At 44.2% G+C, this 288,358-nt stretch overlaps 5 protein-coding genes across 11 annotated transcripts; 2 read left to right on the forward strand and 3 right to left on the reverse strand.

Moving 5' to 3' along the window:
- Positions 1–416: 416 nt before the first annotated feature.
- On the reverse strand, positions 417–27,813 carry NR1D2 (nuclear receptor subfamily 1 group D member 2). Its single transcript, XM_036850298.1, has 8 exons — positions 27,424–27,813; positions 20,875–21,141; positions 19,876–19,964; positions 17,839–17,983; positions 15,015–15,637; positions 12,691–12,876; positions 10,084–10,294; positions 417–3,812 (listed from the first exon to the last, which is right to left on the reverse strand). The coding sequence occupies exons 1-8, from the start codon at positions 27,437–27,439 to the stop codon at positions 3,616–3,618; spliced, it is 1,734 nt and encodes a 577-aa protein (XP_036706193.1). The 5' UTR covers positions 27,440–27,813; the 3' UTR covers positions 417–3,615.
- A 447-nt stretch (positions 27,814–28,260) lies between these two features.
- Positions 28,261–93,826, forward strand: NKIRAS1 (NFKB inhibitor interacting Ras like 1). Of its 6 annotated transcripts, XM_036850303.1 has the most exons (5): positions 28,261–28,468; positions 43,827–43,924; positions 78,304–78,414; positions 86,461–86,702; positions 93,307–93,826. In XM_036850303.1, the coding sequence occupies exons 3-5, from the start codon at positions 78,321–78,323 to the stop codon at positions 93,547–93,549; spliced, it is 579 nt and encodes a 192-aa protein (XP_036706198.1). In that variant the 5' UTR covers positions 28,261–28,468; positions 43,827–43,924; positions 78,304–78,320; the 3' UTR covers positions 93,550–93,826. The 6 variants fall into 6 exon arrangements, with proteins under 6 accessions (XP_036706198.1, XP_036706196.1, XP_036706199.1 ...); XM_036850304.1 differs by lacking the exons at positions 28,261–28,468; positions 43,827–43,924 and adding an exon at positions 70,574–70,707 and having other exon boundaries at positions 78,269–78,414; XM_036850302.1 differs by lacking the exons at positions 28,261–28,468; positions 43,827–43,924 and adding an exon at positions 70,576–70,706 and having other exon boundaries at positions 78,303–78,414.
- LOC118894262 (ubiquitin thioesterase otulin-like) lies at positions 47,492–49,333 on the forward strand. Its single transcript, XM_036850300.1, has one exon. The coding sequence runs from the start codon at positions 47,608–47,610 to the stop codon at positions 48,664–48,666; it is 1,059 nt and encodes a 352-aa protein (XP_036706195.1). The 5' UTR covers positions 47,492–47,607; the 3' UTR covers positions 48,667–49,333.
- RPL15 (ribosomal protein L15) lies at positions 66,964–70,516 on the reverse strand. Of its 2 annotated transcripts, none has more exons than XM_036850307.1 (4): positions 70,405–70,516; positions 69,594–69,775; positions 69,269–69,405; positions 66,964–68,407 (listed from the first exon to the last, which is right to left on the reverse strand). In XM_036850307.1, the coding sequence occupies exons 2-4, from the start codon at positions 69,763–69,765 to the stop codon at positions 68,102–68,104; spliced, it is 615 nt and encodes a 204-aa protein (XP_036706202.1). In that variant the 5' UTR covers positions 69,766–69,775; positions 70,405–70,516; the 3' UTR covers positions 66,964–68,101. The 2 variants fall into 2 exon arrangements, with proteins under 2 accessions (XP_036706202.1, XP_036706204.1); XM_036850309.1 differs by having other exon boundaries at positions 70,300–70,413.
- Positions 93,827–95,602: 1,776 nt separating the features above from the next.
- UBE2E1 (ubiquitin conjugating enzyme E2 E1) lies at positions 95,603–171,979 on the reverse strand. The gene is made up of 6 exons (XM_036850932.1): positions 171,809–171,979; positions 170,609–170,793; positions 166,479–166,529; positions 99,110–99,242; positions 97,434–97,581; positions 95,603–96,398 (listed from the first exon to the last, which is right to left on the reverse strand). The coding sequence occupies exons 2-6, from the start codon at positions 170,758–170,760 to the stop codon at positions 96,301–96,303; spliced, it is 582 nt and encodes a 193-aa protein (XP_036706827.1). The 5' UTR covers positions 170,761–170,793; positions 171,809–171,979; the 3' UTR covers positions 95,603–96,300.
- Positions 171,980–288,358: the final 116,379 nt, after the last annotated feature.

Raw genomic sequence — 288,358 nt, forward strand, 5'->3', positions numbered from 1 at the left:
TGCTGATTTCAGTAACTACCTTAACTCTGCCCGCCTGGCTGCAACCACTGGGAAAGGGAAAAGGAGGTCGTGGTCCTGCTCAGGCTCCTTACCCCATCCACGGCCAAGGCTGAGTCTCAGCTACACCAGGTACCCTACCCCTTCCTCTCTCACCATCTCCTTCCCAGAAGACCACCTTACCAAATACGGCAAACCACTATTCAGCTGGCATTACAGAAAACAGTAATGATCCTTGCTGGAATCTCTAAACAAACTCTACAACAGTCCCTGCATACAGACATGCCCCCTCCCCACACTGAATCAGAGATCTGTTCAATGCATAGGAGACCCTGCTCTGCTCCAGGGAAAAGTAGTCAGTTAAATTATAGATGGTCTTACCAAAAAGTCAGGAGAGAAAGATACCAAAAACCACAGCTGGTTAGAAATAATATTTATTATTCCCTCCCCCCATGTACAGATTACTTTTCAGAAACAGGAAGATATTATCCATGTCTTCATCAATAACAGTTTGTAGAAAATAAACGTAATTCCTATCTTGTCAACAATATAGTTCTATCATTTTTTTTTAAAACAATAGCCATTTTATTTTTCCATGTTAGTTCAAGAATAGCTTCAAGTTTTATGTTTCAGATCAAATCAAGACAATCTTTGTTTCTAGGTAATTTCCTGACAGAGCCCCTCCCCCCAGCCCCTAAAAAATTCTATATCCTAAGTGATAAACTCCTCTTGTACATTCAGCAAACTTTATATTGGAAAAGAATAACTGAGATAGGTACTTACTCTCGTGCACAGTAATAAATCTAGCTGAGCTTCTACACCTTGCTTTGCAATGATGTTTACATAAAATAAATCATATCTTATCAAGTTACAATGGTAATTTCTTGAAATGTAGTTACGAAAGCTATACACTTAATCCACTGAAATTTCCTTCTAATTTCTGAATCTGTAATTAAACCATCGCCATAAGGAAAAGCTTCATCCCAAGAAGATGTTCCCCCTTTTCCTCAGCTATTTCTCTCTAAAGGCTTGAACCCTCTCTCAGATCATGTAAAGAGATACATTAGAAGCACAGGAAAAAAATGTTTTAGCTCGCTGACATAATGCCCTTAAGTTTGCTGACATAATGCCCATATTTTAACTTTAAAATGTAAAATCAGAGTTAAAGCATCACTTAATTCGTACAGTACATTGTTCATTAATCAACAGTGTCCCACCAACTCAGAAGTTCCCTAAACTGGTTGTCTTCTCCGCGTTTAGTAGGTTTAGGACCAACGACTCACATCAAAGAATGTGCTTGTAATAGGCTGCTGGTTTAATTCTAGAATTAGAAGTTTCAATCTTGGGCTGTTTTCAAGTACAGAAATGCTATGAGTGGCATATGAACTATTAATTTTGTTTCCCATTACCTACAGGAAGAATTTGTTCAAATAAAATTTTACAAGACACAATGCAAATCTCTATACCTATATATAGATGTATACATGTATATATTGAACCTAACTAAAGTTTTATAAGCAATACTAACATAGTTCTGGTTACACATTCCTAAAGACTTAGTAACTGTTTTAAAGATATATGTTATAAAGAGGCTTATGCAAAAGGCAAAAATTAAGAAACAACATGATCTTTGAGGTTTTCAGTATTACTTCAAAAAAGCTGTTTCTATTCCCCATAGAAGAAAACTGTGCATTTATCTTAGAAAAAAAAATTATAAAAAGATAATGCTATCATGTAAAGAGTTCACAAAAACTATACTGTATATCCCATAAAAGTCATACCTATTTAAGGTAAATCACGATTATGGTTTATATTGTATTACAGACATCACCATCACCTTTCCTCTTTAATAATGAGAGGGTTTAACTCTGTTTTAACTTAACTAGTGCCACAGAAATTCAAGTCCCAGTAGCAACAAGTTAAACAAGGTTACAAAATAAGGCATTCTGCTCACATGTCATTAAAGTAACAGGCTGAGGATAGTAAAATGGGATCTTTTCATTTTTGTAATTTTATACAATCCAAAAATTATATAGAAGGCAACTTTACCCAAAAATCCAATTAATTGCTGCTATCTTCCAGGGCAACAGAAAAACATACATAAAATCCTCAACTTTTTGGCAATTTTCTCCAACTGCCATAAAGAGGCTGATCTTATCTATTTAATAAAGCCCAGTATCAGAAATATGGATGAAACGTCTCTGACTATGCCATTTCTAAGCCTGTAGGTCACACACTAAATGATTTTTCAAATCACAGATTAAATCTAATTTGACAAAATCCCTGTAGTGTTATTTAGGGGGAAAAAAACAAGTGGATTCAGAACACACTTGCACACCCACACTCACACACACAGGCACACATCAACATATTGAACAGTTTTCTTAAACATTGGTTGGTTCTCCAGAAAGACTCCAAATATTTATCATCAAGCTACAGCATGTGCGTAAGGGGCAGCAATGCAACTTTCTTAGCACAAAGTAAGAATCTGAATGAACTTTTAAACAACTAGTACCTGAACCAAAGATTTTGCCAAAGATGAACTCTGAAATACATGTTTTTTGAAATCTGGACTCAACTGCCTGTTGCACTTGTACATTAAGTGTTGCTTAGATAAACAAAAATGGAGCATAAATTCATTACTATCTAAAGATTTAAAGCAATGGTTATGTCATCAACAGGTAAAATGCACCTAATTTGGGTCTTTTGACACCTCTTGTTTTAAGTTTATTGTATGATAAAGTTCTTCACAGTTTAAAATATTGTGAAGAAATATATTTATATATAACTATATTCACATAGATAATATGTACACATACTATGTGTTTAATGTACCCATAAACTTTGAATATGTGTGTGCCAGAAGGATAACCCACACATACGCAGGAACCCTGAATAATAGATTGGTGTGGACTGTGAAATGATTTCTCAGAAATGCATAGAAATAAAAAGAGTATTATTGTGAATAATTATAATAACAAAACTTTTACCGTATTTACATAGTGCCTATCTCCCAGGAGGTAAATATGCTTTCTAGACATTCGTCAGCATCTCTGTGAGGTGGGGCATTGGGAACACGATCAAGTCTCATCTTCCACAACCAGCGAGCCTGTCCAGGACCACGCACTTTCACGGTGGCAGAGTGGAGCACAGACAAGGAGGTTTCCTAACTTGCAAAGGCTCCAATCACCAGATCAAACAGTCTTGGAGTGAAATCAAGTTTCCATCTTACAAGAGAACTTCCACCACAAAGGATTAATTTGTAAGTCCTCATATACTTGTGATTGTGCATTATATTTGTACCACAGGGAGATCAAAATGGTTTTTGGTTTTGGCAGATGAAAAAGTCTAACATTCAGTGTGACTATAATTCAGTGTAACTTCTCCAGTTTAAGTGCAACACCGCTGACTGGTCTACCGGGGGATTGCGGTCAATGTCTAAGCATGGCTGAAGAAATCTCAAACAAACAGCTGCTGCCTGGTCACAGAGGCGGCCTGCAGTCTCATGTTGTCTTAGAGGTCTCTCCTACCTCCACGTACGGTACACACGTAAATAAGCATTTCAGCACAAAATATACAGTCAGCATGAATCAGTCCATGTTTAAATAAACAAAGCCCTTAGGGGTGAACTTTAAAGGCCAAGAGCTCCTCGGAGTGCATGTTGTTTAAAGATCGAAGATCTGGCAACTTTAGAAGAAGTTTTGTAAAAATAGAGGCCTCGTTTGGATGGTTTTTCATTATTAAGGTCCTTAGGGCGCGGATGAGCGTTTCCTGCAAAGCCTCCACAGAGTTGACGTTTTCTATCCCGGATCGATCTGAGGGAGAGTGAGGAAGAGGGCGAGATGGAGGAGAGGACGTGTTATTAACATTAAATACAAATATAATCCGTGCTCGTCGGTCTCATTAATGAATTCAAAACAAGGTTTTACACATTGCAACAGAGGCAAAAGATAACTGACAGAATTTTTTAAATCCCAATGGCAAATTTTTATAGCTATTTATTATAAAAATATATATCACATAGTTCATTTGATAAATCAAAATTCTTTATAGTGATTAGGTATCTGCTCACAAAAATCTAGAGGTTCTGATTTTTAAAATTAGATGCTATCTAATTTCAACTGCTTCTGATTGGCGAAACGAAATGAGTCATGTGGTTTAGCAGTGTATTTTCCTCTCATGTGGAACATACCACACCTGCACGTCACCATAGGTGGCAGGCACCTGAGACCCACGAGTGGATCCCTCTTCCCTTGGGTGGGCCAGACTCACTCACTACTAATGAATAAAACATTGTAGAAAAAGAGGTGGCTTCCACCTTAGGCAAGCTCTCACTCGCTTGCCCTGAGGAAAGCCGGATGCCATGTGAGATGCCCTGTGAAGTGGCCTGAGTGCGAGGGAATTGAGGGTGGTCCCCAGCCGCCAGCCAGCCAGGAACTGAGGTGCTCAGTCCAACGACTGCAGGGAATGACTCCTGCCAACCACCACGTGAATAAGCCTGGAAGCGGATCCTGCCCTCGTGGAGCCTTCACGTGAGACCACAGCCTGCCCACAGCTCGACTGCAACCTCCTAAGAAACCCTGAGCCAGAGGCACCCATATCCTAACCCTCAGAGATAACAAATGTGTGCATTTTTAAGCCACTGAGTTTTCGGGTAATTTGTTATGCAGTAGTAGATAACTAACATAGTATGCAACTTTATTACCTAGTTACATTAACTTGCATTCACTTTCACTTAGCAAACTGTGTTTATTAAATTCATCATACAAAAATGTTAATAAATTAGTGATTCAGCATAAACCAGCAATAAAGGAAAGTATCCTTAAATGAGCCAAACTTATGTTGTTTGCCATGGACTTTTTTCATCAGCATGGGCTATTTCTTCCCTTTACAATAGGAGACCGTAGTGCACAAGAAATATTCAATGGCTCCAAGTATAGGGGGTTGTAATTAACAAGAAAAGGACTTCTCTAAGGAAGCAAAATTCTCTGGCCATTTACACCCTTTTTTCATTTTTTTTTACAAGGAAATCAAGGAGGTCTTACATTATAACTGATAGCTGAAAAACGTTACTTGCAATGCAAACATTCAGAACAAGGACTAAAATTTAATAGTAAAGGGGGGGAAAGTTTCACTAACTTAAATGCAAGAAAAAATGATGAAAATAGTTTTATATTACATTTAATAAAATTTGGATTATGACTACAACTGTGTGCTAATTCTTATAGGAAAAGAAACAAACTGAATGTTGACTACTGGCTGGGGGGCGGAGGGAGTCATGATTTATCACACAAAATTGTGAGATGGACAAAAGATCTCTTTTGACACTTGACTCTGGCCATACAATCATAAGGGTCATCTCTGCAAAACTACTTAAAGCTTTCAATCATGCTTCCAAGACTCTCCTTGCCTTTAATGTTCAAGTAATTGTTTTCTTTAACAGCCTTGCATTTACTAATTCATTCACCAAACACTTATTCTGTGATGGGTGCTAGGGAATTAGCAGTGAACATAACAAACAAACCTCTCCTTCCTTTAGAGAGCTCATATTTGGACAGAAGAAAGTAATAGGTTTACATTGTATCATCAGTAATTTACAGTAACAACTGGGAAAGAATGACGGTGACCCCCACAAACAAAATAATCTAGATGGCAAAGAAAGAAACAGACAGGAAGTGGGAAAGGACACTTGAGTTGGTGTTACACGTGGTTGGTCCTCCAGCAAGTATCTTGTGTTTCGGTGACCTATGCTTATGCAGTCAACCCCCCTCGGGGAAACAGATGCCTATACTGTACCTAAAAGTGTTAATCATATTAAATTTTTCTAAAACCATGCTTTCATGATTTGAAGGCCAGAGGACCTAACTACAAATCTAGCTGGATCACAGAACAACGATCCTCTAGAAACTGCAACACTAGAATGCACAGACTGAAATGGAAATTCACCTTCCAAATGATGCCCTAAGTGCTATACTACTACCTGTGTAAGTTAACTCATGATACGGCTTTCTACTTCCTTAATTATCTCCCAGGCTTGTCCTCCTCACCAACTGTGCTCCTGATGCATATTCACTTCCTACGCGATGGAAGTTAGATTCCTTCAACGAAGTCTCCATGAGGACAGCTGAAACCCACATCCAGGTGAGCCCTGGTCTCACACCCACAGGCCAGTCTCTAATCTTCAACTGGAAGTGACTGCGGCCATTACACACAACCTGAAAAAGAATTTACCTTCCAGGTATAATTCCTCTTCTCTCCACGGTATCAAGAGTCTTCCAATCTCACAGGCAAATAAATACCATGTTTGAGACTCCCTTAGCAGCTAGAGCTATTCTGTTAACAAACGGTAGAGTGGGAAGGCTTCTGAAGCTAGACTAACAGGAGTTCAAATGCCTGATCAGCCCATTATGAAAAATGTGACCCTGGGCAAATTATCCAAGCCCCCTGTTCCTCAAATTCCTTGCCTGTCGTAACTGAGGATAACATGTCCTAGCTCACATCCAAGGTCTGTTGTGAAGACGAAATTATATAATGAGATCATTAACTAGCATTTCTTCGGACAACCACCACCAGAACAGAACAAGAACCAGAAGGCAAGTGTAGATTCCAAGAAAAACAAAAGCTATTTTGAATATAAAGCAAACTATAATGTTGCTTAATTCTAAACAGTTAACAGAGAATATAAATAAATAACCCATTCGTTATCTGACCCTGGAACACGCCCTTCAGGAAGGGCAGGTTTAGGGGAGAGTCTCTGTTGCCTTGTTACCCTTTCAGCCCCACCGTGTGAACGCTATGAGCACTATTCACGTGATCATGCTACGACAAATGCTGACGTTTTACTGTTCAACTTTTAACATCAACTGATAAATAAAGCGTGGAAAATAGTCACATTATAGAACAGAACGTAAATATTTTCATTCTTGACAATGTAGAAGAAATGTTAGCGCAGAAGAAGCCGGGATGTGGAGAAAGGAGGGCCCTGTGTCCCTGGATGGTGAGAATATTCTATCTAAACTATCTGAGAGGTTATGAAAGAGTGAGTGAGCAAAGACTGTGAGCATGTTAAATTTATAAATAAAACCAATAAAGTAGCAGAAAAAATAAAACATAAAAATTGAGGGGGAAAAGTGAGAGGGGCCTTGTTTTTTTTTTTTTAATTTATTTTTGGCTGCATTGGGTCTTTGTTGCTGCACGCGGGCTTTCTCTAGTTGCGGCGAGCGGGGGCTACTCTGCGTTGTGGTGCATGGGCTTCCCATTGAGGTGGCTTCTCTTGTTGTGGAGCACAGGCTCTAGGCGCACAGGCTTCAATAGTTGCGGCACAGGGGCTCTAGAGCGCAGGCTCAGTAGCTGTGGCACGTGGGCTGAGTAGTTGTGGCTCGCGGGCTCTAGAGCACAGGCTCCGTAGTTGTGGCGCACGGGCTTAGCTGCTCTGCGGCATGTGAGATCTTCCCGGCCCAGGGCTCGAACCCGTGTCCCCTGCATTGGCAGGCGGATTCTTAACCACTGCGCCACCAGGGAAGCCCCGAGAAGGAACTTTTATTTATCAGTTACATCTACTAAATAAAAAGAGGTACAAGCATAGTATTTAGAGTTGGGTCAGCAACCATCAGAACAATTAAAAAGAAAGATGGTTAGAAATCTAGTTCTCTGAAGAACAGGCTAGGAATAGAAGAAGGAAGGCTTTCCATTTTATACTCTTCTATAGTTATGGAATTTTATTTTCCTGCTTTAAAAACAACAATAGTTCTTTTTAAGTGACAAAGCTTTAAATTCGACATGAACACTATCATATATTTAAGTGAAACAACAAATTTTAAAATGCATGCATGCTGTGTTACCTGTGTATCTTCATATATAAACACAACACAAACAAGAATGCCTTACCATCTTTTACAGTCAGTCTCTCCCCTTTGGTACCATCTATCAATAAGCAGGCAAATGGACAAACAGATGGACGGGTGAATGGAGAGAGGCAGACCCCCTAATGCTAACAGTGGTCTTTCTTGGCAGTGATATTATCATCTTTATTTTCATTTTAATGTTTTCTAATTTCTCAAAGAACCCATATTATTCTTATGATAACAAAAGAAGGCTTTTTCAAAATTAAAATTTGAAACATAAAAATCATGTTCCTGGTGGAAAACACAACTGAAGTAGCACGATTCTGGCAGAGAGCTCCCCTTTACCCCTTGGCCTTCTTTTCTTCCCCTGAACTACCTCGGGGACATAGTCCCTCCATCCCCCCTCCTCTGCCACAACCTATTTCAGGAGAGTTCACTCCACTGCCTCATACCTGGAGTCATTTCAACAGCCTCTCAACCTGACTCTCCAGCTCTGATGACTCACCTGTCTAATCCACCCAGGACAAAAATGCAGAACTAAGGTTAAAGCACCGCTTTGTTCATGCCAGATCATTCCCCTACTTACGACGTTACACTGACTTATTTCAGTTACAGCTCTTCTGTTTAGCTCGCACAGCTGTCACTCTGTAACCCCCTGCTCCCCTCACCCCAAGCCTTCTGTGCACCCCAGGCTTTGGCCCCGCCCCGTGCCCTCCCTCACCTCTGGCTGGGAAAAACTAATACCCCATCCTCCCCACAAAGCCTTCTCAGATGACTTCATCTTCCTTCCTAAACTCCTACCTACCTCAGTCAGAACCAAGCAGTTTAGTAACACAAAGCTTTCTGTGTTGGTTCTGTCTCTCCAAATGGAACACAAAGCTTGTGTCTTAATGCTTGTTCTGTCTCCCCCGAGCACCTAGCACTTAAGGCATATTCATCAGATAAAGAAGTTAACAAGTATGGATTACCTTTATTTCACAATTACAGATTTAGTAATCGGATGACAACTCAAACCATTACTAATTCCTCATGAAGAGACTGCAAAATGGTAGGTAAGTGCAAGAGGCATTACAAGGTTACTGAGAAAACAGGCATCCCTCACTGACACAGTCCATCCAAACTATTCCCATAAGTGTGCATTTTTAGCTACCCAGGTAGAGCTGATCAGAAAAGGTAGCCAAATAATGCTTGCAAATGGCGTAAGTTTTTTATACCACTGCCGTGCAACAGGCCCTTTAAGATAATACAAAGAGCTTCCTCTCCTTAAGGATCGCTGATGTAAGAGTTACTGACTTACAGTCCAGCCACATAACCAGGGGCCACAACTTATACTTTACAACCCTCACAGTGCTCAGCACAATGTCTTTTACGCAGTAGGAGGCAAATGGGAAACTTAAAGTAAGTCATATCAAAATACTGTCTAATGCTCAACAAATGGTTTAAAATAAAGTTAGCGATACCTAAAAATGGCTGGCACTTTCTTACATGTCCCCAAGAAAGTCACTGTCTCAATTTCCAATTTGCTATTGGGAATAATCTCTGCCTTACTAACTACTGTCTGAGTTGAAATACTTTGGTCAGAAATAACTGCAATATAATGCAAGGTGGCAGGGAAGTTGGGAAACACCATCAATGACTCATATAAATAAACATTAAATGATAGGACTCAACAATCTTGGAGGCTCCCATGGTACAATCCCTTCCTTTCACAGGATAAGGAAACCGAGACCCAAAGAGAGAAAATTACTTACCAAGTCACACAGAAAATTCAGTAGCAAAGCTGGTGAAAGCCTACAACTCATAATTCTCTGATTTGTGTTAACAAAACACAGTAATACATCTTGATACGTGTAACATTTTCAAGTAACCCACATAATATTTTAACTAAAACTTAGATTCATATTATAACCACCTACCTAGAAATACACAATGTTCCAAAAAATAAATGCATGAAATAATGCTTTAGACTCGTAAAAAATCACGAACACAAGCTAAAGACTAAGAGTGGTATATATGAGGCCCAGATCTAAACATCCTTTTATCCCTATACAGCACTTTTGACTTCTACTGTCATGATAAAAAAAAAAAAATTAATTATGCAAAAATACCAGATTCCTAGTTTAGCATCTTTCCGGAGGCCGTCTCCCCTCTACACAGCTTGCCAGAAGCTGGCCGCCTGCCACCCTCTCCCCACTGGGCCACCGCACTCCAGGTGCCGCACGGTGGCCAGCAGCTCCCTTACCTGCAGAGACCAGGACAACTGCTGTGAACAGGCTCATCTCTTCACCACTAAGTCGGAGGGCATTCAGCTTCTCACTAAATTCAAACATAGAGTTTAGCAGATCCCCTGCTCCCATTGAGTGTAAGTCATCCACACTATACTTCTTTCCACTTAAAAAGGTGACAGTACGTTCCTTTGCGTCAAATAATGATGCAAACCGTACCATTAAAACCTGGAAAAAGAAAAAGACTTCAATGTATCTGGGGAAGTTCAATAGTAATACTAAAAAATAACTCAGTATTCAAGTCAGTTAAGAGACATCCTACACATAAAAAAAGAGTTGTAGAAGAAAAACTGAGTTTATTTTTACCCAGAACCATTTGCTTAAGACAAAATCTCCACCAAAGCGATAAATACTCTAGGAAGAGCATTAAAAAAATTCCAGCCACCGGTGGCAAAATACTCAAGTCCTGTGATCCTCTGAAACTATTAATAAAGATTCTGAAATGTAAATTCAAAATTAAAGCAGGCAAAAAAAAAAAAAGCCCAAAAACCGAAATTAAAGCAGGCAATAATGCCAAGAAATTTGAAACTGGGCCTTGGCCAAAGGCATTTAACAGACTCTTTAAGCTACCAAGTGTATCATATGGTCTCTAAGCCCTAAGTAAAAAGAGCAGTATTTCAATGCAACAACACTTGGAATCACCCAAACACCAAATGCAACCAAGGCAAATGCAGCAGACGAACTCTGATTAGTCTATTTTAAGAAAGCATAACCCAAAGAGACAATACACAAAGAAAACTATGATAGTAGGTGCTCCAGACATCAAGTTATAATGGAAATCCAGACCAAACCAGTCAACAACTGCTAACCTGCAGCACTCCCTCCACTATAGTAAACGGTAGCATCTAGGTCACATAGCTCTCTCATAACCAGAGGAACACTGCACAAACGCCTGCCCTTTGCAATGCTCCCAAGCAAAGACTTGTTTTACCCAAGACAACCCGAAGGAGAGTGAGCATTCTAAGGAGACGGTGCTAGCTCTGCAACACAGCGATCTTCAGACAAATCACACGGTGAAAAGAACACAAGTCCTGGAGCATGAGGTTCGTGTTCTGGCCCTGACTGTGTTATGAATTTACTGGTAACCCAGGAAAGAAAAGTCTCTTCACCTCTCTGGGCTGTAGTTATCTAACCTCAAAACTGGGTGAATTGAACTCAATCTCTGACATCCCTTCTGACTTTAAACCTTAAGTCTAATGTTTTCCTTTGAACTGAAAACCCTAACCTACAGGTGTTTCTTTGGAATTCTATCACAGCTATTTTATTTACAAAAACATCTTCTCTGTTCTAGCTCAGGTGCCCCAGAGAACAGAACCGAAGGCAAGGGTTTATGTGGGATGTGCACTGGCACATGTGAAAACAACAGGAGTTAAGAAAAAGGAAATGAGATGGAAAGGAAAGAGAGTCAGTATCAGAGGACATACTGCTAAGCTGGACACCACCTGACATCAAGAACAACTGAGAGCCGGATCCTGTGGGAACATCCGAGGAAGTGAAGATCTTCCCCCAGCTCCCTTCCCCTGCTGATCAAAGACTGGGCCCACCCGGCATCAACGTCCCACCCACCCCCTGCATTTCAGGATAATGCCTACGTGAGTGCTGAGCAAGTGCTGAGACTTCTCCCACCTCAGCAGCAGCAGGGAAGCCCCGGGGCAGACAGGGGAGAGGTACCTAAGCAAGCACAGCAAGAGCCTCTGTCTGCATCCTACTCAAATTGGCAACAGGGGCTGCCCCAGGCCCAGGCAGAAGGCACCACAGCAAGAGAAGGTGGAGTAGCACAAGTAGCCAAGGATCCTGGAGTGAGGCGAGGCCATGAGGATCCACAGTGGTACATAAGAGATGTCTGAAACACCTCCCAAATATCCTACCATCTCCTAGGAGACAAAAACCACGATCTATTTACCCTTCGTGTCCAGTACTGAACACAGTAAACGCTGGGTTAGGCTTTCAGGAGGTGTCTAACTCGGGGAACCCACCAAGTCCACACCTGAAAGCGATTCTAGAACTCGGAGTTCATGTGCTGCAAACACAGTCCGTTTGTATCTCAAGTCCTAAGTAACTCAGCGTTTACCTTGTCTTTTCCCAAGATCCTGAGATGGTCATTCTTTTGTTGAAATTTTCAGCCTCTGGACTATAAATACTTGTTGAGAAAAGAATCAAAGTGAAATACTACCTTCGACTTCCCTGGTGGCGCAGTGGTTAAGAACCCACCTGCCAATGCAGGGGACACAGGTTCGATCCCTGGTCCGGGAAGACCCCACATGCTGCGGGGCAACTAAGTCCGTGCGCCACAACTACTTAGCCTGCGCTCTAGAGCCCGCAAGCCACAACTACTGAGCCCGTGTGCCACAACTACTGAAGCCCATGCACCTAGAGCCTGTGCTCCACAAGAGAAGCCACTGCAATGAGAAGCCTGCGCGCCGCAACTAGAGAAAGCCCGCGTGCAGCAACGAAGACCCAATGCAGCCAAAATAAATAAATAAATTTATTTTAAAATAATAATAATAAAATAAAATAAAATACTACCTTGCCCTGTATCAATATTCAGGATAAATAAAACCTACCTCGAAAGTCCCAGCCTTTAAAAGGTTGACCTGGTCATGTTGAGAGAGATCTCTGAACCCGGGAATACGCTTTGCAAACTCCACCACTTCCTTCACTGCTGGGGTGAAGCTCATCGAAAATTCTTCCCAGATTTCATGCCCCGATTTATGAGGATCCACATACGGAGACTTATTCATTGGACAAACCTAATACACACAAAACAGAAGAACTACTGAATTGTGAGAGGTGGTAAAGAAATTTCAAAGGTAGCATATCAATCAATGGAAACCCCATGAATATACCCTCCAACACGAGTAAAATCTACTAATATTAGCACTTTCTCCATTTGCTACTTGCCTTGTGACAGAGAGCCTCAGAGCAGCCTAACTTAAACAGCAGTTAACTTATCATAAAAAGAGGTAGCCTAAGAAAAAGTCCATCTATCACAAGCTAGTTCAAAAACCTGTTGCAGGGCTTCCCTGGTGGCGCAGTGGTTGAGAATCCGCCTGCCAAGGCAGGGGACACGGGTTCGATCCCTGGTCCAGGAAGATCCCACATGCCGTGGAGCGGCTAAGCCCGTGCGCCACAACTACTGAGCCTGTGCTCTCTAGAGCCCATGAGCCACAACTACTGAGCCCACGTGCTGCAACTACTGAAGCCTGCATGCCCAGAGCCCATGCTCCACAACGAGAGAAGCCACCGCAATGAGAAGCCCGCACACTGCAATGAAGAATAGCCCCCGCTCACCGCAACTAGAGAAAGCCCGTGCCCAGCAACAAAGACCCAACACAGCCAAAAATAAATAAACAAAATAAATAAATTAAAAAAAAAAAAAACTCTCTTTAAAAAAAAAAAAAAAAAAACCTGTTGCACAGGTTTGAGAGTTTATTTTGTAATATTGCTGCCATCTTGCACTGGGTTTTATGGTTTTCAAACAAATTCATACATATTCATTCACTTGATTCTCAACCTTACTACTTAGTCATGGCAGACATTATAATTACCATTTCTTAGATAAGGAAATGGGACTTTAAGAGGTTTAGTGATTTATCCAAATACACCTAGAAGTCACAGGCCTAGAGTCCAACCCCGCACTTAGTATTTCAAAACTCACTTTTTTCTAAATAGGCACAATTACACTGTTGTAATTTCAAACAGGAAAAGACAGTGAGATGCCTCACTTTTTTAAAAGAGGTCACTGACCACTTATTTCATATACAATGGTGTGACCACTGGCCTCCACTTGTTCAATTAGGACACAATGACTGGACATACAAGATGGACCTTCTAAACGAGGATTGGGGAGGAAAAAAATAGGAAGCCAAAGAAAGTATTAGGACACTACAAAGATTATGAAACATACACTGTATACTCTATTGGTAAAATTGGCCTTTAAATTTTCATTAAATCCATAGGAGATCAAGGAATGGGATGATTCTATAGCCATGGAGAATATCACAGAGCAGAACCTAAATGCTTACACGTTTTTTCCCTCCCTAACAGAGCCACTAAGCCTAAAAAAATATGAGGCCACCTTCCAGATCCATGGAATCAAATACTTGTAAGTGACCCCAAAAAATCTAACATTAGGATTGGGGTAGAGTCAACTATCTTGAAAATGAAAAAAGAAGATTTTAATTACCTGGCTATAGAAAATACCAAGCACTATCAAAGGATCTCATTGTGTAAACTGGAAGTGCCGTGGTACTGCTGTTTTGGATGAAATTTGGGCTGAATATAAACAATGTACTTTCATGTAGACTATTGTATTTGATGAAAACACTTAAATGATATGAGTAACATTAACTCATTCCATAGGATGAAGTCTGAGAAAATCCTTAGAAACCAGTGAATTATATTAAACTATGCCTAAATTTTCAAACAACAAAACATCCATGTTCTATATCCAAAGACCTTTTTGCATTATAATGGTTAAAGAAAACACTTTCCTTCTAAATCAAGGAATTACTGACCATGGCAAGCTAAAAGATCAGCCCTCTGAGAAAATCCCAAAGCTAGTGAGGCAATGATTAACCTGAACGCTTCAAGTTTGAAAAGGATTTCTAAGAATTAAAGGACCAATTCTTCATGATCCATATTTTACATAAAATCCTAATCCCAATCATAGTACCAATCAAACAGCATGCCTGTACCTAGCTCTGTATGAAATCAGCTCATTCAGCAAATGACGTTTATTAAAAATATTTGACCTAAAGTACTGCGCAAAATTGATTCTGTAAATCTCTTAGGTTTTCTGACACCCCCGCCCCTGTCCTCTGAATAGAAGAAAGCCTTCAAAGCTTTCCTTGATACAAAGTGAGCAAAAAAAGTGATTTCACTATACCAGATGCATTCTCCCTCCAGCGTTGCACAGGTAACTATTCTTGTTCTCATTCCGAGAACATCCATCTACGGACACTCTATCACATACTCTCTGAGCGTAAGCATTGGAGAAGTTCACACCATGTCCGTTTGTAACACAAATGGCACGCCCGTTGGCGTAAGGCATCACGCTCCTCCCTCTGTACTGTCCACCGAGACGCTGCTGGCTCTCACTACAAGGAAAGTGGCTGCTAAGCCCACCGCCACAACGGTCATCATTCAAGTTATACTGCTCCACGTTCTTAGGAATCCGTTCTCTCGGCGGCTGCGCGGTCTCTGCCGAGTTTTCTCGCTGCTCCTGATTATACATAAAGGTATCCTTGTGCGCCCTGGTTACCATGCCAATCACTTCTTCCTTGGCAAAATCCGAAGAGGGAGCAGAGCTTTTGATGTTCTCTTGCTCCAGCTGGGGCCTGGGTCGCAGCTGTTCCTGGGCTGGTAAAGCTGTCTGCTCCTGATGCTCTACTGATGGGTCATTCTGCAGATGACCACTGAACTGGCTGTTCATCATGGTCTTCATCGCACTCTGCATCTCAATTAGCATCCTCTGTTTCTCACGCTTAGGAATACGACCAAACCGAACAGCTATTGAAGAAAAAGATATTTAACATCTGCATTCTAAACAAGACCCGTTTATACAAAATCACACAAAACTGGCTCTGGTAGCTATGGCTTCTAGTCATATGAGTAAAGAACATCCATTTGTGTCTGGCCCAAATTATCCTTAACTTGCTGGTTATGTTTTTCTGGTACCACAGGAAGTGGGAGCAGGAAGAGAATGTTTCGTTTTTCTCTCAAAATAAAGCTAAGAAGATCTCTAGGGTATTTTATAAGCAAAGCCTAAGAAAGAAATTTGGAATTAACTAATGAAAATCAGTTTGCAGCAGACCAGCATTACTGTACAGCACCTTACTAAGAAAGCTGAAGGCTCTGCTCTCAAGAAGGCACATGTGATTCAGCTACCCACATCCACCAATGCTGATGGAACCCGTAGGTACAATCACTCCCCAAATGACCTCTGTCCATTCATTTTTTTTTTTTTTTTTTTTTTTTTTATAAATTTATTGGTTTTATTTTTGTCTGTGTTGGATCTTCGTTGCTGCGCGCGGGCCCTCTCTAATTGTGTCGAGCGGGGGCTACTCTTCATTGTGGTGCGCAGGCTTCTCATTGCAGTGGTTTCTCCCGTTGCGGAGCATGGGCTCTAGGCACACGGGCTTCAGTAGTTGTGGCACATGGGCTCAGTAGTTGTGGCTCGTGGGCTCTAGAGCACAGGCTCAGTAGTTGTGGCGCACGGGCCTAGTTGCTCCACAGCATGTGGGATCCTCCAGGACCAGGGCTCGAACCCGTGTCCCCTGCATTGGCAGGCGGATTCTTAACCACTGCGCCACCAGGGAAGCCCTGTCCATTCATTTTTGTAACCTTATTCTCAAGACCCAACTATGAAGGGATCTCCTTTTCCAACTTCTTAAAAATCTTTAAAAAAAAAAAAAAAAAAAAGAAAAATCACAGTCAATAGAAATGTAGTTATTGGAAGATAAACTTGCTGGATTTTAATTAAAATCAATGAAACAAAAATAAAATCATTCATCCTGCACTACCTTAGAGACTAGTCTTAGAATGAGTCCTGTTTCCAACGTTCATATCCCTAGGGGGGAAAAGCTTCTTTCCACCTAACATGTATACAGAGATAATAAAAATTCAATATCCACCCAGCAAGAAAGCCTCACTAATCTAACTACAGCCTCTGGCGTTGTCACGACCACAGACAGACAACGTTATCATGGTGCACACTCTACCTCTGCTTCCTCCTGTACAACTGATGGCCATTTTTACTCTTTTTGGGGAAATCACAATATCCATCAACTTTGGATTAGTATTTCTAGTGCTATAGAAAAATTTTTCAAGCAACTGGAAATACAAAACATCAATTGCTGAAACCTGTCATTCAAGAACCTCATTACAACACTATATTTCTGCGTCGGTACAATACTAGAGTAATCTAAAGGACTGCTTAAATGACCCTTCCCTAGATAAATACAAGGTTCATTCTTAGCAATTCTTAATTAACTCTACGAAGCCAATCCCTCTGAAAACCTCATACTCCTCTATTATGTTACTTAGAACACAATGAGGCTATCCAAAAATGATTTCCCAAGAACAACGGACAGAAGAGTCACATCTTCCAGGGACGTCATCCATAAATAATACTAAAGGTCCTGCAAATCCCCACAACCTTTATTTTCCACGGGAGTGGGTCATGCGAGAAATAAGCAACCACTTCCACTCCAGACCCTGATGTCTCTTTCAATTTTGCATCTCCTTTCAAAGTATTCAGAAACAGTGCCCTAAAAGCACTGTGTCGTATCAGGACTGAGAAGTGATAGAGCTGATTCACGAAGGGAGGAATGGGTTCCTCAGGACTGCTAAGAGATCACGGAAAAAAGCCAAGGACTCCTATATCAAGAAAAAGTAAATCTTTTTTTTTTTTTTTTTTTTTTAGGAAAAAGAAAAAGTATTCAAATTGCGTAGGGAAAAAATGGGTCTTTTCACAGGCAAGCAACAAAAAAAGAAGAGAGCCAAAAGCTGTTTCTGGGGTGATGATGCTAAAATTTTGACTTGAATGAATTTGGCATCCTACAAGGCATCAAAATGTGTTTTCTAAAATCTGTTTCACCCTGAGCACAAGGGGGCCATTGGTAATCGGCTTATAGCTCCGGTTTATGCTGAGAAATAAGGGCCAAGCTCCACGCGCTTTAAGGAGAGCACTCTTTAAACTGGGGACGTACCATCTCTCGACATTCCAACAGACAGACACTTTTTGAAACGACACTGCTGACATCTGTTCCTATTCATTCTCATTATAGAGCAGTTTTCATTCTTCAGGCACTTCTTGTACTGAATGTTTTGCTGAATGCTTCTCCGGAAAAAGCCCTAAGAACAAAGGAAGACATAGCCATCCATTTAAAAACACCCAGATGAACCCCTTGTAAGCGTCCTCCCACACCTCACCAGCCAGGACACTGGTAGCCACCAGGAAGTAACTCTGGCTTAGAGCTGAGGGAAGCAGAACACTGACACACACAGTTTAACTGGGTTCTTACCGACATCAGCAAGCACCTGTGCCTACCAGCCAAGCAAAGCCCTTCTTCCATGCTTCCCGCTGGAGAATCTCAGTACCGCCGAAGACCCCTGCCCACCCAACCCCCGTCCTACACTCTACCCTGTTACCAGCCCTGCCTGCCGCCACGCTCTCTGGCTCACGCTTTAATCACATACAAATTCCAAAACCCTTGAAACATGAATGACATTTTCAACAAGTTGACAAAGAAATGTGTTCCATACCATAACTTCCTCACTAGAACTAAGCATTACGTTGGTAGAACTCGGTCTTTCCTGGATTATTACCTGCTGACACCAGCAAGGCCTACTTATATGTGCCAGATGTTCCTGGCTACTTGTCCGCAACAGGTTAAGTGTCACACCACACGCTACAGACCAACTAAGGATCCAGGAAAGACAGTTCCCAGCTAGACGGCTACACAGAACTGCCTTCACTACACAATTTAAGTTGATGCTCTGTGAGTGGTCTTCAAAGATCTCCAGCTTAATGGTTCCCTTGACTTTTTCAGGAAAATCAAAATTACCAAAATTATTTTAAACTGTACTTTCCTTGACTATCATAACTAACCACGTTTTTGATGAATCTATATTAGTAATTATGGGATACAACATTTTTATACTTTGTTATTGCAGTAGTATACTTGGACACTATAATATATGAGCTAGACACATCTTTAAGAGCAATTATGTGTGGTATTTATCAGGAATACACAACTAGGCTCAGGTGCTTGTGGCTTTTGTTTCCCTAGCTATAGTGAGACCAATGCCTGTCTCACATTATTTCATATTTTTGTAAAAAAAAAAAAAAAAACTATTAATAGAATTTTAAAGCAGTGGAGAAGTGCTACATCTGTACAAAATACTGAGTAGCCCTGTGAAGTGATCGAGCCATTAAGAGCTACAAAATTCACAATTCATTCACAGCCACCCTAGAAAATATTTTCTCTTTCATCATGTACATTCACTGTTTTGCTCACCCAACACATCCTGCCAAACTGGATTCCTGCTTCAGTCAGAGAAAAGCAAGAGCACGTGTCTTGGCCATGTTAATTTTAGATATTCAGGAGAAAGGATTTTGCCAGATTAGAAAAGAGAGAGATTCCCTAGATATAAGTAGGAGGTGCAGACTTCTCACTTGGAATTATCTGACTCAGGAATATTCAACTAAACTTATAAATGAGCTTTCCCAAGGGCTCAACTTATACTCAAGATTCTTTTACTTACTTGGCATCACTTCTGAAGAGAGCACATTTTTACAAACATCTAGGAATTATTCCCAACTCCTAGCACCTGACACTGTCAGAATGTCAAAGTATCTGATGAGACCCACTGGACGTCTGGTTTAAACTAAGCCCCAGAAAGGCAGTAGCGCCGCGCCTGCTCTGCTCCCTGCTGTCCGCCACCACCTAGAACAGTGCCTGACACACTAATGAATAGACACTTCACACCATGCTTAAGTTTGAGTGAGATAGCAAATTTACTTTGATCAAAATTTTAAAGAAAAAAGAAACACTTTCACTGAATTTAAAATATATTTTTCAAAACAAGTTATGTTTATACACTACATAAAATGCTTAAAACTTTAAGAGGAACAGCTGACTTCTCTCCTCCTCCCGGATTATCAATTGTGTAAATTGGCAATCCTAACTGCAATTTCTTTAATCCCAGAATCGGTAGCTTAAAGAAACAAAAGCATGCTTTACCTTACAGCCTTCACAAGCATGAACTCCATAGTGGAATCCTGACGCCACATCCCCACAGACTTTACACAGTAGAACCATGCCACTAAACTCTAAGGCACAAACAGACACAAAAGTGAAATGCTGGAAGAAAAACTAAAATTGTTTGTTTTCTTTCTATCTGAATATTTTATTTTGTTCAGCCTGTAAGTACTTTAAAAATATACAAATCTACTTTTATAACGTAAAAGAAAAATCTTTACACCAAATTGACAAATCAAAAGAAATCATGAATTTCTTTTAAACAGTTTATGGCACTGCCAAAAATATCTCAGAGAGCTGGTTTTTCCATTCCCGATGATTTTAAACATACACTGAAATTTTATAAATCTAGAGTTACTTTACATCAGACATGCAACCAGAGCTAAGAAAACAACCCTGCTGGATAAGAATTAAGAAGTTAGCCAGAGGTGTCAATCAACAAAAGGTGCAAAGGGGTGTCTCCACAGGCTGCTGTACAAATACTCAGTTCAACTCACCTGCAGGGACCAGTCAGGTCCCATCTCTTCCTGATCCTGCCCTGTACCAGCCCATCACCTCCACACTCACTCAGGGATCCAGATTTCCACGACTCATTTGGATATCCCAATCCTCTAAATGTTCCTAGCTCCAACTTCATGAAAGCAAACCCCTTTCCACGAGTAAGTACTCCGTTCTAGAAACCAGATTCAGCACTAGGAGTGCAGAAGAGAGATAACTGTGAAATGGGGTAAGAGGCTACCCTCGAAGGAAACGTGGTCAGACAGAGTACATAACCACAGATCTTGCTCTGCAGCAAGAACCAATTATGACAGCCCCTAGGCTGCAACTTTTCAGATCATCACTGATTTCTTACCTAACTACTGAACCAGTAGGGAGTGAAAATTATACCCCAAAATAAAATGGTCCCCCAAATGAACAGCTGAAAAAACAAGCCCCACTTGCAATTGGTGGCACCAACCTTTAGAAAACTAAATAACTCACTTGTCACTGCACTGTGACTCTTCGTCATCCCAGGTGCACTCGATTTGCTTGTTTTCATAGAACAATCTATCCGATCATTCTTCAGGATGCCTTCAATATTGGAGAGATCGCCATTTTTGGGATTCCCGTTGTTATCAGAATTAGTGCTAGTTGGAGAAGACGGGACGGAGGAGGAGGAGGACTGGAAACTGTTCTCGGAGCCTTCACTGTGACAAGAGGCAGGGCTAGAGGCTGAGCTGGAAGAACTGATGTAGGCAATCACACCTCCTAGAAAAGATGGGGGAAATCAGATAATTAGATACACAATAATACATATTTTCTACTTTTGCAAATCTGAACAGTAAAGTCACTAACTTTAGAAACAGGTTAATGATTAAAATTACCGCACAAGGAAAAAGTTAACTTATTTTCTTCCTTATTTCCTACTGTTCTTCTTGCTTCCACAAGGTTCAAAGCCAAACAATTCCCACTGATTTAAAAAGTAAGCAGGTTCTCATTGGCTTTGTTATTCTGAGCACATGCAGATCCAAACCTAAAGCTTTTCATCTTCCAATGTATTCCTAAAAGGAATGAAAAACCTTCCTGAGCTACAACATAGAGTAATCAAGTTGTTTTGGCCGTGAAGAAATCTGGTTCTGGTCTTGTCTGTGCGTCCTTCATTATACCTTTACATGGAACAATCCCAGAACAATGGGTTCATCATTTAACTCCCCCAGCACTTGGCTAAAACACAGGTCAATCAGGAACAGACGTAACACTTGGAACTCTGGATAAAGTAGTTTATCTGGAAATGAAAAACCTTTCATAGCTGTTGCCCCCAGAATCTTTCTGTCGTGATGTTCCCCAAAGACTCTATGACTATCCACTAAACCCCAGTTCCACATACTGCCTTCTCCACCTACTTCTGCCGTTGGACTTGCAGACACCCTTATCACTAAGCCCAGACTAGAGAAGGCACCCTCAGGAATGAGCATTTTGAACAAGTTCTCCAGGTGATTCTTTGCATATTGAAGTTTAAGAATAGCTACAACTAGTGAACTCAAGCACAAACTGGCCCCCAGTTTTCAAGGTTGATTTTTTCACCGACTTACCTGCCTGAATATCTCTAATACACTGTGAATCCAGAGAAAAACTATTTTAACCTGGAAGTCTATCAAATGTCGTGTTACTGGGTAAAACCACTGTGCCCTCTGTTTTCATAAAACTTCAGAGATCTAAAGGTCATATTAGAAATTCCAGGTGGTAGCAAACTGCTACTTTTTTCTCACTTACCTCCACTGGGAACAGGATACGAAGAAAAATATTATCCTTAGTCCTCAATAAATTCCCAAAGGAAGGTCTCACAGCTCTTTATCTTTTCTAAAGGACGCTTCAGGTGGTAAACTCACTAACGCCTCAAGAGGATAAAAGGTGAGGAAGTTAGACCTTCCCAGGGCCAGCATTTGAGTCAGCCATTTACACCCACGAGGTCTTCTAACCACCTCAGCTTAGAAATAAACTTCTAGATATCCGAGCTATCCTGATGGCTTAAGAACTGGATTAAAGCACTGACTAGGCAATAGACGGTATTAACTACCCAGAACACACCTTCCTTTGCAAAAGCTCCAAAATCAAATCTAAGAAAAATTACTGGGCTGTTATCAATCCAGTTAAGATCCAACTCCTGTCTTTAGGGAATCAACAGTCATTTACAGGAAGCATTTGTGCCAAGAACCATGGAACCAAAGATGACCCAGCTACATTCTCTTAGCAAGACCTTCAACACTGATTTAGTTGTGTTAGCATCTACCAGACACCAATCTACCCACCTGACGGTTAGCAACCCAAAAACATTAAAATTTAATTTCCTAGAAGGCAAGGGGTACATCTAGCAGTTCCTCAACCCAAAGAAGAAGGGGAAGTGAAAAATACAAGACACCAACAACGCCGAGAATAAAATGACAAAATTTCACACCACATTTCATCCTCACAAGAACCCTATAAAATTAACTTCCATTTTTCCATTCTACAGAAGAGGAACTCAGAGAGGTTAATACAGTTACTAAGTGGCAGGGCCAGGGTTGAAAGTCAAGGCTGTCTAATTCCAGAGTACAGAGTATTATTTCTTACTGAGAAGACCTGGGCAAGCAGGTCACTTTCAATCTCTCTAAACCTGAGTCATCTTCTATAAAATGGCAATATCTGCCAGAGTTATGATAAGATTGAAATGAAATGGTGTTCATAAAAGGGGATTATTAAAATAAGCGATTTTTACAGAGACAGTTTTTAATGGTAACACAAGAAAGGTAAAATCCCTGAACCAGCAAGTCCCAACAGCTCCAGAAACAGGCAGAACCTCAAGCTAAAATTAGCTGAGGCAGAGTCTTCTCTATTTTTAGTTGAAAAGGACCCTGGAGCTGGGCCAGGTTCCCAGGCTAGGGCTTACCCAGTGGTCAATGTCAGCCAGTATCAAACTCTGTACTGCTGGGAAGCACTCACTGTCCCGGCATATACTGGGGTATTCTTACCCTAATTCTAGGCTCGCCCGTCATCACCCACCCCCACTGCCCATCATCCTGGAAAATATGCTTGAGTTCAACTCATGAGTGTACTTTTCTGCCTAGTGACTTAGAACCAAACATTTTTACCTTTAAGAAGTTTTAGTTTTCTCATTTTAAAAGTAGGTTTTTAATCATTTCTACTCACAAGATGATAGAGTGGACCTAATGAAGCACTAAACTTCCAATTGTGTCCCAGTGTCAGGGCTCCAGAGATCAAGATGGTCCCTTCCCTAAAAGGCTTTAAAGGCCAGCTGGGGAGACAGCCTTGTTAACCAGTCATTCCAATGCAACGTGAGCAATGTTTCATACAAACTACTGTGAACTGCTGACAGCACAAGAGCACTATAGAGGGCAGAGATCATGAGCCAAGGTGACAATAAGTGGGGTCTTAAAGAATATGTTAAGTTATTAAATGATGTACTACAGAAGAGATTATTTAAGAAAACAAAAACCATGGTGACAAAAAACAAATAGGTCTTATTTTGTAAAACAGTGTTCTTGTCTCCATGTAAATTGCTGGGAAGGGGTAGGGGGGCAAGTGTAATCTAGTGTCTGGGGAAAAAAAAACCCTACTGACTAGCAACAAGATTAAAAAAGAGGAATGATGAAATGGGGAAGCTCTACTGACCCCTGCCTTTTCCACCAGCTATGACCCTGTACCACGGCAAACAACATGGACCCCCGAGGAGACAGGACCACCAAGCTTTGCATATGCCTTCAAATGTTACGTGGGCTTCAACCTAGCACAGCTTGTGCTCCCCAAGTGAATTACGTGCATCTGGCTCTCCCACTTGCCTGGGTAAGTTACTCACTTCAGTTTACTTTGACCCTCATCTTCAAATGGTGACAACAGCACCTTCCTTCATAGAGTTAATGTGAGGCACCAAAGTAGCAACACATGTAAAGGGCCTGGCACATAAATGCTCAACAGATACTGGTGATTATTATTTTATCGTCATTATACTGGAAGAGTTGGACCAGGATAGTTCAAACAAAACTAACCCTCTCTATCCACGCTTCTTTCCTTCAATTCTGAACATGTCACGTGGACCCAGTGGTTTCCCTGCAGGTTCTTATTTCCAGGCCACCTTCTGACTCCCTGAACTCCAATGACTAGTCAGGCAACTTCCTTCTTCACTTCTGATTCTTCCCATTATCTTACTGTTTCTCTCTCCCAGTGAGAAATAAGAGTAGACTACAGATTTGTAAAGATAACGATGGCCTATGTGGGAATGTTTTAATAATTTTTAAAATGTGCATCACAGCCACAGTTATGAAGTGTGTACAATATGTTATTTACTTTAAAGAACTTGGTATACTCAATCAAAATCTGTGACAAGAATGTATAGAGTCAATTTCTACAGCGTCACTGTTTCCCCTCTGTATTAATCATGAAAAGGGCAGAGACACAGTGAGTCATGATTTACAGCACAGTTACATGAAATGGTCACTGGGTGAATAGATATTGACTAATAAAATGTTATCGACCCAAAGGAAGGGGTCAGAGGCTGCCACACAGCACTGAATTTGGCCCCACCCCAGCCAACATTTACAACAACGTGAAGGAAGTTCAAGGGAATGCTTATCAACGCTCCTTCAGACAGAGGGATGGCAGAAAGAGTATCCTGGATTACAGCTTGTGACAGCTTGAACTTGGAGCCAAATGGAAAAAGAGAAAATTTAAGAATGATAATGGCAAGTCCCTACAGTTCAGCTCAAACAATTATCTGCACAATGGATGAAACCTAGCTTCAAATCAGTTCACATGAAAAGGATCTAGCTGACCGCAAGGCTACTGTGAGTCAGCAAAGCAATATGCTACAAAAGCCAAGCCTGCCAGAGAACTCATTTACAAGCAGCATCCCCAGCGTGGAACCTGGTAACTGACCAACAACTTCCACTTCTGGATGCCACATCCCAAAGGGCAACAAGGATGATGATGAGGAAAAAAACAGCACTGACCAAGGACCAAGAGATGTGAACCGGTGATGGAGGGGGGGGCGGGTCAGCAATCATCCCAAGGAAATTTTATAATTTGTAGCCACACTTTAAAATCAAAATTAAGGGGCTTCCTTGGTGGCACAGTGGTTAAGAATCCTCCTGCCAATGCAGGGGACACGGGTTCGAGCCCTGGTCCGGGAAGATCCCACATGCCGCGGAGCAACTAGGCCTGTGAGCCACAACTACTGAGCCTGCAACCTACAGCCCACGCTCTGCAACAAGAGAAGCCACTGCAGTGAGAAGCCCGCGCACCGCAGCGAAGAGTAGCCCCCCCGTCACCGCAACTAGAGAAAGCCCGCGCACAGCAACAAAGACCCAGTGCAGACAAAAATAAATTAATTAAATAAATTAATTAAAATCAAAATTAAGTTCACTGATAATGTTCCAGGAAGGCTCAAATCAGACAAAAACTTTCTAATCACTTGAGCCGGCCCACCTTATCCGACCACGAAGCTGGAAGAATTCATTCACGCTGGGTTAGACGAGGTTGAACTGTATAATCTCTAAATCCTTACCAAGTAAAAGTTTAATTCCATAATAGAGTTACTTAAATTTTTAAACTATCCTCAAAGCTTAAGTAGGCCCACAGGTAATTAAAACACAGGAAAATGGCGCTTTTTTTTTTAATGTTTGTGGAACGTTCACAATTTGTTATCAAGGCATGGTTTAGAACATATAATAACTTAAAAAATAATCACTGGCTGTTTCTGCAACCTCACTGGCTTTAGGTAAAAGGCCATCCTTCGCTGGGGGAAGCGGGGGCAGCTAAAAGGGCAGAAGCGAGCCTGGTATTGATCTGTGGCGTTGCAACAGGAACTGTAGCAAGAAAGGGATTGACAGAGTCAAATTCTGTTATCCTGAGACTTCCCTGGCGGTCCAGTGGTTAGGACTGGGGCTTCCACTGCTGGGGGCCCCAGTTCAATCCCTGGTCCCGGAACTAAGATCCCACAGACAATTAAAAAAAAAAAAAAATCTGTTACCAGATTCAGGAAAGACCAGTGACCCATGGGTTTAAAGCAATTAAGCGAATTGACAAGGACCAGCTGTACAGGAGGCCCAGGAGTCACCCGGGGTCACCGCCCACATGAGCCGAGGGCTTCGCTAAGGGTGGAATCCCTCACGGTCCCGACTAGCGCCTCGGGCGTATTCATCACGGAAGGTGTGCAAGGTCGGTCGCGTCCCCGAGCAGATCGTTAAAACTGACTTTCTTTCTTTCTTTCTTTCTTTTTTGGTAAACACGAGGCAGCGCCACAACCGGGACCTTCCTCCGCCCGTCCGCCGGGCGACCCCGGAGGGTCTCGTGTCGGGGAAGCCCCACGCCGGCCCCGCGGGCCCTCCTCCGGCCCGAGCGCGTCCACGCCCCGCGCTTCGCCCGCCCGCCAGGCCCCGGCTCCGCACGCCGGCGGAGGACACTGAGGCCTCCGCGCCCGCGCGGGGCCGCCGGGCCGCGGGTTCCCGGGGCGCGCACGCGCGGCCCCCTCCGCGGCAAACAACCCCGCGGGGGAGGAGGGGGATCGCGGCCACGTCACAGCCCGGAGGGCTCCGGGGGCGGGGCCTCCGCGGGCTGCGGCGCTCCCGGCCGGCGCGCGCCCCCGCCCCCACGTGTCCCTGCGGCCCGGGGAATGTGGGTCACGGAGCCGCGCGGCCTCACGTGTCCCCGCCCGCCGCCGCCGCCCCAGCGCCCATTATGTAATGCCGCGTCACGCGCCCGCCCAGCCAACCGGCGCCCGCGCGCCGCCGAACGTAAACACAGCGCGCACGTGGCTCGCGCGGCCGGGCCATGTGAGGGGGGGCCGGGCCGGCGCCGTCAGGCCGCGCTGCGGCGTTGCGGTCGGCCAGCAGGGCGGTCTCGGGCCGGGCCGGCGGGCGACGAGCACCGAGCCCGACGCGGGTCCGCGGCGCGCGGCGGCCCTCCCGCCGGCCCCGGGCCCCCGCCGCCGCCCTCGCAGTGCCCGCCGGGCTCCGAGCGCCCCTCGGCCGCGCCCCACCCGCCGCAGTCGGCTCTTACCCGCATTCACCTCCATGGTGCCCTCGGGGAGGGGGCCGGGGCCGCCCGATCCCGCAGAGCGGGCAGCGCCGCCGCCGCCTCAGCGCCGCGCCGCCCCGGGCCGGAGGCAGCGGTGGTCGCGGGGCCCCCTCATGGGCAGGACGGGCGGGGCGCCCGGACCCGGGCCCCGCGGCCGGAGAGCGGGCTGCGGGGAGAGAGGGCGGCGGCGGCGAGCGGCGCTCCTCGCGGGGCCCTGACAACAAAGCGGCGGCGCGGCGGCTTCCTGCAGCCAGCGCACCGCGGCGGCGAGGGCGGCTGACGGGGAGGGCAGCCGCGACCATGTGACCCGCGCACACACCCCCTCCCTCCGCCCGCCCCGCGGCCGGCCGCTGCGGCGACTCCGCCCCTCCCGCGCCGGTGCCCCTCCCCCTCCTCCCCCTCCTTCCCGCCGCCGTCGCCCGCTCGCGCTCACCCCGGTTCCCCTCCTCCTCCCGATTTCCCGCCTCGGGCTGGGAGTCCCTCACCACGCTCCCCTCCCCAACCCTGCTCCCCTCCCCAACCCTGCAATCCCCCCCCCATCTAGTGACACCTCGGGGCCCCTCCGATGGTTGCCTAGGACCGCCGGGTGGCGCCGAGTAGACCCGCTTTTCAGGCCCCGGGCTGGGCCAGCCCCAGACCGCCCCGCAGGTCCGCTCTCCCCGCCACAGACCTCAGAACGCCGGGCTCCTTGCGGACACTGCCCACATCTCCTCCTTCTACACCTCCTCGGTGACTTCATCCAGTCCAAGAGCTCAGACACACCTGTGTGCTGAATCTGAGCTCCACGCTCCGACATCCAGCAGCCCGTTTGATTATGCCACCTTGACGTCCTTTAGGCAGCTCAAATTTAAGATGCAGACAGGCGTATGCATGTGTCAGAACTCGGCGAGTGCACGCTGAAGATTTGCGCATTTTGCCTTGTATGCAAATTTTACATCAAAAGGAAAAAGCTGGAAACAAATGACATGTGTGCTGAGGAATGAAGAGGGAAGTGCGTTGATGTCTGCAATTCAGATGCATTACAAAAGTAAGATGGGCTGAGGGATGGATGGATAGAAGTACAGTAAGATGGTAGTTGAGATGTTGTCTGTGGGTATTCACTGTAAATTAAAAGTCTTTCCCAGTTGCTTTTTGAAAATTTGCGGTGTAAAACGTTGAGGGACATGTAATGTGTGAGACTCTTTTACGTATGTACTATCTCTTCTCCCCCTGCCACCCCTCCCCCCATCACACACGTACACACACTGCCCCAACTCAATCTTTACTTTTTGGTAAATCTGCCAGTTCCTGAAGCCAACAAGTCAGGTTTCTCTACTCTCCTGTCTCTCCCCCTCTGTCTGTCTGTCTGTCTGTCTCTCTCTCTCTCTCTCTGCCTTTTATACCCCAGTTCAATCCGTGAACAGATATGAGCTATTCTCCCTTCAGTCTTTGTGCTTCTCACCATCAGCATTGCTATTACTCTAGATCAAACCATCGTCATCTCTTGCCTGGGCTACTGTAATAGTTCCCTAACAGGGGAATTACTCCTGTATCCACCTATAGGCACTTCTCCCCAGTTAGAGTGTTGTTTTTTACATGTAAATGAGGTCTAATTCCTCTGCTCAAAACCCTCCAATAGCTTCCTATTGCTTTTTTTGAAAAAGCCAGTGCCTTAAGCTGCTCTGCAAAGGCCTGCACAAACTCTGGGCCCTGCTTCTCTCCAGGCTCTCCAGCACCCTCTACACAGCTCTCTGCACAATGTGGTCCTCTTTCCTTCCCTACCTCAGGGCTTTATCACCCTCTGTGATGCTGGAGCAAGGCTTCCCCGGGCTACACTTTGTAGCTTGCTTTTTTATTTTATGTGCCAACCACCATCTGCTTCCGCACGGGTAAAATGAGGCAAATGTGAACAGTGTAGAAGGCAGAAGTCATAAAGAGGACACCATTCTAAAAAGGCCATGCCAGATGGTTCCCTCAGTGTCCTCGGGGCGTGGGTTCCAGGACGTCTGTGGATACCAAAATCCACGGATGCTCAAGCCCCTCATATAAAATGGTGTAGTATTTGCATATAACCTATGGACATCCTCCCGTATACTTTAAGTCATCTCTAGATTACTTATAATACCTAATACAATGTAAATGCTACGGAAGTAGTTTCCAGCACTCTGGTGGAAACTTTACGGAATTTTCTTTCCGAATACTTTCGCTCTGAGGTTGGTTGAATCCGTGGTTGTGGAACCTGCGGATCCAGAGGGCCAACCGTATAGCCTTGTGACTTGCTTCCTACAACCTTCTGAGCAAAAGCTCTAACAGCATGCTGTACCGTGCTCTCTTCGCCCTTTGCCATGGGCACCTGGCAGTGTTGCAGGTAGTGGCTATTCCAATAGCCTGGTTTCTGGAGTGAGGACCGTGACCAACCCTCAATGAACATGTAGTACAGAATTTCGATCCGTAGCTGGTTGAATCCACAGATGTGGAACCCGTATATACAGAGGGCCAACTATGTATGATATTCTGGAAAAGGCTAAACTATGGCGACAGTAAAGATATCATTGGTTTCCAGAGGTTGGGGTGGAGGGAGGGATGAAAAGGCAGAGCACAGAAGATTTTTAGGGCGGGGAAACTGTTCTGTATGATACTACAATGGGGATACATGTCAAAGATACAATACCCAGAGCGAACCCTAAGATAAGCTATGGACCTTGGGTGATGACGATGTGTCAGTGTAGGTTTGCCAGTGGCAACAAATGTACCACTGTGGTGAGGGATGTTGATAGTGGGGGGAGGCTCTGTGTGTCTTGGGGGACAGAATGTATATGGGAGCTCTGTACTTGCCATTCAGGTTTGCTGTGAACCTAAAACTGCTCTAAAAAGTAAAGTCTATCTTAGAGAGAGAGAGAGAAGATACTGCCATTTAAATTTGAAAAAGGAGAAGAGTGGAAGTAAACATAAGCCATGGCACAGGAAGTAAGCCCCTCTCTTCCACGATAATGCGTGTGAAAGAAAATTCGTGTCTATGGGCCTCACGCCTCTTAAAGGCCTCCTCCATCCTGTGAGGCTTTGTGGGTAACTATCAGAGACTCCAAAGCTACAGCCCAGGTCAGTCACCAGCCACACCACTGGCCACTGGAAACGCGTGGGTCTCCTCCGTGCCAGAGGAGGACGCTGAGCGGCATCCGGGTTGGACGGTCCCCAGAGTGCCCCCAGCTGCAGTGGAAATTGCCTTTTGCTGCTGTCATTCTAAGGAGCCTCCACTGTTACCCCTATGGAACCTATGGCTCAGTCCATAGGAAGTCTCAGGCCATCGACAGCCGGTCTCTACCTACTCCTTCCTCTTTCCTCTGACCAAAATAATAACTCTGTTGAATGAAGTGACCGTGTCCTCAAAAGTCATCTGCTAGAAAATGCAAGTTTCCTGGGAAAGCTACTGACACCAGGGCCCTGGGATACTGAGCACGGGACAGCTCAATCTGGATGCGGATAAAGGAGGGGAGAGCTTCAACATTAGAGTCCTCTAATCCCAAACTCGAGTACAGCAGGCCAAGTGGGGCCCTTCCGTATGAGGACCTGGATGAAGGAGGGACATGGGGAGAAAGAGAAAGGAAAAAAGATGGAGTTTCCTTAAAGTTAAGGCCAATTAAAAATGTCTAAGGTTATTCCCCATTCTAAACTGTTCTAACGGACCCTGCTAGTTCCCGGTACCACGTAACCTTCCACTTCAACTTTGCCTTCTCTGTGCCCTAGACCAGCAGTTCTCAAACATTTCCAGCTCAGAATCACTTTACACTCTTAACATTATTGAAGACCACAGAGTGCTTTTTTCATGGACTATATTTATCCATATCCACCTATTAGAAATGAAAATAGAGAAATGTTTAAAGCACAAGCACAAGGAATTCCCTAGCGGCCCAGTGGTTAAGACTCTGCACTTTCACTGCCGAGGACCCGGGTTCAATCCCTGGTTGGGGAACTAAGATCCCACAAGCGAAGACGTGCAGCGCGGCCAAATAAATAAATAAATGAAATGAAATGAAAAAAAAAAAACACACAAGCACACACATCATATATGTCACAGAGCAGCAACATTATCACATGTCAACAGACAGCTTTGGCGGTTTCCTCTGCCCACAGCAAATAGCAATTGCTGTTCAACCTCATGCTATTTGCGATGGACCGTCTTCCAGGCTCTTTTTTTTTTCTTTACTGCTCTGGTCATAGTACTAGCTTCTGTATCATCGCCCAATCATGCCTTTATTGTAAGCAAAAATTTTTCTATACTTATTTTTTTAACTAGAAAAGTAATTTAATTATATCATACATAAAAAACATTTCAACTTTATCACCAATGATGACTTACGTAGGTATCACTGTGTCAATCACGTCTTCTCATTTAATATCTTCATAAAATATTCAGTTAAACACAGTGAAATATTATATCCGTGCATAGAAAAAAAAAGTCATTCAAACTGAATTAATCCATTGACACCATCAAGATGAGTGATCTGTTTACATGTAATACTAGAAACGAGGCACACATCTTTTTTTTTTTTTTTTTTTTGGCTGCTTTGGGTCTTCGTTGCTGTGCGCGGGCTTTCTCTAGTTGCGGTGAGCGGGAGCTACTCTTCATTGCAGTGTGCGGGCTTCTCACTGCGGTGGCTTCTCTTATTGCGGAGCACAGGCTCTAGGCCTGCGGGCTTCAGTAGTTGTGGCACGTGGGCTCAGTAGTTGTGGCTCGCGGGCTCTAGAGCGCATGCTCAGTAGTTGTGGCACACAGGCTTAGTTGCTCCGCGGCATGTGGGATCTTCCCGGACCAGGGCTCGAACCCGTGTTCCCTGCATTGGCAGGTGGATTCTTAACCACTGCACCACCAGGGAAGCCCACAAGGCACACATCTTAACACACTCCAAGGCAGTGATAATATCTTATGAGATGCAATAAAGCGAAATATAGTCTACCAAAACAAATTGTGTTGAACAGAAAAATACTTTATACTGTTCCCGTTCTTAAATTTAAATTAGTTAAAATTAACTGAAATGTAAAATTTAGTCCCTCAGTGACACTCACTATGTTTCAGGGGTCAGAGTCACATGTAACTAATGGTAACCGTATTCATCATTACAGATTTAGAGACTTTTGTACTCTTCCTGAGTCACTGTGATAAATTATTATTCTAGGAATTTCTCCCTGATGTTTAAGTTTTCAAATTTATTGGAATAAAGTTGTTTAATTCTCTTATCATCTCTTTAATCTCTATCAATTCTGTAGTTTCTCATTCTTAATTCTGTTTATTTGTGCTTTTTTACCCCTTAATTAGTCCTACTAGAGGTGTATCTACTTTAGGAGCTGTTTCAAAGGCTCGATTTTTGGCTTTATTCATTCACTGTACAGTATTTGTCTTCAGTTCTAGTGATTTCTGCTCTTTGCCTCGATTGCCCTCCTTCTGTTCTCTTTTAATCTGATTTTTCTAACTTCTTAACTTGGACCTGTATCTCATTAAGTTTGCTTCGGCTGGCCAGAGCCCATTTTTCCCGTTAGTGACTAAGGACCCCTCACTGATGCTGCTTTAACATCCTCTCCTCTTATAGGGAGTATTCCAGTTACTACTGCAGTGTAACAAAACCCCTGGGAACTCAGTGGCTTTGAATGGAGCAATCATTTTATTACCTCTGATGGTTTCTGTGGGTCAGGAGTTGCTCCTGTCTGGGCATTTCTAGCTCAGAGTCTCTCATTAATGGCAATCAGACAGTAGGCAGAGCCCAAATAGCAGGAGCTGGAGCTCTGAGGGTCAACCCGGCCTTTCTCTCTCTTCAGGTAGTTACAGGGCTTCGGCACACGGTCTGCAGGGCAGCACAGGGCTCCAGTGCAAGTGTTCCAGGAAACAAGGCAGAAGCTGCATCACCTTTTCTGACCGAGCCTCAGAAGTCACACTATGACAGCAATTTTGCTGTATTCTTGGTTACAAAGGAAGTCAGATGTGAGGGGAGGGTCCACAGACCCCCTGTCTTCCTAAGAGGAGCATCAAGGTCCTATTGTGAATAGCATGTGAGAGGGAAAATATTGTGCAGCTACTGTTGTTGAAACAGGGAACAATTTTAAAGGACACACCTTGACTTGAGGACCACATTACAGTGTCCGTTTTAAGATGTTGTATTTCTCGAAGTGAACATTTTTACCCCCTCGACCCGGCGGCACTTCCTAAGGCTTAGTATAAGGAGAAAGAATGCTCCAGAGAAAGGAATGAATCAGACAAAAAGAGGGCACAGATAGGCTCCCACTCCACATGATGGTTCAGTTTTTGAGGTTCAGCTCTGTGGTGCTGAAGGTCAGTGGGAGGACCTCTCAAATACAGAGCCAGTCTCTTGCCTCTTCTGAGTCCTTTATTGTCCACCATCAATAATATCTGACGGCACTGGAATGGGACAGCTCCCTCGGAGAAGAATCTAGTAGGGAAAGGGTTATGTCTACATGTAATGAGTGCAATCTATACAACATTACAGAAAAATCCAAGACCATTCACAACAGAAACCATCTGGCCAAGATGCCTCATTGAATAGAGTGGAAAAATATCTAATGTCGTCTGGACACCCTAGTTGAATTTTGTTAAGTGCTCCATTGATTTAATAACATACTAAGCAAATTTGAAAAGAAAATAAGAATGGAAAGAAGAAAAAGTTGCATGGCAGTTTAATAAATAAAAAGGCTATAAGAAATGCCTGATCATCTTCAAGACTCTGTATCATAGTTTGAAAAGAAAAAAGCCTACAATAGGGGGGTGGGGGAGGGATGGATTGGGAGTTTGGGATCAGCAGATGCAAACTACTACATATAGAATGGATAAACAACAAGGTCCTACTGTATAGCACAGGGAACTATATTCAATGTCCTGGGATAAAGCATAATGGAAAAGCATGTAAAAAAGAATGTGTCTATGTTTAAAACTGAGTCACTTTGCTGTACAGCAGAAATTAACACAGCATTGTAAGTCAACTATACTTCACTGAAAAATAAATTAAAAAATAAAATAACAGAAAAAAAACCCTACGGTAATTTTTCCTGGGTTTGGGGTGAAGAAAACAAAAACATCAAGTACAAAACCTAGCTCTAACAACAGGGCATGTTATCTCACAAGAGGAACAATACATATTGCTGACCCTCTCACTGATTTTCCCATCTAATCTTCCTATTTATTCTTTTGAAAACTTCTCTAGCTGAGCATCCCTCCCAGCAGTGGCATCTGCCCTGGTGTGACTCCATTAACTAACCATTCTCCTAAGTTCTCCAACCCAAATTCTCACCAACACTCAGAGGGCCCTTAGAGGCTGAGGTGTCTCCTTTTCCAGCAATCAACTTCTCTCCCCTCAACCTCAGATTATCAGCAGTTCTTCTCAGCTGGTGGATTCTTCAGGGCTTCCCTCCCTCCCGAGGAAGTTAATCTGGACCAGTGGTTATCGCAGTGTGGTCCCTGAATCAGTAGCATCAGCATCAATGTTAGATGCTGTTAGAAATGCAACCTCTTGAGTACCACCTCAGACATAGAGAATCAGACACTCTGCAGGTGTTGCCAGCAATCTGTAGTTTAAGAAACCCTCCAGGTGATTCTGGTGCATTCGAGTTTGAGAACACTGGCTTGGAAACCGGTAGCATCTACCACCAGAGAATTGATCAGCCCATGTTGATTATAACCCATGTTATAAGTGTATAGGGCTAGAGGCTGTCTCCTCCCAGGTTATCTGCACCACGCCTCCAGTGAGCAGGATCTCTGCCCCGTAATACGTGTGTGTAATATGACAGTATAAAATTCTAAATGCAAAGAACTCTTCGTATTAATTCATGCAAGAATTCTTTGCATTAATGCAAAGCCCGCAATGACTGGCCTTCTGATTTCAGTTCCTCCTTCAGAGCTGGATGCATTTCTGCCCACAGACTATAGGAGAAACCTGCTATTCTCATTAATTGGTTATGCTTATCACCAATGAGCCTTTACCAATTATTTATAAATTTATCTACATTCTAAGAAAATTAATTTATCTCTAAGGTTTAGATCCTTCTCCTTTCTGACTGTGTAGGAAAAACAGAATGTTTTAATAGTGGTAAGAATAGTATGATCATTTAAATCTCAGTCAATATCCAGGGCCATCTCTTTGCTTCTAAATTCATGTAAAAACTCACTCTTCCTTCTCATGAAACAGTTCTATATTGGAAAGAAAGAAAATTGGAGACGAAATTCCTCACCTCTTAACTCACCGACTGCATACCGGTTCGTTTTGTGTCTGGATTCCATTTTTTTCTATTCTAAATTTTTATTATTTTTTAATTGAAGTACAGTTGATCCAATTCCATTGTTTTAAGGCAATGCAGATAAGTACTGGGAGGTCCAAAGACTTTATAATCTGTGACTAACATATTGGGCTTTTGGACTAGCATTGGTCTTTTATGTATGGGAAGAGAGTCTTAGGAGAGAATTTTAGAAAAGAGGACAAATGTAATTTCTTCAGATCGAGCCAGGAGGCACGTTGCTCTTCTGCTACCTCACTATTCGAAGTGTGGGCCTGGATTAGCAGCCCTGGTAACACCTGGGATCCAGTAATAAGTGTAGCATCTCAATCTCCACGGCAGAGTTATTGAATCAGGACCTGCATGCGAACAAGGGCTCCAGGTGACTTGTACGCACAGTGAAGTTTGAGAAGCCCCGCTCTACTCTGCTGGAAGACAGAGGCTTTGCAGCAGGAGTGCTCTCTGGAGGGACGTGGTAAGCAGCCTTCTGAATGGTCCCCAGCGATCCCCACCTCCTGGTATTTACCCCCTGTGTAATCCCCTCCCCTTGAGTGTGAACTGGATGTAGTAACTTGCTTCTAAAAATAGCATATGGGGGAGGGACAGATTGGGAATTTGGGATTAACATACACACACTACTGTATATAAAATAGATAACCAACAAGGGCCTACTGTATAGCACAGGGAACTCTACTCAATATCTTGTAATAACATATAATGGAAAAGAATGTAAAAAAAGAATATATATACTTATATATATATATATATGTATAGCTGAATCACTTTGCTGTACACCTGAAACTAATACAACGTTGTAAATCAGCTATAGTCCAATATAAAATAAAAATTAAAAAAATAAAAATAGAATATGGCACAGTGATGGACGCCACTTCTGACTCCCTCTTTCCAGCTCTTCTTACCTGCTCACCCTGATAAAGCAAACAGCAGTGTTAGGAGCTGCCCTGTGGAGAGACTCATGTGGTAACTTGTTGGCCGAAGAACAACAGGCAACAAGGAACTGCATCCTGCCAACAAGCAGTGCGTGAGGTCAGAGGGGATCTTTTCCCGGAGTTGAGCCCTGAGCTAACTTCAGCCACACCCAGCACCTTGATTGCAGCCCGTGGAGATCCCGAAGCAGAGAACCCAGCTAAGCTGTGTGCTGACCCGAGGAAATGCGAGATAATAAAAGTTGATGTCTTAAGCCAGTACGTTTTAGGGTAATTAGTTACTCAGCAGTTGATGACTATGACTAATAAAAGGGGCGATCAGCAGATCAAGGACACTGAAAATTCAAACATGTCCAGATTCCCCTGAAGTCACAGGGACCTAACAGACCGGTAGATAAATAAGCACCGCCTACTAGAGCCAACACCTGGGAAGAAGGAGATTTTCTTTGAGTGAGTAGTGAAACTGAAAACAGTGGGATTGGTTGAAAGTCTACATAAGTGAAGCAGTAGCTCCCGCCTAGGTCCCACCCAACAGTGAAGCTTTATACTATACTCAGTGCAGCTCCCTAGAGCTGCCCAACACACACACACACACATACACACACACACACACACACACACACACAGTGTCCAGTCAGCTTTCTAATGCGTCACTCAAATATAAACAGATAGCAGTGGATCACTAGACTTTTGAGGGAAGATTCTACCATATGGAAAGAAAATAGGAACTAAGAAACAATACAAGGAGCAAGAAAGGTACTCTTTATTTTTGGAGAAGTGAGAGAAGATAGAGCATCCATGAAACCAGGATGTTACAAAAAAGGAACACAAAACAAGTAAGAATTCTTGGACAGTAAAGACAATATACAAAATAAAAATGTATTGGAAAAATTAGAAGGCAAAGAAACCATTAAGCAGAACAGAAAGACAAAAGATGGACATTACAAGCATTTTTTTTTTTTTTTTGGCTCTGCCGCATGGCATGCAGGATCTTAGTTCCCTGACCAGGGATCGAACCCGTGCCCCTGCAGTGGAAGCGTGGAATGTAACCACTGGACCACCAGGGAATTCCCACAGCAATTTTAAAAAAAACTTAAAGATTAATCCAAGAGATGTAGTAGGAGTTCTGGAAAGAAATAATTCAAGAGAATTTTTCCTGAAAGGGTTTCCAGATTAGAATATTCACAGATTATCTGGCACAAGTAATGAAAAAAAAAAATTATCTTCAAGGCATGTCATGGTGAAATTTTGAAACATCAGGGACCAAGAAAGGATCATAAAAACATCCAGAAAGAAAGATCAGATCACATGCAGTACATAGAAATCAGACTATCATCAGACACCTGATGAATGAATGCCTTCAAATTTTTGAAATAAAAATAATTTACCCTAAATTTCAAAACTCAGCTGAACCATCAGTCAAGTGCAAGGGTAGGATAAAGATATTTTAAGACAGGAAAATTTTCCAAAAATTCCCCTTCTATACACCTTCTCTTAGAAGGTTACTTAGGTGATGTAACGTAGATTAGGAGGATGGAGGGAGGAGAAGTGTACGTGTTGGGGGGCGGGCAGGAGAGGGCAGCAATAGAGCCACACATGTCAAGGTACGGGAGGGAGGGATGCTTTTGATAGAGAAATGTTGTTTATTTAAATTCTCATCTTCCATAATAGAAAGTCGATAGATAATACCTAAAACTTATGAGTAAAAGAAATAGCGTTTTAAGGACACCACTTAGAAATACCAAGGAGATACTGAAAGAGTTAAAGCTGGGGACTGAAGGATGGGGAAGGGTAGGTAGGGCAGGGTACCCCTGTTATTCGTCATAAGCCTTGTAGTACCATTTGATTTTTTTTTAAATCAGTCATCAGTTTTATCCATTTGATTTCTTAAAATATGTGAATTCATTGGTTTGACGAAAATAAAAATTGCTTTAAAAACAAAAACTGTCCGTTAGCAGATGTAAGCTATTATATATGGAATGGATAAACAACAAGGTCCTACTGTATATCACAGAGAACTATATTCAGTATCCTGTGATAAACCATAATGGAAAAGGATATAAGAAAAGAATATATACATATATACGTATAATTGAATCACTTCGCTGTACAGCAGAAATTAACACAACATTGTAAACCATCTATACTTAAACAAAAAACTGTCCAATTCCCCTTAAACACCACAATCTTCCAAGATAATAAGTAAAGAATATAGACAGCTGAATTACAGAAGAGCTGTTATTAGGCGTTTGAGTTGCTTTCTCACTGTCCCCATTTCTGGTCAGGGTATCACCGGTGAAAATCAGTGATTAAAAAATTCTTCGAAATTAAAAGAATAAAGAATACTTTGAAACTATAATTCCATTTCTGGCACTCAATCCAAGCAAAATAATCCTAATAATAGAAAAATCTTTATGTGAAATGATATATAGCACTGTTTATATATTACTATAAAATTGGCAAATCCTTAACTGCCCAAACATAAGAAAGCGTGAGTAAATTCTCCTCAGCCTTTAAAAAGAAAGTTTATGAAGATGAGGTAGTAACATGAAAATGTCGATAATCTACTGTTAAGTGACAAAGTCAGTGTGAAAAATTGCATATAAAGTAGGATTACAACTATTTTAAAAATATCTGTGCATAAAGAAAGGTTGGGAGAATATATCAAAAGGTTTACAATGGTTTTGTTTCAACGGTGATTTTATGAATAATTTTTTTTCTTTATACTTTGTACATTTTCAAAAACATTTCAAAATTTTTATGTTAGTATTATAACAAAAAATACTTGAAAATATGAATTAAAATTAATTTTTATATTTTAGAAACTTTGGAGCTTACCATTTTGATTTTGTCAACTTAGCCTTAAAAAAACACATGGGATTTTTTTTAAAAATTTTTTATTGGAGTATAGTTGATTAACAATGTTGTGTTAGTTTCAGGTGTACAACAAAGTGAATCAGTTATACATATACATCTATCCACTCTTTTTTAGATTCTTTTCCCATATAGGTCATTACAGAGTATTAAGTAGAGTTTCACTGTGCTATACAGTAGGTCCTTATTAGTTATCTATTTTGTATATAGTAATAAAACCCATGGGATTTAAAAAATTTTTTTACTGGAGTATAGTTGATTCACAATGCTGTGTTAGTTTCAGGTGTACAGCAAGGTGAATCAGTTATATATGTACATATATAAATATATACATTCTTTTTTTTTTTTCAGATTCTTTTCCCATATAGGCCATAATAGAGTATTGAGTAGAGTTCCCTGTGCTACACAGCAGGTTCCTATTAGTTATCTATTTTATATATAGTAGTGTGTATATGTCAGTCCCAAACTCCCATTTCATCCCTCCCTCCCCACCCCTTCTCCTTTGGTAACCGTAAGTTTGTCTTTCACGTCTGTGAGTCTATCTCTGTTCTGTAAATAAGTTCATCCGTATCATTTAGTTTAGATTCCACATATGAGTGACATCACATGATATTCATCTTTCTCTGTCTGACTCATTTCATCCAACACGATCCCATGGGATTTTTTAATGGCAGTCATTTCAAACCCATAAATAGTTGATTCTTTGACAAGCTTATGAATACATTTTAGTCAAAATCATCCCAACATTGATAAATTTTCAGCAAGAAACTATTAACTAGAGAAATCCATTAGGCCAACTTGACTTGAAAAATTTATTGCTGAACTAATCAGTAATTGATCAATTTTGTGTATGGCAAAGTTAAGCTGTTTCAAATAGCTCCCATTTTCACTTTGGTTTGCTGGAACTATTTTCATAAAAATCAGATTTCTCCCTCAAAATCTTATACAAAAGAGTTGATTCATTGATCATTTTTTTTTTTGGACAACCAGAGCTTCAACTATTAAGATTTCTGTCAATGACTTATTTTGTCCAAGTCCTTCTGCCTTATCGAATTTTGCAGATTTTCATTTTGCCAAGATTTATTTTTATTTATTTATTTATGGCTGTGTTGGGTCTCCGTTTTTCTGTGTGAGGGCTTTCTCTAGCTGTGGCAAGCGGGGGCCACTCTTCATCGCAGTGCGCGGGCCTCTCACTATCACGGCCTCTCTTGTTGCGGAGCACAGGCTCCAGACACGCAGGCTCAGTAATTGTGGCTCACGGGCCCAGCTGCTCCGCGGCATGTGGGATCTTCCCAGACCAGGGCTCGAACCCGTGTCCCCTGCACTGGCAGGCAGATTCTCAACCACTGCGCCACCAGGGAAGCCCTTGCCAAGATTTAATTCTATTAGTTTTGAGTCAACCACAGATCTTACCATATTTAGTTTTAGCCATTGTCAGTTTTATTTTTACCATAATAGTCATCATGAATTTTATTTTTTATGCCTGTTGTTTTCTATTTTTAAAAACTCTAGGGAATTCCTTGGCAGTCCAGTGGTCAGGACTCTGAGCTTCCGCTGCAGGGAGCACAGGTTCAATCCCTGGCCAGGGAACTAAGATCCCACATGCCACGCAGCATGGCCAAAATATTAATAACAGAAACAAAAACAGGTACTTCCCTGGTGGCGCAGTGGATAAGACTCCGTGCTCCCAAAGCAGGGGGCCTGGGTTCAATCCCTGGTCAGGGAACTAGATCCCACGGGCCTGCGAGCCGCAACTAAGGAGCCTACCTGCTGCAAGTAAGACCCAGTGCAACCAAATAAATAAATAAATATTAAAAAAACAAAAAACTGTCCTTCCGATCTCCCTGACTTCCTGCTTTACTGGCCTCCTTTCTTACCTCCAACCTCCCAAGCTCATTCCCAACTCAGGGCCTTTACATTTGCTGTTCCTTCTGCCTGGAATACTTTTCCCTGAGATCATCACATGGAGACTCCTTCTATCCTCCACATCTTATCTATGTCCTCTCCTCCTGGGGACCTCCCCAATTCCTATTTAATTCCACCCTTGCTCCACAATTCTTGTCACTATCTGAAATTATTTCATTTATTTACTTGTTTATTGTCTTCACTACTAAAATATGGGATACATGGGAGCAGGAACCTTATCCATCTTGTTCACTGCTGTATTTCATTCTCCTGACACATGGTTATTCCTCAATAAATATTTGTGGAAGGGACAAACAAATGAACGATGTGTAGAAAGAGCTGTTATGGAAGAATGAAACAAATGATGTCATGGAAGAGTCAGAAATGCCATCGCTAAACAGGCGTCTTGTGATTGAAGGATGAGTAGGAATTCAGATGGTGGGGGACAGGCAGTTGAGAAGGGGGCCAGGCGGAAGAACGGAGATGAAAGAAAGGTACAAGACAATAAAGTCTGCACAGAGGTGTCTAAACGAGAAAGAAGGAAGAGCTTTACTGAGCATCGAGAGAGCAATGTGTTTGATACTTAAATGGTTTCATTACTGCCTGACAGTCAAAGGCACTGTGACAAGCTGAACAACACCTCCAAAGATGTGCACATTCTGTGACATGATTCCCAGCACCTGAGAGCATCTTACGGTACATGACAGGGGGATTAAGTTTGCAGATGGCATTCAGGTTGTTAATCAGCTGACCTTAAAACAAAGAGATCAGCCTGGATTATCCAGGTGGGCCCAGTGTAATCACAAGGGTTTTTGTTTGTTTGTTTGTTTTTATTCTTTTTCAAATTCTTTTTCCATTTAGGTTATTACAGAATGTTGAGCAGAGTCCCCTGTGTGATACAGTAGGTCCTTGCTGGTTACCTATTTTAAATATAGCAGTGTGTACATGTCAATCCCAAGCTGCCAGTCTATCCCTCCCTCCCCAACCCTTCCCCCCTGGTAACCACAAGTTCATTCTCTAAGTCTGTGAGTCTGTTTCTGTTTTGTAGATAAGTTCATTTGTATTTCTTTTTAGATTCCACATGTAAGCGATATCACATGATATTTGTCTTTCTCTGGCTTACTTAGTATATAATATCCAGGTCCATCCATGTTGTTGCAAATGGCATTATTTCATTCTTTTTAATGGCTGAGTAATATTCCAATGCACATATGTACCCCATCTTCTTTATCCATTCATCTGTTGATGGACATTTAGGTTGCTTCCATGTCTTGGCTATTGTAAATAGTGCTGCAATGAACACTGGGGTGCATGGATGCTTTCGAACCAAATTTTTCTCCGGATATATGCCCAGTAGTGGGATTGCTGGGTCATATGGTAGTTCTACTTTTAGTTTTTTAAGGAACCTCCATACTGTTCTCCATAGTGACTGTATCAATTTACATTCCCACCAACAGTGCAAGAGGGTTCCCTTTTCTCCACACCCTCTCCAGCATTTATTGTTTGTAGATTTTTTGATGATGGCTGTTCTGACTGGTGTGAGATGATATCTCATTGTGGTTTTGATTTGCATTTCTCTTATAATTAACGATGTTGAGCATCTTTTCATGTGCCTCTTGGCCACCTGTATGTCTTCTTTGGAGATATGTCTATTTAGGTCTTCTGCACAAGGGTCCTTTAAATGAGGAATTGGGGGGCAGAAAGTCAGTGTCATCATGGGGCAGGCTGAGAAAGACCAGACTGGCCACTGCTGGCTTTACAGATGGAAGGAAGCCACAAACGAGGAATGGGGGCAGCCTCTGGAAGTGGAAAAAGACAAAAAAACAGATCTTCCCCTAGAGCCTCCAGAAAGAAATGCAGCCCTGCCAATACCTGGATTTTGGCCTCGCAAGACCCACTTTGGACTTCTGACCTCCAGAACTGCAAGATCATAAATTTGTGTTGTGTTATGACACTAAATGTGTGGTACCTTGTTACAGAAGCAATAGAGAACAAATACAGACACCAAAAAGTCACTGCAGTCAGATGAGGAAAAGGAAAGCAATGTTCACAGCTCGTTTGAGTTTATGTTCTGGTGAATGGAGATGCTTTGGTGGGCATCAGAGGGGCTGAATTCCACTCTCAGACGCTGACTTTACCCAGTTCATCTTTGCTTGCATAACCTGCAAGAACAACCTGAAGGACAAGAAATCTTTAAAATCACCTTCAAGGTACCAAAGAAAAATTGAGCAGATTAGATTGGAGTGGGTCCTTCTGGGCAATCAGCACTGTTTTACCTTAATGTTCTCCCAGGATTTAGAAATCATTTATTACTAAATGCATCCCTTAAGCAATCTTTTATCAATTTTTAGAAAGCCTATTAGATAATAAGTCTTCTGATATTCTGAATTTTTTTTTTTTTACAAGAGAGCAAGAATGGATGCTTTCACTGAAAGAAGAGGAATAAAATCTCTGAAGAATGTCCTCTCAGGAAGATGGGCAAGCTGTGAATAATCACCATTTTGGTAAGCACTAATTCTTGCAGAGTTGGCCCTTATAGGTCAACTAGATCCCTTTCTTTTGCTTTGTAAGTTGAGCTGAAATCGCTCCTGCTGACCTGAGACTGCTGGCTGCCTGCCCAGAAGTGCCACCCCTGCAGGCGCTGTATAATGAGGCAATCCACAGGGCTGATCTCAGCATAAATAAAAATTCAAGCTGAGACTTAAATTTTTAGCAGTATGAAAGCAAAATAGCCAGAGGAATTGCAACAGAATGACATCATTCTAATAACTGAGTAATCATTTAATCACTCTAAGAACCGATATCGCAAGTGTCATTATGACAGCATGGGCCATAGCTGCCTAAGACACAGGCTTCCTTCTCACTTTATACCCGTGACAAAACATAAGGATACAATTACATTTGGTATTTGGTTTTGGTTTGTTGCAGTGGTTTGTTTGGAGGTGAGGAAAGGTAAGAAGATGTTTCCTCTTTCTTTGTGAAAAATTTTCTGCACATAAATGATGGAAGGAAGGAAAGAACAAAGGATACACATGTTATTGAGTCCAAGCTCATACTGCCCGCTGCAAAACAGGCCAATAAATTGAGGATGAGTTGTTGGGGGCAAGGAATAGTGACTTTATTTGGAAAGCCAGCAGACCGAGAGGATGGTGGACTAGTGTCCCAAAGAACCACCTTGCCCGAGTTAGAATTCAGGCTTCTTTTATACTAAAAAAGGAGGGAGTAAAGTCAAACATTTCCTGGTTCCAGTCAGCTTCCAGAGGGGGTGTGTTAATTTCTCCCTTCCTGCCGTCATTCACAGGTGGGCCTGGTCAGGATATTTCCTGTGAGCTAAACAGAGGTATTTTAGCTTAACGCTTATTATCTGGGGAGCAGGGTTCCCAGAGATGGGCCATTATGTAGAATTTAAGCTTAAAGGCAACATCCCTTTAGTGATTAACTTGTAGCAAAAGCAATAGAATAGGAAGGTTAATGTAAAAGAAATGGATCCAATATGGAGTCAGATTTGTTCTCCCCTACTACACACACACAAATACAAACCCTTTGCTGCTTCTTTTGGGCTAATATAAAGTCCAGGTCATTACTTTGCCTTTTTTTTTTTTTTTTTTTTTGGCCGTGCTGTGCGACATGCAGGATCATAGTTCCCCAACCAGGTATTAAGCCTGTGCCTTGTGCACTGGAAGTGCTGAGTCTTAGCCACTGGACCACCAGGGAAGTCCATATTTTGCCATTTCTTGAGCTAACTTTAGAAACCTCTCTTAACCCCCATCCATTAAACTATTGATGTCGCTGAAAGAAAAAAGAAAAAGAAATCTCTCTTAAGCATTGTTAACATTTATTATAGGTAAATTTTGGAGTATTGCTTAACAGAAAACAAAAGCATTATGTGGTGTGAAACTGAAAATATTCTATTTTAGAATTTCTAGTATTTGTGGTTCTATATTCATTACTGTGGCATTCTACTAGATTTTCCTTCTTCAAATTAATGACTTGTCCTAGAAGGAGAGGTAAAAAACAGGATAAAACATCTTCAATGAGATGTTAACAGTTGGAACAGTAAGTTTGTACAGCTTTATGTACATTTTAAAAAATTCATAAGCATGCACATTTAAAAAAATTTACTAGCTTGCAAAAACGTTTATTTGTGAACGTTCTCTGCTACACAACTACTCTGATAGCTTATGGGTAAGTTTCCTGTAAACCTAACCAAAACAGATCAGAAAAAAGACCATCACTGGAAAGGATTGATGACACACTTTAGTGTAAGACAGTATTTCTCAATGTTTTTTTTCATTATCACTCACCTAAGGGGAAAAAATTAAACATCATTTAAATTCTACGTAAAGGGAGAAATAAGTAGCAAAGAATAAGATTTTGTCAGTTGGGGTTGAGTTTCAGAGGGCCACAAACTATCGTAATGTCTGTTTTTCCTTTTTTTGCCCTTCAAGAACCAATTTTCACTCCCTTGGGGGCAATACTACCTTAGCCCTTTGAGAATGCATGGGATAAATAAAGCAAGGCAAAAAAAAAAAAAAAGGCAAGGGGAGGGGAGGAGGAGTGGGGGTTGGATGTAGGCCCTTACCCCCCAGCCCCATATATTCTACGTATAAGCTGATGTATGTGATGAGCGGGGTTTTCGCGGAGTGGTGCTATTGACATTTGGGGCTGGATAATTCTTTGTCGCGGGCAGTGCAGGGTGGGGGGGGAGTTGTGCTGTGCATTATAGGATGTTTAGCAGCATCCCTGGCTTCTACCCTCTTGAGATGCCAGTAGCCAACCCCCAACTCCCAGGTGTGACAAAAATATCTGTAGTCATTGCCAAATGTCCCCTGGGGGGACAAAATTACCCCCATTGAGAACCACTAGCATAGAGTGATTCACAAAGTGGCCACAGTGAGGAGAAGCGTGTGGAGGTGTGGGGTGGGAGACAGAATAGTGACACACACAGACAGCAGCACAATACTGTGTGAGCATCCTACCGCTACTGTAACCAGTGACCACAAACTTGGCGCTTAACAAAAGACACACTGACTGTCTTACAGTTCTGTAGGTCCGAAGTCTAACAGGCTCTCCATGAATTAAAAGCAAGGTGTCAATCCATATATACACTACTGATACTATGTATAAAATAGATAACTAATGAGAACCTACTGTATAGCACAGGGAGCTCTACTCAGTGCAACGTGGTGACCTACGTGGGAAGGAAATCTAAAAGAGAGGGGATGTATGTATATGTATAGCTGATTCATTTTGTTGTACAGTAGAAACTAACACAACATTGTGAAGCAACTGTACTCCAATAAAAAATTTAAAAATAAAATAAAATCAAGGTGTCAGCAGGGCTGCATTCCTTTCCGGGGCCTCTGGGGGAATCTGTTTTCTGGCCTCTCCCAGCTTCTAGAGGCTGCCCACAGTCCTTGGCGTGTGCTCCCCATCCATCTTCAGAGCCAACAATGTCAGGCCAAGTCCTTCTCACCTTGCCATCTCTCTGACACTCATGCTCGTCCGCCTCCCTCTTGTATTGAAAGGACCCTTGTGATCACACTGGGCCCACCCAGGTAATCTCCCCATCACAAGGGCAGCTGATGAGCAACATTATTCCATCTGCAACCTTAATCCCCCTTTGCTTTGTAACTTAACATACTCACAGGGTATTGGGGCGGGACATTTTTGGGAGGGGGCATGATTCTGCCCACCACAAATAAGTGTGGAATGATCCTATGAACAGTGATGTTACTGACTCCCAAAGTAGAAGAAACACCCCTTTATGGAGGAAGGAGTAAAAGTGAAACACACGCTAGTTCCTGCTCTTCCCAATGAGAGGCCCCTGTAATCCTCTCTGCCCCTTTCTTTATAAAACAACAGAAGTTAGTTTTCAGCGGGCGATAATAGGTAGTTCTCATGTGGATTGTTTCATTAAGGTTGTACACTTCAGCTCATGAAATCTCAGGTTAAGACAGGGACCTCCAGACAGAGGAGTGGATAAAGAAGATGTGGTATATATATATACAATGGACTATTACTCAGCCATAAAACAGAACAAAATAATGCTATTGCCTGTGCGCCGTCGGTAGCCGGCAGGCAGCAGCGCTGCAGTGGCGGCCACTGCCGGGTGCCCCGACGGGAGGGGCTCCGGATCGCTGGGAGGCGGCCGAACCCCTGCGGCCCCGCCGCCGGCGGAGGCCCCATGAGTCGGGGGACGATGCTTCAGCCCGGAGCGTGGCCGGGGGAGAGCTGTGCCGAGAAGCCGGCGCGGGAGGCGGGGGCCGCGGCGCTGGAGGGCGAGAAAGCTGTGGCCGGGGGGCAGCCGCGAGCCGCGGTGCGGTGCCCGGCCGAGCACGAGGAGGACATGTATCGTGCGGCGGATGAAATAGAAAAGGAGAAAGAATTACTTATACATGAAAGAGGGTCATCAGAACCCAGATTAAGTGTAGCTCCTGAAATGGATATCATGGACTATTGCAAAAAAGAATGGAGGGGAAATACGCAAAAAGCAACATGTATGAAAAAGGGCTACGAGGAGGTGTCTCAGAAATTCACCTCCATCAGGCGAGTCCGTGGAGATAATTACTGCGCGCTGAGGGCCACGCTCTTCCAGGCCATGAGCCAGCCAGCCGCGCTGCCCTCCTGGCTGCAGGACCCGGAGCTCACGCTGTTACCAGAAAAACTCATAAGCAAATACAGCTGGATCAAGCAGTGGAAGCTTGGACTGAAGTTTGAGGGGAAGAGCGAGGCCCTGGTTGATAAAATTAAGGAGTCCCTCACTTTACTGAGGAAGAAGTGGACAGGCTTGGCTGAACTGAGAACTGCTGAAGCGAGGCAGATAGCTTGTGATGAACTGTTCACGAATGAAGAAGAGGAGTACAGCCTCTACGAAGCTGTAAAATTTCTAATGCTAAACAGAGCCATCGAACTATATGATGATAAAGAGAAGGGAAAGGAAGTACCATTTTTCTCTGTGCTTCTGTTTGCTCGGGATACGTCAAATGACCCCGGACAGCTGCTGAGGAACCATCTCAACCAGGTGGGACACACCGGTGGCCTTGAACAGGTTGAGATGTTCCTTCTCGCCTACGCCGTGCGCCACGCCATTCAGGTGTACCGGCTCTCCAAGTACAGCACCGAAGAGTTCGTCACCGTCTATCCCACCGACCCCCCCGGGGACTGGCCGGTGGTGACCCTGATCGCCGAGGATGATCGGCACTACAACATCCCCGTCAGAGTGTGCGAGGAGACGAGTCTGTGAGACACGCTCGGGCGGCCCGGCGACTCGGCCAAGGTGCACCGGCGGCTCCTCGGCTCGGGCCTCGGGCCCGCAGGCCCCTTGGGGTGAGCTCTGAGCACTCTTGGGCCCTGTGAGCCAAGCTGGGCTGGAATGCTCTGAAGACTAGCTTTTGATAATCAGAATTAATCAAGTTTTTTCCCTCACCTATGATGCAATATGTTTCACTGGGGGCCTTCAGAGCACACCTGTTGACAGGTGCAAACTGCATCTCCATAAAACAAACACATTTGTATCAGCGGAGACTTACTCTGGAGAGGAAAATACGCTCAGAGCTCTCTCTAGTCGTAAACTGGCTTTCCGTTGTTTTTGAAGATGGTAATTTTTTTGTTTTGGTGGTAACGGGTCTCTGCAGTGCCCTTCCTGTGCACCTATGCAGTCTGCTTACATGGTAGGGTTCTGGGACAAAGCCTGCCAGTGGCCCAGCTGTAACATCCTCTGATAGTCTCATCGAGCAGTGGTTTGGATTTACACGTTAATTAAAGCTCTTCTAAGCAGATTGTCTAATGGAAGGTTAGGAACTGGGTCCCCAGTAGTGAGTTATTTAAAGGCTGGAGAAGGAGCTGCAGGGAGAGGCAGTGGCAGCAGGACGTCCTGGCTCTGAAGAACGTGACAGGCGCCTGCGGTTGGGAACACACCGGGTCTGGTGCTTGGTGCAGGCGTTGGGTGGTTGGCGGGCGAGCGTGGCTTGTCGCTCTCTAGGATCGGGGCTGTTCCTTAGTCTCCACTTCCATGGATTCACCATTTTATAGTCAGAACAAGGCTTAGATCCACCTGCTTTTTTAGAGGAGACCAAGGCCAAATTACTATTTTTTGGAGAATGCTTCCATTGCCAAATCCGTGTGGCTCCTCTGTTGGATGAATAACAGCAAAGCGTCTCAGGCTTTTCATGGGTAAGTTTAAAGAGAGCACGTGCTTAAAACTGACTGCAAAAGCATGGCCGAGCTGCATCTGCCCTTGATTTGGCTATGCCTGGGGTAGGCAGTGTTCTGGCCACGAGTGATTGCATGTCACAGGCTAGGGTGGTGCCTGGGGGCTGGACAGGGCAGCCCAGCTGAGTGTGGTCTGCATTAGGGCCCGAATCATCCACGTGGGGTGTGTACTGTGGCCACGGCGCAAGGGATGGGACGTGTCACTCTTTAAGACTGTGTCAGTGGCATCTGAATTGGCTCAGTATTTGTGGATGTGGTGTTACCCTGAAGCACTGAGCTTTATTTTATAGTAAGTAAGATCTTTATTTGGTCCAATTTAAGCTTATAGTTTATAAGCTATCTAATCTTTGGTTTTTTTTTTTCCTCAGAGGGGCAAACCTTTTGTGATAGTGTTAGTTTTGCTTTCACTTAAAAATTAAAATTCTTGGTTGAGAAAACTCAGAGGACCCATAAAACTATGCAGACTGTTACATTAATATTGGTATTTTTCCCATTACCTCATCAATAATATTCATCACGTTTTGGTAGCTACTTATTCATTGGAGTGTTTGAATTAAATTCTGCTCTAAATGTGTGTGAATGTGTTGGAGAGGCTTTGTTTTTCACTGTGAAATGCAATGGTGCCTCAAACAAGGAGGTACCTAGAAGCCAAATGAAAGTAAAAATGATGAAAAAAAAAAAAAAATAATGCTATTGGCAGCAACATGGATGGACCTAGAGATTATCATACTAATAAGCCAGAAAGAGAAAGACAAATACCTAGGGCTTCTCTGGTGGCACAGTGGTTAAGAATCCACCTGCCAATGCAGCAGACAGGGGTTCGATCCCTGACCTGGGAAGATCCCACGTGCTGTGGAGCAACTAAGCCCGTGTGCCACAACTACTGAGCCCACGTGCCACAGCTACTGAAGCCCGTGCACCTAGAGCCTGTGCTCTGCAACAAGAGAAGCCACCACAATGAGAAGCCTACTCACCACAATGAAGAGCAGCCCCCACTCGCCGCAACTAGAGAAAGCCAGTGTGCAGCAACGAAGACCCAACACAGCCAATAAATAAATAAATAAATTTATATATAAAAAAGAGACAAATACCATATGATATCACTTATATGCAGAATCTAAAAAAAATGATACAAATGAACTTATTTACAAAACAGAAATAGAGTCACAGATGTAGAAAACAAACCTATGGTTACCAAAGGGGAAAGGAGGGGAGGGATAAATTGGGAGATTGGGATTGACACATACACACTCCTATATATAAAATAGATAACTAATAAGGACCTACTGTACAGCACAGGGAACTCTACCCAATACTCTATAATGACATGTATGGGAAAAGAATCCAAAAAAAAGTGGATACATGTATATGTATAACTGAGTCAAGAGGGAAGACAGCAGAAGTAAGAAGAACTACAATTCTGTGGCCTGTGGAAAGAAAATCACATTCACAGAAAAATAGACAAAATGAAAAGGCAGAGAACTTTGCACCAGATGAAGGAACAAGATAAAACCCCAGAAAAACAATTAAATGAAGTGGCGATAGGCAACCTTCCAGAAAAAGAATTCAGAATAATGATGGTGAAGATGATCCTGGACCTTGGAAAAAGAATGGAAGCAAAGATCGAGAAGATGCGAGAAATGTTTAACGAAAACCTAGAAGAATTAAAGAACAAACACCTAGAAGAATTAAAGAACAAACAAACAGAGATGAACAGTACAATAACTGAAATGAAAAATACACTAGAAGGAATCAATAGTAGAATAACTGAGGCAGAAGAACGGATAAGTGACCTGGAAGACAGAATGGTGGAATTCACTGCCGCACAACAGAATAAAGAAAAAAGAATGAAAAGAAATGAAGACAGTGTAAGGGACCCCTGGGACAACATTAAATGCAACAACATTCGTATTATAGGGGTCCCAGAAGGAGACGAGAGAGAGAAAGGACCTGAGAAAATATTTGAAGAGATTATAGTTGAAAACTTCCCTAACATGGGAAAGGAAATAGCCACCCAAGTCCAGGAAGCGCAGAGAGTCCCATACAGGATAAACCCAAGGAGAAACACGCTGAGACACATAGTAATCAAATTGGCAAAAATTAAAGACAAAGAAAAATTATTGAAAGCAGCAAGGGAAAAATGACAAATAACATACAAGGAAACTCCCATAAGGTTAACAGCTGATTTCTCAGCAGAAACTCTACAAGCCAGAAGGGAGTGGCACAATATATTTAAAGAGATGAAAGGAAAGAACCTACAACCAAGATTACTCTACCTGGTAAGGATCTCACTCAGATTCGACAAGGAAATCAAAAGCTTCAAAGACAAGCAAAAGCTAAGAGAACTCAGCACCACCAAACCAGCTCTACAACAAATGGTAAAGGAACTTCTCTAAGTGGGAAACACAAGAGAAGAAAAGGACCTACAAAAACAAACCCATAACAGTTAAGAAAATGGTAATAGGAACATACATATCGATAATTACCTTAAACATGAATGGATTAAATGCTCTAACCAAAAGACACAGGCTCACTGAATGGATACAAAAACAAGACCCATTTATATGATGTCTACAAGAGACCCACTTCAGACCTAAGGACACATACAGACTGAAAGTGAGGGGATGGAAAAAGATATTCCATGCAAATGGAAATCAAAAGAAAGCTGGAGTAGCAATACTCACATCAGATAAAATAGACTTTAAAATAAAGAATGTTACAAGAGACAAGGAAAGACACTACATAATGATCAAGGGATCAAACCAAGAAGAAGATATAACAATTATAAATATATATGCACCCAACATAGGAGCACCTCAGTATATCAGGAAACTGCTAACAGCTATAAAAGAGGAAATCAACAGTAACACAATAATAGTGGGCGACGTTAACACCTCACTTACACCAATGGACAGATCATCCAGACAGAAAATTAATAAGGAAACACAAGCTTTAAATAACACAGTAGACCAGGTAGATTTAATTGATATTTATAGGACATTCCATCCAAAAACAGCAGATTACACTTTCTTCTCAAGTGCACACGGAACATTCTCCAGGATAGATCACATCTTGGGTCACAAATCAAGCCTTGGTAAATTTAAGAAAATTGAAATCATATCAAGCATCTTTTCCGACCACAACGCTATGAGATTAGATATCAATTACAGGGGGGACAAAACGTCAAAAACACAAACACATGGAGGCTAAACAATACGTTATTAACCAAGAGATCACTGAAGAAATCAAAGAGGAAATGAAAAAATACCTAGAGACAAATTACAATGAAAACACAACCATCCAAAACCTATGGGATGCAGCAAAAGCAGTTCTAAGAGGGAAGTTTATAGCAATACAAGCCTACCTTAAGAAACAAGAAAAATCTCAAATAAACAATCTAAACTTACACCTAAAGGAACTAGAGAAAAAAGAACAAACAAAACCCAAAGTTAGTAGAAGGAAAGAAATCATAAAGACCAAAGCAGAAATAAATGAAATAGAAACAAAGAAAACAATAGCAAAGATCAATAAAACTAAAAGCTGGTTCTTTGAGAAATAAACAAAATTGATAAACCTTTAGCCAGGCTCATCAAGAAAAAGAGGGAGAGGACTCAAATCAATAAAATTAGAAATGAAAAAGGAGAAGTTACAATGGACACTGTAGAAATACAAAGCATCCTAAGAGACTACTACAAGCAACTCTATGCCAATAACATGGACAACCTGGAAGAAATGGACAAATTCGTAGAAAGGCATAACCTTCCAAGACTGAACCAGGAAGAAATGGAAAATATGAACAGACCAATCACAAGAAATGAAATTGAAACTGTGATTAAAAATCTTCCAACAAACAAAAGTCCAGGACCAGATGGCTTCACAGATGAATTCTATCAAACATTTAGAGAAGAGCTAACACCCATCCTCCTCAAACTCTTCCAAAAAATTGCAGAGGGAGGAACACTCCCAAACTCATTCTATGAGGCCACCATCACCCTGATACCAAAAGCAGACAAAGATACTACAAAAAAAGAAAATTACAGACCAATATCACTGATGAATATAGATGCAAATATCCTCAACAAAATACTAGCAAACAGAATCCAACAACACATTAAAAGGATCATACACCGTGATCAAGTGGGATTTATCCCAGGGATGCAAGGATTCTTCAATATATGCAAATCAATCAATGTGATACACCATATTAACAAATTTAAGAATAAAAACCATATGCTCATCTCAACAGATGCAGAAAAAACTTTTGACAAAATTCAACACCCGTTTATGATAAAAACTCTCCTGAAAGTGGGCATAGAGGGAACCTACCTCAACATAATAAAGGCCATATACGATAAACCCACAGCAAACATCATTCTCAATGGTGAAAAACTGAAAGCATTTCCTCTAAGATCAGGAACAAGACAAGAATGTCCACTCTCATCACTATAATTCAACATAGTTTTGGAAGTCCTAGCCATGGCAATCAGAGAAGAAAAAAAATAAAAGAATACAAACTGGAAAAGAAGAAGTAAAACTGTCAGTGTTTGCAGATTGCATGATACTATGCATAGAGAATCCTAAAGATGCCACCAGAAAACTACTAGAGGTAATCAATGAATTTGGTAAAGTTGCAGGATACAAAATTAATGCACAGAAATCTATTGCACTCCTATACACTAAAAACAAAAGATCAGAAAGAGAAGTTAAGGAAACAATCCCATTCACCATTGCAACAAAAAGAATAAAATACCTAGAAATAAACCTACCTAAGGAGGCAAAAGACCTGTACTCAGAAAACTATAAGACACTGATGAAAGAAATCAAAGATGACACAAACAGATGGAGAGATATACCATGTTCTTGGATTGGAAAAATCAATATTGTGAAAATGACTGTACTACCCAAAGCCATCTACAGATTCAATGCAATCCCTATCAAATTACCAGTGGCATTTTTTACAGAACTAGAACAAAAAAAATCTTAAAATTTGTATGGAGACACAAAAGTCCCTGAATAGCCAAAGCAATCTTGAGAAAGAAAAACGGAGCTGGAGGAATCAGACTCCCTGACTTCTGACTATACTACAAAGCTACAGTCATCAAGACAATATGGTACCAGCACAAAAACAGAACTATAGATCAATGGAACAGGATAGAAAACCCAGAGATAAACCCAGGCACCTGTGGTCAACTAATCTATGACAAAGGAGGCAAGAATATACAATGGAGAAAAGACAGCCTCTTCAATAAGTGGTGCTGGGAAAACTGGACAGCTAGATGTAAAAGAATGAAATTAGAACACTCCCTAACACCACACACAAAAATAAACTCAAAATGGATTAGAGACCTAAATGCAAGACTGGATACTATAAAACTCTTAGAGGAAAACATAGGAAGAACACTCTTTCACATAAATCACAGCAAGATCTTTTTTGATGCACCTCCTAGAGTAATGGAAATAAAAACAAAAATAAATAAATGGGACCTAATGAAACGTAAAAGCTTTTGCAAAGCAAAGGAAACTACAAACAAGACAAAAAGACAACCCTCAGAATGGGAGAAAATATTTGCAAATAAGTCAACAGACAAAGGATTAATCTCCAAAATATATAAACAGCTCATGCAGCTCAATATGAAAAAACAAACAACTCAATCAGAAAATGGGCAGAAGACCTAAATAGACACTTCTCCAAAGAAGAAATACAGATGGCCAAGAGGCACATGAAAAGTTGCTCCACATCACTAATTATTAGAGAAATGCAAATCAAAACTACAATGGGGTATCACCTCACATCAGTCAGAATGGCCATCATCAAAAAGGCTACAAAGAATAAATGCTGGAGAGGGTGTGGAGAAAAGGGAACCCTCTTGCACTGTTGGTGGGAATGTAAATTGATACAGCCACTATGGAGAACAATATGGAGGTTCCTTAAAAAACGAAATATAGAATTACCATATGATACAGCAATCCCACTACTGGGCATATACCCTAAGAAAACCATAATTCAAAAAGACACATGCACCCCAATGTTCATTGCAGCACTATTTACAATAGCCAGGACATGGAAGCAACGTAAATGCCCATAGACAGATGAATGGATAAAGAAGATATGGTACATATCTACAATGGAATATTACTCAGCCGTAAAAAGGAACGAAATTGGGTCATTTGTAGAGACGTGGATGGATCTAGAGACTGTCATACAGAGTGAAGTAAGTCAGCAAGAGAAAGACAAATATCGTATATTAACGCATATATGTGGAACCTAGAAAAATGGTACAGATGAATCGGTTTGCAGTGCAGAAATATAGAACAGATGTAGAGAACAAACATATGGACACCAAGGGGGGAAAGTGGCAGGGGGAGATGGTGGTGCGATGAATTGGGAGATTGGGATTGATATGTATACACTAATACTATAAAATAGATAACTAATAAGAACCTGCTGTATATAAAATAAATAAAATTCAAAAAAAAAAACAAGCAAGCAATAACTGAGTCACTGATGTACACCTGAAACTAAGACAACATTGTAAAAAACTGTACTCCAAAAAAAAAAAAAAAAAAGACCGGGACCTCCTCCAGGTATCATTTATCTATAGTATAGTATGGAAATGGCTGGAATTTCATTCTTTGATTTCTTTATTTATTGAATACCCTTTTTTGAGCCCAATTTGATAGGCATTCTCACAATAGCTATTATTGGAAGGCTGCCTGCTGTGACTAACTCAAAACATCCCTCAGAAACTCTGCCAGACCTATAATCACTTCTGACACTTCCATTTAGTTGTGAGGTTTGGGGTCCATAAACACCTCACATTACAAAGAGAATTGAGGGCTCTAAGCCAAGCTGATTTCTAACCATCTGTAGTCAAAACTGGCTTTGGGGTGATATAACTTACAGAGGTTCTTACCTATCTCTCCCCTCAAAATTAACTTCTCCATTCACAAAAACTTCAAAAACCAGTGGCAGGCCCCGCTGACTAATAATAAACATCACAGTGTCATGCGAAGACTAGAAAGAAAACACCCTGTCTCTGCGCATTTCCCAGTAGGAGGAAAAATGAGACAGTCTTTGGGGCCAGGAACGAATAGCCACTGTGTTACTTTTTTCTTTTTTTTAATTAAATTAAATTAAAGTTTTTAATTTAAGTATAGTTGATTTAAAATGTTGTGTTAGTTTCAGGCGTACAGCAAAGTGATTCAGTTATACATATACGTATATCAACTTTTTAGATTCTTTTCCCATATACGCTGTTACAGAGTATTGAGTTCCCTGTGCTATACAGTAGGTTCTTATTAGTTATCTATTTTATATATAGTAGTGTGTATATGTTAATCCCAATCTCCCAGTTTATCCCTCCCCCCTTTCCCCCCTGGTAAACATAAGTTTGTTTTCTACATCTGTGACTCTGTTTCTGTTTTGTAGATAAGTTGAAAAATCTGTTTTATTATATGAGCCTAGAACTTAACTTCATTCCATATATAAACACAAACTGCTTTTTGCACAGTTTGAATATATACTGTGTTTTCTAGGAATGTAACTACCTTGTGAAGGAAGGGAAGCTTGCTGTTGGTTTTGTTTAGAACTTTACCAAGAGTTTTTAAACCATTCAGAAATCAGATCATGGAAGGCAACACTGTTTATGGTATTTGAGAGGCTGATAGAATAAACACGTGCATCAGGTTGTATTCACAGGAATTCTGCATAAAGGTATAAACACCTTCTTACTAGTTTGTAATACTTTCTGATCCAGTTGTATGCAGAAATTTACATATCACAATACATATTGTTTTATTATAGATTACTTTTACTTTTCCTTCATATTACAGTTTGGGCATTATGTTGATTTTTCTGAAATTATATTTGTAGATTAGCTGTGATATATAAATTTCATATCATGGTAGTCAAGGGGGCATTATAAATTCCTATTATAAAAAAGAGGGTGTTGGGTCCTTTTGACACAAAAACAGGGTTGAAAACGGCTAGTGTAGGAGTCTTGTAGTCCTTTTGTTTTCTAAAATTTTTTTTTTGTTTCTTATTTTTTACTCTGAGACTTAAAGTCACTGGAGAGTTTTGAGCAAAAGAGTGCCTGATGTGGTTAGTTTCAGAAACGTCACTCCTGCTGCTCTGTGGAGAACAGATGCGGGGAAGCACCAACCCTAGTTTAGAGGGTTTATCAGCACCCTCCTCCTGTACTGCTTGGAACTGGATGCCTTCATCTTTGTCCTCGTAGCCCAGCGAGAATGTCGGAGTGTCACTAAGCCGCTCTGCCTCTCAGCTACCCCTTCCAGAAGCAGCTCTGAATGCTACCCACTCTCTGGATTCCCTGTGTTGTCCTGGATCTGAGTTCTGTGATTCTCCATTGCTTGTTAGCTCATATATATACATATATATAAAGCTTGTACATATATGTGTATATATATATTTATTTTATGTACTTATATTTACTTTACATACTTATGTGTGTATGGAGAGAAAAAGAGAGAGAGAGAGAATGTTATATATATGTAAAATGTATTCTACCTTTCTAGTTGTCCTTGGAGAGAGAGTTGTCCAGATTACCTGTTCCACCAATTATTCATTCCACCATTATAAAAGGTGGAAATTCTATAATTTTTTTTAATTAAAAAAAGAGAAACTGGAAGAAAAACCAAAATAACATGTCTCTCTCCGAACAGTGGAATTCAGGTAATTTTACATTTTCTGTATTTTTCAAGTTTTCTGTAATTAAGAAAAAAATTCTTGCTTGTTAGCATTATGTTTAAGAAGTCTGAGAGTCCCACATATTGTAAGCATATTTAAAAATAGAAGGCTTCCCTGGTGGCAAAGTGGTTAAGAATCCGCCTGCCAATGCAGGGGACACGGGTTTGAGCCCTGGTCCAGGAAGATCCCACATGCCGCGGAGCAACTAAGCCCGAGCACCACAACTACCGAGCCTGTGCTCTAGAGCCCGTGACCCACAACTACTGAGCCCACGTGCCACAACTACTGAAGCCCACGCGCCTAGAGCCCATGCTCCGCAACAAGAGAAGTCACCGCAATGGGAAGCCTGTGAACCACAACGAAGAGTAGCCCCCACTCGCCCCAACTAGAGAAAGCCCGCATGCAGCAACGAAGACACAACGCAGCCAAAAATTAAAAAAGCAATTTAAAAAGTAAAGTTGATACTATAAAAAATTTTTTTAAAAAGTGATTTAGGATAAGCTTGTTAGGAATGTTCTCATTCATTTTAAGATATGTGAGAGCTTTGTGAATATCCTTGGCCTGGAAATTACAATATTTAGTTGACTATTAGAAAATCATTGTATGGATAACAACAAGGTCCTACTGTATAGCACAGGGAACTATATTCAATATCCTGTAATAAACCATAATGGAAAAAGAATATGAAAAAGAATATATATGTATATGTATAACTGAATCACTTTGCTGTGCACCTGAAACTAACACAACGTTGTAAATCAACTATACTTCAATTAAAAAAATAATAAATAAATAGAAATCATTGTCAGTAGGAAAGACTACATGTAATTAAATAATTATTCCTCCACTAGAGGTACCAATGTATTTTGAAACACCACACTGCAACATTTACCTGAAACTGGTTACATTTTAAGAACCGTTCCCAAACATCCAAGGCTAGTTAATTCATGCAAAACTGTTCGCTGATTTTATTATACTTGAAACGTTGGCCAAAGAAATCGTTGATAATGACAGTGGTCTCGTGAAAAAACAAACAAAAAAAACCAGCTAGAGACAGGATAATGAAATCTCTGTGCTTTTGTGAGACAGACGTTGTGGGTACTCAGACCCTGCTGGATCCTGTTACTGCTTCTAGCTGCGCTTCTCAGCTTCTGGGCGCCTGTGACTCTCACAGGAGGCCGCCCTAGAGCTACAGGGCCCACTTTGCCTACTGGTTTACTCTCCCCCCTGGGCAGCCCCAGCCCATGGCCAGTGCAGGAAAAGTGTGAAAGCCCAGCGTCCTTGCCACGAGCTGAGACAAAACTCCGAGGCAGAACTTCCACTCCAGTGTTCCTGGTGGGATCAGGCAGAAACCACCCCCTTTAAGACTGAAATCACCCTGGGACTTGGCTTCTCTTTCCCTGTCGACTTCCCCTGAGAGCACTTCTGTGATAAACCCCTGGCACAGGAATCCCTGATTTGGAATCCGTTTCTATCTCAAATTTCAACTTCTTTAGGGAAAAATATTAGTATAAAAATTTTTTTCTGATCCTGTCAAGGATGCAGCAGGATTTATTTTTATCTACAAGTCAGTTATGACATACATTGGAGTTAAAGACACTTTACATATTTAGCAACTTAATGTTAGTTCACTGAGGAACTATGAGGGACTGCAGGGTTTGTGAGAACTAACAGTATTCAGGTAAGTACATTTTATATCCGTGATATATAAACTGACAATCTAGATCTATGGTCTGCAGAAAAAGGGCTATTCCTGGAAGATCAAATTATCGATTAAGTGGTGGCTTGGAGAAATGCAGGATTCTGAAGGTCATTGGCTCCGAAGAGGAATTTCACTCAAGCCGTCATGACCGAATAGACCCCTTTGTTCCTCTACAGAAGTATTTATGTCTACAAAGTCTGATCTAGACATCCAGGCTCTTGGGGTACTCCTTCTCCCCAGGTGGAACTGGAAAAATACTGACAAACCCTGGGTGTACTGTTTGACCTACTTTACAGATGACAGAATTTACACTTAAAGGCTTGAAGCCACTTCCCCGAGACAGTTTGTTCAGGAGATGGGAGTGCAGGGGTCTGAACTCAAGCAACCTCTCTCCAGCACCCTCGCCCTTAACTGCTGCCCCAAATGCACAGCATTGTCTCTTGTGTTTATTGTGAGAGGGACAGGCCCAAGACAGACTAAGGAGCTTGCCTAAGGCATCAGAGTGGGTCCCCAAAAGTATTCCTTATCTTGTAAAACTAGACTCTCTGGTCGGCTGCCTGCCTAGTTCTTTCCTTCCTGTTACCCTCTAGATTCAATAAAATACCCTTTAAATAATTTCTCCTGGTCCCAGCCACACTGCAGAGTATTAAGGGGAGGTCATGGTGGTGACCACTAAGAGCCCTAGAAAGTCAAAGGAGTCTTGACTAATCCAGGTACCCAACCCCACTTAAAGCCTGTTCCAAATCTACCAGACCTTGAGATGAATGTCTATTTTATTCAAGAAGGCAGTGGCTTTTCTGACACCTGGTGACATTCATGAAGAGTCACGCGACGAGGAGCACCATTGTGAAACAGTGAGAATGCTGTTGGTCAAAGCATTTTCAGAACGTCAGACGTGTTTTACAAATCACATAAAAATAATCCATGATACTGTGGCATAATTAGACATATTAATTTCTACTGTTACATTGTTCCATCAGGAAAGCTTTTCAGTTGGCAGCTAACAGCTTTCGTGGTGGTTTCTATCTTTGGGGTTGGCCCCTCTTGGTCTTGTCCTCAGCTTTGTTCTTGATCTGACTCTGGGGGCCTCCAGTTCTCCACTGACCGACTGTAAGAAGAGAGAAGAAAAAGAACAGAATGGGGCATAGAGGGGCAAAATCTATGAGCAGTCATTATACCAAGAATGAACAAATTAGAGAACTACTAAATTGGGAGGAGGGGCTGAGCATTTAAACATTTTTCATTCTAATCACATTACACTAGATGTGTTGACAGCAATGGATTCTAACAGGTCCTCCCCACAGAATCCAACTGGGAGCCAGTGGGCTGAATTCTTTAATGTGGATGATCATTTTTTGAATTTTCCTTTCTGATAAGTGAAATTTCCTCGCTTAGTTAATAATCGACCTCTGGAACCTAAATAGTATGTTCATGGTCTCATAGAAAGAAGTTTAGTGATTAGATGACTGATAATTACATTACCCATCAATTACTGTTTCCAAATCAACTAGGACTGCCAGATAATGAACCTCTCTCTAAATGACAATGAGAATTGCAAATAAATGAGTTCAGATGTTCATAGCATACCAATTAAATTAAATGATTAATCAGTTTCAGAGGGATGGTGAGTTGCCCTTTACCAGGATTTGAGAGGGAGCTGTGAGGTGTGTTTTCTGACTGCTTCATTAAATTTGAGTGCTTTGATGATGAGTTTTAAAGGTACAGGCTAACTATACTACCTTTTCAGCAGATTTTTTTTTTTTTAAGGAAATTGATCAGTGTTTCCTACTAACAGGCTGTATTTTAAGTTTATTTTTCCTATATCAAAATGGTTGAGGGCTTCCCTAGTGGCGCAGTGGTTGAGAATCTGCCTGCCAATGCAGGGGACACGGGTTCGAGCCCTGGTCTGGGAAGATCCCACATGCCGCAGAGCAGCTAGGCCCGTGAGCCACAATTACTGAGCCTGCGCATCTGGAGCCTGTGCTCCGCAACAAGAGAGGCCGCGACAGTGAGAGGCCCGCGCACCGTGATGAAGAGTGGCCCCCACTTGCCACAACTAGAGACAGCCCTAGCACAGAAACGAAGACCCAACACAGCTATAAATTAATTAATTAATTAATTAATTAATTAATTTTAAAAAATGGTTGAAAACTATATGTATAGGGACTTCCCTGGTGGTGCAGTGGCTAAGAATCCACCTGCCAATGCAGGGGACATGGGTTCAAGCCCTGGTCCGTGAAGATCCCACATGCCTCAGAGCAGCTAAGCCTGTGCACCACAACTACTGAGCCTGTGCTCTAGAGCCCGCGAGCCACAACTACTGACCCCACACGCCACAACTGCTGAAGCCCGTGTGCCTAGAGCCCATGCTCCGCAACAAGAGAAGCCACCGCAATGAGAAGCCCGCGCACCGCAATGAAGAGTAGCCCCCGCTCGCCGCAACTAGAGAAAGCCCGCGCGCAGCAACGGAGACCCAACGCAGCCAAAAATAAATAAATAAATTTATTTATTTAAAAAAACTATATGTATAATGGTGATATGCACTGCAGCATGAATAACAAGAGCTAAAATCTACGAACGCTCTAAATGTCCAGCCAACACTCCCAAGGCTGAACTGGAGGCTGGTGGTGGGCTATGGGGAAAGGGTTCCCGGGTAAAAACTTCCACTGCTGGTGAGTCTCTGTGGGATCATCAAGATGTAGCTGGAGGTTGCATGTCACCTCACTCCTGGTGTCAGGCAGCTTGATGCTTCCAGGACAAAAACAAAGAATTGTTTTTTCTCCCAATGATGCGTATTTATAAAACTTGAGTATTCGGCAGTGGAAGCCAGTGGGAAACTAGGTCTTTTTGGACCAAAACCTTTATTGTTAGAAAAGGTGTTGTAGCGGTTCTTTCTTTTTTTATAGTTAGTACTGTTGGGCTACAACTCTTGTTAAAAACTTCTAAAAACCCAATACCAACTGGACAAAGGAAGTGGTCATTACACCCTTTAAAAATCTGTAGCAACAAATACTATTCTGATATGAAATCTAAACCTCAAATACATTGTGTGTGGGAAAACCAGACTTCAGATGCCTCATCTTTATCTACTGAGAAATACCACAAAAAAGGAGAAAAGAATGTCAAGGGTTTACAGTAGCACTGTATAATAGAACTTGCTGTGATCACCAAAATGTTTTCTGTGCTGTCCAATATGGTAGTCAAAGCGGCCACTGAGCACTTGAAATGTGGCTATTGTGACCGAAGAACTGACTTCTAAATTATATTTAATTTAGATCTAAATTTAGTCACAGGTGATTAATGGCTACCGTATGGGATAGTGCAATTCTAATGTATTTCTCAGTAAATATGTCTGTGGTTTATAGGAAAGAAGCTGTCACATAACAAAGTGGCAGGTAAATTGGTTGCAGAGTTGTGTGCAGATAATCATATTTTGCCAAATGAATCAACTGAACCAGAGGGCTGTCTGTAGAGAATTTAAAAACAACAAAAGCTGATTAAAAGTCTGTTTTTATTATCATCATATGCTGACAGTTCTAAGCAATATCAGTGATAAAGTACCCCTCTCTGCCAGTGTGGAATGTAGTGGTTCCTGCTCCCCTCTTGGTATACAAACTGTTCTCCACAACACCTCAAGTGTGTACAAGGACAAAAGGAAATCAAATGGATTAGCCATTGGGCTGTTCACAAATATTTGGTTCTCCCTCTTACTGGTGAGATTTCACTTCCCCACACTTTGAACTCAGGTGTAGCCTTGGGACTTGTTTTCAGACAACTTTCTGAGAAAAAGCTCTAAAAGCCAGGGCATGCTGTATGGGCACCTGGCAATGTTCCAGGTAGTGGCTATTCCAGTAGCCTTGTTTCTGGAATGAGGACCATGACCAACCATCAGTGAGCACGTAGTTTGTTCAAGAAATAAACCTTTTTCATTTTAAGCCACCGAGATTTGGGGGTTGTTTGTTACTGTAGCCTAATCTAGTCTACCTGACTGATGCAGTATACCTACTAATTTCCCTTAGGAATTTCAGAATTTAGAGATGGAATGAGAGCTTAGCATTGAAAGGATAAAATGAAGAGTTGAACTTCCAAGAACTTATTCTACATAAAGTCACCTTTAAGAAGCTTAAGAGCAGAGAAATGATGAAGCATAGCAGCAATAAGGTAGCAGCCACCCTCCAATTCATTTCATATGGCGTGGTACTTAAAGGGGTATGGAGTTTTTGTTTTTATGGTTTGTCTTACTTTATTTTTTTATCATTATTTTTAAAATTTATTTTTATTTATTTTTTGGCTGCATTGGGTCTTCGTTGTGGTGCGCGGGCTTCTCATTGCAGTGGCTTCTCGTTGCAGAGCATGAGCTCTAGGCACGTGGGCTTCAGTAGTTGTGGCGCACGGGCTCAGTAGTTGTGGCCTGTGGGCTCTAGAGCGCAGGCTCAGTAGTCGTGGCGCACGAGCTTAGTTGCTCTGCGGCATGTGGGATCTTCCTGGACCAGGGCTTGAACCCGTGTCCCCTGCATTGGCAGGCAGATTCTTAACCACTCGCTACCAGGGAAGCCCAGGTGTATGGATTTTGATAGAAAAAAGGACAAAGGATTACAATGTAAGGTCACCATAAGGCAAACGTAAGACTCTTAAATATAAAAAGCATGCTCAACTTACTGAATTAGTTAGGGTCAAACTAGGCCATGCTACCAGAAGAACAAATGCACCTAACTCAGTAGCTTAACAGAGTTTTCTCACTGGTGCAGGCTGATAGGGGTTGAGCAGCTTTTTCTTCCATCTTATAGCTACGAATCATTGACCTCCATTGGCATACCAACTCTTGATTGCCTTGAAGGAGGTAATATATCACTTCTGCTCCCATTCTGTTAGCAAGAACGTCATTAAGACCCCTACCTAAACGTACAAGGCACCTGGTAAACATAGTTCAGCTGTACACCTGGGGGGGAGGGGAGGAAGATACGGGGTGTGTGTGTGTGTGTGGCTTTGCCTCTGCCACACTCAGAAGTGCAAAAATAAAACTAGACAACAATACTATTCTATCAGGCTGCAGAGCAGAATCTGTCAATACACAACAATTTTTAACTCTGCCATTCTACTTCTAGGAATTTATCCTACAGATGAACTAAGATATATGTAAAAAACTTTTTGTAAAAGCAAGAGATTGGAAAAAATCTTAAATAATCATCAGCAGGGTCCACATTAAACAACTTATGGTACATCCATATGATGGAATACCATGCAGTCATAAAAAAGAATGAGGAAGCTCTTCATGAACTGAGATAGAATAAGCTCTGAGATACATAACCACATGAAAAAAATCAATGTGTATAATATCCTACCATTTGGGTAAAAACGAAAAAAATACATATGTATTACGTTTGTACATTTATGAAAGTGTCTCCTGATGATCAGGAAAAACCAAACTGATCCCATTGCTTGCCTCCAGAAGGGGAACTGGGGGGATGGTGGTGAGCAGGGAGACTTCTATTGTAGTCCCTATTTTATCTTCTGGATTTTTAGCCATGCCAATGTATTACCGAATCAAAATTTTATTTATTTAAAAAATATATTTATTTGGCTGCACTGGGTCTTAGTTGCGGCATGCGTGTGGGATCTAGTTCCCTGACCAGGGATCAAACCCGGGCCCCCTGCATTAGGAGCATGGAGTCTTAACCACCGGACCAGCAGGGAAGCCCCACCAAATTTTAAAATGTTTATATGGAGGATGTGAATTCAGGCTGCCACTGTGACCTTGAGCAAATTGCTTCATCTTTATGTCTGTTAATCGACAAAAGGGGGGTTAGAATCAGTGCCTCCATCTTGTGGGGTTGTAAGAAACCAATTGCTCGACTTCTGAAGAAAATTCTAATAGAATCAATTACGGTATGTTTGAACCACCTGCTTGCTGATCTAGAAATATTGAAAAGGTACAGCTTGTGAGGCAGTCAGGGAAAGCCTGGTGAGTTTTCCCACGATAAAGGCATTACAGAGTGCTTGGTGTGTCTGAGAAACTGCAAGGAGGGTGGATGAGATGGAACGAGGACAGCACTAGGTACATGAGATCTCAGGGTGGGAGTGGGAAGACCATGAAGAAGCTATTTGCGGCTTTAGTTTCCTGTGATCCCCCAGCTGCTGTGTAGACTACCTGTAGGGCAGCAAGCCCTTCTGGGAGATACGCAACGCTGACCTTCAGCCTGAATCCTCCCTCCCCTCCCCAAGTCGGCATCCTGAATAGCTGGGAAATTAAATGAGTCTTTCTAATTCATGCAAGGACCAAAGAACCCAGAGAAAAACTCAAGACTAAGTACTAAACATTTTATTTTCCCTGAAATTCTTGACTGTTTCTGCCATCATGTTTTGTACCTTTTTGCAGGGTATTCGGTTTGCTTTAAAGCAATTAGTATTAGATCACAAAAGATAACAGAAGGTCCATTTGTTTTAGTTTAATTAAGACGTTTATTCTATCATTATATATAGTTGAACCACCTCTACACACAAAGTAATATGGTTTAAGATTTTTTGAGTGGGAAGGAATTTGGGTCTCAAAAAGGTTTTGCGAGCCTGCAACATGTTTTCTGGAAATCATTTAAGTGGGCCTTTTAAAAGACCCTTGAAGAAAATACGAGGAAAATTGGTTTGCAAGAAAACCAGCAATTAGATTTCAAAATTAAACTACCTATTAAGATAGCAAACCAAGAACTGGAAAGAACTGGGGCAACTCCTCTTCCATATTTCGTATGCACTCAACTCCACCCTGGGAAACAGAAGCTTAGTCTAGGGGAAGTCATGATGCAAGCAGAATGTGGTGGTACGCCCGACCACAACCGGTGGGTGGCCTGGCACGTCTGTGGAATGGTGAGGCTCTTGGGGGTAGTTTGAGCAGGGATGAGAAAAATAACTGTAGACCACACATAAAATCAGAAACCAATTGAACTTGTATTGACACCAACTACACGACTCTTCTTAGTAGCCTTATGGGAATGGATAAAGTGGCTTGACCCAAGATAACACTGATTAGACTTAGCAATGTAACTTTTAAATAAAACCAACCCTATTTTCCCCAAGGTGGCTTAGATTTCATAATGGGTCACAAACTAACACTACAAATAAAACGTTTAAAATTTTGATCCAAGCCCCTTCTATCCTCCCACACTTGAAAGGGACCTGATGAACACCAATTTCCCAATCCTAGCATCACTAGCTTACAAACCTTAGGGTTAAAAACTCCCTCCTCATTTACCCAATGTTCAATTTCCATCAGTTTCAATATACACTAGTGTAATACCATGACTATTTTGCATGAAGTTAAGTATTCTACAGATCAGAGTCACGGGATTGAACCAGGAGCTCCCACCTTTTATGTGAACTTCAGTGGTACCATCGAGGCCAAGGCAATTTAATTTAGGTTAACCAGGATTTGTTTCAATTTTTAAGAGAAACATCTTGCAACAGGTTTATTCAGTTCTCTTAAAAAATGGTGGCATTCCTTTACTTTCTGCCGTTTGGCAGCAGCAGTTACATACATGGAATAGCAAATTAAGTCTAAAAACGTGGGCCCTAGTCAACTTTATTTTTCGGCATTATGATCATGATGAAGGATCACGACACCCTTCACATTTCCAAGGAAAACTCAATTTAAAGTTTGTCCTTGCCAAACTCCATAAAACAGCCACTCTAGAGTAAACCAGCAGAGCATTGCATCACCCCAATAAAGCTGTAGGTTTCATCACATGCACCAACAAATCTACATGGCTAGTTTCTGCGCTCCTCTTTTACAGAATTTTACACCTATTGTTACCAAACAGCATTTTAAACACGGACATATCAACTGCCTAATAAAGCAAAAACAAAGGCATTTCCCTTATTAGAAACAAGATACACCATCACTTAAAATCTTCAAACATTATTGCACTTTAACTTTCAGAATTTGACAATGCATTCAATGAAGCAATCTGCAGACAACTAGTTTTAACAGACAGATTAAAAAACACTTTTAAGCAGACGTGGATGTCCTAAACTGTTTATTAGGTAAGAATTTTACAAACATTACTTATATTAGCGGTAGCGGTGGAGCTGGAGAGTATTGCGCCTTCTCCAGGCTGCGCGGCGAGAACCACCGATCGTGTGGTGGAACTTGTGGCCCTTGCCGAGGCCGCGGCTCTTTCTGCCCGCAGACGTCAGCCCCCGCATCTCCCTGTGCTTGTGGACTGGTTTGGTGATCCACTGGGTGTCAGGGTTTCTTCTGATAGCTTTATGGAAGGGATCGATGAGGATAACCTCAAAAAACTTGTACGTAGAATCTTCACCCACCCAGTAAGAATTCAGGACCCTCAGGGCCCCACAGTGGCGTCCCGCTCGCTCCTAGAACAGGAAACAAAGGCCCAAGGTCAGCCTCCCACACATCCTAGGAGCCAATCAGGCGGCAAGAATTCCCCCCAGAGGCAGGGACCATTATGATAAGATAGACGTACGTAGTACGTAACAGACATAAACATCCTTAGATTGATTTGCTCCCCAGAGGCTGAGCCCCTAAGTACGATAAGGTAGACTTACTATAAAACAAAGGACTCAGACATGCTTAGATCTGAAACCGTTCTCTCTTATTGCCTCCTTGCCAAGTAAAACATGAATGCTAGTATCTGGCTAACCAAATCTAGTACTCTGGAACCATGCATTTTTCTAGCACAATCGAAGGGTTATTAGCAAAGTTCTACAGAGAACTGTGAAGGCCACGAGTCTCTTTCGAATGGTCTTCTTTGCCTTTTCTTTGAAACACAAAACCTTTTTAGTTCGTGGAGGGCAACAGGCCCTCGTTTGCCAACCTCTACAACAGAGCACAGCGTAACTGACTTAGCCGAGAAAGACAGCTTCCTACCGAGCACAGGAAATCAGTGGTACGAACAAACACAGCTTCCCTAACACCGGGGAGACGTGCTCTTCAAGACCACGTTTACTGCCCTTTAAAAGCGTAGGTTCCACGGACGCACGCTGATCATAAAGCACTTTCCTCTACGTGAGCAAAGACAGGTTCCCAACAAAAACTGACAAAGTCCGATAGCAACTCCTCGCTGGGATGAGTAAAAAACAACATCACCCAACCCCATTTTCAGCGCCACAGGGCTCACCTGGGTACAAAGGAACCACGAGGAAAGGTGCCCAAACCCTCGTCCTCCTCCTCCTCCGGGAGGCGGCCAACGCAAGCGCTACTCGAAACCCACTTACCTCGGCCACAGACTGCAGGCTCCGGGCAAACTTGAGCTGGTTCACGCCATGGTGGACGGGCTTGCCGTAGGTGGCGCCCTTCGGGACCGGGCGTTTGCGGCCCCCGCGGCGCACGCGGACCCGGTATATCACGTAACCTATTCAGAGAGAAGGGCGCGATGGACTCAGTGCCTTGTCTCTAAGGCGCCGACACCGCCTGTTATCTCAGGCCAGCGGCCGGTTTCTGCCGAGGCCCCGGGCGAGCGGGACGGCTCCCCGAGAGCGCTTCCCGGCTCTTCCCGGGGGGGCAGCATCTCCTCCCGGCCTCCGCGCGGGGCCCGCTCACCTTGCTTGGCCTTGTAGCCCAGCCTGCGCGCCTTGTCGGGCCGGGTGGGGCGCGGGGCCCGGTGCAGCGCCGAGAGCTGGCGGTACTGCCAGCAGCGCACCCTGAGCAGAAAGCGCATCACGTCCGACTGCTTCTTCCTCCACAGCTCCTGGATGTACTTGTAAGCGCCCATCTCGGCTCACCTTTGACGCAAGCCAGGCATTAGAAACACATCATCCCTTTCACGTGTAACGACAAGCCCCCGTCCGCCCGCCCGAGTCGACACCGACCACAAGGAAAGCCCTGATGATCAAGAAACGGCTCTGCACGAACGCGGGGCGCAGCCGGCCCAGCCCGGCGCCGCGCACGCTGCTGCCGGACGAAGGAACCGAGCTGGCCCTGGGCGCCCGGGGGCGGGGGACCGAGGCGGGCGGCGCCCCAGGCCCGGCCTGCAGAGGCCTTGCCGGGACCCCCAAGGGGAAGGTGCCGCCGCCACCGCCAAGCGGTACTCCTCGAAGAAAAGCTCTCCCTCCTCCCAGCCCCCCGGCCTCGCTTCCGGACGCCCCAGGCCCGGCCGCCCGTCCCTCAGCCCCCACGCCTCCCTCTCCTCCACGCTCTGGCCCCAGCTCGGATTCGCGCCGCCATCACAGCATTCCCCCCAGCCCGCTCCGGGGGCCGCCTCTCCACGCCCGCGCTGCCCCGCACCCCGACCGAACCCGCGCCGCACAGGAGACAGGAGGAGCTCCGAGGTCGCAGGGTCCCCGAGCCTGGATGGCGGAGATGAAAAGAGATCCGCGGCGGATAGAATAGCCAATATCCCACCACAGCCTACCTGATGGCTGCCGCCAAACGGAAAGGAAGGACCCTTTCTCCCACAATCCCTTTGGCGCTCCTCCCCCGCCTCTGCGAGCCTAGTTCCGGTGGAAAGCGGCGGCCGCGCAGAGCCTCATGGGACATGTAGTTCCGGCAGAGAGCCCGCTGGGCGGAGTTCGGCCGGGATTGGGCGTAACCTCCCCCCGGGTCCCGTCCCCCGCTCCCCGGGATTCGAGCCTGAGAGGCAGAGGCGAGCCGGCGGCGACCGTCAGCGGCAAGGCCTGGGCTAGAGAGCGTCCAGACATCCCGCCGCCTCCAGGAGGCAAGTTGGGGGCGGGGCTCCCGGGGCCGCAGCCCGCGCGCCGCTCTCCTCTGGGCCTGCGAGGCGTGCGGGTCTGTCGGGGGCATCCGGCGGGTCCGCTTTGCGCTGCTGGCGCCTCACCTGGGGTGGGGGTGGGGGGCCGCTGCGGGCTCCCCGCTTTCCCCGGACGCGCGCAGAAACTGGGGGCCCCGGCGGCGCTGCCCCAGCCGGCAGGTGGGGCGCTCGAGGTGCGGGGGCTTGGCGGTGGGAGCCGCGTCTGTCCCCCCCGGAGCAATTGGGGCTGCAGGCCCCGCTCCGAGGAATTTCGCACCAAAAGGATTGGGGGGGGAGGGGAGGGGGGTGCAGGCAGGTCCTCGCCTTCCCAGGTCCGTGCCTTTCCTGCGTGCAGATCTGGTCCCAGATTTGCTACGTCAGAACCACGATCTTTCTAGAAAGGCGAAATATTTATATGCCAAAATCTGGTCGTCAGGTGCGAGTGTTTTGGGGAAAAAAGCCGAGAAAATGCAGGCGTTTTGTGTTGCGTTCTTTATTGACAGTTTATTTACTAGCTTTTTTGCATCTCCAGAATATTTTCATTTTAGGTAAATCATGTGGTTTAATTCTCTTACAAATTCTAAGTTTAAATGTGACGAAGGTTTAAGAGACTCTTATCTTCTAAATTAGTGGGTTTGGTTATTTTTTTTTACCCCATTTCCTAATAGCCTTCTTTTTTTTTTTTTTTTAATTGCAGCTTTACCGTTGTAAAAGCCCTCACAGGTGCATTGATTCATTCAACAGATATTTCTGAAGGGCCTCATATGTGCCCAGCTGCTGGGATGGTAGCAGTGGTCGTCGCAGCAATTCTAGCTTGTTGGAAAAAGGACAATAAACATAAAATGTATATTATGCTCTGTGATAAGTGTTAAGGACAAACATTAAGGGGAAGGGACGGGTAGGGCGTGTTGGGTCAGGGGTGGAAATTTTGGATGGAATATTCAGGTAAGTGTTGAGAAGTGGCGTTTGAGAAAAGACCTTGGAGGTGTGGGGACTGATTTCAGTCGGAGAGAAGAGCGCCAGGGCTGGAGCGTTGCCTGCGTTAATACAGGACCAGCAAGGAGGCATAGGGGAAACTGGCCCGTGACATCAAAGAGACGAACGTTCTCATGGACCTTGGGTTTTCACACTTTCTGAGACTGGAAACCATGGCACGATATTGAGCCGAAGCGTGACTTCATGTGACCTACATTTTAAAAGGATCACTTGGGGACTTCCCTGGTGGTCCAGTGGTTAGGACTCAGCGCTTTCTCTGCCTTGGCCTGGGTTCGATCCCTGGTCGGGGAACTAAGATCCCGCAAGCCTGCACAGCGTGGCCAAAGGAAAAAAAAAAAAAAAAAGGATTGTTTGAGGCTAAAAGGAAGAAGGGAAAAAGTTTGGACGGTTAGGAGGTTGCATTCATTTTCCTGTTGCTGTTATAACAAATTACAGCAAATTTACTGGCTTAAAAGAGTACAAAGGGACTTCCCTGGCGGTCCAGTGGTTAGGACTCTGCACCTCAAATGCAGGGGGCACGGGTTCGATCTCTGGTTGGGGAACTAGGATCCCACATGCCACGTGGCACGGCCAAAAAATTAAACAATAAAAAAAGAGTACACGTTTATCGTCTTATAGGTCTGTAGGTCAGAAATCTCTCTAGGCTAACATCGAGTTGTCAGTCGAGCTGTGTTCCTTTTCGGGGTGCTAGGGGAGACTCCATTTCCTTGACTTTTCCAGCTTCTGGAAGCCACCTGCATCCCTTGGTTCCTGGCCTCTTCATCTTCAAAGCCAGCATTATAGCATCTTCAAATCTCTCTCTCTCTCACTTCTGCCACTCTTGTCTCCACCTTATAAAGACACTTGTGATTACATTGAGTCCACTCAGATAATCCAGGATAATCTCCCCATCTCAAGGTTCTTCATATAGTCACAACCACAAAGTCTTTTTTTACCATGTAAAGTAGAATACTCATGGATTTGGGGGGTTATGATGTGGACATCTTTGAGAGATCAGATGAGAGACTATAGTGCCTTGGACTACTTCATTAGTGATGGAGGTGCTAAGTGGTCCAGCCTTGGATGTGTTTGAAAGGTGGAGGGTTTATTGATGGATCAGATGTGGGTTGTGAGGAAAATTAGTCAAGAACGATTGACTACAAAGGTGGAGTAATCATTTGGAAAGAAGATTCTGGCAATGTGATTAATCACTGCTATTTCTTAATTAGGTTTTGCAGTTTTGTTTGTTGATTTGCAGTTTGCAGTTTCTCAATTAGCAATTTTGCAAGATTTGGATTGGTATTTTCAATTGATTTTGAGATTCCTGAGGGCAGGGATCATTTCTGATTTTGCCTCCTAGTTTGTCCCTAATGCCTGGCATTAGGATAATCCCTCAGTAAATATTTAGTGAATGAGTGAAAGAATGGTTACTGGAATCTGTTTATTGTATTTCATTATGTGCAGTATTGTTTGCAAAACTCTTTTAATATGTGTTTATGTGTTATGTATGTAAAGTGTATTCATCTATGGCTAAGTGAAAGTATTGCAATCCATGATGTTTACATAAACAAATACACAGTGTAGAGGTTTTCTTCCTGTGATGCTTGCATAATAAGATCTATAACATCTCTTTATGAGGTTAACAGTGTTTTGGTGATAATATTTTTCAGTTTGCATTAAAAAATTGTGTTTTACTTTAAAACTAGAATGATTTCCTTAGAAGAACAGAAGGAAGAACAGAAGTATTGACAATTCTCGGTAGCTCTTTCTGATGGCTTTTCAAAGAGGATACTGACCAAGCTCAGTGTTTTCAGCAGAATGGATCAGATCATATTTTTATTCTTTAGCCACATTATTGATTAGCCTGGAAAGCAAAGCAATATGTATTTAAGACTGCATTGGATTTTGCCTGTTAAGCACATACTCTTAGTCATTTACATCAGAATGTCAGGGATTAATAGGTCACAGATTGAATTGTATTGTCCCTCAGTTTCTTAGGGTAGGGACTATACAGGTAGCTGTAGCTACCGCTTTTTTGTATTAACCTCGTGTTGATGCAGTTTCCGGGTAAGTAGTTTCCGCTCTCATAGTGTTACAGTATTAGAAGTGACCTTAAAGGTCATCCATCTACTCTGGGGCCTTTCAAACTCTCAAAACCTGGGTTTAATAAGAGGCGTGGCCACCCCCAGGATCTATTCATGTGATTCCCTGCCCTTTCAGGGTGCCGCAGATGACCTCCCTTTATATTTGGAAGGGAATGGTGCCTATTTATTGTGTTTGGGAATTATGAAATATTATAATGCTTATAGAACTAAACTTTTAGTAGGTTTTATTTGTACCTGTTGAATATATATGTGTGAGAACAACTTCCTTATATGTAATGTGAGTCCCTGCCATCATGATCATATATAGAAAATAAAATGTTTTGTATGTGTATTTAATGTTCTTCATTCAAAATATGACATTAGATATTAATTTTTTACAGAACACATACTTTTAAAATAATTTTATGGAGGTATAGTTGATGTACAGTATTACATGAGTTTCATGTGTACAACTTAGTGATTCACAGTTTTAAATTATATTCCATTTATAGTTATTATAAAATATTGGCTATGTTCCCTGTGCTGTACAATGTAGCCTTGTAGCTTATTTATTTTATACACAGTAGTTTATACCTCAAGAATTCTTTTATTTTTTTTTTAAAGATTTTTTGATGTGGACCATTTTTAAAGTCTTTATTGAATTTGTTACAATATTGCTTCTGTTTTTATGTTTTGGTGCTTTGGCTGAGAGGCATGTGGGATCTTAGCTCCCTGACCAGGGATTGAACCCTCATCCCCTGCATTAGAAGGTGAAGTCTTAACCACTGGACTTCCAGGGAAGTCCCAAGAATTCATATTTTTTAACGGTAAAGCAGGTCACTAATCTTCAGTTTTTACTCTAGTTGTGGCAAGCGGGAGCTACTCTTCATTGCAGTGCGTGGGCTTCTCATTACCATGGCTTCTCGTTGTGGAGCACGGGCTCTAGGCGCACAGGCTTCAGTAGTTGTGATGCGTGGGCTTAGTAGCTGTGGTGCACGGGCTTAGTTGCCCTGCGTCACGTGGGATCTTCCCGGACCAGGGCTCGAACCTGTGTCCCCTGCATTGGCAGGCGGATTCTTAACCACTGCACCACCAGGGAAGTCCTAATCTTCAGGTTTAGGTAGTATTATTGTTTCCCACTTGAAGACAACTAGGAAGCTAGAATGTTTCAGGTGTGCTTTGATTAATCACACTTACCCTCTCATCTTTGTTTTCTTTTTGATGGTATAAAACATTTACCATGATCTGTTTTATTTCTTTCCTTCTCTCACCATCCTAAAAACCCTTAAAATCCTTACCTAGTGTTTGAGTTACCTCTTTTCAGTTGCTTTTACTGTTTTCCCTTGAAGTCTTCTCTGAAATACTGAAACAAATGCCTCAATTTATCTTGTACGCACACAAATACAAAATAGTGCATATTTTTAACAAACTTTACCTGCTGATCCTAATATTATTTCAGAGGAAGGGAAATAACAATAGAAAAATCAGAATTTAGATTCCAACGGCAACCTTTCCTGACAACAGAATTGTTGCGCGTGCCACCATCACTTTCTTATCCTCTTCTCATGTAGTTAGGTGGCAACTTCCTTTAAATTTTAACTCTTATTAAAAGCCCTTTGGGCCTTTCTCACCTTCTGAGATGACCCACATCCTGTCTGTGGAGCATGTTTCTCTCTAAATAAATCCACTTCGGGACTTCCCTGGTGGCGCAGTGGTTAAGAATCCACCTGCCTGTGCAGGGGACATGGGTTCGATCTCTGGTCCAGGAAGATCCCACATGCGGTGGAGCAACTAAGCCTGTGCGCCACAACTACTGAGCTTGAGCTCTAGAGCCCGCGAGCCACAACTACTGAAGACCGCATGCCTAGAGCCTGTGCTCCACAAGAAGAGAAGCCACAGCAATGAGAAGCCCACGCACCACAGTGAAGAGCAGCCCCCGCTGGCCTCGACTAGAGAAAGCCCGTGCGCAGCAATGAAGACCCAACACAGCCAAAAAAAAAAAAAATTTTTCACGTCAGGAGATAAGTGTCGTGGCTGATCTGGGTCATAAGAAATTATGGACTTTGACAACTAAACTACGACAAAGGAGGCAAGGATATACAATGGAGAAGAGACAGCCTCTTCAATAAGTGGTGCTGGGAAAACTGGACAGCTACATGTAAAAGAATGAAATTAGAACACTCCCTAACACCATACACAAAAATAAACTCAAAATGGATTAAAGACCTAAAGGTAAGATCAAAAACCATAAAACTCCCTGAAGAAGACAGGCAGAACACTCTTTGACATAAATCTTAGAAATACTTTTTTGAATCTGTTTCCTAAGGGCAAAGGAAACAAAAGCAAAAATAAACAAATGGCACCTAATTAAACTTAAAAGGTTTTGCACAGCAAAGAAAACCGTCAACAAAATGAAGACAACCTACTGAATGGGAGAAAATATTTGCACATGATATGACTGCTAAGGGCTTAATATCCAAAATACAACTCATACAATTCAATATAAAAAAGACCCCAATTTAAAAATGGGTGGCAGACCTAAATAGACACTTTTCCAAAGAAGACACACTGATGGCCAACAGGCACGTGAAAAGATGCTCAACGTCGTTCATCATCAGAGAAATGCAAATCAAAACCACAGTGAGATATCACCTCACACCTGTTAGAATGGCTATCATCCGAAAGTCTACGAATAACAAACGTAGGCAAGGATGTGGAGGAAAATGGACCCTCTTGCACTGTTGGTGGGAATGTAAACTGGTGCAGCCACTGTGGAAAACAGTATGGAGGTTCCTCAAAAACCTAAACATAGAGCTACCATATGATGCAGCATTTCCACTCCTGGGTGTATATCCAAAGAAAACAAACATACAAATTTGAAAAGATACTACATCCCAATGTTTGTTGCAGCACTATTTACAGCAGCCAAGATATGGAAGCAACCTAAGTGTCCATCAACAGAGGAATGGATAAAGAAGATATCAATATATACAATGGAATACTACTCAGCCATAAAAAGGAATGAAATTTTGCTATTTGCAACAACGTGGACGGACCTGGAGGGTATTATGCTTATTGAAATAGAGAAAAGACAAGTATTGTATGTTATCATTTATATGTGGAATTAAAAAAAATACAACAAACTAGTGGATATAACAAAAAAGAAACAGACTCAGAGATACAGAGACCAAATTAGTGGTTACCAGTGGGGGGAGAGAAGGGGGAGGGGCAAGATAGGGGTAGGGGATTATACTCCTATGTATAAAATAAATAAGCTACAAGGATATATTGTACAGCACAGAGAAGATAGCCAATATTTTATAATAACTATACATGGAGTATATAATCTATAAAATTTTTGACTCACTCTTTGTTGTACACCTGAAACTAACATAACACTGGAAATCCGCTATACCTCAATAAAAAAAAAATTTACAGACTTTGGGAAAACAGAGTAGAGAAGACTTACAGGAAGTTCATTTGTTAATGTTTTAGGTGTTGGTTAAAAAAAAAAATAGTGATGTGTGAGACACACGTGCGCACACACATACAGAAAGATGCCCACCGTCCCTTTTATTTGAATGCTCATTTGGACTTTCTTGTTGTTGTTTTCTGACTTGAAGGCGTCGTGGCATGCTTTTTCGTCAGCGCTATTGCATGTTCCACACTTCTAGGTAAGAGAACTGGAGGAAAGGAGGCAAAAGACAATGTGGAACTTTAACTTCTCTTCCCAAGTTTTTCTGTTGTATTTAATGAGCCCCCTTTCCCTTTGTGTCTTGTCTGCTGGTACCTTGCCTTCTGGAAAATAAAAACTTTGAGGAAAATTCAAGAAAGTGTTACCCAGTCTCGCTCTTCCATGCATATGTGAGGAAGCGAGGAGAAATGAGTTTTCCTTTCTTTCAGTTTAAAGTGCATGAAGAACTGTGACGCAAAAAGAAGCACGACTAAGACAGCCCCAAATCCAGTTTCTCACTCTCCTGAGAAAAGACTGACGTTCGCATTGATGGTGTTAATACTTCTTTAAAAAATGATGTCTACTCTCTGTCCAAATTTTTATCTTCATGCCTCCTTAAATTTTTACTTAAATGCTTATTTTTCCAGGTAAACATTGATGAGCTGGCAGTTCAAGGATTGCTTCATCTAGGATTCGGTTCGGTTTCCTATAGACTTAATTAGTATTGGAATAGTCTTTGTATAAGATGTGTTTATGCTGTTTGAAAACAAACATATATCTATACATGTATTCTTATGTTTCTCTAGGTCACCTCTGCAGAGATATATAGGAAACTAGTAACATTGATTAAGGGAGGACGGGAACCAGGAATGGGGTTTGGAAGGATGTACCGTATTCTACATTTCTTTTTATACTTGCAGTTTCCCCCTGTGTATGTATTACTAATTAAATTTAAACACAGAAAGAAAGAAAAAGGAAAGGTTGATCTTTTTTCTTTTTTCTTTTTTTTAAACAGTACACAGTTTTAAAGATCTTCTCTTTTCTTCACGGTGATATCCTAAGAGAAGATGGGAAAGGGCTGTAAGGTTGTGGTTTGCGGCTTGTTATCTGTGGGGAAAACGGCAATTTTGGAGCAGCTCCTTTATGGGAATCATACTATTGGTAAGATTATTTTTCCCTAGTTTCCCTGCAGGTTCTGGGAACTGGTCAGGGTCTTTTGTTGGTCGTGCTAACTTAAAGATGGGCAGTGGTGCACAAAAGTGAGGTGTCATCTAGAGGGACCGAAAGGGTCATAGAAATCGACAGAGATGAGGGGGGGAAAGTAGGGACAAGGGAAAAACATCTTTATGTTGTTGAAATTCCAGAGTGCTTGCACTTACTCTGTTAGAACAAGAGTTATAACAGGTAAGAAAAATGTTGTCTCTATGTGGTTTCCAGTGTGTTTACATGATGAAGAGTGCTTGGAATCACAGACTCACTGACTTCAGAATACGTTGAATGATCTCTCATTCTCATTTCAAGCATGACTTTCCAGTACTGCTGTATAGGTTTTAAGAATGGAAGAGACAGTTGTTTGCTGCAGTATGACCTAATTTTGTGAATCGGATCATCTCATTCATTTATTCATTCATTGAGTTAAATAATTGTTCAGTACTTGCTCTTTGGTACAGGCTGTGATGAGGCCTGTGGGGATTTAGAGGTGAAGAAGCATCTCTGGCTTTAAGGAGGTCACAGTTCGGTAAGGAAGGACAGACATAACACGTTAGAATCAAACAAGGCTTATCTTAGGGAGATACGTAGAATCCCAGATCTTTGAAGTATTTATCGCTGGCAAGTGGCTTCAAGCACATTTCTGTCTTACTTTTATTAACCATTTTGATGAACTCTGATTCTCTTCCACCTTCCCAGAATAATATTTAACAACTTCGGTTAAATGCATATTTGGGGGGCTTCCCTGGTGGCGCAGTGGTTGAGAACCTGCCTGCCAATGCAGGGAACACGGGTTCGAGCCCTGGTCTGGGAGGATCCCACATGCCGCGGAGCAACTAGGCCCGTGAGCCACAATTACTGAGCCTGCGCGTCTAGAGAGGCCGCGATAATGAGAGGCCCCGCGCACCGCGATGAAGAGTGGCCCCCACTTGCCACAACTAGAGAAAGCCCTCGCACAGAAACGAAGACCCAACACAGCCATAAATAAATAAAATAGTGTTTAAATAAATAAAAATAAAAATAAAAAGCCAGCTTGTATATCACCTGCTCTTTAAAAAAAAAAAAAAATCCATATTTGGTTTTTATTAATAACGATGCCTGTGCCAGAAGGTCTGTAAACCTATCACAGTGCTGCACTATTGGTTCTGAATTTTTCACCTTCAGATTCTAATTTTTGCCAGTGAAAAAGTAAATTATGCCCAAAGAGGGAAAAAAAGAATCCCTTTCCCCTCTTAAAACCCCAACAGATTTTGTTTCTGTAGGCTATGTCTTATGATATTTTTATTGTATTAGAGATTAAACCTGAGGAAATTAAAAAAAAAACTTATCACGTAAAATAATAACAATAAACTTATTGTATGCTAAGGTAACACATTTTAATGAAAAATAGTTATATTTTCAAAAAAATCTAGTGAGAACGTGTTGATTTACGTTTTTGAAAATCGAATGTGCAGCCTGATAGAAGGCAGCTGGATTATCATATCTGCTTGCCTTTGCATTCAGTCTGTTGTTATATGTTTTTTAAGTTGAAATATGTGAGGAAAAGGTGGCCTCACACAAATATGTGGTTGAAAAAGGTAGGACTATTTTAGTAGCTTTGCGGATGATGGTGGACTTCCTTCTTTGGTATTTCACTAAAACTCAGTCGGTGACGGTTACTTAAAGGTTATTGCAGTGTGGAGTCTGAAGCCACATCAGCGAACTTCTCCTGTTCTATTACATTAAAACCTCATTGATTTATCTTGCACTTCAAATGGGTTTTTTACCCATGCATGGTTTCTTAACATTTATGAATTGGTCATTTGGAAAATACTGGCTAACTGAGGTAAGCAGATCTTCCAGATACCATTTATTAATATCATCAACAGTCTCATCGGTATCGGGAAGCTATCAAGTTTCTGCTGATGGATACAATTCTCATTTTTGCTTGAAAGCTCAAATCTTATCATTAACAACAGATACTATCAGTTATTTTCCTTGAAATGATAGGCTCTCGTTATTCATCTTTGAGAAAATGTCTGTCAAATACCCTGAATAACCATGGTTTTTTTCTGTTATTCCTTCTTTAAAAAAAAAAAAAAAAAAGAAGTGGGACTTCCCTGGTGGTGCAGTGGTTAAGAATCCTCATGCCAGTACAGGGGACACGGGTTCAATCCCTGGTCCTGGAGGATCCCACATGCCGCGGAGCAACTAAGCCCGTGCGCCACAACTACTGAGCCTGCGCTCTAGAGCCTGCGAGCCACAACTACTGAGCCCATGCGCTGCAACTACTGAAGCCCACGCCTAGAGCCCGTGCTCCGCAACAAGAGAAGCCACTGCAATGAGAAGCCCGCACACCGCAACTAGAGAAAGCCTGTGTGCAGCAGGGAAGACCCAACACAGCCAAAAAAAAAAAGTAGCTATTTCAACTTGAAACTCAAATGCAAGAGCTTTTCCTCCAGACAGTAACCATTATTCATTAAGCAGAAATACTTCATGTATACTTCTCATTAATCACATAGAATATTTTTTTTAATATGACAGCTTTTTTTTTTTAATTTTATTTATTTATTTATTTATTTATTTATTTTTGGGTATGTTGGGTCTTCATTTCTGTGCGAGGGCTTTCTCTAGTTGCAGCGAGCAGGGGCCACTCTTCATCACGGTGCGCAGGCCTCTCACTGTTGCGGCCTCTCTTGTTGCGGAGCACAGGCTCCAGACACGCAGGCTCAGTAGTTGTGGCTCACGGGCCCAGTGGCTCCGCGGCACATGGGACCCTCCCAGACCAGGGCTCGAACGCATGTCCCCTGCATTGGCAGGCAGACTCTCAACCACTGTGCCACCAGGGAAGCCCCACATAGAATATTAAAAAGATGTAAAGATACATACTCAAAGATTAGGATTTAATAAATTTGGTAATTTTTCCTGCTTCATCAAGGACATTCTTAAGTGAAACTGGCTTTTTCTTTTGAAACTGCAAGTATGAGGTGTTGAGGAATTCAACCTCTAATACAGTTGGTGCCACTGCCTTGATTTGTACTAAGGCATCAGCAGTTTTTTTTTTAGAGAATTTTTTTTCAGTTAATTAATTTTATTTTTGGCTGCGTTGGGTCTTCGTTGTTTCATGCGGGCTTTCTCTAGTTGCGGCGAGCAGGGGCTACTCTTCTTTGCACAGGCTTCTCATTGCGGTGGCTTCTCTTGTTGTGGAGCACGGGCTTCAGTTGTGGCATGTGGGCTCAGTAGTTGTGGCATGTGAGCTCTAGAGTGCAGGCTAAGTAGTTGTGGCGCACGGGCTTAGTCGCTCCGTGGCATGTGGGATCTTCCCGGACGAGGGCTCGAACCCGTGTCCCCTGCATTGGCAGGCGGATTCTTAACCACTGTGCCACCAGGGAAGTCCTGGCACCAGCAGTTTTACCCATCATTACTTTTATATCATCAGTGCAAATGTCAACACAGTGAAAAAGACGAATGTCTTATATTATTATGAAAATAGTTTTGCCCATGTGGGTTCCCTGAAAGGGGACCTCAAGGGATCTCTGTAGACCACACTTTGACAACTGCTGGCACATGTAAATATTCTCAGCTGAGCAGTATTATGTACTATGATTGTTTCTTTTCTTTCTTTTTCTTCTTATGGAGGCTAATATTTGCTCTATCACTTCTTTAGTTTTGTTTATACCTTTTGCTAATTCTTCCACATGTCCAGATGGTTCTCAGTTCTCCATTAGGTCAATCATATCAGATAATCCACCCTGCCCTTTTTTTTTTGAGATATTTTTCCAGCAGCTAGCATTCTCTTATCTGGGCGTATTGTACAGCTGTCACCATAGAACTTCCCTTTACTTTTTCTTTCTTCCTGGGTTTGATTTCCTGTTTTCTAGATCTCCCGTCACCTTCTGTTTACGCCCTTCTTTTGGTGGAGCGCATCTTGCAGTACTTTTTTGGGGGTTGAAAAGGTTGCACAGTGGGATGAGGCATCGGGTGATGACAGCCCTCAGAATGCCCTCTATGCCTGGTGCACAGTAGTAATCCTGGGGCTTCTGAATAAAGGTATTTACTGTTGTCCCTATGATTCCCTTTACTCTCGTGTGAGGTTTTGTTTTCCGAATCTGGTGTCTTCCTCTTTCTATGATTACGTGCTAATTTTGATGGCGGGCCTCCCTCAAAGATTTTCCTGAGAAAATGTGCACGATACATATTCTGAGGCTTCACATGTTTGAAAATGTCTTTACTTTCATTCACAATTGAGTTATAATTTTGATGGGTATAGAATTCTAGATGGAGAATAATTTCCTTCCAAATGTTGAAAGCATTGGTCCATTATCATCTTTTCTCCTTCTTTTATTATAAAATGCATCATACATATAGAAAAGTGCATAAAACACGTATGTGGTTTAATGAATAATTATAAAACCTTTGCATAACCTCCACACAGGTCAAAAGGTAGAAGACTGCAGGTACTCTCGTCAGCTCCCCGTGTTCCTCTCTTCAATCAAAACTCAGCCCTGCCCTTGACTTTTGGTTAATCCCTTCTTTTCTTTATCATTTTGCCACCTATGTGTGTATCACTGGATGACATAGTTTATTTTTGCCTCTTACTGACTTGATATCAGTGGAATCATACCATATAAATTTTTCAGTGTTTGTTTTTTTTCACTCAGCATTATATTTGTAAGACTCATCCATATTGTTTTAAGTAGGTGTGGTGTAATTTTCATGATAGGTATATTGTCTCAATATACCTCCATTTATTTACCTCTTGTATCTTTATTTTTTTGCCCGCCCCATGTGGCATGCGGCATGTGGGATCTTGGTTCCCTGACCAGGGATCAAACCTGTGTCACCTGCATTGGGAGCGTGGCATCTAATCCACTGGACCGCCATGGAAGTCCCTATTTACCTCTTGTATCTTGGTGAACATTTGGGTTGTTTCCAGTCTGGGGCTATTAGAAATAGTGCTGCTGTGAACAGTCTTATGCACGTATCCCAGCTATGATTTGGACAAGGTCTGGGGGATATACCTAGGAATGAAATCGCAGGCTCATAGACCATGTGTATCTTCAGTTCACCAGATTCTAATACCTTCTTCCAGTGCTTCTGAGAAGCCAGAAGCCATCGTGATTCTTGATGCTTCGGATGTGGACGCTTTTGTAGGCTCTCTCCCCAGTGCCCTGAAATTCGCAGTGGTGTATCATAGGATCAGTCTGTGTTCATCCACGGTGCTGGGCACCTGGTGGGCCCTTTCAATATGGAAATGTGTGTTCTTCAGCTCTGAATTATTTCTGTGTTCTCTGTTCTCTCTTTCTGGAACTCCCTTTCAATATGGAAATGCGTGTTCTTCAGCTCTGAATTATTTCTCTTCTGTGTTCTCTGTTCTCTCTTTCGGGAACTCCCTTTCAATATGGAAATGTGTGTTCTTCAGCTCTGAATTATTTCTCTTCTGTGTTCTCTGTTCTCTCTTTCGGGAACTCCCTTTCAATATGGAAATGTGTGTTCTTCAGCTCTGAATTATTTCTCTTCTGTGTTCTCTGTTCTCTCTTTCGGGAACTCCCTTTCAATATGGAAATGTGTGTTCTTCAGCTCTGAATTATTTCTCTTCTGTGTTCTCTGTTCTCTCTTTCGGGAACTCCCTTTCAATATGGAAATGCGTGTTCTTCAGCTCTGAATTATTTGTCTTCTGTGTTCTCTGTTCTCTCTTTCTGGAACTCCCTTTCAATATGGAAATGTATGTTCTTCAGCTCTGAATTATTTCTCTTCTGTGTTCTCTGCTCTCTCTTTCTGGAACTCTTTTTGGATGCTGGATCTTCTGGACTCGTCCTCTGATTTTTAAAATTTCTCTTCCGTTTGAAATTTCTCAGCATTTTGTTCCACTCTATGGGACTTTTCCTCATCTTTATTTTTCAGCCCTTCTCTTGAGTTTTCATTTCTTAGTATCCTGTTATTTCATGGATACACTATCTTATCTCTTTGAGTATAATATTTGGTAGTTTTTTTGTCTGTTTTCTTTTCTTTGCACAGTCTTTTTCTTTTCAGGTGCTCTTTCCTGATTTTTGGTTTCTTTCTCAGGTGTCTGGTAATCCTTGGTTGTCTGCTTGTAATTAAGAACGGAGAACTGAAAAGCTAATTTAAAGCTCTAAGCATGTGGATAGGGTTCATGACTTCGCTTCATTATAAGGTGACCTGGGTGGGGCATTTGTTGGTTAACCTCAGAGGTTAGCATGTTTAGGATTTCTCCTTTTTCACTGGCCAGATTCCCCAGATTCCCCCGCCTAGAGGATGAAGAGTTGGCCACCAAAGTTTTGGGAGCGGAGGGAGCATGTCACTGAGTTGCCCCTTGTTTTCACTGTGGAACTCATACCCTCTGTCCCACATCTCAGCAGCCTCTGTTTTACCCTTTCTAGAAGTGCAGGCTTAGTCTCCCTCTGGGACAGAGGTGGCGTGGAGTGGCAGAGGAGATGCAGAGTCGTAACGTCACTTGATGTATAGGGTGACAAAATCTCAAAAGGTCTAAGCTTAATGGGAGGAGGAAGGGAACCAGACTGGCTTTTGGTGGACAGAACATCCACCATGACAAAAGTCTTGGTAGTTTTTGCTTTTAAATTTTTTGTAATCGAAGCCCAATAAGTTTATGTCTTCATAGACTGCCTCTTGCACTAGTCATTAACATTCAAAGTGTTCATCTTCTCACCTTAATCCCCTCTTCCACAAATGGTTGTTGCATACTTGCTGTGTACACAGAAGGGTTGTTTCTCTTGAGGAAGTTCTAGGTGAGTTGAAGAGACAAAACCTACACAAATGGAGGAAAGTAAAATGGATTTTACAAGGCTCATCATTCAGGCGAGCAGGGGAATGAAATTGGGGCACCCGTTATGAGCTCGCGCATTCATTCATTCATTCAGACGTCTACTAAGGACTTTGTACGTATGTAAGTCAATTCATTAGTCCTCAGAGCTCCAAAGAGAGATTCGCCACAGTCCTGGCTCTCGAGGAGTTTACACTGCAGCTCTGGAGGGGACAGATACGAAAAGAGTTTAGGGTGAAGTGGTATTACCTGTACAAGGCACAGTAAGAGCAGGATGGGGGGAAGTGGATAATCCGAAGAAAATCTACAGAGCTGACATTTCAGCAGAGCCTGGAAAGGGTGAGGTGTTGACCAGTGTCTCCTGAGCTGTTGCAGTCGTTCAGGTGGAGGGAGCAAGCCGGGGGCAGTGGAAGCAGGTGGTGGATCGAGCAGATGTGTCAGGTGTAGAGTGGCTGCTTTAGGGCCCCATTCACCCATACTTTCCTTGTTCAAAGAGAACGCTGAAGACTGACCAGGTGGATGGTGATCACGGGACAAAAGCAAGGAGGAGGGACAGCTGGGGGCAGGAAAGATAACAAGTCTTGTTCGTTTGAAGGACTTGGAGGACATTCACACAAAAGTGCACAGTAGGTACTTGGGAATTAAGGTCTGGTTCCTAGACCCAGACTGGACATGTACATCTCTGAGTCCTTGAAACAGACCCTGGAAACAGTGGAAATTGTACAGAGAAAAATCAAACTTACCCAGGTCCTGTCCTTTGCGCTGATGAAAAAGAAAATGGGGCCACTTAGTTGTTGAAGCTACTTTAAAAATCAGCCCTTCATTCTCCAATTGAGATAGTAAGTTCTTTAACTCTTGTAAGTTACTTCTGAAAAATAAGTAATAGTAAATCTCACTGCCAAATTTTTATTTCTTTTATGTCTATGTGGAAGAAGTAATCTTAAAAAGCACTTTGTTCATTTACTGTAACAATTACCTTTCATTTTAAAGAAGCTAGTAAATGGAAATATGATTCTTATGTGTAATAAATAAGGAACCTAGAAAGCTAACTTCTAAAGGACAAGAAAATACTCAACAATTGGTATTGAGTTATCCAAAAGGAGTAAAAGCTTTTTTTTAAATTGAGGCATAACTGACATAACATTGTATTAGTTACAGGTGAATAACATAATAATTCGATATTTATATATGTAAAAGTAATTCCTTTTTAACCCCAGGAATGGAGGACTGTGAAACAATGGAAGATGTGTATATGGCTGCAGTGGAAACAGATCGGGGAGTCAAGGAACAGTTACATCTTTACGACACCAGAGGCCTACAGGAAGGCGTGGAGCTGCCAAAGCATTATTTTTCATTTGCTGATGGCTTTGTTCTTGTGTACAGTGTGAATAACCTTGAGTCCTTTCAAAGAGTGGAGCTTCTGAAGAAAGAAATTGATAAGTTCAAAGACAAAAAAGAGGTAAGTGGGTATGTTAAAAAATGCCAGCTATGAATTATAACACTGTTGAAATTGTAGCATGGGCTTTTGGGCAATTAAAATATTTTAAAAGCATTAAATTGTATTCACAGTATCTGTAATCTTCATGATTTTTTCCCTAGCCCAGGAAATACAGGACTGAGTTCAACCAGGACCAGCATTTGACTTTCTGCCTTTGCTTGTTCCCATGTGCAACTTGAATTTTAATGACTCCATACTGCAAATACTACATAGTTCATTTCATGTTATTTGGGATCACTGTTTCCTAGGGCTTTTTATTGTCTTCTTGGAGAAATAGGATTGTCCTTAGCCTTAAAAAAAAAAAAAAAAAAAAAAGGAAAGAAATGGAAAAAACTAATAAATAATTAGTGGCTTTTATCCACTTACCCTTTGAAAATAAGATTCTTACTATGGTCTGTAAAGTTTTAGATGATCTGGCCCATGTCTGTCCTTTCGCCTTTAGCATTCTGTTCCTCTGTCACTGTACTCCAGGGGTCAGCTTTCTGCTTTTCCAGCATGATAATTTTGTTCCCCTGTGAAGTCCTTCTCAGTTGCTCGTTCCCCTGCCTGGAACTCTCTCATCGCAGGTCTTTCTCTGGGTCTTGGCATGGCTGACTCCTCAGGGTTTAGGGAACCATGTCATGAACCCGTTAACAGCACCGGCTACATGTTCTTAACCTAATTTTTATGTATTTTTGATGTCATACTTTTAATTTTGAGGTAATTGTAGATTCACATGCAATTTTAAGCAATAATAGAGATCCCTAACGCAGTTTCCCCCAATGCTAATAACACTGTGCAAAACTGTAGTAAAATAACACAACCGAGGTGCTGACGTTTATACAGTGAGGGGACCTTTCCAGCACTGCAGGGACCCCTCATGGGACCTTTCGTGGCCACACATGGCATTCCCCTCCCATCCCCTCTCCCTCCGTAACCGTTATCTGTTCTCCATCTCTGTAACCTTGTCATTTCAAGAGTGTTAACGTAAGTGGAATTGCAGTTTGTAACCGTTTGGTATCGGCCTTTTTCACTCAGCATAATTCTCTGCTGAGTCATCCAGGTGACTGCGTGCGTGAGTCGTTCATTCCTTTCTCTTGCTGGGTGGTTTTCCATGGTGTGTATGTACCAGGGTTTATTTAACCACTCACCTGTTCAAGGACCTCTGGGTTTGTTGATATTTTAATTATTTTTATTATTTTGAATACTAACTTACTTTGTGAATAGATAACAACATTCACAAGGTTCAGTCTTCAAAAGATATAAAAAGGTAAGTAATGAAGGCTCCTCTCCACCTGTTTCCCATCTTTCCCCCCGAGACAGATAAGTGCTGTTATTATTTTGGGGAGTATCCCCCAGATTTCCCTCCCTGCCCCCCTAAAGTTAAAAGTATAGTTCGGTGAACACTCATATACTTGATACTTGAATCTTGGCTCTGCTTCTCAACTTTTCTGCCTTAGTTTCCTTATCTATAGAATAAGGATAATAATAGTACCTTTCTCATATGGTGATTATGGGGATTTAAGAAGCACATTCATTCAGCAAATGCTTATTTTTAAATTTTTTTATTGAAGTATAGTTGATTTACCATGTTGTGTTAATTACTGCCGTACAGAAAAGTGATTCAGTTATACATGCATATATATTCTTTTTTAAATTCTTTTCCATTTTGGTTTATCATAGGATATTGAATATAGTTCCCTGTGCTATACAGTAGGACCTTGTTGTTTATCCATCCTGTATATAATAGTTTGCATCTGCTAATCCCAACATCCCACTCCTTCCCTCCCCCACCCCCCCTCCCCCTTGGCAACCACCAGTCTGTTCTCTATGCGAGTCTGTTTCTGTTTCGTAGATAAGTTCATTTGTGTCATATTTTAGATTCCACATATAAGTGATATGATGTTTGTCTTGCTCTGTCTGACCTACTTCACTTAGTATGATAATCTCTAGTTGCATGCATGTTGCTGCAAGTGGCATTATTTTGTTTCTTTTTATGGCTGAGTAATATTCCATTGTGTATATGTACCATGTCTTCTTTATCCGTTCATCTGTTGATGGGCATTTAGGTCGTTTCCAGGTCTTGGCTACTGTGAATAGTGCTGCAGTGAACATTGGGGTGCATGTATTTTTTCGAAATAGAGTTTTCTCTGGATATATACCCAGGAGTGGGATTGCAGGATCATACTGTAGTTCTATGTTTAGTTTTTTAAGGAACCTCCATACTGTTCTCCACAGTGGCTGCATCAATTTACATTCCCACCAACAGTGTAGGAGGGTTCCCTGTTCTCCAGCATTTATTGTGTGTAGTAGACTTTTTGATGATGGCCACTCTGACCGGTGTGAGGTGCTGCCTCATTGTAGTTTGATAGCAGGTGCTTACTGGGCTGTGTGCCTGGCACTGTTGTAGGTGAGGTGGAGGGAATACAGTAGACAATAGAACAGAGTCCCTGTTGCCTTAAAGCTTCTGTCTGGGGGGCGGGGGAGAGAGGGACAGCGAACAAATACGTATTGTGAGGAGCGATGCAGTGTAGGAAGACAAGTCAAGCGGAGTGGGGAGCGAGGGCACTGCTTTCTGTAGGTGGTGTGGGAAGGCCTGGTGAGGTGACTTCCAGCAGAGATTTGAAGGGTGTGAGGGAAGGGCGCAAGCCGATGTCTAGAGGAGGGGCTGCAGGTGGAGGCCCCAGCTGAGCAGGGGCCGGGGCGGGAGCGTGTCGTGCTAGGGAGCAGCTCTGAGGCCAGAGCGGGCGGGGTGGGGGGGAAGGTAGAGCTGAGGGCGACTCGGGCTGGGAGGCAAAGGGATGGCAGGGTCTAGCTTGGGTGGCACTTACAGAGCTGAGGGCGACTCGGGATGGGAGGCAAAGGGATGGCAGGGTCTAGCTTGGGTGGCACTTACTTGTTTTCATGTCTGTTTTAAAAAATTGAAAGGGTAATGGTTGCACGTGGTTCAAAAATAAAAATGATGTATAGAGAGGACGCTAGTGAACTTGTTCCCACCCCTGGGTTCAACCGTCTATTTCCTGTACCTCAAGCATGCTGTTTTAATGTTTCACCCCTTTCCTAGTCTGGGGGCGTCCTTCCAGAGTTTCTCTGTGTAAATACAAGCAAATAGAAATGTACATAATTTTTTTCTTATTTTTTTCTCTGTCGTACCAAAGGTAGCATATTGTTGTACACCTTGTATTTTTCATGTAATATATCCTGGAGTCCTTTCCATAGCAGGACTCAGATTCCTTTTTTTTTAAACTGATGCATAGTATTCATTGTGTGGCGGTAGATGTACCATACTTATTTAACCAGTCTCAGATTGATGGACACTTAGGTTCTCTCTGGCCATTTGCTATCATGAACTATGCTACAGTGAATAATCTTAGACATTTATTATCTTGTACATTTTAACATAGAGTTGTAAGATCAACCAGCAGAAGTTAGGTTCTTGAGTTAAAGGTAAATATGGTGACAAGTTAGTCCATAGGAATGGTATGAAAATGCCTGTTTCTTCAGTCTTGACAGCAATGTGTGGTTAAAGCTTTGGATTTTGTGACTCTTCTGGGTGAAATGGTATTTTCGTAGTTTCATTTGTCCTTAATGTGAACGAAGTTGAACCTCTTTTGACTTATTTTTATTATTATTATTTTTTTAATATTTATCTGGTTGCACCAAGTCTTAGTTGCTGCAGGCGGGCTTCTTAGTTGCGGCATGCATGTGGGATCTAGTTCCCGGACCAGGGATTGAACCTGGGCCCCCTGCATTGGGAGCGCGGAGTCTTACCCACTGGACCACCAGGGAAATCCCTTCTTTTTTTTTTTTTTTTAAAAAAAACATCTTTATTGGAGTGTAATTGCTTTACAGTGGTGTTAGTTTCTGCTTTATAACAAAGTGAATCAGCTATACGTATACATATATCCCCATATCTCCTCCCTCTTGCATCTCCCTCCCTCCCACCCTCCCCATCCCACCCCTCTAGGTGGTCACAAAGCACTGAGCTGATCTCCCTGTGCTATGCGGCTGCTTCCCACTAGCTATCTATTTGACATTTGGTAGTGTGTATATGTCCATACCACTCTCTCAGGAAGTCCCGTCTTTTGACTTGTTTTAAAATGGTCACTCTGGGACTTCCCTGGTGGTCCAGTGGTTAAGACTCCACACTTCCACTGTAGGGGGCGTATGTTTGATCCTTGGTTGGGGAACTAAGATCCCGCATGCTGTGTGGCCAAAAAAAAAAAAAAAAAAAAAAAATCACTCTGTGTTGACTTTCACCTTGAGGGACAAGGTGAGAAGCAGAGTTTAGTTCACATGCTCTCGCTCTAGAGCACTTTGACATTCACCGGCTGGAGAAGTGAGAAGGCAGCAAAGGAGTGTACAAAGTGGCCTTTGAAGTACGAGGAACAGCACCAAGAGATAAGGGTGTCCCAGAAGGCAAGTAAAGTCGGCACTTTAAAAAGTAGGAAGTGACCAAGCTATGTCAGATACTAAAGGCAGATCAAAAAAGCCGAGAAGTGGCCAGCTTTAGTAACTTGGGAGATCTCAGCAACGACAGTTTTGGTGAAACGGTGAGACAAAGTCTGATGGACTGGATGTGAGAGAGTTGAGCACAGCAAACGTAGCTCTTTGAAAGAGTTTTGAGTCAAAGGGTAAATATATTGTCCCCTACAAGGGGAACAGAGAGGAGCTGGAGAAGGATGTGTAAGAAGGTTTTGTTTTTCAGATGAGAGAGATGGTTGTTGGTGTGCAGTGGGGTGACTCAGCGGAGAGACGCAGGTGAGGGGACCGCCGATGGAGTGACGTCCTTGTCCAGGTGGAGGAGGGTGGGGACATGGGCTTAGAGGACGGTGGGGCTGTTAGACGTGGTGGTGGAAGCACCTGACAGTTCCCTTCTAGTTGCTCCCGTCTTCTTGCCGACGTAGTGTGGACATCAGCTGAGGGTGGGACGGGGAAGGCAGAGGGAACGGTGGAGGTTGGAGGAGGGGGACCAAGGTAGGAGATGCCGTCCGTACAGGGGAAGTGGCGGGAACGTGATGTATCTGCTGGAGGACAGCACCGCGCTGGAGGTCAGTGGTTACGAACTGGGACCGGCCAGCGGGGTTGTGTTTCTCTCCGGCCACGTTCGGTAAATGGTGTCGGCAAAAGGTACAGTTAAGAGTTCAACTTAACCGAGGTGGCGGCGGGGGGCCTACGGCGTGATGACGATGGCGAGGGAGCGGACGAGAAGCTCAGCTGGGGGAGCGCCGAGGGCAGCAGCGGGGCTGAAGGACTGAGACAGAGGCGGCAGCGCCGGGGCTCGTGGGGGCTCGTGGCTGCCTGCGGTGCTGTCGGGTTGCTGCAGAGGGGCGCTGGGATGAACCAGGAAGGCGGCGGTCGGAGCGGGATTCCCGCGCTTGAGGTCAGAGAGGGGAGCGGTTATCCGGTTCGTGGGAGCGAGTGGCTGCGGTCAGGAGGACAGTTAGGATCTCTGAGGTCAAGGAGCTGAGGGATGAGGTTGCCGGGAGGGTCACCCCCGGGGCTGGTGAAGCCACCACCAGCGTGACGGGAGTAGCGCGTGCGGCGACCAGGGCCAGCGCCGGGGTGAGCAGCGACAGCCGGGGCGGGGGGCGGGGGGCCGGGGCGCAGGCAGAGGCAGCAGCCCCCGGCCTGAGGGTTTTTAGGGAGGTGGCCCCGAGCCTAGGACACCTCACCCGCTGTGCCCTGCGGGCGGCCGGGTGAGGGCGGGCAGCCAGGCCGGCAGGGGAAGGGGACCTTCACCGCGGAGGCGGGCTGGTGAGGAGCGACGGGAGGGCTGGCTCCTGCTGAGACGCAGGAGAGCCCCGGCCTGCGGACACATCGGAGCGCGCGTCTCCAAGGCGGGAGCGCGGCCGTGGCGCGGAGGCCGCCCTCGGAGCTGCTCCTCCCCGGAGCCCTCCAGCTCCCCGGCCTCCTGCTTCAGGTGCCTTTACAGGCCCTCTCTCAGCATCTGGAGGTCACGACTCGTCTCCCCTCCCGCGGACCGTGACTGCCCTTCTGGTCGCCTGAAACAGTGCCTGGGGGTAGCGAGCACTCCACTTGGAGAGAAGGACCGATGGCCTTGCGTTTAGGGTAAAACGTTCCTGTTGGGTGGTACGTTCAACACGTATTTAGTGCTTGTGTCAGGCACTTTGCTATGATTAGCAGTAACGTGAACAGAACAATTCCCGTTCTCGAGGAACTCAGGCCCCAGGGCTGCAGACCTCTCACGGCTCCAGAAGTTCCCTGGTTGTATCTTCAAGTACGTATCGCAGGTTTCCCAGACAGCAGGTAGAGCTAAACTGAAATGCAGACACACTTCAGTCACCCCGTTATCTGTGCCCTCGATAGTGATTTCCCCAGTCTGTCTTCCAGCCGTACCGGAGTGGAGTAACTTCAGGTGTTTCGTAGTCAGCAGCCTGTAGAGCATCTGCGCTTTTAAGGAGAGACACTGAGCGAGGAGGGGTGAGGTAATGCCCTTTACCCTTCAGCTCACGCCTGAGGGTCAGCTTGGACGAAGCACTTTGTTAAATGGGACAGTTTGATTCCTCCATTTGGCCTAGGAACTGATGCTGGCAAAGTGTGATCTTTTATCCGTTTCTTTCAGGTGGCCATTGTCGTGTTAGGAAACAAAACTGACCTTTCTGAGCAGAGACAAGTGGACGCCGAAGTGGCACAGCGGTGGGCCAGGAGCGAGAAGGTGCATCTGTGGGAGGTGACGGTCACAGACCGCAAGACCCTGATCGAGCCCTTCACCCTGCTAGCCCGCAAACTCTCCCAGCCCCAGAGCAAAGCGAGCTTCCCTCTGCCTGGGAGGAGAAGCAAAGGCAACTCCAGCTCTGAGAACTAAACCCTAGGGTGCACAACTGTCCCTTGAACGGTGACCGCCTCGAGGTGTCTGTGAACTCATGTAAAACAGGCCATTTCTGTCTACCTTTGGTCCTTAGGAAGCCCCTAGGGAAGTAATTTAATGCACTTTCAGTTATAATTCAGTTACTGCTGCCTGACATGAATATATTTGCATTCGCCTTGTTTCAGACTTGTCCCTAAAATTAGCACCTTTGTTATCTATATTATGTTGCATTTGTCAAAAAAATAAAATAAAATTTGGGTGGTATGCACATGTACCTGTGAGTAGCTCCCCTCACCTTTAACCCGTTTCAGAAGCTGTCATTCTGTGTAACTTTATGCAAACTTATTTGCTCAAACGTTAACTTTGTTTTTGCAAAGTTCACTCATCTAATGTCTAGGATTACGAAATGACGTTTTTTGTGTGTCCAAATTGGATCACAAACAGTAAACAATTCGGGTACTAAGTTAAGCTAAATTTTATCTGGTAGAGATCCTGCTAAACCTATGATTTAGCTTTGTTCAAATTACGTTGAGCATGAATTGAGTAGGTGGTGTAAATATGTTCCAGCTGGTTCTTCCTTCCGTAGGAAACTGCTGAACACTTAAGGACAGTGACGCTTCCGTTTCCCACAAGGCATACCGTACCTTCTGGAGTAGTCTTCAAGTTAGTTAGGTATCTGAGTCTGTGCTATGGTTCTCTGACGATTTTGGCACGATCTGAGTAACACAGCTGACGGTATTGAGCAAGCTGACAATACTGTAACTAACTGTAAAGTCGGGAGCAAGCTACTTCGTGGTTTTGACCGGGAAAACAGTGAACTATTAGTTTTCAATATAAAGTATGAGACAAGCTGTCCAGCAAAGAAATGTTTGTTAAAAGGTCTAGTAAATAGTAGTATCTTGAATACTTTTAAGGCGCGGTTCAGTGAATTCAAACTCACTTGGTGGGACTTCCCTGGTGGTTCAGAATCCGCCTGCCAATGCAGGGGACACGGGTTCGAGCCCTGGTCTGGGAAGATCCCACATGCCGCGGAGCAACTAAGCCCGTGCGCCACAGCTACTGAGCCTGCGCTCTAGAGCCCATGGGCCACAACTACTGAGCCCGTGAGCCACAACTACTGAAGCCCGTGTGCCTAGAGCCCGTGCTCCGCAACGAGAAGCCACTGCAATGAGAAGCCCACGCACCGCAACGGAGAGTAGCCCCCGCTCGGCACAGCTAGAGAAAGCCCGCGCGCAGCAACAAAGACCCAGTGCGGCCCCCCCCCAACAAAAAAACAATGTAAACTCAATTGGCTCAGTTCAGTGAGTGCAAGCCAAGAACTACTGTATATAAAGATAGAAAACTTACTTATATGGTGGCCGCACTAGCCGATTTAGAATTATTTAAAATTTCTCATCATGTTTTTTTGGGTAAAACAATTGTCACTCAGATATGGTCAGGTCATTTCCTGCCTTCTCTCCTGGTGTTGAGCTTCTAGCTTTTTTTGTTTGTTTGTTTTTTCTACATAGATGGATAAATACTTCTACAGTTATTTTGAAATAATATGATAGACCCCGCAGTTTGCTCGTCTGCTGCATGCGGCTTAGATCCGTTAGTACACACAGTGACCGTGTTCTTTTTAAGTGCGTCATGAGCGTGCACGTACCTCCGCCCTGGGCCCTGGACGAGCTTCTCTGGAGCAGGTGTGTGCGCCTAGGTCCTGCCGGACTCCCTCCACTGTGGCGGGGGTGTTTCCCCACGAGAGCCCACTTCTCACGCACGCACTTACCACCACAGCGCCTCCAAGTTGGAAGATGCTTTGACGAAGATACAGCAGAACTCTGCCTTTGGAAGATCATGAGTTAGATTACCTAACCTTCTCTAAGGCACCTATCCTGCGAGGCTGTTGGATAGATCCAGAGTAACGTACCAATCCTCACACACGTGCTGGGTAGACAACACCAGCGCGTTCAGTCTGCATTACCTCTAGGCTCTTTGAGTAGCAAAGATCTATCAAGAAGAAAGAAACTACAAAAAAGGCAAAAGGAAGTAAATGAATACAGCAGCGTTAGGTGGTGGTTTTAATATTGTTTATTAGCACAGTAACAAATGCAGACTTAGGTAGTCCACAACATAGAACCAATCCACTGAGCAACTCCTATTCCACACCTTACAGTTAACAGCTTAAGGTATTTTACTACAGGTTTTCACAAGTCCTGATTCAAACCTCTATCTTTTCACAATAAAGTAGACTGGCATATAAAATAAAATACATAACTACTCATATTTCCTATATGGTGTCTTACAGCCATGTGTCCATTTTATATGTATGAGATGACAGTCTCTAAAAGCTGTTAAATATCACTGTTCCCCTCCAAGAAGGGGAAACAAATTCCAATTTTTTAAAACAAAAAACTGTGTAGTCTTGGAAGGACTTTACATAAATGGCCATGTGTGTAACCTGTACAAATTCAGCTGTTTCAGATTTACAGACTACAAGCAACTGAACCCAAACGTCTATTCTTCTCTGTACTGCATTTCAGCTCATACTGCAGAGCTAATGACAGTTTTAAAAGTTGCTATTACCAATTCTGTCTACTGTAGCAAGATACCTTAAGTTACAACAAAATCTTAGGAAATAAGACTGAATAATATCTGTTATAGAAATACCCTACTCTTCACCAACGCCCACCCTCCCCCACCCCTTCAAAATCATAAGCAGCTCTCTCTGTGACAGACAAAGAATGTAGAGAATTGTGACAACCCAATTTATGTAGCGTATCTCTTGGTCCACTGTCTGGCCATTCTGTCATGTTCTGCTCTGTTGGTCATATACTGAGTGGCAATACTTCCCACCAAGGGGTCGGCTGGAAGAAAAGAATGTACGTTACTTCGAAGAAGGGAAAAGAACATTTTTAAGTTTCAGCAGATAAGCTAGTGACAGCTTGCGAGGAAATGGACAGAGTGGCTGTGATCAAACCACTCCACCATTTGGGATACTTTTCCTCCCGGACTTTTTTAAAAACAGCATGGATGCAAGGGGGTCCTGATCCAGATAGAACGGTCCCGCCCCGCCTCCTTAGTTCATTCCATCTCTCCCCCAACAGCCACCCCCCACCGGAAGGGTCTTGCTCCTGCGTGTCAGGGTACGAAACGCGCGAGGCCCTGGACTGCCGTGAACACCCAGCTGTGTTCACAGGACCTTCTGCTCGATGGGCACCAGCTGTGACACTGAGCGCTGTGAAGTCCTCAGGGCTACAAGCAAGCGAACGCTATTTACCTCTCTACACTGTTGACCCGCAAGACCCGAAGTTGCCAGGTCAAAACCTGTACTTCCGATTAAGTACAGTGTTTCTCTGAAACCTAAATAAAATCTTTAGTAATTAAATTTCGATTTCTTTTTCTAGAAAAAAATTTTAGTAAGAGGAAATTAAGGAAGGCCCAGGTGAAACCACAGTCTGGTAATCACTAAGTGTACAGCAGGGAAACAACGCCACGTCAGTAAGCAGTTGGGGGCAGGTGCTGAGCAGACCCGCAGGCAGAGGGCGGGTGACTCAACATTCACAAGTGTGCGTGCCGTTTCTGTATGGGAAACACGCAAAAGGGGAAAGAAAATAAAGGGGAGAGAAGGAAGATGTAAAAACCTAAGGCAATCTTTTGTAAGTCTTCAGTTTATAACACCTTGTTGCTAGAACACGTCAAGTAATGGTGAAGTCGCTGCATTTTTCACCCAGTAGACTGAACTCTTGATTAGAACTTTTCTTTGAAAAGCAATGAGTTTCTGTCCCTTGAAAGCCCGTACAAAAATAAAATCTGAACTTTAGAAAATCTTAGTTTAAGTGGAAAATAACCATTTTCTAGGTGAGGAGGAATAAAACAAGGTAAAGAATTATTAACCTTACCAGGATTACAGTCTGTAAGAAGTGAGCAGATAGAAAGAAGGACTTTAGAAATGGTTAGTGCTGGACTCCAGTTATCTTTCAATATGTCCAAGCAAATAACTCCTTGACTGTTAATATTACAGTGATAGATTCTTGTCCGAAATGTAACCTAAAAAACAAGACAGTGTTAAACGAAATCTGAACAGCAAACAATGAAACTTTTTACTAAATTGCCTTTTCAATAAAATGGTCCTAATTAAAACTTTTAAAGAAACAGACATTTGGTTTTCTTAAAAAGTGAACTGTTTTTAAAACAGTTTTACTAAGGCTGATAAGAGATAGGGTAAGAGACTATTTCACGAAATTGAGATTAGAAAGTGCTCACTGATACAATCTCAGGGATTTTCAATTTCATTGAAAAAGTAATATGCATCAACAAAAAGCAAGGTAACCTCAATATTTTTTTTTAAAATTGAAGTATAGTTGATTTACAATGTTGTGCTAATCTCTGCACAGCAAAGTGACTCAGTTATACATATATACGTTCTTTTTTTAATAGTCTTTTCCATTATGGTTTATCCCAAGAGATCGGATATAGTTCCCTGTATCGTTCTTGAATTCATCTTTAGCAGTTTTAATGTATTAAGTATTTTCCAAACGTTTCCAAGTTTGAACAGCTAGTTGTTTGCTGACCTCTTGTGTTAGCTGGTAGTACTACATGACCTCAGAGCAAGCTTTAGAATCTCATTCAAACACCACAGTGGGTACATAAAGACAAAGTGCTTAGCAAACAATGATCACACACCTAGAAGGCTGAAAAATATATTTGAAGATGAGGTTTGTTTCTGCTTTTTCTGACCTTTATATCAGATCTTGCAGATAGTCGTGCCTACCTAAATCACAGAATTCACTTTAAACAGAATCTCCACAGGTGAGGAGCCAGAAGTGGGTAAGGACCACAGCAGCAGACGAGTCAACATCAGCCCCACGAACCTGGGTTATTTTGTCTGGTCTCCTACTTTTTATTTGTGAAATACACTGAATCACTCCAAAGTGAAAAAACCCTACAACTTTACCACTTTTTTTTTTTTTAAAGTGACAGACTTGCGGTCACCTCTTGGGCTGCAGTTGTACCTTTTTCCCTAGCAGTCCACCCCATCCCCAAGAAGAGGTTTTCCTTCCGACTGGGCGAATGAGAATCACAGCCGAGTGTTACAGGAGACGGTGACTGAGCAACCCCTGCCCATCCTGGACGAGAAAGCCCAAGCTTGGGGTCAGGATCTGAACAAGACCAAAAGGTGACAAGGAGCGGAATTCCAAGGCTTGGTTTGGTAGGAGATTCTCTAATTGTTTTAGTGCGTGGATATTCTGACACCATTTTTATCTGTTCAGAAACTTTTTCTGTTGAGTGGGAAATAGGGGATTATTTATAGGCTGCTGACGATGTTCCTATAAATATTAGCAGGATTTTAGGCCCCATCAAAACAAAGCACTTACTCTTACTCTTAGAAATGGTCTTTGCCAAAAGAGGCAAAGTCAACCCAAAGAAGTGTTTTGTGTATGTTCAAGTGTACTTAGAGATTTGTCAAGATATAAGAGAAATCTATTTTTTGCGATTAAAAACTCAATTTTAAAAGCCTGAATAATCTTCCACGGGAGTATGTAAACTTTAGCATAAATCAGGGGGACTTTCTTACCTTCGGAGGCTTGAAGGGATATTCCGGTGTGAAAGTGATGTCAAGGAAGAATACGCCACCCTCATACACGGACCCTGGAGGCCCCAGGATGGTTGATCGCCATTCATAGATGTTGTCGCCTTTGGGGCCAGCACTGTGAAATAATACACCAGACGGTGAGTAGAAGGCGGGGCGTCCCCATTTTTACAGTGTGTCCCCACGAGGGGGAAAGGTCGCCTCTCCTTCCTTTTTGTTTAGTGTGTGGATTCTCTCCACAAAACGCAGGTATCTTGCAGACAGGCCTCTGATGCAGGCCTCCAACAAGCCTTAGGTCAAGTATACGGTAAAAAAAGGACGCTGAAACCAGTCTACGCCCGCTTAGCTGTGAAGAAGCAAGACACCCCTCACTTCTCAAACCCTCTCCTTGACACATCATAAGAAAATGTAAACGATACTTTACAAAAAGAGAAACACCTCTCAGCACACCAGAGTTCATTAAATTAGTGACAAAGTTTTGCTCACGGCTACATCATCTTCGAGGACCATCTTAAGCACCAAAGCTTCATTTCTGACCCTGTGACTGGGGCTCTCCCTCCTTGTTCTTGTTTCTCCATAATCTTACCCTGAAAGGAGTCCAACGGATTGCAGTTCTCTTTACAGCAGAAACCATGCTGGGTGGGGGAGGCGGAGGAGGACGAAGTACACGGTTACCAGTCATTCAGTTTTCACTGCTGCACCCATCAGATTCCGCAATCAGGTCCTCTCTGTACACGTTAAGCCACCCGCACCTGTGAGGTTGGCGCTCCTCACGCGGAGTGACCCCGTAGCGCCCTGCTCCGCGGCGCTGTGTCGGCTCACAGCGTGCTCTGTACTCGAGCACATGAACAAACAAAAACACAAGCAAGACCTCCCAGGGCTAGCTAACACATCTGCCCACAAAAGTAAGCTTAAGGCTCCGCTACCGAGAGAGCAGACCGCAAGTCTGGGCGACGGTCTCGGTGCCGATGCAGATAGACCTGCCCGCAGCGCAGGGTAACGGGTAACGGGTAAGGGGTAACGGGTAAGGGTAACGGGTAAGGGGTAACGGGTAAGGGTAACGGGTAACGGCGCGGACGGCTCCGCTGACACGGCTTCACTTGAGACGCTCAAGCCTAACTATCAACAGCCGCTTCGAGGACAGCAGTGTGTGTTGGCCGAACCACAAAAGGTCTTCGCTTGGAGAGGCTTGTAGATCCCAGTGGATACACAGAATAACTTCTACAGAGCAGGCAAAGCTCTTTTCAACAAACGTATGGTGTGAACTGGATTCACTCCCCCCCGACACTCACGGGCGGCCCACGCCCGACGCAGATGCTAAATGCCAAGGTTCCCTAACGCACAAGACAAGAACTGCTTGTCTTCAACATGCCTGCTGCTAACTGGTTAGAGGTGGGGTTCAAGTCCTTCTAAGAGGAAGACGAGATGAAGAGGAAGGGAGAGGAAAAAAAAAAAAGGAAAAGAGAAAACCTACCTGTGGCCCTATACTTTCCCCAAACCCACCAGAGATTTTTCTCTTTGGAGTGAGACAAACGACAGACAACAACACAGGTTAGGGGCATGAGCTTGTAAAAGAGAACCAGAAGGAAACAAGCTGGGGGGAAACACGGTCTGGCAGAAAAGGAGGGAGAAGACGCGGACAAAGGATAGGGGCCAATGGGGAGGGTGAGGGCCCAAAATGGTCAAGAGGTAGAAAGCGTTCAGACGCTCACGGAGCACTTACTGGCTGTGTGACTCAGCTTAGAGCACCCACCTCACGGCAATGTTCTGAGAACTAAAATACTGATAATACGGGGCGGGGGGGTGGGGAGGGCATGACTATCTCTGCAGAGCGACAGGCCCACGGTCATCTCCCGTTAAATGGCAGCTGTCACCTCCGTTTCCAATTATCTGATTATCCCCACTGGCTCAAATACTGTGGTCCCTGAGTATCTCCTTGTGATGGGTATTCCCAACAACTATTAAAAACCTGTTTTACGCTGGACAGATATGAGAAGAGAGCTCGTTTAATTAACCCTGTCTCTACTATTAAGTCACACGTATATGCAGACACCAATCTTCGAGTTCAAAAAAAAAAAAAAAAAGGACGACTTCCGATTCTGCATGGCATCTGACCACAGTTCTCACAAGGTGCGAGGTAGGGGGCACTCTTAACCCGCCCTCTCCCTCTAAAAACATGCAGTAACCCCTCCAAGTGAAAGGATACAACTCTGGTTGATGCTGCTTCACAGCCTGAGATTAGAACTGGTCCTTGGGCATCTGAAGGTTGCCGACCTGCTTATATGTTTGCATCCAGCATACGTACTTGAACAGAAAGTGTACAAACCATGGCTGATGCAGCTATGAAACCTGATTACCAGACTGGAGTTAACTGACAAGTGGACTAAGCACACGAAGATGACACTGACACAGAGGCTGCGGATAAAAAGACAAACTATTCTCTCTTATCCAACTGGCTAAGAACTCACGGTATCTAAGACTTAAAGGCAAGAGGCTATCGTGTACTGTAAACCCCTCTTCCTACAGATGAGGCGCCAAGGCCAAGGGCAGAAGCTGGGCCACCCAAACACCAGCACATCGTCAGCCACACCGTTTTCCTCAGTCAGCCTGGTGATGCTGAGACCCAGAAAAAAACAACAGTAAAGTCAGTCCAACCCCGGCGGGGACATGTTCGCATAGGCCCAGTTCTGCTGGCCCCTTAGCACAGAAAATAGATAAAAGAAGAACAAAGGTCTAACAACATGCCACTACAAGCAGATTTTATGACTGTACAGAAACTTCATCATCAAAATAATCTATGGAACTTTAAAAATTACAGATTCCTGACCCTTCAGCCCAGGCCTCCTGAGCTTAGACCTGAGAATCTACATATTTAAAAAGCTCCTCTGGGGACCTTTGAGCAGGTGGTCTGCATTTGGGACCCCCTTGTACAGGTTACTGGGAGTAGGACAACCAGTTTAGAATGCAAGCTTTAACATTTCATGCTTGTCACCTGTGATACAGCTAGAAATCCAAATCAAGATCGATACTTGTTTGTAATCAGCTTTCAGTTCGGGTGTGAACCTTTCTGAAAGTTCAGAAAAAAGTATGGAGAAAGAGAGTTCAAGAATCAAGTACACAACATAAGCTTCAAAAAAGTGGAGAATGAAGGTGGGTTACAGTAAGAAAAATAATGAGTGAAATAATATCAAATGTAGTTGAAATGCTAAAGGTTTGGAAAAGACTCAACAGCACAGATCCCTAACCTGTGGGTCCTCAACCAGGAGGAGGCTTGGGAGTTACTGTGAGGGGTCTGAGAACCCACTGGAAAGACCAAGCAACGCTGCCTGAATAAAAACTTCAGCTATTCATTCTAAGGCTGTTATTGGATGAATTCACGTAGCTTTTTGTCTTATGCATTTTCTTAATCACAGAATAAAACAAAAATTATGATACGGGGCCTGAAAAACTTTTGCTTTTTTTTCTTCCTTCCAATTCTCACTGGAAAAGTTAGGCTCGACTTGTCCAGAAGGTGGGTAGACAGACCCATGGCAAGGGGTGGGGGGCATGGGACGGGGTGAGGGCAGAAGTCTCCAGCTCTCAGAAGGCCACTGTCAAGGAGAATCTACGTGAGGCTGTTCGGGGGAAGTGTGTCCAAGCACCCCACCCCTTTCCCCATAAAGTGACCGACTGGACTCCCTCAGGTCAGCATACGCCTCCACCTGCCTTCCGTCCCCCTCCCTGTAACACAAAATACTTCTGGTTTCACAATAAGAAACGTAACTCCAATTTTAAATACCGGTTGAAGTATTCTCATCAGTCTAAGTGATTAGAAGGGATGGAAACTTCTGAATTGGGAGATGGGGGGACTGAATTTAAGGCATTAAGGAAAGATGGGAACAACAACAAAAAATACACATCCCTGTCTGGAGACAGTGAAACCCAACTGTGATTACAATCTCTGCAGGCAGCTGAGACTGAGAAGGGAAAACGAGCCCATGCCTTCGCCTTCCAGATTCTGTTAAACAGGGACGTAACGTTTATCTGCAACACAAACACTCTTCAAAAGAATTCCCTGGTGGTCCAGTGGTTAGGACCCCCCCCCCCCCCCCGCTTTCACTGCCGAGGGTCGGGGTTCAATCCCTGGTCGTGAAACGGCCAAGAAAAAAAAAAAGTGTAACACACAGAACTCTTATACAAGGCAAAAAGAAATAACTGTGCCCTTAATTCTGTTTTTTCCCTTCTGGTCAAAATAAATACAGCCGCAGTAAACATTTTAAGAAAAATGACAGTAACTTCTACTTTTGACACAGTATTTTCTTATTTCTGTAGTGGTTTCTGACGCCCTACGGACCCACCAACAGTGGGAGCGGGGGTCGTATGAAGCCCGCCGGCTGGCAGGCACTCACCGTGCTCCAGGCCTCTCGCCTCCCAGGGCCTCCCCGCATGAGCGCTGGGAAGGGCCGCTACACGCTGCAGCTCTCCTGTCTCCCACATACTCTCTGGGGAGCTACACAAAGCACAGAGCTGCCGACGGGTGTAACTAACGCTTAGCACATATGGTCCTAAATAGAATCTGAACAGTATAAAAAGTAATTAATACAAGTCATTTAAGGTATCATCCAAAGAAAATTAATAAAACCAACTCTTAAAAACTCTCATTAGAGCAGTCTAACTACTGGAATCTAACGTGCCCTCTGGACTGACTTCTCCAAGAAAACCGCATAAGCCAACGTTTAAAAGCTTCATTTTGTTTTGTCCTAAAATCATGCTTTTCTCGGTCCTCCCCCATTCCCATCCTCAATATTAGTTTATTAAAAGACTTTCCTTCCATGTCAACAGTTAGAAACCAAAGTTACACTTCAGTTATCAAAAGGTATCACCGATTTCTTATAAAGAATATCCTGAAAGCAAGGCAAAAATTATAATCGATTTTAAAAAATGGTATTTCTACCTGATCAATTTTTAAATTGTTATTGGGAGCGATGACCCTTGCTTACAAACATAGAAAACCCTAACTAACTCAGATGTTCTTTTAGGCATAATCCTGAAAGACGACTCAGTTATCTAGTCTCACACCCCAGAAAAAAGTGAGGGATGAGAGGTCAGGAGACAGAAAGATAAGAAACGGGCCGCAGGCGAGCGTCTGGACGGCAGCAGCAGGCGAACCCCGAGGAAGGGGAGAGGCTCAGAATCAGCTGGTTAGCAGCTCGGTTCTTCCCACCTAAAAGTCCCAAGTAATCCCTGCTATTATCCCGCAGTACAATGAGCGACGTTTCGTAAGAATAAAGAACTGGCGCTTGGAGTAAACGATCGTCCCCAGGAAACGGGATGCGGCAGAGGCTGCGGACTGGCTTGTCCATGCGTCTTTCCTCCTCTTCTTTGTAGGAGCGACGTGATAAGGCAAAACTAGTCGCTTACGTAAAGTGCATCACTCACGTCACAAAATCCCCCACATGCCCCCATTTCGGCAGCAGCCTTAGAGCAGTGGTTCTCCATTGGGGGTGAGGCTGCCTCCGGGGCAGGTCTGGATGTCACGACTAGGACGGGGCGCGGGGGGCGCTACTGGCGCCTTGTGGGTAGCCGCTAGATGCCGCTCAACATCCTACGATGCCCCGGAGAGCCCCCGCAATACAGGATTCTCTTGGCCAAAACGTCAACAGCGCCAAGGCTGAGAATGCTGCCTCAGGGAAGACGTGCCCTCAATCAGACAGGAGAGAAGAGCTCCAGCGTGAATCCCTGCTGTCAGAGTCCGGTGCCCACCCTCTGGTCTCTGTCCCACCGCTCAGCGCCTGGCACAGAAAAACATTCAACATACACGGCTGTCATCACTGTGAGTTAGATTTGCGGGACTTCCCTGGTGGTTAGGATTCGGCGCTTTCACTGCCGTGGCCCGGGTTCCATCCCTGGTCGGGGGAACTGAGATCCCGAAAGGCAAAGGCAGGCGCTGCTCGGCCAAAACCAAACCAAACCAAACCAAAAAAAATTAGATTTGCACGTGTTCTAGTGTTCTACAGACCCTTGCTACTCAAAATGTGGTCCCTGAACAAAGCAACACCAGCATCCCCTGGGTGTTTGTTAGAAATGCAGACTCTCAGACTCCGCCCCAGACCTAAGGCATCAGAATTTGCATTTTAACAAAGTCTCCAGATGCTGCCTAAGCGCATTAAAGCTTGAGAAGCCAGCTATGGAGAAACTAAGTGGCAATGAATACCAACTCTACTTTACAATCTTCTAGACTTAGGTGACCATTTATTTGTATTATCTAGCTCTCTCCTTCTCTGTAATTCTCTGTAGTAAGAAACAAGTATTAACCCTGGTGATGCCTTGCTCTGTTAAGACTGTAAAATCAATACCATACACAGAACTTAGAAAATGCTTATAGGAAGAGATCCACAATCAAATCTACGCTCCCTACAACAAAGCACACTACTCAAAATCCATTCTTAATTTACTCTCCTTTTCCTAAGAAATTCAAGAAGAATATGGTAAAATAGCACGAATCTATTTTGTCAGTTTACCAAAGGGAATCCTCATCTCCCACAACTACCTCCCAACAGACAGACGCTGTAGGGAATGAAAGCCGCCTTCTCCGTGAGGTCTGCTTAACACGCCCAGAGGAGTTTTATAAACACAAAACCAAAGCTGTGTTGTCCTGGGCATCCCCTCGTAAAACAGTAACCGCGTAACCTAGAAGTGAGTGGCAGAAGGAACGTGAAAGATCAGCAAATCTCGCTAGTGACCAGCCGGCTGGTGACGCGGCCTGGTCAGGGCTATGAAACGCTGGGCCGCTGCTGGGGCGCTGCTGGGGCGCTGCCCTGGGCGTCCTTCCTGGCAGCCCTGCGAGGCCTCCTCACACAAGTACGAGGCAGGGCCGCTTCGCACACACCGTTCTGGCTACTGACCCTCATAAAGAACTTTCAGGCCAAGGGCCAACCAACCTCAAGCACTCCGCAGAAAAGCTGGTGCCCACGTAAGAACTCGCATCAGTGGTATCCTGCGTGTCTAGGCAGTTACTCCGGAACAGAGTGGGTCCAAATAGGGGGTACATTTTCCTACATATGGGAGGGAAACGAACTCGAACTCAGGATCGAGAACAACACGACCCATGTCCACCAGGAAGCCTTCCCACAAAGCCCCCCAAAGTCGTGTTCTCAGAAGAGAACAGATTTGTCTGTGGATTATTTACACAGACTGCTACAGCTGTGTGGGTGCACAATCTCTCTTACATCAGATGGTCAGTCTCTAGAAAGTAGTAATTTCCCACACATACTACAGGTTTGTAGGCCTGATAGTGATTAACAGTGTTTAATTAGCTGGTCAAAATATGCACCACTGTTTAGGATTATATGACAACGTTTCCAAATTAGGTGAAATAACAAAACACCACGAAAGCTCAATCCTGCCCAGCTAGCCATTCAATTATAGTTTTATGTTACACAACTGCTTTAGAAAAAAGCAAGAAGTCCTTCTGGAAATTCACATTCCAATACTGAAAAAAAAATCAGATGCACATAAAGACACAATTTTTAAAAGAAAGCTAGTTAAAACTAGTTTCAAGATAATTTGAAAGAGACTCCCTTAGGGATAGTGAAAGAATTGCAGACCTAAAAAACCATGGCCCTCAGGGGTTCCTTACTGCCAACGAGGGACGCCTGAGTAATGAGAGTTTTTAGTTAACTGAGCCAAGAATCGTGCTTTAACTTCTGAACTATTGGGTATAGAGTGCGGGGTAGGTAGCGAGCAAGTGAAATGACAAACTAGTGCAAACCAAGTCAAGGGACTAAAACATCAGACTGGGGAGGGGGGGGAGAACGACACGTAGGAAAGATTGCAGAGAATTAAAAGATCAGCACGCCCCGTGTCTCCAAAGCCATGTTCCTATACAATGTTAAACAGGCAGCTATTCAGGATTAAGGTGGATCGGCCAATAGCTCTTTTCTGCAGGAGCTACACAAGCCTGACTTAGAACCATTCTAATTTGTTTTTTTCCCCAGAGAAGTAAGAAAAATGGTCAGAGCAGGTCAAGTTCTAAGGCTGTTACTCCTGTATTGCCACTGGAAGAAGCCTGAGAGTCCCGTGGTTGAGTCCTGAGTTTTCAGGTGCAGTGCTGACATCAGCATATATTGATGTAAAACTGCGAAGTGAGTACCGCTGACCCTTGAACAACACGAGCTTTAACTGTGAGGGTCCACTTAATGTGTGTATTTTTTTCAGTCAATATATTAAAAAAATCTGGGGGGATTTGCGACAATTTGAAAAAACTCGCAGCCGAACTGCACAGCCTAGAAATATCGAAAAAATTAAGGAAAAATTAGGTATGTCACGAAGGCATAAAATAAATGTAGATACACATACAACATACAAAATATGTGTTGATCGATGTTGATGTTACTGGTAAGGCTTCCGGTCACCAGCAGGCTATTAGTAGTTGAGTTTCGGGGGGAGTCAAACGTTATACTCGGGCCCCCCAACCACTGCGTTGTTCAGGGGGCAACTGTAAACAGAAATCGGTTATTAGCCTGGCTCTTACAGTCATCAGTCCACAGGGTCTACTAAGCACAATCAGCTCACCTGCGGGGGTGGCAACTGTATTGTGGGTAAATGAGAGGCAGCTGGGGAAAGAGCGCTTCTCGTTTAGACTTTTGGGGGGATAGGCACACTTGTTAACACCTGTACCCTCCACACTTCAGTGCCGACCCTCAAAAGCAATAGTGCCACAAGGCAAAGCTATCTAAAGGACACCAAAATGCTCAACAGAGAACTTACCAGGTCCTACTCGAGTCCAAGAAAAGATCCTAGAACACATCAAGGTCTCCCATCCACTCACACTCACCTTCTGTGCAGGCTGCACTCTGCGGTGCTGGCCACCCCCGACTGCAGGTGGGCGAGCAGGGGACGGCCGCGCAGTGGGAAACGTGGGCAGTGACGTAAGTGCACGTGCTCACGAGAGGGGCTCACCATCCACCAGAGACACACTTGCCTGAATATCCTGCTGCAGGGGACTTTTTGGGTCGCTTATTACGTGGTGTGAATTCTATAATTATTTTATTGTCTGATGAAGCTTTCATTTAATAATAACTTTAAATTTTTACTGTCCTTTAAAGTGTTCCACTTCGGACGTTACGTGGCTAATCAACGTATGAGGGGGTCTCAGACCACACTCCTGCACTGGCCATCAGTCTGGGGCAGCCTCCCCCGCGGTCTCCTACTTCCAGCAATCCTGCCGCTGGGTCTTCACCCTCAACCTGCACCCTCTTTCCGGGACTTTGAGTAAAACACCCCAAGCAGGTGCTCCCCATCCTAGGTCCAGCCCCTGCCTCTTCCCTCAGCACGGAACCCAGGTGGGTTTGGAGGATAAAAACGCCTTCAGCTCAAGCTGGCGTTGACATCATCAGGCAAAAGACCAGATCGGCAGTTTCCCCGAGACCCCTTCAACAGGCCCACAGGGCACGACTACTTTCCTAATTCTAACACATGATTGGCCTTTTCTTCCTCTCCATCTCTCCCATTTGCACCGTGAAGTTTTCCTGAGACTACACGAGGGGTGATATGGGGACAGTCTGAATGCAGAAGCAGATAGAGTAATCCAGCTGTTTTCTCAAGTCAGACATTAAAGCAATTTGCAAATATGTAAAACAGTGTCACTCTTCTAGGTTTTTTTAGATTTGGAAAATAGAGTTACATGTGAACCTGGTCTTTTATGATTTTTAAATGAACTATTAATATTTTTAATGTTTCAGCTATAATTTTGAATGCAGTAAAAATCCATAATTATTAACCACATAAACAAGAGCTTTGTTGTTGTTCGTAATAATTTTTAAGAATGTAATGGGGTCCTGAAACTTTTTAAAAAGTTTGAGAACTGCTGGGTAGATTATTTTAAGATAACATTAGCACAATTGGCTAACCACTAAAATAAGTGTTTGACTCTTACTCCCATCAGATATTTAAAAAACAAAACAACACAAAACAGAAAACACCCTAAGAGCTTTAAACAGGAACTAGAAAGCAACGTGAGTGAGGCGTCTGCTATGTGGGGCTGGGGACCTCTCAACCTGACGCCCCGCACAGAGGCCGCCAGCGTCTCACGCACGGCCTCCTGCCTCGCCGTTCCGGCTCCGGTCCACTCGCAGCTGCCCGTCTGCGTCTCGGTGCCTAAAAGCTGCTCGGTCGGGGCCAGCAGGCAGGAAGTGCAGCTAAGTAACAACCTGTGGCGCTTGTACAACACAATCCACCCATCCTCTGACACACACTGCTCCCGGCGGCGGAGTCCAATTCCCCTCCCTCTGAATAGGGCCGGTCAGAGTGACAGCGAAGGGGCACAGCGAGACTCCCCAAGCTGGGTCCTTTCTTTTGGTGGTGAGACCCCCCCCTCTGTTGCAGCTGTCTGGCACTCTCTCTGTGCACCTAGGAAACCCTAAACTAGCGGGCACCTGAACACTGGGGCCGCTGTGGACAAACCGCAGCAAGCACGGGAGGCCTGGGAAGGCTCGGTGTCCCAGCCCTCAGGCCCCGACGGCCGTCAGGAAGCCTGCAGATGTCTCCGAGGTTACGACACATGCTGGTAGCTGTTTCACAGGGTTTAGTTTGCGATGTTCTCATCAGGCAGGAATAAACTACTGAACACTTCTCAAGAGCAGCCTCCGCCATTGGCTGAGTGCTGGCCGGGACAGTTCTCCAGGGTCCCCTTCGGCACCTCGCACGGTGGGAGCTGGCTAAGGAGGCGTCCGTCCTTCACGGGCGGTCTTTCCTTCCGTCCCACTCCCCACCTCTACCTTTGCTCCTTACACTACAAAAACTGCTCGTGTTCGAATTCTCATCTCAAGAGTCTCCTTCTGCGGGAACCAAGGCTGAGACACCAATGAAGTTACACACACACAGGGAAAGATGAACATATGTGACTACACAAAAACCGAAGACCCTTAAGAGAAAGATGTCATCAACAGTTTATCAAAGACTGGGGGTAGATATCTGCAGTACGTGATCGAGGGTTAATATCCTGACTTTGGAAAAACGCTGAACATACTAACAGCAATGGATGAAAGTACACAGGCATTTCTCAAAAGAAACCCATATGGCCAATAAACAAATTGTCAATCTTGCTTAGACTCAAAGAAATGCAAATTAAACATGAGACACATTTTACCTATAAGGACTGGCAAAAATTTAAAACACTGAAAATCTTCTGTGTTAATTGTATGAGGAAACAGGCGCTCTCTTCCATTGTTTGTGGGACAGTAAATTAGTAGTTCTTTTAGACTGTGATCAGGTATAAGGTATTCAAATATAAATCCAGTATACCCTTTGACACAGAGATTCTGCTTCTCAGAACTTAACCTAAGGAAATAACTGGACATGTGCACGTGGTTATAGTATTTGGGTATTTATAAGAACCTTATGTATGATAAAAAAAAAATTTGGAACGAGCTGAATTATCACTAGGAGATAGGTTAAATAAATCGTGGTACAAGCATATAATGGCACACTCTACAGCTCTTAAATGAGATGAAGTATGCATCCTGAACGGGGTTTAAAGAAATCCATAATGTACATAACTGAAAAAGCAGGTTCCATAACAGTATGTAAAGCAATCTCATTTTTATAAGACATACCATACAACCAAACTGTTAATAGTGATTACACCTGCAGGATGAGAGACAGGGGATTTATTTTCTCCTTTAGACAGATCTAAATTACTGGGATTTTTAAAAATGATCATCTTTAACCTTCATGATTACAGTGTATTACCGTTCTACAAAGGGTAGAAGAAATGGAATCTAACCCACCTAGTACAGGGAAAGTAGCAGAGAAGGCAAGTAACTGTGGTCGCCCTGGGGTAAACAGGGTTTCCGAGGAGAACGCGAGCCCTTTAAGGGTTTAGGGGATGGGGGTCCTCCGTCTGGGCTACTGAGGCCCAGTGTTCAAAGCCTGTGGTTTAGAACAGAGTCGGGGCGAGGAGGCTTCAGACAAGTTCACTCCCGCTCTTCAGAGCCCAAGGACATTTTTCACAGGGACCCACTGACTTCCTGCACCTTTGGGTGAAGATGTAAAATAGTCCTTCACAGGAAATGCCTGTGAGCGCTCCTGCCTCCAACTTATAACCCTACGATAAAGGCTTCCCTGACCTTTAACCTGGAAACCGATGGGCACCGTCAGCCTGCCCTCTTCCCTCCTCTCTTCAACTCAGGGGCTCTTTCCTAACCTCTCCTCTGCGCCCTGCTCCTAAACCAGGAGCCGAGAGACTCCTGTTCAGGGAGAGATGACAAACCCTCCAACAGCGTAAACCAAAGAAGCTCACATACACACCAACAGCAGGAAGCAAATACTTTTCAAATCAAGGCAGGGGGATCTGACAGACCACTCGGCATACACATTACCACACACCAACTGTTAGCTAAGATGATCTGTTCAATTTACCTAAATATCTATCTAAGTACTCAGTTTATCTAAAGAGTCAAAACATGAAAGACTCTGACGTGGGTGGATTTAACTGTATGCAAAGTACTCCTCAATAAAGTAGACAGAAATGTATCCAAGTATAATAAACAAAATAATGTTTGAATTCAATTCTCCAGAATTTATTAGGTACCAGTTTGTTCTAACCTAATATATGCACATTTAAAATTCCATTCCAAGAACCAACATAAATCAAAAGCAGAAAAATACCCAGCATTTGCAGAGAAACATATCATTTCCACAATTCTTTCATAAACATTGACTTTTTCGATCTTTACCCAAACCTTCTGTATCAGGAGAGGTAGCATTATCCCCATTTTAAAGATGGGGAAACAGATTCAGGAGGTTAAGTGACGTGCCTGCACAAAGCCCTAAAGCTAGAAAGTCACAGTTCTGGCCAATGCAATCCAGGCTTTCCGACACTGATATTCTTTCCACTACACCCATGGAGCTTCTGATAAAATTATCTGTCTTCAGACTCACCACCAATTTCATTTAATCACATTTACTAGTCTGCCTCTCCTACCTTATTATTTCATTTCTCTTTCGCATTTGGATGGAGGCTGGAATTAAACAGGAACAAGAAAATCCTGTGATCTGCTAAGAGGTGTTATTAAAATTTCTTAAAGCAAAAATTGATTCCCTTTATTTGTAGAAATGAATTAACTGAAAATACATACACACCACACAGTACCTACTTAGTGTGGAGAGAGGGGATTCTGCTGATGATGTGACAACTCCAAAAATGATGAGAATCCCCCACTTAACGAAAACCAAAGATGGTTTTGGGAAACAAGCATCAGTTCAATTGAATAACAGTCCAAATGTTATGCTCCTAAATTGCAAAGAGAAAAAAGAAAGAAACGCAATTCTTCAGGCGAAGACAAAAGCTAAAAAGCAGGTATAGAACGTGACACCTACTTCCGCAGCTGAGAAGTTCGTTTGGTCCCAGACACGGCGCCGGAGCTCCGATCCGCTCCACTCCAGCTCACACGGCACCAGGAGGGCCGGCCATCACCGAACTCACTTGCACCGAGAGGCAGGTCAACCCCTGCCTGAGGATACAGTACCACCCCCGCTCAGTGCTCTGTGAAGCCGGGGCCTCTGCAGCCTCTTTGTTCCCTCCCTCTCCACTGCAGCTCAGAACCACCAGGAAATCACAGGGTCAGGATGTGAGCACAGCTAGGTACTGCATTTGGAGAGCCACTGCTTCTTGCTCGGCCCCAGCTGGCCAGGACAGAAGGGGAAGAAGGCTGTTTATATTTGCAAAGGCTGAGAGGCTGAATGAGAGAGGCTATGCCCTGTATCTCAAAAATACAAGGCTGGACTTGGAGGGGAGGGTCTGGTTTCTTTCTCGCTGCGGAATGTCGTAGCCAAATCTGTGTCCTGCTAGCTACACACACCTGCTGGTTGAGCAGTAGAGAAAAAGCTTTCATCGAGTCAGGTACTGCAGCAGCTGCTAGAGACGCGCAGGTGTAGCGTCCACGTGACATTTCACGGCTGCCCAAGTCTCACACATCCAGTACTGGGACTGGTAAGCAAATGCACAGGACTTGCCCCAGGGGCCACTGGCCAGCACCGCTCTGGTCCGTGCATTAACACGTGCAGTGCACGTATACGCTACCTCATGTTAGTACCAGCCGCCTCCTAAAATGATGCTGATCATTTGATACCAAAGGGCATTCTCCCCAAACAGAAAAGGGTCCTAACAAAAATGTCAGCTAGTGATTTCCAATTTTATACGAGATATACTCTCAGAGAACTAACTGCTGAAGGATATGCCTATCTATTCAGGATAAGTTTTACAGAAAAAACCAGAAGGCAAAAAAGTTCTGATTAAGAGAAGAGGCGGCAACTGCTCCAAGCCCAAGGTGAGGAGTTTCACTCAGGGGCACATAGTGCGGCTAAGAGCCCACATACATGACTGGAAAATAAGATTAAAGAATAGACGAAGTGGGAAATTTTTAATTTCTCATTTTTCCCTTCTTTTATGGAAAAAAAAAAAAAAAAACCAACCCAAACCTAATTTAAGTGCCGGACCAGAGGAGGGAAAAGGCTGTCTCAGAACGCGTGAATCAAGATGGCAGACTGAACACATGTACCAACGTTTATTCCTTCTTCAAGCACCACCCACAGAACCGTAAAGGGATTTTCTAAAGAGGCAAAAACCTACAAAGATGGGGCCAAGAGAAGCCTGGAAGCAAGAAGGCAAATAAATAGACAAGTGGTCAAGGATTTGGCGTCCAAGACTGAATCCTACAGCGGCTGTCGGGAGGCGAAGATCAAGCCCAATGACCCGCGTGGAGTCCCCGGAAGACGAGGCGCCGTGGCGCCTGTGCACGTGCAGGGCGGGGCAGGGACAGGCTGTACAGTGAGGACGGGTGAAAGTGCACACAAGCAGCAGCCGCGTCCCAAGACCGGCTGTGAGGCCGCTCCCGAGCCGGGCAGCACCGTCCCCCCCCGCAGAGTAAGGCCACGCTGACGGGCACCGCCGCCCGGGCCAGCCCGTGTCTCCAGCCCGCTCCCCTGAGACTGAGGCTCCCCCGCTGGCCTGGAAGGAGCGGCGGCTTTGGTGCCACGGCGGCAGGAGCTGACCTCTCTCCCGGCCACGTGAGCCGCAAGAGGATCCTGGGGGTCCCTCGACCGCAGCCTCCAGAGACCCTGAACCCAGGACCCAGGAGCGTGGCGCCCCGACTCCACACCCACACTCACCGCAGGACTGAATGTGTGCGCTGTTCTGAGCTGCTCAAGCCGCAGTCATTGCTACACAGAGACAGAAAGCCCGCCGGACTGAAGTTTACTTTCTGGAGAGGCTAAAACCGAGGGTCTCTGAAGCAGGGGACCTACCCTGGCCGAGGGCAGTGGTAGATGCTGAGCTGAAGGGAGCTTCCGCACCCGCCGCGGGCCAGACAGCGAGACCCCAGGCCTCCTCCCGGGCGCCAGGGCAGCAGGGACGGCCGGGGGAGGACCTCGGACGGTGACAGAACCGAGGGGCGCGGCTCCTCTCACACGGCAAACAAAGATCAAGACAGACTGCAAGATGGCCGGTCAGAGACAACAGAAATGACAGAAGAAATTTCAAAATAAACTTATCGCTCATATCCAGAGAGACAGAAGATACTGCATCAATGAAAGAAGAACATGGCTAAAATGAAACAACGTTCGGAAAAGACAAAGGGGTGGGATTAATGGGTGAGGTGGTCAAACAGCACAAACTTCCAATAACAGAATAAGTAAGTCACGGGGATGTCACATACAGCACGGGGACCACAGTCAACGATACTGTACGTTCGAGAGCTGCTAAGAGAGTAGATCCTAAAAGTTCTCATCACAAGAAAAAGAGCTGTCACTGTGTGTGGTGATGGACGTTAACTGAACTCTTTGTAGCAAACATTATGCAATATACACATATATCACATCATCATGCTGTACACCTGAAACTAACACAATGTTTTATGTCAATTATAACTCAATAAAATGGGGGGGGGGGGAAGAAAAGGAGCTTTTGGAAATTAAAAATAAGCAAACAAAAAATTTCAAACCTGTAATGAAGGATAAAGTTGAAATCTTCCAAGAAAAAAGACAGGTAAAAATTAGGAGAGAAAACATATAAAAATTAAAGGATCATAAGAGGGTCCAAGACTTGAATAGATTTAACAGTGATCCAAAAGGAGTAAACAGAGAAGACGGTGAAAGGTAATTTCAGAAAACTTCCCAGGACGTAAGTTTTCAGATTGCAAGGGCACAGTACACTGGGGGAAAACAGACACATGGAGTACTCAGCGAGGAAAAAAGATAACGTACAATGAATCAATCCGCTTGACTTCGGATTTCAACAGCAACACTGCGAGCGAGTGAAGAAGAGAAAGGAAACAAGATTCAATGGAGAGCGGAGAGAAGAGAGAATCCCCCAAAAGACCATGTGAAGAGCCCGGCACGACAGCTGTGCGTAGACTTAGTGTCGTCTGTCTAGACTGGAGCAGGTCAGGAGGCTCCAGGAGAGACTTCTTCCAAAATTACGAAATTCATAAACTACCCAATGCATCTGCCTGTCTTTTCAGGAGATGTAGAAGATCATGAAAGCATGTGAAGTGCTAAGTATGGAAAGCTCTGGGGTGGAGAGGGGAAGAGAAGACGAGAGAGAGAAAAACTAACTCCAGAGGAGGGAAAAGGTCATGCAGGGGAAAAAAGTAATCGCAGTTTGCTACCATGGTCCACAGTACCACGTACAGCTGTGAAGAATGTTCACGCAATATTACACAGGGATATAACAACAGAGTATATCAAAACATAAACAAAGGATATAAACAAAAAGAGTATGGGGGGTAGCTGGGGAGGAAATAACTAAATCTTCACCATTCATTGTTGTGAATCAAGAGTTACTGCCAAAAATTGAAACAGTGAGTCAATTTGGACATACTACCTAAAAATGGGGAAGTAAACAGCAAAATAACCAGCTCAAAGAGGTGCAAGTAGTTGCCTCTGGAAAGCTAAACATGGGGAAAGCTGCTGGGAACAGTCGTTCCTTTGAAACACACCTTAAAGAAATAGTAAACTATGTTGTTAAACAACCAAGAAAAGATGGAAAGGAAAACCAAAAACTTTAAAACCATGTGACACAGCTCCTTTTTACCAATTCAAGGCCCTCCAAGTACAACAGTGTGTGTGTGAGCTATTTTGCCAAAGGATCATCCACTTAACTACGAGAAATTAAGCATTAAAATACTGGCTTAACATCATGGATTCACTACATACAGTTTAATGCACCCTGTACCACATATAGTAAAACGCAAACTAAAATGATAACAAACATATAAAACAGGAACAGAGATGGTACAGAAGTGCCTTCTGGGGAGACCTGGGAAGGTTCCACAGTGTAGTGGTATCTAAGTTATGCTTAGAGAGCCCAATAGGCTTTTTTCCCAGGGGAGGGGTGACCGAAATGGAGAACTTTTGGTACAGACCTGTGTGATGTGCGTCTCCTGCAGGAATGCAGTTGAAAATGGAGCTGGAGAGACTAAATGAGAAGAACCAATCACAGAGGACCTTAAATACCTACCAAGCAATTTAGATTTTAGTAGCTTTGCATTGCCTACAGGAGTGTAGTGAAAAAAGTCACTGTTTTAAGAAGTAGAAAACCCCGAACACTGAAAACATCAACCTATGCAGAAATCGGAAGCTACACATTCAACCTTCAATGAACAAAGCAGAGTGCCTAATTACGAGGCTATGGGAACCTAAGAACCTGGATTAGAGCAGTGACAGTGAGAACAGAATTGTCTCTGGGGAAATCAGAAGTACTTCACGGTAACAATCCTGAAGGGTTATTAATAAAGCACAGATCCTCTGATCAACGCGCACACACACACAAATACAGAATCCAAACTGTCTCCCTGGCCTGCCCAGCTTCTCTCTCCGCAGCACTGTTGACTACAACCCCCCAGCACCTTTCCCAGCACTCCCATGTAGTTAGTTAGTTAACTAACTACATGGGAGTGCTGGTAGTTAGGTAGTAGCTACCACTTGGCTAAGTCATTATTTTATTTGCTAAAAAACAAAATGTTGAGTTTATGTATATAACTTTATACGTTTAATACCTTAACATTGCAGAAAACTACACTCCCTGATTTTAGCTCAGAAAAATATCATTAGCTATATGCTTGTTTGATTTGTTTGCAACAGTTAAAAAATATAGTGAACATGCTATTTTGGGCACTGTCTATGTTTAGTTCAAGTTAAAAAATATCATGTTTAGCATTCCTTTAAAAACACTATTTAAATGCGTTTGTGGTTTTATTTAAAGGGGTTTATGCCTTACAAGCAAATAAAGCAGATACTGGAAGGAAACACATTTAAGCAAAATGAATACTTTTAATCAGTTTATCTGACAGCTCGATAGGGCTGTGCTTCGATTAAGAACCAGGGCTCACAGGTTTAAAGACTCACCAACAGGCACGGTCCACACGGCATAAGCATGAGATAAAAGAACACCAGCCTCAACTCGGGACGCTTAGCCTGCTTTGTCACAGGGCGCTGAGGGGACGGTGCACCCGCACAGGCACGGCTGCACAGACGAAACAAGACCAGGGCCGTCGGCTGGTCACCGGCCCTGGGCGCGGTCCCGACCCCACGGAAACCCGACCTGGGGGCGGGACGTGCGCGCGCTCAGGCAGGGTGACGGCACCCGGGAGCCGCGGGGACAGCTGCCGGAGCCACCCTCCTCTTCAGGAGCCCCGGCACGTGTGCCCTGAGCACACGGATGTGACACAGAGGACGTGCTCGGGGGAGAGGAAGCGGAGGAAGAGTCCAGCGGCTCTGGCAGTCAGCGCTGCCGGGCGTGGGGCGTGGGGCGGTGAGGGCAGAACGTAAACAATCCCGGCGCGTCTTACGTGCAGCCAGTTTAAACACCTGTTTAGACACGAAGAGTCGTTGAATATCACGCGGGATACTCATTCTTACAAGAGTCACGAGAGTGCGAGAGCTGGCGCCTACTCCCGTGGAAGTGGCAGCTAAGAGGGGGCCGACGGCAGCGATGAGGGCCAGGTGAGCCGTCAGAGGAGTCGGGCGAAAGCGAAGCGCGCCCCCCACACAGTTCACGCGGCGACCTCCCTCCCCCTCCCCGCGCACGCACGCCAGGCTCGCGACCTGGAGAGGGGACAGAGGGGACAAGTCCTGAGAACAAGTTTCCCAAAATGAGCAGCCTCCCTGATACAGGCCAGCGCTCCTTACACGCAAGTCCCAGACAAAGTCTTCACCAAACGGTAACGAATAAAGGGAAAGGGATAACGTATCGCGCTTGTCATAAACTTCACTTTATTCGCTAGAAGGGCTGTCCTTCGTCTGATGCCGAGCTCTTCCTCTTCTGAGGTTTCGTGTCCAACGTCCTTGCAAGGCGAGCTGAAATCCACAGCCCTGCACCAACCCTCCGCGTGCTGAAGCTCCGAGGTCACTACTGCGGTGACAGCTCCCGCGGCAGTCTCCGCCGAGGCCAGGCCCGGCCCCAGGCCCGCGGCTCCACCGGCCAGCGCCTCTCGCTCGAGACCCCGGCAAGGCCCGTCTCCCCGCACGGTCACTGGCACCTCCACCACCCGGACCCGGTCCTCAAAGGGACCCACCCCAGAAGCAGGTGCCAGGTGCACGAGGCGCTTCCAGACCACCAGCGGCTGACAGGGAAGCAGAGCCTCTGTGGCCAGACGCCGTCCTCGACAGTCAGAGCGACTCGGTCTTGGCTGGCGCACATCCCCAGTCTGACGGCAACCGAGAGGTACAGGTTTGCGGAAAGACATCCTACAGGGCTGAACGTGTTCCTCATCAGGACTTCTCACTTATCTTGGCGTCTCCTGCTCCCTCAGACTTCAGTTCTTCTACGTGAAAACTTCTTCTCTTTTTCTGGCCGCGCCCCACGGCTTGTGGGATTTTAGTTCCCCGACCAGGGATTGAACCCAGGCCCTGGGCAGTGACAGCGCGGAGCTCTAACCACTGGACCGCCGGGGAAGTCCTCGAACATGAGAATTTCTATCTTCACTCCTCTTCCTTCTTTTCCCCTTTCATTTCAGAGTATGTGCTTCTTTCAAAGACAAATGTGTGGTCTATCAAATTTCTCCTTCATACTATATCAATGAATCTAACACTTGGTTACAAAAAGTTCAAACCTTCCAATGCAAAAAGAAAAACACAGGGTCTAGAGCGGCTTTAATGGGCATCAACGGAAGGAGAAAGGGAGAAGGCGAGTCAGAACCTGATACAAATCTAGTGAGAAATCTTAGCGTGCTGTCTCATTAGCAAGTTCGTGGGCCTTGGTAACACACTAGAAATACCTACTACAAAGCAAAGATGTTCAAAACTGTACTCCAAATGGAGAGAAGGCTTTAATGTTTTAAATGCTTCACTTCCCTGAATCTGTTTTAAGAAAGGGTCACGCTGCTTTCAAAAAGCTTGAAAAATACACTTACTAGCATGATATAATTAAACACACAGGAAACGTGAAAATCAGAACCGTGTGCAAATCCCAGTTGGAGCCTCATCTGGAGAGTGTGTGGCTCATGGGAGCGTGCACACCACGGCACTGCTGGACCCTGAGAAGTAAAGGGAGGACTACATAAAGGGGCTCTGAGCCCGAAAGCACTCTTAAACCCACACAATTATTTTAAAAACAGTAAGTGATAAAACTTCCATAGAAACAGGGGCTGCTTACTTGAGTATCAGTAACAGCTGTCACAAAAATCTAAAGCTACATTTGGCTTTCCAATAATCAAGTTAATCTTCTCACCTCAAATGTCAAAATTACAGTAAAATTCCACATAATTAATGAAGTCAGTATACTGAAATCAAATAATACTATCACATGGATTATTAAGATATGTACTAATTCAATAAAATTTTAAATAAAAAACCCAAACTAGTAAGAACGTGGAAGTGATTGCTATAGAAGGTTGCATAGTCACACCCCTTAGTTGCCCAAATACGGGAAAAGCGATGTTTTAGAGATCTACCTTTCTAAGCCCTAAGACTGCTTTAAGCATGCTTTGATTTCACCACCACACAGTGAACTCTCTATTCTTGCATTAGCTACATATCCCAAAATAACTGCTCTGTGATTCTGTAAGTTGAAAAATAGTCCTCATTTTAATTTCAAGCTATAGTCTCACAAAATAATTACTCTAAAGTAATAAAAATTACACTCAAGAATCCTAACCTGTTCAGGGAACAATCTGCCTTCATAAATGTCAAGCCTCTATTATGCATCCAGTTCTCCCATAAAATACCATCAAGAAGTTGGTCAAATGAATAATTAATCCATGTATTCATTAAAAGCAGACACTTAAAGATGTACTTCTCAGTTAATTCTCATTTAACCTTAGGACTTAAATTCAGTCTTGTGCAAAAGCAGTTATCACGATCCTGGGTATTTAACAGGCTCTCCTAGCTTCTGTAAAAACCACCAGGAGCTGCCTCGGCCCACAGCACACACACAGAAGTTACTGTTCCTCTACCATCTCTCTATCAATAAAATGGATCCTAACTTACTTGAAATCCCTACACATCAGACATCTGAGAAGATTTAATATCTTATCTGTCAGGACTTTTTCAGTTACAAGCGCAGATACCTGACTTAAATGAGCCTGAGCCTAAAGAAGAATTTGTTGGCCCACATAAGTGAAAAGGCCAAGGGAAGGTCAGGTAAGGGCAGACCCACGTGGACAAACAGGGTCATTAGGAGCATCTCACCGTGACTTTGGGTGACTTCCTTTTGAGACAGGCTCTTCACACATGATGCCTTGGAAAAGACAGATAACAGAAGCTTAAGACTCACATCCAACTGACAGCTACCTCAGGAAAAGGGACGACCTTTGAAAACAGCCCTCCCCAATACTTCTGCCACAGCTCCAACAAGTTCAGACTGGGTCAAACACCCCACTCTGAGGCCATCGCTGCAGCTCTGGAGGGCTGGGCTTGGGTCACGCACCAACCACTACTAGAGGAAGGGGAGACTCTTGACGGAACAGAAAAGATTATTATAAAGTGAGAGGTGCTGGTACCCCAAGGGGATGTTAGGTGTACAAATGACATATGGCCATCAGAGATGGTCATGGATAGTATTCCTCAACGAACACCACCAGGGTTTTTTGAGGAGCACCGGCAGACTATCAAATGCAAAAATTATATAAAGCAGGCCTACAGGTTTACATGTAGTTAGCTGTTCACACCAATTTACTCATTACTAAAAAACAAGTAATCAGCGACGGGTACTTCCCTTCCCCTGCCAACTCTCCTTTATGCATTTTATCTTAAAGACTGATTTATGAACAGAAATGAATAGACTGAAATTTAAGAGTTAAAACTACAAAACTTCTAGAGGAAAGCATATGAGAAATCTTTATAATCCTGGAGTAAGTAAAGAATTCCTAGGATACAAAAAACATGAGCCGCATAAGAAAAAACTAACTAGACTTCATCAAAATTTAAAAATTTGGCTCTTAAAAAGACACTATTCACTTATACGTGGAGAACTATAAAACACTCATAAAGGAAACTGAAGATGATTCAAAGAAATGGAAAGATACCCCATGCTCCTGGATTGGAAGAATTAATATAGTTAAAATGGCCAGATTTAATGTGATCCCTATCAAATTACCCATGACACTTTTCACAGAACTAGAACAAATAATCCTAAAATTTATATGTAACCATGAAAGACCCCAAATTACCAAAGCAGCCCTGAGGAAGAAGAACAAAGCTGGAGGCATAACCCTCCCAGACAATACTACAAAGCTACAGTAATCAAAACAGCATGGTATTAGCACAAAAACAGACATATGGATCAATGGAACAGAACAGAGAGCCCCAAAATAAACCCACACACCTATGGTCAATTAATCTTTAACAAAGGAGGCACAAATATACAACAGAGAAAAAGTCTCTTCAATAAGTGGTGCTCGGAAAAATGGACAGCTACATGTAAAAGAATGAAATCAGAACATTATCTAACACTATATACAAAAATAAACTCAAAATGGACTAAAAATCTAAATGTAAGACCGGATACTATGAAACTCCTAGAGGAAAACATAGGCAGAACATTATGCAATATTTTTTTGGATCCATCTCCTAGAATAATGGAAATAAAAACAAAAACAAACAAATGGGACCTAGTTAAACTTAAAAGCTTTTGCACAGCAAAGAAAACCATAAACAAAATGAAAAGGCAACCTAGGGAATAAAAGAAAACATTTGCAAATGATGCAACCGCCAAGGGGTTAATTTCTAAAATATACAAACAGCTCATACAGTTCAATATCAAAAAATCAAACAACCCAATCAAAAAATGGGCAAAAGACCTAAATCGACATTTCTCCAAAGACATGCAAGTGGCCAAAAAGCACATGGGAAGATGCTCAACATCATTAGCTATTAGAAAAATGCAGATCAATAATCTGTAGAATGACTGAATCACTACGCTGTACACCTCAAATTAATATAATATTGTAAATCAGCTATACTTCAATAAAAAAACTCAAATCAAGGGCACACTGAATGTATACCACTTCACACCCAGTAGGTTGGCTATAATGAAACACAGATAACAAGTATTGGCTAGATGAGAATGTAAAATAGTGCAGCCACTTTGGAAAATAGTTTTGCAATTCCTCAAAATGTTAAGCAGAGTTACCATTTGACCCACCAACTCCACTCCTAGATATATACCCAAGAGAAATCAAGCATGAACACACAAAAACTTGTACATGAATGTTCATAGCAACGTTATTCATAATAACCACGGGCAGAAATAACCTAAACATCCATCAAATGATGAATGGATAAAATGTGGTATAACCTTACAGGGGGAATATTATTCACCCATAAAAAGGAATAAAGAACTGGTACCTGCTAAAAACATGGATGAACTTTGACAGCCTTGTGCTAAGGGAAGGACCAGTCACAAACGACCACACAGCACTGACGGCACCCCACTGCTCACCAGCACCTCCCACTCTGGCTCCAGTTAGGGCTTTCTTGCTAATGCTGATCTCTCTTCCCTCCTTATGTGTCCTCCCGCTTTGGCCTTCTGTGTGAATCCTCCCCCCCTCTCACTACATTCCTCTAAACATTTTCCCTGACTACTCTCTGACTTCTCCCATGTCTGATCTGCCAGGCCAGTGTCTGATTATATCACGTAATTTGGGCATTTAACTAGTAGTCTTATTGTTTTTCCTCAAGTTGCACTGTGATTATCTTCCTCCCAGCTCCCTAAGGATAAGGACATACTTGGGCAAAGGGACATGATGGGACCTAACATTCATTAAATACCTGCTTAATATTTAATATTAAAGGGGGCGGAGTCAAGATGGCGGACTAGGAGGATGCAGGATTCGTGTCTCTGCACAACTAGGGCACCTACCAGTCAGCGGTGGGGGACCGTGGACACGTAAGGGGACGGGAGGAACCCCCAGCGACGGGGTAGGACATGGGGCGTGGGGGCAGTGAACGGGGAGGAGGAGTGGAGGTGGGATGGAACCAGTGTCCCTGAGGGGAGGCTGGGGGAGGGGAAAGGATCCCACGCCCAGAGGGGGAAGCGGGGGACCGCCGGGGGGACAGAGGATCAAAAGGGAGCGTGGCCAGATTTCCCCTGCCCACTTGGGCCCCAGGGAACCTGCTGAGATCCCGGGCCTGATTCTCTGCCCACCCAGGCCCCCTCCAGCTGCGCAGGTCCTGAGGGAGTGGGAGGGAGGGAAGGGGGAGCAAAAGTAAAGGCCGGACCTATGGGACCAGCACCCCTGGGGGGCGGCTGGAGGAAGGGAAGACTTCCTACACTCAGCAGGACCGACCCATGGTTAGGGGTCCAGCGGCAACGGGAGAGACCCTCGGGAGAGCGGAGGAAGGGGGGGGGGGTGGCCAGCGCTTTCCCTGCCCATCTGGGCACCAGGGAGCATGTGAGGCTCCCAGGCCTAATCCTCTGCCCTTGGAGCCTCCCTCCTGCAGCGCAGAGCCCAAGCCCAGCCCCTACACCCCCACCCAGGGCCCCACCTCTGCACTCGGAGACCCGCTCCCTCCAATTGTGCTGGGCCTAAGCCCACACACACACCCTCACCCAGGCCTTACCTCCAAAGTCCGGAACTCCACACTCAGGACCCCTCTGGACACGCTGCCTCTGCCCTGCCTCGCAGGTCCTAAGCCTAGGCCCCGCCCCAGGCTTGAACATCGCCCCGCCTAGGCCCTGCCCCACCCTAAACCCCACGTCTGCCTAAGTTCCACCCCCTGCCTAAGCTCCGCCCCCCAAAGCCAAGGCCTTTTCTGGCCTTTTTTTCTTTTTCCTTATTTTCTTTTCCTCTTCTAGGTTGTGGTTGTTTTACCTTGTTGATTCATTTGTATTTTTATTTTTTCTAATAAACCTTTTATTTTTCTAATTTTATTCTGTACACTTTGTTATTGTTCTGCTCCTTTTGCCTTGTTCCCTTTTTTTTTTCCCTTTCTTTTTTCTGTTGTGGTTTTGTTTTACCTTGTTGGAGATGTTTCAATTATATTTTTATTTTTCCTAATACATTTTTTACCTTTCTAATTTTATTTTATTTTTTATTCTTTGTTACTATACTGCTCCTTTTTTTCGTTTTCTTTTGTCACGTCATGCGGCTTGTGGGATCTTGGTTCCCAGGCCAGGGGTCAGGTCTGAGCTCCAGTGGTGGGAGCGCTGAGTCCAAACAGCTGGATTGAGAACCTCAGACCCCAGGGAATATTTATCGGAGTGAGGCCTACCGGAGGTCCTCATCTCAGCACCAAGACCCGGCTCCTACCCAACTGCCTGCCAACTCCAGTGCGGGACGTCTCAGGCCAAACAACCAGTAAGACAAGAATACAGCCCCATCCATCAAAAAAAAACAAAACAACATGAAACAACAAAAAAAGGTTACAGACGAAGGAGCAAGGTAAAAATCTACAAGACCAAATAAATGAAGACGAAATCGGCAACCTACCTGAAAAAGAATTCAGAGTAATGATAGTAAAGATGATCCAAAATCTCGGAAACAGAATGAAGAAAATATGAGAAAAGCTTAACAAGAACCTAGAACTAAAGAGCAAACAAACAATGATGAACAACACAATAAATGAAATTAAAAATTCTCTAGAAGGAATCAACAGCAGAATAACTGAGGCAGAAGAACAAATAAGTGACCTGGAAGATAAAATGATGGAAATAACTGCAGCAGAGAATAAAGAAAAAAGAATGAAAGGAATTCAAGACAATCTCAGAGACCTCTGGGACAACATTAAACACACCAACATTTGAATTATAGGGGTCCCAGAAGAAGAAGAGAAAGAGAAATGGTCTGAGTAAATATCTGAAAAGATTATAGTTGAAAACTTCCCTAACATGGGAAAGGAAGTAGTCAATCAAGTCCAGGAAACACAGAGAGTCCCATACAGGATAAACCCTAGGAGAAATACATCAAGACACCTATTAATCAAACTAACAAAAATTAAACTCAAAAAAAAAATAATAAAAGCAGCAAAGGAAAAGCAAAAATAACATACAAGGGAATCCCCATAAGGTTATCAGCTGACTTCTCAGCAGAAACTCTACAGGACAAAAGGGAGTGGCAGGATATATTCAAAGTGGTGAAAGGGAAAAGCCTACAACCAAGATTACTCTACCCAGCAAGGATCTCATTCAGATTCGAGGAAGAAATCAAAAGCTTTACAGACAAGCAAATCTACAAGAATTCAGCACCACCAAACCAGCTTTACAACAAACGTTAAAGGAACTTCTCTAAGCAGGAAACACAAGAGAAGAAAAAGACCCACAGGGCTTCCCTGGTGGCGCAGTGGTTAAGAATCCACCTGCCAATGCGGGGGACATGGGTTCAAGCCCTCGTCCGGGAAGATCCGACATGCCACAGAGCAACTAAGCCCGTGTGCCACAACTACTAAGCCTGTGCTCTAGAGCCCGCAAGCCACAACTACTGAGCCCACGTGCCACAACTACTGAAGTCCACGCGCCTAGAGCCCGTGCTACGCAACAAGAGAAGCCACCGCGATGAGAAGCCCCTGCTTGTCGCAACTAGAGAAAGTCCATGAGCAGCAAAGAAGACCCAACGCAGCCATAAATAAATAAATTATATAAAAAAAAGAAGAAAACCCACAAAAACAAACCCAAATCAATTAAGCAAACGGTAAAAGGAGGTAATAGGAATATACATAGCGATAATCACCTTGAATGTAAATGGATTAAATGCTCCAACCAAAAGACACAGACTGGCTGAATGGATACAAAAACAAGACCCTTATACATGCTGTCTGCAAGAAACCCACTTCAGACCTAGGGACACACACAGACTGAAAGTGAGAGAATGGAAAAAGATATTCCATGCAAATGGAAATCACAAAGCTGGAGTAGCAATACTCGTATCAGATAAAATAGACTTTAAAATAAAGACTGTTACAAGAGATAAGAAAGCACGCTACATAATGATCAAGGGAGCAACCCAAGAAGAAAACATAACAATTATAAACATTTATGCACCCAACATAGGAGCACCTCAATATATAAGGCAAATGCTAATAGCCATAAACGGGGAAATGGACAGTAACACAATAATAGTGGGGGACTTTAACACCCCATTTACACCAATAGGTCACCCAGACAAAAAATAAATAAGGAAACACAAGCTTTAAATGACACAATAAACCAGGTAGACTTAATTAATATTTTTAGGACATTCCACCCAAAAGCAAAAGAATACACTGTCTTCTCAAGTGCATACGGAACACTCTCCAGGATAGTTCACATCTTGGGTCACAAATCAAGCCTTGGAAAATTTAAGAAAACTGAAATCGTATCAAGCATCTTTTCTGACCACAACACTATGAGATCAGAAATCAATTACAGGAAGAAAACTGTAAAAAACACAAACACATTGAGGCTAAACAGTGCACTACTAAATAACCAAGAGATCACTGAAGAAATCAAAGAAGAAATTTAAAAAGTACCTAGAAACAAAAAAGACAATGAAAAACACAATGATCCAAAACCTATGGGACGCAGCAAAAGCAGTTATAAGAAGGAAGTTTATAGCAATTCAAGCTCACCTCAAGAAACAAGAAAAATCTCAAATAAACAATCTAACCTTACACCTAAAGGAACTAGAGAAAGAAGAACAAACAAAACCCAAAGTCAGTAGAAGCAAAGAAATCATAAAGGTCAGAGCAGAAATAAATGAGATAGAAACAAAGAAAACAATAGCAAAGATCAATAAAACTAAAAGCTGGGCCTTTGAGAAGATAAACAAAATTGATAAACCTTTAGCCAGACTCATCAAGAAAAAGAGGGAGAGGACTCAAATCAATAAAATTAGAAACGAAAAAGAAGTTACAACGAACACTGCAGAAATACAAAGCATCATAAGAGACTACTATAAGCAACTCTATGCCAATAAAATGGACAACCTGGAAGAAATGAACAGGTTCTTAGAAAGGTATAACCTTCCAAGACTGATCCAGGAAGAAACAGAAAATATGAACAGACCAATCACAAGAAATGAAATTGAAACTGTGATTAAAAATCTTCCAACAAAGGAAAGTGCAGGACCAGATGGCTTCACAGGTGAATTCTATCAAACATTTAGAGAAGAGCTAACACCCATCCTTCTCAAACTCTTCCAAAGAATTGCAGAGGAAGGAACACTCTCAACATTCTACAAGGCCACCATCACCCTGATAATAAAACCAGACAAAGATAGTACAAAAAAAGAAAACTACCAACCAATATCACTGATGAATATAGATGCAAAACTCCTCAACAAAATACTAGCAAACAGAATCCAACAACACATTAAAAGGATCATGTACCATGATCCAGTGGGATTTATCCCAGGGATGCAAGGATTCTTCAATATACACAAATCAATCAATGTGATACACCATATTAACAAAATGAAGAATAAAAACCATATGATCATCTCAACAGATGCAGAAAAAGCTTTTGACAAAATTCAACACCCATTTGTGATAAAAACTCTCCAGAAAGTGGGCACAGAGGGAACCTACCTCAACATAATAAAGGCCATACACGACAAACCCACACAGAAAACAATGGTGAAAAACTGAAAGCATTTCCTCTAAGGTCAGGAACAAGACAAGAATGTTCACTCTCGCCACTCTTATTCAACATAGTTTTGGAAGTCCTAGCCACAGCAATCAGAGAAGAGAAAGAAATAAAAGGAATACAAATTGGAAAAGAAGTAAAACTGTTACTGTTTGCAGATGACACGATACTATACGTAGAAAATCCTAAAGATGCCACCAGAAAACTACTACAGCTAATCAATGAATTTGGTAAAGCTGTAGGATACAAAATTAATGCACAGAAATCTCTTGCATTCCTATACACTAACAACAAAAGATCAGAAAGAGAAATTAAGGAAACAATCCCATTTACCATCACAACAAAAAGAATAAAGTACCTAGGAATAAACCTACCTAAGGAGGCAAAAGACCTGTACTCAGAAAACTGTAAGATACTGATGAAAGAAATCAAAGATGACACAAACAGATGGAGAGATATACCATGTTCTTGGATTGGAAGAATCAACAGTGTGAAAATGACTATACTACCCAAAGCAATCTACAGGTTTAATGCAATCCCTATCAAATTACCAGTGGCATTTTGACAGAATTAGAACAAAAAATTATACAATTTGTATAGAAACACAAAAGACCTCGAATAGCCAAAGCAACCTTGAGAAAGAAAAACGGAGCTGGAGGAATGAGGCTCCCTGACTTCTGACAATACTACAAAAGCTACAGTAATCAAGACAGTATGGTACTGGCACAAAAACAGAAATATAGATCAATGGTACAGGACAGAAAGCCCAGAGATAAACCCACGCACCTATGGTCAACTAATCTATGACAAACAAGGCAAGAACATACAATGGAGACAAGACAGCCTCTTCAATAAATGGTGCTGGGAAAACTGCACACCTACATGTAAAAGAATGAAATTAGAACATTCCCTAATACCATAGAGAAAAATAAACTCAAAATGGATTAAAGACCTAAATGTAAGACCACACACTATAGAACTATTAGAGGATAACCTAGGAAAAACACTCTTTGACATAAATCACAGCAAGATCTTTTATGACCCATCACCCAGATTAACGAAAATAAAGACAAAAATAAGCAAATGGAACCTAATTAAACTTAAAGGCTTTTACACAGCAGAGGAAACCATAAACAAGACGAAAAGACAACCCACATAATGGGAGAAAACATCTGCAAATGAAGCACAGACAAAGGATTAATCTCCAAAATATACAAACAACTCATGCAGCTCAAAATCAAAAAAACAAACACAATCAAAAAATGGGCGGAAGACCTAAACAGACATTTCAGCAAAGAAGAAATATAGATGGCTACGAGGCACATGAAAAGATGCTCAACAGCACTAATTATTAGAGAAATGCAAATCAAAACTACAATGAGGTATCACCTCACACCAGTCAGAATGGCCATCATCAAAAAATCTACAAACAACAAATGCTGGAGAGGGTGCAGAGAAAAGGGAACCCTCTTGCACTGTTGGTGGGAATGTAAATTGATACAGCCACTGTGGAGAACAGTATGGAGGTTCCTCAAAAAACTAAAAATAGAATTACCATATGACCCAGCAATCCCACTACTGGGCATATACCCTGAGAAAACCATAATTCAAAAAGACACATGCACCACAATGTTCATTGCAGCACTATTTACAATAGCCAGGTCATGGAAGCAACCTAAATGCCCATCGACAGATGAATGGATAAAGATGATGTGGCACATATATATACAATGGAATATTACTCAGCCATAAAAAGAAACGAAGTTGTTGGGGCTTCCCTGGTGGTGCAGTGGTTGGGGGTCTGCCTGCCAATGCAGGGGACACGGGTTCGAGCCCTGGTCTGGGAAGATCCCACATGCTGCGGAGCGACTGCGCCTGTGAGCCACAATTACTGAGCCTGCGCGTCTGGAGCCTGTGCTCCGCAACAGGAGAGGCCGCGATGGTGAGAGGCCCGCGCACCGCGATGAAGAGTGGTCCCCACTTGCCGCGGCTAGAGAAAGCCCTCGCACAGAAACGAAGACCCAACACAGCCAAAAATAAATAAATAAAATAAATAAATAAATGAATCACAAGAAAAAAAATTAAAAAAAAAAAAAAGAAACGAAGTTGAGTTATTTGTAGTGAGGTGGATGGACCTAGAGTCTGTCATACAGAGTGAAGTAAGTCAGAAAGAGAAAAACAAATATCGTATATTAACGCATATATGTGAAATCTAGAAAAATGGTACAGATGAACCTACTTGCAGGGCAGGAATAGAAAAGCAGATGTAGAGAATACAGGTGTGGACACAGTGGGGTAAGGGGAGGGTGGGATGAATTGGGAGATTAGGTTTGACATAAATACACTACCACGTGTAAAATAGATAGCTCGTGGGAACCTGCTGTGTAGCACAGGGAGCTCAGCTCGGTGCTCTGTGACGACCTGGAGGGGTGGGATGGGGGGGAGGGGGGTCCAAGAGGGAGGGGACGTGTGAACGCGTGTGGCTGATGCACTTCACTGTGTGGCAGAAACCAACACAGCATCGTAAAGCAATTATACTCCAAAAAAAAAAAAAAAAACCTGCTTAGTTAAATACTTAATATATAATGCTTCCCCCTCAGAGGTCCTGGAAGTTCTTGTTATAATGAAATAAGACACTTCCCCCAACAATATAGGCAGTAACAATTATATCAGGTAACATACAGCACCAGTTTTCAAACTTCAGTTGCCTACGGACCACTCTGGAGCAGGGCTGACAAACTATGACACGCACACGGGGCAAATCGGGCCTACTGCCTGTTTCTGTTCCATCTGCAAGCTAAGAATGGAGAATTTTACAATTTTTAAATAATTGAAAAAAAATTTTAAACAACATTTTGTGACACTAATATTTTATCAGTGTCTATAAATAAATTTTTATTGGAACACCACCATGCTCTTTCCTTTATGTATTATTTTCTATGGCTGCTTTTATACTACGGTTAGAGTTGAATAGTTTTAATAGAGACCACACGGCCTGCAAAGCCTAAAATATTTACCATTTGGGCCTTTACTTTGCAAGTTTGCCGTCTCTTGCTCTAGAGGCTTTCAGGGAAAGGCAGATCCTCTCCACTCCACTTACTGAAACAACAGGGGAGGGAGAGATGGAGAAAAGAGGCCTTTTCATCTTAAACAGCCACCGCGGGTAATTCTGTTGTAGACCTTGTATAATTCAGAAAACACTGCTCTGCACTATTCCTCTACAGATGCCCAGGAGAAGGGGGACGTGTCACGTGGAGACTGCTAATTTCATAGCTGAGCAAGACGGGAGAACTTAGTGCAGAGGCTTCCTGCCCTTTGCCAACAGTACATACACGCACAGCCAACCTGGTCCCCTCCCCGAAAGAACATGCCATGCACACTGCCAGGCACTTACAGAGTCTGAGGGAGAGAGAAGTCTCTCTTTAAAATTAAAACGTCTTAAAAGCAGGACGTTTTAATTTCACGTGATAAATTAATTTCATTCCACCTTTAGGTCTGTGCTTAAAAGGTCCTTCCTAGCCCATGGGTCACGTTTTCTTCTTTAACTTTATAGTTTACATCTCCAAGGTAGGCCTTTAATCCATCTTGCTCTCTCCCCATATATGGTATTAGGTAGGAATCCAGTTTTATTTGCCTCCATAGGGTGAGTTAGTTTCCCCTGCACCATCTATTAAGCAATCCATCCTTTCCCCCACTGGTTTTCCAGTGTCACTGTAATCACATATGAAAATCCTGTATGTACATGTATCTATCTCTAAGCACTCTAAACCCACCACAGTGCTCTACCTAACCACAAGGCCAGGGCAGTAAAACAGTGTAGTATTGGGGCACGTCTTCACGTCTGGTAAAGCAACAATTCCTGCCCTCCACCCAACTGCTTCTTTTTTTTTTCTAAGACTGACCTAGTAGTCTGGATATGTTCTCCATATATAAGTTTAGAGTAAGTTTATAGAGTTGCCTCAAAAAAAAAGAAAAAAAATTCCAACTGGAATTTAAATTGGGATTGAATTAAATTTATAAGGGGGAGAATTAACAGTGGTCAGAGAGAAGATATTTACAAAATGTGGAACAAAGGTTTAATATCTGAGGCATCAGACGGCACTTCAATAGAAAAGTGGACAAATGGTGATCAGGCAATATACAGACTAGGATACATAGGAATGTGACAAGTATAGGACAAGAGGCTAACAAGTGGCATAATCCAAGAAATACATATCAAACTACAAGATACCACCTTATACCTGCAGACTGGCAAAAATTAGAAACTCAGAGCCCTCCAAGGAGGTACGGGGCTACGAGAACTGCCGCGCCCTGCTACTGCTGGGCATGGAGATGGGGACAGCCATCCTGCAGAGCTACCCGGCACAACTTAAATTAAATTTAAGCCAACCCTACGATCCCCTGCATCCTGGCTGAACTCTTACGGAGGCCCATGAAAGGATGCATACTGAACGCTTGCTGTGGCCCTGCCGGTGGGGACGGAGCTGCCCAGGCAAGCAGGGCTTGTGGGGACAGAATGGATACACCCTACGGAGTGCCACGCAGCAGACCAAAGCAATGACTCAGACCTGTGCACAGCAACAGCGAGAGAGCCTACAGCATTGTGCTTAGGAAAGAAAATGACATCGTCATTTACGTAAGTTAAAAACACAAACTCACTGAATACACTGGCAAGAGCACTTACCCATGATATATTGTAACACATCAGAATGGGTGCTCTGGGGGTTAACACGGGTGGAAAATGAGGATAAAATGGAATAAAACAAGCAAGAAGGGACGAGGAGAAAAAGGAACCTAGCTTATAGGAACCCTTGACTCTGGGGTGGGAGAGCGCCAACACCCACCACGCTAGCTACTGTAGCCTGCACCCTGCAGACACCACCCAACCACAGCACCGCAGGCACACACCACAGCTCTACCGCTGGGTATTTTTACATACTCCAGTTGCACGTCTAACAGACCTTTATTAAAGGAGCCCTAAGCGTAAGAAATTATAAATGGTAAAAAGAAATATCAAAAAGACATCTTGAACTGGTACTGGTATAACCAGAATGCAGGATAAAGACGGCAATATCTGTTAACTTGGGTAAACAATATGATACCGGTTAAGAGATAAAGGAACAACAGAATGGTATTTGGGTGAAAGAAGAATTAGGTAATTTTAGACATGTTTTGCTTTTAAGTTCCAATGTTTGCTTGAAAGCACCGACTCCAGAGGACGGTCAAGGATGGCTGGACATGCATTTGAGAGTCATCTGGATTGCCCGTTGTTCTACCTGCCACAGAATTATTAAAGATGACAGCGGTGTGGAAGACGTACAGGCTGCTAATGATACGGATGCTCGCGGAGGCGTGGAAAGGTGCTGGTTTCAAACAAAACAAACCACTAGGAGGCAGAGCGGGAAATGACTGTGGAACGTGAGAGTGGAGAAGGCAGGGAGTAAATTATTGCAGCTCTCATTTACTCAAAGTTGACCATGTGTAATAAAGACTAAGTACATAACTCCGTGTTCACATGCCATTATATTCTACTTTAACAGCAGTAGGCGCCAAAGATTTAAGACAGATTTCTGCAAGCAAAGAACTGAGAAAATCCAGAGTGTTATTATGTGAATGGTGCCCCAGAGCTGTGCGATGCAGTGGCCCTGACTCACGCTTACAGCAAATACTGTGCGCAGTTCAGAATGTCAATCAATATTTAACACCTACTATGTGCTAGACAATATGTTCGGAATTGCACAGCCTGTGGTTAACAAGACTGGCATGAACCTCACAATTACACAGACTAAGTCAAGGTGTTATGGACACCCCTCGGCCCCTCTATCCACCCCCAACGAAACCTACTCTGGGGAGACAGAAAGTCAATTGTAATCTTAGAAATCTGAAGGAAGCTGTCCTCAAACTGCGCTCTTGCCAGAAAAACAGCTTTATACCATACTTTATATTGCTATAATACATACTTTTAAATATATATTTACATATAACATATAGTATATATACTATGCTGTATTACAGTAATTAGTATTGTATACAGTAGTGTATAGTATTGTATTTATATATTTACACATATTTATATATAGAATATATACTATGTTATAATAGTACATGGTATACTTTATGGTAGTTTTACCATAACTATAGTATGATAAGGTTCTTTACTTAAGTAAAATAAGCCACTGCTTTCCTCAGAGGTCATAAATCAAGTAAAGAAAAATAAAGCTTTTGAGCAGCTATTCCAGGAAAGTCTAAGCTGTAAGCATCTATTCCATTTAGTCCTCTACAATAGGAATCTTCCTTTCCTCAAAAAGTATAAAATCTTATGACTTTAAGAATCAAATTTTAATAATCTAAAAATAAACTTGTGTGACATCATGCCATAAAAATTGCTATTCACCCCAAACCAAAAAAATCCCCAATGAGCTACGAAATAGTTCAAATCTACCTTCTTACCTGATCCCAACATAAAGCCTATTAAATCTGAGATTTACCACCCATTACAGTCAAACTAAAAGTTATATAACCATATTTACTTTTATCTGGTTACAATAAATGTTTTAGGGTAAATTAACTGTCTGGTCCAGTGTAACAGTTGCTAGAATAATCACAGTACTAAACCGTGTGCCTCAAGTCTTCTTTGCCCCCCGACAGCAGTTCCCCCCAGAAGGCCCTCAGCCCTCTCCCACCGGAACCTCAAACCACCACCACCACCCAAACACACTTCCACAAAACAAGAAGATCTAGGACAACGATATAAAACTGGGGCTCTAAGCTGCATGTGGCTCTTTCACTCACCAACCGACAGGATTTCAAATGTGTCAGAACAGTACAGTACAACACTGTGCTCAAAGTAGTAGTCGTGTGGGCCTTTTGGCTAATGGTGACTACAAACGTAGCTCCAGAATCCCACAGCTGAATGGCACTGGTTTAGAAAAGGCAGTTTTTAAAAACGAAAGAAGTGCAAGAGATGAATATATGGCATTTACGTTTTCTCCCTATCAGATTCAGAATATTTCAGCTGCAAATCCAACAGAAATTTGTGGAAAACAGAAGTGTAATCTGTAACAATGTAGCCATTTAAGTCCTATTATAATCAACACATAATATTTTTCTGATGTGGCCTGACCTATCATCATGTTAGAATTAGTATGTACTCAAAGCACACTTAACCCTAACTCAATAAGAGTAGAGGAATAAAAAATAAACCAACAGTCTAAAACAACTAAAAACTCTAATTGCAAAGTGCAGTTGATATGGCTAGAAACAGTACCAGTCTCCAAATGTCAAGACAAATTTTAAATAAAATCTCTTATTCATTTATAGCAAATAAAATTTGAAACACAAGCCATTTAAGATGAACTTAATTTCCACCCCCCCAATCATTATGACAAGAATCCAGTAACTTTATATCTTTCCAACCTTCAAACAGTTTACCCACATTTCTAAAAGTATTACTATAATAAATGTATAAAAACTGGAATAACATAAATGTACTGCTTTCTAATGACTAACTTTTATTTACAAAAAAATGTCCTGGCCTTTTTAAGTCACTTCAGCTTCTGGCCAAGATGGATAACAGGAACCAAATTTACCCTACCACTTTAAACAACTCAGAAAAAAAAAAAAGAACAGAATACATGAAACAACAGTTTCTAAACACTGGACGTCAGGCATCTCAGGGCAGTTGATTCCTGAGAAAGACACACACACACATACACACACACACACACACACACGGAGGGCTACAGTTGTCCCTGTGATACAGAGACAGAACCCAGGTGGCCAGAGCACACAACTGCTGGAAAAGAAGAGGTGCCTGGGAAGAGAGCTCCAGAGGTCCAACTGAGTACTTACCGGCACACGCAATTGCAGGGAAAGAACACCCACAAGGGAAAGAGGGGACAGCCCCAGGGCTCCCCCAGGGTTAAGAGTCTGTGTTCCCACTTGCTAGAGAAGACAGGGCACTGGGTAAAATACTCAGAATGGTATTGCCTCAGCAAAGGGGAAAAAAGTAAGCTTCACAGCTGTTCTGATCACTCTAAACAAAACTTAAAAGCAAGTCTCAAAAGGATCAGACTAATTCCAAGTAACTTAACTTAGCATCTCAACCATGAAGCTCAAGAATATATTATTTAAGAACACAAAAATACCCAGCACCCAAAAAGGTAAAATTCACAACGTCTGGCATTCAATAAAAAATTACCAGATATGGAAAAGTTTGAAAATGCAAGGAGAAAAACTAATCAACAGAAACAAACCCAGAAATGACACACATAATAAAATTAATTGACAAAGACAATAAATGTTGTTATGACTATTCTCTAAGTTCTAAATGACTGACAAATACCTGCGTGTTAGGTAATATATAATTATAAATTATACTATTATTATAAATATATATATTATAAATATATAATTATAATTTAGAAAATTATAAAAAGACCTAAGTCAAACTTCTAGATATAAAAATACAGTATCTGAGACGAAAAATACACTGGGTGGGATTAACAGCATGTTAAACACTGCAAAAGAAAATATGAATACACTTGAAAACACAGCAATAGAAATTATTCAAAATGAAACAGACAAAAATAAAAAAATAAAAGACTTTGAAGAGAGCATCAGTGAGCTACAGAACAACTTCAAATAGCCTAATATACAAAGGAGAAAAGGGCAGAAAAAATATTTGAAGAAAATTGACAGCCAAAAAAATTTCCAAATCTGATGAAAACTATGAACACATAGATCCAAAAAGCTCAACAACCCATAAGCACAAGAAACATGAAGACAACTACACAAGGCAGATCATAATTAAACTGCATAAAACCAGTAATAAAGAGTAAATCCTAAAAGCAGTCACAGGGAAAAAAGACAATACATGGGGGGGGGAAAAAAGACAATACATGGAAGAACAAAGATAAGTCTTTCCTATAAGACTTCTCGTAGGAAACAATGCAAGCCAGAAGACAGACGAGCAAGATCCTTAATACGTGAAGAAAAAAACTGTTACCACAGAATTCTATACTCAGCAAAAATGTTTCAAAAACAAAGGCAAAATAAAGATTTTTTTTTCCAGATATTCAAAAACTGAAAGAATTCATCACCAGCAAACCTGATTGTAAGAAATGTTAAAAGGCAATCTCTCAGGGCTTCCCTGGTGGCGCAGTGGTTGAGAATCTGCCTGCCAATGCAGGGGACACGGGTTCGAGCCCTGGTCTGGGAAGATCCCACATGCCACAGAGCAACTGGGCCCGTGAGCCACAATTACTGAGCCTGCGCGTCTGGAGCCTGTGCTCCACAACAAGAGAGGCCGCGACAGTGAGAGGCCCGCGCAACGCGATGAAGAGTGGTCCCCGCTTGCCACAACTAGAGAAAGCCCTCGCACAGAAACGAAAACCCAACACAGCAATCAATCAATCAATCAATAAAATAAATAAATAAATAAGAACGTGAATTTCTTAAAAAAAAAAAAAAAGGCAATCTCTCAGGTGGAAGGAAATGATAATAGGTGTGTATCTGGAATTACACAAGGGAATAAAGAACACCAGAAATAGTAACATATTTGGAAAATATAAATTTTTATTTCTTAAATTGCTTTAAAAGATAATTAAGTATTTAAAGCAAAAATAGTAACAAAGTATTATGGGGTTTATAACCTGTAGAAATAAAATTTATGATACCAATAGCACATCTGCTAGGAGGAATAAATGTTGAAGGATCCTGTACTGTAAGGAAGGGGCATAACATCACTTGAAGGCACACTGTAGTATGCTAAAGACATATTTTATAAACTCTAAAGCAACCACTAAAAAAAAAAAAAACAAAGAGTTACAGCCAGTAACCCAACAAAGCATATGTGATCATTAAAAGATAAACTCAACCCAAAAGAAGGCATGAAAAAAAGAAACAGGGAATAAAGAACAGATGGGATAAATTGAAAACCAATAGTAAGACAGTAGATTTCAACCCAATCACATCAACAGTAACATTAAGTGTAAATGGTCTGAACATTCCTATTTAAATACAAAGAGTGTCAAATTGGAAAAGAAGTCCCAACTACGTGTTGCTTAAAAGAAATATTTAAATATTAAAAACTCATGTACCAGCTATCACTTATTAGACACGTACTAATCAATATGAAAAACTTCTCCTGCAGGGACTTAAAAGTATCAACGTGTAGTATAAAGCAACACAGATTAATGGGCAGGTGGAAAGAAAGGGAAATTTATAAGAGAATGATAAAGATTTATAATATTCAATTCTCCATATTACCAGAGTCTGTCTTCTACTGAAAGTACATACTACTACATACTATCTAATCCTCTTTATGTCAAAAGTTCCTGCCCCCACCCCCAAAAAAGAAAGCTATTTTAAACCATTCTCACTCAAATCAGATGTAGGCTACTACTATTAAAAAACAAAACAAAAGCCAAAACCAAAACCAACCAACCAAATACTATGTCCAACGCTTTAGAAAATCCAACAAGACACGATTTTTAACACACTAGAAATCCTCTGAATTTCAAGTTGGGATAAACCAACGGCTAAAAATAAAATACATGGCAAGTTGGACTTGGGTGAAGCAGGCAATATTCCCCAAATATAGTCCCTCCTCTCTTCAGAAGAAAGCAAATGTATCACTAAACACTTCACAGTTAACACACTACTATCTTTTTGTGACACCAGTATCCTGGCTGCTTAGACTCTTGAGAGCTTTTCTAGCGTCAGTAGTTAAGTCTGGAACACACTCCGGCTCAGCCCCTACATCTACACAGAGCACTTGGCTAGACTCCCTGTTTTTAAATCCTGGCTCCCAAAATTGCTAGCTGTGTGATCACGGGCAAGTTACCTAACTTTATGCTTCAACCTCCTCTTCTGTAAAACGGAGGACAACCGAAGAGTGTTAACTTTTTAAAGAGAATGCTTTTATTAGTTACCTATTTAAGGACCTGCTGTAGACCACAGGGAACTCTACTCAATACTCTGTAATGACCTATATGGGAATAGAATCCAAAGAAGAGTGGACAGATGTATATGTACAACTGATTCACTTTGCTGTACACCTGAAACTAATACAACATTATAAATCAACTATACTCCAACAAAAATTAAAAAAAAATAGATAATAGCTATTGCGTACTGAGTGCTCACCATAGGCACAGCACTGTTCCAAGTGTTTTGCCTACAATATGTTTTTTTTTTTAATTTATTTTTGGCTGTGTTGGGTCTTTGCTTCCGCGTGAGGGCTTTCTCTAGTTTTGGCAAGCGGGGGCCACTCTTCATCGCGGTGCGCGGGCCTCTCACTATCGCGGCCTCTCTTGTTGCGGAGCACAGGCTCCAGACCCGCAGGCTCGGTAGCTGTGGCTCACGGGCCCAGTTGCTCCGCGGCATGTGGGATCCTCCCAGACCAGGGCTCGAACCCGTGTCCCCTGCATTGGCAGGCAGATTCTCAACCACTGCGCCACCAGGGAAGTCCTCACAATATGTATTTAAATACTAAAGACCTACAAGGTATTGGGTTGGCCAAAAAGTGCCTTCAGTTTTTAAGGAAAAAATAAAAGACACGTTTTTCATTTTCACCAAGAACTTTATTGAACAACGTACTCACCCTTTTGTTCCACTACCTTCTGCCATTTTTCAGGCAACTTCATAATTCCATCTTCCCAAAACTTTTTATCTTTTTGAGCAAAGAACTGTTCCAGGTGCCTTTTACAGTCTTCCAGGGAATTGAAATTTTTTCCATTAAGAGAATTTTCTAAAGACTGAAATAAAGGGAAATCCGAAGGTGCCATGTCTGGTGAATACGGCCGATGAATCAGAACCTCCCAGCCAAGCTGTAACGGTTTTTGCCTGGTCATCAAAGAAACATGCGGCCTTGTGTTATCCTGATGAAAGATGATGTGTTTTCTGTTGACTAATTCTGGATGCTTTTCGTTGAGTGCTGCTTTCAATTGGTCTAACTGGGAGCAGTACTTGTTGGAATTAATCGTTTGGTTTTCTGCAAGGAGTTCATAACAGAGGACTCCCTTCCAATCCCACCACATATACAACATCACCTTCTCTGGATGAAGACCGGCTTTTGCTGTGGTTGGTGGTGGTTCATTTCACCTGCCCCACAATCTCTTCTGTTCCACAGTACTGTACAGTATCCATTTATCATCGCCCATCACAACTTGCTTTAAAAACAGAACGTTTTCATTACGTTTAAGTAGAGAATCGCAAGCAGAAATACAGTCAAGAAAGTTTTTTTCCCTTAACTTATGTGGAACCCAAACATCAAAGCGATTTAACATAACCAAGCTGGTGCAAATGATTTTCAATGCTTGATTTGGATATTTTGAGTATGTCGGCTATCTCCTGCGTGGTATAATGTTGATTGTTCTCAATTAATGTCTCGATTTGATCGCTAGGAACTTCAACTGGTCTACCTGACCATGGAGCATCGTCCAGAGAGAAATCTCCAGCACAAAACTTCGCAAACCACTTTTGACACGTTTGATCAGTCACAGCACCTTCTCAATATACTGCACGAATCTTTTTTTGTGTTTCAGTTGCGTTTTTACCTTTCTTGAAATAATAAAGCATAATATGCCGAAAATGTTGCTTTCTTCCATCTTCTATATAAAAATGGCTACACAAAAATTCACCAATTGTGGTAAGTCTTTTTTTAAATGCACGCTGATATGACAGCTGTCACGTGCAATCTAACAAACTTGTTTCGAATAAAGTTAAAGACAACTAAGTGCTACTAGAGCCATCTTACGGAAAAAACCGAACAAACCTTTTGGCGAACCCAGTAATAAGCATTTTTATCTCCAATTTACAGATAAGGAAACTGAGGTGCAGAGATTTATGTTTCTTCCAAATTTACATATCTATTAAGGGGGGAGCTACGATTTTAACTCAGTCTAATTTCAGAACCTGTCATCTTAATCCTTATGCTAAACGAGTAACTCCTTTATAAACTTTTTTTCAAAGCTGCCTGTCTTTCACTCTAGACTGTGAACTATTTAACGACAAGAGCTCCATCTCCTTCATTCTGAGTAATCCCAGCAGCCAGCACAAAAAGAGTATAAAGCAGGTCCACGGAAGGTGCTGGATGAACTCCGGGTGCGCGGGGTCCTGCTTCACACATCGCTTACTTGTGCTCGGGCAGGAATCAGAAGGCTGGTGTTCTCTCCCAACCACACCAGTCCTCAGCTCTGCTACTACAGGAAAGTCTCATCACCTCCCTAGACCTGAGTGTTCCCATCTGTAAAATGAAGAACTGGACTAGATCTAAGTTCCCTTTCAGCTCTAAAATTTCCAAGAAAAGCCAATATCGCTCTTCGGAAAAAAGAACAAAAGAGTTGCCTCTGACCAGGAGAATAGAAGCACCTTGTAGTTTTCAGAGCAACATTTAGAGCCCTTTTATTTCTTGTTTAAAATCCCTTGCTCCCCCAGAATAAGAGCTCCTACTGGGCCTGGGCCTGGCCTGCCTTGTTTACATGTGCTCCCCCAACAATGTACCTGACTTGTGGAAGATATCTGATGTTTAATGAGTGAATGCACTACAGGTGAAAACTTGTGAACAATAAGTGAAATGAGAAAATATTTTTATGTAGCACTCCAAATCAGCTGTTTCCTAAATCCTATGAATGGATGGCTAATTTTATTAGCTGGATGTTCATTTTAGATATATCTATTTACTTTAGTTACAAAAACTGTGCTTTAAAGACTCATTCACAGGACTTTAAAATGCTTTAGTTCTTGCTGTTTCAATATTTTTCACCTACATCTAAGCAACTTTTGTTCCAGAAGGCCCATGGAGCATAAAAAGTCATCGTAACATCAACAGAAAACACCCAAAACTTTTTTCTGAAATACATATACCTTGTCTATGCTACAACTAGATCATAAAAGCAGCAGCTGAAAAGTCATCAGACACAGCTCAAAACTCAGAGGAACACATACCGAACCCCGCCCCCCGCCCGCCAACCTTTTTCCTAATGCCTTCAAGTATAAAGCTATTACAATGTTGAAATAAACCATTTACTTTGAGGTTTATTTCTGTAGATTATGCATAGAACCACACACTGAAATTTAACGCAGTCTCAATTAAACAGGGTTCTTGAAACAATTATTTATGAATTGATAAAGCTATACATCTTTACACCCTGAGGTTTTCCTTCTAAAAGCCTGAAAAATGAAATAAGTTTCTAAGACTGAATGACTATCTTTTTACTGTGTTTTAATAACTTATGATTACATTATAAAAACAGAAATTAGGACCAGAAGTATACTATATGCAAAATACCTACTATATGCCTTCTTACCCCTGGCTTGTGCATTTTGTCTTAATGCAGACGTCCGAGCCCCCGGAGACGGATGATGCTTCACTGGGGTGGGCTCTGGCCTCTGAATATTTTTTAAAATGTTACATGTAACTGAGAGAGCAACGAAGTTGAGAACCACTGCACTAAACTACAACACTTAATGCTAGATTGCTTTAAGCAATTACTTCGAGCAAGTAATTAACTCAGTGTCTTTTTCTAAATCTAAGTATTATCAAATGGAGTAGTGACTCCTCACACTGATTTGTATGCATTCCAGGGAATACCACAAGTCTTAAAACAAAATTCAGTACAAATTTCATTTTAAAAAGAAATTCCTTAACTTAAAAGAAGGGAAAGGGAATACCCAGTAAAACTGAGTTTCTGAAACATGTCCTCCTCATCCATGACAAAGTCAGAAAAGCAGTAGGTTCGAGCCCTGGCCTGTCTTTCTGCTTACATATTAGGTAAAGACACAGTGACTCACAACTGAAAAGCTGTGAGCACTGCATGCCGTCAGCACCCAGAGTGTCCTACTTGAAGAACTGTCCCCGAAGTGCACTCTCCCATCATAAAAACAGTTTAAGTTAAAACATGTAAAACATAAAAGTGTAAGAAAGGGCTTCCCTGGTGGCGCAGTGGTTGAGAATCTGCCTGCCAATGCAGGGGACACGGGTTCGAGCCCTGGTCTGGGAAAATCCCACATGCCGCGGAGCAACTGGGCCCGTGAGCCACAATTACTGAGCCTGCGCGTCTGGAGCCTGTGCTCCACAACAAGGGAGGCCGCGACAGTGAGAGGCCCGCGCACGGCGATGAAGAGTGGCCCCCGCTCGCCACAACTAGAGAAAGCCTTCGCACAGAAACGAAGACCCAACACAGCCATAAATAAATAAATAAATAAATAAATAAATTTAAAAAAAAAAAAAGTGTAAGAAAAAAAAATTTATCCAATTCCTCATCTCAAAGGGAACAGAAGACTAGAGGAAGGGACGTCAGCAGTGACCTCAGAAGAGCTGCGGGGTGGAGACCTGCTCCAGGTTCCTGAAGGGGAGAGGAAGGACCTTAAGTGCGAAAGTAAAACAACTTGACGTGTTTTAGAAAAACCACCCTAAATGGAGACAAAGATTTGCCCTCTGAAGGAGAATTTGAGAGGGGTTATTATCTCCAATTTATGGATGAGGAAATAAAGTTGTGAGGGGTTAAGTGATCTGCCCCAGGTTACACTGCGACCAAGAAGCAGAGTTAAGACTTGAATGAACATTTTGTGAGACTCAAAACCAAGCTCTTATTACAGCAAAGGTAACTGCACGGCTATGCAACAGTGAAGCAGTGTGGGCCTTGCCCAAAGATCTTTCAAAAAATGTCCGCACACGGACCGAGAGTTAAGCTGTTTAAGTCATAAATATCAAAAGTTGACATTTTCCGATATAAAACTCCTGGTATCTTGAGTCAGCCTCTTTCTTCACAGTTATGCCTGTAATTTTCTTTACATCGGCAACAAAATTTGCTGTGAACTGCAGAAGCTCACCCTGCCTCCAGTTCTGCTAACGCTGCCACTGCTTTCCAGCATCCTTTTCCACCCCATGACCTGTAATACTTTAACAACTGCTCCAGGACGGCTTTCAGACCACACGGCACGCGGCTTTCTAAATCACTACCAATAATCTCAAAATGGGGAAAACAAATGATTGTCGAAAAGAATAAACCATCATTAAATTAATTTACGTATTACATGTAAATTAATTAACTAATGTAGCTGCTTCCAAAGGTGTCTAGGAATCAAATCCTCCTTTGCTGGGATAGTCTATTGCATTCTTACTTTTTAGTATCTGACTATCAAATGGTTCATTTTCAAGGGAGGCACACCCACTACTCTTTTTTTAGGTTAGAAACCGGCAGCACAAAACTTCTATTTAAGAAATACAAAATGAAAAACAAGTATCTCCACTGTATACTAAGGCAGTGCTGAGAGGTGAACATGCGGAGACTGAGCTTTTGAAGCAGAGGAAGAGGAAAGAAACGGGAGCTGTGGTGCTATGAAGTAAAAGACACCTTAACACTTCACAGCCGGGAAAAACAGCCCCTTCTCCCTTGCTGAAAGTCTTCCAACAGACTACCTGCATCTCTGCCACGCCGCGGGCAACCATCAGAAAGCCGAATGCTGTCTTTAGAAGTGTTCCTTTTTCAGGACAACCATTCACTTCTTCCTTCCTTCATTCAGTAAACACTTGGGCAGCTACCATTTCCCCAGCGCTCTGCGGCTAGGGGCCTGGCACCGAGCGTTCAGTACTGAGGAACCTCAACGGCCAGTTATGAAGAGCCAAGGGAACAGGTTTCTTCCATTTTGTTAAATTAACCATCAACACTGGTGTCATCTGGACCCGTTACCAAACTAGCTGGTTGGTCCAGAAGTCAATCAAAGTGCAGTAACCGACCCCTCACCCAGAAGTTTCAGAATTGGCCAAAAAAAAAAAAAAGTCAGCTCCTCTCTGAGTGCCTGTGGTCCTGTTCCTCCAGGCAGGTGAGAAAGAACAAGGCGCATGTGCAGAGAGCAGCAGAGACGAGAAGCCGAAAGAATCCCTGCTTCTGCTGTCTGTTCCCCAGAACAGCTCAAGGCCTTGAGCTATCAGACTGATAAAGTCACACACTTGCATGTCCTTATAATAATCTCCTCTTTTTATTTAAACCAGTTGAAACTGGACTTTGCTACCTGCAACATAAAGAGTCTTAACCAATAACAAAAGTGGTATCAGACAGGACTCCCTGACCCCCCCGCAAAGTGGAGGGGCTGAGAACACGGGCCCTGAGCCAGACGGCCTGGGCGCCTCTCCTGGCCCCTCCACGCACTAGCTACACAGAGCCCGGGCCTTGACTTCAACATCTGTACAATGGGCCTAACAGTACCCACCAACAGGAATGGTTTAAATTTTAAATGAGTTTCTACACTCAAAGCAAACAAAGCTTGCCCCATAGTAACTGCCTGACAGGAGTTACCGCTTTTGTTGTTCCATTAGCACAACTCCACGGAGGAGCTAATGCTCCAACTGAGACCCCTCACCTGGCTCCACACGTTCCCTACAGCATGGGGGAGGGCGGGGGCGGGGATGACAGGGCCACCCTCACGCAGGGGCTGGGGCAGGTTCCGCGACTGCCGAGTGGGGAAGAGCAGTACAGGAGGAAGAAAAGCAGTACTGGGTGACCCACAGCCCCAGGCACCACCCAGCCAGAACCCCCCACGGCCCTGCCTTCTGTTCCGCTCATCTTCTAAACCTAAAGGCTTCTGCATGCTTTCAGATTCAGCAGATGATTTCTGCTTGCCAAAAAAATCACCCCGACTGGTATAAACGTTACAATTCTTCATTATTTGTGATTTTTATTTTTGCATGTAATGGGGATTGGGCAATTAGGCTACCGACATCTGTGAAACTTAAATCTGTTTATAATAGGTAACAACTGAGACACTAAACCCATCCGTGGTCCTGCCAAGGGGATATTAGAAGACTCGATGTAAAGAGTTTGGAATAAATTTGAACACCATCCCGAAGGGCTCACTAACTAGGACTAAGCATGGCCCAAGCGCAGCCCAGAGATCAAGCACCTGCCTTTAAGAAATAGAGGGTTCTAATATATAAACAGCCAATGCGGTTCGATATTGAAAAAAACCTCATTAAAAAACGGGCAGAAGACCTGAACAGATATCTTTCCAAAGACATACTGATGGCCAACAGGTACATGAAAAGATGCTCAACATCACTAATCATCAGAGAAATGCAAATCAAAACCACAATGAGGTATCACCTCACACCTGTCAGAACGGCCATCACCAGAAAGTCTACAAATAACAAATGCTGGAGAGGGTGTGGAGAAAAGGGAACCCTCCTACACTGTTGGTGGGAATGTAAATGGGTGCAGCCACTATGGAGAACAGTACGGAGGTTTCTTAAAAAACTAAAAATGGAACTACCATGTGATCCAGCATTTCTACTCCTGGGTATTCATCCAAAGAAAACAAAAACACCAATTCAAAAATATACATGCACCCCAGTGTTCACTGCAGCAGTATTTACAATAGCCAAGATATGAAAGCAACCGAAGTGTCCATCAACAGATGAATAAATAAAGAAGATATGGTATATATATATATATATATATATATATATATACACACATGGAATATGACTCAGCCATAAAAAAGAATGAAATTCTGCCATTTGCAACAACGTGGATGGACCAGAGGGTATTACACTAAGTGAAGTAAGTCAGACAGGGAATGACAAATATTCTACATTACCACTTACATGTAGAATCTAAAAAATACAACAAACGAATTAACAAAACAGGAACAGATTCGCAGACACAGAGAACAAACTAGTGGTTACCAGAGGGGAGGGGGAATGGGGGAGAGCAAGTTAGGGTGTGGGATTAAGAGATACAAACTACTATGTATAAAACAGGTAAGCAACAGGATATACTGAACAGCACAGGGAATATAGCATTATTTTGTAATAACTTTAAATGAAATATAACTTATAAAAATGTTGAATTATGTTGTATACCTGAAACTAATACAATATCGTGAATCAACTATACTTCAATTTTTAAGAAAAGAAAGAAATCGAGGGTTCCACCTTGTGCACTGCTGGTGGGAATGAAAACAGTTGGTGAGGATGGTGGTTCCTCCAAAAACTAAAAATAGAACTATCATATGATCTGGGAATTCCACTTCTGGGTATTATCCAAAGAAAATGAAAACACCAATTTGAAAAGGTATCTACACCTCCACATCCACTGCAGCATTATTCACAACAGCCAAGATACAGAGACAACCCAAGTGCCCACTGACAGATGAATGAATAAAGATGTGGGGGTGTGTGTGTACACACACACACACACACAGTGGAATATTACTCTGCCATAAAAAAGAATGAAACCTTCCATTTGCAATAATGTGAATGGACCCTGAGGGCAGTATGCTGAGTGAAATAAGTCAGACAGAGAAAGACAAATACCATATGATCTCTCATATATGTGGAATCAAAACCCCCAAAACCAAGCTCATAGCTGCAAAGAACAGATCGTGATTGGGGGATAGGGGGAGATGGGTGAAGCAATACACAGCATGGTGACTACAGTTAACACTACTGCATACTGAAAGTTGCTAATAGAGTATATCTCAAAAGTTCTCATTACAAGAAAAAAATTCCGTTAACTATGTACGGTGACAAATGTTAACTGGACTTATTGTGGTGATCATTTCAAAACATATACAAATATCCAATCATCACGCTGTATGGCCTGAAGCTAATATAACGTTTTGGTTTTTTTTATTTTTTGGCCGTGTGGCATGCAGGATCTTAGTTCCCCGACCAGGGATCGAACCTGTGCCCCCTGCATTGGGAGCTTGCAGTCTTAACCACTGGACCACCAGGGAAGTCCCATGAAGCTAATATAATGTTGTATGTCAATTATACCTCAGAAAGACATACGGGAGGGGGAGGAGAGAGAGAAAGAAAGAAAGGAAGGAAGGAGGGAGGGGGGGGAGAGAGGAAGAAAGGCAAAGGGGAAAAAACAAAGGGTTCTGAAGGGCCAGGAAGTAGTTTAAAAAAAAAAAAAAATCATACATACATGATTTTTTCCAAAGATATTTTCTTGGCAAAAATGTTTTTTAAATTATTCTAGAGCCAAAATGCCAGGTGTGGGGCCATCGAGGTAGTAAAAAGGAGAGGGGACACGGGAAGCGTGTAGCACGTCCACAGTCTTACAGCGCTGGGGCTTCTCTAGAAATTCTGAAATAATGGCAGACTCTGGGGCTCCTCTTCCCAGGAACCCAGGTCCAGCAGAGCCAATCAATCCACGGTTTCTCCTTTGCTTTTTTCTGCTTCTCTTTCAGATGTATCTTATTTGTACAAAATAGCAAATGTGGGGATGTAAATGTAGCCTGTGGGGAAAAAACAAGCGAGACCCCATTTCTGACCTCGAGAGAAACAGGTCACCTCTCTTTAGACCCCTTTCCCTTCTCGGTTCAGAGCCTCCCCAGGACCACCTTTCCCTTCGACTCCCTCAGTCTGTAAACCCTCCAGTTCACACCACCTTCGCCTGGTTCACCCCGAGAAGAGAAGGGGGAGGGGCTGCCTCAGGCCACCGCCCTCCCTCTCCAAGGCCCCTCAGGACCGCTGCAGGGCTTCTACCTCCCAGCCCCCCCAGCAAACTGCTCTTCTCTCTTCTCTCTTCCCCTCCGCGCAGCACTGAAAGCAAGGCCGTTATAGGCGGGCGAGTCCTTCTCCCGCAGGTGTGCTGGGATAGGGGCTCAACTGGGAATCATTGCGATCACCGTACAGAAGGTTTAGATGAAAGGGAACTATGGTTAAAAAAAATCAAACAGTTGTATCTTAGGTCACTAATGAACCTTAATATACAGTGTCTTGTTCACTACCTGTTCAACGTCGTGTTATGTTGAGAGCATCTATCGGCACACAATCTAATTCAGTGCTATACACACAGAGAGAGACACATAAATAAATGCTCAGCTTATCATTTTAGTCAAATAAAACTTTTCAAATCTTTTTTTCTGAGGGTGGCCATTACTCTAATATGTTATTGCAAAAGTAACTTTACATCTCTATCTGTAATGCAGCAACTTCAATGCCTTTACCAGCAGGTGCTTCACCTAACACTGGTAAATATCCAAAGCATGATCCCATCTTCTCATTTTGATCTAAATTTTAAATCACTAGGTATAGTGCATATTTTCTTAAAAATTACACCTATATTTAAAATCTTAAGGACAAACATTACATTTACACAAAGTAGCAGAAATAGCTTTGTTTTGTTTCTACCAATGAAAGATTAAAACTGACTGTGGTTTCATCACTTCCACTTGACTATAATTTCTTAGTGACTAATGTTAACATCTAAAGAAACATTTATACAACTACTGCTAATCAAATAATTTGTTTCAGTAATCAGTCAAACTTTTTAGGCATCTCCTGGTGTTAGGCTCAAGAAATAAAACAGTCGCATTTTAAAGAAAACACAAATGATGGTAACTGAGGGTGATAAATGCTGTAAAGAGGTCATAAGTATAAAGTGCCATGGGGGACAGATGAGAGAGCTGTGTGGGGTGAAGCCGCTTCGTCTGTGCTTTGAAAAATAGTAAGGATAGAAATTGGGAGAGAGAACGCTCCAGGGAGTAGGTTGAATATAGTTAAGTTACGGGCGGCGGCGGAGGGGGTGGGGGGGGGGGTGGTGAGGGTGGAGAAATAACAAGATGAAGATCAAGAGGACTGGAGTCGGGCTGTGAAGGATTTCTACATCACATGAAGAATCGGGGTACTTAATTCTAGGGGCAGTTGGAGTCCTTCGATTTTTAAAAGAGGAATGCCATGATGATGAAACCTACATTGGAGAACATACAGAGGGGTAAATGGCCAGCCTGATGAAACAATGTCAGTGGCTTAGCTGTGAAATAAGCTGTGTTTTAATCTAAGCACAGTTCTGCGGAGTAAAAGCTGAACAGGCGATATCATGACGTAAGGTTCAATTCAGGGCTACTGTAAGTAAGTAGGTAGGTAAGTCTAAACAGTTGTCCAGAATATCATACATCAGGCTTCCCACTATTCCTTCATTATTTTGCATAAAGTGAATACCCAGAATATTGGACACATTCATATCATCTTACAGTATAATTACCAAAATTCGTTTCAAAGTCAAACATAAATTACTTAAGTTTTTGTGTATTTTGATTTTTTCGTATTATTGGTTTAGTTTCCTTTTGAGAGAATACCCATGTTATATCTGCCCTGAAACTCTGTCCCCTTAAGAATTTTGAATGACATGTATAAATTTTGAATGATACGTGTAATTTTTTTCTATAATGGTAAATAAGTGAAACAAAAATTTCCTAGAGGCCTCTTTCTTAGCTGTTTCTTATTAGCTCAGTTGAAAAAAATCATGAGAACTACTCCTTCAGTAAGAAAACGTACCCTTCCGTAAGAACTGATGTAACTTCTTATCAGTGCAACTCCAAAGCTCATTTATTAGGATACGCTGGAATTACATTTCATTTTACAGGTCATTTCCATAGCATAAAAAACAAATCAAAACAAGAGTTTTAGGAACTGAAGTTTCAAATACACACCTAAGAATGATTATATCAGTAATCTGTTTATTAGCCTTATTATACCACCTGTGTTTGGCCTACAGGTCCCCTTTTAGTCCAAATATTTCAGCTATCATCACTAAAAAGTATGGCAAAACTATTACTCCACAAAAGGATCTACCAAATCAAGGAAACTGGAAAGCATGCTACGAGGTCTTATCACACAGATGTGGAGCTTCATGCTGCAGAGATCAATCTTTTAAGTATCACAGGTAACCAAGCGGGGACTGGGGCTCGAGATCCAGCAAGCTGCCCCCCAACCACCGAGGGTCCCGCACTGCTTCCCCGAGCTAAGCTGCCCCCCAACCACCGAGGGTCCCGCACTGCTTCCCCGAGCTAAGCTGCCCCCCAACCACCGAGGGTCCCGCACTGCTTCCCCGAGCTAAGCTGCCCCCCAACCACCGAGGGTCCCGCACTGCTTCCCCGAGCTAAGCTGCCCCCCAACCACCGAGGGTCCCGCGCTGCTTCCCCGAGCTCTCATTTGCTGTTCCTGTCCTGCAGAGGTAGAAGCCAAAATCCTGATGGCTTCCGCACCAGCAGACCCAGGCCATCTGCACTTCAGCTGGAAGCCAGGCAAGCAGGCGACAGAGACAACTAAGGAGTTGTTTTTGTCGGCGACGGAGGCATTACAAAGCATCGACGCTTTCACCCGACCAATATGTCAGGACAAGCAAGCTGAGCACAATTATACTTCCCCTCACAGGTTCAGACACAAATTGCGGTAGCATGTCTTTAATTTTTATAAAATTTCTAGATATAATAGAGATAAGACATCTAGATGTAATAGGGATGATAGATCTATTACACCCAGATGAAACAGAACTGCTATATAAAGAAACGTCAGTGAATCTGTTCATAAGGCCAGAAAACCCCAAACAAACAGAAAAAACAAAAACCAAGGATATTTACAAAGAGTATCTCCGTAAGCTCTCTTTTTATGAGTTGGAAATTTTGTCTGAGTACAGGCCAAGCACTGTGGTAGATCACTCCTCTACTTAAAACTCTCAGTGGCCTTCTACCGAAATCAATAAGATGGGACCCCTGCCTACCTCATCTCCTACTACTCTTTTTTTTTTTTTAATTTTTATTTATTTATTTATTTATTTTTATGGCTGTGTTGGGTCTTCGTTTCTGTGCGAGGGCTTTCTCCAGTTGTGGCAAGTGGGGGCCACTCTTCATCGCGGTGCGCGGGCCTCTCACTATCGTGGCCTCTCCCGTTGCGGAGCACAGGCTCCAGATGTGCAGGCTCAGTAGCTGTGGCTCACGGGCCCAGCCGCTCTGCGGCATGTGGGATCTTCCCAGAGCAGGGCTCGAACCCGTGTCCCCTGCACTAGCAGGCAGATTCTCAACCACTGTGCCACCAGGGAAGCCCCTCTCCTACTACTCTTCACCTTCACTCATAATGTCCAGTCTTCTACTTGTCTTCGGGCCTAAAAATGCCATTCTCATGGCTGGGTCCTTGTCATCACTCAGGGCCATCTCCCCCCAGTGGCATCACCAAGGCTCCCACCTGCCCTGTCACTCACTATGCCATTACTCTGTTTTAATTTCTTAGTATTGTTACCTGAAATCCCTTTTTTGTACATTTTTCCTTCGCGTTCCTTTGACATATAATCGGCATACAGCGCTGTTTAAGTTTAAGGTGTACAGCATAATGATCTGACTTACACACATCATGAGACTTACACACATCATAAAATCACTACCACACAAGCTGAGTGAGCACCTACCATCTCATACAGACATAAAATTAAGGAAACAGAAAAAAGTTTCTTTCTTGTGATGAGAACAGTTTTGTACACTTTGAAAACTGTCCCTCCCTCCATATGAATGTAAGTAACCTCCACGAGAGCTTTTGCACTGCTCTATCTTGGGTACCTGGCACGACAGGAAATGCCCAATAAATGTGAGGACGAGCGACTGAACATGGTGAGGAGCGGCTGATTACGGCTGTGTCTTAAGTCAGAGGGCCACACAATGGAACACGCCAGGGCAGTCACAGACCAAGGTACTGGCGGTGTTGTCCACGATCTGCATTGCTCAGCCTGGGTCACACACAGGGAGACAGGCAGGCGGCGAACACAGGTGGGGCAGGCAGGAGACGGCTCGCCCACCCCAGCTGAGTCACTGATAACCAAGCCAGGCCTCATACACTTGCAAAACTAGTAATAAGACTGAACTGGAGCAAACAAAGATCTGTTATTACTACAGACAATTCTCATGATGCAAATCATGTGCTTTCAGTATGTTACTTTATTTTAAAAACTCATTCAAGGCACATAATTACTAATCTACTGGGCCTGCTAAATACCTGTTGGGGAAATGAATCACACTTTCAAAGTTTAGGCCAATAGCAATTCACATATATAGTCTGGATACACACAATCGTATCTCTTCCTCAAAAAGTCAAGTGTCGCAAACTCTCTGTTTCCTGGCTCGAGTGAGTTCTGCTCAGAATAAACCGAGAACACTTCGCCCAACTGGCTAACTGTTCTGTTCTGAAGGGACAGGGAGAGCAGGCAGCACAGCGGGGCACGAGGAGCCAGAGACGCCAGAGCGAACCGACAAAGACTGCACCCAGCAAGGAGACGGCAAATTAAGCCTGCAGTGATGTCATTAGCATCGGAGATTTGACTTAGCCCTTTCAACGAGACAGCATTTCTTCTCCTGCACTTCCAGGTCAAATGACAAGGAGTAAATGTTACCATCAGCAAACCTCACACTTCTCTAGGGGCTTGTCGGATCTCAGAGAAGCTTCAGAACTGGAGGGCCTTACTACCGGGCTGGGAAGTTTAATGAACCTTTGGAAAGCAATGAGAGTTGGACTGTTAACAAACCTCTAACTGTAGAAAGGTTTCAAGAACGGCCCTGGAAAAAGAAACAGACAAACACAGCACCAGTCATCTGTGGATGAAAATTCCCTCATCTCATAGCAAACAGGACACAGAAACAGAGAGAGGGGGCACCCAATCCTCCACGCTACAAAATTTCCATCATAACAATTAATTTGGGCTCCAAGACCTTAACAGCTTTTTAGGTTTTTTTTTGATAGTCATGTGTTTTAAACTTGCAGGTACTACAGTACAGAATTTCCTCCCAATATATCTAAATGCAAATAGTTACAGTAAAATACAGTAGAAGAAATCCTTACATCTACACAGAATCCAGCAGCATGGCCAGACAGAATGAAAGCCAATTTCAAATTCTGGTTCTAACAAGAATTGCGTCCTTAACATGTGGTTTATTTTAGGACTGGTCCATATCACTTGGCAATGTCTACTATGTAATAAATACATTTTTGGATGTGGAAACATCTCAGTATTCTGAGCTACAAAGAAGCAGCACTTTCTGGGGGGGCTGCCAATGTGAAGAATAAAGCTATGCATTGAGGACTTTCCTAAAGTTATTCAGAAAAAGGACCAAGGCCAAAGCAGTATCATATACTATTAAGTAACAGAAGGCATTGCTATCTTTACTCCCAGTCTCTGCTCACACATTACTATAAATGCTTAACATACATTTACTGAACTATTTACTTAGGTTAGAGGAAAGTTATCTTTCATGTTTATATAAAAAATCCTCCTGGGTGCTTGTTATAAAACAAATGTTTTCTTTCAGAGTCTTTGATGTACACCAATTCAACGATCTCCTTTTCTTTAGGATAAATGTGTTCTAGCAAAGTCTGCTAAGAGATAAAATTTTACAAAGCCAATCCCAATAAATTTCCTTAAAAAACTGAGATGTATTCCCATAAAGGAGGAAGGGTTATGAGTGGCGGTAGGAGAAATTTAAGTTACTTGGGGAGCAAAGCGCCGTGTAGCCAAACCCTTGCAGCTCCACAAGGTACCATTTGCTTTTCTCTGGCAGTACCTAATGCTTTTGTGATTCCAACGAATACTCTGAACTAGGAGAATGTCTCCCAATCCTGAAAATTTCTAAATTCTACGGTCAACACTCCCAGACCTCTGCTCTCACTTCTCCAGACAGCCTGAGTCACCCACTCACCCAAATGACACCATTTACTGGCCGCCCGCATCTCACCAGGTGGACCCAGCAACAGGACTCAAGTCTGAAGCGTCACGTCATACAAATAAAAACGGATTTCTCTGCGTCGTCAATTCTAACTCATAAATTTGTCAAAGTTATTTGAATAGGAGAGATCATGAATAATTTCTCCTCCAAACACTTATTTGCTATAAGGGCATACTAGAAAATAACCTCTAATTGTCTTAAGATGTGAAAGGTATCATTCATAACCCAAAGGACCCACCTTTGAACACAGCTAATGCCAATGAAGTGTAACGTATTTGTGACGCTAAAATGTAGCGCTCCGACTGACAACTTCTGTGATGTGACTAAAAAGACAGCAAGCAGGTCACTCAGGGTGCTTGTGCAGTGCCTCCCCCAACCTCACCCCCAAACCTGAACGGGAATCTGGCGTCGGGATTGTTCTACACAGCTGCTATTTAAACACACTGCTCTGAGGGGAAGAACTAAGATAAACATTTGCACTGTGGGACACTCTCTCATATGAAACTATTAACCACATTCGGCAATAACTCTAAGTGTCTTGACGTCCCCTGGCTGACTGTGTGTGATTTACAATTACGTGCCTTGAGAACCAATCTCTGAAAAGAGGATATCAATTATCAAGTTACACAGGACCGAGAGTGCATGGGATAATCAGAAACAAATTAATAAAACGTGACGGGTAGATGACTGGAAAGATGATACTTACATGATGCTTTAAGAGTTCCAGGTACAGTCAATGTACCTGGAATTCTCCTATTTTGGTTAATGCACCAAAACATTAACATAACAGTCAATCTGAAAAGGATGAAAAAATACTATGATGAATAACTTATGCTGTGTTATAAGTAAACACGTAGGGCTTCCCTGGTGGCGCAGTGGTTAAGAATCCACGTGCCAATGCAGGGAACACAAGTTCGAGCCCTGGCCCGGGAAGATCCCACATGCCGCAGAGCAACTAAGCCCGTGCGCCACAACTACTGAGCCTGCGCTCCAGAGCCCGTGAGCCACAACTGCTGAGCCCGTGTGCCACAACTACTGAAGCCCATGTGCCTAGAGCCCTGCTCCACAGCAAGACAAGCCACCGGAATGAGAAGCCCACGCACCACAAGGAAGAGTAGCCCCCACTCGCCGCAGCTAGAGAAAGCCCACACACAGCAACAGAGACCCAATGCAGCCAAAAATAAATACATAAATAATTAATTTTTTTAAAAAGTAAACACGTATACCCACTCATTCTAGTGCATTCACAAGTGTGAAGAGCACAAAATATTGATGCAAATCAAAGCATGTAAAAAAGCTTAAGGATGGCAGCAGCAATTTACTGATTTCCCAATTTATCCATTGCCTAGTATTTTCAAATTAGGTCCAGCAAAAGGGATTCATCAAGATATAATATATGAATCCTGCACTATTTACACATGGTATCCATACCACAATGTTAGCCGTAAAGATCACAAAGGCCTTGAATCCAGTAAAGCAGAACTTCTTCTGGTGAAGGGAGAGAAAAGGAACCCCCCTCCAATCCTTTGAGAATTCACTGAAAATGACAGACCCCCGCCTCCAAGAGAAATAATATACACAATGTCAAAAAATTCTACACCAGTGTAAAAATCTGGTAATACTGACTCACTTCCCTGATAAACACAATGAAATCTTCTAGTTGGGAACAGTAACACAAACATCTTTTCCTTCTCAAAAATCAGCCCCTCTGTTGGATCTGTCTTGTGAAGGTCACCACCCAATGTGAAGTCATAAAATCCAATGGGTACTTGCCGGTCTTCATGTTCTTCCACCTCAAGCAGGATTCCTTCAGAGTTGATCATCACTCTACCTCAAAACCCTTCCCACTCGCTGCTTTCTGGCCCCATGTTCTCTTGATTTTCCTCCTTTCTCAGCCTCCTTTGCTGGCTTCTCCTTCAGATTCTACAACCTCGAACTAAAGATGTCCAAGTCTTTATCCTGAGCTCTCTTCTCACTACACCTTTCCTCTCCAGGTGAGCTAGAGGTGTTCCCCAAACATTCAAGAGCCTCTACATACTGACGTCCCCCAAGCGTATACCTATCTCAAGTTTTAATGTGTCTTGAGTTCACGATATTCCTCTCAACTCCAATTACTTACAGCTAACGTCTACCTGACAACTTCATCTGGATGTGTCACTGGCATCTATCTCAAACCTAACACATCCAAGAAAACCTCATTTTCCTTTCCTGCTTCATCCCAACACACACACACACACACACACACACACGCACACGCTTTATTCCAGTAAAACATCACCATCATCTATCTAGTTTCTAAAACCACAGGAACCTGGAGCCGTTCTCAGTCCTCTCTCACCTGCCAAGTGCAACCCATCAACAGGTCCAGGGGTTCTAAGCCCACCTCCACTGCCACTACCCTAGTCCCAACTACCATCACCAGCTGCCTGGAATAAAGCCACACCTTCCTTTCCTTTCTGGTCACCTTTTCTCCAACTCGTGCCTTCCTCCCAGCCATTTTCCACATAGCAAGGAGGGTGGGGAAAGACTTTTAAAATCGTTACTGAAATAACGTCACTTCCTTGCTTCCACACCTTGAATGGCTTCCCACTGTTCTTAGAATGAAATGGTTTACAAGATCCCGCATCATGCGATTCCCGCAGCCCACAGCCTGTGTGTGCGCTTCCCTCTGGGATGTTCTTCCCAAGGATGTGTTCTGATTTTCACAAGGATATCTCCTTTCCTCTCATCTTTCAGGTCTTTGCCTAAGTGTCTTTCTAAGCCTTCTCTAAGTCACCCCCTCCGCAATTTTTCTCTACCACCGCACTGTTAATTTCTCTCCTACCAGCCAATACAACCTGTGCTTACTAATCCTCTAACTCGGTTAATGTCTGTACTGCCTACTAAAACTCAAGCCGCACAAGCCAGAGGCCAGGTCTGTGTAGTGACCCGCAGACCCTAGCGCACAGAAGACACACCTTGGAGACACTGCAGGTTCAGACCCAGACCACCGCCATAAAGCAAATATCGCAACCCAACGAGTCACACACACTGTCTGGCTTCCCAGAGCACATATAAGTTACGTTTACACTAACACTGCAGTCTACGTGTGTAACAGCATCATGTCTAGAAAAGCCACGTACACACCCTAAACGATACTTTATTGCTAAAAAGTGCTAATCATCACTTGACAACGCGGGGTTGTCACAATCTTCAATCTGTAAAAGCCGTGGTATCCGTGGAGCGCAATAAAACGAGGTCTGCCTGCATTTGAGAAATGGATCCGATCTCACTCACTCACACTGCTGTCACTCTTCCACAGCACCGCTTCCTGATTCTAATTCTGACTCCTTGAGCCGTACCCTCTCTAAAACTTTTCTTTAAGTCATTCCAAGCTGCTCCGTCAATTGCTATTTGAAAATGTGCTTCAATGTCTTTTTCTATAGAACTTATTTTGGGTCCATCCCACATCAATTTTCCATCTATCAAATTAAATTGATACAAACACCCAATTTCCTGGTCTTACACATAACGGTCATCATTTCAACGGTGGTCGACCCTACTGGGACCTCTCACTGACTATTACTATTTAAAATTTAGTACTGACACAGGTCACGATAGACAATCAGAGGTGACACCTGCAACAAATGCAATGCTGACGCTACGTAAGAGCTGGATAACACAGTCTCTTTATCCTGGCCTGGTCATGTTCCCGTTCACTTTGTCATGTTCAGGATCTTCAGAAAGCAGACAGAGGTCAGTTTCTGACTACTTCGTTAATTCAAGTGTTAGGGAACAGTGCTGCTTCAAGTAGCAAAACCCGGTGATCGCTTCCAGTTATGTCTGGCATAGGAAAACTGTTGGCTTTGTAGGACTTGCCTGACTGAGTGAGACATCACTCTGGCCTTCCACAAGTCTGTCATCTACGTAGTGTGGCGTGGCCTCCACAAGCAATTCACTGTCACTCGCATATATGTTTCAAGAAAGGAGCCGTTAGCACACAGCAGTTCCTGGATTACACTTCTCCAGCAAGGAGCTCTGATGAGTTCCTTAGCCTTCAGAGTAGGAAGTTTCCCAGAGGATTAGAAGCATATTCTGACACCAGTTACCAGGCCCTTTGTTTCACGTTAGAGCATGACTGCGTAAGAGAGGCTGGATAAGAATGGGCCCATTATGAAGCCCTGTCTCACTCCGCTGATGATGGGGAATGTGTCAGATGTCTCAGGCGGTGCCGGCATCTCCGACATAACCCCCTCTGGAGCAGCTCTGGGATGTGGGGAACGTCTCCGGGAAGCCCAATTTACTTAGCACCCCTAAACCCATGCTCATTTGTGGGCAAACAATAATCCTAAAAAGTCAAAACATGCGAATCACAGGTACTGGCATTTTCTGTATACATCTTCCCAATCTAGCCCACAGCACCATCTTTTGTATCACGCTGCAGTCCAGAGCTCCTCTGTGATTCCGGGAAGGTGAAAATTGCCAAAAGCGCTTGGGTGCCAACTTGGAAAGTCTGCCGGCGACGACAGCAGTAAAACGCAACAGCAATTTCCCCAGCTCTTGCCATTATTTTCTGAAGAGGGTAATGAGGACGTTCCATTAAATCATCAGACCCAGATTAGGTTTTTGTGTTTGTATTTTAATTTAACAAATATGTATCGTTGTTTATCCACTCTCTCGGACAATGTCGGGACGCAAAGACATAACCCCTGCTCTCAAGGAACTTCAAGTCTCCCGGGAAAGAACAAACCAGAGAACACTGGGGACAGATGTTGCTTTTCAAGTAGCTGGAGTGTTAGTCAAGGACCACAAAGGCTTCCAGTCCTCTAGAAACTGTCCCTCCATCATCAAGTTCAGGCCACCAGCCTTCCAAAATACCCGCTCTCCACTTACAGCCTCAATTCTATATTCTATCACCTTCTCTACAATCGTGTTCAAAAAACACTGCATCTCCCCCTCTCGCCTTTTCACTTTTTTCCTCTCAGTCCACAAAGCATAACTTTAACCGTGACCTCCCCTAGGGCTCGCAGCTCTCCTCCTACTTCGCGCCGTTTTTCTCCAGGTCCTCCTCTCTGCTTTCCCATCCCTCGTCTGTGGCATCCTTCAGAGCACAAGTCTCAATTCTCCTCTCCCCTGGGCGACAGGGTGTACTTTATCACCCACTTTCAAATCTAATGTAGACGCTCAAGGCCGGTTCCAGCCTCAGCCCCCAGCCAGCCCACCTCAGACTCAACGCGTGGAAACCTAAACACACGAGCGTCACGATGCCTGCACCTCGCTTTCAAATGGTTCCGCGAAAATAAATACATGGAGATGGGATCGAGGCAAAGCAAACAAGGCGAAACGTTTGCAGCTGATGTGTCAGGGTGACGGCTGCTGTTCCCTGCAGTATTCTTTCAACTCTTCTGTGGTTTGGAATTGTTCAAATTTAAAAAGTTAGGGGAAAAAAACAGGTAGGATCAGAATCAAAGACAGAAATCACGGTTCGTGCCTTTTAGGGAGTTTATTTAATTTGTCTAGCTTAAAAGTAGGCTAGGTAGATCTGCGAGTTCAATGACGGATTCATAATAAGCTCAAACGTATAATCGAAACGCAAATATTTACCGAGGGCCTACCGAGGGGCAGCAACATGCTGAGCGTTGTACGTCGTCAACAAAGCACATCACTACACCTCGTCTACGTCTGCTAATGGCACCACCATCTTCCCCGACACCCAAAGGCCCCGACTCCTTTCAAGTCCTCCACATGTAAATCTAACCCTACTGCTGTCCACCTCTCTGCCCTCTCCACTCTGCTGGCCACCAGCTGTCCCCAGCCCCGGCCCACCTGGCCTCCCACCTGGACACTGCAGCAGGAGCTCCACGCAGCCCTTGCTCTGTCTCTGTCCAGATGCTCAGCTCTAACTGGATTACACTTCCAGCTCAAAAGGGTGTCGGCTGTTCTCCAGTATCAGTAAAACACATTCAAGGCCCCCCGGTGACACTGAGGACGCACGTTTTATCCGTTGGTTCCCCCGCTCTTTCCCGTCCTTGGCCGCAGGTTGATTCCCTGCCGCCCAGCAGCACCCTCGTGCCTTTCCTCTGCGACGCCTTTGCTTGCGCTGGTCTCCCCCCACAGGCGTCCCTCACTCTTCCCACCCACTTCTCGTCTCCTCCCCTGCTCCAGACACACCCCCCGCACCCGGGTCAGAGTAATACGTCACTCCTCTGAACCTTTAAAATATGTTATATGCATTTACTAATACTTTCCAAGTAACTTTCGCGTTTCCAAGTACGATCCAAAATCTGTACGGGTATTTCTCACCATGCTTACTAGACAATGAACTCCTTGCAGGCAGTGACTTTTCACACGTGACAGGCACTCATGGTCTGTGACAGGAACCTAACGTTAGTATCCTGTACACGAATCCCAGAAAACTGAAGTGTTGCCTCCTAAACTGTAAGCAATTTTCCCTCAAAATACCGATAACATTTTAACAGCAGTATAGTCTTATTTACTTTTTTTACTTTTTTGGAGTGGTAAAATATATCATATAAAATTTGCCATTTTTAACCATTTGAAAGTGTAAAATTCAGTGCCATTAATTACACTGACAACGTTGTGCAACGATCACCACTATCTGTTTGCAAAATTTTCATCACCCCAAACAGAAACTCTGTCCCCATTAAGAAACAACTACCCATTCTCCCCTCCCCGCCCCCCGCCTCTGGAAACCTCTCATCTTTCTGTCACTATGAATTTGCCTATTCTAGGTATTTCATGTAAGTGGAGTCATACAATATTTGTCCTTTTGTCTAACTTATTTTCCCCAGTGTAGTATTTTCAAGTTCATTCATGGTATAGCATGTATCAGAACGTCATTCTACGGGACTTCCCCTGGTGGTCCCGTGGTTAAGACTCCGTGCTTCCGCTGCAGGGGGTGTGGGTCCAATCCCTGGTCAGGGAACCAAGATCCTGCCTGCCATGCTGCGCGGCCAAAAAAAAAAAAAAAAAAAAAATCATTCTTTTTAATGGCTGAATAATGTTGCATCGTGTGTATAGACCACATTTGGTTTATCCACTCATCTGTCGACGGACACTTGGTTGACTTGGTTGTTTCCACTTTTGGGCTACTGTGAGCAGCTAGGAACACTGACTCGATGTTTGCCTGAGTCCCTGTTTTCAATCCTTTTGGGACTACACCTAGGAGTAGGATGCTGGGTCATACAGTAATTTTTTTTTTTGGCCGCGCCTCTCGGCATGCGGGACCTTAGCTCCCCGACCAGGGGTGGAACCCAGTCCCCTGCGCTGGAAGCGCGGAGTCCGAACCGCTGGACCACCAAGGAAGTCCCCCTACGGTAATTCTTTTCCACTTCATGAGAAGCAGCAGCAGTACAGTTTTACAATCCACACACGTGGTCATTAGGTAAAGCACAACCACCACAAGAGTTCCTAGTCATCTAAGAAACAATTCACTTTTAGGCAGATTTCCTTCCTTCCTACCCACTCGGGCCCCAGGTGATGATCTAATTTCAGGAACCTGACCCTGGTTTGGGTGCCACTTTGATTTGTTGACACTCCAGTCTCCCAGTTCTCACTGTTTTTCCACACTACCTTTTGCACACAAAGGGAAGCACACTGTAGTAGTAACTCTCCAAATGAAAATTATGATGATACTAAACATCATTCAGATGTTGGAAGTCACACTGATATCCTTAAGGCATTAGCAGATAAATGAAAGATACATAAAAGGAAGGATATTTTTCAGCAGGTAAGACGATACAGGGTTTTGTACAGGATGACTTCTGTTGAACCCACTTCTTAAACCCAAACAAGCATACAAAACATGCTAAACTTGGACGAGATGTATAAGCCTTTACTGTTGTGAGAAAAGGATCATCTCTTTTCACTCCAAGGTTAGCAGCCTGGGATTTCTAAACTGACATCTCATGATTATTACCACCAATGCCAGGAGGTTTTATAAAACCACAAAATACGACAATGTTAATTCACACAAACGATCTGTGCTAACTTGGAGCATCTCTGTGCAAGGGGCAGGATCAGAAGAGGTCATGAGGGGGATCCTTCCACTTTTTACTCCACAACTTCTGCATTTCAGCTTTTCAAAAACACACATTCTTATACCATAATTGTGTAATGACCTAAAATTGTATTTAAAATACAAGCAATAAAAGGCAATGTTAGGAAAAAAGATGAGCTATTAAAAGGAGCTAAATGGGCAGTTCCAACAATGTCACCATCTAACACAATCAGAAAACTCTAATCTCATTTGAACTTTACAATGCTATGAGGTAGGCCAGCCAGGGATTCAGCCCTTTTAGTAAATGAGGAGAAGAAGGTTGAGAAAAAGCTTCTTAGACAACTGCTTGACATTTTTTTTTAATGCTCTTCATGTGAGCCTTCCTTTACATCATCTTCAAAAATGGGCGATTTAGCTGTAAAACTTTAAAACCAACTATATCTGATTACATTCTAGTTCTCCCCCCCAAAATAAAAAGCATTGACTTAGTTAGGTTTATATATTTAGGAAACAGAAAAATAATGGCCAAAATGTAATCAAGTCATATAAAAGGAAATCTTACTTTTATTATTCTCCACCATGCTTGAAGTGTTTAATGACTTCTCGAAGACACTTTGTCCTAAATAGAACCCCCTCCCAATCTTAATTTTTAGGTTTCGAGGCACTAAGTGAGCATTTACTCATAATTCCAATATATCTATTAAGTGAAATCTGAAGTTTAAAGGACTTGGGCAAAACGTGTCATTTATTATGTGCAGACATACTGCCTACAGACATTTATGGCTACAGGTTAGTTACATAGCTATAACTAGTCAATTAAGCAAGCTTGAGCCCCAGGCTATAAATAATAGCTACAAAACTGACTGTAGTGGCCCAGAGTTCACCAGCTATCTAAAAGGCATAATTTTACAATCCAATGCTGTAGGAAATCATTACAGTAATTAAGACAGCATTTTTTCCTAAATGATTAAGAGCCAAAATGCAGGGAAAAAAGCCTAACAACCAAAAGCATGGCACATGAGTTGAGAGACTATTACATCTGTACATATAAATATAACCAAACAGTCCAGAGATACCAAGGAATGTGACTTAAATGGCAATACACAGCAACTTTTAAAATTCACTTAAAATACTTCTGACCTCGTCATTGAATATGTTCTACATTTTGTTCTAAAAAAATCTACTCGACATAATATAAAACACTGAGGATTTAACTTGATGTGCTCATACGTTATAACTTTTTTAGAAATTGCATTTCACACAAGTTTTGAAGTTCAGTAACTTCGAATTCAAATATTTTTGCCAAGTGCTAAAATTACTGAACACGTCCAGTACACCTTCAGGAGAAGGCACTCTCCCATTGATTTGCAACAATCAATGGTTTATTGAGAGGTTCCTATGTGTCCACTGCTGTTATTTTAATAAAGTAATGTGTTTAAATTTAAAACCACACACTGAATACTGACTGAAGAAAGGCGGTTCTACAAAAGCTTAGTGTATAAAACACATTAATTGAAAGCTAATTATTTAACTCATTCAAAATATAATTTACAACTGGTGAAGTTACAACTTCATAAGAACCAAGCTTTCATGTGGAATAACATTAAGTATAAAAAAAATGCATACATTCAATAGATCACTTAATTCACACATTTTAATTGGAAGCTAACTTCAGAAAGTATCCGCAAATTATCCATTTCCATCTGAAACAATGTACATTAAAACAGTAAATAATTCCATCCTATAAGGTACCAACACAAAACATAAAACCAAACTCATCCAAGTTAGCTGAATATCAGGGTTACTGCATAACATTCTGTCAGTAACACTAGTAAGCCAACCAAAAGTAGAAATTGCAGTTCATATTACTTAAGCAGCCCTACTGAAGAATGTCTTCAGAAAATAAAGCAGTTTTTACTTTTAAAGGTCTACATAACAGACGCAAAATTTCTCTCGCAAAATAAAAATGCCTGGTGTTCTCTCTGAAATCAGAGATATTTTTTCAAAATGTTTTAAGTATGTCGAAGTTTGTCTGTCCCCGCCACCCAATATCCATCCAGTTCGGTGCTTCGCCTGACCCACAGGTGATGTTCAGAGGTTTCACCTTGAAGGGGTAATTAGGAGGGTTTTCCAAGGATAAGAAGTTCTACATGTTCAGCAGCACAAATCTCTCACATGTGAACTCAGCTAAAATGGTATGAAATAAAAGTGTATTTATCCGATTTTTTTAAAAGTGATTAATTCCATGAAAACCTTCAAATTGTTTACAATTTTAAATTTCATTGCACTTACGAGAAAGCCATTTATGCCTTGATACGTGTTACAAGTTTTGAAACCATGCTTTAAAAACTTGATAACTTGACCAGCTAAAGCTGTCTGAACTCACAAGAGACACATGGAAGAGACGTCATACCAGACAGGGGCAATAAGTACACAGCGCAGATCTACCACGGGGAAAGCCCATGGATTCAACACAACCAACCAAGGGAAGCGCCAGGCCTCTATCGGAACAACGATGCCACTAAAATGAAAAACGAAACCATCCCAGCCCTAAGCCTGACCCATTTCTCCACTGTTCAGGACAACAGTCTGAAAAGATTCTTAACAGCCATGAGAGAAATCCTCCAGAACGATTAACTGGTTACAAACTATAGTTTAAGAGCATTTCAAACTCAAAATGACTTACTTTCCTTACAAAACAGGGACAAAATTTTACTAAAGAACATCCCACACCTGACCAACATGAAGAACGTGTTACCACAATGGCAGTTATTAAAGCTTCCATTTACTCTATTAACCATAGTTTAGAAAGTACAGTGTTCATAAGCAAAATATTTCATTTCGCTTTTCAATATTGCTGACTATTTCCACAGGCTCCCTTTAAATGCCGTGTAAAGCCACTGAATATTTTCTTGTGGGTAACAAATTCTTCCTCTACCTCTACAAGTTTAGGACGCTTCTGAAATCTCACATCCCACTCCAATAACAATCCTGAGAACTGAGAATTAGATTAACTGTTATACTTAATTTTTAAACTATGGGAGTAATAGAATGGAACAATTAATCTCTCTCAAATGGCTCTGTTGTGATATAAGTCCCTCCTCACTTCACTGTTGATTTAGTAAAATCATCCAGTCTTCCACCTTGACTGAACAGTAACCAAATGGCTATTTTAAATAAAATCAAGTCATCACCAAATCCTTCAAAAGCTGGTATCAAATTGTTTTGAAACTGAAACACACATTATGTATACAGTCTGAGTAAAGCAATTTTGAGGAAAAATATCCCCATGGAAGAGTTTAAATCTATACAATAATTTAAAGCAAAACCTTTTTATCAAAGCCACAAATTATGCCCTGAATAGGTCTGCCCAAAGTCCAACAAAATTTATAGAAGTTTGAGGATCCAGTGCTTGATTTAACTCTATGCTCTACCAGCTTAGTAGAGAGCATGAATAACAGACTAAGACAGCAAAGCAATTTTCTAAACTAAAATGTACCTAAGCATCTAAAAGGTTTTACATCATCCTTAATGACCTATCAAAGATCCCTGACCAGGCGATCATACATCTTTGAATTCACTTTACACATACGTACAAGGGTCCACTCCAAATAAATCCACCACCTCTCTTCGACGTGAGACTACATGGTCAGACGCTCATCAAAACGTTATACTCAGGTTATTCAATTTCAGCTGTTAACTTGATGTCAGCACCCAAACAAGCATTAACCCACGAACAGAAGCAAAAGTTTACAATGACAAGAAGAAAAAACCTAAAAGTTTAAACAGAAAAAAAGAAAAAAAATGTAAAGGGAGCTCACCTGCAGTTGGGTGGAGGGTCTAAAGTGATGTCCGCCAGCTCCTTCTGAATCCTGGAGACAGGAAGCGAGGGGGGGAGAGAGAATCAGGAGTGGGCGGCCGCCCCGCAGGGCAGACAAACCCCCCCGCCACGCGCCGCGGCCCGAGCTGCCGGGGAGCACGACCTGCACCCCGCGAGTAAAGAACCGGCCCCACCCGGGCGGGAGCCCCGGCCTCCGTCCCCTCCACCGCCCTGGGTTCGAATCCTGCCTCACGCACTACGGCAGGGCTATTTCTCACCAATTTCCACTTAGGAAATCGTTTTGAAGCTCCTCACTCGCACCTGGTTTCCGGAATTGTATCACAATATGTTTGGCGGGGGAGGGGGGGGAGCACCCAGCACCTCGGGTTCCCTCCCCCCACAGAGCGACACCCCCACCCGGGCCGCCGGGCACCTCGGGTGCTCCCAGCCCGCAGACCGCCCCGTCCAGGCCGTCCGGCACCTCGGGTGCTCCCCCCCACACGCAGAGCGCTCCCCCCACGCCGTCCGGCACCTCGGGTGCTCCCCCCTCCCCCCAGAGCGCCCCCCCAAGGCCGCCGGTCACCTCGGGTGCTCCCCCTCCCCCCAGAGCGTCCCCGCACCTCGGGTTCCCTCCCCCCACAGAGCGCCACCCCCAGGCCGCCCGCGTCCCCGGGGACGAAGCCAACATGGCCGCTCCCGGCGAGGCCCCGCGGGCGCTGGCTGACCAGCCGCCGCCGTCGGGCTGGGGGTGGCGCGGGCCGCACGGCGGACCCCGGTGGGCAGCCCCGCCCCCGCCGGCGGCCCCGCCCCCCTGCCCGAGCGCTCGCCGGCCGCGGACGAAGCCTCGGGCCAGGCTGGGGATCCCACAGCTCGCCCGCCGCCTCCCGCCGGGACACCCCGGCCCGCGGCCCGCACAGGTGCACCGGCCGCCCGCACCGCCCGCCCTCTCGGCTCACCTGCCCGGCCCTGCTCTAGCCCGGACACCCTCTCACTTCTCTTGGGCCTGCACCCCACACCGGCTCAGAACCCGGGACCCCCACCCAGTTTCCCATCTCCGCAGCGGCCTGCGACTCCACAAAGAGCCCATCCCCCACCCCTAGGCCGACGCCACCCGGCAGTTCACACCGAGCCATGGCCTTTGTCTTCAGCTTACCTAGGCGCTTCGAGCATCAATTCCTACGACAAAGTTTGAGGCCTTTAAGCCTTCTCCACCTTCTAAACGGAGCCTTCTATTTTTATAACCTTTCCTGCTCCTATCATATAAAGCCCTAAAGGGCTACGTTACAACTTAAAAATCTCACTGAGGCAGCACAGTAGTAAAAAACTAACACACACACACACACATACATACATACATACATACATACATACATACAACCGCAATGGATGCTTTTCTCTTCCCAGAGGTTTTCTGAAGGTAGAAAGACAGACTGGCTAGGTGCAATGGGGAATACAGGTTTTAGAAGACACTGTTCTGTCCATTTACAAGTAAAGAGAAATTTACTTCTGATTAGGGCGCTGATTAGGGAAGTTCTTTCAACTTTCCTATTGAAGGATATTTCCTGTCCCCTACGAGTTCTGGTGAACTTTACAAAGGGCTTTGCTCACTATCTCTGATACCTACTTAGCTGTGCCCTGCTCAATTCTATTGCTATCAATTATCAGTTCAGTTCGGAGACCTTGGCATCCCCGCTGTTTGACTCATTATTGCGTGTCAGACTAAAAGTTTGGAACCCTGGCTTCCTGATTCTTCACCTGCATCTACTAGAATGACTGTATATGTTAAGACCTATGTACACGGGCCAAAATAACCTCCCCCTGAGCACAACTTTTATAAAAACACACACTGACTTCACTTCTCCTTGTCAACAACCTCTCCTATAAAATATTCACTGAAAAGGTAGCTGCTTCTTTAATACCTAAAAAGTATAATGCCAGACAGCTTTGTCCACTTCATCTCTACAACCAACACCCGCACCATTTCTAGAGTACTGGTAAAAGATTCGTAAGAGTAACCCACACATATGCTCCAGAGTCATTCTTGTCCAGACCACCCTTGGTGGGGGCTTTTCCCTTACGCGTGGACTCAAAACCAACATGCCGTTTCCAACATGCAGTTAAGTAACCTTCCGTCTGCCAATTCAGGTTTCTCTTTCATTCTATCTCCTGGTGTACGTGCCTTTTCCAATTCTATGGGCAACACCTACCTTCCAAATCAACCCATTTCCCAGAGCAGCATCTGCAGGGTCCCACTACCATCACTTTTCCCCTTATTCTTTCCTGGATACACTGTCCCTCTCCACTTTTTTACCTTTACCATTAACCATAGCCCTGCTCTGCACTAACAGCCACTCTCTCAGCAAGATTCCCACGGAGCTAAAGCTGATGTTAACTTTATAGATAAAACTACCGTGGGTAGCTTCCCACCTTTCATTTGTTTTACACCCACCATCTCTTTCTCAAGCATTTCCAAATGAGTTTTTAACCTCCTTAGCGTGTATGGACGAATTGTGTCTAATGAAAAAAATCCCCTCTGTAATTTGCTGACACAAAGCAGGCTATTTTATATTTGATGCCTGTGCCTTTATCCCCAAATATATTCATGTACACCAGGGATATGCAGCAAAATATGAAAATACTAATGACCTAAAGCACATATTCTACCTTTATTTTAGGTCAGGCCAAAAGCTGCCCCAGCTTGGACGAGGGAGCCCAGAAGCTGGGGCGAGGCGGTGGCGGGGCGGGGGGGGGGGGGTGACTAAGGAAAGCCCCATCCAAAGTGGGCAGGGTAGAAGCCAAAATTCTGGGGGAACACCAGCACAGGGTTAATCAAGGAGAGCCAGTCAGGACTCCTGGGAAGCTGAGACGCAATCAAACTAACCCTCTGAAAATGAGAACAATCTTGCCAAGACATCTTGCCACTTAACTCTACACCTCTACGCTGTTTACAATAAGCTGAAGTCATTCCTTCTTCCTCCTATGGTCAGGTCACCAAAGCACTTTACCAACTTTCCAAATTTCAAGTCAGGGAGAATGACAGGACAAACTTTCAAACTCTGAGAGTTTTGGCTCACTACTCAGTGGAAAGATCTAAAGCCTCATGTTCCATTTTATTTTACATTCTTTAAGACAGATATCTCTCTCTAACCTACCATTTGGATTCCTTACTATCTTTCTGGTTTGCCACTTTAAAGTTTAATGACTGTACACCTGACAGCAGAAGAACTTATGAAAAGGTATGAGAGTTCCCAGGAATCTGCTAGAGATTACTTTAAGGGTCATGGGATCAGAGGATACTGCTATTGAAAAAAAATGAAGGTAAAAAGTAGCTTCTTCCAGAGACGTAAGAGGAAGAGAAGAAAGATAAAGAGCCTCTGCTTGAATTCATCTTGAAAACAAAAACCAAAAAACAACTGTACAGCCAAAGAGAAGAGAAAATAGCACGAAAAAAATCTGAGTTCCCCTGAAATTTGGTAAACTGAAGTTCTGAAAGAGAACAACGAAGAATCCCCAAAATAGCCTAAATAACCATTGTACATCATTTATTGATTCATCCACTTGCCTCAACTCTCTAAATCAGAAACATCTCTTTAAATTCCATCCAAAAACATCTATCTCCACCTATTACATGTTTCACTCTGCTAATGTGAGTTATTCCTTATGCAATTTGTGATGAAAGCTCTATTCAAAACAGATCATATGTGCAACAGGTGAGAAGGAAGTAAGACGGTAACAGAATTCGCTGTGATAGAGGTGTCCAGGCAGGTATTAGTAATTAAGTGGGATGCCAGCCTCGGGGAGGGTCACAGATTAGTGATTATAATAGGACAAATCATCTGAAATCAGATTTGGGGGTCACTAATAATACTAACAAGGATTCTTACAAACTGCAGCAAGATATGGGAAAGGCAAGCCACAACAGCTGCATGTGGACCATGATTAAAAGAGAAAACAGAAGAAGCAACAGAGAAAAACCATTAGGGCTTCCAAGGCCCTCTTTTTCCTTTTTAAAAACACATAACCCGTGGGGAGCGTTTAAGCTACCCTCCTTGGAGGCAGACCAAATGCAGCAAGAGGCAGTCCGTTCGGGAAATAGGAAGCCTGCTGGGGTTGGGGGGTGGGGTACGGTACCTCTTGGCGCTGGTGGAGAGGAGTTTGGAGTTTTTGCTCATGCTGACTTTACTCTCCTTCTTCTTGGGGGTGTTTGTTTCTTTCTCGGTTTGCTGGTTGGAGGACGAAGATGAGGAGGAGCTGGTGCTGGCCCTCGAATCGTCATCCGACATAGCGAACCCCCCACCCCACCCCGAAAACAGCCCCTGCAGGGGGAGGGAAACAAAACAGAAAAACACAAACCATGCAGCCAGTGTACAGAAGGAACTCGGGCGCTGTCAGGAGGGCTTTGGCCCGGGGTGCACCCGGCCGCCCACCACCCTCCACTCGCTTTCCAAAGTCTTCAGGCCCTTCACGGCTTTTGCGAATCGGACGCTGCCTGTTTATCTCTGGCCCCAAGTGGGGGACGCGGTGGGAAAACGGTCGGGGGCGCACCGAGCAGCCCCTCCCTCGCCCCCCGGGGCTCCCCTCGGGGCAGGGAGGGGAGCAGCCGGCCGGGCGGGGGCGCGGGGCGCCCGGCCGGAGCGGGCAGGGAAGGTCCCGGCGGCTGGCCGGCCGGCCTCGGGCTGTTTTTTCGGCGGCTTTCCGGGGGTCGCGGGGGACCGGGGGGCCGGGAGCGGAGTTTGGCGAGGTCGGGAAGAGAGGAGGGCGGAGAGGAAGCCGAAAGGGGGGGGGGGACGGAGACGGGGAGCGGGTGCCTGGGTGGGGGAAGGGAGAGGCCAGCGGGGGGGCCGAGGCGGCGAGGCCCGAGGCCCCCGCCGCGCCCCGACGCCCCTCCGCCGTCCGGCTCGGGGCTGCGCGGCCGGGGCGGGGGTCCCGAGCACACGCCCGATGGGCACCCCCGGTGGGGGGGGGCGGGGGGACTCGGCCTCCTCGGCGGAGGAATAACAATGAGCCCGTCCGCCCCGAAGGGGTTAATCCCCGCGGGCCCCCGCCCCGGGGGAAAACGGGGCTCCCCCGCCTCCCCTCCCCCGCTCCCGGCCCCCTCGGCGGCCAGCGGGGGGGCTCCCGGGGCCGCGCTGACAGTTCGAGCCTCGGCGCCCCCCCGCCCCCGACGCGGGCTGCCCCCGCACCCCACGCGGCCCGGGGGTCCCTGCCCATCCCCCGCGGGCGGGCCCGGCCCCTCTCCGGCCCCCCGGCCCCGTGCCCGGCGGCGAGGGGTGTCCCCGAGGCCCGGCGGCGCGGCCGGGGGGCGGCGGGCGGCGGGGGGGATCCCCGTACCTCTCTTTGTGTCTGGCTGCTCCGTGCCGCCGCGGCGGCTGCTGCTGCGGCTGCGGCTGGGCCTGGCCACTCGTGTCTCTCTCTCGCTGGGAGAGAAGCGGAAGTGCAGCAACAGCAACTATTAAACAGGCAATGGCTTCCCCCAGCCACACACGCTCGCACTCCTCCTCCTCCTCCTCCTCCTCCCGCCCCTCCCCCACCGGCCCGGTCCCACCCACCCGCGCTCCCCGCCCCCTGGACACCTCCGGGGGGTCGCGAGCCGCGCTCGGGGGGCCCCGGGGCAGCCCGGCGCCGTCACCACCCGGGACGCCGAGCCAGGGGGCGAGGGCTGTGAATTTCCTCTCAAGTGGTCTGGGGACCCCCGGCTCCTGGGCTGGAGCGGGGAAGCCGTTCCGAGACGGGGGGGGGGGGGGGGGGGGGGGGGGGGGGGGGGGCGCCGGGAACTGTATGGAATAGGGCAATCACGAGAGGCAGTTCTTCCCAAAAGGGCTTCTGGAAGGGGCGGGGATGGCAAATTGGTTTAAAAAAAAAAAAGGTAATCTGGTGGCCAGGACTTTGGACTAGAGAATGCCCGGGAACTCCTAAAAAAGTGATCAGCTTGAGGGGGCAATTAGAAATCCTGCAACAGGGTTTCCTGTGGGCTGAGCCTGGCTTTTCCCTTTGGCGATCTACCTTCCAGGAGCAGAGGTCGGTTTAGGCACGCCTGTGAGAGAATCCCAAGACAGGAGTTTTCTGCTCAGGCACGTGCAATTTTACGATTGTGGATTCTTCCAGTCACTTTTTATAGAAAGAGGTGGTGTTTTATAAAAGGGATACAAAGGATTTCGTGACAGGTAAAACCAACCGACGTGTGACAGCCACACAAATGCGAGAAATCAATGGGAATAAACCCTATACTACTGAAGGAGACTGGATTTAGAGTTTTTGGTGTCGGAAATTGGATTAAAGTTTGGGGGCCTGCTGTACCTTCTGCAGCGGCGATATAAATGCTATTCAAATAATCATAATATTTCTATAATAGTCCTTCTAATTCTTCTGAATTGTTCCTTATTTAGTATTTTTACGAAGATTGATTTTTTTAAGATGAAGCCATCAAATTACAGTTTAGTTTCTCACTTATCGGTCGTTTCAGTTGAAGGAAATTGAAGAGATAGGTGCGGTGTCACACATACTAGGTCTGGTGCTTTCAGCAACTGTCCAGTCAGATTTCCATGGGCCGCTCTAAATTGTCTCATTCAGATTGCCATCCTTTTCCATGGCAACAGTGTGGCTTCAGTGACCACAGGACAACACAAGCTATAAAGCCCGTGGCATATCCACTAAGCAGGAAAATGAGCATTCTTACTACCACCCACCTCAACCCCTTCTAGTCCTCAACAGGAAACTCCAACTTTATTAGGACTCAAAGTAATTGTGCAGACTTCTTGCTCAATCCTTACCAGGAAAGCTGTATCTACCAAGAACTGTCGTAGAATCAAGGGGTCCAAAAGCTGAGAAAAACCCGTGTAGGTCATCGTTTCAGCCTCCTACCTTGGAGCAGTCCCTCGGTCACTCGAATGCCTAGAAATTTTGAAAAGATCCCAGGCATGTGTTTGGTTTCAGGAGTCTTGGTAGAGGATATAAAAATAATAACATTCTCTGCTGTATGTTATTTGAAAACAACGCCCCCAAATCTCCTTAAAACCAGGTTGTATACTTTTTGTACTTCTGATGAAAAAAAACATATAAATTCGAGAGCAAACAATGAGCAAACATGAAACAAACTCAGTTGGGATGAAAAAAATAATCTGAAGACAGTTACTAAAATTGAGACTTCCTCTTACGAAAATTTTGGGTTCCTGATACTTTAAAATACATGTCCACACTGTGAGTACAACCAGTAAAAATTCATATATGTATCAAGACGAGAGCTGGCAGAGAATACAGGAGAAGAAGAGGTTTGATTTGCTGATGTGGCGGGGGGGACGGTGGGTGAATTTTTTCTTTAATTTTGGTTGGCATAAATCATATATTTGGATACTAACTATAATAATATTTTTTAAAAAAACTGAACGTAGTATTTTGTGTTGCATTGTTGATGCTTGGATGAGACTGGTCCCTGGGGAAATAAAATATGTAATGGAAGGGCCCCTCCTCTATAGGGAAGCGCTTTCCCAAGCTAGTCTGGAGGGACACTAGCTCTCTTTTGTGTACTAGGCTTTCTTATCTCTAACCCTGGTTAGTGCTTTATGGTTCGGGAATGACCTGCTGAGGGGGAATGACAACCTCAAAATGTTTAGAAAAGAATCCGCTGCTCTCGAAAGACTATTCTTTATATTCAGATTATTTTACATATACAGTTGTCTCCATCATAAAAAAAATAATAATTCATTTGTAATCTTCTAACTCTACTTATTAGCTGCAAGGCCTAAGGAGATAAATTGATCTCTCTAAGCCTCCCTTTCCTCAGCTATGAAGGGCAATACCTGCGCTGTACTCACTGGTCGGTTGTAAGAAGGATCAAATGTGTATCTATAGTAAAAGTGGTTTATTAACTTTTACTCAGAGTATTAATAATCCCACCCTTATTTTACTTCTCAGGAATTTTGTTAGGACACGGGGTCTTTATGACTTAGAATTGATGACAATATAGGAAACCTTCTAAGAGAAAGATCGGGTCGAGGAATCACAGGATTTTATTTCCAGGAAGGGGCCTAAGATAGCTTTGAGTTCAAACTCCTCATGTTGCAGATGAAGAAATTAAGGCAAAGGAAGCCACCGTGTCTTGTCCAAGGTCAAGCAGTAAGTCAGTGGCGGAATTGTGACTGTGGCCCATGATGATTTTGCCAGTCCTGGCAGTGTTGGGGGGTGGGGGGTGGTGGTGGAAAGAGTCTCAATTACACTGAAGAACAATATATTAAATATAAAAGAGTCCTGATAATATTTTAAAGAACATATTAACAATCAAGACAGGTGGGAAAGTGGAAAAAAATGGAAGCGAGTGATGAGAATCACTGAATTTATAACATTGACTTGAATCAATTAATGACCCCTATTGAAGTTCCCTACTCCCCATTCTGAGAATAATCCTTATTATTTCTTTATTTCATATTGACGGGTATATTTTAAGTAGGTAATATATTCTCATGCTACATTATCCTAAAGAAACCAAAGGGTATACCACGACAATATCCCTCAGCCCCTGCCCCCAACGCTGGGGAAGTCAAGTGCGGGCTAATGTGCCCATATACAGTGGCTGCTTTGATAGGAAGGCTCAATCTACATTTAAAAGACGCATTCAGCCACAGAGGCCATGTGGTGCAACACTGTGACGTCCCTGGGCTTTGAAAAAGTGGGCTCCAGTTTTTATTAATGCCTATTCCTGATTCTCAGAATGATCCAATCCTCTTCTTCAAGCCATCTTTAGAGTATCAAGTACGTTTAAGTAGAAGCCCTTGAAGATCAAGGTATTGACTGATCCCTAGGAGGTGAAATGACACGGTTGATTCAAAAGAAAGAGACCCCGTCTAACTTCCGAGCACACCTATTTCTGGCTTGTTGCTTACACGGAACTTCAAATATTTCATAAAGGTGACCGTTCTCTTTGACCAGTTTCACATCCAAAGAATCGCCAAGCAAATTTGTTAATAATATATTAACATTTGTTAATATACATATATATATTTTTAAGTTACCCTATGGCTAGATAGAAAGGATTTCCTTTTTTTTTTTTTTTGTCAAAAGAAAGAAACTTATGTTTGGCATGTAAAAAGAATTTCTATAAAGCTTTTCTGAAAAGGTGGATTCACTGTGGATTTCAGTCCACTTGTTTTATTTTATGATGCTCCTTTGCTGAAAAAAGCCATTCCTTATACAGAAGGATAAGGAAGGTTTGCAAAGAAGGGTCAATTCATGAAGCCTAATGAGATCTGGGGCTTTTATCTTCAATTCGGGTCGTTTTTCCACAGGCCTTTTTATCAAAAAACACTGATCCCTTTGAAGGACCCTAAGCATCGTGCGACTGTATTGGTCCTGAACGTTACTATCACAGGAAGCTAGGACAGAGCTAAATTATTTTTTCTACCACATGGAGGCATTGAACAGCCATGTGATTTTCAAAATTTACCAAGACTTGATAAGAGTCTAAAGCTTTCTTGAGCAAGGGCAAAAATGTTGGTTTGATGTCGACAAATGGCTATTGCTTAGTATGAAAGCATTCTTCTCCGTTTATAATTTAGCATCTCCTCTGAGGGGCCTATTCTCTGAACACACTAGCCTTCAACCTCCTATACGTTTTTGATAACGTAAGGACAGACTGTATTCGAACATACTGGATTGCAGCTTGAGCTGTTTGGTTCATTAATCTCTGAAACCTTTTCTTGAACTGAACACTATTTCAGTTTCCTGAAATTTGGAGGAATAAAATAGTATGGAAAGTTACTTTTATTTCACGCTCTTAGTTATCAATTGTGAAACTTTTTTAAAAAAAGATCAACTTCCCCACAGTTCCATGGTGTGGCAAATCTAGAATCAAGGATCCAGTTTTGAATCCAAAAGTTACCTCAATAATTGCAAGGCCCAGAAGCAACTGGCAGCAAAGATACCCATCTTGACTTGCTAAGCCTGCTTGATGCATTCTGTCTTTACAGCAGACAGTACTCATGTCTCAGCCCCAAATCAACTAATCAACAAATATGTATTAACGGCCCTGTGTATGCTAAGCACAGTGCCGGTGTGTGGCAGACGTAAAGTCTATGGGGTATGCTCTGGCCTCCAGCAAAGGCCAGGGAAGAAGGGATTATACCTGAACCTAGAATAAGTAGGATTTGAAAAGATGGAGAGGCATCACCAGGGACTGAAATGACATTTAAAAAGATATGGAAAACATCAGGCAGATTCAAAACATTTTATTTTTAAAATGTAAATATATACAAATGATCAAATACAAAATATTTTATTATTGGAAATTAAAAGAAAGAAACTGGCCTTTATTCTTCAAAAGTGTTGCTGGCATGAAAGACAAACACAAATTGAGGTTCCAGATGAAAGGAGACTAAAGAAACATGAGAACTAAATGTAATATATGATCCTGGAACAGATCCTGTACTGGATGGAAAATGGAAAAGACAATTATAAAGGACATAATTGGGTCCACTGAAAAAATTGGAGTATGGAAGTTAGATTTGATAAAGGTATTGTATCAATGTGAAATTTCCTGAGGTTGACAACTATACTGAGGATATTCTTGTTTTTAGGAGATACACAGTGAAACATCAAGGGGTAAAGAGGCAGGATGTCTGAAAACTATTGTAATAGCTCAGAAAAATAGATGACAATATGTGTGTTAAAAAGAGAGAAAGAGAGAGAGAGAGGAAGAAAACAAATGTGCCAAAATGTTACAAATCGGTCAATCTGGGTAAAGGATATGTGGAAGAATGTTCTCTGTATCAATTATTCTTGTGACTTTCCTGTAAATTTGGAGGGAAAAACTGTGGTTACCTCAGAGGGATGAAATGGGGGGAAATGGAGGTGAGACTGCCACCTCATTACATATCCCTGTACTGTTTCACTTTTTAACAGAAGTGTGCCTTCTTTTAGTACGTTTTAAAAATCGAATCCCTAGGGACTTCCCTGGCGGTCCAGTGGTTAAGACTTCACCTTCCAATGCAGGGGGTGCAGGTTCGATCCCTGATCAGGGAGTTGAGATCCCACATGCCTGGAGGCCAAAAAACTGAAACATAAAACAGAAGCAGTATTGTAACAAATTCAATAAAGACTTTAAAAATGGTCCACATCAAAAAAAAAAAAATCTAAAACATAAATCTTTAAAGAAGAAAAATATATGGAAGCAGAAAAACTCAGGAAGTGATTGGGGAGGCCATGAGTAGGCGAATTTGTTTGAAGGACTTAGAAAAGTGAGCGGTGGCTGGAAGGGTGAAACATACGTCACCTCGAATTTGCAGAGGGCTCCACGGTGAGCTGAGAAGCCTGGATTTCATTACAGGATAAAAGTACAAGAGAAAGACATTAGAGGTATTTTAGCCTAAGGGCTTCTTTTAAGAAGATTAGTTCGATAGAAAAGCCAGGAAGGAGAGGAAGAAGTCAGGAAACCAGGAAGAAGCCCTTGGAGGAGTCTGGCCTCAGGGAAGCAGCTCCTAATTCCTAATTCTCTGTGCTCATTAATTCACTGTTTAATGCTGAAGCTCTGGGAATTTAAATCCCGTGATAGCCGAGAACATGTCTGCTTAGAACTATTCTAGAACAGTGCCCGGCACTTAGTAGGCATGCAATACGCAACCAAAGAAGGCAGGACATGAACACCGTCCTTGGCTTTAATAGTGTTGTTCTATCCTATCCCACCTTCTCCAATGTTCCATCATTCACAGGTGTGTGATTACACCATCAAGCCCTCGATAAGGGACGTGCGGGGGTCTGTGTTGCTAATCCCGGGGAAGCACGAGTGGCCCCAAGATGAGGCCTGAAGCGACTCCTAGCCCCCCGGCATGGAAAGGAATCCCAGCCTTGCCATCAGGGTTATACAGAACGCCAAACTGGAAGAGCTCTGGAGAGCATTGCCCAGTGTGCCCTGTTGTATTAACAGGGGAGGAAGCGGAGGTCCAGAAATGCTAGGTGAGTTTTCTAAGGTCAGGCAACTAGTTAGCAGCAGAACTAAGACCTCTCCCTTGGAGGAATGCAAGTGGACTCTGGGATCTTGTGGAAGCCACACCTCCACACCTCAAACATGGGGCGCCCGTGGGGACCCCAGCAAGCAGAGGTAAACTCCAAGGAGGCGAGCGCACTCTTATTCCGTCCACCCGGCACTGCTCTCCGTGGACCTGGTCTGCATCAGCGTCTGCCACGTCCCCTCAGCTGTGGACATCAGGCCGGGCACAGAATCACTAATCCAGCACATGTGTGCGGGCACAAACACACACACACACACACACACACACACCCCTTGCTTCCTGAATTACACTCACTGAACTGAAGGCCATCCTTAACCTTGCGGTGAAGTGGGGACAGACATTTGCCCCACATGACTGTGAGGCTGGAAGCAAAGATTCCTACATGCCCTTCCTCATCCCTGACTTTAAGAAGTCTCTTTACCAACAGACTGGTGGTTGTCAAGGGGGAGGGCATTGGGAGAGGGATGGAGTGGGCGGTTGGTATTAGCAGACGTAAGCTCGTGTATATATAGGATGGATAAACAACAAGGTCCTACTGTACAGCACGGGGAACCATAGTCAATATCCTCTGATAAACCATAATGGAAAAGAATGCATGTCTATGAATAACTGAGTCACTTTGCTGTACAGCAGAGATGAACACAGTGCTGTAACTCAGCTACGCCCAGTTTCCCCCTGCCTCACCCTTCCCCACTCCACCACCTCAGGGAGGAGCGCAGGGCAGGGCAGCTAGGGAAGGAGCAGACCTCTTTCCAGATCCACACTCCCTCTGACTAGCAGTGAACTCTGGAAAGTTCTCCAACCTGCTGAACAAACTGGGATAATAAAACCCATTTCATAAGGTTTTTTTTTTTTCATTTTTTAAATTGAAGTATATTTGATTTACAGTGTTGTGTTAATTTCTGCTGTACAGCAAAGTGACTCAGTTATACACATATATACATTCTCTTTTTTCATATTCTTTTCCATTATGGTTTATCATAGGCTATTGAATATAGTTCTCTGTGCTATACAGTAGGACCTTGTTGTTTATCCACATAAGATTTTTCGGGGGACTTCCCTGACGGTCCAGTGGTTAAGACTCTGCCCTTCCAATGCAGGGGGCACGGGTTAGATCCCCGGCTGGGGAACTAAGATCCCACATGCCGCTTGGCGTGGCCAAAAGAAAAAAAAAAATTTTTTTTTTCCAGAAGGTTAAATGAGAAATGTCTGTAAACTGCTTAGTCCAGGGCCTGGCATGGCCTAAGCTATCATCGGTTGAATCTAACACATTGTCCTGGTCTAATTAGTATTTTTCAGGACTTAATCCAGCGAGCTCAGACTTTCTTTGGCTGTTCCAGAGTTAATAAATTGGAAGTACACGCAGCCAACCTGTATACTATTTTGTGCTGTTCACTGTCGCTTGGGAAATTGCAAGGGGGGGACCCTCTGCCCTATTCCAGCTCCAGCCTGAGGCCACGCCCTGGGAGCTGAGTGGCCACCTGCTGATTGGTGGTCACGGTGGCATGAGCCTCTGAAAGCCTGAACAAACAGGTAAGTCAGAAAACATCTGGGTTTGACCAGAAATGTTCCTCTTTCCATGAGTGAGTCAGAATGGCCCAAGTACGTGATGCTCCCGCTTAAATTGTTTGGAGACCTGTCAGGTGAAGGATCATTCCAGAGGATTTGTGTCTACTACACGGAATTCATTCTCTTTCTCTTTAGATGGCAGGTTAGTCCGGCCTCTTCAAAGCGTTAAATCAAGAGTCCTGAAAGGAAACCGATGGTGTGCAAGCTGGGATTTTCAAAGAAGTTTAAAACGCAAGGAACTTCTCTAGGAAGTTTGTCAATCACAGTATGGACAAGTATGGAAAATGTTGGTGAAAATGTTTAGGTTCCTTACGTGCTTCTTCTCTCCTGTAAGAGTCACACACTGGATTCCCAGAAGCAATAACACCATCATAATCAGCATTTTTGGTTTGAAAAGGTCATTTTCTTGCAACATCTATGAGCTATTCAGGTTCTGTCCAGTCTAGGAGAGAGATTTAGAACTGGGTAATTGGGGTAATATTTGTCCTCTTCTTAGAGTTCTAAATTTTTACTATATTCAGGGGTTGAAAGCCATACCTTTCCTTTGAAAACAGATTTTTTTCATGTAATTACATAAAGTAGAGATTTATATTCAGAAACCCTCCAACAGTGGAAAAGCTAGTTACTCACAACTCTGGGTCACTCCTTGGCACTGCTGTGTCCTTGAGTGATAGAGGCGGGAAAATTAGAAGGATCCTTTCTAAGACTGAGATTTATGCTCCGATAATTAGAGTTTATTTAGTTCCAGTTTTGTCTTCGCTTAAAATAAATCCTTGGGATGGTGGGTTGGTCTAAGAGGTATATATCTAAGATGTTATCTTTGGAAACTGCTAGAGGATGAAATGAAAACTTGTGATTTTCCCTGAACTTGGCTTGAGAGTAAAATCAAGATTTTATGCACTTGGAGGTGAATACATTTACTTTGCTCAAACTTTCTCACTTGTAAATGAGTGGCTTAGAGCAGAGCCCAGAATCGGGAGTTCAAATTCTATAGATTTTTCTTAGTTCTGCCCCCACTTATGGATCCATCTTTACCAAAATCATCAACCACCCTCTTAATTAAAAAAAAAAAAAAGAAAATTGCTTGGTGCTCCAATAGGTTTACATAAAACACACATATTATTATTGATACCATCCCACTGTTTATTTATGGCACATCTAAATACTACACAGACAGTTTAGGTTTGGCCCTTTATAGGAATGGCTAGAGAGGCTTTCCTTAGGAGTATAGGGTGTTTTAGTTTCGTTTTGTTTTTTAAATGGGACTTTTGTGTCCTTGCCTTATGAAATATACATGATGTGTAAGATGTGGCAGGCAGAGCTGTCCTGTGTGTCACCGTCACTGCGTGGACATTTGGACGTGTGCTGTGCTAGGCCATCTCTGCGACAACTTTAACACACAGCTGCTGCTTTCTTTTTTTTTTTTTTTTTTTTTTTTTTTTTTTTAAATTTTATTTATTTATTTTTGGCTGTGTTGGGTCTTCGTTTCTGTGTGAGGGCTTTCTCTAGTTGCGGCGAGCGGGGGCCACTCTTCATCGCCGTGCACTGGCCTCTCACTGTCGTGGCCTCTCCCGTTGCGGAGTACAGGCTCAGTAGGTGTGGCTCACGGGCCCAGTTGCTCCGCGGCATGTGGGATCTTCCCAGTCCAGGGCTCGAACCCGTGTCCCCTGCATTGGCAGGCAGACTCTCAACCACTGCGCCACCAGGGAAGCCCGCTGCTTTCTAAAAAGGTCCATTTTTGTCTATTTCGTTTGTTTCCTTTTTATTATGAATATTTCAAACATTCATAAAAGTAGAAAGAATAGTACAAGTATCCCCATATACTCACCTCACTACCTACATTCAAGAATTGATCATATTTTTCATATTTGTTTTTTGTTTGTTTGGCTGTGCTGCACGGCTTGTGGGATCTTAGTTCCCCGGCCAGGGATTGAACCCGGGCTCTTGGCAGGGAAAGAGTGGAGTCCTAACCACTGGACCTCCAGAGAATTCCCCTGTGATGTATTTTTATTTGCTAAAACATTTTAAAGTAAACTGATATCAGGACAATTTACCCCTAAATTCTTCAACCTGCTTCTTCAAAAGATAACCACATAACCATTATCACACCTGACAAAACTAGCAATAATTCTGTAGTATTGTCTAAATGTTCTGTACACAAGCAAGTCTCTGATTTCCCTTTAGGTTCGAATCAGAATCCTATTCAACACCATGCACGTTGGCTTTGTTTTGTCTCTTTTAACCCAGAACCATCCCCAGCTGTTCCACCTCTCCTGCCTTTCTTTAATTGCAGCATTGGCTTGTTGAAAAGACACAACCAATCTGTATTGCAGAATGTTCCCACGTCCTGGATTTGCTTGTTTTTTCTTGTGGTACCGTTTACGCGACCCCTTGATCCCTTCTGTATCCTGTAAATTTGAGGTTTCATAGAAAGGTGTGATTCATTCCAGTTAAACATTTGGGGCAAGACATTCCACTCGTAGTTGACCCTGTATACTTCCTGTTGCATCACATCAAGAGGCAATGACTTCTCCCTTACAAGGCATCTCTTGAGCAGCAGAAACATGTACCATTTCTCATGTGTCTTTTTTTTTTAATAAATCTATTTTATTTTTGGCTGCATTGGGTCTTTGTCGCTGTGCGTGGGCTTTTCTCTAGTTGCGGCGAGCAGGGGCTACTCTTCGTTGCGGTGCGCGGGCTTCTCATTGCGGTGGCTTCTCTTATTGCGGAGCACGGGCTCTAGGCGCATGGGCTTCAGTAGTTGTGGCTCGCGGGCTCTAGAAGTGCAGGCTCAGTAGCTGTGGCGCACGGGCTTAGTTGCTCTGCGGCATGTGGGATCTTCCCGGACCAGGGTTCGAACCCGTGTCCCCCGCACTGGCAGGCGGATCCTTAACCACTGCGCCACCAGGGAAGTCCTCTCATGTGTCTTAAAAAATACCACTGGACCTGAATTCAGAACCTGTGAAGGTCATTTCGCCTCTCTGAGCTTCAATTTTCTTGCTAGAGACAAAACCCATACAGTCGGTAGGAATTGGTTCCAGGATCCCCATAGATACCAAAATCAAGGATGCTCAAGTCCCTTATATAAAATGGTGTAGTATATGCATACAACCTCCTCATCCTCCCGTATACTTGAAATCATCTCTAGGTTACTTATAATACCTAATGCCATGTAAATACTATGGAAATAGTTGTAAATGCATTGTAAATGCTATGTAGATAATTGCCAGGATGCGGCAAATTCAAGTTTTGCTTTTGAGAATTTTCTGGAATTTTTTCCCCCAAGTATTTCTGTTCTGCGATTGGTTGGATCCCTGGATTCGAAACCTGGGAGGTACTATTCCTGTCATCTCCGTTGTACAGGTGAGAAACTGAGGCACAACAAGTTGAAGCAATTTGGCTGAGGTCAAAGAGCTGGTGAGAAGAGGAGGTGAGATGTAAACTCAACCAGCCTGACTGCGGAGCCCACGTGGGAAGTCACGTAAGTGCCATATAAAAGCGAAGTAGTGACACAGTAATACCAGGTGTTGCATTAGCGAATGGAGAGGATGTTCTTCTGTTTTCTTTCAGACTCTCACTGATGTTATCCTATTACTTGAGTAGCCACAACATGAACAGGTATTTACAGAGGAAGACATACAGCATGGATATAAAATAACAATCAGAATCATTTATTACTTACCTGCCCTCGTGGTTCTGACAACAGAATAAGAGGAATCACATCAACAATAATAAAAACTTTGCCTAGAGGAAAAGACATATTAAGTGATGCCATAAACAGGTACTCTGTATTTTCTTTTTCATGGCTCCACTCCTTTTGTCCTGTTTCATTTGACATATGGCTCACTTCATAAAAATGTTTAAATATTGATTTCCAAATGGCTTCACTTGGTCCTAAAACAATATTAACAGACCCTGTGGTTTCTGGAAGGATCTGTTCTGCTGTTTCTGTAAAAGATGTTTTGGGGGTTTTTTTTCCCAGGATTTTTGAATCAAGAGAATTAGTTGGTCAATCATACCCAAACATGATGACCACGTGATTTCTTTTTTAAAGGCTGTGCTTAAGGCAATCTAAAAAGGCATGGCCATCAGTGGGTCCTCTGGGTTAAACCTCTCAGATGACCATCTGTCCTCTCCAAGGGGTGAAATCATACTTGGCAAATGGCATCTAAGCCCTCAGAACCCTCAGCCAGAGCCATCACATTTTATGTCCACACACAGTAAAGATAGCTGTGAAAACTGTGTGCATTCTTCAAAAGATTTTTGCCACTGAAGTCACTAGGAGGTTTTTTCCCCCAGCCTTTTCATTCTACTTCAACTATCAGAATTACAATATGTTTAATTTGGTAACTGTAATAATCCCAATCCTGGAAATATTTACAATAACATATAAAAGCCAATAAGATCTTTGAAATAGATTTAAAATATATATACATCAACCTAATATGGGAGAGAGACACCAAGATCACAGCGAAGATCTCAGCAAACTGTGGTAAGGTAACTGTATCACGAAGTTGAAAAAATATCATTTATCATGCCCGGATGGTTATAAAAAGAAACACGTTTTCTTGAAAATTTCACATAGCCTATTTCCACTCTAAAGCTACTAAAAATGATCTTTTGGGGGGTTGTACAGTGTTATTAATACCAGCTGGGATGTATTGATTGCTTACTATGTCCTAAGCACTTTATCTACATTATTTCACTTAGCCTTTACAACAGCCCTTTAAGGCAGCTGCATTTATTACCCCCAGTTTACAGATGAGACCACTGAGGCTCAGGGAGATGAAGTAACTCAAACAGAGTCACCCAGCTATTGGGAGGCAGAGCCAGAATTCAAACTCAGGGCTGACTCCAGGGCCCAACTTCCCCGGCCGCCCGTGGGTGAGAATAGTGACTACCACTTCCATCAACCGAATTTTAACCCCTAAGAACCTGCTAAGTCCTAATGCAGCAGAGTGCCTTGTGCTGAACCTAGAACAACTCCACGCAAGGAACTGAGTTGCAAAACGGAGCTTCTAGAAGCTGGACTTAGATTCACATTTCCTGTGAAGAGGATTCTCAGCACTGTCGAGGGCCCCCCTGCGCCCCGCCCTCCGGAGCCCCTGTGGGCATTCTCCCTGAGGAGTCAGCACTACCCGAGTGTCCGCAGCCGCTGGGCACCCCTCCCTTTTCCTCTCCCTCCCTCCAAGCTCTGGCAGGCAGTGTGTCTTCCTTTCCCATCCTCTCGCGTTTCACCCAGCAGCCAATCAATAACTACTTGTTCAATGAATAAACGAATGAATGAGTGAGTGAATGGACAAACAACTATCAAACCAGTCACAAATGGAAAAGTACACAGAGGTCCATAAATAGTAAGCTGTTGGCCTAAAACCGCCTCAGCCTGGCCAGAGTATAAATTTCACCAAACTTCATATGAAATTGGGGAATGTTTATTTTTTTTCTGTATTAGATATCATATGATTTATTCACATTTCATTCTTGGAGGCCTCAATATTATTCCACACTTTACTTTCTGTGTGATTGGGTCCAGACACATCTCATCCTTGTTTTCTGTTATAAGACGATGGTATTAAGGTATCCCTCCCTCCCGCAAACACCCCCCCCCCAAAAAAAAACCAACCTACATTATAACGTTAAAAATATCTGGAATTGGGAATTCCCTGGAGGCCCAGTGGTTGGGACTCGCCACTTTCACTGCCAAGGGCCCTGGTTTGATCCCTGGTCGGGGAACTAAGCTCCCGCAAGCCAAGCGGCCAAAAAAAAAAAAAAAAAAATCTGGAATCATAAATACCAAAATAATGACAGCTATTGCCTTTGACTAACAATGATTTATTTACTTTTTATCTGTCTCCGACATTTCCATAATAATATAAAAAAAGCAAATAAACCATTTATGATAGAAAAAAAAGTTATCCTTCCCAGGTTGTCCTAAGCATCAAATAAGGTCACGTGGGGCAGTGCTCTGATGCTGTCTTCATCTTGCATTTACCGGCCCCCTGCTCCTTGTAGCCTTTGTGCTTCTAGTGGGGGCACCTATCTGCAAGAAGGGAGGTGCCGGGGAGAGAATTCAGGGCTTCCTGATGCCACTTACTGGAACAAAACTAATGCTAGCCAGAGAAGGGCTTCTGTGCATGGACCTGAGGAGCAAGGAAGGCCAGTTCACACCTGGAGGGAACCCAGAAAACGGCCCCTGGAAGCCCCAGAAACCTTAGGAGTCCCCTTGCTCTTCCTGGTCTCCAACTCAGCCGTCACTACCGTGGTTGTCTAGACGGATGGCCAACAACCTGATTGTGTAATCAAGCCATGCAATCACCCTGGAGACAGCAATCGCTAAGAGAAATGCTGGGCCTGAGCACAGCACCTGCCCAGGTGAGTGGTCCAGGAACCAAGAGAGGCAGCGCCCCACCTTCCCCTCCCCATCCATCCTTATAGGGCAAAACGGGGGGAAACAAAACTCAGGTGACTTGTCCTCGGCCCATCCTAACTTGTTTCCCTCCTTGCTGGGATTTACCTGAGCACGCGTGACCATTAGCCTTTGCTCAGGAGGCCCCGTTGTGCCGATAGGCAGACCTTAGAGAAAGGACAGCACGGTGAGCCGGGGAGCTTGTGAATAAACCATGCTTCTCCCTTGGGTCTTCTGTAACCCTCTTCTGTCCCCCGCTGTGCTCCCTGTCACCACGCCCTGCTTCCATCTGTGTGAGAGGAAACCCCTTGACGCATCGGTGAAACCAACAAACCAACAAACCACAATACTGTCTTCTTTTCTTCCTCCAAGGTTCTTGGCACTCATTTTTAAAACTGGAATTTTCACAGCAAATGATTTTGGTGGGTTCAGGAACATACATTTTAATTCTCAGCCCCGAAGCAAACATTTCAACCAAAGATCCCTTACCTTTTTTAAAAAGTGCAAAGTAAGTTTCTCCAGCAAAGAAAGACCTAGTATTTTCCCAGGCCTTCTTGCAAACAGAGGCCCCCTTAGACAATATTTACATCTACATGTGGGTGAGTTGAGACTGTGCTTGGGGCACTTGGAATAAGAGAGGCATTGATAGATTCCAGTAAGGCTGGCGGGTATTGAGGAGTGAGTATGGCGTAACCCGGGGACCATGCACTGTGAGAAATGCCCTGCGGATATCATCTTCCTGTTTTATCTTCATAACCACCCCACGAGGTAGAAATGAATCTTCCTGATCTACAGATGAGGAAACCGAGACCCAGAGAGGCAAGGGATCTAGACTGAGTCTCCCACTAATCAGTCTTAGAGCCGGGATCCTAACACAGGCCTCTGACCCCAGGCCCTGCTTCTCCTGTGGGGTCCTGGACCTGCAGCGTTTGCAATCTGCATTTTCACACACCCTCTCCCCCCAGGGCGATCTGCCTCCACCTTCCCCTGCTGCCCTGGGTCCACGGTCTTATTCTGACCCTCACGGACCCTGCTTTTTACCTTTCGGAGTCTCCGTTGCTCATCTCTACAATGAAGATGGTCACAAGACTGGAGAATTCAGTGGCGCTTAGCAGCCGCTTTCTAAAGGTCTCTGTGGAGCTTTTTTGAAGTTTCTGTAAACGGCACTACGTAAATGGCATCAATAATTAAAACCTGACTTTCAAGAAGTTACTTTGGAATGATAATAGAAGTAATACACACTCAGTATAGGAGATTTGGAAAATAAAGATAAGATACAGAAAACATAAAATTCTCCCATAAATCCACTATCCTGAGATAACTGTGGAAACATTTAGTTGCATTTTTTCCCCCAGTATTTTCTCTCTGTATATGGGTTTGTGATTAAATATATTATTTCTACAAATAGGGATCATTCTGTATGTATACATTTGCACCCCAAATTTTTTTCTCTTTGCATTGAAAAAATTATTTAAGCTTGTGAATACACAAGCTGCCTTCCAGAGCTCAGACTCTGAGTCAGAAAGTTCTTTCCATCTAGTTATTTTTGTTTTTTGCTTCTTTTTTTTGTAAATTTTATTGAAGTATAGTTGATTTACAATGTTGTGTTAATTTCTTCTGTATAACAAAGTGACTCAGTTATACATATATATATTCTTTTTCATATTCTTTTCCATTATAGTTTGCCGCAGGATATTGAATATAGTTCCCTGTGCTATATAGTAGGACCTTGTTGTTTATCCATTCTGTATACAATAGTTTACATCTGCTAATCCCAAACTCCCACTCCAGCCCTCCCCTACCTCCCCCCAACCCTCAACCACGAGTCTGTTCTCTATGTCTGTGAGTCTGTTTGTTTCCTAGATATGTTGATTTGTATCGTATTTTAGATTCCACATATAAGTGATATCATATGATATTTGTCTTTCTCTTTCTGACTTACTTCACTTAGTATGATAATCTCTAGGTCCATCCATGTTGCTGCAAATGGCATCATTTCATTCTTTTTTATGGCTGAGTAATATTCCACTGTATATAGGTACCACATCTTTATCCATTCCTCTGTCGATGGACATTCAGGTTGCTTCCATGTCTTGGCTACTGTGACTAGTGCTGCTGTGAACATTGGGGTGCCTGTATCTCTTCAAATTAGAGTTTTGTCTGGCTATATGCCCCAGAGTGGGATTGCTGTATCATATCTTTCCATCTAGTTTTATTTCCTTCTACTTCGATTTAAGAATTAAGACCAGGACTGCCCTGCACTTGAGGATTTCAGAGATAAACCCATGTGTTTCGAGCGAGGAGCTCACGAGGGGTGGTGAGCTCTTCTGCAGGCAGGTCCAGGAGACTGCAGAGCCCTGCAGGGGACCCACGTTTGTTCTGGGCATCTCCGCGACTCTGCCTGTGGAACGAGGAATGAAAGCTGGGCTTCCAGCTGTGCACGTTCCTTCCAAGTAGGAGTTGTCTGCTTTTCGTTTTTGTTTTCAAGTCTCTGTGCCCCAGCGCTCAGCACTGTGCTGGCACATAGTAGGGATGCAGTAAATTTGATGGATGAATGAATGGGTCAGTAAATGAGTTGGTGAATGAATGAAGGAAGGAAGCGGAGAAAGCGGGCAGCCGCCTAAGGCTACAGCTAAGACATCTCCTCCCACTCTCCCTTGGTCCCACCTACACCTCAAGTTCCACCGTGAGATTACTTCCTTGCAGCAGTCTTTGAGGGCCTGTTCTCACAAATGAGCGTCCCTGGGAGGGCTACCTGTGTCATTTATTAGCCTTTTGCAAATATGTTGATGCTGGGATTTTAAGAAAGCGTTTTCCTATGGTTTACCATGGTCAATAATATTCTAGGTAAGCCAGCTTCCTAAGCTAAGTTTTCTGTCCATTGGAATATTCATAAATTATCTGCCCATTAAGGGTGTTGTCCCCAGGAGCAAGGAGACTTTACCTTAAAAAGCTCCAGGAATGTCGGGAGCAGTAGAATCTTCTCAATGAATGGTCTTTGGGGGGTGACACTGTTACCCCTGGCAGGGCTGGAATAATCTGGATGGGATGGTGTGACCCCTACAAACTGGAGGCTTTGCTCCGGGAAGGGCTAGTGGCAAGCAGAACTGGGTAGAGGGCCCACCCGAATAGAGAAGGGGTTCGGTGAACTTGGACTTGCTCCATGCGGTGTCTTTATAGGGAAATCTTTTGTTTGTTTTGTCTTTTTAATTTTTTGGCTGTGCGCACGGCATGTGGGACCTTAGTTCCCCAACCAGGGATCAAACCCGGGCCCCCTGCATGGGAAGCTCGGAGCCTTAACCACTGGACCGCCGGGCAAGTCCCCTTTATAGGGCAATCTTAATGCTCTGAGTCAGCTCTCCAGCTGACAACCAAGAGGAAGCAAGTGAGCAGTGCAACACACACCGTCTTCACGGCCACCCCACTACAGCCGTCATCACCGTGTGCCCCGATTCCCGCAGTGGCCCCTTCATTAGCCTTCCTGCCACCACTGTAGCCCCCAAACATTCTGCATCTGCATCTGCAAATCCCAAGTCACATCAGGTCGCTGCTCTGCCCAAAACCCTCCAGTGGCTGTCCAGCTCTGAGCAAAATCTGAATCTGAATCGACATGGTCCCGTGTGCTCTGGCATTCCCAGCTACCTTTCTGATTCCATCTCCTGCTTCTTTCCCCCTTGATCATTGTACTCGAGCTGCCCGAACAGATCTGCCCTGTTCCCACCCCAGGTTCCACCCTGCCTCACTCCCTCACTTCCCTCAGGGCTCTGCTCAAATGCCCTGCCTGGCCCACCTAAAAATAATAACACCCTCCCTCCCTCTCCCCCCCAAAAAAACCCCTGCCCCACTCTCTACCCCCAGCCCTGCTTTATTTTTCTTCATAGCGTCTCTCATCACATGACATTTAATATTTGTTCATGTATCTCCTTCTCAACTAGAATAGAAGTTCCATGAGAACAAGGATGCTTGTTTAGTTTCCTCTACTGCTGTGGTCCAGTGCCTAGAACCTTGGCTGGATCTTAATTGTTGTTGTTTTTTTTTTAAGTGAATATTGAATAACTCTTAAAGAACAAAGGTATGATTTTATTTTTTTATAGTTCCATCACCATTCTTCCAGTTCAGTGTTCCTCTCTATGATTCTTTATTACAGTGCTCTTTATTTCAAAGGAAAATCCAGACTCAGAAGTAGCAGGCAGTTGTAAATAGATTCCGAAGTGTAATAAAACATGCAATGCTTCTTTTCATTTGCTCCGCAAACAAGGCTATGGAATAGTGGGGATGTGATTCTGCCCCGTGTGCAAGGGTTTCCTGGTTTATTTTAAGGAGGGCCAAAGATCCTGAGTTTTTGTACAGGAGAGCATCTGGCATTGTTTTGCAGGTTTAGCCATGGGACTGTAGGACAGGGTATGAGGGCTAAAGTTTAAATGCCAGGGTTCAAAACACTCAGGGGTTTGGGAGATGACTTTTCTTAACTTGATTTAAAACATTTTTTTTTTGAAAATCCATAGTTTCATGCAAAACTCAGCGTAACAGATAGGCTGCGTTTCAGTTTAGCTTACTTACCAAAAATTGTCTAAGTTCATTAACGATGCACCGGCCTAACAGTTTCCTTCCCATCTTTATATTTTTATTAAGTGCATCGTTGAATTTCAGGAATGGCATCTGTCAAGCTACAAGCCCAAGAAGGAGGGAGGGTATTTATTTCATGAACTGATGTCATGCCTCTGAAATTACCCTTCAAAACTTTCGTCAAGCCCCTACATCAATATTTCTCAAACTTTATGGTGCAGGAGAAATCACCGAGGGAATCTTGTTAAAAGTGTGTAGATTCCTGGGCCCCACCCACCAAGATCTGGATCCCTTACATTTGGGGGCAGGTTGGGGGCGAGAGTGGCCTCGCAAAGCCAGCGCCCTGGGAGTGTGAGATGGATGCTCCTGCTGAACGGCCCGAAACCACCAACTCCACCCAGAGGCTCCTTAGAGATTCTGGCGCTGAGACAGTTCTTCTGGAATGTTCTCCTGGGAACCAACAAAGGAATCTCCCCAGAAAGGAGGGCAGATAGGGAACTGAAGAGAAGCAAACACCCCCAAATACTGCACTTTAATAGACCCACTCGGAAGCATCCAACATTTTGCAGACTCTCTCTGGAGGTCATCGAAAGATAATTCTTGTTAATCTTGTCAAGATAAGCTTTAAGATGATAGATTGATAAAGACACCTCCTTTTAAAATTTGAGACTATCTTGAACTACCCAGTCGATTATAGTGGCCCCTCTGGACCCATTCTGGTTCCTTACTGCTCATTTCTGGTACGAGAACAGTGACCCGGAGATGAGCCCAGCTCCTCCGTCAGAGAAGTCTAGTGGCTGATTTTCCAGGATCTGGGGAACCTGTCCTGCCTACCGTCTACCCTGAGACCCATTGAGTGCCTGTGAACATTCTGCTGTTAATTGTTGTCATGGAGGTGGTGTAGTGTTTATGTTGGCTTTTCCCCCCATGAATCCTATCTTCTGTTTTCATTGTTTTAAAAATGCACACATCGTGCATAGACACTCCTTGTTCAAAACAAACAAAACACAACTATATGAGTCAAAAGAGACAATCCCCGCAACCCCTTCCTTGGTCTAGGGCCACACAGAGAGCCCCACCCTTCTAGGTGGGGGCATGTCATTCCAGACCATTTTCGAGGTGTTAAAAAAATGTCCATTAGGGCTTCCCTGGTGGCGCAGTGGTTGAGAATCTGCCTGCCAATGCAGGGGACACGGGTTCGAGCCCTGGGAAGGGGAAGATCCCACATGCCGCGGAGCAACTGGGCCCGTGAGCCACAACTACTGAGCCTGCGCGTCTGGAGCCTGTGCCCCGCAACAAGAGAGGCTGCGACAGTGAAAGGCCGCGCACCGCGATGAAGAGTGAGTGGCCCCCGTTTGCTGCAACTAGAGAAAGCCCTCGCACAGAAACGAAGACCAAACACAGCCAAATAAATAAATAAATAAATAAAATTTTAAAAAAACCACTTGCTTTAAAAAAAAAAAAAAGTGTCCATTAGGCCAGGGAGGGGAATAGATGTCCATTTCGCTCCCCAGAGCTATGGCCGATCCATCCCGCCTCCTTTCTCTCTCAAAGACCTAAATGACTTAGGAAGGTCTTGACTGCTTCCCTCTGCTCCTGGCATCACCCCACGCAGCCATCAACCAGCTGCCCTCCTGCCGTACTTTATTCACTGAAGGTTTACTTTCTCAGCGCACTGTCTTCCTCTCCATTTGACTCCCGTTCCCATTCTTGGTCATTTCAACACCCACATCAGGGTCTCTCAGTACCTCTGACTGTCAGTAACTTGTTCCCCCTCCCCGGCATCCATCCCCCATCGCAGCTTTGACTTGGCAGCACCAGTCATGGTACCCAAGGTCAACTTCAAACACTCTGCTCTCGGACCAACACCTCCCACCTGCTCCAGCTGCCTTTCACTCTGCTGCTTCTTTCTCTTGCTTGGACATGCTAAGCTCCCTTTCCTCTTCCAGCAGTTTGAGCTTACTTTCCGTCAACCCAAGAGGGAGTCTTACAGCTCCCCACTTTGCTGGGTTATTCTCTGGTTCAGTGTCTCTTAAAAATGTCACCTCTCCCCGGAAGCCCTCCCTTTCCCAGTCACTCTCTTTCAACACCCGCTTTATTCCTTCACAGAACTCATCACGATCTCTAATTGTCCTGTTATGTGTGACTTCATGTGGGATGAGAACTCTTAGGGTTTCCTCTCTCAACAGCACAGAGAAGTTTTCTTAAGTTAAAAAAAAATTCCAGCAATACAAATGAACTTATTTACAAAACAGAAATAGACTCACAAACATAGAAAACAAACTTAGGGTTACCAAAGGGGAAGGGGGCAGGGAGGGAAAAATTAGGAATTTGAGATTAACATATACACACTGCTATATATAAAATAGATAAACGACAAGGACCCACTGTGCAGCACAGGGAACTCTACTCGATTTTTTTTTTTTTAAACCTTAAGTCCTGCTTAAAATCTTTTTTTTTTAATAAATTTATGTATTTATTTACTTTTGGCTGCGTTGGGTATTCGTTGCTACACGCGGGCTTTCTCTAGTTGCGGTGAGCGGGGGCTACTCTTTGTTGCGGTGCACAGGCTTCTCACTGCGGTGGCTTCTCTTGTTGCGGAGCACGGGGTCTAGAGCGTGCGGGTTTCAGTAGCTGTGGTGCACGGGCTCAGTAGTTGTGGCACGTGGGCTCTAGAGCTCAGGCTCAGTAGTTGTGACACACAGACTTTGTTGCTCTGTAGCATGTGGGATCTTCCCGGATGAGGGCTCGAACCTGTGTCTCCTGCATCGGCAGGCGGATTCTTAACCACTGCGCCACCAGGGAAGCCCTCTACTCAATATCTTGTAATAACCTATAATGGAAGAGAATTTTTAAAAAGAATATATATATTTATATACATGTATAAATGAATCACTTTGCTGTACATCTGAAACTAACACAGCATTGTAAATCAGCTATATTTCAACGAAAATTAAAAAAGAAAAACGCTGAGAAAAAGAAATTCCAGCTTCAGGATTCAAATGAAATTACTTAGTGGGACTTGCTGTTGGTACATTTCTGAAACGGAGGTCCCACCCAAACCCTCTCCACACTTCAGTGCTCCCTGCCTTGCCCTGGGCTTGCAGGTCCCTAGAAGTGCAGACACGGCTGCTAGCTGGATTAAAACCCCACCCCACAAAGGGACCCGGAATTTCTGAGGCGTGTCCTCGCTGAGGAGTAGAACGCCTGCCAGAGGGAGAGTGGGCAGGCACCCCTGGGGGAGGACTCGTTTCCATGTCCACAACTGCAGGGTGCCTGGCACTGAATAGGCACCCAAAACACCTCTCAAATTTTGTAGCTGAGTTTATGCTCGAGTTGCAGATTTGCGAGCAAAATAAATGTCGTTTTAAGCCACTAAGTTTTACGGTCATTTTTACGCCGTCATACACAACTAGACCAGACATACTGAGGTTCATGGGCTTAACGGTCACCCAGTGGAAAGCGAGTCTCACAGGGAAAAAGACAGGGATGGGGGAGGATTCCTGGGTCCCAGGGGAGGAATGGGAGCTGCCAGGGGGACAGGTACCGGTGGGTGGGGCAGCCCAGGGGATGCACAAGGGTGCCGAGGCCACAGAGGACAGATCGACAAAGGGGGAGGTGTCCATTTAGGCTCACGGACCCAGGGAAGCAGTCAGTCACTTACTCCGAGTGGAGATATTCTGCCCGGTCCTTGCTATCAGAATAGACAACATTCCTCCAACTTTTTTTAAATGTGCCGGTCACATACATGACCTCTAATCCCTGCAATCTAAGAGTCGGTGTTATTTCTCCTCTTTTACTTCAGTTATGGGGAAATTGAGGCTGGGAGACTTGCAGTAACCCGCTAGAGGTCAGGGAAATCAGAAGCGGCAAAACCACGATTCAAACGGGACCCTGTTTAATGATCAAACCACTGTTCATTGCTGATCACTTTGACAGCTTACTAAACAGCTCTTAGCCTCAGTTTCCTCGTTTGTAAAACGGGAGTGGTAATTGTTCTCATCTCGAAGAGAGGAGAAATAAAATAACGCGTTAGACCAAAGCTGTCCGGAATGACAGCCACTATCCACATGTGATTGGTCTGAACTGGGACATGCTCTCAGTGTAACACACATACCAGGTTTCAGAGGCTTCGTATGAAAAAAAGATGGTAAACGATCTCAAGAATTTTTTATATTGATTACATGTTGAAATGATAATATTGGGTTTAAAAATATGTTATTAAGATGGATTTTACCTGTTCCTTTTTACTTTTTGAAATGTGGTGGCTAGACATTTTATTATATATGTGGTTTGCATTATATTTCTTGTGGATGGCTCTGATTTGGCCCCCTAGACTGGGAACATTAAGAGGTGGCCATTAGTGGGACTTCCCTGGCAGTCCAGCGGTTAAGACTCCGCACTTCCACTGCCGGGGGCACAGGTTCGATCCCTGGTTGGGGAACTAAGGTCCCGCATGCCACGCGGTGCGGCCTTAAAAAAAAAAAAAAGAGTTGGCCGTTAGTACTGAGACAGCTTAGCTTGGCATGGCCCATATCAGAACCTTGCAATTCTACCATTTCTTTTACTTACTTGCGTTGGATACTTTTTCTCTATAACCTCGCTTAATCCTCACAAGAGCCATTCTGTAATTTGATGATGGTTTAAAAAAAAAATCTTTCCCGTGTTTGTTGGTCTTCTTTCTCCTAGTGCATCTCCCTGCAATTCGTGATGAGAGCATCCTGTGAAAAGGGCCCGTGGGCTTTTCCAAAGGGCAGGAAGCAAAGGGAAGCTGGGAGGACGGTGCTAGGCTTGAGAGGCAGGGATGCGGCTAAGAGCCGGAGAGGACGGTGCTGGGGGTGGTGGGGAGAGAGGAAGGGATCTGGCTGCTGGGACCTGCCCGGGGAGGTGGTCTCTCCCAGGAGCAAGGCCTGGCTGCCTGCAGCTGAAGGTTATCCTGAAGCGGGCTGGTGCCCAGGCGGCGGGTGGCAGGCTGGCCTCTGAGTGGAGGGACACCTACTTCTCCACGCAGACCTGGGTCCTTCCTGCAAATCCAGACGTGCCGCTGGGTGCTCCTGTCGCGGCTGCCACAACAGACTTCAGGTAATAACCCGTGCTAAGGCAGATTTTAATGTACAGTAGAGACTTCTGCCTAACATGGTTCTTCCCACAATCTGAGGTAGTAACAGTGTTCAGAAAACCCTGAACCCCATTATCCCTCCTCCCTCCAAGAGTCCTACCGGATCGGATGCTTTCTGTTACGTGACGATAGGGGACGTTGCTCCGGTTTCTACGTTCACGATCCTGATTCTAATTCCCCATCACTCGGAGAACAAAGTGGACTTTTCTGGAATGAATCATGCCTTCAAGAAAGGAATCACATGCTTTCCTTGGGAAACTTGCAACCTCACTCCCTGTCCCAGAGGGACAGAGGGTAATGATTTCATGTTGTTGGCTGCTTACTCCCCAGAGGTTCTGAAACACGGGCTTTCCTTGGAAAGGAAAGATGCCTCATTTTTTCCTAAAGACATTGCACGGCTCTCCGTGGCACGGCTCAGCCCTGGCATCCACCACAAAGACATTTGTGTGTCCTTTTAGGCTGTGGGCCAGGCACGCAGACTTTCTGCCCATCTGCCAGACGGAGGGCAAAGCCCTGGATCCTGCCAGCCCCAGGCCACGGGGACGCTGTTCGGGGACAAAGACAGCCCTGCTCCTGCCCCAGCAGTGGGCCCAGGGCCCAGGTGTGAGCCTCGGGCCCCCGCCCGCCCTCTGGCTGCTTGACCCCAGGCATAGCCGTGGACCGCAGAGTGAGGTTAGAAAGGCCGGGGCAGGCAGCTTCGTTTGATGGACCAAAGGACCGTGCGTGGCCTGCCAGGTGTGTGACAAAGACTGCCCAGGGATGTCTCCTTCTCTGGGGGAGCCTTGAAGTAGTGGCGTCTGTGGGCTGAGCAGCAGGGCCTCTGAACAGAGCCAGAGAAAGCCACTTCCTCCCCCCCCAGCTCTTTGATCCCTGCCAGCCCCGTGGAGTTCCCCAAGTTGGGGAAGCAATTCATCTTTGAAGTTATGGGAGCTGGCTCTGGAGAGACCTCACAGTTGCAACCTTGGCGCTGTTACCACCGGTGCCTTTGGCAGGCTGTCCCCCCTTTTCTGTAGCCGAGTCCCCGCAGAGGCCGACCTCAGATGAGTGGTCGGGGCAGTAGCGGCTTGGTCGGTGCAGGAACAGGCCAGGGAAAGGGGGAAATGCAGCTGTCTTAGTGCATTTGGGCTGCCCTAACGGATACCATTTCCTGGGTGACTTATAAACAACAGAATCTTGTTTCTCACAGTTCTGGAAGCCGGGAAGTCCAAGGTCAAGGCGCCTGCAGCTTCAGTGTCTGATGAGAGCCTGCTCCTATGTCACAGACTGTGTCCTCATGTGGCAGAAAGCGCAAGAAAGCGCAACGGAGCTCTCTAGGGCCTTTTTAAAAAAATTGAGATATAATTGACATATAACATTATATTGGGGGTATACAACATAATGATTTGATATATGTCTGCATTGTGAAATGATTTCCACAGTAAGTTCAGTTAACAGCCATCACCACACATAGTGACAATTTCTTTTTCTTCTGATAAGAACTTTTAAGATCCAATCTCTTAGCAGCTCTCAAATATACAATACAGTATTATTAACTATAGTCACCATGCTGTACATGACACTCCCATGACTTATTTATCTCATAACTGGAAGTTTGCAACTAGTGTGTCTCTCTCTCTTTTATTTTTTTATTTTTTGGCCATGCCACGCGGCTTGTGGGATCTCAGTTCCCTGACCAGGGACTGAACCTGGGCCATGACAGTGAAAGCCTGGAATCCTAACCACTAGGCCACCAGGGAACTCCCAAGGGTCTCTTTTATAAGGGCATTAATCCCACTCATGAAGGCTCCACCCTCATGACCTAATCACCTCCCCAAGACCCCACCTCCAAATATCATCACATTGAGGGTTAGGTTTCAACATATACATTTTGGGGAGGACACAAACATTCAGTCTATGGAAGCAGCAAATAGGGTGCGTTATTAAGCCAGCTACTGCAGTGGGCAACTGAAGCTTCAACCTGCAGGGAAACTCCAGGAAGCAGTAGGGAACACACAGCTCACAATCATCCCAGTCAAGGGGTGAGGGAGCTGGGGTACGTATACCCCATACATGTTGGATACCCGTTAAGGGCCTCACAAGTGGGTAGTCAACTCCCAGGCAGTTCCGGCCTGTCATGTTCATGGGCAAAGTGGATTTTTGCAACCTAAAGGCGGTTCTCACAAAGATACAGGGGCAGGCCACTGGGAGCCAGGCTGAGTTGCACCCAAATGGTAAGGAGATATGGGTGGAGTGACTGGAGTGTCTGCTATACCCCCTAAGCCTCCTGTACTATGGAAAACTGACAGTACTCACAGCTTTTATCTTGTAGGAGGGATGGAATAAAAAGTTAGGTCCTTAGCACAACGAGTGACCTACAGCAGTGCTTGTTAAATGTTGGCCATTTTTACTGGGACCATCCAGTTTTTGCCCTAGAATTTTGTTTGCTGTTCCATCATTTCTTTTATTTCCTTGAGATCCCTGAGCCTTTGTGCCTCAGCACCAAAACACGCGGGTCTAAAGAGAGGAACTCATGCCTTGCTTTTGTTCATCCCCCAATTTTGAAGACGTCACTATTACCTTGTTGAGTTGAGATGCAGTAAGTGACCAGCCAGGATGACTTCTGCCTGACGCCCCTGCTGCCTGCCCAGTGGTGGAGTTGGGGAGGTCAGCAGGAACAGCCCCTATTTATATACTGGGAATCAAAGAGTAGAAAAAGCTGTCTTTGCTCCCTGGTTGGGCCTCAGAGGACCTGCACAAGGTTTGGCGGGGGGAGAGATGGAAGGGTAAAGAGGTGGGCTTTCATTTTTCATGGGTATTGCACATACACATGTATTTCACCATATGAAAGGGAACACAGCATGCCTTAAAAGTTTCATATATCCAATCATTTCTACATGATTATTTCTGTTTGTTTTTTTGGCTGCATGGCGTGGCTTGTGGGATCTTAGTTCCCTGACCAGGGATTGAACCCATGCCCCCTGCAGTGGAAGTGCGGAGTCCTAACCACTGGACCACCAAGGAAGTTCCTATGTGATTATTTCTGGATGGGAATTATGAGTGATTTTTTTCTTTTCCTGTGCTGTATTCTACCTTTTCTGTGGTGAGTATAAAGGACTTAAACAGTGCAAAATAAGAGCTGCTTTTAAAACTATATCACAGCTGACAGATTTAGAAATGTAACCAGACCTACAAGAAGGCAAGTTGAGAGCAAATAAGCTTTTTTTAAATTTGAAAGACAGTGACTTAAAGATGCCCATTGACCCCCTCCTTGGGCTGCTTACTTGTGTGTTTTGTCAGGTACACTGCGGCCATAGTGCCTGTCTTTTCTAGAAAAAGTCACGGAAAATGTGACTGGATCAGTACATTTATTCCAAGCTGCTGTGAAATTGTTAGAAACTGAGCCTATATTCTGTTAGGTGATTTAAAAAAATAATATATATATATATATATATATATATTTTGCAGTAAAATAGGTAATTTTAATAGTAAAATCAATCTGAAATTATGCAAATCAAGCAAATAATAGAGTGGGGACTATCTTTTAAAATATCTGAGCCATATGTAAAGTGTTTTTTAATTCTACATTGTATTTTTATCACTTTTCTAGCACTCAGAATGAATAAAGTGACACAGTATGATAAATACTTGGAAGTTGCACAAAAAAATATATTTTTGTCAGTATGCTTTTTTCCCCTCCTTTTGACGATTCACGGTGGAGACAATAAAGATTAATCACGTAAGGGAAGGTGAATAGGTGAAAACACGTCCATTTGCAGACACACGGCAGCCCTTTAACCACACCCCCAGGTGGGACTTACACCTAACTATGCTCTCAGTTCCTTTTTTTTTTTTTTTTTGCTGCCCCGTGCAGCATGTGGGATCCTAGTTCCCCGACCAGGGATCGAACCCACGCCCCCTGCATTGGAAGCACGGAGTCCTAACCACTGGACCGCCAGGGAAGTCCCTCAGTTCCTTTTAATTCAAGTTTTATTCCAACAATTCAAAGAATCAGCCCACTAAAAATATTAAGCTGAAAGAAAAAGCAATGATCATTTTAAAAGCACACAACATTGAAACAGGTTTTACAACAAAACTGTGCATTAGCCTGTGTACTATGATTTCAGTTCTTTGCTCAATCCAGGGGAATATTCTAGACTCATTAGTCCTACTTACTGTTGGCAAAAGGCTTAGCAAGTGCTGGGTGTTCATGGCCAGCGTGACTATATCTGTCTTTGATTTTCATACAGGTCTCTCTTGCCGTCAGCTTAACAAAACTGATAAACGAAGTAGCTAATATAATGGACAGAATCAGTACTCCAAAATTTGGGGACTTTGGAACCTGTCACCCCAACAAAGCAATGAGTTCTTTGAAGGCGGGGACTATCTTAAATTATATATATATATATAGCTCTACATTCTCCCTGGACTAAGTACAGATTGAATGAATGAGTGACAAAAATAGCACCTGGCACCAAGAAATGATTTTGTGACTTACTAGTTTTGCTGGACTTTAAAAATACCACACAGTATTATTAAATACAAGGAGACAAATGGCAGCTTTACAGTGGAGAGAGCTGGCAGACACTGCCTGAACCAAGTGATTAAAGTGGACATCGTCAGTAAGAGGACAAATTGACGTGATGCATTGAGGACAGCATCACTTCTGGGGTATTCCTGCCAAAGGTGTACAACCTGAATCAAATCACAAGGAAATATGAGACAGACCCATGTCAAGAGACAGCCTACAAAACAGCAGGCCTAGACTCTTCAGAAATGGCAATGTCAGGAAAGACGCCACCCCCCAAAAAAAAGACCTAGAGAATACCACACTAAGTGAAGTAAATCAGACAGAGTAAGACAAATATCATATGATATCACTTATATGTGGAATCTAAAAAAATGATACAAGTGAACTTATTTACAAAATAGAAACAGACCCACAGACATAGAAAACAAATTTATGGTTACCAAAGAGGGAAGTGGAGGGAGGGATAAATTAGGAGTTTGGGATTAACATATACACACTACTATATATAAAATAGATAAACAACAAGGTCCTACTGTATAGCATAGGGAACTATATTCAATATCTTGCAATAACCTATAATGGAAAAGAATCTGAAAAATAATATATATGTTATAACTGAATCACTTTGCTGTACACCTAAAGCTAACACAAAATTGTAAGTCTGTACTTCAATAAAAAGTAAACGCATACTTTAATAAAAATAAATAAATAAATAAATAAATAAAATTTTTTAAAAAGAAAAATTTTAAAGGCTGAGACACTGTTCCAGATTAAAGGAGAGTGAAGCGACTTGACAACTCATGCATTATATAATCTTGGATCCTGCATTGGGAGAAAAATTGCCATAAATGACATCGTTGGGAAATTGGCAAAATTTGATTGTGGGCCGTAGCTTAGGTAATAGTATTGCATTATGTTAAATTTCCTGAATTTGATCATTTTCCTGGAGTTATGTAAGCGGTCTTTGTTCTTAGGGGATACATGCTGAACTATTTGGTTGGCATAAACAGTTCAGAGAAAGAAAAAAATAGAGTCCCATAAATCTTAGCACAGTTTTAAAAAATGGAGGTGCAATTCACATAACAAAATTGCCCATGTGAAAGTGTACAATTCAGTGACATTTAATGTAATCACAGTGCTGTGCAACCACCATCTCTATCTAGTTGCAAATCGTTTTCATCATCTCAAAAGAAAACCTCATACCCATTAAGCAGTCACTGTCCATTTCCATCCTCCCCGAGTCCCTGGAATATATACTTTCTGTATCTATGGATTTACCTATTCTGGATATTTCATATAAAAGGAATCATACACTATGTGGTCTTATACGTCTGGTTTCTTTTACTTACCATAGTGTTTTTGAGGTTCATCCCCGTTGTAGCATATATCAGGACTTCATTCCTTTTTAATGGCTGACTAATATTCCATTGTATGTAGAGGTCACATTTTGTTTATTCATTTATCCACTGATGGATACTTGGGTTGTTTCCCCCTTTTGTCTACTGTGAATCATGCTGCTACGTGTCCCGGTCCCTTTGGTCACTTCTTTTGGGGATATACCTAGGAGTGAAATTGCTAGATCATATGGTAAATGGATGCTTGTCAAAGGAACTGCCAAACTGTGTTTTCAAAGTGGCTGCGTCACTTTGCTACGTGTACTGTTCTTACGACTCGTCTCAAAGTTTGAAATTATTTTAATGTAAAAAGTTAGGGGAAAAAAAAATGAGTGTGTGCACCCAGGCCGAAGGGAAAGGAAACCTAAATTCAGGAAAGTGGGGAAGTGACGAGAGCTTCACCCCGCTGAGCAGACAGGCGTGGGAACTGGGACAGTTAGAGTGACAGGCGGGGCGGCTCAAGGGGAGATTCCAGAGTGGAAACTTCTGTAAGGGATGACACAGCTTGAAAGTGCTACCAAAGCACTTCCAGGACCAGAAAGTCAGCCCGACAGGCGGAGAGAGCACGGTGCACCCCACTCTCCTCGGGGGGGGGGGGGCGACGTTTCTGCCCTGGGGGTGCACACAGGCATGAGGGAGCGTGTGCCGGGAACTCGGGCTTTGATAAACGCACATCCGTGGAAAACCACGATTTTCCCTACGGAAAGCTGCCTGACTGCCCTGCTGCTGGGACCCTCATGTGTAGAAAGGGGGTACTGGTCACCCCTACGATTGTTCTGATGGTTGAAGGAGACCAGTGTGGGTCCTGCAAAGGCTAAAGCACTGATAGACATTGAGGATTATAACTAAAGCTTGTAAATTCCATTCACATCCTGCTAGTTCGTTACTTCTGCAGCTCAACTTGTGGTTCCCCAACTAGCCACACGGGGATCTCCTGGGAGCTTGTGAGAAATGCAGACTCCCAGGTCCACCCAGCTGGCGGAACCAGAACCTGCATTTCAGCAATATCCCCTGGTATTTGGCATGCCCACTGAAGTTTAAGAAGCACTGCTTTTGCACACGACTATATGTAAAATAGATAACCGGCAAGGACCTACAGGCAACTCTGCTCAGTACTCTGTAATAATCTATCTGGGAAAAGAATCTGAAAAGAATGGATACGTGTATATGTATAACTGAATCACTTTGCTGTACACCTGAAACTAACACCACATTGTGAATCAACTATACTCCAATACAAAATAAAAAATTAAATTAAAAAAAAAAAGTGCTGCTTTAGTGTAGACATTCCTAAACTTTTCTGATTTGAACAACCATCTGGGAATGCTTATGAAAGAATTCAGGTTCCCAGACTTCCCCATAGTAGAGATTCATTCAGTGCACCCAGGCTGAGGCCCTGGAAAGGGAATTTTTACCAAGCCTCCAGGTGAGTCTCCTGCTCAGAGAATTTTGGTAAGCAATACCTGAAATGCATAGTTCTGTTGTTTTTTTTAAATGTATTTATTTATTTTTGTCTGCGTTGGGTCTTAGTTGCGGCACACGGGATCTTTTGTTTCGGTGTGCAGGCTCTGTAGTTGTGGCGCACAGGCTCAGTAGTTGCAGCGTGCGGGTTTAGTTGTCCCTGGCATGTGGGATCTTAGTTCCCCGACCAGGGATCGATCCCCGTGTCCCCTGCACTGGAAGGCGGATTCCTAACCACTGGACCACCAGGGAAGTGCATAGTTTTAAAGACAAAAGGGGAAAATCGGCTTTCTGGAGAGAGACTGTAAACACCTGTCTGACCAGCCTGGGATCTGATGCTTTCTCCCTGCTCAGACAAGCTTTGCTGAACTTCTGAGCCCTACTGAACACAATATTGTATTTTTACCCTAACGCTAGACAAGGAGTATTCTAATCTCTTTTGCCCAGGAGAGGAAACAAGGCTCAGAGAGCGTAAGTAGTGGCCCAAGGCCCCTCAGCCAGGAAGCAGCGTCGGGACTGGGATTCAGACCAACTTCTTTCCACCTGCCATGATGCCAACCAAGTAACCTGGACCCGACACATGTACCTGATGTAACGTGTCACCGTGAGCCTGCCGAGACCTCTCCCACCTGGCTTCCCTCCACCTTCCTTCTCCTCTGCCTCTGCCCCTGGGGATGTGGAAGCAGAGAACATGCCCATCCTGGGCTGGAGGGCTTCCTCTGGCTTCTAGCCCTGGGTAACTCACTTCTCTAAACCTCCATCTCCTTAACTATGAAGTGGGAATGGTATTAGGGCAGGGTTAAAGAAAAAGATTTTCTGTGAGGATTAAGTATAAAACACATTAAATTTCCTGGTACATAGTATGTGCTCAATTAACGGTAGCCATTTCTATTATAATTTTCTTGTAGCTGCAGCAGTAAACAAAATTTAGGGATGAAAACTGAGGAGGTGGTTAGCGTAGTCATAACTCCTCAAAGAGAAAATTTCCCTGAATTTTTACACATCTGCTGCTGTAGTCGGACGTTTCGGTTCACAAGATGTATTAGTTTCCCGTGGCTTCTGGTACAAATTGCCACAAACTTGGTGGCTTGAAACAACAGAAATTCGTTACCAACGGGGAAACATGGAGGGGGTGGGATAAATTAGGAGCTTGGGATTAACCACTACTATATATAGTAGATACACACTACTATATATAAAATAAATAATCAACAAGGACCTACTGTATAGCACATGGAACTCTACTCAATATTCTGTAATAACCTATACGGGAAAAGAATCTGAAAAAGAATGGATATATATATATATGTATAACTGAATCACTTAGCTATACACCTGAAACTAACACACCATTGTAAATCAACTATACTCCAATATAAAATGAAAATTAAATTAAAAAAATAAAACTCAATGATAAAAACAAACAAACAAACAAAAAACAGAAATGTGTTCTCTCAGTTCTAGGGGCCGGAAGTCGGTAATGGAAGTGTGGGCAGCCCTTTACCTCCTCCAGAGGCTCTAGGGGAGAATCCTGCCCTGCCTCTCCCAGTTTCGGGGGGCTCCAGGCATCCCCCGACTTGTGAAGGCATAATTCCAGGCCCCGCCTCCTCCCCGTGTCTCTCTGTGTCTTCTCCTTTTCTGTCTCCTGGAAGGACATTTGTCACTGGATTTAGGGTCCACCCAGATAATCCAGGATGGTGTCATTGCAAGGTCCTTAATTACATCTGCAAAGACCCTTTTCCCAAATGAGGTCTCATTCACAGTTTCCAGGCATTAAGATGTGGACACGTCATTCCTGGAGCCAAGGTCAGCCCGCTACACCAGGCGTGGCGTGTCCCTCGTTTCTTCGGCCCCAGAAGAAAGGCGCTTTGTGGTCAGGGACCAGTGGGCAGGAAAGGGAATTGGAGGACAGGTCTGCTCTTTTTTCTTCCTCTGGGTGCTCTGATTCCCACCGTGTACCCCCCTCTCCCAGCTTCACGACCCTCAGCTTTGGGTCCCAGAGCTGCAGCCTAGGGCCTTCCAGGTTTCCCAGCTCAAGTTCCCAAGTGTTGAAAGTGCTGGCCAGCCCAAGACAGGCTGCCCTTAGGTCACATGTCTTTCCCTGGTCCAGTCACTTGGGGTCCTGAGGGGGCTGGGACAGCAGAGCCACGTGACTCAGAACATGGCCCCCAGGCCCACTCCTTCAGGCCTCCCTGGTGGGGCTGGGAGGAACCTCCTTAGAAGGGGGATATTTGGGTAGACAGCCCTTGCACGGGCCCTTGAAGGAGAATATGGTGGAATCTTGGGCTCCACATTGTCCCTGGGACTGAGCTCCATCTCCTGAAGTGCCAAACTCCTTTCTACAAAGGAGTCACGCTTTTGGAGAGATGTAAGCGTGAATCCTGGCGTCACGTTACAAGGGAGGCTCTGGTTATGATGTAATCAGAATGACAGACCCACTGGTCCATCACCACTTTCATTTCTCACTTAAGTGTCGTAACAATGCTGCAAAGGAGTCCCTAGCTCTGCCGCCACCCCACGGGGCCATCAAGGACATCAAGGCTTATCACAGCTAAATTACTTGTTCAAGGTCACCTGACTGCCAAGTACTGGCCCGGAATGAGCCCGTCGCCTTCTCCACGGCAACTTCTCCGTAATGGCCATTTTCTTTTCTTTTTTTTTGGCCATGCCGCTTGGCTTGTGGGATCTTAGTTCCCCAACCAGGGATTGACCCCAGGCCACCACAGTGAAAGTGCAGAGTCCTAACCACTGGACCGCCAGGGAACTCCCATGGCTGTTTTCATTAACGCCTTACGTTAGTCACTCCCTTTGGAAATCAGGTTGGAATTAATTTAATGCCAAGGGCGCTGTATTAGAAAAGCGGCCTGAATTTTGTGGCGCTCTGATTTGGCACCATCATGCACGTGAGGATGAAGGAATGCACGTGTGGAATCCAGCCCTGGGGAGTGTTGCCCGCTGCAGCATAAGCGCTGAGAATCTCGGGTTCTTACCCACCACCTTTTTTTTTTCTTCTCTTCTGGTATTATCACTGAGGGCTTGATGCTTATAAAATATGTGAGGGAAATTAATTAAAGTTATTTATCTTCCCCCAATCAGGGATTAACTGTGGGGCGGGGAGGCCTCTAGCAGAGCATAGAAGGGACCCCTACGGAGCTAAGAGATCCCTGTACATATTCGGAGATGGAATGACAGCGCCAGACCCAGAAATGGGAAGGAGATCCTGCAACAAAGCGACAGGCTGGACACCACAGAAGGGGCTGGAGGGGACCCTTTGAGGGGGTTTGGGTTCCGGTTCGGGTTCCCGTTCGGGGTTCCCCCTCGGGTCTCTCCCCATCCCCGCATGCAGGATCTTATTTCCCCAACCAGGAATCGAACCCGTGCCCCCTGCAGTGGAAGCGCGGAGTCCTAACCACTGGACCACCAGGGAAGTCCCCCCTTTGAGGTTTTATGGAGGAATCTGCCTTCTCTTCCTTCCCGTCTACCAGGCGTGCTTCACGGTGACTGGGAACCCTCAGGAGAGGACGCTCAGGAAGACTTCTCTTTTCCCAATACCTCCCACACCCTCTTAATTTTCAGGAAAATAATTAATTTTGAAAATAACGAGGTAATCATTAAACGAACTGTATTTCTAGCGGGCCGCCCTCATCGGACACAGAAGCATCAGGGCCGTGCAACCCGGCATCTACATCACCCCCTCTGGAGTCTGCTCTTTTTCTTTTTTTTAATGCTTCAATTTCATCTTTGGTGAAGGAGCTGTGAACTCCACCCGTCCCGCTCGGGACGTCGTTAGGGCCTCTGCGGGCCTGCTGGGCTCTGTGGCTGGGTGTGCTAAAAATAACTGGAGAGGTTAAAAAAAAAAAAAAGTGGAAGCAGATTTAAGGGCTCTTCTGGAAAATGAAACACAGAAGCTGGGCTCTGGGTGGTTCTATTTAAAGATGATCATCATCTCATCCATGCCCGTGGATCTACACGTGAAGGCTTTATTCCCGGAGCAGAGCCGGAGGAGGGGATCTGCGCTGGGACCCACTCCTCCCAGGCTCTCTGCAGGGCAGCTGCTGTCCCCAGAGAAGGGCACGCGACTGACCCCAGCTCAGCCCTTTCTTTCCACAGCCGTCCCTTCGAATCGAGGAAAGCGAACATAAAGTTTTCGAGGCCAATGTCACAATTTTATCTTCTGTGAAAAGCAAAATCAATGAGGCTCTGAAAACTTAAAAGAAGTTAGAAGACTTTTGTGTGGTCCTCCCCTTAGAGAGAGAAGGAGAAAGAGAGAGACAGAGAGAGACAGAGACAGAGAGAGAGAGAGAAAGAGGAAATTAGGCTGCTTTGTTCAAAGCAACGGCCAACACAGCCTTTTTTCTCTTTCTTTCTTTCTCCCCCCCCACTTCTTTTTAAAATACATCTGGTCTCAATCTTTATACACCAGTGGACAAAAGCAATTAGACAGCTCTGCTTTCCATGTCATAATAATGAAAGTCATATATTTTCCATGGCTGTCTCATTTGGTTACCCAGCTCTGCAGAAAGAGCTTAAATGGAATTTAAAATGCGGGTCTTTGCTTGACAGTCCTGTTTGTCAAGGTTTGACCCATCTTGTGGAGGAGGCTACAGGAGCTTTCATATAAGGTGAAACTTCACCTGTCACTCTATTGATCAGGACACTGCAAGAGACAGAACTCGGTACAAGCCAGCCTAAGCAAAAAAGAGAACTGGTTCATATACCTGGGAAATTTAAGAGGGTGAATCTGGTCAGACAAAATTGATTCCGAGGCTTCAAACAACGCCATCCCCTTTTTCTCTTCCCCTGACTCTCCCAAGATAAGCCACTCCAAGGAAAGGGTTGCCTCATTACCAATACTTCCGGTAATAATGGTTCTGGAATGAATTCTCATTGAGTGAGGTGCCCATCCTTAATCTGATTACAGCTTTGGGTTGCTGGTCCATTCCTGGAGATGGGAATGGGGTCCGCTCCATGAAACCAGAGGACTGAGATTGGGCTGGGGTTGGTTCCCCCTAAGAAAAAGGCGTTTCAGCTTCAGAAGAAGGGAGAACTGCTGGAGGATGCCAGAGGTAGCCCAGGTGGGAGCCCTTCTGAATTGTAGCTAGGCACCCCCTCCAGGCTAATGCAGCCTTGTGCCCCCCCCCATTTGGGGGGCAGATGGTACCTACCTTCCTCTGGGCAGAAAGCAGCCCCAGACCCAGGACACAACGTTGAGTGAGCAGAGATAAAGCGGGATATTAGCCCACTCGCCTCCTCAGCAGGACGCTCTTGTACAGTGTGACACCTGAACAACCGTGATCCGTGGCCCTGCTGGGTGGGCAGATGTCCTGACAACCACCCAGACCATCTTGGAAGGGATCCCTCGCCCCGAGGGTTCTTGCCCGATAGGCTTAAGCTGTGGCTTCTGCGAAGGCCATACGCATGAGCCGTTTCACAGCTTCACCTTGGTTCAGCCTTGGGTATGTGAGGTTAACTCATGGGGGACGTGCTAGAGGAGGAGGCCAGACCTGGTTTGCTTGCTGGTTCCGTGCTTAACCGCCGGGACATACCTGCTCCCGTCCTGATGCTTTTGTGGGTCTCAACTTCCTGTGTGGGGCAAGAGGACCCTTGCAAGTACTCTCCCCTCCCACAGAAAGTCCCGACTGGGAAGGAGTCTGGTGGTCTGGTGGTCTTTGCTTTCCTCCCAGCCTTCCACTGCTTGTGTCAACAAAAGCAATTCTTCCTTCTACCTGCCGGCCCCCTTCCCCCAGCCGGGTCTCTTCAGATGTGTGAAACTGGTGGTTTTACTGCCTTAGTCAGATCCAACACCTCCAGGGCGTCCTCAGGTTGTCATTTCCCTCCCCTACGGCACTGGTGACGCACAACCCCCCCTTCTGCCTGTTAGGCAAATTAGCACCCACCCACTCACCAACGGGCCCCTGCGAAGCTGGCTGGGGACAAACTCAGTGTGTCTGAAAGAGTGAAAATGCAAAGCATAGCAGTGGGACTTCTGTCCCATGGGGTCGGGCGCTCAGGGCCTTGGCAAAGGGAGGACCATGAAACAAGGGTGTCCCTAGGGGAGGATGGGACACTGCGCTGATACCCCTACTTATCGTGCTTGCCCTGGTAGCCCCTGGGGGCAGGGGGCGAAACATATGGATTTGTACTCATCTTATAGGTGGGCATTTAACCTATTGCCTATTTGCCTTCTTTGCCAATAGCCAACTCTAGTGCCAGCGCTGAACCCCACAAATATCTTGAAGACTCTGTTATCTGACAGAAACCAAACTTCCTTTTAGGTCCTTCTGCCGGGTCCCACCCCCCCTAGACCTGGGAAAGCCGGGGCAGAGTGACCAAGATTAGAACCTGCCCGAGCTGCTGGGGGAGGGGGTGAAGACTGCGTGACATGTCCTTTGGGGTGAGCTGGTCTGCTTCTGTTTTACTACTCACAGCCAAATGGGTCTTCCAAGGCCAATCCATTAGGGTCATTGGTCTGAGCGGGGTTAAGCAATGCCTATGGGTGCCACTGAGCGCCGGTAGTGGAGTATTTTGGGGTCTAAACAATCAGTCCACACACACAAGGAATGTCTTTTAGTGATGTCTCCTCTATCATTCAGTGTCTTCCGGGGATCAGATTATACGTGGGGAAGCGTAATAACAATGACGCCCATATTCAGAGAGCGTCATTCGGTCCTCAGAGACCCCCCCCACCCCCCGCCCCGCCTTGTTTTTTCAGCTGTGCTGCGCGGCTTGCGGATCCTAGCTCCCCGACCAGGGATCAAACCCAGGCCCTCGGCAGCAAGAGTGCAGAGTCCTAACCACTGGACCGCCAGGGAATTAACACATTTTTAAAAATAATTTATTTTATTGAAGTATAGTTGATTTACAATGCTGTGTTAATTTCTGCTGTACAGCAAAGTGACAGTTATACACGTATATACGTTCTTTTTTTTTTTTTCTTAACATCTTTATTGGAGTATAATTGCTTTACAGTGTTGTGTTAGTTGCTGCTTTATAACAAAGTGAATCAGCTATACGTATACACATATCCCCATATCTCCTCCCTCTTACGTCTCCCTCCCACTCTCCCTATCCCACCCCTCTAGGTGGTCACAAAGCACCGGAGCTGATCTCCCTGTGCTATGCGGCTGCTTCCCACTAGCTACCTATTTGACATTTGGTAGTGCACGTATATATATTGTTTTCCATATTCTTTTCCATTATGGTTTATCCTAGGAGACTGAATACAGTTCCCTATGCTATACAGTAGGACCTTGTTGTTTATCCATTCTCTATATAATACTTTGCATCTGCTAATCCCAAACTCGCAGTCTTTCCCTCTCCCGCCCCCCTCCCCTTTGGCAACCACAAGTCTAGAACCCTTTTATATACAGGGTAAAACCTAGCAGTTCAGAACTTGAACTACTGGACTCAAATCTTCACTCCTCCAATGACTAAGAAAACTTCAATAAATTACTTAACCTCCTGGACCCTCGGTTTGCTTATCTGTAACATAACGACCTCTAACCTCACACGTTCGGGGAGAGTTCAATGCAACAATCCAAGTGAAGCTCTTAGCACACGGTCAGACATGGAATAAAGCTTCAATACAAGTTGGCGACTGCTGTTAAGATCCATGAACTCATTTGACTATAACAACACTTTTGAAGTCATTTTCTTCTTTTGAAGCTATTTTCTTCCTTGGATCAATGAGGAAAGTGAGACCAGAAAGTAAAAAAACAAGCCTGGGGGGAAAGAAGGGGGAGAGAAGGAGGAGACTCGGGAGTGGGAGGCCGGGTGACACAGGCAAGGGACATCAAGGGGACAGAGGTTCACGCTCCACGTGGCTCTGCGTTCCCTGCGGAGTGCCCAGGAGGGGTCATGGCCCACAGATAACTGGGACGAGACAAAGACATTGAAAGGGGACCCATTTACGGAAGGGATTGAAACTTTACAGTAAAGAGAGGAAAAGATTAGATTGGCATTCTATCCTGAAAAAAAAAAAAGGGGGCTTCCCTGGCAGTCCGGTGGTTAGGTCTCAGCGCTCCCACTGCACGGGACATGGGTTTGAGCCCTGGTCAGGGCACTAAGATCCCACGAGCCGTGTGGTGTGGCCAAAAAAAAAAAAAGACACCAAAATTATGAAAATAACTTTATGGAGATTATATTTCCAGCCACGTGCTCATTCTGAGACCAAGAAAAACATCTGAACCTTTTTTTCTGATAAAATTGTATGGTCTTCTTTACTTCATTTTTGACTTTCACATCACATTTATTTTAAAAAGGGCACTTTTTTCCAAACAAAAATATTTGATGGCCTCGTCAATTTTGAGGGCCTTTTCTGAATCCTTGTCACTCCCGTTGTCTCGTTTTACTTCTCTATTTTCTCTTTGGTGGTTGCCAACGGCCCTTGGTCAAGGTGGCTGAGATCAGTCCTGCGAAGTGACTTTCACCCACTTCAGGAAACCCCGCGACTCTGCAAGATTTGCAATTTCACCTTATGAACTGATTTGCATTCAATTTGAATTGTAATTTTGGATGTTGCTACAAACCACACAAGTGTTGATGTGATGGGGGGGTGCGGGATGGTTTCTGGTGTGAAACAGGGAGAGACTGTGTTACGGTCCATTAGAGAGAGTTTCATGCTATGACAACTTTTGCTTCGTGAGCGAGTCAAAACTGTAGGCACTTGGGTAACAAATTCTCAGATAACAACCGTACGCCGTATAGGAATGAAGCACATGGTTTTGATAAACACAGGGCTTCATGGCCAAAAATGTGGCTAAAATTTTCTTTCTATAGGCAATTACAGTGGGATGAGAGAGGGCAGGAAAGTAATGATAGTAGCAGGTTGTATATAACACACTGAATAAAATAGGAAACCACTAGTCCATTCTGATATAAACAAATGACTCAATTGAAAGTCTGATGAGAAATGAAGTATTTATGCGGTTTCAAGGGTCTCCACAAAATACTTATGAAAGAGGAGAGAATCACCGTTGAGGACACCATTCTGATCAAAGAACCAAAAGAACATCACCAGCATGGGGCAAACTGAGGTCGCGCCCCACGCGGTAGGATGCAAAGAACCCAGTGTTGCTTCCGCAATATTCCCGCCAAAGAGGCACTATTCCTGCCTAACTCTAATCCAGGGGAAACATCAAGTCAAACCAAAACTGAGGGACATTCTACACAAGTCTGGGCTGTCGTCTTCAAAAGTGTCAAGGACATAAAAATCAAGGAAGAGATGGAGCTGCTCCAAACGGAAGGAGCCCGAAGAGACAGGGCAACGGACGCACAGGTGACTCTGAACTGGATCCCTCTGTTGAGAAAATGCTGTTTTCAGGCTACTTGTCAAAACTTGACTGGAGCTTGAGGGTTAGATGGCAGCGATGTCTCAATGTTAGTTTCCTAACTTTTCAAAGGGTTGGACTCTTCTGAAATTGCCGGGCATCAGGTCTGCGATAGACTCTCAAATGGTTCAGGGAGGCAAGTGCTGTTTGTACTATACTTGCAACTTTTCTGTAAGTTTGAGATTGCTTTTTAAAAAAAGAGCAAGGAAGGAGGTCCTCCTCACTGAGCAGTTGGTAAAGTCATGCAAGATGCAGGGTGGAGTTAAAGGGCAGTGCTGAGGAGTGGCACAGGCTGCTGTGTGTTTGGGGAAGACACCTGCCAGGCGTGTGGAGGGTGGGCCTTGGGGAGGAAGGCAGGGGAGAGGCTGGGGAGATGCTGCAGATGACAGGGCTGGAGCTCCACCAGGGACAATAGACAAGTAGAAAACAGATTCGAGACCTCCAGAGGAGGGGGACGCCTTAAGATTTGCAAAAAAAGAGGAGGAGGAGAAGGTGAGGAAGGTTTCAGGCCTCACGGGGAGGGGAGGACGATGTGGGTCAGCAGTGAGTTGGGGCCTGGGGGCAGTGGGCTTGGGTGGGGGGGGTGATGGGCATGCTTGGGCATGCTGAAGACCAGAGCAGTCGGGCTGTGACATGGGCTCCCCACTAACCTCCAAGGTAGCAGCCAATGTGGCTCATCTTCCCAGAAGGGGATTTTGAAATCTTGGTGTGACAGACACCAGGAAGCAATGAAATATGATCTGGAACCAGGAAGAAAGATCACAGATGAGCAGTATGAATTGGGGGGTTATCTGCTTGGAAGCCAAGAGAACAACTGAGGTTAGTGAGGGAGAGCAGGGGGAAAGGGGGAAGGGGAGGGGGAGAATATGGGGGAGGGGGAGAGGGAGTATGGGGGAGGGGAGGGAGAGGGAAGGAGAGGAGGGGAAAGGGTGGAGGGAGGGAGAGCATGGGGGAGAGGGAGGGAAGGAGAACACGGGGGGAGGGGAGAACAAGGGGGAGGGGAGAGAGGGCATGGGGAGGGGGAGGCTTCTAGGAGGTTGAGGGGAAGGGACCTGGGAAGGGGACAGTAAATGGGGCTGGGAAGGCAGGAGGGAAACCCGTCTATCTGATTATTTAATCATGTGAACGTGAACTCTAAATGCCCTACTGAGAAAATATCCACCAGATCACAAGGGTGTCCTACTTACTGTCTGACATTCTAGCTTTGCTTTTTGTTTTTTTTTTAAATATATAAACTAACCTGTACGGTTAAAAGTAGACCCCTCCACACAGCACACCCCGAGTCTGTATGAGTCCCTCTTGCTCAGGTTGGACAGAAGACTTGGTCCAGCAGTTAGCAGAGAGGATGCACAGGGTGAGGTCCTCAGGGTCCCAGCTCCACCATTTACCAGCCATATGACCTTGGGGCAGTTACTTCATCCGTCTGTGCCTCAGTTTCCTCATCTGTTAAATGCGGGTCATACTAGTTCCTACTCCTAGGATTGTTATGAGAGTTAAAGGTGTTAAAGCGCGATAACTTCCTGGAATCGTGGCCGGCACTACGTGACTGTGTGTTACTAAACAAGTGTGAACCCTAACTGCCGCCCAGCCACAGACGCCTACCGGCCATCCCTGCTGCGGGAGTGAAGTACAGGTTACACTCGTACTGGTACAGCACAAGCATATTGCCTGTGGGCAGGGAACTTCTGATGTCCAGAGGCCGGTCTAGCCATCCGTCTGTTGCCAGATCAGAGCCCCCGTGGTTGATCTCAGGAATCCAAGCTGGCTGTCACTCGCTTGACCAAGGAGGTGACAGCGGGGGAGGGGGGACTGCGGGGGAGGAGGGAAAGCCTGAGTCCCCGCAGGACTGTCTGGGACGCGCTCTCCTCCCCCGTCTCAGTCCACGCGGGTAGAGCCTCCTCAGCCTCCAACCTGCAGACACAGGACCTTGTTAAATGCAGATTCTGCTACAACATGGATGAGCCTTGAAGAGGTGATGCTGAGTGTCACCAAAGGACAGACACTGTATGATCCCTCTCTCTGGGGTCCCTGAGTGGGCAAATTCATCAAGACAGAAGGAGAATGGCGTTTGCCAGGGACTGGGGAGGTGGGGATGGGGAGTCATTGATTAATGGGGCCAGAGTCAGTTTTGCAAGATAAAACGGGTTCTGGAGAGGATGGTGGTGACGGTTACACAGCAGTGTAAAAGTGCTCAATGTCATTGAACTGTACTCCTAGAAATGGCTAAGAGGGTAAATTTAATTTAATTCAATTAATTTTTTTTAGGCCACGCAGTGCAGCTTGAGGGACCTTAGTTCCCCGACCAGGGACTGAACCCGCACCCCCTGCAGTGGAAGTGCCGAGTCCTAACCAATGGACCGCCAGGGAAGTCCCCAGGGGGTAAATTTTAGATGTGCATTCTTACCACAATGAAAAATTCTTTAAAAAAATGCAGATTCTGATTCAGCATTTCAGGAGTGGGGCCTGAGATTCTGCATTTCTATAACACTCCTAGGGGGGGCCAGTGCCATGTGACCACACTTTGTGTCAAGGAGCACACTTTGACCAACAAGCTGCTGCACAGCTGAGCCAGGTGCCTCGAGCTCCTTTTTAACAGTCCCGGCACCTGCTTTGCATTAAAGCTATAGGAACGGCTTGAGTGAAATGGAATTGGACTCTAAACCCTTTGAGAGCTCTGGCCTCCTCATTCGACACTCAGAGAAGCGGCCAAGAAAGCTTCCATCGCAACAGACACAATCTCAGCAAAATACTTCTAGAGCCAGAATTATTATCTGTTCCTCTAGGGCTGGCCTACCCACTAGGAAATTAACTTCAGCCTGCTAGCTCATCTGGTACTTTACTAGGGGGGTTCTTCTAGCGGGTCTGAGCCTGCAGCTTTCCTCCGGTTAGCCCACCAACACAGGGACCACCCCTGTGATGTTCACTGCTTATCTCCCTAGCACAGTAACTAGTGCATAACAGATGTTCAATAAACACGTGTTGAATGAAAACAGCTAACACATAGATAGTGCTTATAAAGCAGTGTTCTGAGAATTTTGTACGGTAGGTGGTATTTTCCAAAGAAGGCCATAAAATGTCTCCCATCCTACATGTTCTTCTTTTTTTTGATATTCATTTATTTATTTGGCTGCGTTGGATCTTAGTTGCGGCATGCGAGAACTTTTGTTGCGGCGCGTGGGCTTCTCTCTCTAGTTGTGGCGCGCGGGCTCTAGAGCGTGTGGGCTTAGTTGCCCTGCAGCATGTGGGATCTTAGTTCCTGGACCAGGAGTCAAACCCATGTCCCCTGCATTGGAAGGCGGATTCTTAACCACTGGACCACCAGGGAAGTCCCTACATGTTCTTCTTATAATTGACCTGGATGTTCTTCGCATGGAGGAGTGGGGTTTATGTCCCCTCTCCTTGAACCTGGGTGCACTCAGTATGGATCAAATGGACATTTGAAGGTGTAAGTCAAGAACTGTTTGCATAAGTCTTCAAATGCTGTATCTTTGAATTTAAATTTTTATTTTTATTATTTTTTTGGCCATGCTGGGTGGCTTGTAGGATCTCAGTTCCCCTACCAGGGATCAAACCCCGGCCCGGTGAGTGAAAGTGCCGAGTCCTAACCACTGGACCGCCAGGGAATTCCCTTGAATGCTGTATCTTTGGAGAAAAGATCTTTCTAGAATTGGAGCAGACCTTCTTCCTGTGTTAGCCAACAATTGCCACAAAAGGGCTGGATAATAAACCATCAGTAGGCTTGCAATACTTTACTCTCAGGGATCTGTGGTTTGCTAGGGGTGGGTTGGACCAGGTTGTACTCAGCTGGGGGGTGGGTGGGAGGTGGTCTGGTTTGGTTGCACATGTCTGCCATCCTTTTCTAGAACCAATGGGCTCACCTAGGTCTGTTCTCAGGCAATGGCAAAGGCTCAAGAGAGCCTGCCAAACCCACCAATGCTTTTCAAGCCTCCCCAGCCTCTCATTTGCTTGTATCCCAGTGGCCAAGATAGACCTCACAGCTGAAGCCACAGTCAAGGGAGGGGAGGAGAGTGAATATTTTTAACAATAACCACACCTTTTCCAATGTTAGCAACATATTTAGGCGTGTTTAGAGGTCTTACAAATATGTGGTGGCCATGTCCTCATTCCATTCAATACCCTGAACACATTGTTTTCAGAGGCTGCTTGGTACTCCATCCTATAAATGCAACCCAATGTATTTCACCACTCCCCATTGATTGAATATTTAGGTTGTTTCCTTTTATTGCTGCTGTAATTAATATATTACAACATCCATGCCCATGAATCTTGGTTCACATTTCTGGATGATTTTCTCAGGATAAAGTCCTTGAAGTGGAATTTCTGATCAAAGGGACTCAAAATTTTAAGGCTGTGGACAGAGCCTTAATGGCAGAGAGATTTGTTCAAACTCCCTCCTGGAAAGATTACACACAGACTGGTCTCTGTAAGTGGAAGCTCACTTACAAATTAAATTCTTTGTTGTAAAACATGTGAGCCTCAAGTGAGTCTGGGTGACATAAGCCAATTTGCCCAAGACTGGTCACCCACGAAAATGGGAAACTTAAGTTTTACTGGGGAGACAAATCCTATGCTGAGATCCATAGTCAGAATGGACACATTTTTATTTTGCAAAACACCATTGGAGGAGTACAGAAGAACAAAAACATGCTTTCTGTGAGAAGTATTTCTTCTTTGTTATAGAATTCAATTGCTAAACCACACTTGGTGACCAAGACGTATTACATTTTTTTTAAATTAAATTAAAGCTCTCGGTCCCCACTCTCAAGGTTGGTGAGAAGTCCAAATGAGTCATTTTGATAGGACACACACACACATACACAGACACAAACACACACAAATACACACACAAACACACACAGTCTCCAGCCAGGGCTACCATATATATAGCCCTCAGGTTGCGTGCAGAACTGAAACCTTGCAACCCAGATTGGGACTTAAACCTACGGTCTTTCAACTGAGATCACACACCTCGTCTCAGGACTTAATGAAGCTCAGGTTCTTGATGTGTCATTGCAGAAAAGTGAGAGACAAAGTGATAGGTAAGAAGTGGATTTATTTAAAGAGAAACACACTCCATAGACAGAGTGTGGGCCATCTCAGAAGTCAAGAGGCCCTGAAATGTGAGGTGGTTAGTTTTTACGGGCTGGGAAATTTCTTTCTTTTTTTTACTTCCTAAATTTTATTTATTTATTTACATAGCAGGTTCTTATTAGTTCTCTATTTTATACACATCAGTGTATATATGTCAATCCCAATCTCCCAATTCATCCCAGCACCCCACCCCAACTTTCCCCCTTTGATGTCCATACGTTTGTTCTCTACACCTGTGTCTCTATTTCTGCCCTGCAAACTGGTTCATCTGTACCAATTATACATATATATACATTCTTTTTTATATTCTTTTCGATTGTGTTTTATCACAGGATATTGAATATAGTTCCCTGTGCTATACAGTAGGACCTTGTTGTTTATCCATCCTATATATAATAGTTTGCATCTGCTAATCACAAACTCCCACTCCATCCCTCTCCCACCCCCAACCCGCTTGGCAACCACAAGTCTGTTTTCTGTATCTGTGTGTCTGTTTCTGCTTTGTAGACATGTTCATTTGTGTTGTATTTTAGATTCCACATATAAGTGATATCATATGATATTTGTTTTTCTCTTTCTGACTTACTTCACTCTGTATGACAGTCTCTAGATCCACCCACGTCTCTACAAATGACCCAATTTCATTCCTTTTTAAGGCTGAGTAATATTCCATTGTATATATGTACCACAACTTCTTTATCCATTTGTCTTTCAATGGGCATTTAGGTTGCTTCCATGACCTGGCTGTTATAAATAGTGCTGCAATGAACATTGGGGTGCATGTGTCTTTTTGAATTATGGTTTTCTTAGGGTATATGCCCAGGAGTGGGATTGCTGGGTCATATGGTAATTCTATATTTAGTTTTTTAAGGAACCTCCATACTGTTTTCCACAGTGGCTGTAACAATTTACATTCCCACCAACAGTGCAAGAGGGTTCCCTTTTCTCCACACCCTCTCCAGCATTTGTTGTTTGCAGATTTTCTGATGATGCCCATTCTAACCAGTGTGAGGTGATACCTCATTGTAGTCTTGACTTACATTTCTCTAATAATTAGTTGAGCAGCTTTTCATGTGCCTCATAGCCATCTGCATGTCTTCTTTGGAGAAACGTCTATTTAGGTGTTCTGCCCATTTTTTGATTGGGTTGTCTGGTTTTTGAATATTGAGCTGCATGAGCTGTTTATATATTTTGGAGATTAATCCTTTTTCCGTTGACTCATTTGCAAATATTTTCTCCCATTCTGAGGGTTGTCTTTTTGTCTTGTTTATAGTTTCCTTTGCTGTGCAAAAGCTTTTAAGTTTCATTAGGTCCCATTTGTTTATCTTTGTTTTTATTTCCATTACTCTAGGAGGTGGGTCAAAAAAGATCTTGCTGTGATTTATGTCAAAGAGTGTTCTTCCTATGTTTTCCTCTAAGAGTTTTATAGTGTCCAGTCTTACATTTAGGTCTTTAATCCATTTTGAGTTTATTTTTGTGTATGGTGTTAGGGAGTCTTCTAATTTCATTCTTTTACATGGAGCTGTCCCATTTTCCCAGCGCCCCTTATTGAAGAGACTGTCTTTTCTCCATTGTATATTCTTGCCTCCTTTGTCATAGATTAGTTGACCATAGGTGTGTGGGTTTATCTCTGGGCTTTCTATCCTGTTTCATTGATCTATATTTCTGTTTTTGTGCTGATACCATATTGTCCTGATGACTGTAGCTTTGTAGTATAGTCTGAAGTCAGAGAGTCTGATTCCTCCAGCTCCATTTTTTTCCCTCAAGACTGCTTTGTCTATTCAGGGTCTTTTGTGTCTCCCTACAAATTTTAAGATTTTTTGTTCTAGTCTGTAAAAAATACTGTTGGTAATTTGATAGGAATTGCATTGAATCTGTAGATTGCTTTGGGTAGTATAGTCATTTTCACAATATTGATTATTCCAATCCAAGAACATGGTATATCTCTCCAACTGTTTGTGTCATCTTTGATTTCTTTTTTTTTTTTTTTAATTTACTTTTTAAAAAAATTGAAGTATAGCTGATTTTTTAAAATTAATTAATTAATTTATTTATTTTTGGCTGTGTTGGGGCTTCGTTTCTGTGCAAGGGCTTTCTCTAGTTGTGGCAAGCGGGGTCCACTCTTCATCGCGGTGCGCGGGCCTCTCACTATCGCGGCCTCTCTTATTGCAGAGCACAGGCTCCAGACGCGCAGGCTCAGTAGTTGTGGCTCACGGGCCTCGTTGCTCTGCGGCATGTGGGATCTTCCCAGACCAGGGCTCGAACCCGTGTCCCCTGCATTGGCAGGCAGATTCTCAACCACTGCGCCACCAGGGAAGCCCATCTTTGATTTCTTTCATCAGTGTCTTATAGTTTTTTGCATACAGGTCTTTTACCTCCTTAAGTAGGCTTATTCCTAGGTATTTTATTCTTTTTGTTGCAGTGGTGAATGGGATTGTTTCCTTAATTTCTCTCTCTGATCTTTCATTGTTAGTGTATAGGAATGCAAGAGATTTCTGTGCATTCATTTTGTATCCTGCAACTCTACCAAATTCATTAATTAGCTCTAGTAGTTTTCTGGTAGCAACTTCAGGATTCTCTATGTATAGTATCATGTCTTCTGCAAACAGTGACAGTTTTACTTCTTCTTTTCCAATTTGTATTCCTTTTATTTCTTTTTCTTTGATTGCCATGGCTAGGACTTCCAAAACTATGTTGAGTAAGAGTGGTGAGAGTGGACATCCTTGTCTTGTTCCTGATCTTAAAGGAAATGTTTTCAATTTTTCACCGTTGAGAATGATGTTTGCTGTGGGTTTGTCATCTATGACCTTTATTATGTTGAGGTAGGTTCCCTCTGTGCCCACTTTCTGGAGAGTTTTTATCATAAATGGGTGTTGAATTTTGTCAAAAGCTTTTTCTGCATCTGTTGAGATGATCATATGGTTTTTATTCTTCATTTTGTTAATATGATGTATCACATTGATTGATTTGTGTATATTGAAGAATCCTTGCATCCCTGGGATAAATCCCACTTGATCATGGTATATGATCCTTTTAATGTGTTGTTGGATTCTGTTTGCTAGTATTTTGTTGAGGATTTTTGTGTCTATATTCATCAGTGATATTGGTTGGTAGTTTTCTTTTTTGTACTATTTTTGTCTGGTTTTATTATCAGGGTGATGGTGGCCTTGTAGAATGTTGAGAGTGTTCCTTCCTCTGCAATTTTTTGGAAGAGTTTGAGAAGGATGGGTGTTAGCTCTTCTCTAAATGTTTGATAGAATTCACCTGTGAAGCCATCTGGTCCTGCACTTTTGTTTGTTGGAAGATTTTTAATCACAGTTTCAATTTCATTTCTTGTGATTGGTCTGTTCATATTTTCTGTTTCTTCCTGGTTCAGTCTTGGAAGGTTATACCTTTCTAAGAACCTGTTCATTTCTTCCAGGTTGTCCATTTTATTGGCATAGAGTTGCTTATAGTAGTCTCTTATGATGCTTTGTATTTCTGCGGTGTTTGTTGTAACTTCTTTTTCATTTCTAATCTTATTGATTTGAGTCCTCTCCCTCTTTTTCTTGATGAGTCTGGCTAAAGGTGTATCAATTTTGTTTATCTTCTCAAAGGCCCAGCTTTTAGTTTTATTGATCTTTGCTATTGTTTTCTTTGTTTCTATCTCATTTATTTCTGCTCTGATCTTTATGATTTCTTTCCTTCCACTAACTTCGGGTTTTGTTTGTTCTTCTTTCTCTAGTTCCTTTAGGTGTAAGGTTAGATTGTTTATTTGAGATTTTTCTTGTTTCTTGAGGTAGGCTTGTATTGCTATAAATTCCTTCTTAGAACTGCTTTTGCTGCATCCCATAGGTTTTGGGTCATCGTGTTTTCATTGTCATTTGTCTCTAGGTTTTTTTTGATTTCCTCTTTGATTTCTTCAGTGATCTCTTGGCTATTTAGTAACGTACTGTTTAGCCTCCATGTGTTTGTGTTTTTTACGTTTTTTCCCCTGTAATTGATTTCTAATCTCATAGCATTGTGGTCGGAAAAGATGTTTGATATGATTTCAATTTTCTTAAATTTACCAAGGCTTGATTTGTGACCCAAGATGTGATCTATCCTGGAGAATGTTCCGTGTGCACTTGAGAAGAAAGTGTAAACTGCTGTTTTGGTTGGAATGTCCTATACATATCAATTAAATCTATCTGGTCTATTGTGTCATTTAAAGCTTGTGTTTCCTTATTAATTTTCTGTCTGGATGATCTGTCCATTGGTGTAAGTGAGGTGTCAAAATCCCCCACTATTATTGTGTTACTGTTGATTTCCTCTTTTATAGCTGTTAGCATTTGCCTTATGTATTGAGGTGCTCCTATGTTAGGTGCATATATATTTATAATTGTTATATCTTCTTCTTGGATTGATCTCTTGATCATTATGTAGTGTCCTTCCTTTTCTCTTGTAACATTCTTTATTTTAAAGTCTATTTTATCTGATGTGAGTATTGCTACTCCAGCTTTCTTTAGATTTCCATTTGCATGGAATGACTTTTTCCATCCCCTCACTTTCAGTCTGTGTGTGTCCCTAGGTCTGAAATGGGTCTCTTGTAGACAGCATATAGATGGGTCTTGTTTTTGTATCCATTCAGCGAGCCTGTGTCTTTTGGTTGGAGCATTTAATCCATTCACATTTAAGGCAATTATCAATATGTATGTTCCTATTACCATTTTCTTAATTAATTTGGGTTTGTTTTGGTAGGTCCTTTTCTTCTCTTGTATTTCCCACTTAGAGAAGTTCCTTTAGCATTTGTTGTAGAGCTGGTTTGGTGGTGCTGAATACTGAAAGCTTTTGATTTCTCCATCAAATCTGAATGAGATCCTTGTCAGGTAGAGTAATCATGTTTGTAGGTTCTTCCCTTTCATCACTTAAAATATATCGTGCCACCTCCTTCTGGTTTGTAGAATTTCTGCTGAGAAATCAGCTGTTAACCTTATGGGAGTTCCCTGTATGTTGTCATTTTTCCCTTGTTGCTTTTAATAATTTTTCTTTGTGTTTGATTTTTGTCAATTTGATTACTATGTGTCTCAGCGTGTTTCTCCTTGGGTTTATGCTGCCTGGGACTCTCTGTGTTTCCTGGACTTGGGTGGCTATTTCCTTTCCCATGTTAGGGAAGTTTTTGACTATAATCTCTTCAAATATTTTCTCAGGTCCTTTCTCTCTCTCTCTCCTTCTGGGACCCCATGTATTGCAAATATTGGTGCGTTTAATGTTGTCTCAGAGGTCTCTTAGGCTGTCTTCCTTTCTTTTCTTTTTTTTTTTTTTCTTTATTCTGTTCCACTGCAGTGAATTCCACCATTCTGCCTTCCAGGTCACTTATCCGTTCTTCTGCCTCAGTTATTCTGCTATTGATTCCTTCTAGTGTATTTTTCATTTCAGTTATTCTATTTTTCATCTCTGTTTGTGTGTTCTTTAATTCTTCTAGGTCTTTGTTAAACATTTCTTGCATCTTCTTGATCTTTGCCTCCATTCTTTTTCCGAGGTCCTGGGTTATCTTCACTATCATTCTTCTGAATTCTTTTTCTGGAAGGTTGCCTATCTCCACTCCATTTAGTTGTTTTTCTGCGGTTTTATCTTGTTCCTTCATCTGGTACATAGTCCTCTGCATTTCCAGAACAGCCTCCTGTCTCAGAATAGCCACAGGGGGAGGTATTCTCTAGACTATGACTGGAGTTGTAATGCAGGGTGACAGCCTCTACTCCCACTTAGTTGTAAAAGAACTGTGGGCCTTAAGCTAGGCAGGAAAGTGGAGGTGAGAGATAAGGGAAGGGGGCAGGACACAACCTTTAAAAGAATGACATAGCCTTTGAGGAAACGACATAAACTGGTTAGAACCAACTCGGCCCAAGGTGGCAGAATATTCAACTTCCAGTGGACATTGAGCGTCATTATATGCTCATTGTAATACATTAGCATCTGAATGACACACTCACAGGCGCCATGACAGTTCCAAGACCAACCATAAAAGGACAAAAAGTGGGCAGTAACCCAATTCCTGGAAATCCCCACCATTTCCCCCAAATAGTTGGAATAATCCTCCCTCTCAGTAGCCTATGAAATTAACCAGTCCATAAAAACTAACCACCCTGTACCCCGGGGTCTCTTGTCTTCTGAGATGGCCCACACTTTGTCTGAGTAGTATGTATCTCCCTGAAGAAATCTGCTTTCCCTCTACTTTGGCGCACTCCTGAATGCCTTCCTGCGAGAGGCCAAGGACCCTCACTTGGTGGCCATCCCAGGGACTCACCTGAGACCAGGGGTGTGACCATCCTCTTGCCCCATTTCTTTCTGCAACAGAAGTATGCCGGCTTTGGTTGATGTGATTCCTGATGCGTTTGCTTCTTGCGCATGTCCATTTGAAGGTGGGTATCTCTTCAGGCAGATCTCTCCAGGCTCTCCAGGCCCAGCTCAGCTGTGGGGATTTTTGCTGACACTCTCAAGGTGAAATCACTTACAGCCCAGTCCTCACAGGCACCCACCTGGCCATCTGTGTCCCTGGTCCTGCCCCCTCAGGGAGGGATGTTAGAATACACCCAGGTTCTAAGGCCTATAGAGCCGCCATACTCTCTTCCACTCTTGAAGCTCACAGCCACCATCTCCTTTCCCTCAAATACTTCTGATTAATCCCCTTGGTGGGCCTAAGCCGGGGTTGAAAACTCAGACTCTCACAAGAGCTGGCAGGCACCTGAATGAAAGATGCAAGTGGTATTGTTACTCCCAAACTGGATTTGTCTCTTGGTGGGTGTTGAGCCAAAAGACACAACCAAGCCAAAGATTGGGAGAAGGAAGGAGTTATTATTACTTGCAGCAAGTAAGGAGAACACTGGGGATCTTTCCCAAAGCAGTGTCTCAAGGAACAACAAAATTGGGGAAGTTTTAAGCTCAGGGTACATGCATATTCATGAAGGGCCTTGAGCAGAGGAGAATTCAGCATAGAATTGGTCAACAGAGTCCAAGCTTTAGTTGATTGAAGTCAGGAGGGCCAACATCATCACTCCATCCTCCACCCTTGTGGGGGCCTTAGTTCCTGCAGGACTCAAAGATATATTATTATGTATATCCCTTGAGGAGGAACTAAGACTCTGTTTTTATGCACTATTGCCTGACTGCCTTTTCTGCATTCCTTTGTTCCCTTAAGATCATTAATTACTGAGACCTGTTCAGGGGCAAACAGCATGGCCAGGCTTAGATCACAAAATGGCTTAGACTGAAATGGCTTCTCTTATGTCAAGAAAGCCGGTGCCTGGTTCTCTTTCTCTGGGGACCCCCTAACCTATTTGCTTACAGTATAAGACCTTAGGGAGTGGTGGCGATTGTGGTGAACTGGAAAGTACATGACCTGTCTAAAGGGGATCAGTGTGATCTTGCCAGTTTCCACCATGTGAATATAGAGGCCCAGAGATGCTCCATCTTTGAATTTTTCAAGAGAGCCAAGAAATTTAGATTTTCATAGGAAATCTCCCACTTTTTGAACGTTGCAATGAATATTTAAAATTCATATCAAATGCTTCGAGGCCAAATATAGGATTTCCTGGGCCTCCAGTTTTAACTTGTGGCCTAGACCTCAGAAAACAAAGGGGGAGGCCACCTCACCAGGCAGCTTCCCTTTTCCCACAGAAAACACACAGAAAGGCTGTTAAGTCTCCCCGGGGCTCAGGGAAGTCAGACTTCCAGGCACAAAGTCCTGTTACCTTCTCTCGGGGGAGGGAGACAGAAAGAGGTGGGGAAATGCTTGTCTTTCTTTTTGCAGGAGCCAAGGAGAAACGAATCCTTTCTCATCCAGCATGGTTAATGGAGCACGTTCCAGGCTTGAGAGTTTGGATGGCTATTAGTTGGAGAGTCAGACATAAATAACTATGTGTAATAATTACATGGTCCATTCAGACAGGCCCAGAGCAGGAGCCCTCCAGGCCAGGGCGTGAGCATGCAAATGTCCCAAGGTAGGACTGCTGGTGGAGGGTCTCGGATGCAGCTGGACGGGCTGGGAGCTGGTGCAGCCAGGTTGACCTAAGTGTTAGGCTAAGACACGTTTGTGTTTTGTTGTTGTTGTTTTATTTTGTTTTTGATATCCAGAATATATTTTTATTTATTTATTTCATTAAAAATTAAAAAAAAAATTTTTATATTGGAGTATAGTTGATTCACAATGTTGTGTTAGTTTCAGGTATACAGCAAAGTGAATCAATTATACATATACATGTATCCACTCTTTCTTAGATTCTTTTCCCATACAGGTCATTACAGGGTATTGCGTAGAGTTTCCTGTGCTCTACAGCAGGTCCTTGTTAGTTATCTAGGGCTGCAGTTTTGAGAGCTGTTCTGCAGATCAGTGCCCGTGTCAGGGTGGATTAGGAGGCAGGAAGGGGATGGGAGTGGGAAGACCGGTTCACAAGCTGTGGAAACGGGCCAGGTACAAGAGAAGGGCTCATGCGGGTGTGGGTAGGGAGAAAGGAAGGGGCCATGATGGGCGCTGTTACACAAGAGGAATTGGCAGGAAGTGAGGCACCAGGGAGGGGAAGCAATGAAGATCACAATCAGGCGGATTCGTTCTCCCTTCCTCTCCTAGGTCCCTCAGGACCATGAAGGGTGGAAAGTGACAGTTTCAGAGGAAGAGGTTTGTACATGTCCCTGCTCATCATCACCAAAGCAGATAGACTAAAGCTTGTCTCTCCGTCGCAAACCGTGCAGTTCTGACATGCACTGCTGCTTACATTTTAACATCTCTGACGTCAGGATACATCGAATAACCCATTCCATGCCAGAGTTTAATTGATGCATATTATGGGCTAAATTATGTCCCACACAATTATTATGTGGAAGCCCTAACCCCCAGCACCTCAGAATGTGCCTGTATTTGTATTGCCAGGGGGAGAGGGTGGTGGAGGGATGGAGTGGGAGTTTGGGATTAGCAGAGGCAAACTATTATATATAAGATGGATAAACAACAAGGTCCTACTGTAGAGCACAGGGAGCTATATTCAGTATCCTGGGATAAACCATAATGGAAAAGAATATGAAAAAGAATGTATATATGTGTATAACTGAATCACTTTGCCATATAGTAGAAATTAACACAACATTGTAAATCAACTAGACTTCAATTAAAAAAAATGTGTCTGGATTTGTAGATAGGGTCTTTAAAGATGTAAGGAAGTTAAAATAAAGCCTTCAGGGTGGGTGGGTCCTACTCCAATATGATTGGTGCCCTTAAAAGTAGAGGATGTTAGGACATGGACACACAGGAAGGCCAGAGCTTGTGAAGACGCAGGGAGAAGACAGCCATCTACAACCAAAGAGAGAGGGCTCCAGAAGTAACCAACCCAGCTGACACCTTGATCTTGAGTTTCCAGCCTCAAGACTGTGACACAGTAAAATCTCTGTTGTTTAAGCCACCCGGCCTGTCGTTCTTGGTTATGGCAGCCCTTGCAGACGAATACAGTGGGTTTTTTCTTTCTTAATGGTACATGACATAATGGTGTATCTTAAAGTTGATGCGATCTAAGCGTCTTGGAGTCTATGAATTAGTGCACTTCATCATTTTCCCTTTTGTTACTTATTGTCCTTATTCATATAAACAGAACTCTGATTAAGGTCACTATACAATTTATCATCCAAACTGGGATAATTTTAAAAGTGAAAAGGGAGCTTCTATTAATAATGACTCAGGGGACTTCCCTGGCAGTCCAGCAGTTAAAACTCTGTGCTTCCACTGCAGCGGACGCGGGTTCAATCCCTGGTTGGGGAACTAAGATCCCACATGCCACGCCAGGCTGCCAAAAAAAAAAAAAAAAGAGTTGTGGACAACAGGGGTAACCTGGCATGGTCCCAGACACATTGGACACTTAGTCACCCTAACTCTGACCCCCTGGAGGATCTTAGGAGAAAAGCGTGGCTTTTACCCCACATGTACCTCCTGCCTAAATGCCACGCCCCAGGCCACCTCCTGCCCGAATGACAGCACAAATGATATCGCCCACAGAAACCGAGAAGCCAGGAGTTTCTCAGTGACACAGATAGCCCTGGATTCAGGGTGGATCTTCTTTAAAAGGCCAGAAAAAATATCTTGGTGGCGTAATTGGATAAGCTCCCTGAAGTCCCAATGTCTCAGGCAAGTCTTTCCCAACTGATCTGCTACAACTTGGGAAATTCCCACAGGGCTTCCTCTTTTGAGTTAATGCATCAGAGAGTCTTATAAAAACATGAAAGCAAAAATTACCCATGAAAAGTGACAACATATTCAGCTATTAAACCATGACTTCTATGGGCTAATCAGGGAAAACCACTGACTGAGTGCTAATCATGTGTTCTATATATGTTGTCTCTTTTAAGTCTCACAATGAACCAAGTAGGGTAAATAATACTACTCCATTTTCCACACAAGGAAACTAGAGCTCAGAGAGGTTAAAGGCCTGTCCAAGGCCACAAAACTGAAAGGTGGAGCCAGGATTCTCAAGCAGTTTCCTTGACTCTGATGCTGAGTCTTTTCTGTTTTGCTGTCTAGGTTCTTTCTTCCTTTCTTTTCTTCCTTTTCTTCCTTTTAAAAAATTTAATTATTTTTTTATTGAAGCATAGTTGATTTACAATGCTGTGTTAGTTTCAGGTATACAGCAAAGCAATTCAGTTATATATGTGTGTGTGTATACGTATAACCGAATATATATATATATATATATATATAATTATATATATATATTCTTTTTCAGATTCATTTCCCATACAGGTTATTACAAAATATTGATTATAGTTCCCTGTGCTATACAGTAGGTCCTGTTGTTTATCTATTTTACATATAGTAGTGTGTGTATGTTAATCCCAAACTCCTAATTTATCCCTCCCCTACCACTTCTCCTTTGGTAACCATAAATTTGTTTTCTATGTTTGTGAGTCTGTTTCTGTTTTGTAAATAAGTACATTTGTGTCATTTTTTTAGATTCCACATATAAGCGATATCATATGATATTTGTCTTTCTCCAACTGACTTACTTCACTTAGTATGATAATCTCTAGGTCCATCCATGTTGCTGCAAATGACAGTATTTTCTTTCCTTTCTTCCTTAACTAAGTTTTATACGTTTACCCAGCTTGCAATATTTTTTGTGTTTATGAGATTTAGCATTTCATAACAAATAAGGACTGGGAGGAGAGGCAGAGAACCAAATGAAATGGGCTGGATATGGGAGATGAGGGGACCTGATTCCTGGTTTTGCCTGATACTGTGTTTCTAGTGCTGTGTTTCCTGGAAACTTGATCCAATTTTATTATTTGGTATTGACTTGAAAAAGACAGGCAAATACCACCCACATTTCCTTTTTTTTCAGAAGGCAAGTATTTTATAGCTAATAGTTTAAATGTTATTCGGGTTACAAGAGGCCCGGAAAAAGGTGTGCAGAGGATGAATCAGTCACTTTAACATAGCTTCAGCTTGTAAAAGTGGACAGGATTGCTTATGTTTTTCTTATACTAACAGTCTGGTGAAGCAATGTTTTTATTTGATTTAAGCAAAAAGTCACTCTAACACATTTTCAAAATTACAGATGCTGATAATAAAATGCTAGGGTGGAAATCAAAATAGATATCTGTAAATCCAAAATAAGGGTTTTCTAGAGCAAAACACAGATTTTTCTACTTTTCAAGAGCAAGGCAAATCTCTTATTATCCCACTTGTTATATCTGGAACAAAATCACCAAATGCTTCTTATATACATTATTAGTTCTGCACTTTCTAACTTACTTAGGTTTAAGACCCTTCACCTTATGTCCCGTGAAGAAGTCTACATTTAAAGTTCTCGCTCACCTGTCCTGAGCTTCGTTTTGAAGAAAATGCGTATTAAAAAAGCAGTTTCACTTTGCTCATTCTTCAGGGACCATATTGAAAGAGACAAGGTCAAGTTTTCAAATGGAGACAACACAAACATTCTAGGTGTTAAAAAAAAAAAGTTTATTAATAATAGTTCCCCCTATAATACCCCTTTGCGTTGTCTTTTCCTCCTGGAATTTAGAGCCCAGAGTTCTATTGCTTGACAGCAGCTTGGCGGAAACACTGGCAATTCCACATCCACTTTCAGGCCCCTGGCATTCCAGTGTAAAATCCAGGGGTGACGGGTGTTCCAGAAAAGCTCAACCCTGCTGCTGGGGAGGGAGGGATGGAGGGAGGGAAGAAAGGAAGGAAGGAGGGAAGGAAAGAAGGAAGGAAAAGAGGAGGGGAGGAGGGGAGGGATGGAGGGATGGAGGGAGGGAGGAAAGCAGGGAAATATTTTCTGGAAGAGTCTAACTCATTGTCATTTGTAATGACTAATGAAACCTGGAGAAGTAAAACCCACACCAGATTTGGCTGAAAGTCCAGGCCACTCTGAGTCATCTAGCGCTTGGCCACCAGCCCGTGGACCACCTGTGTCCGCTCCCCTCCCCTCGCTTCCTGCTCCCCATGGGGCACATCACTGCTCTTAAGCACCTTCACCAGACAGTAGGCTGTGAGGAGTGAAACTCAATTCACTCATTGATTTCTTGGTGTTTCAGCAGCTCTTGAACCTCCCAGTGTAGGAGAGGCTAAAATTAATGGCCAGAATTAATTATTTGGATTATCTTGGGTTTCCATGTACACAGTTTTTTATTAGCTGGGTGGGCTATTGAGAGTTGGATCTTAAGAAAGTTTCCCCATTTGAAATGACTTGAGGGAAGTGGGACGGGGTCCAAATAAGAGAAAGCTGGTGTAAGAATGGAAATGATAGAACAGGAATCAGCAATCGATGCTGGGACCTCCCAGGCAACTTCCAGGGTGAGGAGATGGGTATTTGGACAACAATTCAGGGCGGAGTTGCACCAGATCTCGCAATGTTTACCTCATCTGTCTTCATGTCTTGGCTCTGGTCTTTTAACTATTGGTGGGTATCAGACAGAAGTGGGTGGTGAGGGGTTATAAGCCAGTCAAACGCTTAAATTTAAGACTTTTGGGTTTTATAGCATTCTTTTCTCTCCAACGAAAAGCAGTCTACCAAAACCTATCATCTGTTGAGTACTGGATTTTAGTGAAACTATAGTATTAATGCGAGATTCAGTTTCTCATTTTTGTAAAAAGACAAGCTTCGCGTCTTTAACGCTGCTGTTTTGTCAGGGTATGGGTGTATGTGCTTAATTCTTATCAGTATTGTAGGTAAGGGCGGGTAATGTGTTCAAAGGTGGGACAAATTAAACCTTTCTTCTCTTCTCACTGTCAACTGAAAAATTGCACAACCTACAAGTTGAGGATTATATGTTATTTGGTGGACTTTCTGAGGCCTGAAGCCCAGGAGACAGCCTCTCAGATCGCTCTGAGGGTCTGCTCCATAGAGGTAAGGGGTGGGGGGAGCCAGGATATAGAGGAGTTTTTGCAACAAAAAGCAGGTAGTTGGAACATCAGAAGATTGCTGTTAATCAAAGAAAACCAGACCTCTCAAGTTAAGGAAGTTGGCGCTTTTCTATGTATGGGAAGATGCAAGAGTCTGGACTCATTGAAATCATTCCTCTGATAGGCACCTTAACTCTCTAGGGCCAGCCTCCTGTTCCTCTCCATCCTGAATCCCCTCAGGGCGCACCGCTGTTGGCGGCTGCAGGGGCTGCTGGCCTGATGGCTGTACCATCTTTTGTCCACACCACCCTCAATTTGCTGCTACTGGAAACTTGAAGAAAAACCCCCAAAGACTAGGAATCTGGGTGAATGGGAAAGGAACAAGATTCTCCCATCTGCCTTTCTTCCCCTGCAGTTATCGCCGTGGACACTCACATCCAGGCAGCTTGGCCCAGGCTCAGAGAGGTGGTCCTCCCTTCTGGTCCTCCCCATGATCTTTGAAATGAAGCCCCACGCTGACCACTTGAGAGGGAGGCATCTGGCTTCTGGGGAAGGATGCGCTCGGCTGCTTAGAGGGCTAGAGTTTCCCCAGTTTGGAGTGATGGGTGAGGAGTAGGAGGGAAGGGGTGGTGAGAAGTGGAGAGGGAGCTCTGGACCTGGGGCCTGATGAGACTTGTCTGTGCTCAAAGGGAAGGGCGAGGGGTCGGGGGGAGGGCGGGCAAGGCCCCTTTCCCCTCATCTCCAGCTCCAGTTGTGGATAGAATCTCAGCCCATAACTCTGGTAGAAAATAAACACGACTTAATTTAGAAAACACTCACTAATTTCTGATGTAAGTTCCCATTCTCCCTAGAGTGGTGGAACCAGAACCTAAATCAGTTTTTGCCTTTCCTGGGGGCCATAAGCAGCCTGCAGTGCCAGGCGTTGGTGGCGGGGGAGGGCGGCTCTCAGGGGCCTCGGTCATCACTCACTCAGGTCACCCCAAGAGCACATAACGGTACCCCACCGGCCTGGGTCCTGTGCTGGGCGGGGCCTGTGCCCGCTGCGTCTGTGCCTTCTCAGGGGACAGAAATCTCAGAGACAGGCCAGGCCAGCCACCTCTGAGAGTCTCACCGCCTTTGTGGGCTCCAGGGGAAGCAGGTGCCCCCGCTCTTGGGTTTCACAAGCCTCTTTCCGGTTTTGCTGCCCATCTAGGGTCCCGCTGGGAAGCAGGGCATGCAGCTCCTCAGTCCAGCCTCACCCAGGTCTCTCCTCTTTCCAGCTCCAGGAATCCCCTTCCCTCAGGTATCAGTTCTAACATTTTGCTCCTGCAAACTGCAAGCATGTGGTTGGCTGAGGGAGTATAAGCAGGGAACAGACCTTCGCTTCCACTCTCCAGACACAGCCCTCCCCTGGGGCAAGGAGCTCCCAGCTGCACCCGACCACAGGAATTGGTGGTGAGGAGTGGGATGGGTGGGGGATAAGCGAGGACTAGGAGGGGGTAAAGATGACCATCTCAGAAAGGTTAATCTACTCCCACAGTGTTGAATATCGCTCGTCTGAGTCCTCTCTGCTGCAAGGGCTGGGCACCCAGGAAGCTGGGAAGGCATCTTTATCTTTGCATCTATCTTTGGTGAATTTCAGGACAAAGTAAAACCAGACCCACTAGGGTCTGGTACCTTATATGGGAAATCCTGAATCCCAAAGAGGTCCCTACTGTACCCCGATGCCTGAGGGGACAGGAGGGGAGGTCCGACAGCTCTGGGAGGTGGAGGGTGGAGGGAGGGAGCAGAGAGCCGGGCGCCCGCCACACCTGGGGAGGAGGCTTCGGGAGCATCACAGATCTGCATCTAATAAGTGCTACCAATATTTTATGAGCTTGGTGACAGGTTTATCACACCAAGGACAGGAAATTTCAGTGGGACACGAGCTCTCCCGAGGAGAGGTCCCGGAGTTGTCCACTGAAAACCAAGCGAGTGAATGAATGAAAATGTGCTCGAATTCCAGTCCTTAAAGACCTGTCAGCAGCGCCAGCGTTCACTCGTATTCATTAGGTAGCTTGGTCGGCAGAATCACAGAAGTTCTATACGTCTACTTAAATATAAACCGCACTGAGACAAAATCAACCCCAAATTAAAAGGGAACGACTAAATAGAACCCAGATAGCAAGTATCTTTGCTTTTGGCTGGGAAGACAGCCAAGTGATACGTGTTTGGATTAATTTTTTTTAAAGGGAAAACAAATTAATTATGTAGTAAATATAGTTTGCTAGGCAAGAGTTCTCAAAACCTGGGAGAAAAAGGATTCAAGCAAAGTCTATTTATTATTTAACAGTCGTTTACATTACCACAAGGGCAAATATTTGCCTTTTTATGTTGGCCTTAAATGTACTGATATATTTGAATAAAGATTAGGCTGACAATTAATCAGTATTAACATCCAAGGTTTACTTGAAGCTGGAATTAACTGAAGTCACTAAACTCTGACAGAATCAAAAGCCTGAGCCTTATCAAAATGATTGAAAGGTTTAGGGTTTGCAGGATTGGTAGGGCTTTCTGGTCTTGTGTTTGTTCTCAGGCTCTGAACTTGCTGAGCGGGTAGCACTGCTCAGTGACCCCACTGTTTGATTTTTGCCTTTGGTGTGTTTCAGACATATTCAAGGAGAGCAAACTTCCGGGCTGAGGCTGCTTCCCTGAGTTCTCCTGAAATACCCCTTCAAAGTTAATTCTCTGGCAGCACAATAGAGAGTACCTATTTGGGGCTGGCACACTTTTATATCAAGATCCCTTTTCCCCGGGACCCGCCAAGGAGGGTGGCTGCCAGTGAAAGAGGGGAGGGATGAGCCACAGGGCCTTTGCACCTGCTGCTGCCCCTGTGCTCACAGTACAGAACTGGGGACAGGGTCCCCTTGCTCCTGACCCTTCCATCCCCATCTCCCTCCAGCCAAGCTTGCTCAGAACACCGGTCCTGTAAAATATTGACCTACGTTGCTCCCTGCCCCCCAAAAGGGGTTCTGTGATTGAAGGGTGCTTGACACAAGTTGAAACAACTGCTTCTTTCTCCTGCAAGAATTCTCAGAACCTTTAATATATTAATTTACATTGAGAATCTCTAAGAGGAAAAGAGGTAACCTTTAAAATGTTAGAAAATTTCATGATTTTGTGCACATATAGCCTGTGTTTTCCCTGGAAAGAGTTTATAGCTGTGTTGGTAAGAAGTGGTTCAGGATGTGATACCCGATTTGTTTCACAAGTTGAGGAGCCCATTCTATGGGTTCCAGTTTTCATGAAATACGTGAGTTCCTTGCAGACGGCTGGTGGTATGAGAAGCCGAAGAAAAGGGGACCTGGTCCCCACTTTTTAAAAATATCTCTTGTTCTAATTTTTTACAATAAACGTTAATTTATTTACAATAAATATTATTATATAATTAAAACATATATTTTAACATATAAGATACACATTAATATTTATTTTATTTTTTCTGGTGTCACATTGTTGTGTTTTTTTTTTCCTACTGCCCACTTTTAAGTGATCGTCCTCTTCAGTCCCCCTCTCTGCCTGTTGCTTGCTATTTCCAGTGAATCCTACTTGTAACCTGGGGGCTGGAGGAGCTGGCCTGTGAATAAGTCAGGGCAGGAGGTTGAAGGAAGCGCTCACTCTCCGAGCTGTCAGAGGCTGAGCCTGCACTTATCCGAATCCAAGAGGGAGTCCCTCCCAGAGTCCTGCCCCCTCAGCCCCTCACCCTCCTCCAAGGATGGGAGTTGTGTACGCTGGACCCCGAGTGTGGTCCCGAGAGAACTGAGTCCCCAGGGACTGGGCAATCAAACACATTCCGGTGAACAAAGCAAAATCAGGCCATCAGCCCAATTCCCTGGGACACAGGGACCTAAAGTCATCATGATGGTTGGAGGTCCCCAAGAGAACAGGCTGGTCTGGGGACAGAAGAAGAAGGTGACATCGTTTTAAGAAGTGTCCTCCTCTTAGCTCAGAAAACTCATTAGCTGAAAGCGGATGGGAGAATTAGTACCTGAGTCATCATGTTTCCCAAGGCATACAAATCAGCTCCTGGAAGAGACACAGGGTCTAATGAAATTATTTTTATGGCTTTACCGTGGGGAGTCTCCTCCACTGCCTAGATGATTCAGAAGTGGGCACTGTGTATAGATTTTATTAGATAACCTCCAAGGCTTATTTTTATAAACTGGAATTTAGCACTTTGCATTCGCAAAGCAATTAATAGTGCCTGTGTTAGTTAATATCCCATTTCAGGTTCAAGAGCAATATTTTGTTACTTAAAAATTAATAGCAATGTCACAAAGGGCTTATAAAAAGAGATGGATTACTCCAATAGGGCAGTTCCATATAATGCTACGTTTTTATTTGCCATTACTTTAATTACTTAGATATTATTTTATATGTTTTCATTATTTTAAAGTGCCTTGGGAGTGTGAAAGATGTCTTACAGATAATGTATTCCATTTTAGCCAGAACAGCCTAATCATAAGTAGCTGTAGATTAATGCATTTATCACTTAAAATTTCTTTTTAATGTTCTGTAAGCAAGTGAAATTGATGTCTCGGAGAAGACAGATACTTCTCATGCCATGGAATTCCTCCTCCGAGAATATCTCTTCGTTAGATTACTAATAGTCCTTGGAAGAAAAAAAAAAAGCGAACAATCAGTAGAAAGAGCTGTACAGAAGCATGACAAACACTAGTTAAGAGCCAGTGCTGAGAAAATAGCACACATCCTTTGGATACTGAATATCTATTCTGAACTAAAGTGGGTCTTAAAATTCCACGTGTACAATTTCTTCTCCATTTCCTCCTAGGTGGGCTGGGGTGACAGCTCTGCAGAGGTAGCCGTGTGGTTTTCCCTCAGCAGGCAAACTCCAGGGATAAACGTGACTCATGGTCACGACCCCTCCATGACGGTTTTTAAAAATAACCTATAGCCACTATTTTTAGCAAACCTGCCAGGCGGCAGGGCTGCCGGCTGCCTCTTTCACAAAAAGTAATTAACAATCTCTAATCCCTCACGTGAGGGAGATACTGAAGTTCCCGATGTGGAAACAAAAGATACGCTGTCTTTACAGGTGGACACGACTCTTGAAACAAAGCTGGCCACCTTCCTGCCCTCGCCCACCCTGGGAGAGGTAGCTCACTCCAAAAGGATCAGATCCAGCGGAGAAAAGCAAATAGTTTTAAACTTCTAAGAGGTGTTATAAATAAGGGGGATCTGAAGCAAAACTTTTCAAAAGCAGCTGCATCCTCTCTTTTCAAACGAGAGCTTCCCCCTGACTTGAGCTCATTTGTTATTCAATTTCACTTCCCAGTCGCTGCTAAAGGTTTGAAAGCTTTTGGCAGGTTTCCGTGGAATCATTTAAGCGCTCTAATAGAAAGAGCAGAAGGGCAAATTTTACAAATTCATTCTAAGTCAAACTCTCTTATTTTACAAAAGAAGAGAATCTGAGATTTGAGAAGAGAGAATACAGGCCAGTGGGTTTAGGTTATGCAGGATGCCCTTTCAATGGACAAAGATTGTTGGTCCAGTTGACAGACATCGGGGTCTGTGGCTCTGGCCAGATCCTAATTTCACACTTCTATGGACCGAGTCATCCTCTTGACTGTGGTGGACCTGTCTCCGTGCACTTCCCAATTTTCAGTGAACTTCCTTAAGCTGTTACAGAGGCTACCCATTTGGAAACGTTCACTGGCTTGACGCTTTCTTTGAAGATGATCGTAAGCAAGGTTACTGGTTGTGGCACATGCTTTAGGGGTTCAGTAAATGGGACTCCTGATGAATGCTTGTTTTTCTTAACGTGACATTTTACCAGGTTATTTTCTCTTTAGTTTCTGATTGTTTTTCTGTGTTCTTGCTCTTCTTAAATTAACTTTTGTTGTTTTGTAGAGTACATTCTCTAGCAATCCTTTCACACGGGGTTTGTGAACGGTACATTTTCAGAGTTCTCGCTTGTCTGAAATGTCTCTATTTGTTCCCCATGGGAATGATATTTTCACTCAAAGTCTATATTCACAAGCTTTTTCCATCAGAATTTTAAAGATTCAGCTTCACAGTCTTCTCTCATCAACTGTTTTTGATAAGAAGTATGAGGTCAGTGTGATAATTTTTTTTTTCCCCCTGTGTACAATCTGCTTTTTTATTTTATTCTGCAATCTGCTTTTTCCTCAGGAAGATCCAGGACTATCTCTTTGTCCCTGGTATTCTGAAATCTCACCACAATGTCGCCGTTATGCATATGGCATCTTTCATTTTTCCTGCTTTGGTCTTTTGGTTACTTTTGTTCAGAGGACTCATATATTTCATTAACTTTGGAAATTTTTCTGCTATTATCTTTTGATGTATTTTATTCCACTTATCCACTTTATCCTCTCATTCCGAAAATGTGTTCAGTTGGATGTGGGAACGCATGAAATTATTTTCCATGTTCCTAACTTCTCTTTCATACTTTTCATCTCTTGTCAGGGAATTTCTTAGTTCAATCTTCCAGCTCTCTAATTAGTTCTTCAGCTGTTCCCATTCTGATATTTTATCCATCTACATTTTTTTTTTTTTGAAATGCCAGCGATCAAAAGCTTAAAGACCTCCATTTGACTCACTTAATGTAATATCTGCTTCCATGTCCGTGAAGATACTGATCAAACGTATTCTTGAGTCACCTGTCTTTTTCAATTAACTCTACTTTCTCAGATGTTTGTCCTTCCGTTTGTTAAATTTTCTGTCTCCTTCCATGGGGCGGTTTTCGTGTGCTTACTGTTGCGAGCTTGAAGCGGGAGCTGGTAGGCTTCCACCCACCTGCCTGCAAATGCCTCGACCATCTTCATCAACAGGCTCCCGTGCGTCTGTGTCTCTGCTGGACCGCACTCTGCCAGGGCCCCCCCGCCCCCCCCCGCCCCCCCCCCTCCCCCCGCCAAGAGCCAGCAGTGCCTGGGAGTTAATGTTCCTGGGGATGTGCTAATGCGAACAGAGGATATAAATCCTCCAGGTCCTCACCCCTCAATGGGGGCACCTTTGAGGTGTGACCTGTACTGTCGCCAGAGCTCCCCACTTGAAGCCAAAGTTATCTTCTGAGGGCCTCTGTTTGCTATCAGGGAGTGAGAGGCCAGTCCCTTCCTGGTCCCACATCCCCACTCTCCTATCCATTCTTCCTGGGAGAATGTCCTAATACATCAGCTTCCCCATAAATCTTCATCTCAGAGGCTGTTTATAAGAATCCAGCAGAGGGAAATAATGCCATTTGCAGCAACATGGATAGACCTAGAGATTATCATAGTAAGTGAAGTAAGGCAGACAGAGAAAGACAAACACCATGTGATATCACTTATATGTGGAAGCTAAAATATGACACAAGTGAACTTATCTATGAAACAGAAACAGACTCACAGATGTAGAGAACAGACTTGTGGTTGCCAAGGCGGAGGGGGGTGGGGGAGGGAAGGAGTGGGAGTTTGGGATTAGCAGATGCCAACTATTACATATAGGATGGATAAACAACAAGGCCCTACTGTATAGCACAGGGAACTGTATTCAATATCCTGTGACAAGCCATAATGGAAAAGAATATGAAAAAGAATATATATATATGTATAACTGAGTCACTTTGCTGTACAGAAGAAATTAACACAACATTGTAAATCAACTATACTTCAATTAAAAAAAAAAAAAAAAGAATCCAGCAGAGGGGGGATGGGGGAAAGGATCAATTAGGAGTTTGGGATTAATAGATACACACTACTATATATAAAATAGATAAACAACAAGGACCTACTGTATAGCACAAGGAAGTCTACTCAATATTCTGTAATAAACTATAAGGAAAAAGAATCTGAAAAAAAATGTATATGTATAACTGAATCACTTTGTTGTACACCTGAAACTAACACAACATTGTAAATCAACTGTACTTCAATTAAAAAAAAAAAAAAAGAATCCAGCAGAAACAGTGCTTATGTTTAAGTGGAGGCTGGGCAGGGCTCTCTGTGAATCCTGTATCCATTTCCATAGCCTGGGTCCAGTGAGTGGGGAGGAGGTGAACAGATGCTTAAACACATACACATAGAAATGGATATACAACACAAGACATGGGTATGTCTTAAGTCTTTTCTAGAAATTTGTAAGAAGAGGCCAGAATATGTGCTCAGACTGCTTTCTTGGCCCAATCTCCATAAACATCTATTTAGTTTTTGTTCTTTTTAAAACAATTTTTATTAGAGTATAGTTGATTTACAATGTTGTGTTAGTTTCAGGTGTACAGCAAAGTGATTCAGTTATACATACACATATATCCTTTTTTTTAAGATTCTTTTCCCATATAGGTTATTATAGAATATTGAGTAGAGTTCCCTATGCTATACAGTAGGTCCTTATTAGTTATCTATTTTATATATAGTAGTGTGTATATATTAATCCCTATCTCCTAATTTATCCTTCCCCCCTTTCCCCTTTGGTAACCATAAGTTTGCTTTCTACATCTGTGACTCTATTTCTGTTTTGTAAATAAGTTCATTCGTACCATTTTTTTAGATTCCACATATAAGTGGTATCATATGGTGTTTGTCTTTCTCTGTCTGACTTACTTCACTTTGTATGATAATCTCTAGGTCCTTCCAAGTGGCTACAAATGGCATTATTTCGTTCCTTTTTTATGGCTGAGTACTATTCCACTGTATATATGTACCACATTTTCTTTATCCATTCATCTGTCAATGGAAATTTTGGTTGCTTCCATGTCTTTGCTATTGTAAATAGTGCTGCTATGAACATAGGGGTGCATGTATCTTTTCAAATTATAGTTTTGTCCAGATATATTCCCAGGAGTGGGATTGCTGGGTCATATGGTAATTCTATAGTTTTTTGAGGAACCTCCATACACTGTTTCCATAGTAGCTGCACCAATTTACATTCCCACCAATAGTGCAAGAGGGTTCCCTTTTCTCCACGCCCTCTCCAGCATTCATTGTTTGTAGATTTTTTGATGGTGGCCATTCTGATGGTTTTTGTTCTTTCAACCAAAAGTCAAAGCTACAAAAGCAGAGCGATGCAAAATATTTGTTCCTGACGGCACACTTCTATCCTTTGAAGAACAAGTTCTGCTGCAGAACCTGAGCTCGGAAGTCAGTCCCTCATTCCACGATTGAGCCAGGCACCACACACACAGTAAAGGGCACAGCAGCCGAGGCGCCTGCCCTCACAGAGGACGAGGGCTTGGAAGCTCTGAGACTAAGTACTCACTTTGACACAGGAAGCTCTCCCTTGAAGAAGTTAATCCTAAGGAAGGTATCTGAAAGAAGGAAAGGAAAACTATGTCTGTGTAAAGATGTTGGTGCTCACAAGCCTGAAAATGTGTAAAGCAACCTAAGTGGGTAACAGAGGAAAGGATAAATACTGTATGTGGGCCCACTAATAATGCAGAAATTGAAAATGATAGTGGTCAGAACCATGGTGATCCCAGAAACTGCTTATAATGCGCAGTGAAAAGAGCTGACCGTCAAATTGTATATACAGTTGATTCTGATCAATTCTATAAAATACATATGCATGCAGGCCCAGATGGAGGGCAGGCACTCTAAGTAAAAATACAAGTGGTCTTGAGGTAGTAAGACGACAGATGGTTTTTCCTCTCTTCTGTTCTCAAATCTCTTTAATTGTTTTCCTATTTAAATTTTTTTTTTTCCTTAGTGCCCTTATACATCTCTGGTTTCTTTTTCCTATTTAAATTTTTTAAAAAGTTATTTTATTTCATTTATTTATTTAAAAAGAAATATTTATTTATTTGGCTGCACTGGGTCTTAGTTGCAGCTTGAGGGATCTAGTTCCCTGACCACGGATCGAACCCGGGCGCCCTGCATTGGGAGCATGGAGTCTTAACCACTGGACCACCAGGGAAGTCCCCAAAAAAGACTTTTTAAATTGAAATATAGGTAATTTACAATGCTGTGTTAGTTTCAAGTCTACAGCAAAGTGATTCAGTTAAACATATATCTATTCTTTTTCAGATTCTTTTCCGTTATAGGTTATTCCAAGATGTGGAATACAGCTCCCTGTGCTCTACAGTAGGACCTTGTTATTTATCTATTTTATGTATAGTAGTGTGTGTATGTTATTTAAGCTTTTTTTTTTTTTTTTTAAAGTTTGGCTATTAAAAAAATGTTACCAAATGATCCTTAGTTAGGAACCCGGCCATCTGTTCTCCTGGAATCTTGATTGTTACCTGATTGGCCCCTTCTTGACATCCAGGTCCCAGATCAAATGCCACCTTCTGGGAGCAGGGACCCAGTTACCTCCACCCCCAGCTCCCACTCATTCCTCCCCACATTCTGGTTTCCTCTTCTTCAAGGCTGAAGAATTTGGTCTGGAATTCTAGCTTCTTTCTGCCTCTGTTCACTTGTTTACTGTTTGTCTCGTGCAGGTAGAACGTAAACCCCGTGAGAAGAGAGACCCGGCTCTTTTAATTACCTGTATCCCTCGTGTCTTCAGCGCCAAGCACTGGAGACTGTTTGTTGAATGAATGTGTGCATCCACTCACCCGTTCCATCGTCTTGATGTGTCACTTATAAAACACCTTTCAGGGCTCCCCTGGTGGTGCAGTGGTTAAGAATCCACCTGCCAATGCAGGGAACATGGGTTCGATCACCAGTCCGGGAAGATCCCACGTGCTGCGGAGCAACTAAGCCCGTGCGCCACAACTACTGAGCCTACGCTCTAGAGCCCGCAAGCCACAACTACTGAGCCCGTGCGCCACAACTACTGAAGCCCACGCACCTAGAGCCCATGCTCCACAACAGAAGAAGCCACAGCAATGAGCCTGCCCTGTGCTATACAGTAGGTCCTTATTAGTTATCTATTTTATATATAGTAGTGTGTATATGTTAATCCCTATCTCCTAATTTATCCCTCCACCCTTTGGTAACCATAAGTTTGTTTTCTACATCTGTGACTCTACTTCTGTTTTGTAAATAAGTTCATTTGTACCGTTTTTTTAGATTCCACATATAAGTGATAACAGTATATCCTTTCAGTGTCACATTAGAACATTGCCTATGAGGTCCTGCGAGGGGTTATTGAACTCTCTAGGGTTGCACCGCCCCATACTGTCGTCACTTGTCACCAGTGGATTTGTTTTTAAGCTTTAATTACAATCCACTAAAATTCAAAATTCAGTTTTCAACCATAGTAGTCACATTTCAAGTAGCACATGTGGCTACTGGACTGGATAGCCAGATATGGAATATTCCATCATTGCAGAAAGTTCTATTGGAGAGCACTGGTCTAAGGGATGGACTTTGTTTAATTTACCATTCACTATTTTTTTTTAGAAAACTTCCTTATTTACTTATTTGTTTATTTATTTTGGCTGCACCAGGTCTTAGTTGTGGCATGTGAGATCTTTGTTGCGGCATGTGGACTTCTTAGTTGCGGCATGCATGTGGCATCTAGTTCCCTGGCCAGGGATTGAACCCTGGCCCCCTGCGTTGAGAGCAAAGAGTCTTACCACTGGGCCACCAGGGAAGTCCCTCCATTAACTCTTTTCTTTTTTAAAAATTAATTAATTAATTAATTTTTGGCTGCATTGGGTCTTCTTTGCTGCGTGCAGGCTATTCTCTAGTTGCGTCGAACGGGGGCTACTCTTCGTTGCGGTGAACGGGCTTCTCATTGCGGTGGCTTCTCTTGCTGCGGAGCACGGGCTCTAGGTGTGCGGGCTTTAGTAGTTTTGGCACGCGGGCTCAGTAGTTGTGGCGCACTGGCTTAGTTGCTCCGCGGCATGTGGAATCTTCCTGGACCAGGGCTCGAACCCGTGTCCCCTGCATTGGCAGGCGGATTCTTAACCACTGCGCCACCAGGGAAGTCCCCTCCATTAACTATTGATTCAGGTGAGCTTGTAAGTCACATGCCAACTTAAAGATTTTCGTCCAAATAGATTTCCATCTGTGGGAAAAGACAACCCGGAAGGTTCCAGTTTTATTGCCCTGTGAGACATGAACTGTTCAATTTATCTCTAACTTAGCACAGTTATTTTGCATGCCTTTGCTAACTGACTAGATAAACCTCTGTTTCTCAAATTTTCCTTTGAATGAACTTTACCATCCTGCTGATTGCATCATTAATGAGCTTAGTGGATGGAATGGTGGTCCCCAAAACATCTGCCGTGTCCAAATCTGTTGAGTGTCCCTGTGAATGTCACCTTATTGGGAAAAAGGGTCTTTGCAGATGTCATGAAATGAAGAATTTTGAGATGGAGATCATCCTGGGTTCCTCACGTGGGCCTTAAATCCAATGATAAGTGGCCTTACAGGGGACAGGAGAGGAGCCCCGGAGGAAGAGGAGGTGATGTGAAGCCGGGGCAGAGAGCAGAGAGGTGTGTCCTCCAGCAAGGGTGGCTGCAGAAGACTGACGGTCACCAGTCACTGGGAGACAGGCAAGGATTCTCCCTGAGGGCCTCTGGGGAGTGCGACCCTGTGGACACCCTGACTGGGGCTTCTGGCCCCCAGAACTGGGGGAGGATACATTTCTATTGGCTTAATTCATCTGGTTAGTGGTAATTTGTTACTTTAGCCCTAGGACACTAATACAATCAGTTCAACAAACGTCTGGCCTGTGCTCATTTTATTTAGCTATATTTCTATGAGAGTCATGCTTTTAACTTGAAAAAAATGTCTTTTGAGATTTGCCATTTATATTCAAGTTCTGCTCTTCTTTTCTCTCGTCTTCCTACACTTCTTTTTCGCCTTCCTGCCCCTGACGGTGTTTGAGACCCAGCCCTTGACCTCCTTTGCCAGCCCAGAAGGAAGAGCTAGTCCAAGTGTGCAGAGGAAGGGGATGGAGCCTGGAGCCGGGAGCACAGACTCTGGAACCAGCCTCCTGGTTCAGCCCTGGCTCTGCCTTGAGTCGTGGCACCTTGCACAAATCCTGTGTCCTCCCTGGTCCTTGGTGGCCTCATCTGTAAAATGGGGGAACAGTAGTAACTACCTCTGAGGACTTTTAATCTCCTCATGATAGAGATGGAGCTCTACACCCAGGATTGAGGGAATTCACTGATGCCATGTGCAGCGAATCAACATAGGACGTTGATTTTGTAATCGTCCTGTGAAAGGGCAACCATAGTGCTTTGTCTTTTCAGGTGTTAGGATGTTAACCTGTATGTCAACAATCTCTGCTTCCTGGCTTGGGCTCCCCGGGAAGTGAACTCAGAGAGTTTGTGAGCAGCGAGAACCCTCGGGTCCAACAACTGCGGGAGGGAGTGTGGGAGGGAAAAAGGCCGTGAGAAGGGCCCACGCCTTCCAGCATCGTCCTGAGTTGAGCCGATGCAGCCAGGCCTGTACCCAATCCCTGGACGAGGGCCACCCCTGGCAGGTGCACCCAGGTGACAGTGGCTCCCTGCAGTGGGTGAAGGGGGTGACAGCTGAGGCCGTCCACAGACAGCCCTCCTCCTGGCGGCTGGGCCACCGGGGAGGGAGCTGGGGATGAATCACTGAGTCCCCCGCAACTCCGTCATCCTCCTCCGGGATGTCTTCAGGTTTCAGTATCCAGGGTGGGCTGGCTGTGGCGTCATCCTTCCCGTCCTGGCTGCGGGGTGACGTCACAGGGCCATCTTCCTCCACCTCCCCCCCAGGCCCCACGCCCGCCCCTCCCTCTTCTGCCTCTCGTTTGCCCTTGATGCTGACTAGTAAAGAAAGGGAGGGGAAGCTGGGGGGAAGGGAGAGACCAGATCTGAGCTGGGAGCCCGTAGCCTCGGGCTGCCGTGCTTCCCGCATCCGTGGAGCTGTGTGTCCTCCACAGCCCGGGGCGGCCTCACACCCCTGTCTGCAGCAGCAGGGGGGCGGCCTCTCAATAACCCAAGGAGCTACTCTTTTAAAGCTCGAATTCCAAAGGGATTATTCCTGTCAGGGGAAAGGAATAAAAGGAATCCGCTTCTGTAAACATGAAACAAAGATCAGAATAAGGGTTTAAAAGTAATGCTCAGCTAAGCCACGGAAAGGCATGGAAGATTGTACCTTGTTCTGAGAGGGGTTTTCCTTTCTGATCTGAAGACAGAGAAGTGGGTCACATGTAGGATTGGGCAGGTGGGAGCCGGCAGAGGTTGGAGACAAGAATCTCAAGCTCCCTGGCTGCTGAGAAAGGGTGAGTGTATTTCTCCTCGGGACGCCACACCACACTGTCCGCAGGGCAAGGATGGAGACAAGGTCGCAGGGGCAGAGAGGCTGAGGCTCCCAAGGTCAAGGTTGACATTGCCTCTCTCTTCCTGGATTGGGATCCGCTGAGTGCTACACCCCATGCTGCCACGTGGCAGCCGTGAGACCCCGGGAGAGTCACCCACTGCCCCTGGGCTTTGGTTTCCTTGTCTGTATAATGGGGATAATGCCCGGTGTATCAGTAATGGCCTTGTCTGCAAGCACAGAAACCGAGTTTGCCTAGTTAAACCAGAAGGGAAGTTACTGCAATGGGTGGAGTCCTGGAGGGAGGGGGAAGGCGCGGGAAGCTGGGGTGCAGAGAGCCGGGCTTGGGGTCACAGCAGGCTGGATCTATGCGCTGCTGTCCCCCACTCCACGGCCGCCCTCACTCACTCAGGGCCCCCGTGTCCCTGGAGAGGGCGTGGGACTGGCCAGGCCAAGGTCACCCCCACCTTCTCCCCCGGGGCTGAGCTGCAGCTCCATCAAGAAGAAAGCACAGATTTCCTGCCTTTCACCCCCACCAGGACCACACAGGATGACAGACCAGATCTAGTAAGACCAGAGCTGTTGCTGGACAGCAAAAGATAGAATCACAAACAAAAATCCCCTCAAACGGCTGGCACACCTACCCTCTCTGGTTGTTATGAGACGTGGTTAGAAGAGCTTTTGGCAGTAGTGAGTGCTCAATAAATAGAAGTCACTGCTAATGGATTAATAAAGAGGGGTGCATTCATACCGTGGAAGTCTACTCAGTCATCAAAAGGAATCAACTCCTGATAAGACGACATGGATGATTCTTAAGACATGAAGACTGAAGAAAAGAAACCCAGGGCTTCCCTGGTGGCGCAGTGGTTAAGAATCTGCCTGCCAATGCAGGGGACACAGGTTCGAGCCCTGGTCTGGGAAGATCCCACATGCCGCGGAGCCACTAGGCCCGTGAGCCACAACTACTGAGCCTGCGCGTCTGGAGCCTGTGCTCCGCAACAAGAGAGGCCGCGACAGTGAGAGGCCCGCGCACCGCGATGAAGAGTGGCCCCCGCTCGCCGCAACTAGAGAAAGCCCTCGCACAGAAACGAAGACCCAACACAGCCACAAATAAATAAATTAAAAAAAAAAGAAACCCAAACCCAAACAGTACGTACACACTGTATGATTCCACTTGTATGAAGTCCTAGACGCTCTAGGAAGAAATCTGAGCTATGGTGATAGAATCAAAAGCAGTGCTCGTCTCTGGAGCAGAGACATAGGGTTCAGGATGGCCCGGAGAGGGCCATGGGGGGATTTTCTGGGGTGGTGGACATGTTCTATATCTTGACTAAGGAGGTGGTTACTCAAGTGCAGACACTTATTAAAACTCATCAAAATACACATTTGAAGGCTGTACATCTTAGTCTATGTAAATTACACCTCAGTGAAAATGTTTTACAGTTGTGATCTATTTCTTGTCATCAGTTGATGCAAGGTGTCTCCCCAGTCAGATATCTCTGCCACAAATATCATGATACTAAAAACATAGCTGTATAACAAATTATTTCAGACTCCATCCAACTTCTACATGTTTCAAACATCATTTTATTTTATTTATTTTTTGTTCTTCAACCACAGTCTTTTTTTTTTTAAAGTGAAGTGTAGTTGATGAACAATGTTGTGTAAGTTACAGGTGTACAATACAGTGATTCACAATTTTTACAGGTTATACTTTGTTTGTAGTTATCATAAAATATTGGCTATATTCCCCATGTTGTACAATATATCCTTGTAGCTTATTTTAGACCTAACAGTTTGTGCCTCTTAATCCCCTACCCCTATGTTGCCCCTCCCCCCTCCCCTCTCCCCACTGGTAACCACTAGTTTGTTCTTTATACCTGTGAGTCTGCTTCTTTTTTGTTATATTCACTATTTTATTGTACTTTTTATATGCCACATGTAAGCGATATCATACACTATCTGTCTTTCTCTGTCTGACTTATTTCACTCAGCATAAGTCCATCCATGTTGCCGCAAATGGCAAAATTTCATTCTTTTTTATGGCTGAGTAGTATTCCATTTTATATATGTACCACATCTTCTTTATCCATTCATCTCAAACATCATTTTAAAAGAAAATGAAAAATTCCCAAAGTGCAAGGAGTTTGTCTTGATGGGTTTGGCTGTATCAGCAGGATGATCTCTCCACACACCCCGCCCCCTACCTCCCCCCAAACTGAGAACAAACATGTAGAACACATTTATAGAAAGCTGACATTGTGACATCCAAGTGTGTGATCAGAGGGCTAGTCTTCTCGAGCAAGGAATAAACTAAGTTGAGTGTTGAACTCGTGGGGTCATCATGATAGGAGCACATACTAGTCTGCTATGGGTTGGAAAAAAAAATCAGTGTCTGTTAAGTGCTGCTGAGCTGCCTTCCCAGCTTACAAGCCACTCAGAGACGGGCGGCCCACCACCTGGCCCCCACCTGGGTTATTCCGGCATCCATGTGGGCTGCACGGAACACGCTCAGTGAATCTTTGTGCATTTGAATTGATTGGAAGCCTGATTCCTCTGGACAAATAAACAAACTTGCCAGGACTGGGCTATTCCAGCCCTTAGGTTGGTCCCCCACCCAGGAAAAGCCTGGACGAAGCAGGCATTCTTCTGAGAGCCCAGAACAACTTCAGCCCAGATGTTGCAAGGCCAGTCGTGACCTTCATGTCTTGCCAAATGCAGAGACGGCTAATTGCCACCCCCAGCGTTCCTTCTCAACTTACTCCTTACTTCCTCTTTATTTGTCCCTATTTTTAACTGGGCACATCATGACCAAGAGTAAAAGACTGATTTCCTTGCCTCCTTTGTTGCTTGTTGTGTCCGTGTGATTTTCTTCTGGCCAGGGTGATGAATTCTGTGGGACTTCCCAGAAGGCCGGCTAAAGGGAGCTGACTCAGCAGGGTGGAGCCTCTTTTTGCATTTACTTCTCTTCTTCTGGCTTGCAAATCTGGCAGCCTGGCAGCCTGTCTTGGACCCCGAGGAAACCTTCAGGATGGAAGCCAGACACTAGGATGGAGCCCCAGAAATATAGGTGGAGTCTAGATCCCACCATCCTTGGACGCCTGCCTCTGGACTTCCTTTATGGAAGGAAGAAATAGGCTTCTAGCATGTTTAAGCCGTTCTTATTTTTTGTATTTCTGTTTCGTGCAGCTAAATCTAATCCTCATTGACCCATAAGGCAAGGTTGCCCTTTTCTCCTTCTTTCACTGACAGTCGTCCATGAGGCAGCCTTGGCCTGTCCACCCTGCGTCCTGGGATTCATTGAGGGCGGTGAGCTAGTAGTTCACTCTCTCAGGCATATTTGCACTTGTAAGAGGACATCAGGAAAAGCAGTGCTTCACCCCAAAGAAGCATTATGGCGCCACTGGAAGTAAAATTTGGAATTCTGTAACTTTTCTGTGTAGATCTAGCTACAGGTAGGGACTCTAAGGAATGTATGAAGTTCATCCTCTGATTTTCAACAGCTCCATGGAAGCACTTGGCCGCAGTAATAAGAGGAGAAATAAAAGTTAACTAGTTATGTTTCTTTGTTTTTCAGCTGACTTGATTTTTTTATTTTTAATTTTTTTATCGAAGCATAGTTAATTTACAATGTTGTGTTAGCTTCAGGTGTACAGCAAAGTGATTAATATATATATATATACATATATATATATTTTTAGATTCTTTTCCCTTATAGGTTATTACAGAATATTGAGTAGAGTCCCCTGTGCGATACAGTAGGTCCTTGTTGGTTATCTATTTTATATATCATAGTGTGTATCTGTTAATCCCCAACTCTTAATTTATCTCTCCCCACCCCCCCCCCCCAACTAGTTACATTTAAGATCCAGGCAAATATATGTTTGGAAAGGCTAAAAATTAGTGACTTGTTGGAGGGAGACATTGTGCACATTAATTTCCTCTAGTCTTTGGGAAGCATTTTCAAAGGAAAATTGTATTTTCTAACTTATATGCGGGTTCACAAAAAACTACACCTCATATCAAACATTTCTAAAAATGGTTGTCTTCTCTAGCATAATTACATATAAGTTTGAACTCTTTTCTTAAAACAATTGAATGGTTGGCAGAATTAGTAAGGAAATTGCTTTTGAATACAGAAGTTGAAAGTTCTTTGATTTAGAAGTGATTCGAGAAATTTATTCACTGAGAAGTGTCATACAACTATAATAAAAGTCATTATTCCCCCAAATACTGTAATTTGTATACAACACATGGGCTGATTTATGAAACTTTTTTCTTCCCCATGAACCATGAGTTTATTACAAACAAGCAGGTAAATTGAATTTTTTGATAGCTTTGTCCTTACCCATGACATCATTGTCTCTATAGCAAACTAACATATTTTCCAAACAGTCACATACACGCACATGAAGCATTCACCTACCCTTTCGCTCACAAAGTCAGTCTCATGTTGGGGTAAAAAGGGTTTAGAGTATTCTAGATGATTCTAACTTAAAAAATTAATGATCAAGGAATCCTGTCTAATTCACTGTACTTCTTGCCTCCTCTGAGTAAGACCACGGAAATTTTATCACAATTCTTTAGATATGTATGAAAACATGTATGCCCACACCCTTGCCCTCTGCACCACTTGTTTTTTTTAAGTTAACCTCTCACACTTGCTATATTGATAAAAATCAAGTTTCTCTGTAGTTGGTATCTGGAAACTAATTTTGATAAATCAGATGAACAAGTCAATAATTGGAAAATGGTGCCACTGACTTGTCCAGCACCTGACTCTCTAATTTAATAGATCACTGAGCCCTTCCTTTTAAGTGCACTCCTTCCATTTGAAGGATGAGAGTTACATAAAGAAAGGGACAGGGGAGATAACTTTTTAAAAAATTTTATTTGTTTTTATTTATTTATTTTGGCTGCCTTGGGTCTTCGTTGCTGTGCGCGGGCTTTCTCTAGTTGTGGCGAGCAGGGGCTACTCTTCATTGCAGTGCGTGGGCTTCTCATTGCGGTGGCTTCTCTTGTTGCGGAGCACGGGCTCTAGAGCACAGGCTCAGTAGTTGTGGCGCACTGGCTTAGTTGCTCCGCGGCATGTGGGATCTTCCCGGACCAGGGATCAAACCCATGTCCCCTGCATTGGCAGGCGGATTCTTAACCACTGTGCCACCAGGGAAGTCCCAGAGGAGAGAAGTTGGATGCAATGCCCGGTAGAACCTCTTGCAGCAACATTAGGTTATTTACATTCAACTCTCCATATTCATTTACTGCACAGTTTTTGGTTGATATGGTTTCTTGTTGAACTTGAGATTTCTTATAGCTCATGTCCATTAGGAAAAGAGGAGCAGTAACAAGTTAAGTTCCGCAAAGAAGCGTTACACATTCAATGACAGTTGCCTAAGAGAAGGCTGGAAATGTAATTTCGTCTGTGCTGTCTTCCTTTTCTCAGGTAGGTACCTTTGGTTCTGTGAGCTGGCATGCTTAGTGTCCAGCCAAAAACACAGGGCAATGGGACCTCCCTGGTGGTCCAGTGGTTATGAATCCACCTTCCAATGCAGGAGACGCAGGTTCAATCCCTGGTCATAGAACTAAGATCTCACATGCTGTGGGGCAATGAAACCCGCACGTCCGCAACTACTGAGCCCACGCACCACAACTAGAGGTAAGCCAGGGCACTGCAACAAAGAGCCGACGCAGCCAAAAATAAATTAAAAAAAAAAAAGTTCAAAAGGGTGAGTTCATAAAAACAAAACAAACCAAAGCAAAGAAACACAGGGCAAACATGATGTACACCTTCGATTGCTTAACCCAATAAACAAGCCTAGAGCATGAACGTAGACGTCATGCCTGTTATTTTAATCATGGTTGAACAGGCTTGGCTGGACTTCAGTCATCTATCACCAGCAGTTTGTGCTTGCATTTGGGAGCAGTTCATAGACACGCCATCCTCTTTCAAGCCAAAGCCCATCCCTTGGCACTTCCCCTCCTCTGACTGTGGTCAGTGCAGTGGGTCCAAGGTCTTGGATCACCATGGCTGCCATATCCCCATCTGGATTGGCAAGGTTGGCTGAGTGAGTGGCAATGATCACAAGGTTGCTCCCCACAAATGCCTTCTGCCCTGGCTCATTATTGCTTTTTAAAAACTTCATTCATTGTTTTTGTTTGATTGCATTGATAAGTTACAGGAATAATACATGCAATGCATGAATACATTCTCCTTGTAAAAATTAAAACATCTGAACTCAACAGCACCATCAATTAACTGGATATATTGACATCTATAGACTACTTCATCCAACAGCAGCAGAATACACATTTTTTCTAAAGCTCACATGGAACGTACACCAATATGGACCACATTTTGGACTAAAAACACACCTTGACAAATTTAAAAGAATGGAAGTCATACAATGTCTGCTCTCAGATCACAATGGAATTAAACTAGAGATCAAGAACAGAAAGATAGCTGGAAAATCCCCAAATACTTGGAGATTAAACAGTATACTTCTAAATAACACATAGGGCAAAGAAGAAATCTCAAGAGAAATTTAAAAATATTTTTAACTAAATGAAAATGAAAATACGACTTATCAGAATTTGTGAAATCCAGCAAAAGCAATGCTTTGAAGGAAATTTATAGCATTGAATGCATATATTAGAAAAGAAGAAAGATTTAAAATCAATTATCTAAGCCTCCACCTTAGAAAACTAGAGAAAGAAAAGCAAATTAAATCCAAAGTAAGCAGAGGAAAAGAAATAATGAAAATTAGAGCAGAAATCAATTAAATTAAAAATAGGAAATCAACAGAGAAAAATCAATGAAGCCAAAAGCTGGTTCTTTGAAAAGATCAAAGAAACCAATAAGCTTCTAGTCAGGCTAACTAAGAAAGAAAGAGAGAGGACAAAAGTTACTAATATCAGAAATGAGAGAGGGGACATCACTACAGATCTCAGGGACATTAAAAAGATAATCAAAGAATAGTATGAACAACTTTATGCCCGCAAATTAGATAACTTAGATGAAATGGATCAATTCCTTAAAAGATGTGACTTGCCAAAACTCACACAAGAAGAAATAGACAACCTCAATAGGCTTAAATCTATTAAAGAAATTGAATCAACAATTCTGTTTGCTTCCAAAATAGAAAGCATCAGGTTCAGATGGGTTCTCTGATGATTTCCACCAAACATATAAGGAAGAGAAATTATACCAATTCTCTACAATTTCTTCCAGAAGATTAAAGTAGAGGTAATACTTCCTAACTCATTCTAGGAGGCCAGTATTACCATAATACTAAAAACAGACAAAGACATTACAAGAAAAGAAGACTACAGACCAATATCTCTTATGAACATAGATGTAAAAATCCTCAGCAAGACATTAGTGAATCACATCCAACAATGTACAGAAAGAATTACACACCATGACCAAGTGGAATTTACCCCAGGTATGCAAAGCTGGTTCAACAATAGAAAATCAATGTATCCATCACATCAATAGGCTAAAGAAGAAAAACCACATGATATTATCAATAGATACAGAAAAAACATTTGACAAAATTCAACACTCATTCATGATAAAACTCTCAATAAACTAGTAACAGAGTGGGGAACTTCCTCAACTTGATAAAGAATATGAACAAAAAAACCTACAGCACACTTGATGGTGAGAAACTATAAGTTTTCCTGCTAACATCAAGAACAAGGCAAGGATACTTGCTCTCATCACTCCTTTTCAGTACTGTATTCCTTGAAACAATACTGAAAAGTTATTATATATAGTTGATTTTTCTTCCTCATCTTCTGTAGAGTAGAGGATGACGCTGTCTGAAGCCATGGGTCTGTCTATAATATCAGGCATCCCGAGGATGGAATTGATGAGTTTTATCACATGCACACCCTCATTCTACATGCCCATTTCTGATTACATGTCTTTGTTCTTACCATCTTCCAGGTCTTTCCTTTTATCATCTTACACGACTCCTCCTCAAAGGGCTGAGGTAGACCTCCTCCTTCTCCTCCTCTCCCTTCCCTAAGCCACACCCCCACTGCAGCACCAAGGGGTCTGCTGGGTCTTTCAAACACTTCTCAGCTCTGTGTGCCCACACAACCAACCTTCTAAAAATGGAGTGGCCGTAGCTGTGCTCCCCAGAAGCAAGGGAGGTTTTCCAAATGCTGAAGGATCACCTCCGACTTTGACCGAATGTGGCAGATTGAACGCACACATGAACTCTGCCCTCTCCCACACCCTACTAAACGACAGTATATTAAAAACAATGATACAACCCACAAGGCCAAAGAGAGCAAGAGGGGAGTTGGCAGCAGACGAGCCATGGCAATAAAATTTTGGAAAAGTGAAAGCAGATGGAAAAATGATAACTGACTTCACAGAACAGGGAAATTGAAACTTATTTTTTACAAAGTAGGGGCATATTTGCTTGGTAGAACTCTAGAAAGCCTCAGGATTTGGAGGACCAAGTACCTCTAAACACTGGGGTGTAGGGTGGATCTACACCCAGGGTTGATTGAAAGTTTAATTGATGACTAGTTAGATACCCAGATTCCTCTCTCTAACCAGTCAGCCAACTACCCTCCCTGTATTAGTCAGCCAACTACCCTTCCTGTATTAGTAATCTATTGCTGCATAATAAATTACCAGGCGATGTAGTGGCCTAAAACAAAAATAAAGATTCATTACCTCACAGTTCCTGTAGGTCAAGGATTCTGGAATGGCTTAGCTGTGTGTTCTGGCTGAAGGTTTCTCATGAGGTCAGAATGCTGGCTGGAGCAGGAGTCACCACCTCCGAGATGGTGATCCCTTCCTTCCCTGGCACTTTGGTGTTTGTTGGCCAGAGCCCTTGGTTCCTCACCACACAGTCTTGCCCACAGGGCCCCCATGAGTTTCCTCACAGCATGGTGGCTGGCTTCACCCAGAGCAAGTGGTACCAGACAGCAAGCTGGAAGCCACAATGTCTTTCATGATCTAGCCCTGGATGGAAGTCACACTCCATCATTTCTGCAACATCATGCTGGTGACCCAGGCTGCTTGAGTCACTATAAGAGCCTCCTGCATAGGAGGTGCAGATAGCAGGGGGTGCGAATCCGTGGGTACCATTTTGAAGGCTGGCTTCTAAGCCCCCCCTCACCTCCTTCCTGTCTCTCTTCAATGTGAAAACAGAGACAAAGACCACCAGACATTCGAGAAAATAAATAAATAAATAAGAGACCAAACGAAGAGAAACAAAGGAATTCAGAGAAAACAAAATATGCAGGAAGCAGAAGGAAACTTTAAAACACGAAAAAAAAAAGGAACTAGACCTTCAGAGATAGAAGCTATCACAACCACGAAACAAGACTAGAATGTAATAATAATAATAATGAAAATCACAACAATGCCACGCAACTGTCTCCCCCCTCAACAGTCATGTAGTCCATACATTGTAACAGGCCTCCTTTTATTTTTTAAATACATTTATTTATTTTATTTATTTATTTTTGGCTGTGTTGGGTCTTCGTTGCTGTGTGTGGGCTTTCTCTAGTTTCAGTGAGCGGGGGCTACTCTTTGTTGTGGTGCGCGGGCTTCTCATTGTGGTGGCTTCTCTTGTTGCGGAGCACGGGCTCTAGGTGCACAGGCTTCAGTAGTTGTGGCTCGTGGGCTCAGTAGTTGTGGCTCATGCCCTCTAGAGCACATGCTCAGTAGTTGTGGCTTGCGGGCTCTAGAGCACAAGCTCAGTAGTTGTGGTGTGCAGGCCTCAGTAGTTGTGGCATGTGGGCTCAGTAGTTATGGCTCACGGGCTCTAGAGAGCAGGCTTCAGTAGTTGTGGTGCACGGGCTTAGTTGCTCCGTGGCATGTGTGATCTTCCCGGACCAGAGCTCGAACCCGTGGCCCCTGCCTTGGCAGGTGGATTCTTACCCACTGTGCCCCCAGGGAAGCCCCAGGCCTTCTTTTAATCGGACTGTACCTGTATTAGCTCATTTAATCCTCAAACCCACCATCCAGAAGTAGAGCTGAGCCCAGAGCTGGAGCTCTAAGAAGGGCTTCAGCCCCTGTAAGCAGATCCCTTTCTAGAGAAAGAAGGAGCTCTGATTTCAGAAGCAGATCAAGCCGAAAGCAGCTCAGCCTTGCCTTTGCAGCAGGGAAGGTAAGGCTCACAGGAGGGGTGAGTCTGTTGGGGGGCGGCTGCAGGGCCGAGGGGCAGAGACACGGGCACAGAACGGGGCCCAGCACCCTGCTGCACCCACACCCCACAGTCCTCCGCGTAGCCTGTTGGCCGTAGGCTTCATGGAAACTCTGGAGCAGGACCACAAGTTTAGGGGTCAGAGGCGGACACTGGCAGTCACAGCTACCCCATGGCCTCCCCCAATGACCCCTGTTTTGTTTTGTTTTTTTTAATTTTTATTTTACATTGGAGTAGAGTTGATTTACAATGTTGTGTTCGTTTCTGCTGTACAGCAAAGTGCATCAGTTATACATACACATATATCCACTCTTTTTCAAATTCTTTCCCCATTTAGGTTATTACAGAATATTGAGCAGAGTTCCCTGTGCTATACAGTAGGTCCTTGTTGATTATCTAATTTATACAGAAATCAATATATATGTGTATATATTGTGTATATGTTAATCCCAAACTCCCAATCTATCCCTCCCCCCCAGCCTTTCCCTTTTGGTAAACATAAGTTTGTTTTCTAAGACTGTGAGTCTGTTTCTGTTTTGTATCTTTTTTTTATATATACCATATATAAGTGATATCATATGATATTTGTCTTTGTGTGGTTTAGTTCACTTAGTATGATAATCTCCATGTCCATCCATGTTGCTGCAAATGGCATTATTTCATTCTATTTTAATGGCTGGTGGTGCAATCGGTTAGCACGTGGTACTTATATTACTCCTGTTCTTGACCATAATGATATGGTGACCCTTTAGTGGTCACTTAGTCAAGTCACTCTAAACCTTTGCCAAAGCCCTACTTCAGGGATAAGTAACCCGTGGTTCAGAGAGACTTTTCCAAGGTCTCACGGCTGCAAAGTGACAAAGTGGGGTCAGAGCCTAGGCTTGCTGGGTTGCCCACTGTGGCTCTTCTCATAGGGCACAGAGTTTGGGCAACTCTTCCCCCTTCCCTGGATCCACGCCATTTACATTTCCACGTCCTGATAGCGTGTTTGGCCACATGACCTGAGCTGGCTAAGGGAACGTTAGCTTGTGTGATGTGACCCAAGGCTTGAAATTCTTGTGCATTTGCCTTTGCTCTTTGGCTCCTCTGCTGTCACTGACGAGGACCTGCCTGGGCTCACAGGTCTCAAGCAGAGGACGAAAGATCTGGAGCCGAGATGCCCCAGCCGAGCCAGCCTAGATCGGCCGACTCCTGCTGACCCACAAATCCACAAGAAGAAAGAATTACTATTTTAAGCCACTGAATTCTGAGGTCATTGGCTGAGCGGCATTTCGGTGGCATCAGCTAACTGATCTACCATGCCGTAGAGATGCCTGCCGCTGAGATATATAACAGATGCCTGATGATTAGGCGTCACGGAGAGGTTCAGGGACTGCCTGGCTAGGGTAGCCAGATGTAGCAAAGAAACACACAGGACCCAGATCCTTTTAAATTTCAGATAAACATCAAGTCATTTTTACTATAGGTATGTCCCAGGCAATACTTGGGAAAGACTTATACAAAAAATTATTCGATGTTCATTTAAATGACACATTTAACTGGGCCTCGTGTGTTTTATCTGGCCACCCTATTCTGGCAGATTTGCAAGAGGCACACTACACAGAACGCACCTGTGTGTAAAAGTGGGCCTGAGCTAGAGATGAAGAGAGACGGACACCAGAAGTCAACTCCTGGCCCCTCCATCAGGCAATAAGAATATTCATAGGGCAGGCGCTACGACTCTGAGGTTAGCCTTACCTGGAGGGACTGAGTCAGAGAAAAAGGTGTCTGAAATGTTAAGAAAGGGCAGCTTGCTAGTAGTTGGGGGGAGTCTCTTTCAGCTTTATTATTCAACCACTCTACAATTGGGGGTGCATGGGGAGGCCCTGGCTTCCCTAGTTTCAGAGCCTGATGGTAACACAGAGAGCATCCCTCCCAGCAATCAGAAACCTGCGTCCCTTTTGCTGGACCTGGGAAACGCTTCCCAGGTTACTGCACCATCTGTCTCCGAGGTCCCTGCAAGGAAAGGCACTGTGGGCGTAGGAGAGAAGGCTGCAGCCCAGGCCCAGGAAGGAATTGCCTAAGGACTGTTTGTCAAGAGGTCAGGCCAGCCAGCAAGTGGCCAGTGAAGCCAGGGGCCCAGGTGAATCACAGAGAAGAAAGGGACCCCTGCAGTGGTCACAGAGCAGAGCAGCAGCGACTGGGGAACTCCATCCATCCTCCACTTTCGGCTCTCTCTTTAGCAGATTTGGACAAGCCCCTGTTTTCAGTTTTGCACAGTCTGTGAATAATCGCCAACTCAGTCCAGGAAGAAATTCCATGCTGTCAGCCAGCAGCACAGATTGTTGCAGGAAAAATGACACAACTCCATCCTCTGGGCAAACCTGCAAATTATTACAAATTTCCCCATCTCTCCTCCACTCACACAGCTGGCTGGAGAAGCTGTCAGTTTTTCCATGGAGATGGGAGGCTTTTCCTCCATGTGGTTTCTCATGATCAAACACATCCCTACGGTGCTCTGTTGACTTTCATTCCTGGCACCCTTTTCTCCTGACATTGGGACGGAACTGGCCCAGGCCCTGCTCCTGAGTGCCCCGCAGGACTCAGACACCAAGGTCACCTATGCCTGGCCTTGGGGAGCAAAGATGGATCCCTGTGAAGGGAACGCTGGCCAGCTAAGATTCTGCATCTCCAGATGAATGACATCACGCAGACAATGTCCGTCACGTGGTGATCAGAGCAGAACAGCTCCGACATGAACAACTGCACGCTCATCTGAGGACCAGGGCTGACCTAACCTCTGAAGCCTGCCCTGATCACACTCAGCACCAGGGTCCTGCTTCCTCCAGATTCACGCTCCTGCTCCCACGTGGCTTGTAGATTTCACAGCTGCTCTCCCACTTGGATTCAACCTAGTGAATAATTATCGTGCCCCTATGGGGCTCGGCACACTGTACTAGGCTCCAGGCAATCCAACAACTAAAATGCACAAGGTCGAGCTCCAGGAAGTTTGCTGTTTAGAAGGAAAGGAGAGCTATAATGTGAGAGGAGACCCAAAGACCCTGCATGGTAGCAATGGCCACTGAGGGAGGGGACGTGGAGAGATGCTTCCTGGCAGGGAAAGCCTGGAGGGGGTTCTCGTGGAGGAGACAGCCTTTGAGCTGGGCTTCAGTAATGGCTTCTGGAAGGTCAGGAAAGTCTAGGCACCAAGACAAGCAAAGGTGAGGAGGAGGACGGTGACCTTAAAGCACAGGGTTTGCAGGGAGAGGAGCGAGAAGTCAGGTTTTAGTACGAGACAAGGAATCAGAGCCTCAGAAGCACTTCCTCAGAGGAATATCCAGACTTTGGTTTGTGGCCCCAGCTGGACCCCAGGTGCTGGTGGGGTCTCTATCCCACAGTGCACAGCCCAACGCCCGCCCCTTCCCCTCGTATTAAAAGTCTAGATTCTAAAATATTAATAGTTTACCCTGAGAGGTTAAAGGATGACTCTTATGTGTACCAATGTTAGGTTGCCATCATGATTCTTTAGGCTGTTTCTTTAGAAGACCTCAAGTAGCTCTGAGCTCCAGCTGTCTCTGTTGATAAAGAGAAAGTAAATTCTCCCTGTTGCAAAAACTTTTGGAGCAGCGGGAAACCAACCTGTCAACTGAAATTGATTTAGTCACTCAACTGGAATGACCCGACCCACTTGACACATCCCCTGAGAGGGAGCTGTTTACTTCATTCGACCCATAGGGTCAGGCTGATAGTCACACGATAACGTAACATCTTCGTTACATGGGGAAGTCAGGGTAGAGATGACCATTGCTGCTTGATAAGTGGAGAAAGTGGAGTACAAATTTCACAGTGCCCCAGAGAGATATTCACTTCTAGCCCGATAATGTGTTCACCAGATCATCCTAGCATAGTTTCCTTAGGTATAGGATGCATTCCAGGCTTCCTTTGCATCTCTGTGTGTATGTTTCTCCTGACCACAAAGCCAAATGCTAGGGCTTCCTGATCATCACAGAGAGAGGGAGAAACCCAGTTTTTCAAAATTCCCCCCACTCCTTCCTAGATATCTGGTAGCCTCTGTTTTCTTCCCCTCACGACACTTCCTTACAACTTCTTTTGCTCTTGTTTAGAATACAGCCGACCCCTGAACGATGCAGGGGTTAGGGGCGTCGACCCACACACAGTTGAAATTCCACGTATAACTTTACAGTTGGCCGGGGTATTCGGGTATTCGCGGTTCTGTATCCGCGAAGTGAACCCACCGCGGACCGTATTTAGTGAAAAAAAACCCGCCCATCAGTGGACCTGCGCAGTTCAAATCGTTTTTCGAGGGTCAACGGTCGTTCTTTGTGTTTTCTGTGTCACAGCTTGCAGGCCGCGGGAGAGCTCAGAGCCCGACTCTCGAAGTTTGACACGCTGGCTCCAGGCATTCGGTCCATGAGGAAGTGACATGTGATACCGTGTCAGCTTCCAAAACTTCCACCTGGCCTTGATCGCCTGGGGTCTCCAGACACTTGTGTGTGTTGATCGCGGATGCAGAACTGCTGCCGGCCTCGGAGGCGTCTCGGGGGCTATAGAGACCACTGATGAGGGTGCCAGGAAGCAGGCGGTGGTGGGCTTAAGGTTCAAGCTTCGGGGACTGATGCAGTTCTGATGCAGGATTCCAGGTCTGTCTTTCTCAAGCCTCTGCCCGGCCTCCTTCTCACCCGGGGGCTTAGTGATTCACTGGCTTATTCTGCAAATACTCGCCAAGGGGCTGCTGGGTTGCAGGCACTGTTCAGGCCCGGGAGACAGAGGTGGGGAAGCAGAGTCTCTGCCCTCACAGAGCGTCCCAGGACCTGGGACTCTGCAGCTACAACTGGGCAAATCCTGGGCAAACGGGGACCCGTTGGTCACGCCACGTGGGGGACAGGCCATCAGCAAGCACACAAATAAATATGGTAAGTTCAGACAGTGATACAGGTCAGGGAAATAAGGCGGGTGCTGTGCTACCAGTGGAGGGTAGGAGAGGCTTTTGTTGACAGCTGGGCACGGCGGGGAGGAGAGTTGCAGACCGAGGGAGCCAGGACACAGCAGGCAAGGCAGAAGTCAAGAGAGAAAGGCTTGAGGCTGGAGTGGATGGAGAGGGAGCAGGTGGTGTCAGGGAGGCGTGGAAGGAGCTGGGATTCTGCAACAACGCGAATCCAGCAAATCAGCATTCGCCGAGGCCGGGTCCGCCACCACGGGCTTTACTTGTGTTGACTCACTTTATCCTCACAACAAAGGTAGGCTTGTGTCATTATCCTGCCCACGTGTTGGAGGAAGAAACCCAGGTACAGGAGGCGTGAGGACGTAGCCCAGGCTGATGCTAAAGAGTCCACCCCCCCCACCCCACTACCACCCGGCGTTTGGACCAAACCCCGCCTGGGGCCTCCCTGTGTGACCTGCCCAGTCCAAACCCATCGCACCCCAGGGCCTCCCGGGCTGTGTTAAAGTCACAGATTGTCTGTGGGCTGTGCCTCTGTAATACTTTCACAATGGGTTTCAAATGAAGAAACCAAGGAGGCGAAAAGATGATGGTGTATTGCCTTTTTAACTTCCACTATGCTTCTTTATAACCACCCTCAATGTGTTATTTTTGCCCCTCCTTGAATGTAGAAAACAACATAGCCATCCAACTGCAGAGACTGTCATACAGGCAACAAAATTACTTTATCAGCTGTGGTTAACAATAGGGTTTTCTTTTCTCTACCATTTCTGATAAAATGTTTGCACAGCATTATATGGGGAAACACAGAGCTACAGCAACAAAACACGAACAAGGATAATTTGTGTGTTGGCATTTCCACGATAGAATGTCAAGTATTTCATACCCCAGTGATACTGAGCCTTTCTAAGCCGACTGCTTTGAAAAAAAGAATGCTTTATGTTCATTTCATTATTAATCTTAAGCTGTACATATACATTACAGACACTCTTTTTGTATGGTGTGTTTCTCAAACAATATTTGAAAGTCTGAATAAAGATAAATAGGCATTTAGAATGATTGCATCGAAGTATGCATTGAAAATGATACTGTGTCAGGCAAACTAACAGGCAGTTGGAGAACCTTTTTTTCTAAGACCACCCTGCCCTTATTTCATGTAATGCCCCATCCTTTTCAGAATTCCCTGCAATGATCACTTTTAAAGGGACTTTGTCGCTTTTGTAGGACACAATGATTAATCAATGTGGACTCATTTCTCTCATTATTATTACAGTTCTGCTTCAGACAGACACTTTCCAGGTGGTAGATAAGGATAATCAGATCCCAAATTTAACTAGAAATCATCACATCTTAAGAGTACTTACAAATCACGTATTGTAAAATGAGTTGAAAAGTAATCTGTATGCATCATTTGAATTTTAGGGATTCCTTTATTCTTAAGAAATAGCTTTTATGTTAAACCATAATAGACAGTTGAGACAGAAAAGTATCAAAAGGAAAAAAAAAAAGGTAGGCGAGACCTGTAGGTAACTCTGGTTTTGCATTTCAAAAAGAACCCTCAAAAGCGGAAGAAACCAGCCCTCAAGTCCCCCTGCGGTGTGTAGGAGCCTGGTGAAGACCTTGTATGGTCCGTGCAGATGTTTGATCTCAGGTTCACATCTGGTCCACAAGGGACGTGATGGAGGTTCATGCGGCCTCCAGAGGGAGAGAGTTTTGGAGCCTGAGGTGACGTATCTTTGGACTTGCCAACAAGATCAGGCAGTTTCGAGCATGAATACAGACTAAACGAATGTTTTCGTTTTTTCATGTCAAAGACAAGAAGAGGGGCTTCCCTGGTGGCGCAGTGGTTGAGAATCTGCCTGCCAATGCAGGGGACACGGGTTCGAGCCCTGGTCTGGGAAGATCCCACATGCCGCGGAGCAACTAGGCCCGTGAGCCACAACTGCTGAGCCTGCGCGTCTGGAGCCTGTGCTCCGCAACAAGAGAGGCCGCGACGGTGAGAGGCCCGCGCACCGCGATGAAGAGTGGCCCCCGCTCGCCGCAACTAGAGAAAGCCCTCGCACAGAAACGAAGACCCAACACAGTCATAAATAAATAAATAATTAATTAATTAATTAAAATAGCTTAAAAAAAAAAAAGACAAGAAGAAATCACCTTCAGCGTCTCAGAGTGAGCAATCGGTAAAAATGTCACAAATACCTGCCATCTGACGACTGGATACTTGGTACCCAGGTTATGGGAATGAGGAATGTGGGCAGTGGGTGTGATTGATTGAAAAATAGTCTCCCGGGACTTCCCTGGTGGTGCAGTGGTTAAGAATCTGCCTGTCAGTGCAGGGGACATGGGTTCGATCCCTGGTCCGGGAAGATCCCACATGCCACGGAGCAACTAAGCCCATGTGCCACAACTACTGAGCCTGTGCTCTAGAGCCTCTGCGCCACAACTACTGAGCCTGTGTGCCACAACTACTGAAGCCCGCGCGCCTAGAGCCCGTGCTCCGAAACAAGAGAAGCCACCGCAATGAGAAGCCTGCGCACCACACGAAGAGTAGCACCCGCTCGCCGTAACTAGAGAAAGCCTGCACGCAGAAACGAAGACCCAACACAGCCAAAAATAATAAAATAAATTTATCTAAAAAACGGTCTCCCAAAGATATGTCCAAGTACCAATCCCCAGAACCTGTAAATATTACCTTATGTGGCAAAAAAGTTTATACTACCTTATATAGTTGTCCCTTGGTATCCATGGGGCACTGGTTGCAGGACCCTCCCCGCCCCTAATGTGGATACCAAAATCCGCAGATGCTCAAGTCCCTTATATAAAATGTTGTAGTACAGTCTGTCCTCCATGTCTTCGGGTTCTGAATCTTCCCACGGGTGCAGAACCCACGAGTACGGAGGGCTGACTATATGGCAAAAGAGGTGATTAAGTGAAGAAACTTGAGGCTCTTGCTCTGGATTATCCAGGTGGGTGCGAAATGAAATCATATGTCTTTATAACAGAGAGGGGAAAACAAAGGAGGTCTGACCCAGACCCACACGGAGATGAAGTGATATGAAGATAGAGGCAGAGATTGGAGCGACGCAGGCACAAGTGGAGAAACACCCGCGCCACAGAGCCTCTGTAGGACGTGCAGCCCTGCTGACACCTTGATTTCAGACGTCTGGCCTCTAGAACTGTGAGAGAATAAATTTCCGTTGTTTTAAGCCACAAAGTTTGTGATCACTTTTTACAGCAGCTGCAGGAAACTAACACAATGGGTAATAAGTATGGGGAGAGATAAGAAGGAGAGGAGATTATTATTTTTTAGCTGTGTACTCATGGAAGCTGAGTCCTTCTGAAACAGAGCAGGACCCTATGGTCCTTCCCCCTCCCCATGTCCTCAGCCTGCCTTTTGTGTGTAGAAAAACTTTAGCCAAAGAATAAGTTTAATCAGAGAAGTGAGCAAATGCAGAAACAAAGGAAAATAGTCCAACAAGACTAAATAATAACAGTTTCGTGATTGAGCATATTTAAGGACCTCTAGTCCCTCCTCAAGGGCTATAGGTAATGTTCTGAGCCCTATCGTGTGAGCTGTTCTGTAGATACTAAAACCTCCACCAGGTGGAAGACGTTAACGACATGATGACCAGACTGTAGCCATGACATAAGCTGCCACAATTCCGAGAGCTGGCCTCAAAGAAATGGGAACAAACCGACTCTGGAACTATAAAGACTAACTGTACTTAAAACAATCAAGATGACACTGATCAGACCACCGATGACCAATTTCAAGTTGACTGTCAGAGGGCGCTGTTCTGCACGTAGCCCCCTCCTTCCGTCTATAAAACCTCTTGCCCCCTGATTGTCAGTGGTGGGGGGGGGGGGAGTTGGCCTTTGGATAGGAGTCTGCCCCCCGCCCAGGTTACTGGCCTCCAAAATAAGGCAAACTTTCCTTTCCACCAACCTTGCCTCTTTATTGGCTTTTGAGCAGTGAGCAGCCGGACCCCACTTTGCGTTACACTTCCATTAAGTCACTGTGCAAAGACTCTGGGAGCAGGCAAACAACAACAGCATTCCGTAGCAGGCAGCGTTGTAATATGGCCACGATCTCCACCCCCCAGTGTTTCTCCTGTGTTTATGTCACCTTACATGGTCCAGGGATTTTGTAGATGTAATTAAGGTTGCTAATCAGTTGATTTTAAGATAGAGAGGTTATCCCTGTGGCCCTAACCTAATCACACCAGCTTCTTTAAGTGCAGAGAGTCTTCTCCAACCGGTAGCAGAAGGGGATGTCATTGAGACACACTGGGCTGGCTTGGAAGAAAGCAAACATCCACACTGTGAACTGCTGATGGAGAGGGGTGGGGAAAATGGGGACCGTAGTCCTGCAGCCATAAGAGAATGGGTTCTGCCACCTACTAGTGAGCTTAGAAGAGGACCACGAGGCCCAGATGAGAACCACAGCCTCAGCCAGTACCTTGATGTGACGCCGTGATACCCTGAGCAAAACCCAGCCACACGGTGCCCCACTTCTGACCTACAGACCTGTAAGCTAATGAGTGGGCATTGTTTTAAGCTGCTAGGTTTGTGGTGCTTTGTTAGGCAGCAGTAGCTAACTAATACACATCTCCAGTTAGTGAACTAACGTGGAGAGGGCAGAGAGATTGCAGGTATGACAGAGTTCTCTCCCATATCACACCTCTACTCATTCCCACCTCTCCCCATCACCCATCACACGCACACCCACGATATGCCTGGATTGCAAAGGATCTGCCAAAACCCAGGACACATTTTCTATGATCTGATCTCTCCAAGTGAATCCTGAAGAAATCAAGCTCTCAGTGCAGCAGAGGCTCTTGCAGGCAGGTGCTAAAATCATATGATATGGAGAACAGACTTGACTGTTCCCAAGTGGTCCATATCATTGTGCAACACACACACACACACACACACACACACACACACAATGGTACAGCTAAGTGCTAAAATGTATTATGCCCATTTTCAAGAGGGAAAAACTACAGGCATTCACCACTTTAACCAAGAGGAAGAAAACTGCTCTGGACTCAAACTCAGAGAATAAACCTCATCTCTCTGCACTCACCCCACCCCTTCCGGGGGCTCACCTCCCTGCTCTAGAGCTCTTCCACATGCTTTTCTTCTGCCTGCACTTCCACTTTTCAAATGGTTGACTCCATCTTTAAGGTTTCAGCTTAAATATAATCTCCCCAAAGGCTCTTTTCCCTGACCACCCAATCTACAATTGGTCTCCAATGTCAGTCTCTCCAAGTTTCTGTTCTTTTTTGTCATGGCACTTTATCACATTTTGTAATTATATATTGACTTCTTTGTCAGCTTGCTTGACCACAAGAGTATAGCTTTATATATTATTCAGTAGTCTTTTGTTTGCAAGCAACAGAAATCCCCTCTGGCTTGCTTAAACTACAAAAGAAGGGTAGCTTGTAAGAATCAAAGAAAATGCTGCACGCCAAAGTCCCAGCAAGGGCAAGAATGATGATTACTGTAGGACTTTTCAGCCCTTCTCTCACAATTCCAGCCACTTTAGAAATCTGGGTGTCTCCACTCAACATTTCAAATTCCTGGGAGAGAGAAACTGATAGGTCAGTTTGGGTTGAGTTTCCACCCTTGGACCTCACTGTGACCTCCTATGATGGACCCAGCGTGAGGTCGAGAAAGCACAGTCTGTTAGTTTGTTATCAGAAGGAAAGCGGGGTTGACATTGGATGGTTCTGGACAGGTGAACATAGATTATGCAGAAGGCTCTGGATGGAGTGATGTTACCAGAGCTGTGGGTCTCTGACTTTTTCAGTCTCTGGTTGGTACAAGTCTCCAGCAGGTGTTACCATCATCAAGAAGCTTTATGTCACTGTGCCTAGGTGTTACAGAGTGAATATCTCTCTCCACCCCCACCCCCCCAGATTCATATGTTGGAATCTAATCCCCAGTGTGATGGTATTAGGAGGTGGGGCCTTTGAGAAGTGATTAAGGCAGGAGGGCAGAGCACCTGTGAATGGGATTAGTGTCCTTATAAAAGAGGCCCCAGAGAGCATCTTCACTGCCTCTGTCATGTGAGGAGATAGTGAAAAGACAGCCATCTATGAACAAGGAAGCAGGCTCTCACCAGACACTGAATCTGCCAACACCTTGATCTTGGACTTCCCAGCCTCTAGAGCTGTGAGAAATAAATGCCTGCTGTCTATAAGCTTCCCAGCCGATGGTATTTTGTTATAGCAGCCTGAACGGACTAAGACAGAAATTGATAGGGAGAAGTGGGGTGCTACCATAACAAATAAGGAAGAAAGAGGGAACCCAGGAAGAGAAGAGGGGAGCTGTAGAGACAGCCCCCCTTTTCTTAGAGAACACCTAAGTAATCCGGAGCAGAATGTTGGTCGAAATATGGATGGTAAAGGCCATTCTGATGAAATCGCGGATGGAAACCAGGAACATGTTATTGACAGCGGAGAAGGGCCATGCTTATTATAAAGCGGCAAGGAGTTTGGCAGAATTGCCTTCCTGTCCTAGTGTCTTGGGGGAGGTCGAGAAAATCGGATGCTTAGCTGAAGTTCTATCTAAGCAAAGTGCTGAAGGAGTGGCCTGATTTCTCCTTAGCGCTTCTAGTAAGATATGACTTAAAGACATTCATCAACCAGGAAGCAGAACTTAAAGATTTGGAAAATTCTCAGCCTGTCAGTATTGTTGTGATGAAACACTCAGGCTAAACCATTGTCTGAGACAGAGGTAAGTGTGGGTCAGCCATCTCAGCAGAGGCCGGGGAGCTGGTGTGCAGCACAGGGGAAGAACGACCCCAAAGGTAACGCAGAGTAACTCCGAGCCCTTTCCAAGGAGGGTGTGGCACCTGCAGGACCTCTGTGCACGCTGCCGGGGCTGCCTTCCACCCAGGCTCTGCTGCCCACACCTGCCGTGAGCCTCAGCTGCCTCGGGGGGGCGCCTGCAGCCCCTGGGCAGCGCGGGCTGAGGTGCCCTCCCCTCCAGAGGGAACAGGTAAAGTTGGCAGCATCTGCGGAGCTGTCTGAAGAGTACATGAGCCGTGGGGCTATGATTGCCCGCCTCCGCCGGGGTTCCAAGGGGAGCCCAGGCACAGAGCCAGGGAAGAGCCCTCAGGCCAAGCCAGGGGGGCGGGCAACACCACCTCGAGCCTTGGGGGCCCAACCCCAGCCTGGTAGGAATGTCCACCCTACGCCTGATCCACGATTGTAATTTTGAAAGCACATAACTTGTTTGATTTCACAGGTTCACAGCCGGAGAGGAACTTGCCTCTGCATCAGTTGTACCTTAGGGCTCACCTGGATCTCATTTAGATGATACTTAGATGAGACTTTGGACTTGGACTTTGGAGACTTTGCTGGAAAGAGTTAAGACTTTGGGAGCCATTGGGATGGAATGAAAGTATTTCACATGCAAACAGAACATGAATGTGGGGGTCAGGGGCAGAATGCTGTAGCATATTTGTGAATACCTGTCTATAGTATTTTTATTTTTTATAGATGAAGGCACTAAATGGACTAAGACAGTAGATAAACCAGCTGCCACGGCTAATCCAGTCTGTGTGTTTCCTGGAGCCAGAGGCATCCAAAGGCACCCTTGACAAGACAGGCTGGACAGCAGGATACAATGAGACAAACTGTGGCTCCAGAGAGAATCTTGAGTATGAATCCAGCATTACCACTGTGACTGTGGCCAAGTCAGCCTGCCTGCGCCTTGATTTCCTCATCCATAAAATGGGTATAATGATATACATTTGTGAGGACATTGCTTTTTTTAAAAAATTTTATTTTATATTAGAGTATAGTTGATTTACAATGTTGTGTTAGTTTCAGGTGTACCGCAAAGTGATTCAGTTATACATATACATGTATCTATTATTTTTCAGATTCTTTTCCCATATAAGTCATTACAGAATATTGAGTAGAGTTCCCTGTGCTCTACAGTAGGTCCTTGTTGATTATCTATTTTATGTATAGTAGTGCGTATTTGTTAATCCCAAACTGCTAATTTATCCCTCTCCCCTACCTTTCCCCTTTGGTAACCATAAGTTTGTTTTCAAAGCCTGTGAGTCTGTTTCTGCTTTGTAAATAAGTTCATTTGTATCTTTTTTTTTAGATTCCACATGTAATTGATATCATATGGTATTTGTCTTTCTCTGTCTGTCTGACTTACTTAGTAGGACAATCTCTAGGTCCATCCATGTTGCTGCAGATGGAGGACATTGCTTTAAATGACTGGCTAATAAAGCCTGACAGGGATTCCTTTGCACTGTATCCCTGTTATTTTCTGCATAAACCTATTCCCATTAGAAATTATTATATGCATTTATGCATTGGTTTATCTGTCTCCCCACCAGAATGAAAGTTCTAAGAGGGTAGGGACTTCGACTTGTTCAAGGGTGTATTTCCAGTGCCTGCCACATCATAGGTGCTTACTAAATACTTGTTGAATGAATGAACACTCACCTGAATGAATAAATGGGGACCCGAGAGGGAAACAGAAGGGAATACAATGGGGATCATCTTTTTCTGGAACCTCATATGGATGGAAGTCACTTAAGAGCTCCAGCAAATAGTATCCCCTAAGCCACATTTTCTCTGTTTGTGTTCTTCTCTTTATTTTCCTTTTGTCATCCCATGACTGTAGTCACTCTTGTTGAACATTCTGCAGTGCCACCCAGTAACAAGAGGAAGCCTGGGGGTCAGAGGAACCTCCGCCTCTAAAGGTGCCAGGACTCTGGTGACAACAATAGCTAATGAGTCAGGAACCCTGGTGGAGGTGCCCCCTCTGTCCTGAATCAACCTGTGAGCCCCCCCGGTTGTCTATTTGAACAGAGAAGCGATTTCCCCAACACTTCCTTACAGGGGCGAGGATTCAATCACATGATGGGACACATAGTAGGTCCTACAGGAATGTCCGTTCTAGAAATCAGGCTAAAACTCCATAATTCCAGCCCAATACGTTTTTCCTTCAGAATGATAAACTGGACTTTCTCAGAATTCCTGCCAGCTTTGGCCCCTGGCATTTCCCCTTTCTCAAGAGAAATGTTCCCTTCTTTCCCATGAGCGCGGGGGCCTCTCAGTCCAGCGAGGAGATGTAAATTGCCCAGAGAGCAGACCATCTGCAGTAGAATCTAGTGGTTCTTAGGCAGAGAAGTTAAACACACAATGGAATGCCTGACCCCTCATTCTGAAGTGTTTCCACCTGCTTTGTAATTAAACACCCGTTTATGGCCCCGTGGGAAGGACGGGTGAGCGGCAGTATGTTTTCTAGTTAACTTCTTTTGTGACCTGGCAAGATTCCCCTGATTGTCAAGGCGCCCCCCCACCCCTAGTTCCCCGGGTAGATGGTGCTGCCTGCGGAGCTGAAGTCCCTGCCCTGCTGGGACAGCCTGCCGGCCGGCTGGGACACAGTCTCCTGAGCAAACACAGCAGAGATGCAGCAGGTTGCCTTTCAGCCAGGAGTTTTAGGGTTGCTTGAGATGTTCTTTACCTTTTAAAATACTTCAGCCTGTTTTATCTTGAGACAATTTCTGCAGGACGCCACTGGGGAGTCTCAAATTCTAAGATTTCAGAAATCCAAGGAAGCCGGGGGAGGGTACTGGTGAATTTCAGCAAGTGTCTCTGGCCAAACCTCCCACCTGTGAGACCCTGGGCGGAGCTACTTAACCCCTCTGTGAAACAGGAATCATAGGAATACGTTCCCATGGGTGTGTAATGAGGACAGAATGACTTAGAACAGTGCCTGGCACATGACATCATTCAAGAAATAGTCCTTTCTCCCTTTTCCCTTCCTCTGCTTTGCAAAAGACTATCTTCATTGACTGAGTAGGAAATACAGGAACACAATTTTTTTTAAAAAAAATGAAACTTACACACAGATTACAGTGAAAAGACTCCATCCCACTCCTAACTAGACCCCCCCCCCGCACCCCCGCCACCCCCGGGGTGTCATCAGTTTCTTGGCATTCGTCCAGATGCTCAATGAGACATACGTTTGTGTTTGTATATGTGCACTTTAAAAAGACAAATGGTAGCACACAACACACTACTACACCTTTTTAAAAAAGGTATAACAGCTTTATTGAGATATAATTCACACCCTGTACAATTCACCCATTTAAAGTGCGGCTTGCTTTTTTATGTATCGTTTATCTCAGATAGTTCCACATCAGCATGATTACATCCGTCTTATTCTTTTCTGCGGCTGCATCTCATTCCACTGAATGTATGTACCATGATTTTGTTTACTAAGCTCGCTACCGCTAGACATCTAGGTTGCTGCCAGTGATGCAATGGTAATGAATATCTTTGGTCGTAGTCTTGGCCTATGTCTAAGCATTTCTCTGAGGTCTTTTTTTTTTTTTTCCCTGTCCCAATCCCTTTCCTGGAAGTATGGACCCTCTCCTCAGTTATCAAAAATGACATCTCGGGGCTTCCCTGGTGGCGCAGTGGTTGAGAATCTGCCTGCCAGTGCAGGGGACACGGGTTCGAGCCCTGGTCTGGGAGGATCCCACATGCCGCGGAGCAACTGGGCCCGTGAGCCACAACTACTGAGCCTGCGCGTCTGGAGCCTGTGCTCCGCAACAAGAGAGGCCGCGATAGTGAGAGGCCCGCGCACCGCGATGAGGAGTGGCCCCCGCTCGCCGCAACTAGAGAAAGCCCTTGCACAGAAACGAAGACCCAACACAGCCATAAATAAATTTTAAAAAAAAATAAATAAATAAATAAAATGACATCTCTAACAAACCAACATGCACATGATACTTGCAAAACATACCTCTACATTGTTCTGTTGGGGTTTTTGGCTTATGGTTTTAAGCTATACTGGGTAACTCATGCATTAGCTTTATTAATTACTGTTACTACTATTATTATTATTATTATTTAAATAATTTCTGATTTAGTTTTTTAAATTTAATTTTATTTATTTATTTTTGGCTGTGTTGGGTCTTTATTTCTGTGCGAGGGCTTTCTCTAGTTGTGGCGAGCGGGGGCCACTCTTCATCGCGGTGCGCGGGCCTCTCTCCATCGCGGCCTCTCTTGTTGCGGAGCACAGGCTCCAGACGCGCAGGCTCAGTAGTTGTGGCTCACGGGCTTAGTTGCTCCGCGGCATGTGGGATCTTCCCAGAGCAGGGCTCGAACCCATGTCCCCTGCACTGGCAGGCAGACTCTCAACCACTGCGCCACCAGGGAAGCCCACTACTATTATTAATGAGACAGCTTTATGACGGGGGCTTTATGGCAGGAAAGCACCAGGGAAAATTTCAGGGATATCTGTGGTTGAATTTCAATGGAGCGCTATTTACTCATTGTCAAGTCTGGGTTTAGCGAGAGATAATCGTGGACACATCATGCAGGCTGTAGAGTCAATTTCCCTCAACCTCCCTTCTGTGCTGCACTTGGAAATGAGCTAACACGGGCTCACACGGAGCACATCCCGTACCACGGCCCTCCTAGACAACCCGAGGCTGAAATGAAGCCTCCTGGGAACTCGTCTGACAAGGGACCAGAGGCACTTTTCAGCCTGTCTTATAATAACAGCAGGGAATACTTACAATAGCCTTTACTACGCATCAGACACAGCTCTGAGCGCTTTGCATGTATTAACTCAGTTACTCCTCGTGACAAGCCCCCCATTTTACAGAGGAGGAAACAGGCACGCAGAGGCCCCAAGACTCGTACAAGGTCTTCCAGCTAGTTTTGTTAACTGCCCCTCTCTGCTGCTGTAGAGCCTGCAGGAGAGGCTGTTTGGTGTCTAAGCAACGTCGCATCAGAGAATCCAGGACCCCGCACAGCACTGGGCATACAGAGAACATGAGATACATTGCAAGGATTGTTCTTTGCATGATTCCTGATATTCACAGTCTCCGGCTTCTTGTTAAATTCTTCCAGCAAACATGTGTTCTCTTGCATCCTGAAGGCTTTCAGGAATCTCCTCTGAAGACACAAACAAGCCTGCGGAAAAAGAAATGCTCCTTGGTTGGAAAGAGGTCGGGAAAGAGAAGGGCCCTGGGCTCGACTCGGGGCTCAGTAACCTGCTAGCTGTGAGGCCTTGAGCGACTTTTCATCTTTATTAAGCCTCCGTTTTCTCACCTGAAAAGGTGGGATAGGAAGAGTGCCACGGATGCCTCATGAATCGCTGTGAACGTGAAATCATGAACTTGAAGCTCAGGGCCTGCAGCAGGGAGGCCTTGACAGTGGTGGTGAACTTATCAACTCTGGGGTCTACCTGCTTGGTTTCAAAACCCACCTCGACCACTACCAGCTGTACCAAGTTGGGCAAGTCACTTTACTCCAAGCCCCGGCGCCTCATCTGTAAAACGGGGCTTTTGATGGGCCCTACATGGCGGCGTATTTACGATATTTAAGTGGGACACACCTGCAACGTACCCGACACGCAGCAGCGGAACAGGGTTGGGCACAGCTGTCTTTGTGGTCTGGACTTTTTTTTTTTTCTTTTTTAAATTTTGGCCACGCTGCTCGGCTTGCAAGATCTCAGTTCCCTGACCAGGGACGGAACCCGAGTCTCTGCAGTGAAAGCGCCAAATCCTAACCACTAGACCACCAGGGAAATCCCTGGATTTATATATATACACATATATTTTTCAATTTTATTATTTATTTATTTATTTTTGGCTGCATTGGGTCTTCTTTGCTGTGTGCGGGCTCTCTTTTTAGTTGAGGCGAGTGGGGGCTACTCTTTGTTGTGGTGCGCAGGCCTCTTATTAAGGTGGCTTCTCTTGTTGCGGAGCACGGGCTCTAGGCGCGCGGACTTCAGTAGTTGTGGCTCGCGGGCTCAGTAGTTGTGGCTCATGGGCTCTAGAGCGCAGGCTCAGTAGTTGTGGCACACGGGCTTAGTTGCTCCGTGGCATGTGGGATCTTCCCAGACCAGGGCTCGAACCCATGTCCCCTGCATTGGCAGGCAGATTCTCAACCATTGTGCCACCAGGGAAGCCCTGGATTTATGTTTTTAATGGTTGTGTTAGTCAGGGTTCTCCAGAGAAACACTTTACTGCCCATTGTATTGGTTTGCTAGGGCTGCCATAACAAAACACCACAGACAGGGCAGCTTAAACAACAGAAATTAATTTCTCACTGTTCTATGGCTAGACGTCCCAGCTCAGGGCGTCGCGGGTTTGGTTTCTGCTGGGGCTCTTCTCCCTGGGGTGCAGATGGCCACCTTCCCCTCACATGGCCCCATTCTGTGTGCATACACCCTGGTGTCTCTGTATGTCCTCATCTCCTTGTCTAATAAGGACACCAATCAGATTGGATTAGGGCCCGCCCTAAAGGCCTCCTTTAACCTCTTTAAAGGCCCATCTCCAAATACAGTCACATTCTGAAGTACTGGGAGTGACGGCTTCAACATATGAATTTGGGGGCACACAGTTGGGCCCGTAACAATGGTGGAAACTCACCTTGAAAGGATTGCTTTGAAGATTACAGAAACAAGACACATGGCAGGTTTGTGACCGTGTCCATAGCAGGCACTCTATAAATGCTGTTTTTGTCCTGTCATCTTGAAAGCCCTTTGGAGCTGTAACACACGGGCTTAGTCCTCAGCTGGTGAGGACCATGAGGAGGGAATCTGGAGAACTGATGGGTTATCCTTGCCAGCTGAAGGGAGGAAAGAGCAAGCTCCCTCCCCAGCGCTTGCCAGATGCAGTGGTTCTCAAGCTTGAACTTGCACCCAAATCCCCTGAAGGGCTTGCAGGTGGCTTGTCCGTTGGCCTTAGACCCGAGGATGGAGGATGGGCATTTCCAACCTGTTCCCAGATGCTATTGCTTGTGCATGGATCACACAATGAGAGCCACGAGCCTAGTGGCTTGTGCATCAGAGGCTAAGAGTGAAGAAGAATGGGTCGCAGAGGGAGAGAGTGTCCCCGGAAATAACGGCTCGCACAGGGGCGCTGGGCTGCTTTTCTGGGGTGTGATGACCCCAGGGTAGCTTTTGCCCTATGTCTCCACTGACCCCAAGGTCAGAGCGAGGAAGGTTTTTCCAAGCACTCTTGCCACGAGGTGAACCGGCTCAGCTCCTGCCTTCCCTTGCTGCCTCTCTCCTATCCTCCACCTGGTCCGTGTGGGCTGAAGCCGCTTCGTAGGCTGTGCTCCCCAGGCTGTTACCCGCAGGGGGAAGAGGGTCCCAGGGAAGAGCCGGCCCCTTCACAAAGCAACAGCTCCCACAGGAGGGAACAAAGCCAGAGCCTCCAGAAATGTCAGCTTTCTCCACAGAGCCGACTGGATGACAGGAGGAGAGAGGGATTTTCTAACTTCTCATTGAAGTAGTTTTTATGTGTCTAAAGATGTTTTATGGAAACAGAAATTGTACCTGATATAGTGCCAGCATTAATCCATTTGATGTGTTTAAGGGAAGCATTTTCACAGCAACATATCATGTTAATGTAAGACTGATGGATAAGACATGGCAGAGGAGGATTTCAAAAGACCTTTTTTTTTTAACACGATGGAGAAAAAAAGAGTGACTTTCCATTTTATTTTTTCCTGTGGGTAAGTGTATCGCTAATCCTAATAGTATTTGCTGAAATAGAGTTTGGGCTAAAATCCAAAGGGAGTTTTCAGAGTGGGGCAATTTCTTTATACGTCTGCTTCACGGACTCAGCCATCGGACAAGCAATTCTGTTCGATACACATTAATCGAGCGCCTACTGTGTGTCGGGGCTATCCTGCAGTCGAAGGGAACACACAGATGACAGTGACATGTGGTAGCTGACCCCGACCCTCCACCCCAGCCCCTCATCTCTCCACCCCACCCACTCTCAATTCATGAACTGTCTTAAATAAATCATACTGAGTGCCCAGTTCTACATTGTGCTCTACAGTAAGGAAGCATACCATCTACTCAACTTGTATTACAATCTCAAAAAATGTCGTGTTTTTAAAGGTATGTCTCTCCCCAGCCAGTCCCTAAACATCTTCCCCAAAGCACGAATGAAAGTACATTTTCAAAGGTGTTTCAGATGCGCTTGCAAGTTGAAGAGGCCTCTGGTTTAGAGTTCATGGATGCACTTTGATTCTTCAAAGAAAAGTAATAAGTTGCTTATTACTAATGGCAGTTAAAACATCACAGTTGTCAAACGATTGGCTGTTTTTTTTTAATATCCTCGAGGAGATTCCACGGCACTCTCATTTCCTTGCATCGTGACGACAAGCTCCCTGGGAGCAGCCTGTAGCCCTGAGTACACGTGTGGGAGGGCAAGAATGAGTCGCTTTCATCACGGGCGTTCGGGGCAGGAAAACAGGCCAAGGGCAGCTGCCCCAGCCGGGACCAGAGCATGTCATAGGCGGGGGCCCTCCGCGCCAGACTTGTGGTCAGGTATAAAAGCAGGGCTGAGGCTCTCTGTTAGTCTACTTTCACCAAGAAACACGGCAAAGCAGCCAGCAGAAGGGAGAGGGAAGGAGGGCCAGAGGAGGAGAGAAAAGGGAGAGTGGACAGAAGGAGGGGCAGAAAGGAAAGGTCAGAGTGGAAACAACGTTTGCTTCATCTTCCTTCGGGATTCAACTCCACACTGGCAGAAAGGATCCTTCTAGAGATACAGCCCCCGGAGGTCGGGCTTCAGTAGTCTTCCCATCACAGTGGGGTTCGTGCACTTTCATTGTCAATGAGAAACGCTTCCATCTTTGCGTTACGAAGCTGAGTCATTATTTTTGAATTAGCATTGGGGTCTTTTGAGAGTTACCAGACAGAAAAGAGGTGTGTGGTTAAGAAAGTTGGTCGATTCATCCTTTCATTTTCTAGTGACCCTTCAAGAAAACCTGGGGCCCAGGCCAGAGCCACTGTCTACTGTAGGGTGTTTTGCAAAGAAAGAATTGCCACCGTGAAGACCCAGAATGGAATGGCAGGATAAAGCTTGCTCCCCGCCCCCCTTTTTCTTTCCTTTAGTAAATTTACCCCTGCCCCTTGACGTGCCTGTTTATTTCCTCCTTCTTTCCTTCCAAGCCCTTTGCGAGCAGTTACGGTGGCAGGTGCTGTGGTCAGACAGCGGGTCAGGCTAGCGGGGGACCCAGACCCTGACCTTGGGTGTTCCTCTCTCTCCAGCTGCGCCGAGTCCTGCAGGAGGAGCTGGCCCGAGGCCGAGGGAGGCTGGGCAGGTTCGGGACGCACAGAGCGCAGCTGCTGAAATGTGGCCAGTCAAGGCGCGACCAGCAGAGCGGAGAGATGGGCCACAGCCTCCTGGAGAAAGCGGGGTGGGGGGGTGGAATGGGAGGGTTTAAGGAAGGGGTGTCATTTGATTTTGCATTTTAGGAAGAGCCTTCTGGTTGCATTTTGGAGGACAGAGGGAGGGCATCTGCATGTAGGGAGGCCAGGAGAGTCTTTTAGAGATTTGTTAGAGATTTAATGTGCTACCAATCTCAGGAATACTCTACTTTTTTTTTTTTTTGGCCGCACTGCAAGGCATGTGGGATCTTAGTTCCCCGACCAGGAATCGAATCCGTGTGCCCTGCATTGGAAGCTCAGAGTCTTAACCACTGGACCGCCAGGGAAGTCCCAGGAATACTGTATTTTTTTTTTTAATTAATTAATCTATTTATTTATTTATTTTTGGCTGTGTTGGGTCTCCGTTTCTGTGCGAGGGCTTTCTCTAGTTGCGGCGAGCGGGGGCCACTCTTCATCGCGGTGCGCGGGCCTCTCACTATCGCAGCCTCTCTTGTTTCGGAGCACAGGCTCCAGACGCGCAGGCTCAGTAGTTGTGGCTCACGGGCCTAGTTGCTCCGCGGCATGTGGGATCTTCCCAGACCAGGGCTCGAACCCGTGTCGCCTGCATTGGCAGGCAGATTCTCAACCACTGCGCCACCAGGGAAGCCCGGAATGCTGTATTTTTAAAAGGACCCCAAGGAGAGAGTGGTGCTCAGCACGCAGAGGGGAATCGCTAACAGTGGAAGCTTCTGGACCCAGAGAGAGAACTTTGTGAGCCTAGACGCCTGCCCTGCTGCTGTCAAAGCACATTGACATCAGCCGCCTTCATGGGGAAGAGCTTCAGTGAGGAAAGGGGTGGGGAGGAGGCGGTTTGGGGGTAGAGGATGGGGTGATGGATGAGGGAGGGGGAAGGAAGATTCTGGAGGCGTCCAGAGCAGGGGTGCACAACCTCAGTTGCACACGGGGATTACCTGGGTGACTCCTGATGCTGAGGCCTCAGCCCAGACCCACTGAATGAAATACCTAGGACAGGGGGCTTCCCTGGTGGCGCAGTGGTTAAGAATCTGCCTGCCAATGCAGGGGACACAGGTTCGAGCCCTGGTCCGGGAAGATCCCACATGCCGCGGAGCAACTAAGCCTGTGCGTCACAACTATTAAGCCTGTGTTCTAGAGCCCGCGAGCCACAACTACTGAACCCACGTGCCACAACTACTGAAGCCCGCACGCCTAGAGCCCGTGCTCCACAACATGAGAAGCCACCGCAATAAGAAGCCCACGCACCGCAACGAAGAGTAGCCCCCACTCGCCACAACTAGAGAAAACCCACGCACAGCAACGAAGACCCAACACAGCCAAAAATAAATAAATAAATTTTCAAAAAAAAAAAAAAAGTAATGCCTAGGATGGGGCCCAGGCATCTGCAATTTTCAAGCTTCCACAAGGATTCCACTGCACAGCCAAGATTTAGAACCACGGCCCTAAACTGGTGCCCCTCAAAGTGTGGGCAGCGGACCCACGGCATCCGCCTCACCTGGAGCCTGTTGGAAACGCAGATTCTCAGGCCCCACCCCAGACCCGCTGACTCAGGATCTGCATTTCTCCCGGATCCCTTGGTGATTGCCATCAGATGGACTGCACATTGGGGTCCCTTGGGGAGCTTTCCATAAAACCATCCCAGCACCCGGGTACCCCTTCCAGAAATTCTGATGTGATGAGTGTGGGTGTGGCCTGGGCAACTGGACTTTTTAACACCGCCCCTCACACCACCCCCCGCAGGTGATTGTCAAGTGTGGCCAGAGTGGAGAAGGGGGATACAGCTCAGAAGCTCCATCAGTGTTCTTCATGGCCCAGCAGCCCCAAAAACGAAGAGAGGAGGGTGGGGCTTAGGATCATGCTACCCTAAAATAACTAAGTGCAGAGTTGATTTGGAAAAGTTATTAAGAGTGTAAAAATCCTTGAATGGAATCTGTGTCGTCTGCAGCAAATCATTCCTGGAATCGAAATTCCAAAAGGAAGCAAAGCAGCCAGGATGTTCACGTTGAAATATGTCCCACTAACTGCTTGCCAAGGATAAGCCCGTCTCAGGTCCGCCGCCTCAGTGTGTGCATCCGAGCAATGGGTACAGCACTGCCGGGTCCAGGGCATCAACAGAACATCAACAGAGAGCAACAACAGAGCTGCTGCTTTTCAGGCCCTTGTGTCATTTCCTGCTCTTGTGTGTTGGCTGGACCTGGTTTCTAAGGAACAGAATGTGGTAAAGTGACAGGACATCACTTTTTCTTTTTTAAAAAAATTCTTTTGCTGCACCGCATGTGATGTCCGATCTTAGTTCCCCGACCAGGGATCGAACCCGTGTCCCACGCATTGGAAGGTGGATTCTTAACCACTGGACGGCCAGGGAAGTCCCAGGACATCACTTCTGAGAGGAGGTTACAACAAGATTTCCAGCTCCCTCCCCACCCCCTCCTCCATTTCTTGGAGTCCTTTTTGGGAGGAAAGCAAGCTCCCATGCCTCGTGAGTAGTCCTGCCGGCGGTGGCAGGCAGCGGAGGCCCACAGTAAGGTTCTGAGTCACGTGAGTGAGCTGGGACGTGACCCGCCCAGTCAGGCTGTGAGATGCTGCAGCCTTGGGAGAGAATCCTTCGTGATCTCACCTCAAACCACACAGGAGAAAGAGACCCCACCTCCCAATGGGAGGGGCTTCAGCCACGCTGTCAGAGTGTTGGGGATGGGAGATGATCAGATATATATATATATAAAACATTGCTTTTTTTTTTTTAACATCTTTATTGGAGTACAGTTGCTTTACAATGGTGTGCTAGTTTCTGCTTTACAACAAAGTCAATCAGTTATACATACACACACGTTCCCATATCTCCTCCCTCCTGCATCTCCCTCCCTCCCACCCTCCCCATCCCACCCCTCCAGGTGGTCACAAAGCACCGAGCTGATCTCCCTGTGCTATGCGGCTGCTTCCCACTAGTTTGGTAGTGTATATATGTCCATGCCACTCTCTCGCTTTGTCACAGCCTACCCTTCCCCCTCCCCATATCCCCAAGTCCATTCTCTAGTAGGTCTGTGTCTTTATTCCCGTCGTATGGCTCGTAAAAGCCCCTCAAGGGGCTCCTCAGATTAAATCAGGCTTTGTGTGCAGGATGGAACAGCTCCTGCAGAGAAGACCCCTTCCGCCAACCTTGACTTCTGTGTTATATTTATATACGGTGAGTCCCCTACATGCGAACCTTCACCTTGCGAACTTTCAAAGATGCAGATGTGCGTCCCACCAATGTCAGGCGTGAGTGACATTGCAGCTTGCCCTCCATCTCCTATTGCTGACGATCCTTCAGCTCTACCATCTCCCACCTCCTCTCCCTCCTCCTGTCAGTAACTCTTCCTGCTGTTCACTCGATGCCAGCCCCTGTGTGCCAGCTGCTGTACTGCGCTACTGTTCCTTTCAAGGTACTGCACTGTAAGATTAAAAATGTTTTCTTTATTGTTTGTGTTTGTTTGTTTTCTATGTATTATTTGTGTGAAAAGCGTTATAAACCTATTACAGTACAGTACGCTATAGCCGATTGTGCCAGTTGGGTACCTAGGCTAACTTGGTTGGACTTAGGAACAAACTGGACTTACGAACATGCTCTCAGAATGGAACTCGTTCGTATGTAGGGGACTTACTGTAGTTATCCATCTTTGCAAAATGCAACAGTCGCAAAGCATTAGCTGCCCCTGTCATCCATACTATCAGTGGTACCAACAGCATCTCTATCTTTGGGGCCCAGAGAAGGATGAGGTACAGGAGGCCTGGCGCAGGGCTCTGGAGCAAGGGAGGTTTGGTTTGGAGTCTCAGGACAACCTCTTACACAGGTTCAGCCTTAGAAATATCACTTAACCTCTCGGAGTCTCAGTTTCTTCATTTGTAAAGAGGGGATTCTTATGCCTGCCGGGTGGGGGTGGGTGTAAGCCTGCAGGGCATCTGGGAAGCATCCAGTGCACAGCCAGAGGGAAATAATGGCAGGGTCGGGTAAGAAATGCCCTTCCTAGGGCCAGGCTGGGAGGAGAGCTTGGGCCAAAAAGTCCAGGCTCATGTACTTTTCCAATTGTGGTTTTCTTTAGATACATGCCCAGGAGCGGGATTGCTGGATCATATGGTAGTTCTATATTTAGACACATGAACCCCAATGTTCATTGCAGCACTATTCACAATAGCCAAGACGTGGAAACAACCTAAATGTCCATCAACAGATGAGTGGATAAAGAAGATGTGGTACATATATACAATGGAATATTACCCAGCCATGAAAAAGACTGGAATAATGCCATTTGCAGCAACATGGATGGACCCAGAGATTATCATACTATGCGAAGCAAGTCAGACAGAGAAAGGCAAATATCATATGCTATCACTTATGTGCAGAATCTAAAAAAATGGTACAAATGAAGTTATTGATAAAACAGAAATAGAATCACTGATGTAGAAAACAAACTTATGGTTACCGGGGACATGGCGGGGCAGAAGGATAAATTGGGAGATTGGGATTGACATATACACACTACTGTATATAAAATAGATAACTAATAAGAACTTACTGTAGAGCACAGGGAACTCTACTCAATATTCTGTAGTAACCTATATGGGAAAAGAGTCTAAAAAGAGTGGATACATATATATGTATAACTGAATCATTTTGCTGTACACCTGAAACTAACACAACATTGTAAATCAACTCTACTCCAGTTAAAAAAATAAAAAATAAAAATAAAATTTCAAAAAAGTTTAAAAAGTCCAGGCTCACCAAAAGGCTGCTGGGGAAAATGCCCGGGTTAAGAAAGTCTGGATAGAGCAGCAAGGGGGGAGGGGAGGGCAGGAGAGGAGGGCAGGCCAGGAGGTGGCCGGTCCTATAAACAGGCAGCTGGTAAAGGCTGCCCCCCTCCCCATCCTGGGCTCAGCTGTCCCTTTTCCCAGAACCAAGGGAAAAGCCGGGCAACAGGGGTCCGGGCAGTCGATGGAAGGGGTCTCTCAGTGGGAGCTGTTCCCTCTCTGATTTAAATCAAGGAGGAGCCCCTGGAGGGGGATTTGTGAGCCATGCGATGCCAACTAACTCCATTGTTATATTTTGTTTTCGACGTTAGCGTCCCTCTAGTATTGGAGCACTTTCTCCCGCAAGAATTTTACATCTTGCCCCAGTGTATCAAAGTCTCTGCCAATACCTTGGGCAGAGGGGTCTGGAAGCTGAACCGGTAGAATTTTCTGGGCCAGGATTCAGGTGGAGAGAGACTGGTTTCAGTTACGGGAGAAGTTGACAACACACCATAACCAGAATCTTCTTTCGATTTTTCATTCTGTTTAAAGTACTCTCCAGCTTCCGGAGTTATCCTATGTTTTAATGGTTAGGGCATTTTTTTAAATGAAAGAGAGCGGGGAGAAAACAATGACCCAATGAACTAAACCTTGAGAGAATGGAAGCCACGTGAAGGGGCTGATTAGTTTCTGCCAAATTCCCTGCAAAAGCGATTCCAGAAAATTCAAGCTCCCGCTGCCAAATGCCTGGCTGTCTGCGAGCCAAGAAGGAAAAAGGGACCAGATGAGACATCCTGGCAGGGAGCCCTGGTTGGTTGGGCAGAACCAATTTCCCCAACTTGATCTGATCCCAGAGAGGATCGGGTGATTCAAAAGCTAGTCAGGAAGACGATTGTTCCAGAGCCTCCTGGGTTACTCATAACTCATGCCCTGACTCACCGAGCTGGACTCACTCCAGCCAGGGTGAACCCACAGAACTGGCCGCCCAGCCTCGGGCAAACTGAAATCCCGATCTAGACGACAGGACTGTGGAATCTGGGATTTTGTCCGCAGGGCAGAAGATGTCTGCAATTTACGAGGCTGGTGATAACCCTCCCCTTGCCCCCGAGGCTGAATAGAGGGGGAAGCTCAGGCCTTCCAGTAACTGACTGGCATCCTAAAGGATGCTCAAGATTGGACTGTGGGGCTCTATTATGGGTAGGAAATAAGAGCAGCCTGGCTCTTTGGGTGACTAAGGGTGACAGTGAGACAGTTTATGAACCATGGAGAGTTTATGTAACTGGACCAAGTCTTACAGCCAGATGATGGCAGGTCTAGGATTTCAGCCTCAACAGTCAGGATCCAGCCATGTTCCTGATCTGGCGGTAGTCCCCAGACACAAGTACTATCGAACACTTGAAATATGGATAATCTAAACTGAGACGTATAAAATACTCACCAGATTTCAAAGACTTGGTGTGAAAAAACATGTAAACTCTCTCATAATTATTTATCCTGATATGTGTTGAAATGATAAATTTTTGGATATACTGGGTTAAATAAGATAATTATTTAGAACCATTTTATTTTTCTTTCCTTTTTAAAAGGTCACTACTAACATGGATGGACCTAGAGATGATCATACTACGTGAAATAAGTTAGTCAGAGAAAGAAATACTGTGTCATATGATATTGCTTATATGTGGAATCTAAAAAAATGATACAAGTGAACTTATTTACAAAACAGAAACAGAGTCACAGACTTGGAAAACGAAGTTATGGTTACCGAAGAGGAAAGGTGAGGAGACGGGATAAATTAGGAGTTTGGGAATAACATATACACACTACTCTATATAAAATAAATAACCAACAAGGACCTACTTTATAGCACAGGGAACTCTACTCAGTATTCTGTAATAACCTCAATGGGAAAATAATTTGAAAAAGAATAGCTATACGTATAACTGAATCACTTTGCTGTACAACTGAAACTAACACAACATTGTAAATCAACTATACTCCAATATAAAATGAATATTTTTAAAATGTCACTACTAGAGAAGTTACAATTACATACGTGGCTCACTTTTTTGTGGCTCACATTTTGTTTCACTGGACAGCAGTTCTTTACCTCCGTTCAAGTCTCGTCTCTCCTAAGGGAACATGGCTGGATCCTGACTGTTCAGGCTGAAATCCTAGACCTGCCATCATCTGGCTGTAAGACTTGGCCCAGTTACGTAAACTCTCCATGATTCAGTTTCCCCATGTCTACAATGAGGCTAAAACCAGCACAGAGTAGGTGAAACTCAAATGAGAAGATGTACTCAGAGCATATAGAATAGGGTTTGGCACATGTAAGCTTTTAATACATACTTGCCTTTGTTATTGTCTATTCTTAAGAGTTCCTCACAAAACTGAAAGGCAGGGAGGAGGAAGCAGGGGGGGTATGGAGGCATGTGGCTCTTGGTATCCACCTTTAACCCACTGGTCCCTCCATATTAGCTAGTGAAGAGAAGCTCCCCCTTCACATGGATTTCATTTGCAAATTTGGAGACTGAAGGTCAGAGAGGCCCTCTGACTTTCTTAGTAAGGCAGAATAAGTCAGCCAGCTCAGAATGAGAGGCTTGGGTTCTGCCTTGAAACTTGAAGCCACAGGTGCAGGGAGCAGTATACCTGACTTGGCATCTGAAGATCTGGGTCTGAATCCTGTCACATTCGATTTTGCCTCTATCTACCCCTACATGCTAATGCAAGGGTTTACCATTTTTTCCCATTTTTCTCTCATTTGTTCAACTATTTCAAGACCTTGTTGAATGTGAAGCACTATGTTTCCACTTGAATTTTATCATTTGTGATGACTGGCATCACTATAGTTACAGTCACGCCTTCTGGTTCACTAAATAGAAGGGATTTTCAGTTGTGTGTTCAGAGCGTTGTTTATTCTTATTTTTACCCGGTCATATAACAATCTACATATCTAGGTATATTTTAAAGGACATAACTGGAAGTTGGGGAATATCTAGCCTCCCAATGTTTGGATTAGGTAGCTAGTATTCCCACACAAGTGGGGATTTTACATACAAAAATATATCAGCTAAAATAATAATCTTCCATACATGGCTTGAGAATATTGGGAAACTGGTGTGAAACTACTTTTTAAGCTGATAGAATTGTCTTTCCAAGCCCACCCAGGTTGAACTAACCTTGGACTCTTCAAACTGTCCTCCCACCCACCCTAAAGGGGAACAAAAGAATTTGATTTGGTGCCATTTATCAATAACTTATATCAGTTTCAAAAATTCCCCTGGTTCCAGAAGACCAAATGTCCTACATCACACAGCCCATGATCTATGTGTTATATAACATATAGTTCCATACTGGCTAACTATGGGTTTGATATAGGTTAATTATTGATTACTGGCTTAAATCTTGTGTAGTGGTTTATTTGTTTGTAACCCTTACCAGAATGAGAACTGCCTTTGAAAGCCATGAGAGTCCTGTTGGAAAATAAAATGTTCAGGCATCTAAACGAGAGGCGAAGGTCTCCCTACAAGCACCGGGAAAGGTCATTGGATGAATTCAATCCAGAGGAGAAGTTACACTTCACAACTGCTGTCAAGTTCCCAGCCAAGCCAGCAAGGTCTTCATGTCCTTCACAAATCCAATCATGTGTCCACAGGGCTCTGAATGAAAGGTACTTCCAAAATGTAAGCCGTGTACTTTTCCTTGCCAATTACATTAAAAAACCAAACCAAGGACTAATCAGCTTCTTCCCTCAACAAAATGCGTTTAATATCTCATTAGCTTTGGAAAATTTCACAGCAATTTGGCATAAATGGACACTCTAGAAAAAGCATTATTATCATTCTGTCTAAATAGCTACTGACAATCATTGTGCTTTTTTTCTTTTCTTTTTTTGGACAGTGCACTCTGCATAGTGGATTTATAAAAAGAGGGGATGTAGCATCATTAGTTCACCTGTTTCTCTCCATCTCACGGCTGAGATAGACACATAAGCTGTCAGACAACTGCAGTTCCTTCCACTGCTCTGTCTTCAGCGGGACTGTGGAAAATTAACTTGAAATATTGTCAAGAACCTTTTTGCTCCTTTAACTCCAGGTAAAGGAGATAAGCTTCCTTGTACTTATTCATCCCAAACCCTTGGCTTCTCTCCACACGTGTCAGGTGAACACGAATCGCTCAGCAATCACTCTTGCCCACACAGCCATCCCAAAGGAAAACCAGAGTGAGTAGATCTCCACTTCAGAGCTTCCTACAAATCCAGGCATCTCCTCCAGTGGAGGGACATCACTACACTTTAAGAAAATGCATTAAATGGAGAGGGTGTGGAGAAAAGGGAACCCTCCTACACTGCTGGTGGGAATGTAAGTCGGTGCAGCCGCTGTGGAGAACAGTATGGAGGTTCCTCAAAAAACTGAAAATAGAGTTGTCATATGATCCAGCAATCCCACTCCTGTGCGTATATCAGGAGAAAACTATAATCCAAAAAGATTCATGCACCCCTATGTTCATAGCAGCACTATTCACAATAGCCACGACATGGAAGCAACCTAAATGTCCATCGACAGAGGAATGGATAAAGAAGATGTACAAATATACAATGGAATATTACTCAGCCATAAAATGAATGAAATAATGCTATTTGGAGCAACATGGATGGACCTAGAGATTATCATACTAAGTGAAGTAAGTCAGACAGAGAAAGACAAATACCATATGATATCACTTATATGTGGAATCTAAAATACGACACAAATGAACATGTCTACAAAACAGAAACAGACTCACAGATACAGAAAACAGACTTGTGGTTGCCAAGGGGGATGGGGGTGGGAGAGGGATGGAGTGCGAGTTTGTGATTAGCAGATGCAAACTATTATATATAGGATGGATAAATAACAAGGTCCTACTGTAGAGCACAGGGAACTATATTCAATATCCTGTGATAAGACACAATCGAAAAGAATATAAAAAAGAATGTATGTATATGTATAACTGAGTCACTTTGCTATACAGCAGAAATTAACACAACATTGTAAATCAACTATACTTCAATAAAATTTTTTAAAGAAGAAAGTGCATTAAAAATCAGACTCTTCTTCAAAGAATAGCAAAACCAAAAGTAAGAAATCCCAAGTTAGAGCTGGAAGGGAGAGAAGGCTGCTGGGGTGGCAGTGGACCCGGCTTTTATTCTCATCTGCTCTCTAGAGAGAATCACCACAGATTTGGGAACCACTGGCAGAAACCCGCCAGATCAACTCCGCATCGCCATGTACGATGGTGTCTATACCATCTTTATTCAATTCAACTCATAGGTAGGTATTTATCAGGGTTTAGTACATCCAGGTCATGACGTCTGCTGTTCTAAAATTCTTTAGTGAAAGACACACTGATGTTCTGAGTCATACGTTTCAGTAAACCATGACTCTTAGAAAGAAGAGGCGGCTGAAGGAGGGCAGTTTCCCTGGAAGGCGGATATAAGGAACTTCAGCTGGAAGCATGTTGCTACGGTTGTAAAACTGGTTGACAACACCGTCTTTTATGACAACCAAAGTCTATTAGTTCAAAGTTCACAAGATAAATTTCCACTTAAGTTTGGAGCAGGAAAAAATTTTTTTCTCTCCCAGTAAACTTGTATGCTTTCTTTTCAAGTATAAAGGAAACTGTTTGCAACATAAAGCTGAATGTAGTCAAGTGCAGTAATCAACCACTCCAGTTATCTGGCAATACCCATTTTCTGTTCACTTAATTTGGTTTCTGATTCTTTTTATATCTTATTGCCATGTCATTTAATATCATAAGCCATCTCATTTTTTTGGAGCATAGAATGCCACATTCAAAAAATTATTCCAATTAAAACAATGAGTTACCACTACACACCTATTAGAATGACTAAGATCCAAAAAACTGACAATACCAATTGCTGGGAAGGATGTGGCACAACAGGAACACTCATTCACTACTGGTGGGAATGCAAAATGGTCTGGTCACGTTGGAAGACAGTGACAGCTTCTTACAAAGCTAAATACAGGCTTACTGTACAATCAGCAGTCATGTTTCTAGGTATTTACTCAACTGATTTAAAAAGTTATTTCCACATAGCTACCTGCATGTGAATGTGTATAGACACGTTTTTCATAATTTCCAAGAAGTGGAAACAACCAAGATGTCCTTCAATAGGTAAATGGATGCATGAACTGTGGTACATCCGTGCAACGGCATATTATTCAGTGATAAAAAGAAATGAGCTATCAGGCCACGAAAAGGCACGGATGAATCTTAAATACATATTGCTAAGTGAAAGGAGCCAGACTGAAAAAGGTATGTAATGGTTCCAATTACATGAAATTCTAGAAGAGACAAAAATAGAGACAGTAAAAAGATCAGTGGTTGCCAGAGGTCAGGGGGAGGGGAGGAGGATTAAATGGGTGGGGCACAGGGGATTTTTAAGGAAGTGGACCCATGCTGTATAATACTATAGTGGTGAATACATGACACTACCCATCTGTCATGACTCACAGAACTTTATAGCACAAATAGCGAAACTTAAGGTACGTTGTAAACTCCAAAAACATCATTTAGGAGGTTGGCAAAAATCCTAGGATGGAATTCAGAATGTGACAAAACAAACTGTATTACAAATATGTGAACAACTTCACTGAAGGGGTAGGGAAAAGTGTTGACCTAAGTAACTTTGGAAATGAATGGGGTCTATAAGACTAAAGGCAAAAGAAATTATATATAAGCGCTGTCCTCTAGGCAATACAATATTTCTCTGGGGGTGTGGATTAACCGTGCTGACACTGCTATACAGGTACACTGGAATTGAACTATTCCATACGTGGATGG

The sequence above is a fragment of the Balaenoptera musculus genome, chromosome 4 (assembly GCF_009873245.2).
Source record: "Balaenoptera musculus isolate JJ_BM4_2016_0621 chromosome 4, mBalMus1.pri.v3, whole genome shotgun sequence".
Lineage (NCBI taxonomy): Eukaryota > Metazoa > Chordata > Mammalia > Artiodactyla > Balaenopteridae > Balaenoptera > Balaenoptera musculus.

What these genes read in the sequence shown, in the direction of transcription:
- NR1D2 (XM_036850298.1), bottom strand. An exon ending in CTGGAGGGAGAATGCATCTG is followed by an intron (nt 12,877 to 15,014) that starts GTATAGTGAAAT and finishes TGTGTGTATTAG; the next exon opens with GTTTGTCCAATGAATAAGTC. An exon ending in AGTTGTCCTGGTCTCTGCAG is followed by an intron (nt 3,813 to 10,083) that starts GTAAGGGAGCTG and finishes ACTCTCCCTCAG; the next exon opens with ATCGATCCGGGATAGAAAAC.
- UBE2E1 (XM_036850932.1), bottom strand. Translation starts at nt 170,760, where the DNA reads ATGTCGGATGACGATTCGAGGGCCAGCACCAGCTCCTCCTCATCTTCG. An exon ending in CTCTCCACCAGCGCCAAGAG is followed by an intron (nt 166,530 to 170,608) that starts GTACCGTACCCC and finishes TCCTGTCTCCAG; the next exon opens with GATTCAGAAGGAGCTGGCGG. An exon ending in ATCCCTTCAAGCCTCCGAAG is followed by an intron (nt 97,582 to 99,109) that starts GTAAGAAAGTCC and finishes CTTGTTTTTTAG; the next exon opens with GTTACATTTCGGACAAGAAT.
- NKIRAS1 (XM_036850301.1), top strand. Translation starts at nt 70,521, where the DNA reads ATGGGACATGTAGTTCCGGCAGAGAGCCCGCTGGGCGGAGTTCGGCCG. An exon ending in CATCCCGCCGCCTCCAGGAG is followed by an intron (nt 70,708 to 86,460) that starts GCAAGTTGGGGG and finishes TTTTAACCCCAG; the next exon opens with GAATGGAGGACTGTGAAACA. An exon ending in AGTTCAAAGACAAAAAAGAG is followed by an intron (nt 86,703 to 93,306) that starts GTAAGTGGGTAT and finishes CGTTTCTTTCAG; the next exon opens with GTGGCCATTGTCGTGTTAGG.
- RPL15 (XM_036850307.1), bottom strand. Translation starts at nt 69,765, where the DNA reads ATGGGCGCTTACAAGTACATCCAGGAGCTGTGGAGGAAGAAGCAGTCG. An exon ending in GGGCTACAAGGCCAAGCAAG is followed by an intron (nt 69,406 to 69,593) that starts GTGAGCGGGCCC and finishes CTCTCTGAATAG; the next exon opens with GTTACGTGATATACCGGGTC. An exon ending in GCCTGCAGTCTGTGGCCGAG is followed by an intron (nt 68,408 to 69,268) that starts GTAAGTGGGTTT and finishes TTCCTGTTCTAG; the next exon opens with GAGCGAGCGGGACGCCACTG.
- LOC118894262 (XM_036850300.1), top strand. Translation starts at nt 47,608, where the DNA reads ATGAGTCGGGGGACGATGCTTCAGCCCGGAGCGTGGCCGGGGGAGAGC.